Source organism: Harpegnathos saltator, unplaced genomic scaffold (assembly GCF_003227715.2).
Source record: "Harpegnathos saltator strain DR-91 unplaced genomic scaffold, Hsal_v8.6 scaffold462, whole genome shotgun sequence".
In the NCBI taxonomy this organism is placed as follows: domain Eukaryota; kingdom Metazoa; phylum Arthropoda; class Insecta; order Hymenoptera; family Formicidae; genus Harpegnathos; species Harpegnathos saltator.
This window is the reverse complement of record NW_020230275.1, coordinates 229,567-517,924: the sequence shown is the minus strand read 5'-3', so window position 1 is coordinate 517,924 and position 288,358 is coordinate 229,567. Positions and strand designations below refer to the sequence as shown.

Below are 288,358 nucleotides of genomic sequence, written 5' to 3'. Positions count from 1 at the left end.
GCGACATGCGATGCTTGATATCCAATAAACATACAATTATTCTGGCTTCTGCATTTGGAAAACATGTCATCTATCTTTATCATTCATTAGATGGAAAATAGGATAAAATGATGCAATAGCGCTGATAGTCTTCTCTAAACACAATCTGTATTTCTTTCAAAAAAATTGTACGCCTATTGGACATTTCCGTCGCGCGTCGCCAGTTCTTGTTTGTTAACATAACCTGCGTTCAGCGTGAAGTACGCTGCGAGGTTTCAGTTACATAAAAAGTTCAAGCAATGGATAAAACGTCTCAATCTTCGGAGAAGGATTATAAAATGCTGTAGCCAACATATGCAGAAATAAACGAGAACAACCGGGCATTTATCTACAAAATTTGAGCTGGCAAAAAAATTATTCATGCAAGTAGAACTTCAACTGCAAATTTAATTTAACATATGATTGTAAGTCTTTATTTATAAAATGTCAATATATGTTTTAGTGAAAAATCTAATTTTTAATGTTAAGATTATTTTTAGTATTTTTAATATTTGTTATCTTCATAAAATTCATTCCTTCCTTCCTTATAATTGTTATTAATAGTCTTGAAGAATAAATATGAATTGCTTATTTAAATTAATGAATTTAATTTGTAAAAAATTATATATTATATGAGAAACATATATAACAATCAACAAACTACTTTTATATAAAATTGAAGAAATTTACACAATTACGAAATTTAAAATAATAGCATAATTATTGTAAAAAAAAAATAATTGAAAAATAACGACTCGTTACTTTCTAAATAACTATAACTGTAACATGTTATTTTTGAAATAACTTATAACTGTAACTAGTTACTTTTTTAGTGAAAAAAACTATAACTGTAACTAGATACATTTATAAAGCAACTTTCCCAACTCTGGGTTGCATATGTAGGGGAATATAAAAGGTAGGGATGTTCGATCGTCACTATGAAAATTGATTCATCGAGTATCGAACCAACTAAGATTGGTCCACTAAAAATATCAAATTGAAAAGATCGATTCTGCGAAAATTGATATATAAAAGATCGGTAGATGTCTCTTCAAATCCACAGATATCTATCTATGGCTGCATTCCGAAACGCGCTGACAGTACTAAAAATATTGTTTTCGCGTTCCGATATAATTTTCAATATGCTGCAAGATAATAAAACTTGCTATCTGTTTTACGAAAATAGGTCCTAAGGAATTGCTGACTTTCGGCTAATTCCACACATTATTCCGAGGTAGTGCAAATTCAGTGATGTATATGGCGCTTGGCTGTTGACTCATATCAGACTTATACAAATAAGAAGTGTAAAAGGTGTCACTAGTAAAATACCCAATAGTCGATAATTGACAGGAGTGAAAATAAAACTTATGAAATATATGAAATGTTTTCTTCGTCGTCTGATGAGAAGAACTTTGAAAATTATCTCGAATAAAATTTGTGATGCTTTGTGCACCGAGCAAAATGGGCATTGACTTGGCCATTATTCCAAATTTACTTTCAATCTTCACATTCAGATAGGTCATACTACTTTGCTAATCACTGCACAGCACTACGTTCCATTTTCCGCGCTACTGATTATTTACTGACGATTTTGGAACGGCTAACACGCTGCTTTCAGCAGCAATACTGTCAGTATCGTCAGTACTATTTCGGAAGCTATGAATTCACAGTCTATGAATATCAGCCATGTAACTTTTATACATGCCGAATCGGAAATCGATTTCCTGTTAAAAGAACCGAATTGACAATAATCGATTGAAGGTGACCGACTTTTGTCGAGAGGAAGTCGATTTTCTGAAAAATCGATTCGAAATCGAACATCCCTAAGGGCTCCTACGTGTGAATTTAACGCGGCAGTTACCGGTGTACGCAGAAATACTTTCAGTCTCTCGCGACGTAACTTGCACTCTGCGCGCGTGTATGTGTACGTGTGTGTGTTTCATCGGAAATTTCTTCTCGGAATTCTTTCCTTCCGGGGGAATTTCGAAGCGCGACGCTCCGAAGTCGAAGCCGGAATCAGCAAGCTAGTATAAGACGCATGGGACTTTTGAACTTACCTAGCCCCCCCCCTCCCTTCCTCCGCTACCTCCGGTTTCCTCCTTTTTATTTTATTTTATCGCACCTTCTACGGTGCATTTTTACTCTCTCGCGGTTACTTCCTTCGCGTCCGTCGTAATTCCGTCGGCGGCGTAACGAGTTGCTTCATCTGCGCGCGGAACGCTTCGGGAAACATCTCGTAGAAATGCAATTTTGTATTTATGTACGGCATGCATACAGTCTTCTCTCTTTCTTTCCGGCTGCCTCGCGGGAACTTCCGATGAGTACTTCCCCCCTCCCCTCCCCCCGCCCCCTGCGCGCAACTTGCGCGCGTTGCATCTCGCGATCGAATTAAAAAGCGCTTTTTACCGCGATATATTAGATAACGCGACTGTGTATAATCGCACGGCCGGGCCGTTCCCCGATACTTCGCAAAAGTGCGAAATAAATATTCATAGGCTAGTGGGAAAGGCGAGGAGGGAGGGGGGATGGCGGGCTCCGGCTGGAGAATATATCTGTGGTGTTTAGCGAAAGCGCGCCAATTAAATTCCGCTCGGTAAATTTATCACCGGGCCGGCCGAGCGTTTGAAACGTTTTTGCATTCGTGATCGCGCGCCGCCGTTAATTTCCATATCTCCGCTCGGCGCATCTCATCGAAGCGCTTAAATCTCGATACGTAATGCGCATCGAATGACGGACCATTCGTCTTGCGGATCAAACTCCCATCTCTCTCTCTCTCTCTCTCTCTCTCTCTCTCTCTCTCTCTCTCTCTCTCTCTCTCTTTCTCTCTCCTTTTACACGTTCGAATATCGCCGTTCGAGTTATCGGACGCATCGAAGAGAAGCAAAAGCCGCCGTAAAAACGCGCTCGCACCTTCCCGCGACGTAACGATCGCAAATCGTCGCGGCCGCGGCCCGATCGCGGAATTATTTCCCGGCCGGCATTCATTTCGCCGGCGGGCTCGGCGCGCGGAGTGGTGGCGGTCATCCAAGCGCTTGATAGGACAAGAGGATAGAAGGAAAGAGAAGAGACGAGGGAGAGAGTGAAACAGAGGGAGAAAAAACGAGCGAGAGACGTAGGTGGCGAGGCGCGAGTCGAAGCTCGAAAGTGGCGGAAACGCGCGGAGAGACGCGTAGCGTACATCGTGATGTATGTGTTTTAATTCCGCGGCCAAGCCGTCCTTTATTTATTGGCTTTCGTTGCAGGATATTGCGACAGACTTTGTCACACCGCGCCCCACCTCGTCGAGACGCCGCCCGGCGCGGCGGGAGCTGGTTCTCTTCTCTCCCTCCTCTTTTCGCCTCTCCTCGGTAGCGTCTCGCGTTTCGCTTCTACGCGCGCATTTGTGTATTTATTTTTTCTCTCCGCCATACCCACTCAGTCACTCCCGCATACACACACGCACACACTTTTACCTACCTACCGCTTTCTTCCCACTTTCGTCCTTTTCTCTTTTGTCCCCCTGCTCCCCGCGCTCTCGCGGAAATTTGTCACGCGTCACGAATAAATTCACGCGATACGCGTGCGATATGAGTTAACCCGCAATGAGCGCGAATGCTCGCTCGCGTCCAACAACATTGCCGTGATTCCCCTCCTCCCCCACCCCGCAACGCGTTTTATCGTTGGACGAAGATATCGGTCGGGCCGAGCTATTCTCGCTTGCGCCATCTCAAGCGAAAAATTGTTAGGACCATCCTCATGAAGCATAAGGCCCCAATGAAGCTGAAAGTAGGATGACCTAAAAAGGGATGCTTCATTATTAGCTACATCAGGCCCCGAGGGTGGATCTTTTAGAGATACCTTAAATTTTACGAAATAAGGTTTTGATAGGAAAAGCTGAGAAGGGCTTTAGAAAGATTGTTTAGAGATGCCTTAGATCTAATAAATAAGACTTCGGTGAGAAAAGCTGAGAAGGGTCTTGGAAGGATCTTTTAGGGATGTCTTAGGTTTTACGAAATAAGGCTTTGATAGGAAATAAGTGATAAGGGCCTTGGAAGAAATTTTTAGGGATGCCTTAGATTTTACGAAATAATGCTTTAACATGGAAAACTGATGTGGGCCTTTGAAGAATCTTTTAAGAGGATATGCTTTAGATATACAAAATCAAGTTTTGTTAAAGTTTTGTTAAAGTTTTGTTAAAGAAAATTAATAAGATCTGAAGAAGCGTGTAAAAAGATTGTCATAGTTTAGTGTTGTTTTAGTACGTACATATGCTCCATCTAGTTTTTTTAAAGATTTTTTAATTATACCGTAATTAAAAACAAATTTTATTAGTTTTATCAGTTGTCATATTCATTAGCCTCTTCCAAGGATTTTTCTAGCACAGCCTTCGTTTTGAAATGCAACAAACTTTAATAAAAACAGTAGCAGGATTTTTATGTGTAAAGAATGCTATATTTTATTGTAAAATATGCTATATTTTTAAAATAAAAAATTCTTGTTGCATACTAACAAAAGAAATAAAGAAATAAAGAAATTACAGTCTGAATTTCTTGGAATGAAAAGAACGAATATTTTTACTCAAGCAATAATAAAAATATTTCCTTACGAGACCCTCATAATGTTGTCTTATGAGGATCCGTTAAACCATTTGTTAGGCATCTTGTAAGGCTCTTGTCTTTCTATCCTTACCAGAACCCTATTAATTGTTCTACTCGGAGTATGATTGCGGATATCCAAATATGCGAATGCGCTTCTACTCGAGCATCCTGCCCGATGAAACACGCCAATGCCCGGTGATTGTGCGATCGTAGAATAATCAGTAATGTTGTAACGCATTGTTACCAATATTTGTGGTCTCGAACGCGACTGGTCATCGCAGTCGGTCTCTAACAATCGCGATGACACACGAGGGACGCGAAGTCTCAGCGAGGTTACACCTCGCGAGTGGAGAAGAGAGTCACTAGGACGGCGGCTCAGATCGATACATTGTGCGCCGCCGTAACGGCCGACAAATTAACGTTTTCTACTTACGTAACCGACAAAGTGTACTTCGTTCATGGGCGGGACGAAACTCATTTTGGAAGAGTTTACTTTGAGCTCGAATCGAGCCCCCGTCGAGTCGTTTAATGCCTGGCATTCGACCCTTCTCGCGAAATGCCGAAGTAATTAACGGATACCTCGCAGAAAATGTGGATTATAATGGTGGCGGAGGCAGCGGGCGGAGGTTGGCGGCCGAATTATTAAACGTAGCGCGAAACTCAGCCGCGGCTGCTAGGTGGGAGGCGGGACAAACGAGACGAGAATGACGGAGAAGTTGGCGTCGCGGAAAGAAAGTATTCCTCGTTTGTCGTGTCGTGCCTCTAATCACCGACCTTTTCCAACCCGGCCCCGGCCCCGGCCCCAACCCCGCCCCTTCCTGCCGTCCTCCTCCCCCGGCCGAATAATTACAAGTCTGCGAGAGCGAAACACAGTCGCGCACGTAACGTTCGCGGCTGGAAGTATCCGCGCGCTGGCTGGCTCTTCCTTCCTACCTTCCTGAATCCCGCGATTGATTTACTACAACGGCGACGACGCGAAGCCGCGGAAAATCTCCAGTCACGAGCGGAGTCTCGCCGGGGGACTCGGCCGAGTCGAATGAATTTCTCGCGAGAAACAAGCTTAACCGACGAGCACGCGGGAGCGTGACCTACTCGATGATAATTACGTCTTCAGCGAGTCCGTCCATCAAGAACGATGCGGGGCGCGCTTGGAACGGCCGGACAGGGCCGCGGTGTACTCGCCAAGTCGAGTATCAACCGTGCACGCTAATTCACGATCTAATTAAAGTTTCCGCGCGCTCGCACGACGAAGAGCCGCGGAGAGCAATAACGGCCGGCGGTGTTTACGCGACCGTGGCTGCCATAAAAGTTTCAGCATTATGGATTAGCATAATAATATTCGTGCGGTATTGCACGGCAGGGTGGGCGCAAGGGTGCCACCAGGGAAGGGAGAGGACCTCTCTCGAGTGGACCAAGGGTGGCGCGCGCGCGCGCGCGGTAATTCGCTTAACCACTTATATTTAAGTGCCCTCCGATGCATAATCCAATGAATTCTATTAGCTCAGGCTACACAAGGGCCGCAAGAAGGAAGAAGGCCCCGGTAGATATCGCAGGAGGAGTGACAGTCTGCCGTGGTACGTTGTCATTTCGCGCGCCCGCAGTTGACTAAGGCTTTAATGCACAACACGGAGTTACGACAGCGGGGGCGATGACGCGCGCGTCCTTGTATGCGTATATGTGTGTGTATTGTGTGTGTGTGTGTGTATGAGAGAGAGAGAATGAGAAGATGACTAAGCATTACTTATTATGCCCTCTGAGTCATTGACCCGTTGAAGCGCAAAACGATACGATATTGTACGACACAATTCTTGAGATTACTTTAGATTACTAAACATTTTACTTGAGACTGATGCTCAACGATATATTGACTACTGATGCAAGACTCAGAATGTGACCTCAGAATATTATGAGTAATATTAAATTAATTTAATATTAGATTCAATATTAAATTAATTTGTTAATTGAAGTAATATTAATATAAGTAATATTAGTAATATTATTCATATAAGTAATATTAATACAGTAAAGTAATATTATAAATCAGTATCGAAATATTGGGTTGTGCGGAAAGTAATTTCGGTTTTTTCAAGTGGCCTTAGTTATCTTTTTAAACAATTAACTTCTTTTTAAACCAGAAAATCATTTTTACAACGCACTTTCAAACTTCATTTGCAAGTTGTTTTGGAATCTGTCAGGTTGTTTTGGTTTGGCGTCGCATCAAAAATGGAAAACCAACGTGAGCATTTTCATCACATTTTGCTTTTTTATTATCATAAAGGCAAAAATGCGGCGCAAGCAAGAAAAAAATTGTGTACCGGAGAGGATATGTTCACTGCACGCCGTGTCAGAATTGGTTTTCAAAATCTCGTTCTGGAAATTTCGACCTCAAAGATGCATCACGTTTTGGAAGTCCAGTTGAAGCTGATAAGGACCAAATAAAGGCATTGGTGGACTCAAATCGTCATTTACCAACACGAGAAATTGCTGAGAGATTGAATTTAACGAATTCGACCGTGCATAAGCATTTAAAACAACTTGGTTTCAGTTCAAAACTCGATATTTGAGTTCCACACGTTCTCAAAGAAAGAGATTTGATTCGTCGCATTACCATCTGCGATTTGCTATTGAAACGTGAGGAAAACGACTAATTTCTGAAGTGACTCATAACTGCGGATGAAAAATAGATTATGTACAATAATGTTGCACGCAAAAGATCATGGAACAGGCGTGATGAGCCAACTCAAGGCACATCGAAAGCTAATATCCATCAAAAGAAGATAATGTTCTCTGTTTGGTGGAATTGGAAAGGAATGGTCTTTTTTTAACTGCTACCAAATAACCAAACGATTGATTCGAATGTATATGGTCATCAATTGGATAAATTGACTGACTCCATCAAACAGAAGAAACCAGAATTGGCGAATAAAAAAGGTGTTGTGTTTCGTCACGACAACGCCAGACCTTACACCAATTTAATGACTCGCCAGAAACTGTTAACGCTTAGATGGGATTTGCTATCGCATCCACAATATTCACCTGATTTGGCAGCATGCGATTATCACTTGTTTCGGTTACTGCAAAATTCTTTGGATGGTAAATATTTCGATTCAAATGAAGGTGTCAAAAACCACTTAATTCAGTTTTTTGCCAACAAGGACCAGAGGTTCGACAAACATGGAATCATATTATTACCTCAGAGACGGCAAAAAGTGTTAGAACAAAATGATCAATATTTAACAGAATAAAATTTTCCTTTCTATTAAAAATATCATCTTTCATTTTCATGCAAAATACCGAAATTACTTTCCAAACAACCCGATACAATCCGTGCACACATAGGCCGTTGAGAAAATTGCTAATCCTACATGCTGAATTTATTTGTATTAAGAATTTAGATTACTAAACCTTTTATCTGAGATTAATATTCAACAATATATTAACTACTGATACATCAGAATGTGACCGAGTATTACGAGTGATATTAAATCAATTGAACATTAGATTCAGTATTGAATTAATTTGTTAATTGAAATATTAAAGTGATATTATAAATTAATGTCAAAATACAGTTCGCACGAATATAGACCATTGAAAAGATTCCTATCTCTTCTTCTTATGATTAATATAAAATACTCGTGATAAAATAATATAATACGTACGAGCCGGTACGAATAAGACAGTATTAAAAGTTTCTCTTCTCTTTCTCCCGTTTCCATTCTTAAAGAGACATTTCTCGCATGAAGCGGTTATATGCCTTCAACTGGAAAATATCCAAAGCGGACGCGCATCTGATTTCAATTGGCAGACTATTTCACACACGAACGAGAGTGCGACAATTAGATTCGGTGCCGACCTCATGCTTTCATTCGTGGCAGCTCCCCACGAAAACTGTGATTTTCTTGAATAGTCTGTGTGGACTCCGATTCATGATGATGTTCTATAAAAGACAGCTAATAAAAAGAAAAAATTAATATCTAATGTTCACCTTTAGCCGTCCATTGTGGTGAAAGCCGGTTAGACGCGCGTTCCTTTAAAACCCCAAGAACAAATTCCGCGCGTGCACTCGCCGCTAGATTTTTTTCCGCCGTTTTGATATGTATCAGCTACGTATCAGCTATATATACCCGTAATCGAGATGCGGAAGACCAGTGGCGATACAAGTCTCTACTTCCTCAGGGAATTCGGGAGCAAATGTCTGCGAAGCTTGAGCCGATACAACGCGGCTCGTATTTTACTGCAGACCTTGGTAACGCGAGTGTCTCTCAGGAGAGGTTGTTCCTCAAGACTGTTCTCCAGTATGCGACGTGATTCGAGCAGCATTTGACACTTGTACTCTCTCTCTCTCTCTCTCTTGCTCGCTCGCTCGCGGTAGTTATTAATGTTCGTAATAACAAGAGCGTAACGAGAAAGCGATGCGGAAGGTGATTCGCTGTTCGTGAAGTTTATCGACGCGCGTACTGCGCGTGGTGAATACGACGGTGGGAGGACGGAGAGGAGGGAGTGAAGAAAGCTTCTGCAAATGAGAAGCGTGTGCGGAACACGAAGATGATGGCCGGGCACGCGCGGTCGAATAGAGTAGAATATTAACGACGTTTTTGCAACGCCACACCGCCGTTGTTTAATGAAGTCCACGCTCAACGGTAATCTTCGTCATAAAACTCACTCAATTATGCATAATTTAATTCCCCCCCCCCTCCCCAAATCGAGAGCGTCGGAATAACACGACGGGTACGCGACGGGAGGTATACATTTGAGCGGGCGTGAGCGCGCGTGTGTGACAAATCGAAGGCCGAGGGGCGGATACGCCGCGCGAGAACGCCACCGGCGGTAATTAGATTGAACTGATGATTAAATCCAAATCGCTACGAACGTAAAAGAGACTTCTGGAAATTATGGCGGTGACCTGACACACGAGCCGCACGGCGGCTGATGAAATTAAGTAAATCGGCCGAGATTAAAATATGGAATATTCGATCGAGACCATTCATGTGTCCCGTTGGCCGTTTCCGTTCCGGCGATATTGACGGCGCCCTTTCACTTTAATAATTCCGTAATGTAATTCCATTATGATTTTCCACATCCCAGACTGCATCAGAATTTCATTTCGTGCCCTTTCTTTCCGCCATCGGCCGCCGCCGACTCGAGTCCGTCCAGGAATGGCCGTTCGCGCTTGTCCGACAGTTCCGCCGTGAACAGAGAAAGATAGACGGCGGTGAGAGGAAAAGGCAAGAAAGAGCGGGAAGGCAAGAGGGAGAGGGAGAAAGCAAAAAATGAAAAATATAAGTCCAGGATAGATGGGCATGGTTTTTTTAATTGGAAATAACACATTTGTATTATTGCAATAAATGACCAACAACATATTAACACATTCGGTAGAGAACAATGTTTAAGGTACAGGTAAGAATTTTTATGGAAAAAAAATTCATGGAACGCCAATAATAACGAAATATTAAAAATATTCTGCGAGGGATAGATGGTCAGGTGTCATATGTAAAAGGATAGTTGAGCATGCTTATAATAATATAGAAATTTATTTATCTTTACTTATTTTTTTAGTATTTTATATCATTTTATTAATTATTATTAACCTTTTTATTAATCCTTTTATTAATTATTAATAAAATAAAATATTTCCACAAGTTTCTTATAGAAACCAAAGGACAACAACATTGGAGAGAGGGTTGAAAAATGACAACACAAAAAAAGGCTCTTTAAAGAAACATTGTTTATTAAAGAGAAAAAAGAGAAAGAAATCTATTCGGCATCTTTAAACGAGACAAGAAGCTGTTTAAAATGTACTGAAGTTTTTAATGTTATGTACCCAGGGAAAAATGATAGTCGATATCAGATATATGTCTAAAACATCTAGAAAATGTCGATTCGATGTCCATTGCTTGCTATTTCTCGTTGAGTAGGCTGCCCATCTGACCTTGATAAAAATGAACCATCTACCCCGTTTGGAGAGTTCACGTAAAAATGCGTATACCGCGTGAAACGTAGTCTCGGTGACGAATTTTGAGGTTAAGTACGCAAATACGATGTTTTTTGGTCATTTAAGCCTAGGTCTAACGTTGTAACTCAAAATAAACCGTATTCACAAGGTATTTTTCCGTGAAACATTTTGGAGGTTAATAGAAACATAAAACATAAAACTTTTTTACTCACAATAGCAGTGTTTCTGTGCATCAAGGAGAGACACACTTACTCGTGATACATCCAACTCACAAGTGACCGATTAGCGTCTAGCATATATTAACGAAATTATAGCAATTGACTATCTATCCCCTTCTATCTATGCCCATCTATCCCGGACTTACCCTAAATTGATTTCGCTGATGTGCGCTCGAGCCGAGGCCGCTCGAGCGCACGTTTCTGCTTTGCGAGGCTGTGGGATTGTTTCACGTTTACCGTTCTCCTCGCGACAAACAGCCGCGGCGACTAAGCTCTTCGCAACAAGGTAAATCATGCTTCGAACGCCGCCGTCGTCGTCAGCAACGGCACGGCCATTGCTACTTCCTCGAGCGAGCGGGATTTGCATCTTCGCGCGGCGCTGACCGAGGGCCGCTAATATCTCGCGCTCGGTCCCGATCCTACGTGGCCTGACGGACCGAAAGCATTCGCAAGGCGACGCGAACTGCAGCCACGAGTGTACACACACGTACGGTGACCGCATAAATCACGCTCATGCAGGCGAGATGAAGGCTCCGCGCCGCGCCGCGCCGCGCCGCGACTGACCGGCCCCCGTTTTCTGATTTATGAGCCCGAACTTCGTCTCCGCGGCCTTATCTCGCCGGATATTTTCGGGGGCGAGAAAAAGTGCGGAGCAGTATAACTCGAAAGTGCGATAGGATCGCCTCCGGAGAAATCGCCGGTGATCAATGTTCTAATAGCAATCCGTCGTCCGTAAGGGATTTCGTCGTGCGAGAAATCAGGTAATAACTCCTCGATTTATGTCTTCATACGGCTTCGCCCGCGAACACTCGCCGCCCGGTGCATCAGCCTCGTCGCGCTTATTTACGAGCCGTGCCCGATCGCTTGTTCCTATCGATAGCCTAGCGTGACGCGCGCAAGACGTATCTCGGGATATTAGGTCAATCGGAAAGTTCCGTACGCTTTTTGCAAAACGTATGGCTTTATTTAAGAAACAAAATGAAAAATTACATCAATCAAAATATTGTCCATCGTTAGCGATGACTTTTCTCCATCTTGCGGTCAGCAAGCGAATTCCGCGGCGAAAGAATGACTCATCTTTGGAGGCTATCCAGTCAGAGACCCATTTTTCGATGTCTTCATAAGAATTGAAGCATTCGTCAGCAAGTGCGTGTGCCATCGATCGAAACAAGTGGTAGTCGGAAGAGGCACAGTCTGGTGAGTAAGCCGCATGGGGTAACACTTCCCAGCGAAGTGCATCTAACGTTTCCTTGACAGATTTTGTGACGTGAGGCCGAGCGTTGTCATGAAGCAAAATCACTTTATGCTGTCTCGTTTGATATTTTAGTCGTTTTTCGTGCAATGCTCGGCTCAAATGGATTTGGCATTTGTTCTCTGTAGAGATCCCCTGTGACTGTTTGACCACTTTTCACCAGCTCATGGTACAGCACACCCTTCTGATCCTACCAAATACAGAGCATTGCCTTCTTTCCGTGGATATTCCGCTTTGACGCCGATGTTGAGGGTTGGCCGGGATCGCAAATAATTTTTCGACGTTCGGAGTTGTCAAAATAAATCCATTTTTCATCCCCAGTGATGATACAATGTAAAAACTCCTTTCTTTGTTGCCTAGCAAGCAAAATTTCGCAGGTGGTTTTTCGCCTTTCAATGTCTCTTGGCTTCAGTTCATATGGGACTCATTTTTCTTCCTTGTAAACCTTTCCTAAGGCTTTCAAACGATCGGAAATGACAGATTGAGCACAATTTAATGCTTCTGCAAGTTGCTTTTGCGTTTGACATGGGTCTTCGTCCACCAATGCCTGCAGTTCTTTGTCTTCGAATACTCTTGGCCGTTCAGAACGCTCTTTGTCCTTTACATCAAAATCACCACTTTTAAAGTGATAGTTTCTCTACCATCCAACTATCCAACACATCGAGTCCTATTCCACTTTTTTCTCAAGGGGCTAATTACCCAGCCGAGAGGAAAAGAATGAAAGACGTTGGCGCATCATCCCTCAGCGGATTATCAAGCAAGAGGTTACGTATTTACGTAAGTTCGTTACGTAAGAACATTACAGTCGTTCGTTACATCAAGCTCTCGCCCCACCTCTCGCATTATTCTGCACGTTGGCATCCGCTTAATTAATGCTTTTTATTTTAAGTAGTTATTACGTCGGCGTGCCTGGGCCAAGTCGACGCTGTGACGAAGTAATATGACGTTCCGGCTCGCGAGAGCTATGGGCGCTATGAAAGATCGCGTCTGTTTGATGTCACAGGCATTGTGTATCAGGTTAATGCACGCGAGGCACGATATACGTGTCACGCCGATGAATAACAAGATTAATGAAAATCTTAATCACGGCAACTTGGCAGAGTTGGCGGCGCAACGCTGGGGGTTCATGCGCAAGCGGCTCTTTATTAAACACAGTAGCGTAACGGCGCACAATCGCCTTGCGAGCGGGTTGCAGTTGCGGCTGCATCCCGGCATCTTTTCGAAATTACCGAGCCGGCGCGGCGTGGCGCGCCACACAGAAGGAAGGCATTCTTGCGCGTTTGCGACCGAGTAAAAATGTCCGGCGCGCCAATTTCTCCTCCTATCTTCGGCCGACCGGCAAGGGCGAGGACGCATTATCGAGAAATAGCGGACAAGAGAGCGACAAAAACGACTCGAGCAAAAAGTTGTTAGAGTCATCCTCATGAAGCATAAGGCCTCGATAAGGCTGAAAGAAGGGTGCCTTAAAAAGGGATGCATCATTATTACCACATTAGGCCTCGAGATGAATCTTTAAGGGATACCTTAGATTTTACGAAATAAAGTTTTGATAAGGAAAACTGACGAAGGCCTTGGAAGGATTTATTAGAGTTGCCTTAGATTTAGTAAATAAGGCTTTGATAAGGAAAACTGATAAGAACCTTAGAAGGACCTTTTAGAGATACCTTAGATTTTACGAAGTAAGGCTTTGATAGGAAAAGTTGAGAAAAGCCTTAGAAGGATTGTTTAAAGATGCCTTAAATCTAATAAATAAGGCTTTGATAAGGAAAGCATGAGAAGGGCTTTGGAAGGATTTTTTAGGGAAATGCCTTAGATTTATTAAATAAGGTTTTGATAAAAAAAAGCTGAGAAAGACTTTAGAAAAAGTTTTAAGGATACCTTAGATGTAATAAATAAGGCTTTGATAAGGAAAGCTGAGAAGGGCCTTAGAAGAATATTTTAGGGCTGCCTTAGATCTAATAAGTAACGCTTTAACATGGAAAACTGATGGGTCTTGGAACGATCTTTTAAGGATGCTTTAGATGTACAAAATCGTTTTGTTATAGAAAATTAATAAGATCTGAAGCATGTAATAAAATTGTTAGTGTAGTTTAATGTTGTTTTAGTAGGTAGGCTCTACCTAGTTCTTTTAAAGATTTTTTAATTAAAAACAAATTTTATTGGTTTTATTAGTTGCCATATTCATTAATTTCTTCCAAAGATTTTTCTAGTATTGCCTTCGTTTTGAAATGCAGCAAATTTCTGCATAATAGCACCCTAAATAATGAACGCAACTTTAATAAAAACAGTAGCAGGATTTTTATGTGTAAAGAATTTTATTGTATAGCATATTATAATATATTATAGTTGATTGTATAGTATATTGTATAGTATAATATTTTATTGTACAGAATTTTATTGTATAGTATTATATTTTATTATAAAGTATGCTATATTTCTAAGATAAAAAATTCTTGTTGTATACTAACAATGTTATAAAAAAATAAAGAAATTACAGTCTGAATTTCTTGGAATGAAAAGAATGAATATTTTTTACTCAAGCAATAATAAAAATATTTCCTTATAAGGCCCTATTAATATTGATTTGTAAGGCTCTGTTGATATTGCTTTATAAGGCCCTTATAATATTGTCTTGTAAGGACCCGTTAAACCATTTGTTACACATCTTGTAGGACCCTTGTTTTCTTATCTCTACGAGGGCCCGATTAATGTTAGAGAAAAATAATCAGGCCTTTATATCTACCTCTGTTAATTTTTTTACTCGGGGAACGAAACGCGCGTGTCCAACGGGGAATAATAACGGACGAGAAGGATATCAAAGGGGGGAGGGAGATCTTTTCCACCTCCGCGGCGACGAGGGCGTGCAATTGCGTCTAACTCCACTGGCGCGAGCGATCGAGCGAGCAATCGTTCCCCATCTCTTGATCGCATTGCGATTCCCATTTGGCGGCAGGCACGCCGGGCCGCGACAATACGGCCACCGCCGCCGCCGCCGCCATACGGCGCACTCGCGTCGGATAACAAGACTAATGAAAATCTTAATCACCGAGACGTGGAATCCGGTCGGGTATGCGAAACGGTCGCGCGCACCCTCGCGCCGTTCGCGTGCGAGCGACCTCTCGCCCTTCCACCCCATCCCCCTGTCCCGTTCCTCCCGCTCGCTCGCTCGCTCGCTCGCTCGCTCGCGTGTCGCTCCGTGTCGCTCTGCCAGGATCCGTCCCGGCCATTATCCCAGGATCGCGCGATTACGCGGCGCTTCCACGTTTTCCAGGACGACAGCCGTAGCGGCGACGGCGGAGTTCGCTCCAATTTGGCCGCAGCCGCCCGGGGAAGTAACGCGCACGCGAGAGCGCTCGCCCTCTCCTCCGACATCCTCGGTAATACTCTGGACAGGGCGGAATCGCGCTTGTCAGCCCGGTTACCGCGAATAATGGATGCGACGGTAACTCACGTTAATGAAGCGTGCCATTTACATCTCTCCTCCGTCTCCGTCGCGACGCCTTCTCTCTCTCCACGCGCGTGTTCGACCCGCTTTCTCTCTCTCTCTCTCTCTCTCTCTCTCTCTCAGCTAACACCTCGGCTGCCACCCCCGGCCGCCCTGCCGCCTGAGCGCGAGGGAACATCTTCGACGCGCCTTGCGTGCTCCATTTCATCGGTCGGTTCGCGCTCGCTCCGCTACTTGGCCGTTCCTTCAACGATCGCCAGGAGCCTATTCAGCTCGGCGATCGGCAGCTTCGCTTGAGTTACACCTATTCGTGATGCTCGACAGAGCGGGAGGAGCTCTGAGGCGGCTCGCGCGGACGCTGGCAGACTCGGACGAGGAGCTCAGTGGCGGCGCGGCGGCGGCGGCGGCGGCGGCGACGGCACTTGACGGGGTCGTGCAGACGCACGCTGGTCCTCGATTGTCGGTCCACGAGAGTTCGCGGGACTCGTACGACGATGTCCGCCAGCTGATTGATTGCGCCGAGAGCGGAGAGCGCCGCGGCGGCGGTGTCCCACTATGGCCGAGACACGGCGGAGGAACGCTCGAGCGCGACCTCTGACCGCTCGCCTGGAAGGGCTTTGATTATTGAACGACGTCATACCTCATTGTCGGAGTCTCCAACGCGCTCCTCCCCCTCTGTCTTTCTTTATTTGTCTCTGACTCTGCCTGTGTGTCTCTCTCTCTCTCTTTCTCTCCCTCTCTCTCTCTCTCTCTCTCTCTCTCTCTCTCTCTCTGCGAAGGAAATTTTCTTTCGAAGAATGGAAGTGTTTTTAGGCTCACGCGATCCGAACGTCACATAATTGAATCGAACCGGCCCGTTTCTCGCGCGTTCTTGCCGCCGAGTGAACTTTTTATCATTCGTCCCAACGGCGATAGCGAGCTCTCCTCCGAGGGATCGATGGCGTTCGGGAGGATCCCCGGCTTTCCATGTTAACACGTAGGACACCGGCCGGAGGGATGTAGCGGACGTCCTTCGAGAAGCCAGCAGCAAGAAATGGGAGGGCGCGTACTGCGGGACGACCTCTTTAGCTCGCCGAAAAGCCTCGGGAAGAATGGGAGAAAAGGGCACGGGCGGGCGAGCGCGTGGCTCTTCTTCGCTCTCCTTTACGTCGACCTGCTCGACGTAAGGCGCGAGGAAACTTGCAGACTCGTTGGGTACTAATGGCGTCTCGGGCGTCGAAGTTTGATTCGAAGGAGGCAGTCCCTGGGGCGAAGGACACGACGCGACTGCGAAAATCCTTTCGGGCTGATAGCGGCGGAGAGAAGTTCTAGCGGATCAGCGCGAACCGCCCGCGCCGGTGCCTCACGTAGCCGGGCTACGTAGCCGGCTGCCTCAACTTTTCGCGATTTATTTCGTTGCGATTGATGCCCTCGCGCCCGCGCCCTTCGCACAGAGGGAAAACCGGCCGCGGCGTTATTGGTGGTAGACTCACGTCGCGATCTTCGATCAAGAGGAAAGAGCTTTCTTCGCTCGGCCGCCGTCGGAGAAGCGATTCGCTGGCCGTGTTATCCGCCGGCAGCTCGAGAACTGCGGCGGCCGGAGGAAGCCTTAAACGCGCGATGTTAACTCGATCTGAGCATCTTGGCTCCTTGAGTGAATTCCAGCCGAGGCGCAGAGTAGCTTCGATACGCAGTTGGCTGTTAACTGCTGTTGTTACGAGCTATTTATACGGGGTGTTTTAGGCCGCCCGCTTTTAAATCAAAGGGAAGTAGTCTTTGGCAAAAATCCCGAAAATTTTCATCACCAAATCGGCTACGCTCTTTTCAACGGTGATACCTTCAACTTCCGCTACTGACCGGAAATTGAAAGTAAAGTAATTCACTGCTGAATTAACTTCCCTTGAGAAAATTATTCAAATATTTGGTAGTCCTACGTTTTTTGGGTCGCTGATTACGAATCTAAAGTCAGATTGCACAATTCAAAATGGCGGACTCAATATGGCGATCATAATGTACAAAATTAATGAAAATTCCAATTTTTGTTAAATGATGACCAGGTCGTAATAAGAACATATGATTCTAGATGATGGAACTCGATCGAGCTGGAAAAAATTTATGTGGGAAAATGTTCAATACTGCATATTTATGCTTACTAGAGATACTAAACATTCATGTTTGAGTAAAATAATATTGATAATATAGATAAGATAGAGATACAGAATGAAAAAACTAGGAAAATAGAGTTAAAAAGCGCAAAAAAAATCAAATTTCGAACATTTATGTGGAAATATTGTTTATAAAAAAATCTAACCTGCAAAAAAATACTGAAAAAAATATATGTTTTTATACATCAGAAAAATATTTGGTGAAAATTTCAGACCTCTACATTCAATATTCTCCGAGGAATCGATTTTTCCCTAAAAAAAATGCATTTTATTTCAACTTTGATTTGTTATAAATAATCATAAATGAATAATTGGATATAAAAACCTATAGTGGAGTATGTTGAACAACTATTCAGTTATCTGGAAAACTCAAATTGCCGATTAGTTCTTTAAAATTATGCGACAACGCAAAATTGAATCAAGAAAAGGTGGGAAGTATATTTCCCACTAACAGTGAAAGAGTTAAACGGACGATAGCACTATTATTCCATATTAGGATAAAAAAATAAGAAACTTTTGTCCCAAACATTCTTTTTTTTCTGAAATCCCTCCAGTGGCTTTGAATCTGTGATGAGGGAATAAACTTTTACTGCGTTCCTAGGTGAATTTATTCAAACAAAGTGCTCAAATTGAGCGCTGTTTTGTGCGATGCAAGCATCTATTCTGCTCTGGAAAGAATTAGTTGCTTGGGTGAAGAATTTCATTTAAGGATTGAATTGCTTCATTTATTCTATAAATCATATTGTCATTTTTCCCTGCAAATAATAACAAAAGGACAGTGATCAGGATGGATAATTTATCGGATTTATGGATATTTGCCTATCCACTTGTTGGGATTCTCACACGAGCCACAGGCCTGACTTACGCCGCTTCGCGGCGGCTGCATACAACACATTTTGATTATACTTCCAATATCATTTCAAAATTACTGGAGGCATTTAAGCAGGAGTGGGATAATTATTTTGTAAAAGTATTTAGTTACAGTTACAGTTTTTTTCCACTGAAGAAGTAATTAGTTACAGTAACAAGTTACTGACCTTCAAAAATAATATGTTGCAGTTATAATTATTTATAAAGTAACAACTCGTTAATTTCCAGTTGCTTTTTTACAATAATTGCGCCATTATTTTAAATTACGTAATTGTGTAACTTCTTTTAACTTTAACTTCTTTTATATAAAAGTAGTTTGTTGACTATTATATATTATATGTTCTTTATATTGCATATAATTTTTCTAAATTAGATTCATTAATTTAAATAAGCAATTTATATTAATTCTTTAACACTATTAGAATAACAATTATAAGAAAGCGAATGAATTTGATGAGAATAATAAATACTAAAAATACTAAAAATAATCTTAACATCAAAAATTAGATATTTTCACTAAAAATATATATTGATATTTTATAAATAAAGACTTACACTCATATGTTTTCTTAAATTTGCAGTTGAAGTTCTACTTGCATGAATAATTTTGTTGCCAGCACAAATTTTGCAGAGAAATGCCCAGTTGTTCTCGTTTCCAAGTTTTTACTGTAACTCGAATATTTCTGCATATGCTGGCCATGGCATTTTACAATCTTTCTCCGAAGATTGAGATATTTTATATATCCATTTTGAACTTGGATTTTTTATATATATTACTGAAACCACATAGTGCACTTGACGTCGGACGCAGATTATGTTAACATACAAGGGCTGACAATGCGTAACAAAAATGTCTAATAAATGTACAATTTTTTGAAAGAAATACAGATTGCATTCGGAGAGAAGATTATCTGTGCTCATATTGCATTATTTTATCTTTGTTTTACATCTAATAAACGATAAAGATAGATGACGAAACGCAGCCAGAACAACTGTATGCTTATTGAATATCAAGTATCGCACATCGCGTGCTAGTCTGCCAGAAACTTAAGTTTGAAATATTTAAAGTAGCTATTAAAGTAACTATTAAATTAGTTATTAGTTATTAAGCAAATATAACTAACTGAAATTACAGATATAGGTGGAAAAACGGAATGAAGTTAAGTTATAAAGTCTGTTCAGCCGCACTGCTAAACTAGTACAATAAGTAGAGTGAGAAAAAATATAGTTGTCTCATTTTAACTTATTGCACTGGTTCAGCAGTGCAGCTATAAAGGACAAACCCATAGTTATAAAAAAGAAATAACTGTAACTGTAACTTCGTTACAAGTTACAAGTAACGAATTACTTCCCAAGCCTGCATTTAAGAAAAGAATGTTTGGGGCAAATGTTTCTTACTTTTTTGTATGTAATTTGAATGTGCAATAAGAAGTGCTATATTCCATTTAAAAAACTCGACTTCCAGTCTGCATAGTCAATTTCCGGTCAGTATCGGAAGTTGAAGGTATCACCGTTGAAAAAATTTTCTGGATTTTTGCTGAGAATCTTTTTTCTTAAAGGGGGTGGACGGGTGGTCTGAAATTCCTCTATGCATGGCTAGGTAATTACCAGTTAGTTAGTAGTAAAGATCTTCTGACCAAGCATATTCGTTTCTGGTCGGTCGTTAACACCACAAGCCACCGCAGTGACAGGTTATCGATCATCCACACGCTCTTGCCGCTTCTTTGAATAATGCATGCGTAAGGAATCGATGACGAGTGCGGTTGGGCAGAATCTTAATAAACCGATTACATTGTGTGCTAGGGCTATTCCGCGATTTACGATACGTTTCGTGTGTAACGTTACCGAACGTAGTCGTTGCACTATGCAAACCGAACCGAAAATGTTTCCCGAAACATATATTTTTTTTCAATATATATATATATATATATATATACATATACCAATTTTTCCCTTCTCACAGCACGGTGCGACGATGGTGGCTCTCTGGGCGCGCGTTTGCCTAAAAAATAGCGCGATTCCATCCCGCTAGGTTTCGCTTGAATAATCAATGGACAAACGGCCGGCCGGCTTCAAATACCAGCCGGCCGCGCGAATGCATAGAGTCAGTTTTGCGGAATCGTTCATCTCGTAACATTCGCGACGCGTAACAAATGGAGGTCGCGAGAGGAATCCCCCCTCCTCCCCCCGCCTGGGCGATAATGAGCGACTTGGCGGCGCGCGCGAGCGCGAGCGCGAACGTGCGGCCCTACATCCACTTCGATCTCCAACTATTCGCCAGAAAGCCGCCGTCAGCGTGTCTGCGCCGCTCCCGGGGAATACTAATCAAGTTTTCCGACCGTTCGTAATGGGGGAGAAATTAATTCCAACTCCAATTAATATCCGCGGTACACCGTATACGCACCTAACAATTTCGGCTCGCCCGGCACGACGGCAGCCGTTGTTGTTCGGCGACAATGATATTGTATCGGCGCCGTGTACTTGCGCGCAAGCGTCTCGTCGCGATCGGCGCTTATTAAACGTTCCCTATCGAGCGCGTCGAGAAAAATGAGTTATTACGCCGATCGTCCCAGATGTCGGCGCGGCGACGCTCGGAGGAGCCTCCCGCCGCTCGCTCGCTCGCACGATTTTATCGTCGCGCGCGCCGTTGTGTTCGTTGACAATCGAGTCGCGTATGTGATTAACATGCGCGCAGTTTCTCCACGGAGTAGATCGTTCGAAACGTCACGAGCTAATTAACGTCGGAAATCCATCGCTGGAAATAGCGGGCAATTTGACAACGCGGCGCGGCAAACAGCCGAACGCGCGCTCGCGCGCGCGCGCGCCCTTTAATTAATATGATGGCCGGGCCAACAACGGAATGAGTAATGGCGGAAATATGGAGATATTTAATTTATCTTTTTTTTAATTAGCGCGCGCGCTCGCGCGATATAGAGCCGGGGTTCTTTTCTTTCGGGCCGTGCGATTTAATGAGACTACCAGGAGAATTGAAATGCAAACGGAATTTACGTAAACACGGCGTCGTGTCGATATTATATTTACATAATTAGTTGCGGGCTGCTCGATATTGCTGAAAAATTGATAAATACCGGACGTGTTGATTTTATGCAGATTGCGCTAACGACGAACGCTTTTTCCCTCCCCCTCCCGCCCGATACGCAATAGTTTAGATTGGCCGGCTTTTTGCCGGCGTATTGCAATTATGATACGCCGCGGTCCGTATTAATACCATTAGCGACGCGGTGGAGGAGCAATTTCCGATAATTAAGCCGCCGATTCTATTTGCCGGTCGCAATATCAGTTAACGATTTGCTCACTTTCTAACGGCGTCTTTAATTAGCTAATTAGCGCGCCTACTGCGCGCTGTTTAAATTGGCGATCGAGAGTCCTCATACGGCTTTTTATCTCAATCCGCCCGGTTCGCGCGGCCAGGAACGCGTGAGGAACGCCTGAGGAACGCCTGAGGTCTACCCTCCGACGCGAACAGGTTTGTCGACAACGCTGTCACACGCAGAAAAATATTCTGTGGTGACAAGTAGAAATTTTCTGTTACATGAAGTTCGGTCGCAGCAGCGGCGAATCGTTCTTCGGTTGGCGAAAATTCTGTTTCGCCGACCGAAGAACGATTCGCATCAACAACTGCTTTCGGTCGAAGAAACTCAAATTTTCCGTCTCGGAGGTATAGTTACCGCACTGAGAAACAAGGTTTTGTCGGGTCAACAAAACGCCGGAAACCGCAACAAATAATTTGTTAACGCGGGACAGCAAATGACTTCGTTGTGGTAACAAATGATTTGTTGATCTAACCAACAATTTTAATAACAGGAACGAGTGGTATCGTTATGTTAATCCAACAAATCATGAGTTTTTTATTTGTTGGCAATACAAAATGTGAGTAAAGCTTAGAAGTTATGTGTAATGTTGTATTAACTCTTCTTCACCAATGTATAATATGTAAAAAAATACGTGAAATACTTGATGAAACCACACATTCAATGTATTGTAACATTAGTGCGTATTCTAATTATCAGATAATTCAAATACAACTCCATTACATCTAATTAACTGTTTAAAGAAGGATTAACAAATTAATAATTCTGTGTGTGTGTTTTGCAGGGTTAAGAAAGTTATTTTTTAAAACTAAGTAACTCGTTACCGTTACTCGTTACTGGTTTTAAAAAATAACGCGTTACCGTTACTTGAAAGTAACGATATTTTACTTTGTTACTTTCCGTTATTTTTTCTTGTTGTAAATCCAGGATTATAAGAAAGGTGCTAAGACAAGATATAAATCGGACATAAGATGATTAGAAATATATATATATATATTAGTATATATATATTTAATATTTTTATTATTTTATGTTATTACGTGTTGTATTTAATGAAAAGCTTTTTAATTAGCGGATATGAATTTAATATTTAATTTGGACATCAATGCCTGTTGGCTTTAAAAATCTTTGCTATTCATCATAGGCAGATTCCTCACTTGATGTTTGCTGTTTGAAATTAAAGAAATCATTGTTATCATCGTGCTTATCAGACATCAAAGAATTTTCACCTGAAGAAATTCCTGATAAATCTTCTAAATATATTTGAGCAAGTTTTCGCTTATCTTCGGCTAACCAACTCAATTTGAATTTGGAGTACAAACAGCTGGCAATTATCAATTCTTCTTTTTCGAATGTAGTACAAAGTCTATAGTTAAATCAATAAAATTAAATATGAACATATTGATTTTTCTTTTTAATCAGATGAATGTTGTTTGATGAATATATGTGTTAATCAAATTACACCAACTTCTCTTGCTCTCAAACCCTTCTGTATAGCTACGGCCAATGGATGACAATATACGAGTCTATCTTTATTGGTTCTCACTTTATACTGAAATATGTAAAGAGAAACGAAATCTCAGTTACCGCGATCGAGAAGATTAGTTTGAAGAAGTTGAATGACGCTGTCAATGTTGTGATTTTGAGCTTGGCTGCGCGAGTGCTTCCCGCTTGAGCTTTCTCTCTCTAAACCTGTTTTGTTCAGCAATATCACGGTGCGACAGGAAATAATTAAAATTTTTGTCGCCGTGAATTTTGAGATTTCGAGTCGCACTTCGTTAGAAAAACCTGACCGATAATTTACCATTTCAACATTACATATATATTATATACTTCAAATTTACTCAAATTGATATCTTACGAATTATATGCGCACGCAGAAAAATATTCTGCAGCGACAGAAATTTTCTGTTACTCAAAGTTCGGTTGCAGTAATAGAAAATTCTATTTCGCAAAGCGAAGAACCATTCATATCGCACAATTGCTTCCAATGAAGGAACTCGAATTTTCCGTCTCGAAAATATAGTTACCACGACAGAATATTCGGCTACTCTCACAGAAAGCATGAAATTACGTCGTATATGTAAAAGGAGGCTTCAGTTACTGCGACCGAGAAGATTCGTTTGACGAAGTTGAATGACGCTACCAATGATTTTCAAGTCGGCCGCGCAAATGCTTCCTCCCTCTTCTATATAATATACACAAGGACACTCTATTTATCCGTGTGAAGAACGAAACTTGTACCCTTGACAATATTAATATTCGGTTCAGATGACCGTATATATGTATGTAGTTTTGAGACAACAGAAACCTAACGGAGAGGCCCTTGCGTTGCGATTTTCAGTTTTCAAATTTTCAATCAGTCCCCGAAGAACGGAAAGCTCTTAACTGAAATTCAATGACATCAACCGAATAGTTTTCCGCATGAAGATTGTTTCCCAGCCGGTTGCGAAAGATCATCCAGCGTCGGTCGATTCTGCTCGAGAGCGTAGGACGCATTGCGCTAGTCAACCAAGTGTCACCGGCTAAGTACAGTAATACTCGTGATCGCGGCACGCTCTCTGAACACAGTTAGCCCGGCGAATACATTTGTCCGGCTGATTGGCAGGCTGTAATTGCGGCCGTGAGCCAATGAGCACACATGGTCGCTATTGCCGACCGAGAACGAACACACGCACGTGTCCGTTGCACCGCCAAGCGAGAGTTTCGCGTGCGCGCTCTAATAAAAAAGCGATCTGGCGACAGTCGCGGTGGATCCTCATCGCTATCGAGCGAGCCGCTTATAACTCTGCGCTCGCGTGCGCAAACTTCGTTATGTAATCGCAATTATGTCGAACGCGCGAAGCGGCGATCTCTTATGGGCGCGTATCGGCCGGCGCACAGTGGGGCCAGATGACATTCTTTGGTTCAAAATTCTCTAGAGACTCTGAATTTCCAACCGATCATCGACACCAATGGATGAGGTTGATCCTGAATAAATTCCGAAGAGATCTGTCTTGCCAAAATTTAAAGAGAAATTTTTTCCTCGAATTACTAGCCCCAAAAGCGGGGAAATTATCGTTAAACGCGAGAAACTTGTGAAATACTCATTATTCGACACTTATTTCTATCTAATAGCATATTCAGCGGATTGAAACTATGAAACCAATCAACAGACACCTCGAAATTTATCGATCTTGAATCAGAAATCCATTAACCCAAAACTCATATGCCCAAAATACAAAAACCTCAAATATAGACCTGTTAAACACAAAATCGAGGGATTTTGAGTCTTAAGCCCATCAACTTAGGAATCTATCAATCCGAGAACTTTTTAGCTCGTGGATGCATGGAGCCATAAACATAATAAGAGTCCCAAATAGTCCAAGAACCCAATCTAACCATAGTTAGACCCCAAGACACTGTGTTTTAAACGGTAAACTTTTAAGACAAACCCATAAACCCATAAACCCTGAATCGAAAATTTTTTCCAAATTTCGGCTAGACAGATCTCCTTGGAATTTATTCAGGATTAACCTCATCCATTGGCGTCGACGATCGGTTGGAAATTCAGGTCTCTCGAGAATTTTGACTCAAAAAATGTCGACATCTGGTCCCACTGTGCGTCGGCACCGCTTTGAAAAATCCGCCGCTCACGCGATCGCGCGGCAATTGCCGAGCTCGCGCGCGCCATAGTAGGACTATCCGCCATTGTGCGGCGGAAAACGCTTCGGCGCGAAAAACGCCGGCAAACACGAAAGCGGGACGAAACAGTGCGTGCCACGGGAGTCGCCAGTCTGTTACGATTGTCGCGGCGTAATGTGCCATTCAGCCGCCGATGCGCGAGGAGTTCGTGGAGTGACTTGAAATGATTCGGCCGCGTCGCCAGGCGGACGTGACGTATATCGTTAACCGAAAGCGTCCGCAGACACGTCCATTGTCTGCGTATGTGTTTGTGTGTGTGTGCGCGTGCGCGGCCGCGCGCAGCGCGGTCTGGCTTTTCTCTTTAAAGCCCCGCAGGCGTCATTCGCGAAATGAAGGGGGAAACGGAGAACCTCTTCCCCGTCTTGCCACGTGTCTCCCACGGCCGGCTCATTTATCAAGCCGACTTCCATTAATATCCGACAAAATAGCGCAGCGACGCGACATCCCATAGAAGTCACGCGCGTCGGCCGAGAGCAAAGAGTCGCATACGCGCGCGCGCGTGGATACTCGCGACGTGATTCCCATCGAAAGGCTCGGCCCGCTTCTGCTGCTTCGTCACTTTAATCGCGTTTCGTCGCGCCCACGCGATTAATCGCGCGCGATACGCGCGTATTTTTCCGTGCGGCAAAAATGCCGCGCGTTTTCATAACATAGTTTCGAAATATGACGTTACTGCGCGCGCGCGCGAGCGAGCGGCGCGACGGCGAGAGAAGAGCTCTCGCGCGCGTCGTCGGGCGTAATTGCGTTCGGCAAAAAATGTACGTTAACGATAGCCGGCTGGGCGAAGGGACCGCCGCGCGACGATAAATGTTTCTCTCGCCCGGTGCTTCGCGGCTTTCGACGAAGCTCTCTCGGACAACCAGGTGCCCTTGGTGCGTTCCTTCGCTCGTTCATTCGCTTCATTATGCGGCGTATTTCCGCGATCGCTCGGGTCTCGCGCGGGAGACTCGCTAATTAAACTGAATTCACCGTTGAGTCCGTCCCGGCCGGGATTCTTATGCAAATTATATTTTACGTTCGCTGTTTCGCTCGTACCTCGCGCTTCGTTATTTAACGCCGGATCACCCCTCGCGCTTTGCTTTCGAGCTCGGCCACGCCGCGGATTACGATCTCCCTCGCTTCGAATATCGCAGCGACATGAAGGATCAGGTCCGTTCTCCACGAGATTAAAGTCGCGCGCGCGCGGCACAATTGAAAATATTTTGCAGAACGTAGCGCGCGATTACGCTGATTGTCGTCGGCTCGGCGACATCGTTAAGCCGCCTTAAAAAGACGTGAGCGTAATACTACCGCTACATAATGCGTCGAGGTCCCGTTCGTAAAACGATAAGTGCGACGCGAATGCATGGCCCGAGGATTGTTCGACGAGCGATAACTTTTCCCGATAATGGCTTCGATCGTCGTCTTCGTCGTCGTCGTTGTCGTCGTTGTCGTTCGGCCTCGTTCTACTTCTCTCCGCTGTTCGATGCTCCCGGGCGTCTGCGGATATTCGATCACGCTAATGCCCGACTATCGCGAATTTCTCTCACTTGGAGGAGGAAGTAAATAAGATCGCGCTCGCGCGGGAGGGCTAGACGCGCGCGGGACGCGGGGTGGCCGCGCGCATTAGGAACGCGTCTAGCCATTGACTTCTAAATTAGACGCCGGCGCCTCTCTTCCTGTCTCTCCCTCCCTCCCTCTTCGCGCGGCACATTCATCGATATTCCGAAGCAATTAAACTTTCCGCGGATTCCACTTTTTCTACTCAGCCAGTCACTCTTATCCCTCCCCCTTTCGGCCATGCCTCAAGCCTCTCCCTCTCCCCTCTCTCTCTCTCTCTCTCTCTCTCTCTCTCTCTCTCTCTCTCTCTTCTTGTTCTTTACTCTTTCTTCGGTAGTCGAAGGGACGCCGGCCGCGCTTCAAGAGGAAGATCTCGTTTAAGCCAGCGCTCCCCACCCCACCCCACCCCCCCTTCAGGTACTTAATTCGAGGCACTTTCGCGCGAAGGTGGCCACCGAGCGTAGCCGATAAGCCGGGTTTCGCGTAATCGCCCTCACGGATTTTTCTCGAGGGCTACGAGGACCTTCGAGACGTCCGCATGGCCACTCCCCTCCGGCAGCTTTTATGAATTTGTCGAGTGTTCCCTGCATAACGCCGTGATCCGATATCATTACCTCTTTCTCTCTCTCTCTCTCTCTCTCTCTCTCTCTCTCTCTCTCTCTCTCGCGGTAAGCCCCTTCGCGTAATTCGATGGTTCCATTACCCGTCGTCGTCGCCATTATGCGCGCGGTGATTATTAATGTCGAAGATTCCGCTCTGGCGCGCGCGCGCGCGCGCTACCGCCTCTCTTTATCTATTATATCGCTCCTCATCTCCGCTATATATCGTCGTCACTCGTGAAGGATTGCAGGAACGACAAAAGAATTCCCTCTCCACCGCCGTCCCCTCTTCGCGCCCGATAGAATGTCCAACTCGTTACTGTACGACAGCGGGAGCGAACAGCGAGGCGAAGACGCGCATCCGCCAGATGTACGATACGGGAAGGTTCAGCTTCATTAAACGGTACGGATAGGTAAACGAGAAGTTAATTAACGTTGTATTATCTAACAAAGTTCAGCAGGGAAGCTCGCGGCTGCCTCCTCAAGCGTGTAACGCGGAGCGAAGTCTGCAAACTTGCGTGCGAGAGGCTGCGGGAAGAAATTACAAATGGCAGTAAGCGAGATGGGCGGATCATGTTTATCGCGAGATGATTGCGCACCGTTAATCGACGCAACGCTCAGCTGGTTGTTGCTGCTCGCCGACCATCTCACAGCAACGTTGTTACGTAATCGTAAGCGCGTACAGGGCAATGGGTTGTTCCGATAGCTCGCGCGCGTCGTGAACAACGAAAGGTCGCGGGAGCTCGACTGGACGAGGCACCGAGTGATTGATCCTTGAAGGCTGCCAGGGGTGAAATTTCAGCCCCTGTGAATTTTTGACCTTATTAAGAAACGTAACCACGCTGGCAATATTATTGGGTTGTTCGGAAAATAATTTCGGTTTTTTCAAATAGATGGTGTTTAGAGATGTGCGAACTATTCGAATTCGAATCGAATCGAATCGAATCTAATGTAATTCGATTCGATTCGATTCTGAATCCCTATGATTCGAATCCGAATAATTCGAAAATTTCGAATCGAAGATTCAATTACGAATCAAATATATTAGCGTGCATTATATTTGCATGCATCAAGTGCAAAACGAGACATCTGGGCCTGTATGTTTGAACCCTTAACTTATAATCAACTTAACTTATAATTAATAACTTAATTATAAATTACTTTAAATATTTAAATATATATTTTACTTTAAGATGATATTACAATATCAATATCCCCTTTTTATTATATTATATATTAAATATTTTTATTATATATTAAAACCTTCCATCATTATGTGCATGTTTAATAGTCATGTTAAATTTTTTAATAATTCGATTCGATTCGAATTCGAATTAAAAAAATGAGATTCGATTCGATTCGATTCGACATAAAAATTCTTGATTCGCACATCTCTAATGGTGTTAGCTACCTTTTTAAGCAATTTTCATTCTAAATCAGAAAATCATTTTGTATTTTTACAATGCACTTTCAAACTTCATTTGAAAGTTGTTTTGGAATCTGTCAAGTTGTTTTTGTTTGGCGTCGCATCTAAAATGGAAAACCAACGTGAGCATTTTTGTCACATTTTGCTTTCTTATTACCGTAAAGGTAAAAATGCGGCGCAAGCAAGAAAGAAATTATGTGCCGGAGATGATGTGTTCACTGAACGCCGTGTCAGAATTGGTTTTCAAAATCTCGTTCTGGAAATTTCGACCTCAAAGATGCATCACGTTTTGAAAGGCCAGTTGAGGCTGATGAAGACCAAATAAAGATATTGGTGGACGTAAATCGTCACTTATCAATACGAGAAATTGCTGAGAGATTAAATTAAAATTTTTACCATCCAAAGATCGAATTCGACCATGCATGAGCATTGGAAACAACTTGGTTTTGTTTCAGAGCTCGATATTTGGGTTCCATATGTTCTCAAAGAAAGAGATTTGATTCGCATTACCATCTGCGATTTCCTTTTGGTTGAAACGTGATGGAAACGATCCATTTCTGAAGCGACTTATAACTGGAGATGAAAAATGGATTGTGTACAACAATATTAAACGCAAAAGATCATGGAGCAGACGTGATGAATCAGCTCAAAGTACATCGAAAGCTGATATCCATCAAAAGAAGGTGATGCTCTCTGTTTCGTAGGATTAAAAAGGAATTGTTTTTTTTGACTGCTACCAAACAACCAAATGATTGACTCGAATGTATATTGTTACCAATTGGACAAATTGAATAATTTATCAAGCAGAAGAAACCAGAGTTGGTGAACAGGAAAGGTGTTATGTTTCATCATGACAACTCCAGATCTCACAGAAGTTTAATAACTCGCCAGAAGCTGTTAGCTTGGATGAGATTTGCTACCGCATCCATCATATTCACCTGATCTGGCATTATCCGATTATTACTTGATTCAGTCACTGCAAAATTCTTTGGATGGTAAAAATTTCGATTCAAATGAAAGTGTCAAAAACCATTTAATTTAGTTTTTTGCCAATAAGGACCAAAAGTTGTACGAGCGTGGGATCTTGTTATTACTTCAAAGATGGCAAAAGGTGTTAGAACAAAATGGTCAATACTTGATAGAATAAAACTTTTTTTTCTATTAAAAATATCGTCTTTTATTTTTATGCAAAAAGACCAAAATTACTTTCCGAACAATTCAATAATTTTATAGGTAGAGAAGAAGGTGATATTATGGAAGAAACAAAAAATTGCTCGATGAATGGTCGCTTGAAAGGACGAATATTTTTTTTTGTCGTGAAATTCACCAATTGCCAGAAAAATGGAAAAAAAACTATGGCTAGTGGTGGAAAATATTTTGAACAAAATATAATTTAACGTCTCTCTAAAAAAAACATATTTTTTCGCAAAAAATCAAAACTAACCGGAACACCCAATAAATTGTTCCGCGAGCGTTGGAATTCTACGCTCTGTCCGTTTCGCGGCGTGGGCGACGTCCAGCCAGCTCCATCGACGAGATCCGCGGCCGCATCCTGAATTACTTCCCCTTGCATCCGGAAGCCCATAGTGGTCAGCCGCCTGTGTCGCTTCGCCTTGCACTTCACTTCACTTCACTTTGCTTCGCTTCACTCGAGGCGCGATTCGGTCACGTTTGAACCGCTTTTGACGAATATGTCGACGGCGACGGCCAGAGGTATTGGTTTACGCAGCGAGATGGTACGGATCGATTGACAAAAGGCGAAGGATGAATTTAGAAATTCGTTTAAGGGACACGATGTGAAAGACCGGCGTCTTAGAAATATGCCCACGACTCGCGTGTCAAATGCCATGAACCGCGGCGCTGCAAATCCGCGTGTGTTGTTTTGACATGTAATACAAGCGTGTAATTGACTCAAATTTTCTTTACACGTTTCTTGTCATCTTAACCCTTTAACGCCCGACTATTTTATAAGTGTTTTAAGAATAAAATTTGAATTTTTTTGAACTGAGACTATAAGTAGTGATAAAAAAAAATATCAGAATTTTACATCTACGAAAAACTACTTTCTGAATAAATTTTTTTTTTATTATATACATATAAGTGGTCCATAGGACGGCTCCTTGTGTGACTAGTCAAAGATTAACAAACATTTTTGCCTAACTTAAATTATTAAAATGTAGTGGGACTGGTGGCCACTCCCATCGGGTGGACCCAGAGACTAATAGTATAAAGCAGTAGGTTAGCTCCGCTACTGCAGAAAGAAATTTCGCCTCTCCGTTGACTATATAATTTCTATTCCTTGACCAATTCGAAAGGTTTGGTCCTCTTAAGCCTTCTCACAAGTCCTCCATTGTCCATTGCAACTATTCATGATGTTTCCGAATTGACATGCTGTCCAAGCCTGTCGTAGTGGTTTTTGGCAAATTTCTTGATTTCCTCAGCTACTGTTCCAAGTTGGAGATCCTTATGGATATCGCGGTTTCGGGAGTACCAAGGGACAGCTATCATATTTCTAAGAACTCTATTTTGCTGAATTTGAATACATTGTGTATTGCTTTGCTTGGTACAGTCCCAGAGCTGTATACCATAGGTCCAGATTGGCTTTAGGCTTTAGGATTTGGTGATAAAGCAGCAGTTTGTTCTGTGTGGATAGCTGGGACCCTCTCCCCAAAAGCCAGTACATCTTCCTATATTTTAGTTTTAGCTCCTCACATTTTTTCCTCATGTGCGCTTTCCAGCGTAACTTTGCGTCCAAGGTCATTCCCAGGTATTTAGCCTCGTTTGCATGCGGGATCATAGTGTTATTTATCCTAATTGGTATATAACTATAATTCCTATTTGTAAAGTTGAGGTGAACTGATTTTGATTCGTTTAGTTTTATTTTCCATTTGCGGGTCCATCTATAGATTTTTGAAACAGCATACTGAAGCCTATTTGTAGATTTCTCAATGCTTGACCTCACCGATAGGGAAGCGGTATCACCCGCAAAGGTGGCCACTGTTACGTTTGCCAATTTTGGCAGATCACTAGTGAACAAAAGGTAGAGAATCGGCCCCAGCACACTACCCTGTGGGACCCCAGCTTTTGTGAGTTTTATGTCCGACAATTCGTCTTCAAGCTTGACCCTGAATATCCTGTTCGAGATATATGATTCCAATAGCCGGGCATATTGTTTCGGATATAGTTTAGTTTACCCATCAGTCCATCGTGCCAGACCTTATCGAAGGCTTGGGCCACGTCTAAGAAAGCCGCTGAGCATACTTGTTTTTCCTCCAGTGCTCTCTCGATTATCTCAACAATACGATGCACCTGATCAATGGTCGAGTGCCCACTTCTAAACCCGAATTGGTGCACCGGAATTAGTTTTTTACTTGCTATGATTGGCATCAGTCTCTCCAACAATAGCCTCTCGAAGAGTTTAGACATAATAGGTAACAAAGAGATTGGTCTATAAGAAGAGATTTCGTTAGCCGGCTTTCCGCCTTTGGGGATCATGATGACTATTGCAGCTTTCCATACTGAATAATTGAGTACATGAAGTTTCCGCTTTTCGTTTATTGGTTTCGTTAGTTTGGTTTTTTTGTCGTTTGTTTTTTGTTTATTGATAAATATGACTTGGATCCTATGAGCATATACGAAATGAACAATATAGAGAACTATATAGAGAAAAATGAAAGGTAATCTGTACGACATAACTCTGATAGTCAGCTTGACATTTTTTAGCTGAAACTTCACTATATTTGTGAATGAAGTTTATCATTCAGAGCGTCAAGCTTACTATTTCGGAAGAATATCTTATAAATCACTATTTAGATAGTCAATCATCCCTTCATTTTTCGCCGCCGAAAACTGTTAATTAAAAAACTGTAGGTCAGCAGGTTTCACGAAAATAGGTTTGATTTCTTGATTTTCGTCCACCATATTGGATTCATCATTTTGAATTTCTGTATTCTTTTAATTCCACATTTTGCATCTGAGAAAGTTTCCAAATGTATAAAATTATAACAGATGCCAATCTATTCATTTATAGCGCACTTTTAGATGTCAGTAACAATGCTAACTATGCCTACTTGGAATTTGACAAAACATGTTATCGTTAAAACTGAGCTAAAAACAGACTAAATCGAATCTACATACAATCTATACACCATTTCTTAGAAGAAAAATTCACCTTTACAGTGGTGCAAAGAAAACGAAAATATCTTCTTTTTTGACTAAGTTATGGATTCTTAAATGCGTCTCTGGTAACTATAGTTACCAGTACTATAGTAATCAGTAGGCGTTAAAGGGTTAAATCACGCTGTTTCTTCGCTGTTAATTCGTTTAGACATCATTTAATACACTTAAATGACGTGATTCAAGAGGAACGAGTAAAGAAAACTTCAGCCAATTACACGCTTATACGTGTCAAAATAACACATTCGGATTTGCAGTGAAGTTGCTGTGTTTTCAAAACCAACAGGCGAAATTGAGCACAGAGACCGATATTTCGTTCTCATTCGCAGTTCGGCCCTTCGCTTCACGAATGCACGGCGCGTTGAACATGCACACATTGAACTACGTGGAAAACATTGAACTTTATAGAAAAAAGGGAGAAACTACTATTAGGTCTAATATAGTTAATCCTTTCCGATAAAATTTACATAGCTCAGAGCAAAATTTGAAATTGAAATATTCTCCCGCCTTTTTGCGGTTTTAAAGTGTTGACACGTAATTTTTCGAAATTACATGATTTGGCGTTTGATGCACATAATCTCAAATAGTCAGCAGTATCCACGATGGCTACAGAGAGCATATTCGATATGCGATGCATTTCGCATTTCATTCAAACAAAAAAAGCTTCTGAAGCAGTCAAAATGATTTGTGCTGCTCATGGTAAGAATGCTGTGACCAATCGCATATGCCAAAACTGGTTTGAACGTTTTCGAAGTGGTGATTTTGATCTTTACGTTTCGGTCAATCAAAAAAAAATTTGAAGACGACAAGTTGCAAGATTTATTGATTGAAAATACGGCACAAACACGATAAGAACCTGAGGAAAAGCTGGGAGTAAGCCAGAAATCTATTTGTGATCGTGTACATTGTATGGGAAAGATACAGAAAGAAGGGAAATGGGTTCACACGAGTTAACCATTGACAACAAAAATCGCCGACTGACCACATTACCTTGCGTTACCTTGCTCGCCAGACAACAAAGAAAAGATTTTTCGTACAAAATCATAACTGATGACGAAAAATGGATTATATATGAAAATCCTAAACGCAAAAAATTATGGGTAGAGTCTGATCAATCGACAACGTCGACAACAAAACCCAAACGTTTCGGAAAAGAGTTTTTCTCTGTTACAATGGAACCAGAAGGGTGTGTTGTATTATGAGCTCTTGGAACCGGATAAAACCATTAAAGCAGAGACGTTTGAACGATGCAACTGAGAAAAAAGGGCCATTTACTGGACAAGGCAGCTGTAAAGTCATGCTGCATGACAATGCTAAATCGCAGAAGTCACAAAGGAAAGCATCTTACACTTGGGCTGGAAAATTCTCCCACACACGGCGTATTCTCCAGACTTGGCCCCATCAGATTTTTACTTGTTTCGATCGATGCAACACGCACTGTCTAATACATATTTTTCGACATTTGATGACGAAATTTCATCGATGACTTTATAGCCTCGAAGCCACCAAGTTTCTACCGTGATAGGATTCGGCAACTGTCCAATAAACAGCGTAAGATCATCGACAACAACGGATAATATTTCATTGATTAATCATATTCTATTGATTTTTAAATAAAGATTGGAAATTGTCGAAAATCGGAAAGAATTAATTATTAGAACTTATATAAATTATTAAGACGCGAAGTTGAAGCAATCATAACAGAAACATGTGATATATAAAAGAAATTGCAAATTGTAAACTGCATTGTGAATTGCATTTGTGCGGATTGCAGAATTCGTCAATGTAGCGACTTGAATGTAATAAAACTCTCACGCACGTCTCTGCGATGTTTGTGGCAACACAGGCTCCGCAATATTTTTACAAAGATAGCGCTACCATATTTTTGCGGAAAGTACTCTGCGATACCATTGCAAGATTTACATTCTCGGTACTTTAATTTAACGAAATGACCCTCCGAGGAACGCGTTGTGACGTTTCGTAACGAATCGTTGTCGTAAATGCAGGTTTAAAGATTGAAGACTAGAAATCGCTGCGATCGCGCCAAATCTATTCACTCGTAAGCAAATAATTATATAAGCACAATCCAAATTTCCGGTTAAAATCATTTCGACGAGTAAATTTCGACAAAATTTCGATAAATATTAATATTAATAGCGACCCCACTGATTTCAATGACCTTGAAATATATTGTCAAGAACATGGCCTTGATTGACTTGCAAAACATTTTATAATTATATAAGCACAATCCAAATCTACGTCGCGTGTTGTTTATTACAAAGCTATAAATAATTAAAGATAGTAAGACCGATTGTTTGACACATAAAACTATGTATATTTCCGCATGAATTGTGAATTTTATGTTAAAAAAGGAGAAAAACAATAGAGAATTGCAATAAACTAGGTAGAATTACATGTTTCGTCCATGTTATTCGGATATCGGATATGTATACGTCATAATGAAAAAACATCTATATTTGTTTACAATAATTGTAACAGCGGCGAAATGAAAATTCTGCTAAATAACTATATAATGATATTTTCGGATTCCGTAGTATGAAATACTTGCGCGTGCTTCATGCCAACAACGTTCGATATTTCGCGTAATAAAACAATACATGTATATATGAAGAAGAGCTCGGTATATAAATATCGAACATTATTGGTTTCCATTTTTTAATATAAAGCTCAGAATGCGAAAACATATGTAGTCTTATGTTCCGTCAGTGTCAGTCGGTCGCTATTTTTCATTATTTATAACTTTGTTGATAACCCAGTACATGTTAAGGTCGTTGAAATTGGTGAGATGCCAGTAATATTAATATTTATTTATTACAAGTTTCTACAATTGAAATTTAGATTTTACAAAAGTTTTACAAATTTCGTCGAATACTGTATAGTAAATATACAAGCTTCTTTGATGATACAAATGTTACTTATTATTCTTTTCTCCATGTCGACTTTTAAAGATTAATGAACACTTGATTATCAATAAATATTTTTCTTTATTGGGATTGCAAATTTCGATACGATTTAGAAATTTAAATGGAGAAAAAGCTGTAAGTAAAAGCAAAAATATCAGTTGTAATCAGAAGCATCAGTAGAGAATTACATTTATATTCGGTATAACAAAGACAAACAGGTGAAAAAAGATATTGGTAGTTTCTAAAAGTTGGAATTTGTCGCCCAAAGAGATATTATCAGAGATAGAAACCGACATTTGTGAGAATTACAGTAAATTCCAAATTTTGACTCGGGTTTGCGAAAAAATTTATATTTTACATTTTTGTCTTATTTTTCATAATTATTTCTCATATTAATTTCTCATATTATCCACACTCGACGGTGCGTTTCGCACTCGAGTTTCACGATACTTCGTTGAAACTACATACGTAACATTTGAACGAATTTAATTTAACGAGATGCATATCTGTTTACGAAACGTAATCACGATGCAATTGCGCGTGTTAGAAGCTTACGGAAAAACCATAATGATTGTAAATTTTAAACGTAGGCAGAATAATCGCACGATTTATGCATGATGATGCAATATTAGGATATATCATGCACGGATCAAAATAATCAAGAGACTGCACCGAATAAATAATTCTGTCCGACAACTTTTAGATTGCCGAATTTTATATGATTAAGAGAAAACTTATTATTAATAGATCCAATATTTTAAACATCTATCGCAATATTTAAACATCTAACGCAAACGTTTGAAAAAGAATCTAACCTCTAATTATTTTCAACAATTCATATTTCGCTTAATGATTATGTGTACAGACATGCAGAGATCTACATGTAAAGTAAACCACATTAGTTTCAACAGAACTTTAAAAATCCACTACCCAATATTTTTCTCATCTTTCTTACTCACCAAATTGCACTCAGGGCCGGCCATGTTCAGCTAGATATGCAATAAAAAGTGTGCTTTGTCAATTATGGTTAAGATTTCGGCTTAGCGAAGGAATGCTCGTAAGTGCGAACAGGTTGGCCTTTTGTGATCGTAACTCGTCATTCTAGCGTTTGTATCTTGGCTTTCGATCACCAAAGGTTAACTAAAGTACTATAGGTAGTCTGTAAACCTACCCTCAAACCGACCCTGCTCGGTCCGAACCGGATTCTCCGGTACTGCCATTCGCATTCACCGGAATTACAGTTGCCTTTGCGTTGCGCTCTCCGGCAAGACCATGTGGTAGATCTGAAACGAAAAATAATTTTCTTGATTAGCCAGACGGATACGGAGATTGCGCGTTTCCGACACAAACGGGGTATACAATAATATCCGGTAGGAAAATATCTCAAGAGTACAAAGTTGGAGACTCGGTATATTTATCCTTGAAATCTCATAAAAGTGAAATATGCAGTAGTCACTATTTCAATTTCAGACGATTCCGCATCTGAAATGCCGTAATTACACTCGTATAGATTCCAAACGCTTTAGAAAATTTGGGAAAACACGCGACAAGACTCCCGATATGTGCATACTCTCTCGCGTCGATCTTTTGGAAATTTAAAAATCATCAAGTTACCAAAGTTAGATCACTATTGTAACAGCATATTCCTGAAACCAAATAGAGTAAAAAAAAACCTAGTATCATTTGCTTATTAATTTCTAATAAATTATCTTAATAATCTATATTAAATTATTTGTTCTCGACTGATTGTAACATTCGATCCGCGGTATCATTTGTAGCAGACAATAGCTCTTCCATAGTGCGATGTGTCAAAATTCTTCATTCATTCTTCAGATTCAACGTTTTTTTTGAAGAGTTAACGCGGAACTAAAGTTTCAATATCGCGTGGGATGTTGTTCCCTTGTTTAGCTGTTATTAACATTCGAAAACTTTCGATCGAATAACGCGAGAATTCTGTTTACCCATTTTCCATACGATTACTTCAAACAATGGTGGACTATAAAGGAACGACGACTACCATTACCACCACCACCACCACTACCACCACCACCACCACTGACGTATAACATTTTTTCTAAAAGGCATTAAATTTTACATAGACTGCTGAAATGTTAGAAACGCAGATATTTTCCAGTATATTTCGAAGGATGTCACCGGAGAAGCCCACGGCGCAGTTGCGCAATGTTATGCGATGTAATACACATAGACGACGGCTATCGTTACCTTAATGAGAGTTTCTCCTCCAACTTTGTGTTTCAAAGTTTATACAAGGTTCACACGAAAACTGTTTTAAAATTTCCTAACATGGTTGGCTCATGAAGAGTCTGAAAAAGTTACCGGGGGCAGAGTTACGCGGAAGTCTCATTAAAATGACGATATGTTCCAAGATTATATTCGCAGCGGGTATAAAAGAAGGCTACGGACGTGTAATTAAATTTTCAATATGCAAGACATAAATCTTCAAAACGCCCCTTCCGCGTGTTTCTCCTCCGCCGCGGTAATTAATTCTTACGTCTGGCAACGCGTGTGTACTATTCAATTCCCGATTCTGAATTACTGCCGCTGAAACGAGCTCAGAATTAAACAAGAATCTCGCGACTCGTGCGCCCGGGATGTAATTAAAAGTACTCCGATTTTTCGCGCTTTGTCAAAGGTCACCGGTGCTATTCTCGGAACGTTTCGTCATTTCAGCCCTTTGCGGATTTATTTCGACGTAGGCGGCGGAACGGAAGGAGGAGCTCCGCGCAGAATCGGGGGTGGGAAGAAAAAAGCACGAGTCACTATTATTCGTAGAGACGCACGTAAGTCGCGAGAATATTCTTGTAAAGCGTGGGAATCGCCGTAATCTCGAGTGCGTGTGCGCGACAAACGAGCTACTCCATTATGGTTTATCGTTTCGCGAGTCGAGGTGGATCAATGGCGAAACCGGGGCGGTTTTTCCAATTGGTCTTTCTACGGCCGAATCGATAGCGAGGGGCGGCGGGGGTGGGATCGCGCGCGCGGTTGGCAACGTGTATTTTTCCACTTTTGCTGAGTAAATGTTGACTCGCACTTGTTTTTACGTTTCCGCCCGCATCGCCTTGGCGCAATCGCGGGCAAAGTTTTAATATTGTTCAAACGAAAAGAAGTTGCGCGCGAGCGCGTGCGATACCGCGTTGCTGCGGCCGGTCGTCCATGATTTGCCGTTGGTACGTGCCTTTCATTTCGCCGACGCTCTCTCTCCCCCTCTCTCTCTCTCTCTTTCTCTTTCTCTCTCTCTCTCTCTCTCTCTCTCTCTCTCTCTCTCTCTCTCAATATTAATTGATTTTTGTCTCTCTCCGAAGGAGGACAAGCTAAAAGGAAGGAATCAATTCGATCTGCCGATCGACGACGGATATCGCGATACTCAGCGCTTTTCAGTCGTCTTGGTCAGCGCGAGCTATCTCGCCTCTCTGGAAATTCCCCGCCCGCGTCCCCCTCCCGTGCCTGCTCCCCCGGCAGACTAAAACGTAATCCGTTCCGTGAGATTACGGCGTGTATAAAGGAGCAGGGACTTCCGCTACAGGTACGTCGCAGTCGATTTGCTTTCTTTAAGCTCTTAAGAGCCTACGATTCCCGATTAAATCCGCCTTTTCAGATTATGTTTTCAATTTTAGCGGAGCGGCGCGCAGCTCTCGGCCGGACGGATGGAATCACATCGCTCCATTATGGTTTATCGTTTCAGTGTACCGACGGAATTGCAGGAGTTTCGGTATGGTATTGGTCGCGTGCCATATCGGCCAATGGCACTCGCCATTGTTGCGCCAACCTATAGAGAGCGGATTTTACCATTTGCCCGAATCGCCACGCAAATATGATTCACTTGTATTTTTCCCAGCTCCTCTCCGCGCCGCGCGTCTCTCGCATCATCGCGTGTTCTCTCGGAAATGGCCGGCTACTCCGCTAGGAAATTTCGGACGAATTTTTACGACTGCTCGCTCGCGCGTGTCTTTCGCCGCGGAACGATTACGTTGCACCTCTACGAAGCGAACTTCGTTACGATTCGCGGCTCAACGAACGAAAGGCACGAATCAGGCCTGAAGCCTGTTCCGAAATTAGTTTTAGAAACTTTGGTTTTAGTTACAAGGTTGGTAAGCTTAAGCATAAGCTTCCACGAGAGAAAATTTGGATCGTATTGGCGTACTTAATCTCAAAATACCGTGACTAACGGGATAGATGGTTCATTTTTATCGAGGTTAGATGAATAACCTACTCAGCGAGGAATAGCAAGCAATGGACATCGGATCGACGTTTTCTAAACGCTTTAGACGTATAAAAGACGTCGATCCGATATCTATTCGAATATCATTTTTCCTGGGTACCTAACATTAAAAACTTTAGTACATTTTAAACAGCTTCTTGTTTCGTTTAAAGATGCCGAATAGATTTCTTTCTCTTTTCTCTCTTTAATAAACAATGTTTATTTTAATAACAATGTTTTCCCATAGGGCCTTTTTCTGTGTTGTCACTTTTCAACCTTCTCTCCAATGTTGTCCTTAGTTTCTATTAGAAACTTATGGAAATGTTTTATTTTATTAATAATTAATAAAAGGATTAATAAAAAGGTTAATTAATAAAAGGATGGAAAATACTAAAAAAATAAATAAAGATAAACAAATTTCTACATTATTATAGGTATGCTCAACTATCCCTTTACATATGACCATCTAACCCTGACACTTGACCATCTATCCCCCTCACAGAATATTTTTAATATTTCATTATTATTGGCGTCCCGTGAATTTCTTTTACATAAAAATTCTTTTGTACCTTAAACATTATTCTCTACCGAGTGTGTCAATGCATTATTTATTGCAATAATACAGATATGTTATTTCCAATGAAAAAACTGCTCATCTACCCCGAACTTAATCTATACCATAAAATTATTAGGAGTGTGATTTAGTTTTGATAGTTTTTTTTCTCAAACTGATTTACTTAAACAAGATAATGAACGAATACCTTGATTAAAATATTTTCTTTCATTTTCTACAACTTTTTCCCGTCTTTCTGGCAAGAGATAGATTCCGTGACGATAAAAAATTCTTCTTTAAAGTTGATCTAATTCTTAACAAATTTTCGCCTTTGTCGAAGTTATGAAAGTGTATATCCTCTAGAGCATCGACTGAAACAAATGATAATCGGATGGAGCAATGGCCGCGTTCAGCAAAAAAGCTGCTTACTAAGCGCTTAGTGATTATTGTTTCTGATTGGTTCATTCCCCTGGATTTGTTAAAGATCTAAAAGAATACTCCAATCATAGCTAATAATCACTAAGCGCTTAGTAAGTAGCTTTTTTCTGCTGAACGCAGCCATTGTCTGAAGAATACGCGGGATGCGGTAAGACTTCCCATTCCAGCTCTAATAACGTTTGCTTCACTGATAATGTAACATGAAGTCGGGCATTGTTGTGAAGAAGGATCACTTTGCGTCGTTTGCTCGCAATTGGTGATCGTTTTTGGTCCAATGCTCGCTTCAATTTGTATAATTGTTGTCGATAACGATCAGCGGTGACATTTTCATTCGGATTTAACAGTTCATAGTACCCAACACCTTCTTGATCCTACCAAATACACAGCAATTTTGAATCGTGAATATTACGCCTCGAAATGGATATTGCTGATTGGCCTGGATCAACCTATGATTTTGTTCGTTTGGGATTATCAAAATAGATCCATTTTTCGTCCTCAGTAACAATTCCATACAAAGAACTCTTCATTTTTTGTCTGACGACCAACAAAATGCAAATGTTCAATTGGTTCGCAATGGCATTTTCCGATATTTTGCGATAATAATTAATGTGGAATTTCTTCTTTGTGAATCTTTCCTATACCATGTAAACGTTTAGTAACTGTTGTACGATCAACATTTAATATTCTAGCAAGTTCTGAAATGGATTGTGCTGGATTTTTGCGTTAATGCATGCAAATCTGCATTTTCAAGCTTTTTTGGTCATCCCGAGTGATCTTTGTCGTTAACATTAAAATCACCACTTTTGAATCTAAAAATCTAAATCAGTATTCATATATCTTAATTGATGGATCAACATCACTATAAGTTTCTATCAGAATTCTATGACCTTTAGCCGCCGTTTCCTTCTGATTAAAAGACAAAAGCAACGCATGTTGAAAATGTTCTTCAAGAAGCTCCATTTTCGAGATGATATTAACACGATTTTTATTGCGTCTATTGTTAATAAATGACTAAACATCATGGATTAATATTAAAGCATTAAGAAACAGTAGCTGTGGTTGGCATGTGATGTTTTCGACAAAACTGACATTAATACCATCTCATGCAGAACTCTCAAAATTAAATCACACTCCTAATAGTTGAAAATAATGCCTCGGAGATCCTAAGCAATTGTTGATGATGAAGGCGACCGGGCGAAACATTAATAATAAAGCGTCACAGTTCTAGTGAGGTAATATATGTATATCTTGTTCCAAGTCATTAGAATAAATTGTTTATCGAGTTCCGCCAGGCACGCCTCATCGACCAGACTGTGATCTTCTACAAATTGACTCGCCGGACTAGCCACGTGGTGTCAAAGTGACGCACATCAGCCTCCCCGTCGCGGGCAAAAGAACACTTCCGATCGAGATCCGCCCCAGTTCTCACCCTGCGATGACAATCGGGACAATTCACGGATCACGAGCGGGGGGAAGGGACGCGAGTGCAATCGTGATTCGCCAACTATAATAGTTCCGCAGTTCGGCCCCGCCAAGGAATTAATAAGCACCATCGCGCGAAAGCGGCTCTGAGCCCTTTTTGCCCGCCATTATCCAAGATAAACGACGGCCTCTCGCCTGGCGCGATGGGACCACTCGGCGCGGATCGGTGAATAGGAGGCGAAACTTTCGAATCGCTCTTGCGTCGGATGAATTCTGCAGGGGCGGATGCTTCTTGCCTGCCGCCGCCGCCGCCGCCGCCGCCGCCGCCGAGCGTATTTCGCCGTTTTCTCAGATCACCGGAGCAAATGTTGACCCAGTTTCGCCGTCGGATTGGACGTTACTCTGTCTTTCGAAAGTGCTGACTAGAATACGCGATGAGCGAGAGAAGTTAGGGGCGCGCATCCTGGACGGCTGCTCTCTTTCTTCCGCGGTGGCGAAAGCTCTCCCGGGCTCTCAGGCCGCACTGAAAACGAAAGAGATATCCGCTCGCGGCGATTCGCGCTCGCGGGCTCGCGCTTGTATTCGCACGAGCGACGTGCTTCATTGGCGGAGATAGAGTCTGGATAGCGTCGATACTTTACTTTTACGAGCCGACGAAATTTGCTTCGCGAATGGATATAGCCGGTGTTCCAGCTTTCGCAGCTCAATGCCACCTTTATTAACGGTATTAATCTTCATCGGGCGTTTATTTCGAGACTCAAGTCCGATATCAGGGTGAATTTGATTACAGCAAGTAAATCGATATGCTAACTGAAGTTTCACCTGTAAAATTCAAGCAAAGTAACGATGATAATATTTCATAGCCTGATAGAGCCAGGAAGCAAAAAATGAAATTAATCGGGTCGCAGAAAAACGTTCCATTCACATGAATTTCAAGAAGGGTTAAACTGATCCTAATGTTTGATGTTTGATGAGGATTAAGGGTGTTTTACACGCTAGCGGATAAAGATCGAGCGTCTAGAAGAGTCTTTACCAACGAATTCGCTGGCGAATTAAGAAGCTTGCTTAAGCTTAAACGAAGGAAGCGGCGCCGTTTAACCCTCATCGGACGTCCATTTCGAGATTCAAATCCGACGATAGGGTGAATTCGATTACTGCAAGTAAATCGATATGCTAATTAAAATTTCACCTGTAAAATTTAAGCAAAGTAACGATTGCATTTTATAGTCTGATAGGAGGCAAAAGATAAAATTAATTTGAATTTAAAATGAATTTGCAGACAAAAAGTTCCATCCATATGAATTTCAAAAAGGGTTAAACTGACCCTAACACTTGATAAGGATTAAGGGTTTCACACGCTAGCAAATCAAGATCAAGCGTCTAGAAGAGATTTTACCGACAAATTCGCCGGCGAATTAAGAAGTTTGCTTAAGACGAAGAAAACGGCGTCGTTTAACCCTCATCGGACGTCCATTTCAAGACTCAAAGGTGATTTTGATCATTGCAAGTAAATCGATATGCGAGACTCAAATCTGATATTAGGTTGAATTCGATTAGTGCAAGTATAATAAATCGATATGCTAATTGAACTTTTACCTGTAAAGCAAAGTAACAATGGGATTTTATAGTCCGATAAAGTCGGAAGGCAAAAAACGAAATTAATCGAGTTGCAGAACAAAAGGTCCATTCACATGAATTTCAAAACAGGTTAAGCTGACAACAGTTCGACAAGAGTTAATGGGAAAGGGAAAAAAGGAGGAGAGAAGTGCATGAGTCTTAGAGCGAACATCGATGGGGCGAGCAAAACGGAACCTGTCGTGTCGTGTCGTCGATTGCAATGAGCGAAATTATACAGGAATCCCCGCTGGAAAACTTCGTACAATTTCCATTAGCGTCTCTCGCACTCATGCCGTCCGCACGTGTTTCGAGCCGAGCCGAGTCAGTACGGTGCTCGTGAAAGGGTTAAAGCAGTCTCTCTCCCTCCTTCTCTCTCTCTCTCTCTCTCTCTCTCTATCTGGCTCTCTCGCGGGGCCCAGCCGAGTTGATTCACCTCGTTTCGCGAAGCTGCCTCTTATTACGCGTTGCTACACGAGCCTCTGCGAAGTTTCTGTAAGCCCGCTAAGACACCGGTGGAGGTGCGCCTTCAGCGCGGAGTCACCCGGCCGAATAAAGCCGCGGCTGAATGAGATATAACAGGGTACTTACCAACACTGGCGAGACGCCCGCGCGTAAACCGCAAGTCGACGGCGCGGGAGATGAATAACGCCGCGCCGCGCACTGGATATGGCTTAATATAACTTTTTTCCCGTGTACTCCGTTCTTCTTCTTCCCGCCGGCGCGGCGCGCGCTCCAGCTCCTCCTCTCATTCCGACCTTTTCAGCGTCGCGAGTTCAGGGGGGACGGATACGCGTTCTGGTGTCTTCTTGGCGATTCGAGTAATTTGAACGCGCAAGCACGTCGAGTAATGGGATACATTGTGCTTCTCAGGCCGAGGGCTCCTATTCTCGGGGCGCGCGAGGAAGAGACGGCGACATCGCGGCGCTCCTTCGCGATACACTTATTAATGGAACAGTATGTTCGTTCTCCAGCAAACCCGCGGCGCGTTCTTTCCTTTCTCCCGGCCTTTCTTTCTTTCTTTCTTTCTTTCTTTCGTTTGCTCTTTCTTCCTTTTTTCCCGCCTGAAATCCGCGATGCGCAAGAGGTCTCGATGAGAGAGCAACCGAGAAGTAGACGGCTATATAGCACGTTAACGGAACGTAAACTCGAATGCCGAGTAGACTGAAGCTTCCTGCAGATCGCTGCTTTCGGCAGCGAAACAAAAGCTCCCCGCGGGAGTAGAGCGCGTGTTCAAGATGGAGCTCGGCGAATACGCGCTACGTCTTATCTGCACATTTCTCAGCTACACGTTTCACACACAGCTAGCGAGGAGCAGCGGCGTGTTTTTGCCAGCGGCAGCCGAAGACGTCGTCGTCGAGTCCGCCGTCAGCGACAGCACGACCGAGACGACGGCCGACGAGATAAGGATGCCAGCGGTGCCCTTGACCGAGCAGGTCATGGAGCACAATATACTGGTGAGCGACCTGCCCGTCGTGGACGAGCCGACGGACGCGCCAGACCCCGGCTGGGACAAGAACCGGGTGATCCGCGACGTCGCATATTTTATCCGCGCTCACAAGTTCCACGACTACGATCGCCGGTACTACAAGAGCGCGGGGGAGGCCACGAGCAGGCTCTACGAAGAGTTCCCCAGGCCCGGGCTGAGGTCCCTGCACTGGGAAGTGCGCAAGTACTGCGACGCGAGCTTCGTCGAGTGCCTCAAGTATCTCGAAAGGATCATTAAGCTGACGGCCCTGAGGCGCGAGGACGACACCGTCACGGTCATGAGGGAGCAGAAGTGGAGCCTGGCGAACAATACCGAGCAGATCTTGGCCGCTCAAAGGGATTGCCAGTCGTCTCAAAGGCGGGACAATCTCACCATGATCCCCTTTCAGGGTCCAATCGGCAAGTGCATCGACTCGCCCGCCAGCATTCCTAATCACGATATCGGGACATTAAACTCGATTTACACACAGTAGCGAGCGAGATCCCAGCTCCTCCCTCTCCCCCTCTCTCTCTTTCTGTCGTAGTCATGATTATAGATTGAGTAATCGGATTGCGCGATGAGGTTGAACGACGGCAAAAGACCATTCATTCGTCCGAGATTGCACGCCGCCTATTAGCGCGTGTAATCCGGCTTTTAACGTTGCGGGCCATAAAACCCGAACGGTGTGTACAGCGGCTAACGGTTGGAGGCGTTACAAGCCATTATTTCTGAAAGCAAGCAAAACACGGTTTGCTATCGAAAGCAACGTCATGCGACGCAGTTGGTTTTCTTCTTCTAGGTAGATTCGTTGAGGTCACTTCAAGGACACCTTGATTGTTTCACTGTCAATAATATGTCTCTTGTGGCGAGTAGATTGGCTGCAAAATTATTATCCTTCATAGAAGACCACCGCGTGTCTAAGATTTCGCTGACATTGCTTCGAAGTTGGAGGCACAGCGACGAAATCGTCAGAGTGAAGCGTCCTTGAGAGAAAGGAAATTAATATACAAGGTGTCTTAAAAATACCGGAACCCCCGGGTAACTTTGCAGGATCAAGTTTTCGTGAAAAACTTTAAATACAAAAGTTGTAGAAAATAGAATAACGGACTTGATGGTGACCTTGAATTTGGCCATGACCTTCAAAGTCATTTGGAGATCAACTTGCGTTTTTTAAATGGGAACCCTTATTTTTTATTACACTGTTTTTTTCTACCAATTAATTTGGACAACTCTTGTCTAAAACATTTTTTTATTTGCCTATAAATTTTCTTGCTTTTTTTAGTCTCAAGAATTTATTATTACAATAGCACCCTGACTTTTGTTAACTTACTGACTTTTCAAAGAAATTTCAAAATCATCAAATTAAAAAATCAGGGCGCTATTATAACAATATATTTTTGAGACTAAATAAAACAAGAAAGTCTAGTATCACTTTTTCTTCCAACAAATAGTTAGCGAGATATCGTAAGTTAGATATTGAAAAAGTTACCAAGTTTTCCTCAAATATCTTAAAAAATATTAGGCAAATGAAAAAATGTTTTAGACAAAAGTTGTTCAAATTAATTGGTAGAAAAAAAACAGTATAATAAAAAAATAAGGATCCCCATTTAAAAAACGCAAGTTGACCTCCAAATGACTGAAAGTCATGGCCAAATTCAAGGTCACCATCAAGTCCGTTACTCTATTTTCTACAACTTTCGTATTTAAAGTTTTTCATGAAAACTTGATCCTGCAAAGTTATCCGGCAGTTCCGGTATTTTTAAGACCCTGTATATGTAAGCTGATGTGAAAACAAACTGATGTGAATCGAAGAGCAACGTATCTCTTTCTGACTTGTTGATATGACCAATTTTATGAACAATCTCCAGTGTGACTCTAGTTTTCAGCATTTAGTTTAAGAAACTATTGTTAATTTTTGCTTTGTTTTTTAATTACGATTATATGTAGTTAATTTCTTGGTCACGAGATGGGCTGCAATCGTACGTAACATGAGGAACATGTTAACAGTCAAGTGATCTTATAACGATTGCACCACCTGGAAAAAAAATAATTTCATCTCCTATGACGTTACGTTCGATAAAGCACGAGATTGATGGAAAATCAAAATCTCACATTCTACTTAGAGTTTTAGAAACAACAGCCTGTGGCACCTAATTAATTTGACACGTGTACGTATGTTCAAGATACTTTTATGTTAATTTATCGCGAGCTAAAAATTAAGCTGTACTCGCATCAAGAAAACAGGTCAGAGATAGATAGATAGATAGATAGATAGATAGATAGAGAGAGAGAGAGAGAGAGAGAGAGAGAGAGAGAGAGAGAGTGTGTGTGTGTGTATGTGTGTGTGAGAGAGAGAGAGACATTGGAACATTCTGACTCATCCTCGCGTCCGCGCACTACAAAAACATGCCTCGATAACGACGAATAAGTTCTATTGATATAAAAAAAACTCACGTTCCCGCTCATTAGAGTTCGTTAGAGCCATCGCTAAAGTACTGTGGCCCCTGCACCGTCCACGAATTAATATATTAAATTAATAGATTAAATGCTATATACACGCAGAAAATATTCTGCATTGACAACTAGAAATTCTCTGTTGAACATGCCTTGATAGCACAAATCTCCTCGAAACGTCTAGAGACATCCCAGAGCCGTCCTGAAGAAATAGGACGTCTCCAGGACATCCCCAGGACGCCCTTGGACGTCCTCTGGACATATTTGCTATTAGGGTGAAGTTCAGTTGCAGTAGCAGAAAATTCTGTTTCTGAAACCGAAGAACCACTTGCATCAACAATTGCTCTGGATTGAAGGAATTCAAATTTTCCGTTCCAAATTTTTCTCAAAAATATAGTTATCGTAGCCGAATATTCGGCTGTTTTCACAGAAGGCGTGAAATTACATTATATACAGGGTAATCCGAAATTCCCGCATTCGGAATACAGAACATGATACTTTATGCTAAAGAAAACAACTTTTTCTTTTAGCAAAATTGCGTCCGACAAGTAGTTTTTACAGAAGAGCGTCTTAAAGTTAACGAATAAGCGCTCGTCTATGTAGTGCTCAGGGCCGACGCGCGCACTTTACTCGCGTGTACCTAATCAGTGACTAGTATTCATAAGTAATTTCTTTTAAGACGCTCATACCGCTCTGTTGTGATCAGTTTACGACATCTTAAGACTGTACTTAAGACAATCTTAAATAATAAGAATCAACTATGAACAATACTGGGATTTCACAACTCACAAAGCATATTACTATTTACATTTGCTTTTATTTTCAGATAATATGGTGCAATCAAACAATTTTTGATAAATATGCACATTAGGTCAACCCCCCTTGAAAGTTCTTGACTTTGATATATGTTGTTAAGAACATGTTCCTAAGTGTTATGCAAAAAGTTGCAGCCGTCGTTCATTGTTTATTAGAAAGTTATTAACAAAAAAATTTGGTATATATGTAAGTTGCAAGTGCGTTTAGCACGGCGCGCTATGCGCGCCCCATCCCCACTCCCCACTACACCCCCGCCCCATCTCACCTGCTTCTCTTCACTTCTTTACCATTGTTTATTTTCAATCACTTTCGAATAAATATTGGGGAGTGGGGATAGGGCGCGCGTAGTGCGCCGTGCTAAACGCACTTGCAACTTACGTATATACTAAATTTTTTTTGTTAATAACTTTTTAATAAACAGTGACCGTCGGCTAAAACCTTGCAGCATTACTCAGAGTGGTGATCTACATAACATACAACTAAAATTTTTGAGATCGAAAGGTGGTCCCCATAGGTAAATATTTACCCTTAAATATATACATGGTGTCGGAAAATTTTCTATTTTTGAAATTTCTTTTGTTAAGAACTTTTTAATAAACAATGAGCGACGGCTGCAACTTTTTGCATAACACTCAGGAACATGTCCTTAACAACATATATCAAGGTCATGAACTTTTGAGGGGGTTGCCCCAATGTGCATATTTACCCAATTTTTTATTCATTTATTATGTAAGAAAAAAAGGCAGTACTTATTTTATTAACTTTTCATTATTTAAGCAATACAATATGGAAGAAGGTCAAATCCTAGTATTGTTCATAGTTAATTCTTATTATTTAAGATTGTCTTAAGTACACTCTTAAGATGTCGTAAACTAATCACAATAAAGCTGTATAAGCATCTTAAAAGACATTATTTATGAATACTAGTCACTGACTAGCTACACACGAGTGAGGCGCGCGCGCCGGCCCTGAGCACTACATAGACAAGAGCGCTTATTCATTAACTTTGACACGCTCTCCTGCAAAAACTGCTTGTCGGACGCAATTTTGCTAAAGGAAAAAATTGCTTATTTTAGCATAAAATATCATATCCTGTACTCCGAATGCGAGAATTTCGGGTCACCCTGTATACCCTGGTATAAAAGAACGAAATCTCAGTAATCGCGACCGAAAAAATTCGTTTGACAAAACTGAATGACCATGCCAATGGTGCGATTTTGAGCCCGGCCACGCGACTGTTTTCCGCGAGCTTTCTCTTCCTAAATGTACCCGTTTTTCTCAGTGACTTCATGGCGCAACAAAGAATAATAAAAATTTTTGCCGCGAGGAAAACCTGACGGGTAATTTACCATCTCGACGTTACGTTATTCAGAGTTCCGGGATCTTTTGGAAAGAAAGAAATGTGAAGATTAATCAGATGGAACTGAGAAGAAAAGTCAAATATCATTTTGCAAAAATTGCAATGGTTATTAATTTAATGATCGAAAATAACCACATCTAGAAGCTCTTTTAATTGATTAATTGATTAATTGATAACTTGAAAATTTGCGTACTTATTTGCAAAATGGTAAAGGAATTTTTTGTTCAGAATGACTTAATCTACAATTATACGATGGTTATGGTGTCTTGCACTTGTTAGTTGAGTATTTTGGACTTTGATCTCTGAATCTCGAATCTGTCGCTTTTTCAAATAACTCCTTAGTAACTTAATAAGCATCGCGATTTTTGCAAAATAGTACTTGACTTTTCTTCTCAGTTTGATCTGATTAATCTTTACAATTTTTCGTTCGTAAAAGATCTCGAATACCCTATATATATACTTCAAATTTACTCAAATTTATATCTTATGAATTATATGCGCACGCAGAAAAATATTCTGCAGTGACAACTAGAAATTTTCTGTTGTATGAATTTTGGTTGCAGTAGCAGAAAATTCTGTTTTACAAACCGAAGAACCATTCGCATCAACAACTACTTTCGATGAAGAAACTCAAATTTCCTTTCTCAGAAATATAGTTAACGCAACAAAGTATTCCGCTACTCTCACATGGGACGTGGAACTACATTGTACATGTAAAGAGAAACGAAATATCAATTACCGCGACGGAAAAGACTCGTTTGACAAAGTTGAATGATGCTGCCAGTAATGCGACTTTCAACTCGACCGCGCAAGTGTTCTCCCTCTTCATTTGCGTGTAGAGGGACACTCTGTTTTATTCGTATGAAGAGCGAAACTTGAAAACCTTAACGTTCGATTCAAGTGATCGAATATACTTCTAAACAGCAAAAACTTTCCAACGGAATTTGTATTGCGACGAAATTTTCAGTGGATTCCTGAAGAACGGAAGGTTTCGGTTGTCGTGATTGAAATTCAATTGTATCAACTGAATAGTTTTCTGCGCGTAGATATTACACTACGGGGGACCGGAGAATATAGATACCACACACGAAGCGTGTACACGGCGGGGAAAATCGTAATCTGGCACAATTTCAGAACGCTTCCAATGGCGCACCAGCGTCAGCTATTACATGTGCTGGTACACGATGCAAGGCATCGCGGATTTAGCTGTCTTCGGCGAGCCCTGCGACAATCACGCCAACTGCCTGGATGAATACGGCGCTCATAACAAGGATCCACGGGCGGACGACACGAAACCGTACGCTTGCGCCCTGTACAGTTTCTGTCCGGACCATTGTTGCCCCATGAAGCACATTCGCTCCATGAAAGACTGCTTCCAGTCGCGGCGCAATCCTTGCCACGCTGAGAATCGCCCAGGTGTGTAGCCAGCCCCGTCTGCGGATGCCTGTCGAGCTCGCGCGAGCGGTTTATTTATATTGGGTTGTTCGGAAAGTAATTTCGGTTTTTTTGCATGAAAATGGAAGACAATATTTTTAATAGAAAACATGAGGTCGCGGCACCGGATGCACTGATGCAATTGTCGCACTGAGTTTTACGTGCTCTCGTTCGGATGTAAAATAGTCTGCCAATTGAAATCAGATGTGCGTCCGCTTTGGATATCTTCCAGTTGAAGGCATATAACCGCTTCATACGAGAAATGTCTCTTTAAGAATGAAAACGGAAGAAAGAAAAGAGAAACTTTTAATACCGTCTTATTCGTACCCGCTCGTATGTATTATATTATTTTATCACGAGTATTTTATATTAATCATAAGAAGAAGAGATAGGAATCTTTTCAATGACCTATATTCGTGCGAATTGTATTTTGACATTAATTTATAATATTACTTTAATATTTCGATTAACAATTTAATTCAATACTGAACCTAATGTTCAATTAATTTAATATTACTCGTAATACTCGGTCACATTTTGATGTATCAGTAGTCGATATACTGTTGAATATTAAGGGGGTATCATATTCTGGAAATTTCAAAAAATCAATTTCTTTTTGTTGCATATTTTGAAAATACTATCCTTTCCGCGTATTTTAAGCCCTAGCTGATCGCAAAATTCCAAAAATTGACGAAGTTATAGCCGTTGAAGCGAAGTAGCGCCGGCCGCTAAACCGGTTTGAGACGTCGCCGCTCGATGCTTACGAGAATTATATCTGCCGCAGGCCCCTCTCTTGTTCGTATTGTGTTTCCTATGTTATATTGTCCATTTCTCGTATATATGCCGACCTTACTTCGCAGAGGGGAACTAGAGCCGTTAGATTTAAATTCCTGTATACCTGCACCGGTTATTTCAACCAGTATCTCACAGTCCGTTCGACAGTATATACAGTCTGTCCCAGATACGATGAGACTGGTTCCATCAAAGTTCTTAACGCAGCGATATGTATGAGTGAATGATGGTAGGTGAATGTTCTACCCTTCATCTACTTAACCTCAAAATTTGAGCGAATTCGGTTGATATTTCACTGTGGTTTGACATTTTATATAAAGTCACTTTGTGTACGTCGGTCGAAAAACCAACTTTTAAATTGGGTAAAAGTGGTGCAGAAACGTACGAAACGCTAAAAAATGTGTACGGGGATGAATGCATGTCCCGTGCACAGGTTTTCCGTTGGTTTGGCCGATTCCGTGACGGTCGTGAGGACCTTGCAGACGATTACCGAGCACCGCCGCCAAAAACCACTCGCAATGAAGAAAACATCGAGAAAGTCAAAGAAATTCTTCGAAGCGACCGCTGTGTGTCTGCCCAGATATTATCTGGGAGTTCTACAACGATTGTGGGCCAGAATTCGACGAGTTCGACCGGAATATCGAGAGCCAGGCAGTTGGTTTTTGTTGCACGATAATGCACCATCGCACAAAGCCATCATGGTACGCGAATTCTTGACCAAAAAAGGCATCATTGTTATCGATCATCCACCGTATTCAAATGATTTGACTCCGTGCGACTTCTGGCTATTTCCCAAACTGAAATTGGCGATGAAAGGAAATCGTTTCGATACCATCCCGGTCATCCAAAAGACTCGACCGCCATACTAAGGGCCATTCCAGCCGATGAGTATAAAAGATGTTTCGAAAAATTTGTTGAACGTTTCCAGCGCTGTATTGACTCAGAAGGAGACTATTTTGAATAAACAAGAATAAAAAATCAAAATAATAAACGCTTTGTATTTTTTTTAGACCAGTCTCATTTGATCTAGGACAGACTGTGTACATCGCGTGAGTCTAACGAAAGTAAAATGCTGAAGAGACGAGCAAGTGCAAGTCAGAAAGGTTCTAGAGATACTGGAGGAAGACCTAGACAGAAAAAAAGGATGCGTCCTTTGAATCCATCTGCGAAGGAGCAGGAGATAGCCAGTACAAGTACATCAGCGAAAATTAAAGGAATATCGTCACAAGCCACCGCTTTCTCAAGATGTTCGAGATGCAATTTCACCAGTATATGAAGCACTCAGTACGAACGATTTACTAACGCGGTGCCTGGGAGGCTACAATCAAAATAGTAATGAAAGTGTAAACTCCGTCATATGGAAAATCGCGCCAAAAATATCCTCCGAGGGTGCTGAGGTCGTCCAAATAGCAGCAAATATACAGCTCATTCAACGAGGGAGCAATGGCATATCTGAATATTATGCAAGTGTTGCATCTGAAAATTGGCGACAAAGCACATCAGTGGTGCGTGTATGCTGATGAACAGCGCGTCGAAGCTGCCGACCATCGAGCGCGGGAAAGCACGCGAGAGGCACGATCAGCTCGTAGGCTTGAAAGATTGGCTGCAGAGGACATTTTAGCTGATGCAGAAGAGCTGTAATATGGTGCAGGAACAGCAACAGAATAATGGTAAGATGAAATAATTATCACTGTATCTCGTAGAAAACAGTCACCGAAACTTTAAACGCGTTTATCTCGAAACGACTTTTTCGGAAACGGTGTACACGATTCCGAACGTACTTTTATTCCGGCTGTCTTACCTCTTTGTTTACATCAATATAACAACACAATGCTCAAGTTGACGTAGAGTTTTTTTGTCTCCGGTGAACCATGTATTAATAACAATAAAAAAACCGTCGTTTTTTTTTCGGTAAAAAATGAACCTTTTCTTCGAAGTGCTATAACTTTCACAATTTTTAACTTTCTTGCAATTTTCCTTCGTCAACTTGTAGGGCATATATTCTAGTTTAATATTCTTTTTGTATTTTTGCTTTCAGGCACGCCGTACAGGAGGCACTATGTACACCGTAGTCGAGCGCGCGCGCGCGAACGGCTTCTGCGAAATTACATATAACTTTTATATTTCTCAATATTTCCTTATATAAAAAATACAATAAATGCACCTAAGCATATACTTAAATATCGTATATGTCATGAACCTGATTGGCCTACCACTTTATCACAAAAAAATCCTGAAATTGACCCTCATTTTCGGGTCTCCAGAGTATGATACCCCCTTAATCTCAGATAAAATGTTTAGTAATCTAAATTCTTAATACAAATAAATTCAGCATGTAGGATTAGCAATTTTCTCAACGGCCTATATGTGTACGAATTGTATTGGGTTGTTCGGAAAGTAATTTCGGTTGTTTGCATGAAAATGAAAGATGATATTTTTAACAGAAAGAAAAGTTTTATTCTGTTAAATATTGTTCTTTTGTTCTAACATCTTTTGCCATCTTTGAGGTAATTCCACGCTCGTAGAAGTTCTGGTCCTTACTGGCAAAAAACTGGATTAAGTGGTTTTTGACACCTTCATTTGAATCGAAATTTTTACCATCCAAAGAATTTTGCAGTGACCGAAACAAATGATAATCGGATGATGCCAAATCAAGTGAATATGATGGATGCGGTAGCAAATCCTATCCAGACCCTAACAGTTTCTGACGAGTCATTAAACTTGTGTGAGGTCTGGCGTTGTCATAATGAAATACAATACTTTTTCTGTTCGCCAATTCTAGTCTCTTCTGCATGATGGAATCATTCAATTTGTCCAATTGATGACAATAAACATACGAATCAATAATTTAGTTGTTTGGCAGCTCAAGAAAACCATTCCTTTCCACACTGAGAAAAAATTGTATCAAAATTAAATAAATATTTGTTCGAATACAACTGTGAATACATTTATTCAAATTAAGCGACTAATTTTTAAAATGAAATACAGAGGTTCTGAATATAAATTTTTTTCTTGAATTTTAGAAAATAATTGCTTAATTTAAATAAATGTATTCACAGTCGTATTCGAATAAATATGTGTTTAATTTTAATACAATTTTTTTCGCAGTGCAATCCTACTAAACAGTTCTTTTGATAAATATCTGAACACTTTCTCTTGATGAATATCAGCTTTCGATATATTTTGAGCTGGTTCATCACGTCTGATCTTTTGCGTTTAATATTGTTGTACATAATCCATTTTTTCGTCTCCAGTTATGAATCGCTTCAGAAATGGATCGTTTTCCTCGTTTCAACAGCAAATCGCAGATGGTAATGCGATGAATCAAATCTCTTTCTTTGAGAACGTATGGAACCCAAATATCTTTGAAACGAAACCAAGTTGTTTCAAATGCTCATGCACGGTTGAAGTCGATAACCTTCCACCTCTCAGCAATTTCTCGTGTTGTTACATAACGATTTACGTCCACCAATGCCTTTATTTGGTCTTCATCAGCCTCAACTGACCTTTCAGAACGTGATCCATCTTAGAGGTTGAAATTTCCAGAACGAAATTTCGAAAACTAATTCTGACATTAGAGTTCCGTAAACACATCCTTTCCATACCTTTATGTAATAAAAAGCAAAATGTGACGAAAATGTTCACGTTGGTTTTCCACTTTTGATGTGACAAACAAAAACAACTTGACAGATTCCAAAACAATTTTCAAATGAAGTTTGAAAGTGCGTTGTAAAAATGCAAAATGATTTTCCGGTTTAGAATGAGGTTAACTGCTTGAAAAGACAAGCCACACCATCTATTTGAAAGAACCGAAATTACTTTCCGAACAACCCAATATTCATACATCGCAGTGTGACTGAGTTAATTTTCGCGCCGCCGCCGCCGCTTTATTGCAGCATCGATAAAAACGCAGGCACGATGCGCGACGCATATTCCTAGCGCATACTTTTTTTTAGACACCGCTCGTATGTACTCGCTCGTCGACACTCGCGCGCAAAATGAATAACAATCGGCCCCTGCCGCGCGATAAAGCGGGTACGCGACAAGCGAGAGCTAATCACTCATCAAGTCCGCGACTTCACGGCCGCGCGACGGTGATGACGTCGCGTTCGGTTCAGCTCGACGCGCGTAAATCGCAATCAAACAATTATGTGAGTTATATCCTCGATTAAACGTATTAATTATTTATGCGAACAAGATATGCCTGGAGCAAAACAATTCGCGAAACTTCGCGGAATCATAAACATATGTTTCTCGTAGCGTTCGCCTAAGGTAATTTCTTGTCTGACACGTGGCCCTACTTTGTCCGCAGCGCATCGGAGGTGCTCGCTGCATCGCGACGAGAACCGCAACTTCCAGGCGCTCAGGTCGAATCGGATAAACGTGAGCTGCGAATGCCAGCGGCCCGGCTACGAGTGGTCCTCCAGGTTCGGCCTGTGCGTCGATGTGAACGAATGCTCCCGTGGCGCGCACAATTGCACGCTGCACGCGGGTGAGAACTGCCTCAACCTGGCCGGCGGTTTCGCTTGCATATGTCAGCTCGGTTACGCGTACAGTCCGACGGCGGGACGCTGCGTTCACGATCCGGGCTTCGAGAGGATGCTGAAGGGCGACGAGGACGAGCCGACGAGTGCGGAGACGAAGCGTCGCCTGTTAGACGAGATTATTCGTTTCATCACGAGATCCTCCGCGGGCGGCCCCGTGAGCGCAACGTCTCATATTTGCGTTTCATTAATTTTAATTGTGTTAATGCACGGCGATGTGTAAGTCGGAGAAGGCTTCATTTGACTTTCGTCTTAATCCGACCCGAGTTTCTCCTGCGCCGCGCCGCCCAACGTTTCCGTCCGACGGAAACATGTTTTCCGAAGAATGTCTAATGAGCTGCGTGTGTAATCACAAATCCGTTATAACCACCGAGTTTTTGCAGAGAAGAAATACGCGCGGAGGAACTGCTTATTTTATCCGGAATATACGCCAGACGGTCTTACAATCACTTGAAGTATTTTTATTGTCCTCATTTCATTATTTATCTACGTTCGAATAGATCGAACGACCGATTAAGACAATGTCGCGCATAATTCAAGATAATTCAAGAAGATTGGTTTATTATCGCTTTCTACATTCTATAAAAAGCATTATTGCAACATTCGCGATTGATTTCTCGTAGAAAATATCGTTATCGCTTGTTTACAAGTTCGCTTGGCGCGAGAGAATTTTAATATCTTGTTTAACCCTTTATACCCTGAATCAATAAATGATAATTAACAAATATAGGAAAATAAATCTTAGAACGATTTCTAATCGTTTAACAATGATTCAATTTCAAGGTGACACTTATGAGTACCGGACATGCAGAAAAATATTTTGTTGCGACAACTAGAAATTTTCTATTACGTAAAGTTCGGTTGCAGAAAAATCTGTTTCACAAAGGGGAGGGTTTCACCATTCATATTAACAATTGCTTTCGATTGAAGAAACACAAATTTTTGGTCGCGAAAATATAATGACCACATTCGGCTACTCTTACAGAAGGCTCGGAACTATGTATGTCAAGAGAAACAAAATCTCCTGGTTACCGCAATAGAAAACATTTCGTTAGATGAAGTTAAATAATGTCACCAATGATGCGATTTTGAACCCGGCTGCGACTTGAAAATAATTTACCATCTCGACGTTATATATACAGGGTGAGTCTTTTTAATTTTAACAGGCAAATATTTCGAAAATGTGCAATTTTACAAAAAAATGTTTCAAATAAATGTTGATAATTTTGAAATTTCCAAAAGTTGATAAGTTAACAAAAGTTAGAGCATTATTGTAACAATATATTCTTGAGATCAAATAGACTAAAAAAGTCTAGTACTATTTTTTTTTCCAACAAATAGTTAGCGAGATATCGTAAGTTAAATATTGAAAAAGTTACCAAGTTTTCCTTAAATATCTAAAAAAATATTAGGCAAATAAAAAAATGTTTTAGATAAAAGTTATTTAAATTAATTGGTAGGAAAAGAAGATATAATAAAAAATTGGGGTTTTCGCTTAAAAAAATTAAATTGACTTTCATCTGACCTTAAATACATGTTTCGAGATCAAAATAAGGGCACCATTATACCAGGTACCATACAACTTTTATTCGAAACATTTTTTTGTAAAATCGCACATTTTCGAAATATTTACCTGTTAAGATTGAAACGACTCACCCTCCATATATACTTTCAATTTACTAAAATTTATACTTTACAAATTATGTGTGCACGCAGAAAAATATTTTATAGTGATAGCTAGAAATTTTCTGCTACGTGAAGTTCGGTTGCAGTAACAAAAAAATCTGTTCTGCAAAGCGGAGAACCATTCGCGTCAACTGCTCTCGATTGCAAAAAACTGATATTTTCAGTCTCGAGAATGTAGTTGCCGCAGCAGAGTGCTTGGCTACTCTCATGTGAAGACGTGGAACTACACCATACATCTAAAGAGAAAGGAAATTTCAATTACATTAACGGAAAGGATTCGTTTGACGAAGTTGAATGACGCTGCCAATAGTGCGATTTTAAGCCCGATCGCGCGAATGTTTTCTGCGAGTTTTCTTTTCCTACATGTAGAAAAATATTCTGTTGCAACAACTAGAAATTTTTTGTTATATAAAGTTTAGTTGCAGTAAGAGAAAATTCTGTTTCGTCCGAAAAACCGAAGAACCATTCATATCAACATTGCTTTCGATTGAAGAAACAAAAATTTTCGGTAGGCAAAAATATAATGACCATAGCAGAATATTCGGCTACTCTTATAGAAGGCGTGGAACTATATCGTACATACAATGAGAAACAAAATCTCTCAGTTATCGCGACCAAAAAGATTTTCTGTTTGAAAAAGTTGAGTAACGTTGCCAACGATGCGATCTTGAATCTGTGCGCTTGAATGTGTGCGTTTTTCCCTTTCACTTACGTATACAGAGATGCTTTGTTTTATCCATGTGAAGACAGTCGTCAAGCGGATGCAGTGAAAAATGCAAAACTATCTGCAAGATATGAATATTTATATCATCATCTACATTATTGCGCCAAAAAAGATACATTAACTATAATAATATGTTTGCCAAAAACTGAAAACACTACACTACATTAGCAAATTTTTTAGTTTGCGCAACATTAATTGCAAAGATGACAGAACCTGTTTCCAATAACTTAAATATCCGACAACATAAATTGAACTATAGGTTGTGACGAATGAAACTTGTATTCTTGGCAACTTAACGTTCGGCTGAGGTGCCGAATATATTTTTAGAACAACAGAAATCTTCCACCTGAATTTTTCTGCTGTTGCAACCGAATTTTCAGTTGATTCCTGAGGGACCAAAAGTTTCACTTGTCATGACTGAAATTCATTTATATTAACTGAACAGTTTTTTGCGTATAGGGTAAGATACGGAAAGAAAAAGGTTCAGAAACATATGAGCGTTTATGTGGAGCGGTTTTACTTTTAAGTAGCGTCGGGATGTAAAGGGTTAACCTTGCCTTTCGACAACTACCCCCTGTCGTCAGCGCCGGAAAGCGCCGATTAATCCCTGTCAGCTGTCTGCACCGAAGGTAGTTCCACTCGGACGTTGAATCCCGTGTAGCCCGAAGCAGGATATTATTTTCGCGCTAATGAAGAAGTCCGTAATAAATTGAAGCACGGCGTGTTACGACGCAGCGGTAATTCGCGAAATGACGCAGCCCGGCCAGTGAAAACAATCCACATCGAAACTGTAATACCGCGAGCTCTCCGCCTTATTTCACAAAATTAGTGCGTAAATTGCGAGGAGCTCGTCGACACGTCGTACGCTATTGTACTTTCTATTACCGGATTAACATGGACGCTGCACGCGAATACGGCATCGTTTAATAACAGCGCGCACGATAATCTGCATCAGCGCCATAAAGTGCGATATTACCGTTTAGAAATATCCGGCCACTTGCGACGTGCGCGTGCGCGCCGCGCCGTAGAAATTTGTACTCGTAACAATTCAAATTTTAATCTTGCCCGCGTAATAGCGCGATTCCGTGTGTTTCGTACGCGTTATCACAAACGATCCCTCTTAACGGTTATTTGCCCAACTAAGGGAAAAACGATATGCTCTCGTGCATGCCGCGCGCAACGGTGAGGTAAGCACGGACGAGGCTGAACACTCGAAGAAAACTTTCGGCTGAGAGCTGTGGAAAAAAAAACACCCGTTGACACCCGATTCGAAGCGACAATTATCTCTGCTTGCTGTATTATTATTGAGATTACTGCATGCCACATCGATAAAAATGGCCGAGATCTAACGAGTTTTTCAATCACCCAGCACTCGTGACTTCAATGCACGACATGTTAATTCTCGGAAACGTTGCTTCGATTAATAAAAAAAAGAAAGTGTTAGGTGTAAAAATGAATAATCCAAATTTATTTCAGCGGCTAAGAAATTTAGTTCCAAGTAATCAAATTTTCCCGCTCTTTTACGGTTATATAGTGTTGACATATAGCTATTGAAAGTTACATTTAGTATGACGGAAAGCTCAACATGATCTCAAAAATTATTTAATTCAGTACAATCAAAAATGACAACAGATAAGGTGCATATCCGACACTGCATTCTTTACGAATTCCAACAAGGAAAAAATGCTGCAAGAGCGTGCGAATTGATTTGTTCTTTCCTCGGCGAAGGTGTTGTATCGTACGATGTGTGTGCATTTTAGTTTAGACGGTTTAAAAGCTGCGATTTCAGTCTAAGTGACAAAAAACGTCCTGGAGGCCCTCGAAAGTATGGCAACAATGATTTGGAGCAACTGCTCGCTGAGAATTCAGCACAAACTCGAAAAGAGCTTGCAGAGCAGTTAGGAGTAACGCAACAAACTATTCTCAAACGCCTACATGAGACGGGGAAGATTCAGAAAGAAGGAAAATGGATTTCGCATGAACTCATTGAAGCCAACAAAAATCAACGAGTAGCAGCGTGTCTTTTTCTTCTCAATAAGCGTAGAAAGTCTCTTGTGGAAGATTATTACGGGCGATGAAAAATGGATACTCTGTGACAATCCGAAACGCAAAAAGTTATGGATAAATCCCGGCGAAATATCGGTCGCTAAGTCAAAATACTTTGAAAAGAAGATTCTGCTCTGCATTTGATGGGATATGAAGGGCGTGATTTATTATGAGCTATTAAAGCCGAATGAAACAATTATTGCGGACCGGTACCAACACCAATTAATCCGTTTGAGTCAAGAATTAGAACGAAAACGTCCATATAGTGGCAAAGGAGAACGTCCAATGAAATTGTTGCATGATAACGCTAAGTCACATATTGCTTCTACGACAAAAGACATCAGAGTGAGTCTTGGCTGGGACGTCTTGCAGCACCCAGCGAATTCACCAGACATCGCTCCTACCGATTACCATTTGTTTCGATCGAAGAAGGCAACAAGCCTTCTCCGATATGAATTTCAAATCAGTGAATGAGATCCGAAAATGGCTTGACGATTTTATCATGTCACAAAGACACAACATTTTTCCGACATGGAATTTATCAGCTGCCTGAAAGATGGCTTAAAGTTATAGGAAACAATTTATTTGACAAATTTATTTTACTTTCTTTTAAAATAAACCTTGAATTTAACTGAAAAATTTGAATTATTCATTTGTACACCTAATAATAATAAGAAGTAAGTAAGCTAATAAAAGGAGAGATAAAAGCACAAAAAGCCGCCGACCGTCGCGTGACATATTGAGCGCGAGCGTTCATTTCGCTACTGACACAATTACGACGAGGACAAATCCCTTGATGCACTCGACGATCTCGCGGATCAATCGACGTTGCGCTAATCGAACGGTTAAGCAACGCGTTGGCCGGCAGCCAACGTAAATCGCGTGCGCCATCGCGCTCGCGTGACGGCGCGCCATCCAATTTTTGCGGTACGTGCGTACGGGACAAAGTGAGTGGCGCGTGTTGCGCGCAGATTTATCATTTCCGCCTGCGTTGTAAAGTGCGGCCGCATTGCGTGAAGAAAAGGGAAAGATTGCGTCGCGATGCGGAGGAACCCGCGTGCGTGCGGCGAGTCGAGTCCGAGTCGAGCGATAAAAAATCTGAATGGATCAGCGGAGACTCGGCCGAGAGATATATTATAGATTGGCAGATAGATGGATACAGGTAGAAAGGGAGAGAGAGAGAGAGAGAGAGAGAGAGAGAGAGAGAGAGAGGGGGGGAGAGAGAGAGGCGCGATGCTGTTTTATTCATCGACGCGCGCGTTCGCATGGCAGAAGCATCATATCTTTTCCGGCAAAGGAACTCGCCGCGCGCGGTGTAATACATAAATGTATAGAGCACAGCGCGATTTTCCTCGCTGCCGAGACGTATAATGTCATTCATCAAGATGCGATCACTCGGTAATCGTTTACTTCGATTTATTGGACACAGCGAGATCGATGATCGCACGCGCGCGTGCGCGCGTACCCGAAAAAGCGATTCTCTGCGCGCTCGCGAGCGCACTCGCGCAATTGTGCAAATGTGAAACTGAGAAACGCAACGCGGAAACGTAGCGGGGAAAAAATGCGAGGAGAGCGCGCGAGCAGTTAAAGCAGCTCGCGTTTCTCCTGTTGCTTACGCAAGACAAAATGCGGCGCAGCCCCTTGGTGGGATTAGGGAAAACAAACCGCCGCGCGGCCGGGTTTACATAACTCTCCGGCGATCGGCAAGGATCGCGCGATACCTCGCGAGTGCGATCTCAATGGCCGTTACATAACACCCGTTGGAAATCGGTCCTATCTTCGATGCACGCGCGGGACGGCGCACAGTGGTGCCAAAACACATAATTTCGGAAAAACTATGTAACTTTTTAATCTAAACAGATAGAATTATGATTTTTTAATTTAAAGATAATAATTTATCAATTAAAATATATTAAGTTTTTATTTTTTTTTATTTTTATTTCTTATTTTTATTTTTTTATGTATATTTATTATTGAAATATATTTATTATATATATTATATTATATATATATATAAAATAAAAAATTTTTAAATCTATCTCAATCAGCTCTTTCGTCTTCGAGAAGAGATTTCGCATCTTCACTTAATGGCAAAATATTTTTTGCTGGTTCCTTTCGTAAACTAAATATGTATGGATCAGATAAGATTAATAATTGATGCAGTACGTCTTCATTTGTAGTTAAGTGACTAATTTCTCTTGAATGATATTAGTCTATGTGTATGTATAAGTCTATAATTCAAGCATAACGTCTCCGAATAAAAATTCGAATTTCTTTCAGTTGCGCAAATATGCGCAGCTGGATGTTGATGTTTCTTTATATTAGAAAGATTACCTTCTATTTTAGACAAACACCTCATTTTGGGGAGATTTGGGTAACAAGGAAATGCTTCGTCCAATTTACATTTTCTTTTTTTTTAAAAAGACATTTTTTTAAGCAATATTTCTACAGAAATATAATCAATAAAAATTTAATTTTTGTTTTCTAAAGAAGATTCAAAGTTAATTTGAATTTTTATAATAAGTATAATTATAATTTATTGATCATAAAATATAAACACATAATCAAAATCAAATACTACTTACTACGATATTTGAAGCTTTGTTGATTGAAAATATTAATAAGGGGAAGACTAAAAGAAAAAAATCATTTAGTATTGATATATTAGATCTTTGGACATTAATTTTGTAGTACAATTAAATAAATATTTGAAAGTTGACAAAATCAATTTTTTCCGCCTCAGCACCACTATGCGGCTCTGCGCTCGCGCACTTCTCGCCTCGCGCCGGCTCGTGCTTCGTAAAGGACGCTTTACGCTGTGCTGCTTTTATTCGCTCTGAATACGTCCGACATTGTCGCAACGACCGCTTTTAAATTTTAGACGCTAGCGGATAAAAATCGAACGTCTATAAAAAGTTCTCACTAGCGAATTCGCTGGCGAATAAAAGCAGCATCGTTTAAGGCTGTTTTACATGCTGACGAATTAATCAGTTCACTGCTAATGACTCATCATGAATATGTCTGTATGAACATCATGAATATGTCTTTCAACGGATGAATATCAAATTTGGTACACCTATGTTTTTCTGGATCGTTGACTATGAATCCGGAATCAAATTTGAGAAACTCCTAATGGCGGATCCAATGACGGCGCTTAATATTCAATTTTGTCAGTTTTTTGAATAATATTTGTTAAGATTGATATTCCCATTTGATCTCATATGAAATTTTCTTTATAGAGGATTTTCAGGTCGTTGCTGACAAACTCGAAGCCAAAATTTCAAAATTCAAAATGGCAGATCCAACATGGCGCCGTTAAAATAACCTCGTCAGTTTTTGAAAAATATTTATTATGATTGATATCCCCATTTGATTTTGTGTGAAATCTTCTTTATAGAGAGTTTTCAGCTGCTGACGAACCCGGGGAAATTTCACAACTCAAAATGGCGGACTCAATATGGCTGCTTTAAGTGACTAATTTTGTTATTCCATTATGAAGATCACATTCGATATGTTTTTCGGATTATTGATGATAAATCCAGTCGAAATTGCAAAATCTAAAATGGCGCATCCAGTGTGACAGCTTCTAGTTACCAGCAGTATTCTCTCCATTATGGATACTTTTACCTCCATTATTAGCGGGTGAAATATGTGGAAACTGCTTTTTTGCCGAATGGCTCTGGCGGAAACTTCGGATTTATGACAGTCGTTATTTATGACCAAAAGAACATATCGATATTTCATTATGGATACGTATCCATAATGAAATATCAAAGTTAGCCGCCATATTGGATGTGCCATTTTGTGTTTTGAAATCTCAACCCTGGATTCAGCGAACCAAAAAAAGACCTTATAGATAGACCTCCGTGTAAAGCACTGTAAAGTACATGTAAGTAAAGTACATGTAAAGTAAAGAAATTACTCGCTTCCACTGCTTTTGGCGTTAATTACGGGTCTATCAGTGAACTGATTAAGAAGCTTGCTCAATACGAATAAAAGCAGCACCAGTGTGAAACAGACTTGAAACACCGCGTGAGACAACGAAGCCCGATCCGCTTTCGAGCGCGAGCGAGCTTTCGACCGGAGGATTCGACTTATTACTTCGTACGCGTATTGTCGAATTCAAATGCGGGGGTGCACGAAGTTGAGAGAAAAACAGATCCAAAGTTATTTCGCAGCTTGGTGCGGGCGGGCGGGAGGGAGGGAGAAAAAGTCGATGTGCATAAATTGATGCGGTGGGTTTGCAGCGCGTCGACGTATCGTCGGCTATCGAGGCGCACCGGAGTGCACCGTCTTTATGCATATTAATGATGTGCATGACAGATAATGAGATTCGAGCCCAGATAACAGTGGGTCAAGCCGCGCGTAGCTTATCGGGGCGGGGAGGGGTGGGGGGAAAGAGTGATTAACGCGCTGGGACGTTTGCGCTTCGCAGGCGCGCAGGTGTCATTACTGTAGGTATTACAGTTATTGACCAGTCTTTATAACGCTCTGCGGGGCGGGGAGGGGGGAGGCGCCATCGCTGAAAGGCTCGCGGCTTTTCAGCCGCGTAAAGCAGTGTAAAAGCACGGGCTCGCGCTTCAGATTGGCTTGATTTTTTATTCGCAAACCGTGAAGCATCGGGCGCGATTTGTCGGCCGGGTATTGAAAACAACAGCGCGCGCGTGCATAAAACGAGACATGCGGCCGGGAAAAATGCACATATTCATACATGGAAATATGCAGTGAGGGGGCGAGGCAGACGGCGAGGGGGAGAGACCGGCGAAGCGCGTCGTGTCGCGGGGAGAATCGCGCGCGTCGCGCGGCCGGATGCGCGAAAGAGCCGAATATTTGCCGGCCGCGCCGCGGCTATTTGCGCCAATTGACCGTCATAACATCAATTTCGGGCCTCGAAACGCGTTAGCGCGGCACATTGTTTCGTCAGCGCGCGCCGAGTTTCCAATTCAAATATTGCTCTTACGTGCGATCGCCGCTTTTCCGCCGCTTCTTCGATTACGGACGGTGTCGGCGGCGGCTACGTGCTACTTTTCAAAACTGCCGCTACCACCCCCCCGCCCCTCCTCCCAAGCTGCTTTGTTTTACGCCCGATAATATGACTAGCCGCTACCGACGATCGATCGTCACGACGAGCGGACGACGTGGTATAACGTTTCGCCGTTCGCTCGTGAATCAGAAATAAATAGGAGCGCGCGCGCGCGCGCGCGCGCGATTCGGACGGCGCGATGGCGCGGAAGCGGAGGAATGCCCAAGCAGAGGCTATGGATTTTATGCTAATTTGGGGCCCGCGTAACCGACATTCCCGCTGAAGCGGAGGCTAACGGTAAACGTAGCCAGCGTCGCTCTCTCATTTACATCGAGACACCACCGACGTCGATGAGGCGTCCCTGCACTGCCTCGCCAATTCGATCCCTTTGTCCCCGTTGATTATCCTACTCGCGACGTTGAGGACACCTCCATTCAAAGCGAATCGACGACTCACAGCCCAATCTAATTGGCACGGTCTAGCCCGGCTTTATGATTCATTGCGCAGTTTTACACGCGTCGAATGTTCGCTAATGCGTTTCGCAAATGTCCCCGTCGCGAGCGAATCCGTCATTTCCGAAACCGCAGCGTCTACTACGGACCCTCCAAACGTCACCGAAAATGTTTAAAAGAATATTCCCCTCTCCCTCTCTCTCTCTCTCTCTCTCTCTCTCTCTCTCTTTCGCTTTCTCTCTTTTGTTTCTCTTTTTTATATTCAATGTCTTCTTTTATAGCTTCCTTGACATATTTCTGATGGACGCGTCGTACACGCAGAAAACTATTTGATTAAAATAAATGAATATAAGAAAAATTCCGTTAGAAGGTTTCTGTTGCCTCCAAAGTATACTCGATCGTCTATACTGAACATTAGTGTTGTCAAAGGTACTTCAAAGGTAATTTCGTTCTTCATACGAATAAACAGAACGAGTCCCTCTGCACGCAAATGAAGAAGGAAAACACTTGCGCGACCAAGTTGAAAATCGCATCATTGGCAGCGTCATTCAACTTCGTCAAACGAATCACGTAATTGAGATTTCGTTTCTCTTTACATATATTACATATGGAGTTCCACGTCTTTACATATATTACATATGGAGTTCCACGTCTTCTGTGAGAGTAATCAAGTACTCTGGCGCGGTAACTATATTTTCGAGACGGAAAATTTGAATTCCTTTAATTGACAACAATTGTTGATGCGAATGATTTTTCGCCTTGCGAAACAGAATTTTCTACTATTCCAACCAAACTTTACATAACAGAAAATTTCTAGTTGTCACTACATGTAGATTTTTCTGCATGTACACATAATTCGTATAAATTTTAGTAAATTTGAAGTATATATATGTAACGTCGAGATAGTAAATTACCCGTCAAGTTTTCCTAATGATGATGCGACCTGTCTTAAAATTCACAGCAGCCGCGGCAGTTTTAATTATTCTCTGTCGCACCGTGATGTTGGAAAGAAAACGAGTTACGTTTACATGCAGAAAATTATTCAGTTGATATAACTGAATTTCAGTTATGACAAGCGAAATTTTCAGTTATTCAGGAATCAATTGAAAATTCGGTTGCAACAGCAGAAAAATTCAGGTGGAAGATTTCTGTTGTTCTAAAAATATATTCGGCACCTCAGCCGAACGTTAAGTTGCCAAGAATATAAGTTTCATTCGTCACAACCTATAGTTCAATTTATGTTGTCGGATATTTAGGTTATTGGAAACAGGTTCTGTCATCTTTGCAATTAATGTTTCGCAAACTAAAAAATTTGCTAATGTAACGTAGTTTTTTCAGTTTTTGGCAAACATATTATTATAGTTAATGTATCTTTTTTGGCGCAATAATGTAAATGATGATATAAATATTCATATCTTGCAGATAGTTTTGCATTTTTCACTACATCCGCTTGACGACTGTCTTCACATGGATAAAACAAAGCATCTCTGTGTATATAAGTGAAGGGGAAAAACGCGCATACGGGTTCAAGATCGCATCATTGGCTACATTATTCAACTTTTTCAAACAGGAAGTCTTTTCGGTCGCGGTAACTGAGAGATTTTGTTCCTCTTTACATAAACGATATAGTTCCACGCTTTCTGTAAGAGTAGCCGAATACTCTGCTGTGGTCACTATATTTTCGCGACCGAAAATTTCTGTTCCTTCAATCGAAAGCGATTGTTGATATGAGTGGTTCTTCAGTTGGCAAAACAAAATTTCCTGTCACCGCAACTGAAATTTATCAACAGAATTTATTAACAGAAAATTTCTAATTGTCGCAACAGAATATTTTTCTGCGTGTAGGAAAAGAAAACTCGCCGCAAACATTCGCGCGTCCGAGTTTAAAATCGCATTATTCGTCGGCAGCGTCATTCAATTCGTCAAACGAATCTTTCCGTTACGATAATTGAGATTTCTCTTTACACGTATGATGTAGTTCCACGGCTTCTGTGAGAATAACCAATTAATCTACTGCGGTAATTCCATTTCCGAGACGCAAAATTTGAGTTCCTTCAATCGACAGTAATTGTTGATTCGAATGATTCTTCGTTTTGCGAGGCAGAATTTTCTACCACTGCAACCGAACTTCACATAACAGAAAATTTCTAGTTGTCGCAACAAAATATTTTTCTGCGTGCATACATAATTGATAAGGTATAAATTTAACAAAATTTGAAATATATACATATAACGTCGAGATGCGAAATTATTTTCAAGTCGCGGCTGGGCTCAAAATTACATCATTGGTAGTGTTATTCGACTTCGTCAAACGAACTTTTTCCGTTGCGGTAATTGAGATTTCGCTTCTCTTTACATGTATGATGTAGTTCCACGGCTTCTGTGGGAGTAGCCAAGTACTCTACTGCGATAATTACATTTTCGAAACGGAAAATTTGAGTTTCTTCAATCGACAGCAATCGTTGATACGAATGGTTCTTCGCCTTGCGAGACAGAATTTCCTACCGCTGCAAACTTCATGCAACAGAAAATTTCTAGTTGTCACTGCAGAATATTTTTCTGCGTGTGTACATAATTTGTATGGTATAAATTTTACTTTAGTTAATTTTAAATGCATATATATGTAACGTCGAGATATATAATATATAACGTCGAGATGGTAAAATACCCGTCAAGTTTTCCTAATGATGATGCAACCCGATATCTTAAAATTCATGGCGGCCGCGGCGGAAATTTTAAATATTCTCTGTGGCGCCGTGATGTTGAAACAAGAAAAACGAGTATGTTTAGGAAACAACACTCGCGGAAAACACTCGCGCGGCCGGGCTCAACGTTGCTCAATCATTGACAGTTCTTCATGCAATTTCGTTAAATGAATATTTTCAATCGCGTAACTGAGATTTCACTTCTCTTTACGTGTACGATGCAGTCCCACGTCTTCTGCGAGAGTAGCCGATTACTCTGCTGCGCTAATTACACTTTCGAGATGGAAAATTTCAGTTCCTTCGAATCGACAGCAATTGTTGATACAAATGGTTCTTCACCTCGCGAGACAGAATTTCCTACCGCTGCAACCAAACCTCATGGAACAGGAAATTTCTAGTCGTTACCACAGTATGTTTTTCCGCATGGCCGAGATTACGTCGCAGTTACGCGTGTACAAGCAATCTGCGCGCGGCGGTGTAATCACAGCCCTACCCCGGGATTGTCCAAGATCGTTGCCGCGAGATCGACAAGCGAGCCTTTCTCCCCTTCCACTCTCGCGCGTACTTCGGACAATGCATCGCGAGTGCAACCTGTGTGCCTGGCGGGATACCGATGAACGTCGCGCACGTCCGACACGGTACGGCGGTAGGCAGGCTTTCCTTTCGAGTCGCGTCAGTTATCGAGAATGTCTCTGTGCGAGTGGTACGCGAATCGCACGGTGCTCCTCACGGGGGTCACCAGCGAGCTGGGCCGCGCCGTCCTGGAGAAGCTTCTGCGGACCTTGCCGGACGTTAAGGTGTGCGTGATCCTCAGGAGCCGGGACGGCCTGAGCAAGGACGACCGGCTGAAGAAGATATTCGCGTCGCCCGGGTACGAATTATCCTCGCGCGCTCGGGTTCGCGCGGGCTGTCGCGCAAACCTGTAAATCTCGCTCGCGCGATATCGCCATCGCGAGCGCTAAATTGTGACCGCGATTCCGCTCAGGAGGCGTGCGCTGAATTTATCCTCTTCTTCCCTCCGCTCCCCTACTCACTCGCCCCGCTCGAGGACGCTGAGTATAGGTCCTCTGCGTCCCCCGCGCTCTCACGACAGTTCTTCCGCGGGAATTCCGGAAACGTGGCGCGCCTCGTGTCGGGAATCGATTGCGGAATTAGATTTTCATCTCGAGAACGCTCGCGCACGCCGTGTTTCACCGCTGAGGAACGGCGCGGAGGCGGGGGAGTATTTTCTCTCGTAAGGAGGACAGGAGATCTTTCTCTTCCCCGCCCACCTCCTCCCCTGCCGCGCTCTCTCTCTCTCTCTCTCTCTCTCTCTCTCTCTCTCTCTCTCTCTCTCTCTCTCTCTCTCTCTCTCTCTCTCTCTCCTCTCTCCTCTCTCCTCTCTCCTCTCTCCTCTCTCCTCTCTCTCTCTCTCTCTCTCTCTCTCTCTCTCTCTCTCTTTCTATTGCATTACTCGTGTTTGTTCCAACGCGGCGATCTATCGTACGCATACAACGCCGAGGAATTTCAACGATGACTTGTTGCGTTTTGCGACTGGCAGCCCGCGTGCATACTCGCCCGGCATGAATTTAATTCCGCATATGTCAATATTGCATAATATTACGTCAGTCGGCCGTCCAGCGTTCGACACGCGAATTTACCGCCCGGGTTCTGCCGGCCCGAGCTGCTTTCCGGAAATAATTCGTCGCGTTTTCTTCGCCCTCAGCGCGATATCCTCGGCGCTATCTAATGACATTCGATGACTTACTCGCACGCGTGCGAGACCGCGTTCACTCGCGATGGCGAAATTCGATACGTCCGCGACTGTGCGCGCGCGCGCACGAGAGAGCCGAAATCGCGCCGCGGTAACGATGCAATCAAGATCGGCCGGGCGAGATACGATCGGACGCACGCGTTTAGACGGACGCGTAAACCCGATTGCCTCGTTACGTGCTCGTCCATCGTAACGATCGCAGATGCATCGCGGGATGCACGCGAGGCCGAACTCAGCGCCGTTCCACCGCGCTCGCTGCGTCTCCCTCTCTCTCTCTCTCTCTCTCTCTCTCTCTCTCTCTCTCTCTTTCTTCCTACCTTCGTCCTGGAGAAATGGGGGGTAGTGAGAGCGCGCACGGAGAGAGATTTATTTTCATTAGCACACGCCTCGCGCCCCCTTTAGAAAGATTATGAAGTATACGCGGCGGAACTCGTTCTCACCCCTTTCCTCTCTCTCTCTCTCTCTCTCTCTCTCTCTCGCTCTAGCTCGTCCGTTGCGCGAGATCCGCGACCGCGCGGAAAATTCGTCAGCCGGGTTCTGAATTTCGCGAAATTAAAACCCACGAAGGGATTGTCCTCGCCCCGCCTTCGGGGAAATCGTAGTTACCGGGAACGCGCGGCGGCAAAAAGAAGATGCGCTCGCGCCGTGTGCATAAATGAGAAAATGCAAATTGACGAGAGCTCGAGCGTTCAAGGCGCACCGGCCACTTCGAGGCTATTAAGCCGCGGGGAATCGCTTTGAGCGCGCGGTGACTTGTCGTATTGTTTTTATCCCTTTTCTTTTTGCGATTTTGCCGGCGAGTAGCTGCGACGCAAAAACATTTGAGAGAGTCACGATGGTTGGGCCTGGTGAGTTACTCTGCATTTCTGCATCTTCGCTCGCGCGAAGTGCGGTAGATCGCTGGGTGCCCTTAACCTTCAGAGGACCGGTATTTTTCCTTTAAAATTTGCAATTTTTCTCGCGCAATATTTATATATATATATACTAGGTGCGCAACTAAGTTTCCAGGTTTTTTTGATCAATGAGAAATGGAAAATTTCAAGAGAAATACAAAAGTGGTTCATTCAAAATATCGTCCCTCGCTAGCTACACATTTTTGCCATCTCTCTGGCAATACATGAATACCGCGACGATAAAACGACGCGTCTTTGGACCGAAACCATTCATCCAACCAATTTTGCACTTCTTCGAAATTGGCCAAGTGTTGCCCAGCCAAGCCATGCGCCATCGACCGGAACAAGTGATAATCGGAAGGGGCCAGGTCTGGCGAATACGGCGGGTGCGGTAGCAGATCCCATTTCAGCGTTTTGATGATGTCCTGGACGATGGAAGTGCGATGGTACGGAGCGTTGTCGTGCCGCAATATCACTCACTCGTGTCTCGTGTCCCATTCTGGCCGTTTTTCGAGCAATGCATGGTTCAAATTGATCAGTTGTTGTCGGTAGCGATGCCCATTGACAGTTTCGCCCGGTCTCAGCAGTTCATAGTACACGATTCCTTTCTGGTCTCACCAAACGCAGAGCATTGTCTTCTTTCCGAAGCGATTTGGCCGTGCCGTCGATGTTGATGCTTCGTCACGAAAAAATTGTGAAAGCCACGATTTTTTGCGTTTGGGATTCTCGAAATATATCCACTTCTCATCGCCAGTAACAATTCGATGCAGGAAACTCTTTCTTTCATGCCGCAAAGGCAAAATTTCGGAAGTGGCTCTTCGATTTTCCATCTGTCTCTCAGTCAACTCATGCGGCACCTATTTTCCTTCCTTTTGAATTTTTCCCATGGCATGTAAACGTTTGGAAATACCTTGGCGAGTCATGTTTAATGCCTCCGCAAGTTGATCTTGTGTTTGCGTATCATCTTCATCCAATAACGCTTGCAAATCGGCGTCCTCCGGCTTGTTTTTGGTCTTCCGGAGTGCTCCTTGTCCTGAGTGTCGAAATCGCCACTTCTGAAGCGTTTAAACCAATCTTCACAGGTAGTTTTCGATGGTGCATGTTCGCCGTAGGCCTCCTCAAGCAAACGACGTGCTTCAGCTGCACTTTTTTTCAAGTTAAAGCAGAAAAGCAAAGCTTCCCCGCAAATGCTGTTTATTTGGCACAAAACTCGACATCTTCGTTGTTAGAGAAAATATTTTTGCGTTGCGATATATGTTGGTATAACGACCGGTTATTGTTAACAAATGTCCAAGCTATACAAAAGACACAACTTCTGACATGTATGTCGACTACATGTGTCGTTAGCGCCATCCATGTGTGAAACCCGGAAACTTAGTTGCGCACCTAGTATATAAATATATATATATATATGTAATCATCATGTCGCGTAGTTTTCGAGTTTGTTAGTGGCTCCTATAGGAACCACCTCGGTCCGGAACGGAACGGCCAAAATAAAAAATTTTCAAAATTTGGATCTTGGCATTTTTAGGGGCTTTTTTATATCGCTGATCATCATTTTGATATTAGATTATCGAAATTTTACAAAAAAAGGCAATTATTTACCTAAAATAAGTTACTATAAAATATATTACTATAAGTAATCTCATACGGTAATCAAACTTTCCTTTAGCATAACCCAGAGCTAACGACGTGGACGTAGAAAGTTATGTAGCTCCTTTTATCTTTTTATATTTTTTGGTATTTAAAAATTTTTTTAATTTTTTATAATTTTTTAAATTTTAGTTTTAAAAAATAATGAAAATTATTTTATTTCAAAAACTATTTTTCTGTATTTTTTATACTTATTTGTTATTTTTAGAGTGATTGTTATCACGCACTGTGCGCAATCGAAACTCTAATAGTGTTGTATGCTGATTTTATATAATTCTGAGAGAAAGTGGGTCTATTATAAATAAAAATGTATTGAGATGCAAATTACTATGCAGTTAAAATGTATATTTGTTAATAAATGTTTATTTACAAGTAAGATAAAAATCACACGAACACATATGCAAATATATTTTTAGAGCACATAAACATCGACATAAATGCATAAATAACTATAATATAACCTTTAAGAAAACACTGAGTGCCGATTTATATATGGCTCCTATAAGAGCCACCCCGGTCCTTTAAAGGTTAACACGTTTGTATCGAAGCTCTAAATATGCAACTAATTTCGGAAATCGGAGACGTTCAACTGACGGTCGGCCGCTGTATCGCCGCGCATCATCGCACACATCGTTAGTTTTTTACCTTTGAGTTTACTTAGAAATTACGTATAATAGTAAAGCAAAAGATAGTATTATATATTTTTGCAGTAAATAAACTTAGAATAATTATTGGACTTTATTAATTAGTATGATAATCTTTAAAATGATGAATACACATATAGTACATCACAAATATCACATTCAAAAGCTGTTTCCTTTCGAAGTGACTTGGATAAGCATACAATGCATCGCTTCGATGTTTTTCTTCCCTTTGCTACCGCTGAAGGTATTCGCGTGGGAAAATGCCGGCCAGTACATCTCGTTATTGTATCATTGACAGATGATGCCTCTCTTATCCTTTTGTCTTCTAAATATTTTATCATAATTTCTGATTTTTGTTTATAAACATGGGAATCTCGATCCTTTTTATTGCTAACCAAAACTATCTACTGTTAACGATAGCCAGAAAGGTCTGAACAAAAATGAAGAAAGTAAAATTTGCGGATAATGCACTGAAAGCTCATTTACTACTCAGAGGACGCTCGCGGACTGTTTCAGATTCTCAAAAAGTGAACGTCGTTACTCGCGAAATATTCCGCGGCTGATGATAAGTGTCATTACGCGCGGATTATTCCGCTTCCGAATGCAAATGGATTAAACACGTTATACGCATATAATCGCTTTTAAAATGAGTGTTTTACAAAAAAAATTATAAAGGAGCCTAATTAACATTCTAACGGCAAAGGCAAGATCGCTGTCGCACGGAAGAGACGTGATTACTAATTGCCGCATTAACATGTTTATCACACTTGTGTAATAAATTGCCGTGAATCCCTCTCTCTCTCTCTCTCTCTCTCTCTCTCTCTCTCTCTCTCTCTCTCTCTCTCTCTCTCTCTCTCTGTTTAAGTCTTCTTTCCTGTAAATAATTTCAGCCGTTCCGCGAAATACGCAGTAGCCGTTACTAAATGGCCGGCGGTAAACCGCGCGCGCTCGCGCGGCGTCGCAACTCGAAGCCACGAATCACCGCGCGACTGCTTTACATTTTTAATGGCCATCCAGCGGCGCGCGCTTCTTTTGTGCGGCACATCTCCATTTTGATGACATTCGCGGCGGTAAATTCCAAAGCCGATTTACGGATGAAACGGCGGCGTTATTATCGTCGGCAGGTACGAGCGGCTGAGACAGGAGGTGCCGAGCGCGATCTCGCGCGTGCAAGCGTTCGAGGGCAATCTGCTTTGCCAAGAGCTCGGTCTAAGCGCCGAGGACAAAGCCTCGCTGAGGGAGGTCACCGTGGCCTTTCACGCTGCCGGGCCGCACAGCGTCGTCCTGGAATATTGTCAGGATTTGCCGAAGCTTAGGTGCGTCGCCCTGGCGTCCAGCATCTTCAAGTATCGCGGCAAGATAAGCGAGAGCTTGCAGAATGAGGACATCCCCAAGATACCGGTCGCCCTTGTGCGCTTCCCTTTCATCGGGCCGGCTCACAAGCAACCCATGCCCGGTTTCGTCGAGATTCTCCGAGGACCCACCGCGTTCATGGTCGGCGCCGGCTACGCGTTCGGCAACGCGGATTCGCAGGCTGAGCTTGTTCCGATGGACCTGGCGGTGAACACGATGATCGCCGCCGCGTGGGAGGTGGCCACGTACGTATCGGTGTGAATGGAAAAATCGCGTGTCCTCTTGCGACTTTAGCATCCGCCGAATGCTTTCCCTTCCCCTCTCAGCGCGCACGTGCGCGAGGGAGAAAATTGCGAGCCCCACGCATGCAAGAGACCTACTTCTTGCCTTCGTTCTCGCGCGGATTTCCTTCGTTATGAGCCGAGGCGAAATTTCGCAATTACGACAGCGGATTAATCCGAGTTTCGAGTGCTCTCAGTATCGCCGTCGTTGCGAAAAAAAAAATGATTCTAAAGGTCATTTATTCGAACGGTTAAATTTAATCCGCCTTTATCACGTCAAGCATCGCTCTCGCGTATTTGCGATAATTTCCACGGCGGAAGCGATCTATTAAGAGTCGCCTTATGTAAGTGCAGTTAAGACGCTTAAATATTATGTTCGTCGTTGCCCGAGTAGAGAGAGCGAAAGTCAACCGGTGCTGAAGGTGGCGTGCAATACGTGCGGAGCGTTATGCAACAGTTGCGAAACAATTGCAATTAACGTCCGACTGCAAGGCGCTAAATAGGCTGGAGCGGCGGGCAGTCTTACGTTATCGTAACTCGCGCGTGATTCGCGCCTTTCCGATTTCTCAAATCGCTGTGCAAACATTGCTTATCGGCGCTGGAAACGAGTTTCCAGATCGCAAGGGGAAACAGCTCTCGTTATCCCCTCGTACGCGAATAGAGCAAGTTTTTTATTAAATATAAAAGCATCAAGCGCGCGGCGACGTCTCATGCCGAGCATTACCGTTATCATTACTCCAGCAAAAAATCGTTAGAGCTATCCTCATCGAGGCCCCGATAAGACTAAAAGTAGGATGCTCTAAAAAGGGATGCCTCATTATCGCTACATCAAGCTCCGAGATGGATCTTTTAAGGATACCTTAAATTTTATGAAATAAGGTTTTGATAGGAAAAGCTGAGAAGGGCCTTAGAAGGGTTTTTAAGGATGTCTTAGATCTAATAACTAAGGCTTTGATAGCGAAAATTGAGTTGGGTTTTAGAAGGATTGTTTAAGAATGCCTTAGATCTAATAAATAAGGCTTTGATAGGGAAAACTGGTAAGGGCCTTAGAAGAATTTTTTAGGAATACCTCAGATCTAATAAATAAGGCTTTGATAGGGAAAACGGAGAAAGGCCTTGGAAGGATTTATTAGAGATGCTTTAGATTTTACGAAATAACGCTTTAACATGGAAAACTGATATGGGTCTTAGAAGGATCTTTTAAGAGGATGCTTTAAATATACAAAATCAAGTTTTCTTATAGAAAATTAATAAGATTTAAAGCGCGTAATAAAATTGCCATAGTTTAGTGTTGTTTTAGTAGGCTCTATCTGGTTCTTTTAAAGATTTATTAATTATACCCCATTTAAAAACAAATTTTATTAGATTTATTAGTTGCCATATGCATCAGTCTCTTCCAAAGATTTTTCTAGTATTTCTTTCGTTTTGAAATACAGCAAACTTTAATGAAAACAGTAGCAAGATTTTTATGTGTCAAGAAAGAATGTTATATTTTATTGTAAAATATGCTATATTTTTAAAATAAAATTTCTTGTTGTCTACTAACAAAAAAGGTTATAAAGAAATAAAGAAATTACAGTCTAAAGTTCTTGGAATTAAAAGAACGAATATTTTTACTCAAGCGATAATAAAAATATTTTGACTCGCAATTGCAAGAGTGGATGTCTCACTCAAATTTTGAATAGATTTTAGCTCTATACTTTAATATTACTCTATGAGACTTTTTTAATATCGCTCTTCATAAAACTTCTGTTAATATTTCCTTATAAGGCTCTCATAATATTGTCTTATAAGGACCCGTCAAACCATTTGTTACACATCTTGCAGGGCTCTTGTCTTTCTATCCCTACTAGGGCCTGATTAATGTTAGATAAAAATAATCAAGCTCTTACCAGAGCCCTATTAATTGTTCTACTCAGGTGGCGCCGTCAGTTCTGTCCGCTTTATTTTCATACAAACTGAATCTCCATTCAAAGTGAAGCGAAGCGCCGATGAGTGCAAAGGAAAAGAAATCAACGGAACTCCGCGAATGTCCGAGAAAGGCGTGCGGGAGAGGTTTCGCAAAGAAAATAAAAATGTGAATGAAATTAATGATCCCTCCGTTATCTCCGCCGTATTTCCTTAACGTATCGCGATCAGTATCTGTCGCAAACACGGCTCGTCTATTTTCAATGCCACAACGCGAAATACTGGATACGAGCAAACAAGTTTTACATTTCGCGCGCCGTTTCTGTGGTTGTTGCCGTTTACTCGCTCCCGACTCTTCCTTCCGCCCCAATTGTCTAAAACGAAATTCATTCCCTTCAGTTTTTTATTTGAGCTTCACCCCTTCGTTGCTATCTCCTCGCGACATCACGAATCCTTCGGCGTAAAAATGCGAGCAAATACCCTTCGGTGCTTTCGACACGGTTACGATTGTCTCGAGTCGACGTCGTCAGTCGGTAATGCAAATTAATACTCGGCGTTTCTCGAGCGTGAGCGGAAAGTAGAATCCGATCCTTTCGTCGAGTGTAGTGTTTTACCGTGCAATTTTTCATCGACGATACGCTGGAATTACGCCGCCTGCGCCCCTCAAGCGACACTTCTACTCATTTCAATCGACGACCGCGCGCCGATCGAACAAGACCAGCTGCTGACTTCGAGGCGAGAGAGCTCTGCATTTCTCGCCGACTCCTCTCGAGATACGTGCATACCCTTCCGGCCTAGCGTGAATTATATTTCCGGTTCTCGGTGGAAGTATACAGAGCACGCGCGGCTTGGCGGTCGAAGAAGCGGCCGACGAAGAAAGCGATTATTCGAGATTGTACGCGCGTACCCGGTAATTGAAATCGATAGTTAAATTGCACCCTCCCCCTCCTCTCCGCGCCACGACACGCGATAGTTAGATTATATTAGATCGGTTTACCAAACGAAGTAAGCCCCGCCGCCGAAGATACGGCCGGTGCATCGATTCCCGCGTGTAGGACGCATCGGCGAGGAAAGTGGCTCACGCGGAGCGTGAAATGAAAATCGAAAATAATATCGCGCCGTCGGGGAGGCGGCGGAGGTGCACGCGCGCTCGCGAGAGGATCAACAACAGGAGGGACGGGAGGCCAGCCGAGCGACGATCAACCCGGACATGTTCCTCGCCTCGCGACGCGACCATCCTCGTCGAACCGCCTCCGAATGAGATTTTAATTGGCGTCGACGCGCGCGCGACGAAAAGCAAACGAGCCTTCGAAATCACGAGCTTTACTTAAGCCAGCCTCAACTACGGTTACCGATCGAACGAAACGAACGAACGAAACTTATAGCTGGCCTCCGACCCCCCCCCCGCGGGCTCTTTCCCTAAAAGTCTTGCGTTTCGCTACTAGTTTCAAGCGGGAGAGCACCTCTCCGCTTCGCTCTGAAGTATTTCCGAACGACTGAACTGCGAATAAGTTGATTGCATTCGCCTAGCAAGAAACGAAGCGGCGCGCGGCTCTCTCCTCCTCTCTCCCTCTTTCTCTCTCTCGCGCGCGCGCGCGCGCGCGCTGCGCACCGTTCGGCTTTACCGGTTACCCCCGTCGCGTTTCGTAGAGGAGTTACTAGTTGAAAATACGATTAATTATCGGTAGTCGTTAGTAGCAGCTTTGCAGGCAAGCGACGGAGGTGCTCGCAAAATTCACAGGCGTAAATTCAAGCGTCGATGTAAATGCGAGCGCACGGAGATACATATCGGCGCCTCGCGCGCAAATGAACGCGTGCGCGGCTCTCCGAATAAAGCAAGAAGCGCGTTATTCGATCGCATGCGACGCAACGCTACGCTGAAATTCTACCGAGTATGCTGAGCGCTGCGCTTCTCTCTCTCTCTCTCTCTCTCTCTCTCTCTCTCTTCTCCCGCTTTTCCCCCTCGCTTTCTCATCGCTTTTCTCATCGCATTTTGTCATGCGCAGGTCCGACATCGCGGAGCCGGTAGTCTACAACGCGGCGACGATCGGCTGCACGTGGCATGAACTGGAGAAGAAGAGCAGACGAGCCAGCTGGTCATTCCCGTATCCGACCTTTGGGATACGCGGAATGACGAACAACGCCTCGCTGTACTGGATTTTGATCGTGCTCCTCGAATGGCTGCCGTCCATGCTCTGCGACAGCGTCCTCAGCCTATGCGGCGGGAAGCAGAGGTATACGCAGAAGAATATTCTGGTGACAACTAGAAATTTTCTCTACTAGAAAGAACCTCCGCAAAAAGTGCCCGTTGTTCAGTTTCCGATTTTTAAATTAAATTAAATTTTATGCGAAATGATAGCTCATGATAAGACATTAATCACAAAAAAGTTTTACATTGAGCATACAATTGGTTTCAGAGATATGGAGGGTCAAAATGGTTACTACCTACTAAGGAAGTTTGACACTAATAATATTTCATCGCACGAATTTTCGCGAAATTCAGTATCTATGAGTTCTTTGAGTTGCTTATTACGAATTCGATGTCAGATTAAAAAAATTCAAGATGGCGGATGTAATATAGCGGACACAAATAGTGAAACAATTATTTACTTTTATTAGAACTGTTATGTTGTGGTTTTTTCGGCTAGCTGATTGTAAACTTTCTATTAGATTTACATTTACCTTCAGTGTAGGCCAGATGAAAAAATTATCCAGCCAGTGAAGGCAAGATGAAAAAGTTATCCAGCCAATGAAGGCAAGATAAGCCTAAATATAACAAATAAAACTATCACGTTATCCTTTATGCGTCATGTAACGTATCAATTTGAATTTGATATTTTTTTTATGAAAAGACAATAAAAAAAATTTTTTCCACTCAAAAATTGTCATCGAAAAAATTACTTTCGAAAACCTAATAGAAAATTCGCAATCAACTAGCCAAAAAAACCACAACATAACAGTTCCAATAAAAATAAATGATTGTTTTACTATGTGTGTCCGTCATGTTGCATCTGCCATCTTGAATTTTTAAAATCTGACATCAGATTCATAATCAGCAACTCAAAGAACCCATAGATATCGGATTTTGCAAAAATTCGTGCGATAAAGCGTTATTAATGTCATACTTTCTTAGTAGGTAGTGACCACTTTGACCTTTTACATCTTTGAACCCAATCGTATGCTTAACGTAAAACTTTTCTGTAATTAATGTCTCATCATGAACTATCTTTTGGCATAAAATTCGATTCCAAAATCGAGGACCGAACGAAAAACGGGCAAAAAATTGACTCTTTTTGCGAAGGTTCTTTTGTCACATGAGATTCGATCGAACCTCATGTGACAATGACCAGAAAATTCTGTTTTGCAAAGCGAAGAACCATTCGCATCGACAACCGCTCTCGATTGAAGGAACTCAAATTTTCCGTTTCGAAAATATAGTTACCGCAGCAGAATATTCGGCTATTCTCACAAAAAGTGTGAAACTACATCATACGTGTAAAGAGAAATGAAATCTTGGTTGTATATTGCGACGGAAAAGATTCATTTGATGAAGTTGAATGACGCTGCCAACAATGTTATTTTCAGCTCGGCCGCTCGACTGTTTTCCGCGAGTTTTCTCTCCCTGATGTATTCGGTTTTTTTTAACATCACGGCGCGACAGAGAATAATTAAAATTTTTGCCACGGCCGCCGTGAATTTTAAGACATCAGGTTGCATCATCATTAGGAAAAATTGACGAGTAATTTATCATCTCGACGTTACATATATGTACACTTTGACTTTATTAAAATTTATACCTTACAAATAATGTGTGCATGCAGAAAAATATTCTGTAGCAACGACTAGAAATCTATTACGTAAAGTCTTTCTATTACGTAAAGTTCGATTGCAATAGCAGAAAATTTTGTTTCGCAAACCGAAGGACCATTCGTATCAATAACTGCTCTTGATTGAAAGAACTCGAATTTTCCGTCTCGAAAATATAGTTACCGCAGCAGAGAAATCGGCTATTTTCATAGAAATCGTACAACTACATCATACATATAAAGAGAAATAAAATCTCAGTTACTGCGACCGAAAAAATTCGTTTGACGAAGTTGAATGACACTGCCACTGATGCAATTTTCAAACCGGCCGCGCAAGTGTTTTCCACCTCCACTGTCGTACACAGAAACGCTCCATTTATTCGTGTGAAGAACGAAACTTGGAGCTTTGACTACATTAATGTTTTCGGTTTAGGTATATTTCTGCGAGACCAGAAACCTTCCGACGGAATTTCGCTTGTGGTGCAACCAAATTTTCAATTAATTCCTGAAAAACGGAAGGCTTCGCTTGTTATAGCTGAAATTCAATTATATCAACCAAATAGTTTCTTGCGTGTAGCACGAGCGCGACATTTAGCGCGGAATTTGCCGAATCGCGAATTTATCGTCATAGTTTCGTCAATGTCTTCGCGCCCGGTTCGCAGGGTCGCGGAAAATTTAACACGGTCACTTCGATCATTATCCGCAACTCCGTTGCCATGAAAATGCCATGCCGGCAAATCGTTTCGTTAAGCTTCCGTCATGCCAACGCTTGGTTCTTCTTTCCTTTCCCCGCCAACGATTTCATCGTTCATCGTTACCTCGCGCAAACGGGACACGTTAAGGCCTTTACGCACAAAAAATCCATAATCCTAACCGTAAGGTTGTAAGAAAACTGACCCTAATCAGGGTCGATTATCCTCCTTGGTTCAGAAGAATAATCGACCGTGATTTGTCAGTTTTCTTATGATCTTACGGTTACGTTTAAAATTCTTGGCAATGAACTAAAGCTCGCTCGTGCAAAGAATTATGTGGATATCTGAACGCAATCTTTATATTAGATGTTCAATCGCCCGGGGGGGGGGGATATTGTTGAAACAAGTTGCAATTTACAATACGCGGCGCCGGTGCAACAGCTGGCGATACAAAATATGCCGACGGCACGAAGTTGTCCCGAAAACGCGCGGTCCTACTAAATTCAATTACATGACCAAGTCACCTCCCAAAGATGCATTTTCATCATCCGCCATTTCGCGATCCAATCCATTAGTTATAAATATCGCAGGTACGTCGCGTCGAAATGTGTCGCTTCAAATAGAAACGTCACGTGCCACATTTGCATCAATTTGACGGGTCGCCCATCGCTCTCATTTATCGCTTCCATTTATTTTCGTTTGCGCGTTTTGATATCGCACAATGTTATTTAAAGCGGAACTCGCGCGCGTTTTCTACGCGATTCTACCTCGTCTCTTATACATCGCGGCCGGACGATAAATCCCAGAGAGATCGCGGAGTATAATCGCCGGCGATATTAAACGCTCGATGTTCAGCCTGGAGATAATCCCGCGCCTGCATTCGCGAGCATTAAGAAATGATTAAAGCCGTTCATACATGAAGCCTCCAACTTCGCCGATAACTATCGCCGCGCGATCGCGTTGCGAAGGAAGTTCGAGATGGGGGGAGGGGGGGGAGAGACCCGAGTGAAAGTTGGGACGTGATCGCGGGCGCTCGTGCTCGCTCTTTCGGCGCTCGTCCTGGCTCGTTTCCGCGTTGTGAAAGGCCCGCCGCTGATAATGCGACGCGTATCGCGGAGGTAAAAGTGATCTGAAAGTGCACGGTTCAGATGCAGCGCGATATATGAACAGGTTTGTCGAACTGGTTTTTGCTGAAATGCGTGCGCCCGTAAATATCGGCGAAAAGAAAGAAAGGAAAAATTGATTTCTTCACTCGCGGAGGTTGCGTCGCTCATTGCCTGATCGCTCCTGAACGGCGAGGAAAATTTCGGCCAATCTTGACGGGCCGTCCCATTGGAATTCTTTTTTATATGTGTCGGCTAACTTACAGCATCGAGACGGCGACGACGGCATGTGCAGTTATTTTATAGGGTTGATCGGAAAGTAATTTCGGTTTTTTCAAATAGATGGTGTTAATTGCCTTTTTAAGCAGTTAACCTCATTCCAAATCGGAAAATTATTTTATATTTTTACAATGCACATCTCAAGCTTAATTTGAACAAAAAATTGTTATGGAATATGTCAAGTCGTTTTTGTTTGACGTCGCATAAAAAATGGAAAATCAACGTGAGTATTTCCGTCACATTTTGCTTTTTTTATTACCGTAAAAGCAAAAATGCAGCACAAGCAAGAAAAAAAATGTATGCTGTGTATGGAGAGGATTTACTAAACGTCAATGTCGGAATTGGTTTTTGAAATTTCGTTCTGGGAATTTTGACCTCAAAGATACATTACGTTCTGGTAAGGCCACTTGAAACTGATGAACCAAATAAAGGCATTAATGAATGCAAATCGTCATTTAACAACACGAGAAATTGCTGAGAGATTGAATTTATCGAATTCGACCGTGTATGAGCATTTGAAACAACAACTTGATTTCGTTTCAAAGCTCGATATTTGGGTTTCTCAAAAAAAGAAATTTGATTCGTCGCATTACCAACTGCGATTTGCTGTTGAAATGTGAGGAAAACGATCCAATTCTGAAACGACTTATAATTGCAGATGAAAAATGGATTGTGTACAATAATATTAAACGCGAAAGATTATGGAGCAAACGTGATGAATCAGTCCAAAGCACATCTGAAGCAGACATCCATCAAAAAAAGGTGATGCTCTCTGTTTGGTGGAATTGGAAAGGAATGGTTTTTTTTTGAGCTGCTACCAAATAACCAAATGATTCGAATGTGTATTGTCATCAATTGAACAAATTGAATGATTCCGTCAAGCAGAAGAGACCAGAATTGACAGGCAAGAAAGGTGTTGTATTTCATTATGACAACGCTAAATCTCATACAAATTTAATGACTCGCCAGGAGCTGTTACCGCATCCATCATATTCATCTGACTTGGCACCATCCGATTATCACTTGTTTCGGTCACTGCGAAATTCTCTGGATGGTAAAAATTTCGATTCAAATGAAGGTGTCAAAAACCACTTGATTCAGTTTTTTTGCCAATAAGGACCAGAAGTTGTACGAGCGTGGAATCATGTTATTATCTCAAAGATAGCAAAAGGTATTAGAACAAAATGGTCAATACTTAACAGAATAAAACTTTTCTTTCCATTAAAAATATCGTCTTTCATTTTCATGCAAAAACCGAAATTACTTTGCGAACAACCCAATATTTCGTTAACGAGAAACATGGAGCATTAAGTTATCGTCGAATATTCTTCCTCGAGTACCTTCTCATAAATATTAGAAGCTTGAGGAAAAATTCTTCTCGTCAATTATACGGATTGATTGTTCCAATGCGCGATATGAAGTAAAAGAAGGAGAAGAAGAAGAAGGAGCAGAAGAAGGGAAACACGGTCGCCGGCGAAGTCGATTCGTCCCGCGGATCGACTCACAAACGAAAATATATTTTTGCATTCGTCTTGCCAAATACTTCTCTGATTTCTCTGTCTGCTCGGACGCGCGCAGAGTAAATCTTGCGCGCCAAACTCAAGCCAGCTTTTTCTCTCCTCGCCTCGGCGGGAAACTCTCCCGTCGAGTTCGCCGCGATTCGTTCGTAATAAGTTGGATTGAAAATTACATAGTTCGCCACGGGCGCGCGCAAAGTTTTTTTATTATCCCGCTCTCGCGCACTTAATGGTATTTTGCGATCTTTCTCCAACTGCGATTGAGTTGGCCGCTTGAAAATCAATTTTGAGTACGTCTCATTCGTCTTGCGCGCGCGTCCATATTCGCGGGAAATACCGTATCGATATGGTTCCGTGTCGATACGGCGGAGGAAAAAGAAGGATCTAGGATGAGAGAGGAAAGGAAAAGAAATACAGAGTAAGGACGAGACGCGATGAGTCGGTACCGTTGAGAATTCGAGCGCCGAGTATGTCGGGCAAGACGGACGTTAACGGCGGGAAACGTCGACGGGGTGGAGGCGGGGGCGGGAAGGAAAGGAAGGATCGGTCCTACTAAAGGTAAAAACTCTCATTGCTCTCCCCAGGATCGTCGCGGAGTACGACAGAGTTCGTAATGCACTTCGATCCCTCAAGTCAATTTCATGGAGGCCGTGGCCGGCGGAGAGGAAGCGCGTGTACCGGCTGGAGAGCCGCCTGACGGAGAAGGACCGGGAGATGTTTCCGGTCACCGCGGACATCGACATCGAGGCTTATATCCTCTGCGTCGCGGCCACCGTACGGAAGTACTGCGTGAGCGAGGCCAACCTCCAAATTATGAAGGTCGTGCGCACGCTCCTCCTGCTCACGCCCGCGATATTCGTCGTCACCTACATCGTATTCCTGAATTATCGCACCAAGATCGCTATCAGATAAAGAAGGACCCACACGCAGGGTGTCCTCAAGCCTTTGTCCTGGAAAAGAATAAAGAAGAACAAAACATCTGCGGTGGAGGCTTAGCTCGTCGTTCTTCGAGCGCTCTGTAATAATAATCTCAACAAGTATCGTTGAAATTCGTAAACATGCGTTCTGAAACTCAATCGTACGCTCTCTTCTCACGCGCAAAAATTTAGCCCCTGAATAATCAACTCTTCGCAAAAATGACGGTCGGGACATTTGTTTTCCAGATGTTTCAGACGTTTAATAAATTCAATGCCGAAAATAAAGCTTTTCAGAATTCCACTCATCCTGTTTCTTTATAAGATAATTATTTGAAATAAGGCCTTTTTCGAGTTTTGATATTTTTTGCGGTTTTCTTGGTAAAAATCTTTGGTCTGATTCTCTCTCCAACGTGGCTTGTCCGGATCTGTCAAAAATATATGATGGTCCTTAAAAGGGCCGATTTTACGTCTATTTATGCTTGAAAACAAAACAACGCTACTAAAAGAGATTAGCAAGAGCTCTATACAAGGTAGAATATACAGGATGTTTCACTTAAAAAAATATGCTCAAATATACCAAAAACGTCGCGTTTTAGAAAAAAATGTTTAGAATAAAAATTGTTTAGTTTTGAGGGGGACACAAAGTGATAAAATGAGCTTGATCTTGTGTAAAAATTCCAAGATCGCGTAAAGATCATATTGAAATTTTTAAATATTAATTCCTATTTTTTATTGTAGATTCTTGTAAATGACGTCAGGACTTCTCCAAAACGCTATAAATAAGTGGAATTTCTTTTAGAATTTTCTGAGTTATGAGTTCTTAAAATTTGAAAACCGCTGACATTAGCGTTACTCGACGTGCACCGCGGGGAGATTACTCAGTCGGATTTTGTACATCATGTAGCCCTAAAAAAGTCTGATGTAATGCAAATATATAGATGTGTTTTAATCAAATAGATTAAGTTAGGTTAGGTTAGGTTAAAAAATATGTAGATGATATATTTTTCAGGCACCCCCGATTAATTATCACTATTAGAGTCACAACAAAAACTTTTATCAAGAAAACCGCAAAAAAATATCAAAATTCGAAAAAGGCCTTATTTCGAATAATTACCAATGAAATATTTTCCTCATTGAATTAAAGAAATTTAATTGCACTCGTACTTTCAATCGACGTCTCATCATTTTCACGAATGTTTGGTAACAACGTTACTCACTTAAGCAGCTTAGTTATCTGGGATTAATCGCGTCTTCCCCGGAGCTTTTCGTGTCGTCGCGCTCGAACGATTGATAACGCGCGAATAGTGTTAACAATACGACGAATCTCAGGCGCAAAGTCCTTCCTTCGGCAGGAGCCGAAAGTATCTCGGCCGTTCATGGGATCGATTCCGCGGGCACGTTCGCGGACCGTGCGGAATCGTACGTAGCGCCTCGCGCAAATATTCGTGAGAGCTGTGCCGAGGTGTCTGCATGAGAAAATGCCGCTTGGATGAAAGTTTCCAGAGGCGAATGTCTACTCGCCTCTGAGCGCTCGCGGTATCAACGAGGGTATATTTCCGACACGTTCTCTCTTATGCAGCACGCGCTGACTCGTACTCATTCCACCCATCGAAGGGGGTACGGGGAAGACGCGGAATATTATTTGCAGATTTTGTATGTTCTCCGAGGGGCGCGAGGGAAAGGGTGGGAATACGCGCGAAATTCTCGCGAAAGCTTCCCGACGCGCGTATGCGGGAATCGCCTGGAGGCTGAATGCAAGAACGCGCCGTGGCGATAGTGTTTTGATATTTGTTTCCAGAGTAGCGAGATGTAAGATGTATAAGAGATACTTGCTGATGCTTACACGTGCGTTTGAACATTCTTAATTTACGTGTGATAATTGTGTGACCAAAAGAGTTCGTGCGGTCTGGCACATCTAAAATTCGACGTGGGCAGAAATTTTTAGAAAAAGGTGTTAATCGATACATGAATAAATAATTGATAACTTGTCGTTATCAATAATGGAGGGTCTTCCTGAATGCGTCTCCTTGAGTGATTCATTGCCGGAAGAAAATTTCTCAATTCTCTATTTCTGCCACCTCGAGCAAAAAATTGTTAGGGTCATTCTTATGAAGTATGAAGCCCTGATAAGGCTGAAGATAGGATACCCTAAAAAAGGATGCGTCATTATTACCACATCAGGCTCCGAGGTGGATTTTTTAGGGATATCTTAAATTTTACAAAATAAAGCTTTTATAGGGAAAACTGAAAAGGGCTTTAGAAGAATTTTTTAGGAATGTCTTAGATTTAATATTAAATAAGGCTTTGGTAGGGGAAGCTGAGAAGGGCCTTAGAAGAATTTGTTAGAGATGCCTTAGATTTTACGAAATAATAACGCTTTAACATAGAAGACTAATGTGGGCTTTAGAAGGATCTTTTGAAAGGATGCTTCAGATATACAAAATCAAGTTTTGTTATAGAAAATTAATAAGATCTGAAGCGTGTAATAAAATTGTCGTAGTTTAGTATTATTTTAATAGGTACGCTCTATCTGATTCTTTTAACGATTTTTTAATTATACTGCAATTAAAAACAAATTTTATTAGTTTTATTAGTTGCCATATTTATTAGTCTCTTCCAAGGATTTTTCTAATGTTGCCTTTGTTTTAAAATGCAGCAAACTTTCATAAAAGCAATAGCAGGATTTTTATGTGTAAAGAATGCTATTTTATTGTAAAGTATATTATATTTTTAAAATAAAAAATTCTTACTATATACTAACAAAATTATAAAGAAATGAAGAAATTACAGTCTAAATTTCTTGGAATGAAAAGAACGAATATTTTTACTCTAGCAAGAATAAAAATATTTCCTTATAATATTAATATTTTCCTATTAATATTGCCTTATCAGGACCCATTAAATCATTTGTTATGCATCTTTTAGGGCCCTTGTCTTTCTATCCCTAATAGGGCCTGATTAATATTAAGGAAAAATAATCAGGCCCTTAGCAGAGCCCTATTAATTTTTCTACTCGGGATGCTTCTGCAGCTTTTGGTCCGAGTTTTAACTCACAAAGTAGATGTGCTCGGATTACACCGGACATACTGCTGTGATCAAAAAGTATCCGAACTTTATTTTTAAAAATCAAAATTACAATTCAATCATCAAAATTCTTATAGTCTTCTTCAAAGTAGTCCCCATTACTCGCAACGCATATATGCCAGCGTTTGATCCAGACCTGAAAACATCGCTTATACGCGGCAGACGGTATGGCCTTCAATTTACACAGCGATTTTTCTTTGAAGTCCTCAATCGATTCGAAACTCCGTCCGCGAAGTGATTTTTTCAGTAGGGGCAACAGTCGCAGGGGGCCATATCTGGTGAATACGGTGCTTGTGGAGCGACAATCGTTGAGTTTTTTGTCAGAAATTCACAAATGTCGAGGTGTCGAGGTACGCGATGGTGCGTTCAGGTTTTTCGGAATCAAGCGCGATGCGACCCGTTTCATGTTTAGTACATTGGACAAAATGTACTGGCACGATCCAAATCGACGATTTTCGAGCACCAATTCTTTCACTTTCTCAATGTGAGCGTCATCCGTTGACGTTGATGGTCTTCCAGAGCGTAGGTCGTCTTCAACGGATTCTCGTCTTTCTTGAAACTTCTTAAACCACTCAAACGTACTTGTTTTCAATAAACAATCATCGCCATAAGCTTCTTGCAACATTTTGAACGCGTTTGTGAACGAAATTTCGTTCGCAACACAAAATTTCAAACAAATTCTTTGCTCCATATTTTTTGACATCGTAAAAATCGCCGTGCACAACAATCTTCACTAACATAAACAACTTTCAAACGGCTTGAAGGAACGCCATGATTTTTTCACCAAATGTGAAGAACATGTGTACCAACTTAAGAAAGCAAACGGATTTGATTTACAGTTTACCCGCGATTTTTAAAAAATAAAGTTCGGATACTTTTTGATCACAGTAGTATTTAAAGCTGAATAATCGCAAACTAAGAGACCATGCCACGACTAATGTTCATTAATTAACTCACGCAAGTCTGTGCTATATGACATGCATAAACACGCGCGCCCGACGAGTCTCAACGAGATTCGATTGCATCGAACTCAGACAAAAACTTTGAGCAACTTTCTTGGTCACCTAATAATTAGTTACGTCAGCGAGGGAAGTGTATAGAATATTTTGTAATGGATTATTGTTAAACAAACACGGGCTACATAATAACATCTAATAATAATATGTTGCGTGCAATAAAATTTTATACAATGCTAGATTTCAAAACCTAAAAGACTTCTGTATGATTTAAGCTTTGTTATCACCGACGAACTTACACGAGTAACCGCGTCTCTACGTGTCTTTGTCATTTTCATCCACGATAATAACATGAAGCGGCGATAACATATATCTCTAAGCGGAATATTCTCACTAATATATAACGTATATTGTTCCATTTTTGCCGTCCTCCGTTGTCAGCAAAAATTTCGTTCGCGTGACTAGCCCGCAGGAGCTTGAGCCGAGTTATGCTTTGAAAATCCTATTACGAGTTGCGAGCGCGAAATTTAGCAAAGAAAGTTGCGGATTAGTTTCGCGGGATATAATTGGACGTGGTGGGTGGAACTGCGCCTCTTCGTAATAATAATTGGGAACGTCTATTCCGCGGGACCAAGTTTCTCGTTATTGGTAAGAGACCGCGAGAGAGAGCGAGAGTTCGGAGGTTAAAAAAGAGCTCGAAGGCGGGCGGTTGCCGGATGAAGGGAATGAAGTAACAGGAAAAATGGCAAAAGCGAAAGAATGAGAAACAGACGCGGAAGAAGGGAGCGGAGGGGGGGGCAAGCGGAAGGTCGCAAAGTGAAAAAGACGTAGCGGGTGTATATATTCAATTTAACTCTAACAGGTATGAAGCATAAGATGCATATATCCGGGTAAATATGTATTATATATGCCCGCAATTGTCCCTCTCTCTCTCTCTCTCTCTCTCTCTTTATTTTTCTCTCTGTAAAAGTGGCTTACACCGGCCGGCACGACAGAACGGCACGTTCGAAAGAGAACGCGCCAAAGGGCCCTTTGTAAATCCGTTCAACGTTTCTTATTTTCATAGAACCGTTTCATATAAATCCGCAGCCGCTAAATGCGGATGAAAACAACACAGCGCCGCCGCCGTCGGCGAAAAATCATCGCGGTAAATCGACGCGCATACCCCGGAAAATTTCTACTCGCATCTTCGCATCTTCGCGTTTGACGCGCGTGTTACGCGCGACAAACTGTTCTGTATTGTCCACTTTACATTTTACTCGAAAGTTCCGCCTCTCAATATTTGATCGATCCGGGAGACTCGCGCGTACACGATCGGTTTATGCAAATCGCGATCGATCAAAGGATGACATCGACTTTGCCAGTACTTTTAAACTCATCGTGGTGGTCCCCCTGCCCCTCTGCCCCCATCGTCGTCTTTGAACGCATCGCGTCGCGTTCGTCATGGTGCCGCACGACCAAGCGAACTGCAAGAATTATCATAACTCGACAGTCTTGAGAAACGGCAGTCTCTCCCCGGCGAGCGCCTCGCTATTTCGAGATTATTTACCCCAAAGGTCTGCAAAGTTTTCTAACAGCTGTTGCTGGGCGGGCCCCCGCCCCCTCCCCCTCCCGCGATCTTATTTCGCCTTCACCTGCTGCTGCGCGAGCTAAAACAGATATCTTTCTTGCTCGCAGAAGTACTTGAAACTCTCAAGCGGCAGTTATCCGATGTGTTTCTGCACCATCCGCGCTCGAATTCCACGCCGGAAATTCCGCCGAAAACTGAAAAGCCGTATTTCTTACGTGTGTACGCGTAATGAAGCGGGACCGATATAAACGGACATCCCGGAGCCGCACAATGCCGACTATTCTTCTTCGGTATGATATACGGCCGTGCTAATAGCGACAATAATTCTCGACGCACAATAATAGTACGATCGTCAGTTTCTTCTCGCACCTTGCATACCGACCGGCATCACAGCGATATTTCTTCCAACGAATGTAACAACTTTCTTGCCCCTCCTACTCCCGCCTCTCTGCGCGAAAGAATCAAACATTTCTTCTTCCGAAGAATCTTCATCGCGAAAACAGTCGCTCGCGCGCGCGACTTGGTATACCGTTTCCTCCGCAGTGATTCTTTCTCTTTTTTCTTCTCAATCGGAGTAGAAAAACAATGTTAAACATCTCGAGCAAAAAATTGTTAGGGCCGACTTCATGAAGCATAAGGCCCTGATAAGTTTGACAGTAGGATGCCCAAAAAAGGGATGCCTCATTATTACCACATCAGGCCCCGAGATAGATCTTTTAGGGATACCTTAGATTTTACGAAATAAGGCTTTGATAGGAAAAGCTGAGAAGAGCCTTAGAAAAATTTTTAGAGATGCCTTAGATCTAATGAATAAGGCTTTGATAGAGGGAAAACTGAGGGCTTTAAAAGCATTTTTTGAGGATGCCTTAGATTTTACGAAATAATGCTTTAACATAAAAAACCTGATGTGAGCTTTAGAAAGATCTTTTAAGGATGCTTTAAATAGACAAAACCAAGTTTTGTTATAGAAAATTAATAAGAAATCTGAAACGTGTAATAAAACCTGTCATCATTTAGTATTGTTTTAGTAAGTACGCTCTCTATTTGGTTCTTTTAAAGATTTTTAAATTATACCGCAATTAAAAACAAATTTTATTCATCTTATTAGGTGCCATATTCAATAGTCTCTTCCAAGGATTTTTCTAGTATTGCCGTTTTGGAATGCAGCAAACTTTAATAAAAACAGTAGCAGGATTTTTATGTGTAAAGAATGCTATATTTTATTGTAAAGTATGCTATATTTTTAGAATAAAAAATTCTTTTTGTATACTAACAAAGTTATAAAGAAATAAAGAAATTACAGTCTAAATTTCTTCAAATGAAAAGAACGAATAATTTTACTCAAACGATAATAAAAATATTTCCTTATAAGGCCGTATAAAAAATTGCCTTATAAGGCCCTCATAATATTGCCCTAGAAGGACCCATTAAAACATTTGTTACACATCTTGTAAGGCCCTTGTCTTTCTATCCCTACTAGGGTCCGATTGATGTTAGGGAAAAGTAATCAGGCTCTTATCAAAGCCCTATTAATTTTTCCACTCGGGATACCGCGACAACAATGAGCACTCGTGCTCGATGATGCCACGCGGCGGATCGCGCCGGACGCGTGACGGACGACGGACGTCATCAGCGTCATCGCACGAGATATTGCGCTAATAAACGTAAGGTGCGCCTTCTTGCCGCGATTGCAGACCGGACGAGATTAATTACAGCCATTCTATTCCCTCGCGGTAACGTCGGCTCGCAAGCGCATGGCCAAGGCGGATACAATGGCCGTGCGTGATTCCGGGATCAAGTGGAATAAGGAAACGTAGGTCCGGCGGTCCGTCGCGACGCAAGGCGGCGTTATTTCCCCGCCGTCCAATTAATGGCGGTATTTGTAGCTTGTACGCTACTTAACCGCCCGCGACGAAATAAGACTCCCGCGAGAATGGAAAAGACTTGTCGCGGAGTCGCGGCGGCAGCGGAAACCGCGTGCCATCGGGAGCTGTTCCTACCGACCCAGTCCCCCCTCTCTCTCTCTCTCTCTCTCTCTCTCTCTCTCTCCCGCAGTCCCGGCCGTTGGCACATCTCCTTCACCGCGAAACCACTCCGCGACCATTGTACTTCTTAAAACCCCGACAATAACGACGACTATCCGGCGGCTCTCGGAGAAGTTTTATCGCGGAAGCGTATAATGCGCGACCGGAACGACCGTCTCCGCAACGAACGAACGCCGCGTACGCTTTGTGCGCATGTAGCCGGCGCGCGTCGCGAATCCGCCGGCTAATGCAACGTCCCACGACAATCTTGCGGGGTTTTTGCGGCGCGTAAGAATGGAGAGAGATTCCCTCGAAATTTCCGCTCGCCTCGATGCGCCGGGAGGAGGCGAAAGGAGAGATCTCCTGGCCCGCGCCGATGTGCTGTTTTCGAATCCCTGCTTATCCTGGCGCGAGCGAATTGGATTTTCAAGGAGGAAGTGAGCGCTCCGCGCGGCGTGCACGCGCTTAATCGTCGTCGGCTGCAAGACCGATGAGTAAATTAATAAGAGCGAGGGCTCGAGGACGGGAGCAATTGCGGGCAGACAGTCGTGTTAATTTGCTGTGATTACAGCTGCGTAATCTCTCCTCGGAGAGAGGGGGAGAGAGAGAGAGAGAGAGAGAGAGAGAGAGAGAGAGAGAGAGAGAGAGAGAGAGAGAGGAGCACGCTGAGTGGAGGATTCGGTCAAGGATCCGCGCCGTTGCTCCACGGAGCTATCTGGATATCTTCTTTGTTCGCGAGCGAAAGAACATTGTTGGGCTTGGGAGGTTGCAGAATTTATGCGTCGGTTAATTGGAATAAGGATACGAACAGGTTGCGCGATAGCGAAGCTCCACGCGCCCTCGTCTCGCCGTTGTGTAGCTGTTCCGTTACAAGTGTACTCCAACCATCCTCGGTATCTTCCAATCTAGCAGATTAAAGGGCGTAGATATTATCCGCAGCTCTCGGTAATTTCGCTGCCGTTTTCAGCGTACCGGTTTCCCGCTGCCGCTCTCACTCTTTGAGCTCTCTCGGCTCTGCGCCGCGCCGCGCGCATTAAGCGATCCCGAATTCTCGCGGGGTATCGTAAATTCCTCGTGATTTAATTTCGTCAAACTGCGAGTTCGCGAGCCGCGGCCGGCGGCACCCCAGATGCGAATCATACATGGCGCGTCGACACACAGGACTTATTGTTGGCACGGTCGGGCGACGGCAAAAGAATATCGAAGAAAACGCGCGTCGAAGTCGCGCGCGCGTGAACGCGCGAACAAAGAGCGGCGAAGCGCGTACGCGAGGAAAAGAAAAATATGACGGTGGTGTAGTCGAGTGTACGGCGGGAATTCAGTAAAAAGAACACGGGAGAAAATGGTTTTACTCTCGTAACAACAGAGCGGGCAAGAGGGACGGAGAAATGATTTACGTACAAGCGGCAACTGCCGTCCATACGAGGCGGGGAACGGGGAGGTGCGGCGAGCGGCGGCGAGAAGAGAACACGAGAATTATGAGCGATGAGAGCGCGTTGCCTCGCATGAAATTATTTCTGTCGCGAGCCTCGAATTCGCTGCGAGTGTCGATCGATCGAAGGCAAGAAGTACGGAAACATCCAAGCGTGTCGATTATACGCTACGCGATACGTTGGAGAATAAATTGCACTGACGAGGACACGAAGCGAAAATTGAGATACTCGCGTGACGTCGCAGCCCAGAAAAAATGTATCGAACGAAAGACATCGCGATATCGCGATTATTACGACGTGGTCGATGGGTATCGATCGCGTGAAATTGCAATCGAACAACGGGCGGCCCGGCGGATCGTTCGCGCTGATTGGAACAGCGCTTTAACGACATAAATTTGGCGACTTTGAGCGGGGCGGCTTTTTTCGAATGAACGCAGAACGCGACAGAGGCCCGTTACGGCTCGTCGGGGTCGCGCTAAGCTGAACTTTTTAGCGCTCCGCTCTTTCTTCGTCGCGCAGTCTCTCGCCGAGCGAGCTCGGCTAACTTGCTAACTACGGGGTGTTAATTGAAAATCCCTTCTCTCGCCGGTCAAGGATGCACGAGCGTGTTACCCGAAAATAAGCGATACTTTCTCTCCGATGGATGCAGCGAGATCGCGATGATTGATGAGACAAAAGTACCTCCCCTAACCGGCCGCGCTGCCGGAAAACGGAGAACTGATCCGTCGACGACCGACTGAGCTTGCCAGCCGTACTCGACGAAGGTCGCTGATGAGAACTACGCCAGGGCGCCATATTCGCATGACTTTCTCACCCGGCGACGCAAACTAGAGATATCCGTGTCGATAGATAGATACGCGATCTTAACGGAGTAAACGCGGCGCGAAAGTTTGCCGGAACTTCCTAAGTAGCAGCTGTGATGTACTGTGCACACACATCGAATAATCCGGGATCGTCTGACATCGGGCACGACCGAGACCGCTTTACGTGAAGAGGACAGACGAAATTTAACTAGTCCACTGAACCTGAAACTAGCGTTTCGTGCCAAAGCTGGCTAGGGCGAATAATTTCTTATCTTACATGGAAGCTTATCTATGAGAATTTCTTTCTTTGCATCGCTTCTGACGAATCCATGATCGAAATTTCAAAATTCAAAATGGCGGATTTAATAGCAGCTTCAGTTGGCTAACTTTGATATACCATTATGGGTATGTATCACACTTGGTATATTTTTTGGTCGCAGATAAGGGTTATAAATCTGAGGTTTTCATCAGAGCCATTCAGCAAAGAAGTAGTTTTATATTTCATCCGCTAATAATAAAGGTTGAAATATCCAGAATGGAATATCGTTGGTCACTAGAAACCGCCACATTAGATCCGCCATTTTAGATTTTGCAAGTTCAACTAGATTCATCACCAGCAATTCGAAAAACACAATCGAATATATCGAATGTAATCTTTATAATGGAATAACAAAATTAATCACTTGGAGCCACGATATTAGATTCGCCATTTTGATTTTAAAAATTTTGTGACTTTAAAAATTGATTTTTAAAAATTTTGTCACCAGCAACTCGAAAAACCCTCTATAAAAGAGATTTCATACAAAATCAAATGACGATATCAATCTTAATAAATATTCTTTAAAAAACTGACAAAATTGAATATTTAAGTGCCGCTATATTGGGCCCACCATTATGAATTTTTCGAATATGGTTCCGAATTCATAGTCAGCGGCCCAAAAAAACATGGATATATCAAGTTTGATGCAAATCCGTTGTTAAAACTGATGATATAATATTTATATTATATCATCGAATAATTTGGTATTTTACATGGAAGTTTATCTATAAGAGTTTTCTGGGTTGCTGATCCGAAATCGAAATTTGAAAATTTAAAATGGCGAATCCAATATAGTGGCTTCAAATGACTAACTTTGATATTCCATTATAGATATGTATTAAACTCGGCATGTTTTTCTAGTCTTAGATGACTGTCATATCCAATGTCTTCACTAGAATCATTCGGCAAAAAAGTAATTTCCTTCAACATATTTCATCCACTAATAATGGAGATAAGAATATCTATAATGGAATGGCTCTTACAGTCTCTAAAAGCCGCCATATTGGATTCGCCATTTTCGATTTTGCAATTTCCACTGGATTCATCATCAGCAACTCAAAAAGCACGGACATATCGAATATGATCTTGTCTATGATGGAATGCAAAATTAGCCATTTGAAGTCGCCATATTGAATCTACCATTTTGGATTTTGAAATTTCAACCCTGAGTTCGTCACCAGTGATACGAGGAATTTTCTATAAAAAAGATTTCATATGAGATCAAGTGGAGATATCAATCTTAATAAATATTCTTTAGAAACTGACAAAATTGAGTATTTAAGCGTCGCTATATTGGATTCACCACTACGAATTTTTCAAATTTGATTCCGGATTCTTAGACAGGGACCCAAAAAACATGAGTGTATCAAGTTTCATGCAAGTTTGTTAAAAATTGGCAAAGCTAATTATGATGCTCATATATGAGCAATTACCACTTGTGGCACTTTTTTTGATTCATATATGAGCTACCAATGAACTAGTTAATAGCTGAAAACGTCTCGCTCTCTCTCTCTCTCTCTCTCTCTCTCTCTCTCTCTCTCTCTCTCTCTCTCTCTTTCTCTCTATCTTTCTTCTTTGACTGTCATGCACGAGATTAAAAATCAGCATCCCTCCTGCGAAAAAGAATAATCGCTAGAATACGGAATTTGAAGCATAATTTGAGCAAAATGAACTCTCCGCACAGATACCGCTGTGCATTATCAGCGCGATGAGTTTCCGTTGATGGTGTAAAGCCGGCCCTGAACGGAGCAACTGCGCCATAACGCGTCCGTAACGGCCGCGACGAAAGTAACTTGAAATATTCAGCGATACACTCTCGAGCAACGTTCGCGAACGGAGAGACGTCGTCCTCGATAGAAAGTGCCATCTATGCACGAAAGTTCTAATGGCGATGAGAGATTATCGAGGAAGTGAAAACGCACGACACGCCTCGGAGAACTCCCACCTGGCGCGGAATGCGGTTCTTGTTTGGGAACGTATCGTAAGATTGCGGCGAACGACGCGTTTTCGCATTTCTTTTATCGCTCCATATCGCGTGTTTGAATGCGAGAAGATTAACGATCGCGTTACTCGATTGACAGCGCGCTCGGCGCTTAAATTCTAAAAATCAACGACAGCGACATCACAGGTCGGATATAAGCGTTCGCAGCGTGCCGCGAGTTTGGGTATAAATTTTGCAAATAGATCTCGCGCGGTACCACGCGCGTTAATGGCTCGATAATGACGTGCGCGTCGGTTACGATCTCTCGGCTTCCCATCGCCACGCTCGCGGGAGAGCCAAACAAACAGTCTTCGTGGATTTCCTCATTGGCGCTCGGTCAACAGCGACCGCTCGGTTTCTCCGGCCGCCATTGTTTCGAACATTTCCGCGACAGCGAGAACGTCCAGCGCTTCCTCGCAGCGCTTCTCGCGTAATTCCCGCGCCCCGCCTCGCCGTTTGACAAGAATTCATTTATTTCCGTCCCATTCCGCGGCTCTCGCGGCGACGACCTTACGTAAGCGCGTTATGAGGCAAGTTTCCGTAACCCGGTCGCGAAGTTCATGCGTGCGGCGAACGCCGCGGCAGCCGTGAGTTACGTCAGGCAATTAGGAGTATTGCGAGCCGTATAATTGCCATTATTGTATCCAATGTTATCCTTATGGGGCCTGCTGACAGACGCGGAAGCCACAGAGCGACACTTCGCCGTGACGTGCGTCGCTGCTAGTTATTAAGAGAGTCGCGGGAGACGCATCTTGAATGCGTTTAGCTTTCTCTCTCTCTCTCTCTCTCTCTCTCTCTCTCCCTCTCTCTTCTCTCTCCCTCTCTCAACGAACGCGACGCTCCAACCCAATTCTAAATTAGCTCTACAGCCGAAGCGGCTAAAACAATTCGACCCGTTCCGTGGCTTAAGGAAGGAACAAGCTTATTGCTAAACTTCTATTTAGGTATCAAGCTACTCATAGTCGTCCATTTCTCTGTTTCGCTTAACCACTGGAAAGAATGTTTTTTGCTCGGCTGTTTAAAAGGACACACATACACAGAGTAGAAATGTTAAAAGAATACTTTCCATGCTATCGCAAAAAATGCAGTCAAGTTTTGTTCTTTAAGTTTAAGTCTTATTTTGCGGCGATTCGAAATCAAATTATTTTTCATAAAATTGTAGCCATTCACGAGTGGATTAAAGATACAAACGTATCAAAGTGATAAGTCTTCTAATCACAGTAAATGATATCGTTAGAACCCTCATAAGGAATGTCGTATAGGAAATGTCGCAAGAAATGGGAAATTCGAGAAAATTATAAGTGCTAATAATATTTACTGATTTAGGGTGACTCTTAACATAGTCTTTGATTAATTCCGTTGTGACCTGCAAGTTATTGGCTATTTCTGTTAGTTACAACGGAAGTAATCGGCGATTAAATCGGAGAGCTTGGTAAAAGTTATTTTGAATTTATAAATATTATCAACATCTACAATTATTTTGTTGATAACATTGAGAAAAGGACTTCTGTTGCCACAACAAACGAACGTTTGCTGTTTGCTGTTTGCTATTTATGATAATTGTACGGGAAACAAATCAAACAGTTACCGCAACAAATCATTTTTCGTTATTTGTGATTTTAACAAATATATATTTTTGGACATGCAAATCATATAAGCTTATCGGATAAACAACTTTTAATGAAAAGAATAGCAACATCGTAATAACGTAATATATACATGTACGCGATTCTTCTATAATCTATATTCTGAACTCTCGTATACAAGGTGTCCGGGATTTTTTGGAAACGAGAAATGGTGAAAATTAATCAGATCAAACTGAGAAGAAAAGTTAAGTAGCATTTTATAAAAATCGCAATATTATATAAATCGCCATATTTTATAAAAATCGCAATATTAAATTATTAATGATTGAAAATAATCACATCTAGGAGCTTTCTAAATGATAATGTAAAAATTTGCGTACTATTTGCAAAATGGTAAAAGACCTTTTTGTTCAGAATGACTTAATCTATAATTATATGACGGCTATTGTGCCTAGCGACAGGTTCAAGATTCAGGGGATTCAAAGTTCAATATACTTATATCTATTGCTAGACACAATAACTTAATAACTATTGCGATTTTTGCAAAATGGTACTTGACTTTTCTTCTCAGTTTGATCTGATTAATCTTCACAATTTTTCGTTTCCAAAAGATCCCGGACACCCTGTATAAATAAAAACATCTCTGAAAGTGATTTATAAGTTTTTTTTAACTAACTTTTACACGAACCACTTTTACAGATTTCTTATTGATAAAAGTATTTACACTAAAAAAATAATTACAATACGAGCCTTTATGCGTATACCATATTCCCCTTAGCCTTATTTAATCTTATCTAATAGTTTATTAATTTTGCATAATGGATCCTGCTAAAAATAAAGATTAATGTAATAATGCGTTGCTCTATTTCTTTTCCCGAATTCCTGCAAACACACAGGATTATTATTTTGTTAACTTTCCTCTACCAATGTTTGATTAAATGAAGCTATATTTGAATTATCTGGTAATTATGATACGCGCTAATGTAGCATTGTATGTGTGGTTTTTCATCAAATATTTTACGTATTTTGCTATATATTACACATTGAGAAGAGTTAATACAACTGATTTGTTTATATATAATTTCTAACCTTTGCTCATATTCTGTATTGCCAACAAATAAAAAATTTATGATTTGTCGGATTAACGTACCATTTGTTATAAAATTGTTGATTAGAACAACAAGGTATAAGTAACAAATCATTTCTTACCGCAGCAGAGTCATTTGCTGTCCGACATTGACAAACCATTCGTTGCGGTTACTGGTGTTTTGCTAACCTAATAAAATCTTTCTTCTCAACAAAGAGTTCTAACGATTTACTTCGATAGCATCTTTTTGGGCCATTTCCTTCCAAACAGTGAGGCGCGTTACTTTCATACTTGTACGTGAAATGAATTTTTAATCTACCTACTACAATTTTATCAAAAACTGTTTAAAATTTCTATTGTTGTAGAATGAGGTTAAAAGCTCATGAGAGCTCAGGCCTCTCTCTTTACTGGCAAATATTTAATGATGAAATTTGTTTAACGGGAAAGCTTGCGGGACACCTTGACAAAAGAAGTCGCACAGGGTCGACGTATGTTAGCAATTTCCCAGTAAGTGAGTGGCACGAGAGCGCCGTTGCAAAGTAGTACAACAGAACGTCCCAAAGAACTATCGATAGATAGCGAAGTATGATTCCATCTCCGTGACGTTTCCCAATATCCGCTTTATTTTAGAAACGACCCGGAGACTGTCACGCGGTAAGCGAGAAAGACAGTTGGAAACTCATTTGAGCGATGTCGCGGAGGCTGTCATCGATACTCGGGGGGAATTCACGCATCGCACCGCGCGAATAAAAAGTTCACGATTGCAATCATCGTCGCAGGCGCTCGCGCACGCTCGCGGCGCGTATTATCCGCTGTCAACTCGCGGGTCAATTCGCGAAAAAAAAATTCAAATGCCTAAACTCAATAACATGAGTCGTTGTGTCTCTCGGTGTCGCGACGCGCGCAAGCTGATACTTTCATCGTCTTCAAGAGGGGCACGCGTCTTAAGGTGTCGCGCCAATTTCTCTCCCGTCTTGCCGAGTCTAACTATAATAGCAACAACGCAGCAAATAAATATGACGCCCCCTTTTCTCTTCGCGATCGCGACCAATACGATCCCGAATATTAGAATTACCGCGATATTATTTCCCGTCTGTGTACCCGTACTGTGTTCCCAGTATGGTTGCGACGCGAAATATAAAAGCATCGGCGGGTAGTATTCATATCTTGCTTCATGCATAAAAATAAAAGGTGCGTATTTATATTTATGCGCATACGGCCATCTCATCGATACCGCATTTCCATGGTATCAACGCACCGGTCGGGTTCGACGTGAACGAATGAAAAAATGTGAAAAAATATTGATACATCGAGGAAGCGCACGCGTCGGAAAAATTCCAATTGATGATATCGCGGTAGCGCGGCAAAAAAAGCCCCGCTTTAATCAGTTCCCTTTACGTGATGTTATTTAAACGTAACAGCGTGAATGAATATTAAAATAAATATGCATAAAGGTGGTACTATTATCGCGAATTAAAAGCGCCGATTGTTTTGCCTCGAAATTTTGGCTCGAAAAAGATAGAAAAAAAAAGAAATGAGGAAAGAGAGAAATGACGAATACACGCGAGAGTACGGAGATGCGTTTTACGGTGAAAAACTGAATGCAGCAAAGCGTTATCGAGGTTAGACATTGGAAGCTGAGAAAAGTCACACGACGTCGCGCGCAAATTCATTCCCGAACGAAAAATTGTTAGGGCCATCCTTATGAAGCGTAAGGTCTCGATAAGGCTGAAAGTAAGACGTCTTAAAAATGGATGCCTCATTATTACATCAGGCCCCGAAATGGATCTTTTAGGGATACCTTAAATTTTACGAAATAAGACTTTGATAAGAAAAATTAATGACGGCTTTAAAACGATTTATTAGGTGTACCTTAGATTTAATAAATAAGGCTTTGATAGAGAAAATTGATAAGGACCTTAGAAGGATCTTTTGAGAATGCTTTAGAAATTTTACGAAATAAGGCTTTGATAGGGAAAGGTGGGAAGGGCCTTAGAAGGGGCTTTTTAGGGATGCCTTAGATTTAATAAATAAACCTTTGATAAAAAAAGCTGAGAAGGACTTTAGAAGGATTTTTTAGGGATTCCTTAGATTTAATAAATAAAGCTTTGATAGGGAAAACTGAGAAGAGCCTTAAAAGGATTTTTTAGGGATGCCTTAGATTACGTATTATCGTAAAATTATGAAATAATTGCTTTAACATGGAAAACTGATGTAGGCCTTAGAAGAATTTTTTAAGGATGCTTTAGATATACAAAATCAAGTTTTGTTATAGAAAATTAATAAGATCTGAAGCGTATAATAAAATAGTTTAGTATTATTTTAATAGATACGCTCTATTTGGTTCTTTTAAAGACTCTTTAATCATACCGCAATTAAAAACAAATTTTTTTAGTTTTATTAGTTGCCATGTTCACTAGTCTCTTTCAAGGATTTTTCTAATATTGCCGTTTTGGAATGCAGCAAACTTTAATAAAAACAGTTACAGGTATTTTCATGTGTAAAGAATGCTATATTTTATTGTAAAGTATATTACATTTTTTAAATAAAAATTCTTGTTGTATACTAACGAGATTATAAAGAAGTAAAGAAATTACAGTCTAGATATCTTGGAATGAAAAGAACGAATATTTTCATTCAAGCAATAATAAAAATATTTCCTTATAAGGCCTTATTAATATTGCCTCATAAGGCCATGTTAATATTGCTTTATAGGACCCTCATAACATTGCCTTATAAGGACCCGTTAAACCATTTGTTACACATCTTGTAGGGCCCTTGTCTTTCTATGCCTGCTAGGGCCCGATTGTTGAAAAAAAATAATCAGTCCCTTACTAGAGCCCTTTTAATTTTTCTACTCGGATTATGCGGATAATATTGAATAAGCGAATGCGCGCACTCGCCCGGGCGCAGCCCTGCCCCGGCGGAAAGTAACGCCGCAAATGAATAAGCCGATGAACAAAGTGCGTCCACAACAAGGTGCAGCTTGCCAGAACATCCCGCCGAGTAAGTGTCGCGATGGATGCGCAATTACCGAGAATTTCAGATCCGCTTACGGCGAATTTATGGCGCGAACGCGGTATGTACTCGAGCGCGATCCACTATCCGCGACTTCCCGTGCGCGGCGGAATGATACGGCTGTGTGGGGGAGGAAGAGGAGGAGGTAGAGACACGCGCGTCACACGATGTTTATTGACCGCCGAAAGGAGCGGTTTGGCGCGGGGCGAGGAGGAGGAAGAGTTCTAACGCGGCGCGGGGCTCCAATTTCTATGTTTTGTTTGCCCCGGCTACGGCGGGCGTCTCGTTACGTCGTAGGCGACGGATGCTCCTCCCCCCTCCCCGCGTTTTTCGCCGCTTGTGTACACTTTTCCGCGACGCCGGTGTTTATGTATCATTTATGCGGCGCGCCAGCTGGGAAAAGCCGCGCGAAGTCACGCGGTTCTTCGCGCTCGCATGCTGGAAAACGCGCTGGAACGTCTCTCCCTCGCGGATGGTTCACACGCGCGGATCCTCGCGAGAGGATCGTCGCGAAATTTTTCAGCAGAGTGAGCCGAGCGAGAGAGCCAAGAGAGACAACTAAAAAATTAGGACAAGCGGTTAACGCAGTTAGCCGGCCGGCTCGCTATACGAATCGTGGTCAATCGACGGATTTAACAAGCGGCAGTTTCGCGGGCGCGCTCGTGCTCGCGCGCCGGCCAAAGTTCCGTAAAAATTTAATGAAAATTAGTGATCTCTCGCGATTACCGCACCGAGCAATTTAGCTGAGCCGCGGCCGGCCAGCTGGCCGGCCGGCGCGTGTTTGAATTCCAAGCCGCGTTTTGCGCCGTGAATCATTAACCGGCTGTATAATGAGGCTGCGTTCGACGCGAAACGAGGCATTACGGTATCAAAATGCAGAGCCGGCGACGCGGCGAGTTATGAAACGAAATGAATCCGTTAGAAACGATCGCGCCGGCGAACGGAGGCGTGCGCGGCCGCCTCGCTGCGAGATGGACGCGCGCGAAATATCCACACCCCGATGAAGCGTTAATGGCCCCATTGACACTAAGGCACGAATTAAACGACGGTGGCTGTTTCATCTCCGAGCGGAAATTAGTTTCGCCCATCTCGGTACGTGCCGGCGCCGTCACTACCGCCGCCATCGCCAGTCGCCGCCGCCGCCGCCGCCGCCGCCCGGGAGAGTACAGATTGAGCGCATTTTAACGAGAACGCTAAAACGGAACGTTTTACCGCCACGCTCGGTGGATTAACGACCATCCGCCACTTGCCATTGCGTTCCTGCGATTACGCGTCGGTTATCGACGACGAGGCGGATTTCCTTGCTTCCTAAATAACACGCACGAACGTACGTGCGCATTATCGTCGTCGTCGTCGTCGTCGGAATTTCAGCTGAGAATAGGGATGCTGATTTTAAATCGATTTAATCGAAGGTCGATTAATCGGAGCCTAAAAGATCGATTTCAAATCGATTTTCTGGAACTGAATCGATTCAAGGATCGATCTGTAAATTCTGAAAATCGCCAGCACGATTTTTTCAGTTTCTACTAGTAATATGGTTTTTTTTTACTTCTTTTAGTTGTAACATTTGAACTCATTCAATGGTTACACAATGCACATTATGTTGCCTTTAGACCGATGTCCGATGGGCGAGAATTTTCAGCGGAACGAAACGCGCGAACCAAAATCACAGCCACCCCATATAATAGTATACATTATATACATATATATATGCATATAATAGTAAACATGATTTCTTATTCAATAACGTTTAAAAACCCTTGATTGACGTTTAATCAAACTAATTAAATCCTTAACACGAAGATTTAAAGATCTTTTTCTATTTTGTTCTGGCCACACACACACACAGAACACAATCAAAAGAATACCATATGTTTAATTTCTTTAATTCATATTAAATTATATGAATTACACGAGGTCTACTTTAGAGTGTAGAAATTTGACAGATAATATATTTTATAGTGACTGGTTCACTCTATATGCATACCGATTCAAATCGATTTTCTGAAATCGATTCTTTATAAACCGATTTTTTAAAGATCGATTTTTTTCTCCGTGATTCGATTCGATCTTTAAATCGAACTGTTTGAAAAAAAAATCGGCATCCCTAGCTGAGACATTAGTAGCAAAAAAATTGGCGCGATTCAGCAGGTTCCGTGAGAGCTCTCTCGTTACACACGTCTCGTTACTCCGCCGCGTTGTAAAGCTCGACGGAGGGGGGAGAATTCGAAATGAAGAGAGGAAAATAGCGCGAAATCGCGCAATGACGTCGCGATGCTCGCTCGTGCCGAATTATCTTCCGCGAGATTCCGCGACTCTCTCTCTCTCTCGTAACGACAGCGTGGCGTCGCGCGGTGGTCGTAAAGGTTGAGATTTAATGATGCGTGACCGAGATAAGTGCGAGCTGAACAAAGTATCGAGCGCGGCGGGTTTCGCGGCGATATATACGTGAAATATGTCGTTATTAACCTCTACAACGTCCGACTGTATTAGCGAGCCCGCGTAATTCGATGACAGATGAAATTTAATATAACGGACTCTGACAATTTTATCCACTCATTGAGCGCTCGGTTTCACGTAGGTGTTATTAACGTTCGTTGAATGTTGATAATGGCAACGCGAGTTCCCATTCTGATGGAATAATTATCGTTACTTCAACGTTATAGAAGCGCTGGACAATCGATGGGGCGCTTTCATTATTCCTCGCTCGGTACCGGTTAGCTTTGGCGAAATAATTATTCCCGATGCAGGCGCGGTCGCCGGCGACGACGACGATGACGACGACGACGACGACGACGACGACGACGGCGACGGTAAACGATGGCCCGCGAGTGCGGTTTTGCCTTCCGTCAGAAACATTTCTCATGCCGCGAAATGGCCTTTTAATCATTAAGCGTGCCGCCGATCGACGGAAGAAAAATTACCGCGTGCGGTCGTCAGCGCGCAACTCGCGTAACGGGTGTCTTTGTTTCGCGCACCAAAGTGCAAGCGTCGGTCGGGTCGAGGAGAAAAGAAAAAAAAAAACGCGGAACGCTTCATGTTGCTTTACCGCAGCCGGCAGAAAAACGCTACGCGCGCCGCCGCGCCGGTCTTTTCTCCGTAAGTGGCTGCGTGAAATTTTCACACGCAGTTCGAGATATAAAAAAAGCGAAGAGTTAACCAATTCATTGATGGACCCGAACATATTGTGCCAAAACTAGCAAAAACGAATAATTTCACGTGGAAGCTTACCTAAAAGCGGTTTTTTTTGGATCGCTGATAAATTCATGGTCGAAATTTCAAAAGCAAAATGGCGGATCCAATACGTCGGCTTCAAGTGGCTAACTGTGATATTCCATTATGGATACGTATCAAACTCTGCGTATGCTTCTTTGGTCGTAGATAACGACTATCATAAATTCGAAGTTTCTACCAGAGCCATTCGGCAAAATAGTTTTCTGCGATATATTTCAAATGTTAAAAATGAAGGTAAAAACATCCATAATGAAATACCGTTGGTCACTAGAAGTCGTCACATTAGATCCACCGTTTTAGACTCTGCAAATTCGACTAGATTCATCATCAGCAATTCGAAAAACACAAACATATCGAATGTAATTTTGTCTATAATGGAATAACAAAATTAGTCATTTGGAATCGCCATGTTGGATCTACCATTTTGAATTTTGAAATTTCGAACCCAGGTTCGTCACTAGCGACTCGGAAAACCCTTTATAAAAGAGATTTCAAAAAATCAAATGGGAATATCAATCTTAATAAATATTCTTTAGAAACTGACGGAATTAATATTTAAATGCCATCATACATATCTGATCCACTAATGAATTTTTCAAATTTAATTCCGGATTCATAATCAGTGGCCAAAGAAACACATGATTGTATCGAGTTTGATGCAAATCGATTGGAAATTGGCAGAGCTGCCAATTCATGCTGCTTATATACGAGTCATTATCTGTTGTGTCTCTTCCTTTTTCATGCATATATGTGTCAATTATTAGTGAACTGATAGAAGGAGCGCAAAATTCTGCACGTAAGTTGCCGAAATTATGCCCCGCGCCTGTCACGACATTTATGCGCGCTCTCATTTACTTTACGCACTGCGACATGGCTCTGTGTGTGCGCTTTTTTTCACGTGACATATCTCCACCCGCTCGCCGGAACCAATGACGTATGATCTAGCCAAGCATTCCATTACTTTTGCTGTAGCGGGAGTAAAGCCGGAGTTGACAGTTTAAATCAGAATGAGAAAGCAGAGAGTTGAATTGCCTTAACGCTTTCTCACTCTCTCCTATTGACTGTCAAACAATATGGCGCTAAATTGATCGATGACACCTTAACATAACAACTTAACCTTCTTACGTAAGTGGTTCTTTGCTGAAGGCAGGATATAATCAACAAAAGTGAGAAAAAAAGTTTCATTGTTGATACTGAAGTGGAGTGAAAAATAGTACTAATGAATAGTAAAAATAAAAATGAGTTCTTGTTGCATTTGTGGCACTGTAGCTTGCACTTCATCCTTATATCGCACTTGAGCCGCCATTTCCTTTCTACGATACGATAGAATGAGAAAGCATTAAAGCGAATCAACTTTCTCACTCTGACCTAAACTGCCAATTTCAGCTTCATTCTGCGGACGGAATGCTTGGCCCAGAAATATACGTCATCAGCTGGGATCGATTAAGCCTGATCCACAATGTGGATCTCTCTGCTTTCTGTCTTTTTTATTTTTCACCCTTCTCTCGAGGCACAAGGTTTGAGTGAAAAAGGGACCAAGAGACTGAAGCAGCAGGCAAAGAGCGTATTGTATTTAGACAAGGCTTCGGTGTTACTAAACTCGCAGATCATGCGGCGACCCTGCGCGATTATCTGTTATATCGGATTTCGCAGGGATAACGCGTCTTTAGTCTAATGGTCCGCGTCCATCGTCGGTTTTAGAGTTACCCGATATACACCGGGCGCGCTGCGCCGAGGCGCGTAATGCGATATCGGCATTATCTACGTCATGTTTCAATCTTATCTTTTCGATCGAGGCGCAGGCGAATCAGGTGAAGTCGGCGATGCGCGGCTCGAAGGAGCGGCCGTCGTGAAAATTTCACGCTTCGTCGAGCACTTGGTTGAGGAATTCACCGTAACGGTCGCTCCGCCGGAACATCGCGCGGCTCGCCGTTGTTTAGAGCAGCTAGCCGCGCTTCGCGTGCGCGACGAGCTCGTATCATTTCATCCGTTTCAGTCGGCGGGACAGAGATATGAGGGAGAATGCGCCGGTGAGAGAGACGGTTGTACGTTGGCGCAAAGAAACGTGTCGATCATACGTTCGATATCGTTACGCGCAATCAAACTCCCGACGCGGCCTCGCGAAATCACGAAGCGAAATTACTCGCCGCGCGCACGTACGTACCGCCGTAATACCGTTCCCGCGCTTCCTTTATCTCCGAGAAAGCAGCGATCGCGCAATCTATAGATGAGTAATTCGGGTTAATATCTAACGATCGGCACGGGGAGAGAATAGACGAGTCCACGAGGCGGGGAGAGATACCTCGGAGCGAGAGCCGGACCTATTGTTTTCTCGCTGCGTTTTGCTTTCCCGTCTCCCGGCCGATTCGCTCGGATAACATGATTGGCGAGTCATCGCGCGTACATCGCGCGGCTACGATATTAAAGCGGACGGAGCATTAAACGGAGCGCCCGCGGAACGGCGCGCGAGCACGTGCAATTGAGCGCCCGCAAAAATTTCACACGCGCGCGACGCGAACACGGACGCATCCATTCCGCTTATCCGTAATATCGCGCGGCCCGGCGCTTCTCGGCAATACGAACATACAAACTGCAACGGGAGAGGCGCTTAAGCTTAACGACGCGGCTCTTGCACGGGCCGCGTCGTCGCATCGCGGCCGTTCGAGTGCGAGCGCGAGTAGTTCGCCAAAAATTCCTTCGAGCGAGCTCGCGCGAGAAAGCCGCCCGCTAACGATAATAGTGAGTCACGTTCGCTCTTTTTCCGCGCGCGCGCGCGCGCGCGAGAGAAAGATGGAGAGAGAGAGAGAGAGAGAGAGAGAGAGAGAGAGAATGCGTGCTCGACCGGAGGAGAGCGGTCGCGCACGGCGTGCATTTCGTTGCTTTCGCGCGTCGGTAAAATGGCATTGTTTTCGATATCGCGAGTACGAGAGGATCGCGCTCGTGCCCTGCGCTGCGCATGCGCGTGTAATGCATGTATTCACGCGTGTTTGCGTGTATATACGACGGCGCTTTGTGTGCATACCTATACGCGACGGGGATCTACAATCCGCCGTTGTGTACTCGGTTTCGCGCTATGCGACTCGCTGCGTCTATCTGCTTACGTCCTCTTCCTCCTCCCCCCGTGTGTGTCTTCGTCCCCGAAACTCTGTCCTCTTTTGCCTCCCCTCCGTCCTCCTCTCGTCCTAGTCTCGTGCACGAGCACGAACGAGCGCGAATGTGAGGACGTTAGAGACGCGCATTCCGCCTCACTCGGCCTATTTTATTAATGGATTTTGGTCGGAAGTTGAGGCAGAGCCGGCAGAGGCAGTGAGAGAGGGATGAGAGGGGGGCGGGAGGTGGACGATGGTGACGGTGAGAGGGAAAGCGGGAGTAAACGTCGATGGTTCAACTTTCGAGTGTTCCCTCTCGAGAACGAGCGCCGAGCACTGCCTCGCGCGACTTTTACGCGCGTACCGCGCGAATTATTCGCCGATAGGGGTGAAAAATTCACGACGCACGCTGGAAGCAAAGCGAGCATACGTAATGGGGACGCGAGGAAGGACGTAATTAACCTGTTCACTGGTGAACCCGGAATCAACGTTTTGTGCCAGAACTGGTGAGAACGGACAATTTCCTACTTTACGTGGAAGCCTATCGATAAGGGTTTTTTTTTTGGGTCGTTAGCGACGAATCCAGAGTCAAAATTTCAGATTTCAAAATGGCGCATCCAATATGGCTGCTCCAAGTGGCTAACTTTGATATTCCATTATGGATATGTATCAAACTCTGGATATGTGTTTTTGGTCGTAGATAACGACTATCATAAATTTGAAGTTTCTACCAGAGCCATTCAGTAAAATAGTTTCTTCCAATATATTTCAAATGCTAAAAATGGAGGTAAGAACATCCGTAATGGAACATCGTTAGTTATTAAAAGTTGCTCTATTAGATTCACCATTTTAGATTTTGCAAGTTCGATTAGATTCACCATCAACAATCCAAAAAAGACAAATATTGAATGTGATTTTTGAATCTTTTTCATAATGAAATAACAAAATTAGTCACTTGGAACCTCCATGTTGTATCTGCCATCTGCCATTCTGAACTTTGAAATTTTGATCCCGGGTATGTCAGCAACGATCCGAAAAACTCTTCATAAAGAAAATTTCATACGAGCTCAAGTGAGGATATCAATCGTAATAAATATTCTTTAGAAACTGAGAAAATTGAATATTTAATCGAATATATAATTAAATATTTAAAATCGAATATTAAGAGCCATATTAGACCGGCTATTTTAGATTTTACAATTTCGACTGGATTCATCGTCAGCAACCCAAAATAACATAAACATATCGAATCTTCATAATAGAATAACAAAATTAGTCACTTGGAGCTACTATATTGGATCCGCCATATTAAATTTTGAAATTTTGACCCCGGGTTCGTCAGAAAGACGCGAAAGATCCTTTATAAAGGATATTTCATACGAGATTAAGTGGGGATATCAATCTTAATAAATATTCTTTAGAAACTGACTAGAGATTGCGAATCAAGAATTTTTATGTCGAACCGAATCGAATCGAATCTCATTTTTTAAATTCGAATTCGAATTGAATCTATGAAATTTCATTCGAATTCGAATCGAATCGAATGAAATCGAATCGAATCATTAAAAAATTTAACATGATTATTAAACGTGCAAATAATGATCGAAAATTTTAATATGAAAGGGAATATTGATATTGTAATATCATCTTAAACTAAAATATATATTTAAATATTTAAAGTAATTTATAATTATAAGTTAATTACAAGTTAAGAGTTCAAATATACAGGCCCAGATGGCCCGTTTTACAGCTGACACACGTAAACGATAATGTATTTGATTCCTATTCGAATTATTCGGATTCGAATCGTAGAGATTCGGATTCAAATTCAATCGAATTACATTAGATTCGATTCGATTCGAATTCGAATAGTTCGCACATCTCTAAAACTGACAAAATTGAGTACTTCAGCGTCGCTATATCGAATCCGCCATGAATTTTTTTTCTGATTCCGGATTCATAGTCAGCGATCCAGAAAAACATGGGTGTATCAAGTTTGATGCAGATCTGTTGGAAATAGGTAGAGGCTATTCATGGTGCTCATGAGTCATTAGCAGCGAACTGGTTAAAACTGATCAGCACGCTGCTTCACGACGTCGTGTCTTTTTGGGGAAGCGGGCGAGCTTTGTTTTCGTTGCAGCGAAAGTAGGAGGGGTGTCTCTCGCGTCGAGGTATTTGCAAATTACCTCTCCGGCTCTCCAAAGGGCGAGTCACCGCTTTCAAGGGTGACCTTTTTCGATTCGTTACAGCGAACCGGCGGAAATCCTCGGATTCGCGGTTACAAGCGTGCATTCGCCGTTCGGAATAGCGACTTTTCATTTGCAAGGGAAAAAGACGAGCTTAACCCGCGCGTCGCGTCTCGTCTTCGATGCTTTTACTCCGGTGCGCGCACGGGAACGCTTGAGAATATGCAGGCGGAGTGTAAAGCCCGTACGGCTGCAACGAACCATCCAGGACCTTTAAGGTACCTCCACGATTTAAAGTGCGTCGTGAAATCTAGCGGTGCGAAAGTGCCGCGCCCCATGCGGAAGAGCATGGCCGCCGCGACTTTTGTGCCGCGTTTAATACCCGCCCCAGGTGTACGTAAATAAAGATAAGACACATTATCGTCCGCCAAGCAAAGGAAGCCGGCTTGTGCGCCGGAAAATCGAAGTTGCCTCGTCCGGTACGGAAACAAAGTGCGGTCGCGGTGTAATAGCGTTCGGCGATTTATCGGAGCTTCGGGCAAGAACGCGAGAGGAAAGCCCATTAGAAAAAGACGCCGCAGCTTCGCCATTGCCAATCGCGCTGCCTAAATCGCGCATCCGACGCCGGCACAGACTTGGCAGAGCTCTCAGAACTCGGCTGCGACGTGAATTTTTCGTTACACATTACCGGTGTGTTGAAAGTTTCACGACACGCAAGCCTAGAGCAAGCTGCGCGAGGATTCGTGAATCTTGTACGCTACATTAGTCCGGATCCACGGTGAGTGTAGTAAGCCTTCAGCCTTTTACTCTAAAGCCCAAAACTGTGACTTAATTTTCAACTGAAAGCGTTTCCCGCTAGTGCTCGAAGTCGTGATCCCTCAGCTTTGAGAGAGCGCGCCAGATTCCAGCCACTAATGCAGCGTGGAAATGTCTTTTTTGCCAGGAGTTACAGGACGGCTCTAAAGGTTCGCTACACGGTCTATTGTAGTCCGGGCCTTACACACGTACACACCTACCGACCAGTGTCTTCAACCCTTTGTAAAAGCTTCTATACGTCGTTCACGGCGCGTACAGCGGGATCGATGAAGGCACGGTGAAAGCGCACTGCAGAACGGATATTACGAGCGCCGCATGATTTATTAATAATGTACATCCATAAGAAAATGCCGGGTCTTGTGTTCGCACTCGTGACGCGAGGGTTCCACGAAGTCACGACGAAATAATTAAAACTACTTTCAACGGGCCGGGCGACACCCAATTGCGCGTCAAAAGCGGAAGCGCGCGCGCGAATATCGAAGGAGAGAGAGGGCGAGAGAGAAAGAGAGAGAGAGAGAGAGAGAGAGAGAGAGAGAGAGAGAGAGAGAGAGAGAGAGAGAGAGAGAGAACGTCCAGTATAATATAAACAATTCGCCACGCCGGTTACGAGGCGAGGGGACCCCGACGTCGTGCAAGGGGGGGAATCGGCGTTAAATTCCCCGGAAATTTACGAGCATTTCGTAGCGGGCCATTAATAACGTCGTAACTGCCGGAATCCGGACTTTTAGTTTGGGTATGTAAGGCGTGTCCGATAAATATTTGAACGCTGCGCGGCCCGTTGCAACATTCGCTCGCGGAGGCAGAAATCGAAACTACGGAAACTCCAGGGCTCTCCCCCCGCCCAGCATCGCGCCCTCTCCCGCCGCCTACCGTGTTCCTTGTCCCGTTCTAAAGCCACCGTAGGAATCCATTTAAATGTTTAATGGCCGTGCCGCAACCCGAGAAAGACTTGGCTCCGGTATTAAGAGACTCGTGTACGTATTTAAGTCTTGAGCTATGTTTACGATTCTCGACGGGAATGACGACGTGCGCACTGCCGTTGCTCTCACCTCGTCTCGTCTAACCGAGGGATCGAAAGGGTTAGGAAGCGGAAGATTAAGGGAATTGAGAGTTTACAGAAAAGAGAGGCGTTTAGCGGACATTACGTCATAGCCTCTTAAAGAATAGATCGGTAGTGATAAATTGATGCAGATACGACGACACATTGTCGAGGAACATGAATGACAAAAATTTAATCTAGAGTCCAAAGATCCGTGCAATCTGCATCGCATCAACCTCGAAACGTTATCGTACATCGGTTCAGACTAACGAGCCGCTGAGTATAACCCGAGCAAAAAATTGTTAGAATCATCCTCATGAAGCATAAAGCCCTGACAAGGCTGAAAGTAGGATAACCTAAAAAGGGACGCCTCGTTATTACCACATCAGGCCCCGAGGATGGATCTTTTAGGGATACCTTAGATTTTATGAAATAAAGCTTTAATAAGGAAAACTGACGAGAGCCTTAGAAATATTTATTAGAGGTGCCTAAGATTTAATGAATAAGGCTTCAATAGGGAAAAGCTGAGAAGGGTCTTAGAAAGATTTTGTTGGGGATGCCTTAGATTTAATAAATAAGGCTTTGATAGAGGGGAAACTGATAAGGGCCATAGAAAAATTTTTTAGGGATGCCTTAGATTTTGCGAAATAATCCTTTAACATGGAAAACTGATGTGGGATTTAGAAGGATCTTTTAAAAATGCTTTAGATGTACAAAATCAAGTTTTGTTATAAAAAATTAATAAGATCTGAAGCGTGTAACAAAACTGTCATAGTTTAGTGTTGTTTTAGTAAGTACGCTCCATCTAGTTCTTTTAAAGATTTTTTAATTATACCGCAATTAAAAATAAATTTTATTAATTTTATTAGGTGCCATATTCAACAGTCTCTTCCAAGGATTTTTCTAGTATTGCCGTTTCGGAATGCAGCAAACTTTAATAAAAACAGTAGCAGGATTTTTAAAGAATGCTATATTTTATTGTAAAGTATATTATATTTTTAAAATAAAAAATTCTTGTTGTATACTAACAAGATTATAAAGAAATAAAGAAATTACAGTCTAAATTTCTTGGAATGAAAAGAACGAATATTTTTACTCAAGAAATAATAAATAATAGAAATAATATATAAAAAATATTTCCTTATAAGGCCCTATTGATATTGCCTTATAAGGTCCTTATAATATTGCCATTAAACCATTTATTACACATCTTGTAAGGCCCTTATCTTTCTATCCCTACTAAGGTCCCGATTAATGTTAGGGAAAAATAATCAGAGCCCTTATCAGAGCCCTATTAATTTCTCTATTGAGGAAGCTGTTGATGATGCGTGACGTTTCGCATTATAGAGATATTAACTATAAAACATTGTTATAGATCAATGTGAGACTCACGAGTCACCAGATATAAGATGTCGAAACATCTATGATAAGAATCGAGTCTACATTAAAAATAAGTGCCGTGCAGGTCGCATCGACGTAGCCTTACGCGTTATGGAGATATTAACTATGAAACGTTATCACAGATCGATGCGAAACTCACGAGTCACCGAGTATAAGATGTCGAAATGTGATAAGAGTCGAGTCTACATTAAAAATGAAGCGAGCGCCGTGCAAGTCGCATCGACGTATCACTTTATTAGGTCAGAAGAGATTAATAAAGTTCAATTCAAAAGTAACGTGTCATCAATTAATAGGAATAAAAATATCAAGAGATAAAATGAATATTGGCATTATAATAAACAACATTGTTAAAGAAACGGTTGGAGCGATAAAACCAGGAAGGCAGCAACAAGTTTGCAACAAAGCGACAAATTTTCTGTGCGAATCGCCTTCGATTACGGTAAACTGGCCATGTTGACAAACGTGTTTATGATGAAAATATTACGGTTTACCGTGATATGATAGAATGCGCAAAAAATACATAAAAATCTAATAAATGGCAAGAGAAGTATAAAGAAATTGATCAATACGCGTCATGAATTATGAAAAGTACGCAGCACAATTACGAAAGTTGTCCCCGCGATACTTCACGAGGCCAACTTCGGTGAGAAACTCGCCAATCGCGCGCTTCTTGCACGAGAACGCATCATATATGTATTCGTGTCATATATGTATTCGTGTGTGTATTACTTCATTTACATAAATCGTATAATACGATAGATTTGAAACATTCGCGCAGACCGGATTACATTGATAAAGGAAACATCAAAAGCGATCCCCTATGTACGCGAACGTGATTCGCCAAATAACGCGCAAAATTATTTACGGAGTAATCCCGCATTATTCGCGGTAAGCGTCGAGGATAGCGTAAAGCAGCGTAATGCGGATTAATGTTATGCGCGTAGCCGGTTTAATGCCAGACACCGCACTCGTTACGTATTCTTGTAGTAACGAGTACCGTGTAGTACGTTCCGCGGTAAACGACGTCTCAGATTTGTACAAGCGGTTCTCTATAGCCTTCCCCCTGCCTTGTCCTCCGGCAGGACAAATTGCGCAGCCGTAGAAGAAATATCGTAGGAAAGTGCCTTGAAAGAAGTTATTTATCCTTGTTTCATAATAAAGGATAAGTTGGATGCGGTAAAGTCACTGTGCGGCGGGCGTGTTTGCGTCAAACTTTAAGATCGCATTCTCTGACAAATCTCCCGACGATATTTCCACGGTAAAAATACAACCGTACGCCATCTTCCGTCGTTAGTTTCGAATTTAAATATTAAATATCTGCCTAACTGAGTCTCTCCGCTTGAAACGCTATTAAAGTCCATTCGAAACTCTCGCTGCGGAATAAGGCTTGACTATCCATTTGCATCGCCGAGGACGTAATTCGTTAAAATCCCTTAATTTCAGCGAATCGAAATAAATACACGCGAGATTTGGCACACAATATGCATCCTTTTAAGAGAGAAAAAAATTACTTGTCGTACGTTCTGGAAAAACTTTTAAAAAATATAGAATAATTATAAATTAATTATAGAGAAAATTACCAAATATTTTTCACTAATTTATCTCGGTAATTATGCAGAAATCGTGATCTCCCGACTTCAATGATATTAAGATATGTTATCAAGGTCATTACCCTGAGTAATGTTGTGAAGGTTTTAGCTCGCGCTCATTGTTTATTACAAAGTAATTGATAAAAGAACTTTCCTAAGCCAAATGTAATTTTTCGACACAATGTATATTATCATATAACCTAACCCAACTTTTGCTTCTAACAACTATATAATATTTCTTCGTATAAATACTTATATGTTAAATTGTACAAAGAAATTATACAGTCATTAAAAGCCGAAGTTGTGTTAGATTGGGATAATTTTAGACTGCAGTGGCGGTACAAGGGGAGGAACAAAGCCTCTGCCCCGATCATACGATCTTTCCTAGAGTACCGATTGAAAATCGCAAAAAATATTAACAACATAGAAAAAGGTAAACAGAAACAGAAGAAAGAAGGCAAACAGAAACTAACTTTTACTCAGCAAACACTGTAACAAGCATAATATTTTCATATACGGTATTAGAAAATTACATATCATTTGTTATATTTCTTTTGTTAATAACTTTGTTATAAATAATAAGCGCGAACTAAAACCTTCACAACATTACTCAAGGTAGTGACATTGATAACATATCACAATATCACTGAAATCGGGAGGTGATTCCTGCCTGTGCATAATTATCTTTATCTCCTCGAAACTGACGTTTCTAACTATCCTAGCCGAAGAAAAGCGGGAATTTAAGTTCCGCGTTAAAAGTCGATTTTCCGAGCAATAATGTATTTCAACTGGCCTTAAAGGATCCATCATTATACCATTTATCCTTCTGCGTAAAGCACCGCGGCTTTCGATATATACAACAGCGCAGGACCCTCGACTGAATCTTGGGTCGTATCTTCGATCGTGCCACCGGCTGCGCTCCAGAGAAGCCACGCGAGCAAATCGAGTGTCACCCATTTACGGGCTGCAGCCCTGTGGAAACGCTTAATTTACCGCCGGTGCGATCTCGAACGTTCGAGTGGTCCGGCAGTGCCGATAAATCACGGACTCGCGATTTGTCTCACGTTCGAGAGGGAGCCGGTCCTACCACGAGATAGGGAAAAAGTGAAAAAATGTGGGCGCGGCTAATGCGAGACATAAATGTCGTCGAGACTTACCATCTTTCCGCGATGAGAATCCAACCGTTTAAGCGCGATTTATCCTTCGTACTTGCGCGGCCGCAACTTTTTAATACACTCGAGTCCGGTCGTTCGCTTCACACCCGGTAATTCTAACTCGTTAGACATTAATCAGTAGAAATAACTCAAAGTGTCTCTCGGGATAATTAATCCGGGTACGAGCACGTGTCAGCGATCAGCTTTCTCGATATTTAATTCCGGCAATGAGATTCGTATTAAGCGACTTTCCGCGGATTAATTTTGTAATATCACATCCGGCAAATGACGCGAAAATACGGCGAGCAAAAAATTTATCTAAAAAAGGAAAAAGAAATATGACAAAAGTTATTTTGACAACAATACAGCGGCCGAATCAATGAATCAGTCAATGCGTTCGTTCATATTTGTTTTTGGGACACGATCAGTCCAAGGTTAATATTCCATTAAACTAAATCGTGTTATTCAACAACATCGATTTTCGTAATATATTAAAAATATGCTCAGGCTAGAATTCATCAGCGCCCGTACTTTATTTATTTAAATTCGAGGTTGGATATTGTGCGCATGTGTGCATATATTTATAACCAATAATTGCTCACCGGACGATGTCGTTTCTATTTCCTCTCGCCAATCGCTTCCTTCCCTCGTCCTGTTTCCTCGTTCTGTCCTTTTCCTTCTTCTCGTTGGTCTTCTCTTTCAGACGCTTTGCCCTCTTTCTCACCTCGTCAGCTTCCGCTCTCCCCCGCACTTTCCCCGCATTCACTCGCGCCGACATATTGTGTAAAAACTCAATTATGACACCGACGATCTCCCGCGAGCGTCGCGTAGCGTCGATCGTGTCGATTTCGAACGAAAGCTCGAGAAACGGTTACAGTTCTGATGCGAGGCCAGCTTTGGGCTGCACTCCGAGCACTCTCGACAGCTAATTACTGCTAGCTAGTTACCACAGCACACTTTAATTAATACGGTATTTCGTTCGGCGCCAGACTGCGGCACGCGATTAAACCGGCGACGTACTGCGGACGAGTATATAAAGCGAAGCTTTATATATACGAAGCGCGCGTCATTTCACGAGTCGGCCGTTTCGGTTACTGTGCGTTCGACGTAACGACACGGCGTACACACGTCCGTACGAACTTACGAGACGGATTTACGAGCGCGGTTGATTCACGAACACCGATCGACGCGTGCCTGCAATTCCCGCTAGCGAGTACGTACACGCTAGACGTACAGGCTAGGCGAGCAATCTTCCCGAGACGCTGAGCCGACGCAAAGTGCCGGCCACGAGCGGGCTAAAATAACCGCACGAATTCAAACAATAAGCGGACATGCGTCGGTAAGTGAAGAGCCGAGCCGTCTTCATCCCGGGTCGCGTGAACGCACTGTAGACGCGCGATAATAGTTGTGAAATCAGTGTCGGAACTTTAGTTTTAGTTGCAAGGTTGGCAGGCCTTAAGCTAACTTACAAGTACGTAGGCTGCTGGAAGAGTTTCTGCAAAACGATATGAAAAAAATATGTAAAATTCGGCTTTAAGTATATGTAAGTGGCTTTATTGTTTCCCAAAGTATTCGCCTTTAAGATCGATACACTTTCGCATACGCTCGAACCAATTTTCGAAACATTTTTTCCGCTCTGAGGCCTGTAACCTCAGAAACCAGTGTTCGGAATGCTTTAACAGCTACTTCAGGCGACACAAATCGTTCACCACGCATCTTATGTTTGATGTTTGGGAACAAGAAGTCATTAGGTGATAAATTAGGTAAATAGGGACAGTGAATCATCAATTCGACATTTTTACTGGATAAAAAATCAACGGTTTGACATGCTGAGTGACAGCTGACGTTGTCATGATGAAGAATGATGCGACGATTTCGATTTCCATTTTCTCACAAAATAACTTCTTTTAAAATACTGTGCAAACGAAACTAGTTGACTAGGTACAAACTGTCAACTGAATTATAGATTAGAAACGTCTAATTTTACGGGTATGATAGTAGCAGAACGATGGCGTCATTGCAAGTACTAGATTGCAGAAACTTTTCCAGTAATCTACGTAAACCTACGTCAGAAGGAAAGCAAAACAGTTTCGACCGTTTTTTTTTCTAGTGATATGGATAATCCGTGAAGTTGTGAATTTGAGAATCACTTACGCAAGAGAGAGAGAGAGGGACCTGCGATCTTTTGTTTTACGTAGTTTACTTAAGCAGTGATTCTCAAATCACAACTACACAGATCACAACTACACAGATTACCCACATCACTAGAAAAAAGCTGTCGAAAAAAGCTGTCGTTTTGCTTTCCAGTATACACTTCGATTTCATTCAAATTTGACAAAAATGTAAAGCTATGAAAAATATTTAGGTTATGTTTTCCCGTTTTTGCCTGTTTTTAGTTTTCAAGGATAGTTTATTTCCCTTCAATTTTCTTATCAATAAGTACAAAAAAATGCATAAGAAACAAACTTATGTGCAAAATAATTGTACAAAATATAGGCGTTTCCTGGATGGCAAATAAAATGTTTAAACAAAATATTAAAAAAGTTGAAAAAATATACAACTCAAAAATCAAGAGTCATTGAAAAATATCTCATACGAAAGTTTTGTAGTTTCGAGGGAAGTACAACATGGTACTATTAGCTTATTTTTTAAAAGTTGTTTAAAGGTCACGTGAAGATCGCTTTGAAATTTTTAGACGTATAATAAATACTCACATTTCATTACATAAGTTTATAGTTTATCTTTAGAGCTTTCCAAAAACAATAAAGTGTGTTTTTGCGAAATACTTTTTTAGTTATGAGGCTCAAAAGTTACAGTTATTGTTAGATATGTTCCGTAATTGATCAGCTGATCACGCTTGGACGTTCACAGCTATGTACTATTTCTATTTACAAACTTGGTTTTAGCTACTAATTTTGTAATATTAGATAAAGAAATGAATAGATTTTTTATTACTTATCATCTTCATTACCGAATCTCCCGATTAAAAAAGTAAAGTCGATCGTATGAATTGGCTGATCAATTGCGAAACGTCTAAATCTAAATTAGTTTAAGGCCTATCAACTTTATAAACAAAACCAAAATTTCCGATTTCTAAACAGGCATGATGCTCTTCTTCTCAGCCACCGTGAAGCTTGTTCCGAAATTGGTTTCGTAAACTTTAGTTTTAGTTATAAGGTTGATAAGCCCTAAACTAATTTAGATGCGTTTCGTAATTAACTAGTTGATCACGCTTGGGCGTCACACAATCATGAACTATTTCTGTTTACAAACTTTAACTGTTAATTTTGCAATATTGGGTAAAGAAACGGATTTCATTATTTTTCATCTCGATAATTGATCAACTGATCAATCACGGAACGCATCAAAGTCAGTTTAAAGCCCGCCAATCTCGCAACCAAAATCAAATTTTCCAAGACCGATTTCGGAACAAGCCTATAACATAGTATAAGAAAGAACAGTAGGTTCACCCAACAAAATAGTGCAAACGGTCGTTTATCGCTCATGATCGAACTGCACAACCAACAATATGGCGGCCAATAACTATCAAAGTGTAAGCAACGATTAACCATATGACCGAATTTTTAATATAACATTGTTGTTTTATTAAAATCAGTAAAATGAATGAAAGAAGTGGATATAAATGTTGTATAATAAACTGCAAAAGTGCAAATTTAAATTTGCAAAGTGTTAAATTTTGTTTTAATCAAAATGTGTCCCCTTCGAAACACTACAATATAAGAAAAAGGCGGACCTCAATATCAACTAGTTTTCCGAGATTTTTTACCTGTTACGTTTGAAATTTAGCACCCTGTATATATACATCTTTCTATATTATAATTAATAATATGCTATATATTATTAATTATAATATTATTAACATATCATATTAATAATAGTTCATATTTTTATATTATTTTATAATGTATACTATAGATTTGACAATAAATATTGAAAAATAGCAATAAATCTGTTTTAGCTACTATTCATTGTCATTCAAATTATAACCCGCGAACAACCAATAACATGGCGGTCTTGTAGCACCTGAGATCAAAAGCACCACCACCGAGTGAATCTACTGTTCTTTCTTATGCTGTGCCTATAGTACATAGAACAGGCACGATTAAGACAAGACTCAGTGCAGTCACATCGCTGGTCCGAAGCATTTGTATTTCATTGACCTTGTGCATGAGTGTGCTGTTTCATCCTGTGCCGGCGACGCGACACACGCGATTAAACGCACGACGTAGCGTATCTGTTGCGAACGAACGACTAACGTGAAGTGCTCCGTTTGACGAGCCGTCCGCTTCGATTATCGCGAGCGCGACCTCATGATGTAAACACAACTTCCCGTGTATTCACAGTTACGGTTTATTGGCAGATATCAGTGGACGTGCGCTTGATTCCCGCGACGCACATACACAATCTCACGGAATTAACGTTAAGTGCTGGCGGTGGGCGTAAAGTGGCTGTGCGAATCGAAACGAGAAGCGATGTGCTTGCGAGTGTGTCAAGTCCGACTTAGCTAGCAGCGTGCAGTGCTCGAATGCAAAGGATCATCGATAGGACGTACGTAGCGGCCGCCTTGACGCAAAATTCAAGGTACAGTCGCATCGTTTCTTAAGTCGCGGAATTTCTACCGAAACTTACTGATCGAGTACATTTTGTCAGAGTCGAGCATATAAACAGAAATGCTTCGAGTGTATTAACATTCATGTTAGCGATGTCGCGACATCGTTGCAATTCTCGACCTTCACACATGTGCATACGGTCGAGAATCGCAGGCACCGCATATTAAGGTTATACCAGACTCAGTACACAATTGAATAATAAGAAGCGTACGTTGCCATCGCGATAAATCCGACGGCGCCATTATTATTTGTTACAATTTGGTACAGGGCTGGGAAAGTTACTTTGTAAAAGTATCTAGTTACGGTTACAATTTTTTTCACTGAAAAAATAACTAGTTACAGTTACAAGTTACTTCAAAGTAACATGTTACAGTTATAGTTATTTAGAAAGTAACGAGTCGTCACTTTTCAGTTAATTTTTACAATAACTGTTTTATTATTTTAAATTTCGTAATTGCATAAATTTCTTCAATTTCATATAAAAGTAATTTGTTGTTGATTATACTCCTTATATTGTATGTAATTTTTACAAATTAGATTCATTAATTTAAATAAGCAATTCATTTATTCTTCAAGACTATTAATAATTGCAGAGAAATGCCTAGTTCTCATTTCCAAGTTTTTGCTGTAACTCGAATATTTCTGCATATGCTGACCATGGCATTTTATAATCCTTCTCCGAAGATTGAGATGTTTTATTTATTATTTGAATTTTTTATATAACTAAAATCACACAGCGCATTGTATGCTGAACGCAGGTTATATTAACAAATAAGGACTGACGACGAGCGACGGAAATGTCCAATAGATGTATAATTTTTTTAAAAGAAATACAGGTTGCGTTCGGAGAGGAGATTGTCACCGCTATTGCGTCATTTTATCCTTGTTTATATCTAATGAACGATAAAGATAGATGACACAATAACGCGTTTTTCAAATGCAACACTAGAATAACTTAGGCATTATTATGACTTATGCTTATTAGATATCAAGCATCGCACATCGCGTTATCGTGCTAGTCTGTCAGAAACTTAAGTTTCAAATATATAAAGTAACTATTAAAGTAACTTACTATTATTAATATAATAAATTATAAATAGTTACTAGTAAGTATAAAGTATAAGTATAAAGTATAAATTAGTTACTGGTTATCAAATAAATATAACTAAGTTAAGTTACAGTTATAGATGGAAAAAACGGAACGAAGTTAAGTTACAATTACCAAAAAAGATAACTGTAACTTCGTTACAAGTAACGAGTTACTTCCTGTTTCTGATTTAGTATAATCGTCTTTTCATCGTTAAACAATTTTCAAATGTATAGGATACTCTGCAAGCAACAAGCACGTTGATTTTATTAGCATCATTTTATATGGTACACATGGCTATATTATTTATGTCATATATAGGGTGTTAAAGAAAAAGATTCAAGACTTTTAGAGCAAATGATGTTCACAAAATGAGGAAAAAAGTCCAAATAAACATGTATCGATAAATTAATATTTTTGTGAACGGAGTTATGAACAATTATTTACTTCAATTAAAGTAAGTGATATACTCGCTTCTGGTGCTTACAAAATTTACAAAGAATTCTTTAAAAAGTTCCTGAGTTTGTTCTAACTATTTGACAAGCAATTTGTATTCACCCAATGTTTAAATAGATCCTTTGTTAAAAGATGAATTGGACGGGGTAGCCCCTTCGCTCTCCTGATTTAAATCCCTTGGATTTCTTTTATAGGGATTTCTTAAGAGCATGGCGTACTCTTCACCGATAAAATGAATAAATTAGAGAATACAAAATGCCTGCTAAGTAGTTAGAACAAAATCGAAAATTTTTCAAAAAGTTTGCAATTTTATGGTATGAAGATGTAAAAATAAGAAGAGACGTAGAAAATCTTCTGTAAACTTTGTGAACATTAAAAGCGAATAGGTCGCTTGTTTTAATTAAAATAAATAATTGTTGATCATTCCGAAATTATTCATTTTTTGGTTCATTTTTCTCAGGACCCCGTTTCCTCCATTTTCTGAATACTATCTGGCCTTAAAGTCCTAAACCCTTTTTTTAAACATCTTGTACATTATGCTACATTTATAATTAGTATATTATTGTACGTTTATAATATTGATCAATTTGTTAGACATTTGCTAGAATAGAAGTGTACAAGAGAGATAACTGCGCGTTCATTTAAATTCATGGTTTCCGTCGAGACTCGTATATATTCTCGCGAGTTAAAACACTCATGCGGACCATGAGAAATAAGATACCCGGCGCAAAAACCGGCTAGTAAAGCTGCTCGCTTGGCGAACGGGAGCAGAGCCTTTGATCCTTTTCGTCGGTTGCAATTTAAAGGCGGAGGAGCAATTGGTAGCACACCAAGACCAGGCGGGACTGGTTCGCTCTTATCACGAGTACTACCCTCTTATCGATCACTTGCTCGTATATAACCGCGCATATCTGGTCAGCGAGCGCTTTCGGCTCGAACGACTTGTCGACGGTCCGAAGAAAGCCGCGTGCGTTCTCCGGATCGGAGAGGCGGACATTGTAGTAATTTACCTCGCAATTACCCATTCCGCATTTTATCATTGGGAATTATCTCGCCTTAATCTGCGTACGCTCGCTCGTTTGGTTTATGCAGCGTATCCGCCCCGGTTATCCCGGAGGAGTGTCGATCCGTGGCGCGGCTTTATCTAGCGGCTGATTTGCAATTGACTTTTCCTGGCGGAAATTTAATTTGCGACTTAATTATCGCCGGCTTTAGCGTGGAAATGCGGCCGAAACTAATGCAAACCGACTAGTCTGATAATGCGCGCGAATGAACGCCCCGTGCAAACGAGCACGCCTCTTTTCAGCGCACTTACATTCACGAGATATCGGCTTTGCCATGCCGGCGACGACGCGTTCGCTCGCATGAATTACGTGCATGAATTACGCGCGTCTTCCTCTCTCTCTCTCTCTCTCTCTCTCTCTCTCTCTCTCTCTCTCTCTCTCTCTCTCTCTCTCTCTCTCTCTCTCCCCCTCTCCCTCTCCCTCTTCCCCTCCCCTCTCTCTCCCTCTCCCCCTCCCCTCTCTCTCTCTCTCTCTCTCTCTCTTTCTCGATGGGTTGTAGCTGTTTGATTTCCTACGGCAAATAGCTGGGTAATCAAGTCGCGGATTAAATGTCCGCCGAGACATCGTTAAGCATGGATTAATCGGGCGTCGATCCAACAAAATGCCGACCCGCAATATTCGGAACTAAAGATTGTTAGGATCATCCTCATGAAGCATAAGGCCCCGATAAGACTGAAAGTAGGATGCCTCATTATTACCACATCAGGTCCTAAGATAGATTTTTTTAGGGATGCCTTAGATTTTACGAAATATGACTTTGATAAAGAAAACTGATGAGAGCCTTAGAAAGATTTTTTGAGGATGCTTTAAATAAACAAAATCAAGTTTTGTTATAAAGAATTAATAAGAGATCTGAAACGTGTAATAAAACATGTCATAGTTTAGTATTGTTTTAGTAGATACGCCCTATTTGGTTCTTTTAAAGATTTTTTAATTATACCGCAATTAAAAACAAATTTTATTGGTTTTATTAGTTGCCATATTTATTAGTTTCTTCCAAGGATTTTTATAATATTGTCTTTGTCTTGAAATGCAGCAAACTTTAATAAAAATAGTAGCAGGATGTGTAAAGAATGCTATATAACCTATAATTATAACCTATATTTTATTGCAAAATATGCTATATTTTTAAAATAAAAAAATTCTTGTTGTACACTAACAAGGTTATGAAGAAATAAAGAAATTACAGTCTAAATTTCTTGGAATGAAAAGAACGAATATTTTTACTCAAGCAATAATAAAAATATTTCGACTCCCAGTTGCAAAAATAAATGTCTCACTCAAACTTAGAATAGATTTTAACTCCATATCATAATATTACCCTATGAGGATCTTTTAATATTGCTTCATAAAACTCCTGTTAATATTTCTTTATAAGGCTCTATTTAATATTGCCTTGTAAGATCCTGTTGACATTGCCTTATAAGGACTTTCTAATATTGCCTTATAAGGACTTGTTAAACCATTTGTTAAACACATCTTATTGTAAGGTTCTTGTCTTTCTATTCCTACTATTCCTGATTAATGTTAGAGAAAAGTAGTTAGACCCTTACCAAAGCCCTATTAATTTTTCTACTCAGGATTTAGCAATATACCCTGTAAAATTCAGGAGTTAAGAATACATACATCGAAGCGTCGAGAAATGTACAATTTAATAAAATTAAAACGCACGCACGGGAAGTCCGCCAAATGTTCGGAAATATTTGTCAATTTTTAGTCGTGTTTCAAATTGGATGTGTTTACAAACCGAACGATCGAATCGCCTTAATATCCGGCACGGGTAAAATTTTGGCATGAAACATTTTCTCGTCTATATTTACGTCACATTTGTGTTTACATTTTTTCTCACGGAACATATCAACGTGCAATTGAATCGTTTAGTGTTACAAAACGATCTGCGAGCGTTTGTAACTTTTGAAATATTGCATGTGAAACAGGAGAAGCTTTTCATCGTCGGTTTCCTGCAATACGTTCTGCTCATATTTCCACGAGAGATAGTGGAAGATGATTAACCACACGCTCTGAAAAATCAGCCTTCGTTCCGAGTCGATTCTGTCTAGCTCGTATTATCGCTTCTTTCTACTTTATTTTTTTATTTCCTTTTGTTACTAAGGTAAGGCGCTCGTCGATTCGTCACGGTCCACCGTTAACCGAATCAACTATCGATAGTCGACGTGTCTGCACAATTCTCGTGAGCGCAATTTCATTACGTGTAATACACTTTTATCCGTGACGACCAATGGTTACGGTCACGTTAACGCACGTTAACGTCCCCCGGGCTTGGGAGGGCCGTCATTCAGGGATTCAGCCGGCGTGGCGATCGCGTGCAAAAATCTCCCGCTCGATCGCGTGCCCGGGTTAGTCTGCAACTAGCCGCTCCTGTCCAACTTTCCAGAAACTCGTCTCTCTACATCGAGTACGCGAGCTGCAAGATGGGTGTAGTAACCGTGCGCCAGCACGTACGTAGGGCATCCCCCTTCGCGTGGTTAGATCTCGGGATAGCGCGGGGACGCGCCCATTTCCGGCGATATCAGTTAGGCAGAAGCGTCGAAAAGTGCATTTTTCGATCGGCCCCGTTACACGCTCTTTCGTGGTCGATGGCCGAGGGAGGCCGCCTGCCGTGTCGAGTCGAATTGAATTTACAAATACGAATCAGTTTGCTTTACGATAGCCGGCAATTTATTTCGCCCTGGGGGCAAATCCGCTTAAAATATCGAGCACATCCGAGCGGCTTAAAGCGATGATTTAAATAAATATTGTGTCATGCGGGTAGACGCCTAGTGATTTCGATTTAATGCTCACGCGTGCGCCGGCATGCGCATGCGCGCGCACGCGACGTCTTTCTTATCAGTGTTTCGACGATAATCACGTCCGCCGCAGGACTAATCAAGCTGATTCTCCAAATAGTGGCGCTAATAGGCGCGGACGCGGAACAAACAGTCATTAGCGAAATTATTGGTTCATTAGGCACTCGGATTGTATGATTCGCGGTCAAGGATAGGTCCGGCCCGGCTCTCGAGACAAACGCGCGAAATCCCGAATTCCTCGTGTATTTCCCTCCCGCGGGAAGAGAGCGGCCGCCGCGCAATTCTGCCGGCGATTCAAGCGCGAATGGATTTACCGCGAGAGAGCTACAGGCAACATTCGCGGCCTCGATAATGTTGGCGGCGGTATCGATGTCGCAACGCTTAGCCCGCACTCCGCGATTGCTCATTAGATACGTGACCCGCCGCCTATGACGTCTCCGTTGTCCGTGACGTTTGCGGCGTCTATAATGTCAACGACGTCTATCGATCAAAATGCAGTCTAGTTAGACCCGGTGCTGTAGATAACGGCTACGCTGAGCCGCCATGCGTATTAATTATGTACACGAAACGATTGTGTGTATATATATATATATATATATGTATGTGAGAGAAGGGCGGAGGGGGCGGGGGAACGGCTCGTACGCGGCCCCTCTATCCACTACTTGGCGGTCTCGTTAACGGCCGAGATTTCAGCGCAGTTGCCTCGCGTATGCATATCCTATCGTGTTAACATTTCATCGGGATCTCCGTGTATTCTAGGCTATGAAATGGCTCGAGCAATCGACCACCATGATTGGATGCCAACATATTAGAATTGAGATTGAGGACTGTTATCATTGTAAAATACGACGCGCTCTTTCTTTCGCGCGTATCTTTGTGGGACTCACCGCGCGATGTCCCTTTGAGATGTCCCATCAGCCCCTTTGTCATTTGTTTCGTTCCATACTTTACAGGACTATTAAATTATTTGGTAATTTATTATTATTAGTTATTTTTCATTAATCTCGCCTGTTTACCCTTTGCATCTTGAAGATTTATCGATAATTCATCGAAGACCTTCTTATTTTTGTAAATAAGTAAATAACTTTTGGCATATTATAAACATAGTAATAGGGTAATAAATAAATTTTGTAACAATTTAGTGATTTTAAAGTGGTGCCCATAAGTACCAACAAGAATGTAGGGTAAGACACAGAAAAAAAGGTTCAAAAGCATTTGAGCGTTTAAAAAGAGCGATACTTTTAAGTATCGCTAATATACAAGGTGTCCGGGATTTTTTAGAAACGAAAAATTGTGAAGATTAATCAGATCAAACTGAAAAGAAAAGTTCATTTTGCAAAAATCGCAATAGTTATTAAGTTATTAATGATTGAAAATAACCGCGATTAAAAGAGCTAGAAGCTCTTTTAATTGGAAATTTGCGTACTTATTGCAACTTATTGCAAAATGGTAAAGGACTTTCTTGTCCAGAATAACTTAGCGACAGTTCAAGATTCAGGGTTTAAAGTTCAATATACTCACATATACCGCTAGACATAATAGCCGTCATATAATTGTAGATTAAGTCATTCTGAGCAAAAATGTCTTTTACCATTTTACAAATAAGTATGCAAATTTTCAACTTACCAATTAAAAGAGCCTCTGAATGTAGTCATTTTTAATCGTTAATAACTATTGCGATTTTTGCAAAATGGTACTTGACTTTTCTTCTCACAAGTCAGTTTGATCTGATTAATCTTCACAATTTTTCGTTTCCAAAAGATCGTGGACACTCTGTATAAAAAGTTAACATAGTTTCGCGATATTTAACAGTGTAAATATTTTGTTTCTTGTACAGCTTTAAGCTTGTACATGGCTTTAAGCTGAGCTATGTCAAGTGATATTTTTAACACACATCTAGCCATATTTTGTTCGTATGTTAAGAAGTTAATGCCCGAGCCGTATTATTTTAATGCGGGCTTCATGTGTGCATTGATAACAGGCGCCATTGCATGCATTTTGTTTGCGAGCGTATACGGCGGAAAGACGCGGGAATTCAGTATCTCGAGATATTCGCGGGAAACTTTACGAGGTTATAATCGAACTGCGACTGCATTCGTCGTATTTCACGCAGGGTGAAACTCCTCGCTCAGATATGAATGGAAAAATCTCTCAAGTGTACACGCGTATAATTTTATACCCTGCGCGTGTGCTTTATAACTCACCCATAAATATTATACAATATTTGCGCAAGTTCTCTGAATGTCGGATCTTTTCTGCACAGGAGGCGGGAGCGGCTTTGCTGGCCGCTTGCCGTCTTCCTGTCGGGGAGACGCATATTCCGATATCCTTCGAATTTTGCATGAAGGACACGCGACGAATTCTGCATTGTCTCTGCTATGCATTTCGCGAAAAATAAATGCGAGATGGCGATATCCCCGTCTCTCGCATCCCGCGTTACGATGGTCAAGGCTATCTCGTAAGATTCCGCGCGAGAGAATATGTCGTAATGTCGGCTCGTAGCGTGGCTTCTCTCTTCTTTATGAGAGAATTCAAATGTTCATTCGCCGATATTGGATATACAGCGGCATAAAAACGCGCATCCTTATCGAAAGATACAAACAAAGATGTAGGACGTATACGCGTTTTCATCGGGGATAAGCGGGAACGCGACGAAAGAGAAGCAGAGAGCGATGTATCCGGGCGGCGGGAGGGCGAGGGGGGGGGGAGCGGCAGAGAAGAGGATTGCCGGGCACGGGGCAAATTTTGCATAACCCGAAGATACATCTCGTACGTCTTCTGGTGCATAATTCATGCATCGAAGTACATACTCTTATAGCTGAGGCGGCCTCTCTCTCTTATAAGCCTGAGACTTTCTCGAATTCTTAAGTCGCCGGCGAAGTTGCGAGTTGTTACTGATCTCTCTTGATGCGGGAGTTACGCCGCGCGGTCCCGCTTCATCGGCTGACTATATTATCGACTCTAGTTTGCGACGCCCGAGAGCTGATTCCGGGACCCGGGCGCGACCCGAATTTCTTTCTGATGTGTAGCGACGCTTCGAGGCGGGGATTTAGCATACGCGGCACATCTCCCGCCGCGACACGTTTCTCAGGGCTGGTGGACTTTTGCGAAGCTTGACTTTCCATTCGTGCCGCGGTGTATCTCGCGCATAGATTGTCAGGTGTCGCGTCGTCACGTATTGCGTAACGTCGCGACGCGACGTCCCGAAGGGTGCGACGACGTCGCGCGCGATGGTCGGGGATACCCGCCGGGGAGATCCCAGAGGCGGGAGACGCGCGTTACGCGATAATGAAATTACACACGCGTTTCTCTCCCGCGTAAGTAAGACTCCTCTCTGAAAAAACGCAAGAAGCGCGTAACCCGATCGGTGTCGATCCGACGTCCTCGTCAGAAGCGCGGCGTCTACCTCTGCAGCGACGCACCGACGAGGTGGCATGTGCACGAGCGTGTCATCAAAAGTAGCCCCGTGTGAACTGCATCGGGAACTTGCCTTTGCATAACTCGAAGATACGTTTCCCTCGTCGCCTGGTCCATAATTCATGCGCCGGTGTACATACTTCAGGACGCTCTTATAAGGTCGTCGAGTAGAGCCGCTTCCCCTCGCCCCACCCGCCGCCCCCTCTTTCACTATCTCTCCGTCGCCGAGTTCTTCGATTCTTAAGCTTGCCACGAAGTTACCAGATAGTTACTGATCTCTTCCCCGTCTCTCCTCCCCGCCGGGTGTGCGAGAGTTGCCCCGGGCGGATACCCCCCCGTTGGCCGACTACATTATCGACTCCAGTTTGACAGTCGAGCTGATAGTTTCAAGTATGTGCTCGACTCGGACTCGCGGTCGAGCTGCAGCTGCCGCTGCCGCCGCCGCCGCCGCCGCCGCTGGTTCTACGAGAGGGTGGGAAGAAGCAGGGGGCGGGAGCGAGCGAGAGGGAAGATATACATATACGTCAATTCGGAACATGAAACAAACCGATGGTTTCAGTGGACGCTGCTGTAGGTAGCCGACAGCCGCGTGTACGTTTCTCCGTATCAGAATATATACATGCGATCGACGGAGCTATGCAATCAACGGTGAAGCACGCTCGCGCGCGCAGCCCGATGTCGGTCCCCGTGTTTGTTTCATGCACGAGTAATTGCGACGGCCGGCAATATGCACGGAACTTCCGAGTGTTAACGCTGCGCGCCGGATAACTCAAGACTGCGATTCGCGCTTGTTTCGTCGTGTACACACGCCCCGCGTCGGGACGGGACCTCTCGCGAAATGCGAGCGAGCGAGCAAAAAGAGCAGACGTATTGTGAATAGGGTCGCCAATTGCCCGGTTTTGACCCGGACTATCGAGTTTTCAGAAGTCTTGTCCAGTGTCCGGTTAATAAGTCAAACCGGGCGTCATATGTCCGGTTTTTAAGTTATATCCAATCAATGGAATGAGAGTTCAGATTTTCTAGCAATGTTTCTCTGTTTCAAGCGTCTACAAACGATCGAGCGCCACGAAAAGCCATCCAGTAGATGATCTGCCGATCCATCATACCATATATATTGAAAAAGTAATGGTTCATTATTTTATTCAATCAAATCTTGTTAATAAAATTGTTTGGAAATTAATATTGTAAATAAATTCTTGTCATATTTTATATTTAATGTAACGTTATGATTATTATTTCTATCCGGTTTAGTCCGGTTTGAGTTTGTTACCAAAGAAGAAATATGATTTGCACAATATTGCGTTTCGAGGCAGATCTCGGAGATCCGAACGGAAAAGAATGAATCTCCGCGGATGATTCACTGTCCACGTGGTCTCTCATTGGGGAGGTGGGGGGAGAGGTGTTCGAAGAAGATAAAAAGAACGTGGAGAGACGGAGAGGCGCGTCGTCTTCTTTTCTGTCTCTTGCTTTTAACGGCGTATAATTGAAAGTGCAGACGCAGCTTCTGCCCATTCGAAATGGCGCTCGCGCGATCAATCAGTTACAACAATCGCCGCAAATGACTGTTCGAGCAGGAGGCATCGCGCGCGCGATACACGCGGATTATCGAGTTTGCTCGTGAAAGCGACGGCGGCTCACACGCCGGGAAAATACGCGGCATGCCTGCGCCGCAATGGCCGGCCGTAATTTACCGTTTTCATGTTCGCCGATAGTCATCGTAAAGCTGTCAGCCGCGTGCCAAGTTCCCGCCGAGCTGCCCCGTGACTTTTTACCGGATCCGTAATCGCCGGTGTAATAACGGCTTTTACCTTAACAACCCGCGGCCCGGTAGCGGCTGCGCGAAAACCTGGCGAAAAGAATGTAGCCCGTGATAACCGTGACGATAACCGTGCGAAAGATGGGACCCGAACGTGCGCGATAATTCATCTTGCGCTCAGAAGAGATGAGGGATGCCAAAGCGTGCAGGTATCGGCTCATTATGAATGTACCTTACGGATATCTAATTGCCAATCGATAATTTCTGCGCGAGCGATAACGAGGACGGCGTCGGCTTACGTCACTTTTGGGAATGAGAATTTAATGAGCGCGTATTCGGTATCTCGTATAAAGTAGACGTCTCGTGCGAAATAAACGCCGCGTTCTGTTATATCGCCGGCGAGGTAACGAGCTGCAACGCGACATCATCGTCTCTCGGGACGATTGCTCGGGAAAGTTATTTTTAGGTCGGATGGTGCTTAAGCATTTGCCTATTTAATTGTTTCGCTGGTGGACCCGAAATCGATGTTTTGTATCAAAACCAGTGAGAGCGAACAATTTCGTATTTTACGCGGAAGTTTATCTATAAGGATTTCTTCAGGCCGCTGGCAATGAATCCAGGATCGAAATTGCAAAATTAAAAATGGCGGCTTCAAGTGACCAACTTTGTGCATTCGTATCAAACTCGGTATACTTTTTGGTCGCAGATAACGGCCGTCATAAATTCGAAGTTTCCATCAGAACCATTCGACAAAGAAGTAATTTCCTTGAAGGTATTTCATTAGCTAATAATGGCGCTAAGAATATCCATAATATTAATACCGGTACTCTAATAGCACAGATGTCCAGAAGACGTCCAGAGTACGTCTTGAGGACATCCTGGGGATTGTTTCATCCTCAAGGCGTTCTTAGAACGTCCTTAGGACGTCCCCAGGAGAACATGTGCTATCAGGGTAATTACTAGAACCGTCATATATTGAGTCTTCTATTTTAGATTCTGCAATTTCGATTTGATTTTTCATCAGCAATCCTAAAAATATGAACATATCGAATATGATCTTCTCCATAAAAAAGTAACAAAATTAGTCACTTGGAGCCGCCATATTGGATGTGTTATTTTGAGTTTTGAAATTTCCCCGGGTTAGTCAGCAGCGAAAAATCCTCTGTAAAGAAGAATTCACACAAAATCAAATATCAATCGTAATAAATATTCTTCAAAAACTGACAAAATTATTTTAACAGCGCCTGAATCCACCATTATGAATTTCTCAAATTTAATTCAGGATTCATGGGTATACCAAGTTTGATGCAAATCCATTGAAAATTGACAGAGCTATACATGGTGCTCATATATGAGTCAATATCAATGTTGTGACGCTTCTTCTTTTTCCGCTCATATATGAGTCATCACCAGCGAACTCTCGTCAAGCATCGCCTGAGCAAATTAGCGCGGTATTCCGAGGGGACCAAAGTTATCGTAATTCACCTGCCAGCTATATTCTCACGGCAGAAGGAAAATTGTTTATTAGCAGCGCCGGCGACGTTCGATCGAGACGCTTCATTATTTCTGCCGCGACAAGCCGCGTCACCAGGATTCCGCTAATCCTCTTTAGATACCGACGGCATTAAACGCGTTTAATTATTATCTTGACATTCGCGCAAAAGCGAACGACTGCGAGAAATAACGGAATAAAAAATTGTCGCACATCGGCCGCGCGGTGGCCGTTATAAGCTCCGTAAATCCCGCTGAGTGAAAGTGGTGTTTATTATAAGCTAAATGGAAATGTGTGCTCTCTGTGCATTTACGCGAACGTAATTACGTTAAGAAGAGAATCGCGCACTTCTGGCTCTCTCTATTTCTCTCCCTCTCTCCCTCTCTTTCGAACATTCCCATGGTATTCGGTGAAAATAGTAGTTTCGCTTGCTTGCGTGCCGGCGAAAATTATTGTTACAACCAACTTGCTTCGCCGTTCCCCGCGGATTAAGTCGCGACATTAACTCTTGTCGCCTGAACGAAATTTTAAATACACGCGCGTAATTACGCGACGCGGTCTGTCGAGTTTCGACAGAACGCGTTTGCGGTCTACGACTCCTTCGGATTAGTCGAAATTTTGTTACGTGCGACTAAAGATTATCCGCGCGAGTCCAGAGTGCGCTGTATATCAGGGTTGGGAAGTAACGCGTTACTTGTAACGCCGTTACTAGTATCGTTACTTTTTTGAGTAACGATTAGGTAACGCCGTTACTTTTTGGTGTCAGTAACGAAAAAGTAACGGCGATACATTTTTTTTGTAACGAGTAACAAAACGTCCGTTACTTTAAGCGTTACTTTTTAATTTTTATAAAATTAAACTTAATTGTATTTAATTTCTATGCATTTTTTGTTTTATGCTGGATTTAATGAGAACCAATAAAGATGGACTCACATATTGTCATTCATTGACCGTAGCTATACAGAAAGCTATATGTTCATCAAACAACATTCATCTGATCAAAAAGAAAAATCAATATGTTCATATTTAATTTTATTGATTTAACTTTAGGTTTTGTACTACATTCGAAAAAGAAGAATTGATAATTGCCAGCTGTTTGCATCCCAAATTGAGTTGCTTAGCTGGAGATAAGTGAAAACTTGCGCAAACGTATTTAGAAGATTTATAAGGAATTCCTTCAATTAAAAATTTTTTGATGTCTGATAAGCACAATAATAACGATGACTTTTTTAATTTTAAATAGCAAACATCAAATGAGAAATCTGCCTATGATGAATGGTAAAGATTTTTAAAGTCAACAGGCACTAATGTCCAAATATTAAATTCATATCCACTAATTAAGAAACTTTTCATTAAGTACAACACTTAATAACATAAAATAATAAAAATATTTAAATATATATATATATATATATTTCTAATCGTCTTATGTCCGATTTATATCTTGTCTTAGCACCTTTCTTATAATTCTGGATTTACAACAAAAAAAAGTAACTGAAAGTAACGAAATAAAATATCGTTACTTTCAAGTAACGGTAACGCGTTATCTTTTAAGATCAGTAACGAGTAACGGTAACTTAGAGTTACTTTTTACCGAAAGTAATGGTAACGGTAACGAGTTACTTTTAAAAAATAACTTTCCCAACCCTGCTGTATATTTTGCATCTTTTCAGCATACACGATGTACACATCTGAAAGCGGATTCTTCACAAGAATGAAATCCAATCCCAAGATATAGCTTCAGAGCCGAAGGGTCAAAGGTGGATAGACAAACGCCGAAGGTACAGTCTTTATCCGTTCTCCGGCGCGTTGCGTGCGGCATTGACGAAAATTTCCGGCGATAACATTGAAGAATCGAAAATTAGATTGAACGAGGAGACGCTTAAAAAGATAATAACGGCGGCGGTGACGGCGGCGACGGCTCGGTCCCGGAGGTAGCGGCGACGGCGGGGACGAAAACGTTGAAGCGGCAGAAATGGGGCGGGGAAATCGTCCGGTATTCTTCGAATTGTTCAAGATTACGTTCTGCAGCTCGTGCAGTTTCTACGGCTCCGTGGGCTTGATAAATGCTCGGGAAAAAAAGGGGAGAGGAACGGCGACGGGCCGGGATCTTTAATTTTTCACGAGGGAGGACCGGGTCGCGCTGAATACAGCGACCGAGTGCCAGGGCTCGACAGGGCGCGAAGAAACGCGAGTCGAGTTCTGTATAAATCTCGTTAATGATCGAGCATCGATTTCTCGCGCCAGCTTGCGCAGCGCGTCGACAGCGCGACGCGATGATTTATCGGTCCCGATATCTTACCTACCAAGAACGACTCGGCCACCGTGCGAGAGCTGACTAGGGCGGCCGGTAAATCCGCGAGAGACTCTCATTTCCAACAGGTTGCAAAAGACCAGCGGTGTAACGAACTTTGAAGGCGCGCCGAGGCGAAGCATCGGGGGGATCATTCGCGCGGTCAAGTCGAATCGCCAGAACGCGAGCCAGAGCGTCGCGCGACGCTTGAAACGTCGCCGGCGATTTCTCGACGCGCGCGCAACGTAAATTAATCCGTGCAATATTCATCGCAATTCCTCGCGCAATTTATCACACTTTCGCGCGTTACGTCGCAACGTAAGAACGAATAACGACGCGGGAGAAGAAAGCCCGGCGAGACGGCGGACGACGCGCAATCTCGCAATCATGCCGGGGCTCCGCTCCGCTCGGCGCGCGCGCGCGCGCGACGATAAAGAAGCGAAAAGAATAGAAAAATTCGAGATAAAGTGCCTTAAAATCCGCCTGAGCGTCGAAAATAATGGAACAGAAGGTGCTCGTGGTCCAATCGAAACAACAATTTACCGGCGGCCGCTTTTATCTATAATAGCGCCGGACGGAAACGCCGATAGAACGTGCAGGAAGGTAGTTCTATCGGTGGCTCGACCCCGGCCAGTCGGAGATTCCCCGGGCTTCCGGTACAAACGGCCGGACGACGCGAAATTACTCGGTATTCTCCCCGTAAACAGGGGCGCGCTGCGAGACCGACGACGCGGAGAAACGGGACGCCGAGCGTCTCGGCGTAACTCGGAGAGTATTTGCTTTCGAATCACTCGCGACGCGGGGGCGCGAGTAAGGAGAATCCCCCCCGTCCGACCGGAATGAGGTTATCGGTGTCTGTGTATACGCGACACACGTGCGCGATGTTTCGAGGACGAAGGACCGTAGGAAAACAAGCTGCTACTGCGAAAGGGGTGGATAATGGGGCGACAGGAGGCCATATGGCGACCAAGGAGGAGGAAACTGACATCACAGAAGATTCGCTTCGTTTAACCGAGCCGGGCGCTGGACGCCGGCCAAGCGGGTATCATACGAGCGTTAGCTGCCCTTTTGAACGTCAGTTATGAGTCTTTCGAATTGCATCAAAGCTACACAATGCTTTCGCTCCTCCTCCTCCTCTCCCCCCTCGCCCTTCTCACGCTTCCCTCTCTTCGTCTCTCTTTCTCTCTGCATTTCGCGCTCTCTCGCTTTCTTAGCGTGTCTGTCCGTCTTCATCTTCCCGCTCCTTCTGCTCCGCTCGACTCCACAATACTGATTGTTCTCTCTTTCGCAGACGTGAGCGGCCGGAAACTAAAAGAGAACATCGGACGAGCACGTCCTTGTACCTCGTCACTCCTCTTCGTCTTCCTCCGCTTCTTCGTCGACTCCTTCCGTTCCATTCCGCGAGCTGCTTCCGCCGCTTTCCCCAGGGAGAACTCAATGTCCTCGGCGCTGTTTGCCCAACTCCGTTGTCTCTTGGCAATTTCTCTAAAGCATGGCTTCGACTCGAGATTTACGAGTGCCGAACAAAGTGAAGTTACCATTTTTAATGTTGCGCGCCTCGTGCGCTCGGCTCGTCGAGACCGGCGTTCTTTGTGAGGTCGTGTATAGAGAGACAGAGAGAAAGAGAGAGAGAGAGAGAGAGAGAGGGAGAGAGAGAGAGAGAGGAGAGAGAGAGAGAGAGAGAGAGAGAGAGAGAGAGAGAGAGAGAGGGAGAGACTCGCGCAGAGGGAGGTTTCAGGGAGCAGTTTGCGAGAAAGATTCAAGGGCGCGTCGTCGAGCGATAAAATCGCTATTATAATTGACGTCTGACGCTCACGCTCGTCGCCTTGGCCACGTGATTTACAACAGGGCGACCCGAGGGTGCTTGGCAGAGTCGAGAATACTCCGAGAAAGAGCGAGGGAGAGGAGGAGGAGAGAGAGAGAGAGAGAGAGAGAGAGAGAGAGAGAGAGAGGCAGGGTAGTCCTCGTCCTATTGGGCGAATTATGACGTGTTCATGACGCTGATCAGTCGGAGCGATTTGCGTCATGCAGATTCGGCATGATAAATGTCACGACCGGCTCGTAAAGGCTTCACGAGCGTGCGCGTTGCGTCCTCGCGGCAGCTTCTCGCTCACGAAGCCGAGCGGCGAAATTCGCTCCGATAGATTCCATTGCGCGTCTCTTCCGGCCTTTCATTCGATTTCGCAAATTTATTTTATTTTCGGCCGTACGCGGACACCGGGTTACGAGTAGCACGTACAGCTCGTTACGCGCGGCAATATTTTTGCTCCTCTCGCTTCCTGTCGCGTTTCGGACGAGTCGCCAAACCTACCTGCAATTTCCTGGCTCTCGCGATGCATCGAAACATCAGGAAGCGTTTATGAAGCTACGTGCCAGCTTATCGAGTACCTCGCGTTTCTCTAGGCGGATGCAATTTTCTAAGCCGTCGATTATTTCGACGACGAGAGCGCTCATCTAACCGGAGAAATTCGTGCTCAACAAAGGATATACAGAGTAGTAGAAGGTGGTATTATGGCCACTCTCAATATCTCCGTTATTAGATAGCGAATTCCAGTTATTACTTACGAAATCATTTGCTTAATAGTTCGCCGTTAGCGCAGTGACGCTAATATATCAACACGTAATAGCTAGCACTTTTTATAACGTATTTTTACTTTCGTGCATTCCGAAATGATTTTCAAGGTACATTTTAACACTTAATTATACTAAATATGTTTCCTCATTATTTTTAAACTTAAGCGTGTTATTACACACGGATATATGTACAATTGAGTATTTTGCTTGTTACTTGACATTATATTCGGCTGTACGCTTTTCAAATTATACACAGTTAAATGAAATAGCATGATATTTCGTTAATCTGGTCCCCCGTAAGAATGTTGAAAAATACTGTCTCTTTCTCGAGGTTTTTACACCAAAGTATTGTAATTATTCGATAAGTCGATTCTAATCTGCAGTCCATCGCACTTATATTCGCACTACATTGCTGTCTTTCTGGCAGATATTTCTTAACAAGCAAATCAATATTCACATTAAAATTTCGCAATTATATTCATTATTATTCTCCTTCTAAGAGATTAATTTGAATAAATATATATTTTCGTAACCAAACATTTTGTGTTATTTTAAACGAAATCAATTTTTTGTATCAGTTTCAGTGAGAGGCCACATTACTACTTCATTTTCTCGCTGACCCATTATGCTGTGTTGCCACATTTTTATAAATAACATTCTAAGTAATCAAGAGGCACGGTAGTGCCTCGCGCCAAGTTCAAGCGCAACGAAATTACGCCCGAACGACGCGAGGCATATACCGTGCCTATATTACGCGAAACTGCGAGTTGAAAGGTGAGATATTCATATCTCAGTAATGGCTAAACCGATCGAGGGTTTTTTCACTGCCAATCGATTCAGCCTTAAAAAATAGGAAGAAAAATGTCTTTGTGTTTTTTGTGTACGTTGTCTTTAAATGTAGATATTTTAAAATAAAGTTCAAATCACGGAAAATTTCGATTCAGTAAGAAAGTAAGAAACTCTAGACCGCAGAGGAGAGGGGATTTGTGCATCTCACTTTTCCGACATCAAAGGCGTTATAAGCGCGCTGAAGAGGCAGCGAGTGCGAGTGAGCAAGCGATAGAGAGAAGAGAGAGAAGAATATTGCTAGAATAAAGAGAGAGAGAGAAAGAGAGAGAGAGAGAGAGAGAGAGAGAGAGAGAGAGAGAGAGAGAGACAGAGAGAAAGAAAGAAGCCAAGACTTTTACATTAAATATTTTTATTACATTGTTATAATAACTAATTTATTGTAATAACAAGTAAAATAACCATAAAACTCAGTGTTCTAGTAAATAATGAAGATACTGTTTTTGAAGTACTGGACTGTGTATCATTAAGAGTTTTCGATACATTTATCTTCAAATTGCAAATCGCTCTTATTTGCAGAGTTGATGTTGAGTAGAGTTTTTCAGTTGATGCTATTGTTTTGTTATATCATTTTTTTATAGAACAGTTTTGTAGAGTTTTATTTATAGTATTCAATAGAAGAATTTATTGTTAGAGATATAAGTTTTGAGATATAAGTACTTGTACAAACTTATTACTTGTATAACGAAAATAATAAATTACATTGCCCAAAGATACACGCTCAGGTGCGGTACGATACACAGTACTAAAAGTACTAAAACATTGCTGTTTATATCATTCCTTTTGTAAAGTAGTGTTGCAGAGTTTTATTATAGTTATAAATTTTACTTGTAAAATTTTATGTTACATACTATGTTACATATTATGTTATAACTTGAAAAAAAATAATTTGAAATTTTTAAAAATAACACAATACATGTTGCGCGTGTACTTGGCGCCTCTTTTTATCTTTTTGTTTAAAAAGGTAAGTTTCATACAACGTTACGGGCTCTCTGAGACGCGTCCCGGCGGGACAAGGTCGCGCGACTTTGAAAACAACATGTTCATAAGTACGCAATTGCCGCGACCGTTTCCTTCATTATTGTTTACGTCGCGGCGGCGGACGGATCGGCGGATCGCCGCGCGTAATAATTTCCGAATTTTCACGCTCGATCACAGTGTACGCGCGCGTGTAACGCGTAATATTCGTGCGTGCGTGTGTGTGTGTGTGTGTGTGTGTACGTGACGATCCGGAGCATCTTGAGCAATAGCAGTGTTTCATGATCTTTAAAGGTAAACTTTTATTAGTTAACTTGGTTAAGTTGAAGAAGCTAATTTGTAGTCTCGAGTCTTCGTACTCTTGATGCAGAACGCATTTGTCGCTGTAATACTAATGAGAAAACTCGTTTTTTGTTACAGATCTGCTGGAGTTTGCAGCCACGCGATAGCTGCGGTTGTCGGGACGCAGTTTCGACGGACGCCGATGCCGCACCGGAGGATCCGGTTCGGGCCGAGCAGAGTCGGCTTGAAGGTGAGATTCACCGATCGTTTCTTCTTGATTTATTGCGATCGAAAAGCGAGCGATTGGAATAAAAGCCATTTAATTACAATGGCAAAGGGTCAACGTTTGTATCTGCGCGCACGCTTCCGCGAATTGAACTCAACCTAATTTAACTTTTAACTTAACGGTTTAACTAACGAAACTATATTTTTTGTTACAGATCCGCAGCAGAACGCGGCTGACTCTGTCTACTGTGTATCGGTGAGTCAGAGAAGCAAAGACATTTTTATGGTGATGGGTGTTTGCAATATGTCGAGAAAATCAATGTTTAATTATACTTTTTTCACACATTGCTCGAAATAATCAGGAGATCGTGCCTTTCAATGACCGTATTACACAACAGAATCTTTAAGATATAATATATATTTCTCTCTTTTATATTTACTCTGAATCATTAGAAGATACAGATATAAATGCTTTAGTTTGTTATTATATTGAAATCAAGATATGTAATTATTTGCTGCATAAACATTACGTAAACTTGAGTCTATAATCGATTAAACAACATTGTGACAAACGTAATCATTCAGTTCTCACTTTAAGATCATTATTGTACAAAATATGAATGGAGGGCTATAATACCACTTTCTTTTCTCTTTCTCTATATTATATATATATTATTTATAATAAATATATAATATATAAAATATATATATATATGGTATATATCACTACTTCTCTGCACAAATTATTATTATATATGTATATAAATTATACATGTATATAAATTATTCTAAATATAAATAAATATATATATATATATTATATCTGCAAAAAAATTACATAAAAGGAGCAAACGAAACAATTGAAATGAGCGCGAAAGCGGCTGAAAGGGTTCCAAATCACAACATTGTGTATAATCGTAAACATTTGCTTTTTATTTAAGACATGAGGTCGGAAGAATGAGAATCTTGCAATTTATTGTACTTTATTTTTGCGCGCGAATTCACATCTTGCAACGCCTTGCAATGCTAACGATCGAACTCTATCCGGCAAATAGAAGGCGACGGGATCGAGAGGAGAAAACACGAAATGTTATACACTGCATTAGAAAAGAAAAAAAATATTGTCAGCAATCGCTCGACGCAGCGAGGCCTGGATTTCACGTCAAAAACTATCGCGCTTTCGGCACAATTGATTTCTTCCTCCGAAATCAAGCGCCTTTCGCGCTTTACGCAAAAACCTCCCATTTGACTCTCTTTCCGTTTCTCTTTTTTTCTTCCTCTGACTGTCGGCCGTACAGAATGTACGTTCCACATTTTCCTTCCTTTTTTTTCTAGCCGGCGGCTGTATGTCGATATCGGAACGTGAATGGCACCGCGTTTCACAAAGAACCATGAAAAAAAGCGAGGGCTCAATCCGACGGACGGCGATTAACGAGCCGCTCTGTCGAATACAATCATTGTAAGAGGGTTTCCTATAGAAGACGCGACTGTGTAATGTCGCGCCGCGTTCGGCTTGTCTATATCTCCGATCGATAAATTTTCTCCTCCTCGCTGGAATAAAGTCTCGTAGCTCGGCTTTAACACGAGGCTCATAGCCATATCATTATCAGTGTAACGAGAAATGTCCGACACGTTTAGTTACATCATACAAGCATTTTCATCGGCTTTCAACATGACCGACTCGATCAAAAGGGAAGTTTGGTATGAGAGGGGGGAGGAGAGCACGTTCACACATACAAACGAATCTCCCGAAATGGCGATTGCAATTACACATCGCTGTAAAATGACGGAATTAATTGGACGAGTCTTTTTTCACGCGCACTCTTCTCTCAACGATAAGCCAAGGGAGAATAATTCTGCCGCCGAGAGTGCCTCACTGTCGCATTCGAAGGCCTCTCCTTCGGCGAGATTTTCCACTACTGAAGCTAATCTTCCGATCGAAAGCCCGCTTGAGATAAATCGAACAACTCCGCGTGTTTAGGTGAAGAAAAAAAGACATCGCCGTTTCAAATCGAGCCGCTCACATCGATTTCTCGTAACGTCAAATGATCAAAAGTAGCCGGTCACGCAGCCGAGTGACATCTCTGCTACATTTCCATGTCGAGGCGAAAATGAACGGACCATTGGCACTCTGCCAGACCGAAGGGGAATCAACAAAGCGCTAATTAAATTTGCACGAAAAAAAAATGAGAGATGTCGCTCCTACTACGACGTTGCTCTCCTTTCGCGAAAAGCCGCATCCACGATCGCGCCCTTCCCCCGCTCCCGCACAACGGCATAGTCGCGAGGTAAAGGGAAAAACTTTGGATTGGTAGGATAAGGTTGCCCCATATTGGACCAGTTTCCAATTTTTTTTTCATAATTTGTAACTACTTAATAAAACTTAGGACAAAGACTAATTGGAAGTTATCCTTGATCTGTTTGTGACATTTTATAATTTTTTTAGACTTTTTGCATAGCAACATCTTCTGCAGATATGTCTTTTTTAAAACCTCCGCAAGTGATACAATTTTGGTAACTAATTGCTTAAATTGTCCATAGAGTTTCTCAAATTGTACCGTGCTTCCTTTGTCGTCCCGATGTGATTAATTTAAAAACTATGAAGGAATAAAAGTAAAATACAAATAATTTAAATAAATACGATGTTTAATTAAAATTACAGTTTATACAAGAAACTAAATAAATTTTAATTACAAAAATAAAATTTTAATTACAAAAAGAAAATATTTCTGCTTTTATAAAATTAACTGAGGAATTAATTAAAATTATAGTTTCTATAAAAAACTAAAAAAAATTGTTTTAATTATAAAATGGAACATATTACTCATGGTTACTTACTAAAATTGCTATTACTTACTAAAAATATTATCAAAATTATATCCACTTTGATATAAAGTTTATTTTATATGAAAATTGACATTTTATATTCATAAAATCATTTTTTAACCATATAACTAGAAATTGCAGAATTGATCTATTTCATCCTTGAAATTAAAATTACAGAAGTCAAATGTTTCCGTTTTTTAAAATTTCATTAAGAAATAATAAATAACCACTAAACAAAGATCTATTTTTTAATTAAAACAGGAAGTAAATAGAGGTAACACGAAAGAAGAAAATAGATTGCTTTCTATAAACTTTAAGAACAATAGTTACAGATGTAGATTTCCTTGGAAATTCCCAGATTTTACCGATACAATACAGACAATCAATATATAATAAAATTTGAGAGACTACTCCAGTTTTCCAAATTATGGCAGTAAAGTATAGACCGAGTAAAGTTATGTCCAAACTATGCCATGCGAATACGTCAATGTTAGTGTAGTATAAAAATGACAAGCGGCTAAAGTAGAACACTTTTTGAAACTTTCGAAATGCCTTGTGTAAAAACGGGTAAAACTTACTACTAAGAATAAAAAAAACTTGCTTTATTTTTTTTTTTTAACAAAACGCTTCCGCGTATGAGCACTCACTTTTTTCTGTTAACTTTATGACGATAAGTGAACGTCGTATAATACGTACATGGCGCTAGGCCTTTGGATTCCACGAAGCATAAAGATGGTACAATTTACAATCTCGGCAACTTTCTCCTCCTTAGTGCCAAGTAGCGCATATACGTTACCATATATACCGGCTACTAATGACGATCTGCTTTAAGCTGTAACTTCTCGCGTCGCGGTGCCGAGTCCTGGCGACATATGGCGTTCGGCAAGAATGTTCGGATTTCCACGAGCCGTGATCGCCTCCCGGCTCGCGCCGCAAATACAAAGCAGCTGCGTTCGCGCGGGTAACTTCGGCGCCGTATAACGCCCGGCAGTCGCTTATTGCGGGCTCGCGCCTTCGCCGGTAAATGTGAGCAATTGCGAATTCTTGTCGAGCGAGTCCCGCCCCGGCAGCTCGTTAAAATCAGTTTCGTTTCTCCTCAAATGTAGCGCAAATTTCTTCGCCCGCAATCGCGGCGACTGCACTCGGAGCTTGCGCAAAGCAACATTTCGCGCTTCTGTGCACGCGTAATAATAATAACAACAATAATAATAGTAACACGCAATAATTGCGTTGATGGACACACGTCGTAATTATACGATATTACTAGCGATTCCGCCGGCCGAATTATACGGTCTTGCGCTAATATTGACTTTAGGGATCGCAATTAACGCCCGCGGTTATTTGCGCAATCATTCACGCGCGTCGAAAGTGATTAGGGAAAATCGGATTGCGCTTGGCGATTTTTAAATGTCAGCGTGCGAGCGATAGCGCACTCGGAATCGAAATGTCAAAGGGGGCCGTTCCGCTCGCGCGGCAATGAATCGCTCGGGTTGCCACTCGAATTGCCTAATGTATCGTGAAACTCAACGACAGTAATTCGTGCTCGTTTTCGGTTATGAATTTTTAACAACGCACGACTCAATTGCGCGGAATGCGCGCATGTCCAGATTTGAGAATAAACGCGCGGAAATTATATCGGCTTCCGATCGCGCGCAGATAAAAGATTTGTCGTTATCTCATTGCCGTTACGTGACTCGGAGGCACGAAAACGAACGTTGAGACGTAAAATCCCGAGGCAGCGCGACGAGCGCGCGCGTGAGGAACAGAGACGGACAGAGACAGAGAGAGACACAGAGAGGGAGGGAGAGAGAGAGAGAGAGAGAGAGAGAGAGAGAGAGAGAGAGAGAGAGAGAGAGAGAGAGAGAGAGAGAGAGAGACGAGGCTGCTCGAGAGATCGCCCCACGAAAGTACCTCGTTTCCTTTGTAAATGGATTAGGTCACTATTGTCCAGGTCCTCAAAGATAATCCTATGCATGCCGTGTCGTGATCCAGCAGTCACAGCTAGAGAATAAATCTCTCTCCACTCTAAATGCTAATGAAGCTCGCGTGAGCGATACTTTTACATCGTTTTGGGGTAAACCGATGAAGTGGGATGGCAACTGCGGCGCAGCATTGCTCGTCCTTCCTGCCACATAATAGAGGCCGTTGTGTCAACGGACATCGAACGACATAAGTAATTCACGGTGACATTCTCAGCGAGAACTCACGCTGTCACTGCAGAATGTCGAGCTCGAACGCTCCGCGAAGTTCGAGTCTGCCGCGAAGACCGCCGACCCTCGACGAAGCGGGCTCCCTCAGTTTTTCTTTGTGCAAAATTATTAGTTGTACAAATGAATAATCTAAATTTTTCAGCTAAGTTCAAGGTTTATTTTATAAGAAAGTAAAACGAATTTGTCAATCAAAGTATTCGTCGTTGTTTTATATAACTTTAACCCTTTAACGCCCGACTTTTTTATAAGTGTTTTAAGAATAAAATCTGAATTTTTTTCGTTTATTGGTTTCGTTAGTTTGGTTTTTTTCATCGTTCGTTTTTTTGTTTATTGATAAATATGACTTGAATCCTAAAAGCATATACGAAATGAGTAATCTATACAGAGAAAAATGAAGGGTAATCTATACGACATAATTCTGATAGTCAGCTTGACATTTTTGAGCTGAAACTTTACTATATTTGTGAATGAAATTTATCATTCAGAGCATCAAGCTTACTGTTTCAGAAGAATATCTTATACATCACCATTTACGAGGGTAGTCCCAGAAGTACCTGACCTGACGTATAGATAGCGGTTGTTGTTTGAAAAGAATGACCATGGTAGAAAGTATCAACCTTATAAAGCTTAAGTTTGAAGTTTGACGACGCTACGTTGTTTAATATTTGTTTGGCAGCCATCAATAGTGAACGCTCTCAGTGAATTTGTAAACATGGAAAAAATTGGTCATCATTATGTGATACAATACTTTCATTTGAAAGGCCTCAGTCCAACCAATATCAAAGCGGAACTAAATTCTACTCTGGGGGAGTCTGCCCCTTCGTTTACAACAGTAAAATATTGGGTGGCAGAGTTTAAACGAGGCCGTGCGAGCTGCCAGACAAACATCGCAGTGGTCGACCAAATGAAGTGACCACGCCAGAAATGGTGAAGAAAATCCACAAAATGGTATTGGATGACCGTCGACTGAAAGTGCGCGAGTTAGCAGCAGACATGCTAGGCATTTCAAAAAGTGCTGTACATCGCATATTGACTGAAAATTTGGACATGAGAACGCTGTGCGCAAGATGGGTGCCGCGATTGGAACAAAAACAGCGTCGTGAGGATGTTTCAATCGAGTGTTTGGCGAAGTTTCGCAGCAATAAAGCCGAGTTTTTGCGTCGATTCATAACCATGGATGAAACATGGGTCCGTCACTTCACACCTGAGACGAAAGAACAAGAGAAGTCAAAACAATGTACCAAGGTGGCTTGATGGCTATTTTGAGGAGCTCGACGATTCCCACTATCAACAGGGTATCGAAACTATTAAATATCGCTGGGAAAAGTATATTGAGCTAAAAGGAGACTATGTAGAGAAATAAAGATGTTTTTTCCCAAATTTTTTGTGTTTTCTTTGTCAGGTCAGGTACTTCTGGGACTATCCTCATAGATAGTCAATCGTCCCTTCATTTTTCGCCGCATAAAAAACTGTAGGTCACCAAGTTTGACGAAAATAGGTTGATTTCTTGATTTTCGTGTCCACCATATTGGATTCGTCATTTTGAATTTCTGTATTCTTTTAATTTCACATTTTGCATCTGAGAAAGCTTCCAAATGTATAAAATTATAACAAATACCAATCTATTCATTTATAGTACACTTCTAGATGTAACAATGCTCAGTAACAATGCTAAATATGCCTACTTGGAATTTGACAAAACATGTTATCATTAAAACTGAGTTAAAAACAGACTAAACCGAATCTACATACAATCTATATACCATTTTTTAGAAAAAGAATTCACCCTTACAGTGGTGCAAAGAAAACGAAAATATCTCCTTTCTTGACTAAGTTATGGATTATTAAATACGTTTCTGATAACTATAATTACCAATAGGCGTTAAAGGGTTAAACCATCTTTCGGGCAGCTGATGAATTCCATGTCGGAAAAATGTTGTATCTTTGGACACAATACAGTCGTCAAGCCATTTTCGAATCTCATTCACTGATTTGAAGCGCGTATCGGACAAAGCATGTTGCATGGTCCGAAACAAATCGATAGGAGCGATGTCTGGCGAATACACCAGGTGCTGCAAGACGTCTCAGCCAAGACTCATTATGATGTCTTGTGTCGTAGAAGCAATATGTGGCCTAGCGTTATCATGCAACAATTTCGTAGGACGTTCTCCTTTGCCACTATACGGGCGTTTTCGTTCTAATTCTTGACTCAAACGGATTAATTGATGTTGGTAGCAGTCCGCAGAATTGTTTCATTCGTCTTTAATAGCTCATAATAAATCACGCCCTTCATATCCCACCAAATGCAGAACAGAATCTTCTTTCCGAAGTGTATTGACTTTGCGACCGATGTTGATGGTTCGCCGGGATTTACCTGTGACTTTCTGCACTTCGTATGGTCATAAAGTATCCACTTCTCATCGCCCGTAACCATTTCCCACAAGAAAAACTTTCTACGCTGCTTATTGAGAAGAGAAAGACACACTGCCACTCGTTGATTTTTGTTAGCTTTAGTGAGTTCATGCGGAATCTATTTTCCGTCTTTCTAAATCTTTCCCATCTCGTGTAGGAGTTTAGAAATAGTTTGTTACGTTACTCCTAACTGCTCTGCAAGCTCTTTTTGCGTTTGTGCTGAATTCTCAGCGAGCAGTTGCTCCAAATCCAATTGTTGCCGCACTTCCGAGGGCCTCCAGGACGTTCTTTGTCACTTAGACTGAAATCGCTGCTTTTAAACCGTCTAAACCAAAATGCACGTATCGTACGATACAACACCTTCGCTAAGAAAGGAACAAATCAATACGCATGCTCTTGCAGTATTTTTTCCTTGTTAGAATTCGTTGGAAAAAGAATGCAATGTCGGATATGCACCTTAGCTATACTGAACTGAATCATTTTTGAGGTTATGTTGAGCCTTCCGCCATATTAAATGTAATTTTTAACAGCTATATGTTAACATATTACATAACCGTAAAGGAGGAAAATTTGATTATTTAAAACTTAATTTCTTAGCCCCTTAAAAAAGTTTGGATTATTCATTTGTACATGTAATATATCAGTTTGCGATATTGAGAGCTTGCGTCCTTTCGCAATATGTTGCAGCACGGATTAACAACGGTAATTCATCACGATAACGTGCATTACGGGTAACACATACGGGAAAAGCGCTTGTGACGATTAAAGGTGGAAATTAATTTCACGATTCGGTCGGGTCGATAGCCATTTGTTGCAATCATCGGGACCCGGAAATTGGCTTGGAATTCTGCGCGACGACACGCCGCGCGCGGCTTGCCCGTTTTCTTTCGCGGCGTGATCGCTCCGTCGAATATCAAGCATCGATTCACTTGCGCGCCGCTCGCCGGAACTTCCTGTTTATCAGAAACGTCGACAACACGCGGAACTACGTTAAACTCATTACAGCGCGTTGCAACCAGCAGCTCGCGCGCCAAATACTTAAATGTTTGTCGACTCGTGCAGCAGCGTGACATTTGCATATCAACATAAAACTTATTACGCTCGGAGCGAATCGTCGACTCGTCACAATTGAGTCTTGAGAGCGAGTCGTCGTTCTCGTCGTTGTTCTTCGATAGAGATATCGGTATAATCTTGAGAGATTACAAGCCAGACGCGTAATTTCCCAGCATCTCGATCGTGCGATCCATCCTCAAGTACGTGACTCGGTGATTGCTTCCAATTTGCTGCGGTATCGGCGAAAGTATTAAGTAATTACTCGGCGCGTCGATGCGCATCTCGGTGTGCTGGAAGGAATTGCAGAACGGGCTGTTTTCGTTTCAGTTTAAGTAACGTTTTTCAAATGTTTGACCCTTCCGTCCCGAGTGATACGCGTTGAGATATCATAAATATCGGGTAACCAAAAAAGTCCTGTCGCTCGCGCATGAATCGTTATTTGAATAATTTGTGCATACAGAATGTCTAAGAAATTCTTGACCAACCAATTTATGCAGGTAGAACAGGTGAAGTTGAATGATAAAATCATGTAAAATTTTCCAAGAATCGTAATAGTTATTGAGTTATTAATTAAACCGTCCGGGCCAATAAGCGCACGGGAAATGGTAGGCCGGACTCGACAGAAGTATAAACACAATAGACGGGACAAATAACTTAGGGAAGACCGGGGCTAGTTGTTACAGTTTTTTTCAAAGAATTTTTGAAGCGCAAGTAATAAATGTAATATAAGCAACATGAGAATTTTTTAATAACTACATACTTATACAACACAAAAATTATTTTTTCGATTGAATATTTCTATTAATTTTGTTGCACCAATGAAAAATATAAGGCGACAGCATTTGTAATAACTAACCTCATGTATGAGGTCAGTTATTACAGTTATCGGGATGAGTTGTTACAGATCTCTGTATTTCAAAGAATACTTTTAATGATTAGAAATAAATGAAAAATGTGCATAACATAACTATTAATATTTTGCAAATAAAATATGTATTCATGTAGCATTAATGATGTAAACATCAATATATTTATCAATGATATAAACATAAAAGTATATTTGTCAATTATTTTAACTACATTAATGAACTAGTGCACTTACTGAACTAGTGCAGTAGGTTACAATAAATAGCTGACAGGCGTAACAACAGACTCCGTAACAACCAGCCCCAGTTCACCATATTTACATATTTTGGTTATTGTATAAACAAAAGTATATTTCAAGTCGTCAATATAACTAAAAATTATTACTTTTAAAATAAAGATTCTAAATAAGCTGTTGCAATCATAATATAATGACCGGATTTATTAATATAACATGATATATATGTTTGATTTATTTTACTTTCGATTATCAAAAACTAGAAATGTTTTTTGTTTCTGAAAATACACTAGTTAGCCTGAAATAACTTATTACAACCTGACTGCAATGTTTTTGCAGAATTACTATATTTTTTATGCAATTTTATGTCATTTTGCAATAATTTTATCAACGTGCCCCGTGTATCAACTATTCTCGGTCTCCTCTACTTCTGAATACTCGTAGCAAAGACAATCAGCTGATTACACGAGGCGGGTCAACACACAAGATTCTTTCCTCGTCTTCAGCGGCGAGATGTACTAACCAGCTGTGCTCTATAGTTATGCACTAAATATCCAGTCTCGCGTAACTTTTACACTGCACGTAAAATCACTTTTCTCGACGGACATCTTGCACACCTGAAAAATCGTGCCGTATAGATGCGAGCTGCAGCACGCGTATTTTTGCTCGCTGGCCCATAGACAATAATCATACCAGTGTACTTTTCTGGAGCAAATTTCATTTTTTGTTGCGGAGGAGCACGACGCGTATCAAACAATTTCATGCGACTGAAAACGTGTCTATCGGATCATTGTCGTAGACGACGATCATAAACAAAAGATGATCACCGTATCTTGCGATATGCATGTATTCTTCTGTATGTGTATTTCTGTCGAGTCCGGCCTACAGTCTCCCGTGCGCTCATTAGCTCAGACGTTTTAATTAATAACTCAATAACTATTGCGATTCTTGAAAATTTTATATGACTTTATTGTTCAGTTTTACTTGTTCTACCTATTCAAATGGGTTGGTCCAAAATTTCTCAGACACCCTGTATAATAATTCGTCATCCACTGTTTGTTCACTGAGTAATAAATTTCATACTTTTGTTCATCCGTTCGTAGTCTTTCGAGCTGTTAACAGCAATTTCAATCTTTCGAAATATCTGTGTGTTCTTCGTGCGCGTTTGCTTTATAAACTCAAACTCAACTTGGAACGCTGTCCAGGCGTTGTAGGATGATTTGTACCGGATTTGGAGAAGGTGCAGTGATATCAAGAACCGCTCAAAAATGGTTTAAAAAATTTGCTTCAGGAGATGAATCCTTGGAAGACAAAGTCAGGTCGGACCATTAAATTTAAATAAATAAATGATGAGTTAAGGACAAAGGAGTTAATGACCTTAGCCTTATCTTCGATTTGGGAAAAAATTTATATTCAGAGAGGAAAGGGTTAACAGCCTCATAACGTGCGCGTGGAAAAAGTCCAACACCGTAAGAATACCGGCAAATAAAAGCGTCGATCGCAACGTGTGGTCGTTCCGATGAATTACTCGGGATCAGAAATCCCGTGAAATCCTCGCTGAACGATCGAGCGCGATGCGCGGCTGAGACGCGACCTCGAGTAATCCCTCGCAAGTCGCAGAGAAATGACCCGCGAAGGTCCCGTGACCTTCCGCAGGAATATTCGAGAAGCGGCTATGGCGGCGAATTAGCATATCTGCGGTAACAGCATCGCTGTTAGCATCGCGATGCCGCAAAGTCCGGCTTGCCGATAGCGCGCGTGCCGAGTCGTGGGAGGTGCAATCTGCGATCCGTATCCCTTTCAGCCGCGGGCATTAACACGCCGTCAGCCTTCTGATCCTCGTTGCCGGATTGGAGCGGTAAGTGGAATGCCGGTGTAAACCGGAAGCAGTTACTGCCACAAAGACTGTCAACTAATGCCGCGACGACGGCAGCGGCGGCGGCTACTCTTCGGGCGGCGTGCCTCCCGCGAAGTTTCGTCGTGGCATTTGCGGCGACTGCGCTAATACGCTTAATTGTCACCGCATGCAGGTAGAACGGGGATCAGATTTCTTGACTAAGCCGCTGGACTATCACGTCTGCGTATCACCGTCACGCCGCTCGACTCAGAGTGGAAAGATACATAGCCGCAGAAAACTATTCGGTTGATATGATTGAATTTCAGTTACGTCAAGCGAAACCTTCTTCTGTTCTTCGGGAATCAGCGGAAAATTTTGTTGCAGCACAAGAGAAATTCCATTAGAAGGCTCCTGTTGTCTCGGAAATATATTCGGGCATCTGAATCGAACATTAATACTTTTTTGCCTACAAGTTTCATTCTTCACACGGATAAATAGAACGGTCGAATTGAAAATTGCATCATTGACAGCGTTATCAAGGTTACGGGAAGGTCATTTTGCATTTTTTAAGTGGAAACCCCTATTTTTTATTATAGCATCTTTTTCTACCGATTAATATGAACAATTTTTATCTGAAATACATTTATATTTGTTTCATATTTTCTGAGATATTTGAGGAAAACTTGATAACTTTTTCAATATTTAGTTTACGATATTCCAATAAAAATATTTGTCGAAGAAAAGTGGTACTAGAATTTTTTTATTCTATTTGGTCTTAAGAATATGCTATTACAATAGTGCCCTAACTTTTGTTAACTTGATGACTTTTAGAAATTTCAAAATCATCAAGTTAACAAAAGTTAGGACATTATTGTAACAGTATATTCTTGAGAATAAATAAAGTAAAAAATTCTACTACCATATTTTCTCTTCCAAAAAATAGTTATCGAAATACTGTTCAAATATTGAGAAAGTTACTAAGTTTCCCTTAAATGTCTCAAAAAATATTAGGCAAATAAAAAAAATTTTTCAGACAGAAGCTATTCAAATTAATTGGTAGAAAAAGATGGTATAATAAAAAATAGGAATTTCTATTTAAAAAATTCAAGGTGACATTCCCATAATTTTGATGATGTTGTTCAAGGTCATATTAATATTGTTATATGATTACTGAAAACCCTACAATTTCTTTATTTCACAAATCTTTTTCTTATCTTGCATATTTTCAAAGTTATTCATGTAGCCTGTTTTAGGTGCCTCATCCTGTATAATTTGCTACAAATTTTAGTAAATTTGAAATATATATATATATGTAACGTTAAGATGATAAATTATCCGTCAGGCTTTCCGATACGATTTGATTTCTCAAAATTCTCGGCAGTCGCGGAAAAGAATTTTAATTATTCTCTGTCGCGCCGTAGTGTTAAAAAAAAGATGAGTACGTTTAGAGAGAGAAAGCTCGCGGAAAAACACTTGCGCGGCCGGGCTCAAAATCGCATCTTTGGCAGTATCATTCAACTTCTTCAAACGAATCTTTTCGACTGCAGTAACTGAAGTTTCGTTTCTCTTTACATGTCGGATGAAGTTTCATGCTTTCTGTGAGAGTAACATACTTTGCTGCAGCAACTATATTTTCGAGACGGAAAATTTGAGTTCCTTCAATCGAAAGCAGTTGTTGATGCGAATAGTTCTTCGCTTTGCGAAATAGAATTCTCTTTTGTTGCAACCGAACCTCATGTAATAAAAAATTTCCTAACTGAAATTTAGTTGTCACTACAGAATATTTTTCTTCGTGCGCGCGTCGCGCTCGGAAGGAAATGTCTAAGAACGCACGATTAAAAATTCCGCTCTCCCCCTTTTTTCTCTCACTCGTGCTATTCTCCAAAACAGTATGTTAATCTAAGTGATTAGGCTCAACGAAAAGGAACCTTCTGGCCGGTGTTTCCTCGAGACTCACCCATTGACTCTGCTTAGCTCGAGGCTCGCTTGAATTTTTGGTTCAGGATCGATGAATTATGGCGGGAACAATATTTCGGAAAAGTCCGCCTCTCTCTCTCTCCCTCTCTCTCTCTCTCTCTCTCTCTCTCTCTTTCTCTCCGGCGAGCGCCGGAGTTGTCTATGTGTTCGGGGAGCGCGGGATTAAAAGGCGTTTTAACGAGGTCATCATCGCGCGGCACGCCCAAGTCGCAAGCACCTGCGAAGCGTGCCTCGCCTTCTGGGCGGGCCATACACAACCATTTGCAGCTGCATGAAAATTGCAAGATACGGCGAAAATTGCTCCGTGCGCCGTTCGCCCCGCATCTCGGTATTTACGAGTTTGAGACTTGTGTACCGCGCCGTGAACGAAGATCGAGGGCGGCTGAAGCGAACCCCCTAAAGATGTCGATGATCGATGCGATATTGAAGGAGAGAGAAGAAAGAGAGAGAGAGAGAGAGAAAGAGAGAGAGAAAGGAGGAGGAGGAGAGAGAGAGAGAGGGAGAGAGAGAGACATGCTTTTTTAATACGTAATCTTCTCCGAGCATTCAAGCGAAAAAATACTTGCTCCTGTGCTTTACGTTGAGATATTTACGGATGCCATCCGCTAGGAAGAGCTTTCCGGTGAACAATGAGAAAATAAAAGCCGAGTGAAACGCAGATAATCGATGAGAAGGAATTTGCTATTCGGAGAATTGCCGGGATAACTTTTAAGTCAGCGACTCCCTCGCGAGAGTTCGCGATTGCTCGGCTATATACAGATTGCGAATATAGCGTAAGAAAAGAAAGAGTGAGAAAGAGAGAGAAGGAGAAAGACAGACAGAGAGAGAGAGAGAGAGACAATCCGCCTCGTTACTCGAAACGAGGTAAAATATTCAACGCGATTGTTGCAGTCGCGGAAAGAGAGGAGTGCGCTGTAATGATACTTTATTCAGTAATCCAATGAGAGAGGAGAACATAATGGCATACGAGCAAATTTTCAACGACCGCGGTGTAACGTTGCAATCCCTGATGACATTAGCGGGCGGATGTTGCCTACGACAATACGTTACAATGATTGTCTAAATACTGTGTAACGAAATAAAACTTGTCACGTGCGATAAACTGCGAGGTTGAATTTATAATTTCAAATTTGTTGAATTTAATTACGCACAAAACGGCGTGATTAATAATAATTAGAAGGAAACAGAATTAACCGATAAAACCTGTAGCGCGGCGATAGTTTGAATATTAATATAAATACCGTCGCCTATATATTGCCGTTAATGCTGACGCTAACAACCGTGCAGCTAGATTACTGGTAGGGGATGAAAGGTTAAAGCCTGGGAACCATCAACATTGCTAATCGATAGTAATATCATATTAATGTTCAAATAGATATAGTTTAAGCTCAACGCAGGGGAAAATCTCTGGTAATAACGGCAGTTGCTAATAATAGCTAAATCGGCGACCCTTCTCTTTTTTCCTTTTTTTAACAACGGGCATCGATATAACTCGAGTAGAAAAATTAATAGGGTTCTGGTAAGGGCTTGATTATTTTTCCCTAACATTAATCGGGCCCTAGTAAGAATAGAAAGACAAGGGCCTTACAAGATGTATAAAATCTGATTTAACGAGTCCTTATAAGGCAATATTATGAGGACCTTATAAGGCAATATCAACAGGGCCTTATAAGGAAATATTTTTATCACTGCTTGAATAAAAATATTTGTTTTTTTCATTCCAAGAAATTTAGACTGTAATTTCTTTATTTCTTCATAACCTAGTTAGTACACAACAACAATTTTTTATTTTAAAAATACAGCATATTTTACAATAAAATATAGCATTTTTTACACATAAAGATCCTGCTACTGTTTTTATTAAAGTTTGCTGCATTTCAAAACGAAGGCAATACTAGAAAAATCCTTGGAAGAGATTAATAAATATGGCAACTAATGAAACTAATAACATTTGTTTTTAATTGCGGTATAATTAAAAAATCTTTAAAAGAACTAAATAGAGTGTACCGCTATTACTAAAACAATACTAAACTGTGACAATTTTATTACACGCTTCAGATCTTATTAATTTTCTATAACAAAACTTGTTTTTGTATATCTAAAGCATCTCTTAAAAGATCCTTCTAAGGCCCACATCAGTTTTCAATGTTAAAGCATTATTTCGTAAAATCGAAGGCGTCCCTAAAAAATCCTTCTAAGGTCCTTCTCAGTTTTTCCTATTAAAGCTTTATTTCGTAAAATCTAAGGTATCCCTAAAAGATCCATCTCGGAGCCTGATATGGTAATAATGAGGCACCCCTTTTTAAGACATCCTACTTTCAGCCTCATCGGGGTCTTATGCTTCATGAGAATGGCCCTAACCATTTTTTGCTCGGGAAGGAATGTATCACATATTTGCGGTTTTTTGCCTCTTTTTCTAGAAATGTCTCTGGAAATTATTTCTACCATTTTTTCACATAGTTGCAACCAATCGAGAGAATTAAAATTTCCATTATCAATGGGACAAAGGCGGGCATTAACCAACGCGTATGAAACAATAATAACGAGAGCAGCGAACATTACTACGAGTAGCATAAAGCGCAATTATCAGGCGCATCAAAATGACAATGCTGTATCGAAGAATCGAGGCGTCACGCTCGCGGAAAAAAAAACTAAAACGAAAAATTTCGTTGAGTCGGACCCGATAAATTTTCCGGCCACGTCGATGGCCGCGGGCGCGCACGTTGGCTGGTTAAATATCGCGAACGACATCGAGGCAAACTCGGCAACTGCCGATAACGGCCTGTTTGTATAGTCGCGCGTTTATCCCGCCAACAACCTTAATATCAGTGTAACGCTAGAACAGATCGCGCGCACGCGCACAGGAGTCATCGATGACAATGCTCGCGCTAGTAATAGAAATGCCATCGCAGGACGCCGGGCGTTCTTACAATCAGCCGTCGACGACGCGACGCTGGAACTATGACGGCGCGCACGGGAGGGGCGGCACGCGGGGGTGAGAGTCGGCACGGCTGGGCATCGCAGGGGGTTGGTGGTGGTAAGAGTTGACGTCGGTGGTCGGGGGCTGATATCTAGCTAAGCGCTGGCGCAGTTGGGTCGCGGTCTCCACCACGGCAGCATTTCGCCTACCGGTCTCTTTACGCACCTATCTCTCCCTCTCGCTCCCTACCCCCTTATCGCCCCCTGCCGCCCCGCTCGACCCGTTTTCGCACCCCTCCTCCTCATTCCCTCCCGCCCCCAATCTGTCCCTCCGCGGCCGGTGCATGCACGACACCGGAGGTGCATGCACCCGCTACCTGCACCCTCCTCCTCCCCCCGCGCCGCCAGCTCCGCGCGAGCGTGTGGACGAAAGTGTCGGCGAGGCGGCGCGTTAGTGTGCGTGCGGTATGATGAATGAACGACATTTTAGAGGGACGGAAGTAGCGCGCGGTCCCGCGTAGCCCTTTCACACGATCGTACGTCACGGACCACGCCGACACACGCCGGATCCTCGCGAGAAGATGCGCTTCGCGCGAGAGCCGCAGTCGTCCACGTGGAAGTACGGAGCAGCTGCGCTGGAAGGATTTAGTGACGCGCCAGTTCTCTCTCTCTGTGATTACGCGGGGCCCCCGCCTGCCCCGCGCTCGTTCATTCGTGACGGCTGATAGGGGCGAGAAGGTGCGCTGCTCGTGACGACTGTTCTCTATCGCCACGAGATGTTCCCTTTCGCCAGCGGACGCTGCTGCTACGACGACGACGACGACGAAGAAGCAGTGCACCGAGCGATTCCCAGCGTTACGTCGAGCGAACAGCCGCGAACGGCCGCGTGTCGAGTCGACGAGCCCGCCAGGCTGCGCGTTAACCTGGGATTTCTTATCAATCGCGAGTGCCAGTCGTGTCGCGCCGGGTGCACGTGGGAGTTCTTCACGCGCAGGCAGCACGGGGATAATGAACCGTAGAAGCAGCGGACCGCACGTGGTCGCTTCGGCGTGCTCGATGTCCCGTGAATATCTCGTGACGACTGCTGTGTGCGAGCCGCCGTTCTGAGACCCTGCGATCTGTTCCCAGGTAATTTCGCGATCTCCGGATGTGCGATCTTGTCCCTCACCTACGTTATTCTCGAAAGTAATTTTCTTTTTAATATTTAGTAGCAAGATGTTCAGAAAACAAAAACGTTCCAGACTCAAAGAGTGAATAATTTACTCATTGTACTCGATGAGCGATTTTATCCCTTACGTGCGTTTTTCTTCGAGATAACTTTTTTTATTTTTCTTTTTATTTTTATTATTTTTTTATTTCTTTTTATTTTATAAGTATATATACAAGGTGTTGGAAAGAAGCGCTCCGGACTCACAGGTTAAATATGTACTCATTGTACGAAGTAAAGAGTATTTAGCAAGCATAAATCGAAAAATCAATCACTTCAGAATTATGAATGTTGCTCGATTTGGATGAAGCGAGTTGTTTATGCGCTTTTATTGGTTATACGATTTTATAGTGTATTAGCAGACGTAGCTTATCGTGATTGTTTGATAAATATGTCATTCTTGTTTCTCGATATGGCACAATAGAGTGTATTAATTGTCAGAGAACATTTAACCCTTCGCACTCGATTATTTCCATATTTTCTTCCATCAACTCGATAATTATAAATATAATTCCTAAATTCCTAGATAAAACATAAAACAGGATCTTTATTTCCTTTAGTGTCGTCGTACTTATTATTTTATTGCTCTCTGTCTTTAAATTTTTTTATGCCAACACAGCTGGCATTCCGAGTTGCCGGAATAAATGTTTATGCCAGCTATGCCGAATACAAAGGGTTAGAGAGAATATTCGTTGAAAGACGGATTAGATGGGCTGGACCGGTTACTGCCTCTTCTCTTTTCTCCGTTGAAATCAACCGAATTTTTTTTTTATGAGAATATATGAAAGGTTGAGGAGATTTATCTTTCACCTATAAATAATATACAAGAATTACCTCAGTGAATTCAAAATGCAGCTAACCAAATCCAATAAAAAGAGAACATAGAACATTTGTTATGAATAAAGAAATAATATTTTTTACTTATCTTAAACTCTTCGTTTATTCACCGTACGCGATCGATGGAGGCAAATAAAAGCTGGCGTTACTAAAATCGAAAAACGGTTGTAACTCTGAGAAGGTCGATTTTTCTGATTCATATTTATTCCTATTCTATATAATGAATACTATCTACTCTCTAAGAGTGTCTTTTAGAGAGAATCTTTTATTTGAACATCCGGTATAATAAAAGTAGCAAATAATCGCTGGCATTAGCTATGCTTGAAAACCATATTTTTAAGCATTCCTCCACACCGAATATTACTATTGCACTTAGGGTGCTATTCAGAGACAAGACGAATTTGATTTAGTCGTAGTCTAAAAATAGTTTTAACTTTTTAACCACTGGCGTATATATACGCCCTGACATATATCCATTGATATCATCAAGAATTTCCTTCCAACATTCTTGTTTAGACTTATTCGTGTTCGTGTTTGTATATCTTGTCTCCATAAAGTTCTTTCTTTTTAATGTCAAATTCGTCAGGAAATTCTTTTTTTGTAGTCCGATTAGCCTTTCTACTTTGCTTTATTTTATTTCACGTGTCCATTGAGAATAATTTTATTGTCACAAATTAAGAAAAAAAGAGTTTCAAAGAGTAAACAAAAACTTCAAAAGTCGCGCTTTGACAATTCTCTAATGATCGCATTTCATTGGTTACGAAATGATGTCTAAAGATAAATTTAAGGCGATTAAATATAAAGTCTAGTAGTTAATTCTTTCCGATTTCCGACAATTTTCAATCTTTATTTAAAAATAAATAGAACAAGATTAATCAATTAAATATTCTCCATTGCTTGTATCAATGACCTTATGCTATTTATTGGGTAGTTGCCGAATTCCACCACGATAGAAACTTGGTGACTTTGAGGCTATAAGGTCATCGATGAAATCTCGTCGTCAACTATCGGAAAATTTGTATCAGACAGTGCGTGTTGCATCGACTGTAACAAATGAAAATCTGATGGAACCAAGTCTGGAGAATACGCTGCATGTGGAAGAACTTCCCAGCCCAAATGTAAGATGCTTTCCTTTGTGGCTTTTGCTGTATGTGTTTTAGCAGCAGCGGTCGTCGTGCAGCAAGATGACTTTACGGTTGCCTTGTCTAGTAAATGGCCTTTTTTCTCAATTGCATCGTTCAAACGTATCAGTTGCTCTTGACAAATGCTCTCTGCTTTAATGGTTTTAAAAGTTCATGGTACAGCACATCCTTCTAGCCCCACCATATACAGAGAAGAACTTTTTTCCGAAACGTTCGGGTATTGCTGTCGACGTTGTCAGTTGATTAGGACCTACCCATGATTTTTTGCGTTTAGGATTTTCATACATAATCCAATTTTCGTCGCCAGTTACAATTTTGTGCAAAAAATCTTTTTTTTTGTTGTCTGGCAAGCAAGGTAATGCATATGGCGTTACGTCAATCGGCGATTTTTATTGTCAATGGTTAATTCGCGTGGGACCCATTTTCTTTCCTTCTTTCTGTATCTTTCCCATACAATGTAAACAATCGTAAATAGCTTTCTGGCTTACTTCCAGCTTTTCCGCAAGTTCTTGTTGTGTTTATGCCGTATTTTCACTTAGCAGATTTTACAACTCCTCGTCTTCAAAGTTTTTCGACCGGGACATGGTTAATCGTAAAGATCAAAATCATCACTTCGAAAACGTTCAAACCAGTTTCGACACGTGCGATCGGTCACAGCGTTTTCACTGTGAGCAGCACAAATCATTTTAGCTGCCTCAGAAACGTTTTTGTTTGAATGAAATGCGAAATGCGTCGCGTATCGAATATACTCTTTGTTGATAGCCATCGTGAACATTACTGATTATTTGAGGTTATGTGCATCAAACTCCAAACCATATGTCATTTCGACAAGTTAAACGTCAACACTTTAGAACTGCAAAACAGGAGAATATTTCAATTTCAAATTTTGCTCCGAGCTATGTAAATATTTCATCGGAAAGAATTAACTGCTAGACCTAATACACAGGATCCTCCTATGAATACCATCTGAAGGATTTAATTTCCTCAGCTCGAATACTAAATTTAATTTAATTTCGTAAAAAATGTCTCTGAACGACACGATACATCGTTAGTCCATGAACAAACTAGATTATCGGAGGACTGATTAAGCCAGAACTAGAGTGAACATGATTACAGTTTCACATACTCCGAATAGCAGCCATTATCTTTAGCCGCTGATTATTCGTTCGTACAACACGAGCAGGCATGAATAATTGCAAAACGGTAATATTACGGTACTGCATTAACGGTATATATTGCTATGTTAACTAGACTGTCTTATATCGCATCAATCTTCCAATATCTCCCCGTCGAACTCTCGGCTCGGTAGGGTTAGATTAAGCTATTTATTCAGTCTCATTGGAGCGGGATTGGTTTATGGCAGTAACTACGTCGCGCGGATGCGGACGCACTCGCTGAAATGACAAGCGAAATTAATATTCCCGGCCGTGTTGTGTACATATCAAATTAATTCTGCCGATTGTGATGATTTGCCGGGGCCGGTAACGCACACCCTGGCGAGAGTGACGACGCGAGAGCACAATCAGAACCGGATCACGTTCGTTTTCGATCGAGCGCCGCGCATCACTTTAATGCGAACTTTTAAACGAAGGATTAGCGACGGGAGGAAGGCAGGGAGGGAGGGCCACATGTCGTGCGTCTCGCGCTCGGATGCGCGTTTAGCGTCGGGCTGGTAGTTAATCCTGCCGTTGCCTCTCTCACGGGGGTGCAAATATAACGCACACTTTTCAGAACCATGTAAGTAGAAACGCGACGCGATGTGACGCGACGCTGCGCGCGCTACGGCGTTTTTAAAACGCCCGTTCCTCCTTCCACACTTTTTGCCGCGCCGCTTGAAATCGTAATCGCGCCCCGGAAGTAATTACTTTCCCGAGTAATTGCGCACACTCGTGCGTAACGCTTCGTTGCATAATTCGGGAGAGTATCAGCGGTATATCGTTGCGTATAATATGAGACGTTAACCTGATTGCACAGTAGATCATTTTCTCGCGTTAACTTTTATATTTAGCCGCGCTGGGCTCTCCCTCTCCTCCCCCTCCTCTCTCTCTCTCTCTCTCTCTCTCTCTCTCTCTCTCTCTTTCTCTCGTATAATTAACGATCTTCTTTACGCGCGCAATTCAGCTGCGCCGAGCGCAGATACGAAACATGGCTTGCTTTCATCCCGCCCTTAACCCCGGAACGAAGTTGTTTCATCGTTGCCGATCTGCCGGCGAAAATTCGCGAGTCTTTCTCCATTCTGCGCGTTCGGGCGATGTTATCGTCGCGGCTCGCTTACAAAGCTCAACTTCGCGAGACATTGCCAATGACAGATAGGAATAATACGAGCCAGCGACTAGTGTCGGGACTGTCAGTAAGACAGCGAATTTCTTTTTATCGCCAAGCAGGAAGAAACGTCACTCTGGTCGAGCCGTTGCGACTTTGAAGAGGCGGCCGCTCGCGCGCGACGTGAAATGTACCGGAAACGATGGACCGTGAAAGCATTGGGGATGGATTTGCGGTGCGGCGGTGATGGGACCGGTCGGCGCAAACCCTTCAAAATGATCTGCATCTTCTTCCTCGCCATGCTGCTGCACGGTGAGTAAACCTTCGGGATCCAGTCCCGGACGAATGTAATTGCGACTATTCGGCGTCCGTGATGATGACCTCGCAAGCCGGATATGTCAACGAGCGACGTGAAATCAATCGTCAGTCTGTATATCATGTCTCTGCCGTGTTGACGTGGCCAGTTGACGTGGCGTTAGCGATATCTCGCCACGTGCTGCTTCGCGCTGAGAGATTCGTATAGCCAGATAACGTTTTAATTAGCTGAAAAAAAGCGCGGCATTTTCCCGGCTCGGTGACTGCATTGTTCAAAGCCGCGCTAGTCTATTCGGGAGTTGTAAAATCTTCTTCGGGATCGTAGCAGCAGAAGAAGGACGGAAACAAAGTCCTTGTTTTGAAATCGGTCCCGGAAACTTTGGTTGTAGTTATAAGGTTGGTAAGCCTTGAACTAATTAGACACGTTCCGTAATTGATTAGCTGATCACGCTTAGATGTCACAGCCATGCATTGTTTCTATTTACAAATTTAAATTTAGCTATTAATTTTGCAATTTTAGATAGAGGAATTGATGAATTTTTTATTATTTATTATTAGACGTGTGCAAAGTTTTAATCTTTTCCGAGCTTCTGAATTTTTCCATTTCATGCGGTCGCCTTGAAACTGTTGTTTAATCAACTCCGAGCTGTTCTGCAAGTTCTATTTGCGTTTGGGATAGGTTTCCATTCAACAACGCTTCCAAATTGTCGGTCTCAAGCTTTCGTAGTGTTCCAGAGCGCGGACGATCACTCACGTCAAAATCGCCATCCTTAAAGTGACGAAAGCAATATTTGCGCGTATTGTGGGACGCAATATTTTCTCCAAGAACAGAGCAAATGGGTTCACATGTTTTAGCAGTATTTTATCCTTGCCGGAATTCATATCGAGTTCAGTCTCGAATATAAAGTTTCTCATCAAGTCCCGAGAAGAAGGACGGAAACAGAACTCTCATTTTGAAATCGGTTCCGAAAACTTTGATTTTAGTTATAAAGTTGGTAAGCCTTGAACTAATTTGAATACGTTCCGTAATTGATCAGCTGATTACGCTTGGACGTCACAGCCATGCATTGTTTCTGTTTACAAACTTGAATTTAGCTATTAATTTTGCAATATTAGATGGAGGAATGGATAGATTTTTTATTACTTATTATTAGACGTGTGCAGAGTTTGTCTTTTCCAAGCTTCTGAATTTTTCCATTTCATGCGGTCGCCTTGAAACTGTTGCTTCATCAACTCCGAGCTGTTCTGCAAGTTCTACTTGCGTTTGGGATGGGTTTTTATTCAACAACGCTTCCAAGTTGTCGGCCTCAAGCCTTTCATGGTATTCCAGAGCACGGACGATCACCCACGTCATAATCGCCGTCTTTAAAGTGACGAAAGCAATACTTGCGCATATTGTGGGACGCAATATTTTCTCCAAGAACAGAACAAGTGGGTTCACATGTTTTAACAGCATTTTATCCTTGCCGGAATTCATACTCGTGCAGTCTCGAATATAAAGTTTTTCGTTACTCATTGCATCAACTGTCATTTTTAAGGTTATGTGCACCTTAAGTGGTGCACATAATCTTAAAAGACACAGAACGGCGGGAAAATATTTCAATTTAAAACAGTTGCATCAGAGAGCTAAAAAAGACTAAAACGTTTGCATATACCTAATATGCTAATATTTTGCTAATTGACCAGCCGTTAATTACGTATTTAGGTTTAGTTTAAGAGGCCTGCCAGTCTTATAATCAAAAGCAAAGCTTCTAAAACTGATATCGGAACAGGCCTAAAAGAAACGCGCGTCCAAGAGCGAAGGCGCAAGTGTGCGTGTACGCACATTCGGCCGGAGACTGACGGGGCGACTGTCCTGCGAGAGAACGGGAAAATGGATTCTGGAAACAACAATGACCTAGCGAATTCGCGAATGTTGTTGCGGCATCAGAGGGAGGAAATGCGTGCAGCGTTGTAAAAAAAAGTGTACATTCGACAGGCAGCCTCGTTCGCGATGGAGCAGCTTTCTACGGGGAGAAGCGGAGCGGAGCGAGCGAGTGAGTCCAACCAGCCGCCACCGGCCATTATCGGAATTGTCACGAGCATATTTTTCCATTTGATAAACATTGCGCCAGGCAAATACGGCGGACGTTGTTGCGCCGCGTGCGCGCAGTAATAACATTCGAAGAAATTTTTACACGTCAAGGCGCGTAACACGTTAAGGGATCCCAGCGCCATATTCGCTTTGCGTTTATTCAACGTTGCGGTGATTCGCGGTAATAACGGGATCGATGCTGCCGTTTTTGCTCGTCGTCTTTTCGCGAAAATTCACTCGTCACAAATTCGATTATTGTAACCGGATCGGGCGCTAACGGGGTGGCTAATTATTAATTGTTGCCGGTGGCCTCGAAATTTATTGTACGCGCGTGTGTGGGCTATTAATATATTCTATTATTACCGATATTCGTGCATTATATCTGTTACTATTAATTGTATTTATCCACCACGTCAAACATTCGCGGCACGAACCTTTCGAGAAATACGACTCGCGGCACGCGCGAGATCGGCCGACCTCGCGAGGTGCGCGAATCTCGCCGTCTGTGAAAACGCAGCAAGGAACAGCAAGGAGCAGCAAGCGCGAGACGTATTATTTGGTCGCGGGTCATAAACGCGGGTGCAGCAGCATCGTCGAGACATAATATCGCTGAGGATATCTCGGTTGCCGAGGACAACCTGTTCGAAGAGGAGGACGCCTTTACAGCCGTTCTCTCCAGCTTGGCTCCCGTCAGGCGGCGCGGTCGCTCGCATCGCAAAGCGGTTTCTCCCGAGAAGCCTATAAAATCTCGCGCGACTGATTCTATTCGCTGCGTCATTTGCGAGCGAGCTGCTCTTATTAGAACGTCAAGTGAATCTCGGGGAACTTCATAAAACGCGTGGGTCGAGCGTGAAATTTCCTTCGATCGCTTCGATTTCGCCGATTCTGCCTCTCCTTTCCTCGCGGAGCTTCCTATTATTTCGAGATATTGCTCGCCTCTTGGCGGGCCATTGTCTGGCCACGATTCACGTGAGAAGAAATTTCGATAAACTGATGGATTCCCTCATCCTCCCTTGTGTGTTTGTTTGTATCGGGAGGAAATGTAAGAAATACGTTAATGTATCTTCTTGATTCACACGCGCGTAGACTTTCTCTCCCCTTCTCGTTGAAACACGCAAGAAATATTCTGTTATGACGACTAGAAATTTTCTGTTACATGACGTCCAGTTGCAGGAATAGAGAATTCTATTTCGCAAAGCGACGAGCCGTTCGCGTCAACAACTGCCTTCGATTGGAGGAATTCAAATTTTCGGTTTCGAAAATATAGTCACCGCAGCAGTAATGGCTGTTCTCACAGAAGGCAAACTATATTGTATATATAAAGAGAAACGAAATCTCAGTCACCGAAAAGATTCATTTGACAAAGTTGAATGACGCGATTTTCAAGCCGGCCGCGCAATTATTTCTTCCCGCGAGATTTCTCTGCCTAAATGTACTCGTTTTTCTCAGTGCGACATCACGGCGCGACAGAAAATAATTAAAATTTTTTTTGCGACCACTATGAATTTTAAGACATCGGATCGCATTATCATTAGGAAAAGCTGACGGATAATTTACCATCTCGACGTTATATATACGAAGGTAAATTGAAACATTTCCGACCTGACTAACAAGGAACATCCACGATGTGTCTGTCTCCAATTTCGACGAAACTTGGCATATTTGTAGAGTAGCTAAAAATAAGAGATCCATATTTTTTTTATCGGAATGGCTCAGGTTTAAAGAGTGAAATCCCTTTACCGTTAACTTTTGTTCATCAAAGTTTCATCCCCTTTATGCTATCTCGATAACTATTGCAGGTAGGAAAATGCTTTTTAAACAAAAATTGTACGTCTTTTTATTCTATATAATTTTTGTTTAACAAGTTTTTTCTTATCCGCAATTATCAAAATAGTATAAAGGGGACGAAACTTTGAGGGACAGTTTCACACCTTAAATCTGAGCCATTGCCATAAAAAAATATGGATCTCTTATTTTTAGCTACTTTACAAATATGTCAAGTTTCGTCGAAATCGGAGACACACACTTCGCGGATGCTCCTTGTAAGAGGAAAATATTTCTTTGAACTAAATGAAATTTATTTCTCAACAAAGTCTCTCTTTAACTCAATACACTTGTTCCAGTGTTTTTCTAGACCTGTCATTGCCTCAGTATAATAATTTTTGTCTAAATCCGAAAAGTAGTCATTAACGGCACTTATCACTTCAGCATTCGACGAAAATTTTTTCCCAGATAGTTATTTTTTAAAATTTGGAAACAGGAAAAAGTCACACGGAGCCAAATCTGGATAGCACGGTGAATGTAGAATTAATTCGTACTTCAGTTCGCACAATTTCGTCAACGCAACTGCTGATTTGTGGGCCGGTGCATTGTCCTGATGAAAGAGAATTTTCTTCCTGACCAAATGCGAACGTTTATTCTTAATTTCCATGTCCAAACGTTGTAATAACCCAGCATAATATTCTCCGGTGATTGTTTCCCATCTTCCCAAATAGTCCACAAAAATTATCCCATGGGAATCCCAGAAAACTGTGGCCATCACCTTGCCAGCCGACGGAACTGCTTTCGCCTTCTTCGAACTCGGTTCGTCCTTTGCAGTTCATTGACTGTCCTTTCGTCTCCGGAGTATAGTAATGGACTTAAGTTGCGACGATAATAAAAGCCGTAAAAGATCCTTTTCATCGCATTCGCTTGAAATGCTCAAGACATCATCGTGGACACGGAAGATTTTGTTTGTCGTGACTGAAATTCATCAACCGAACAATTTTCTAAGAATAGACGCGTCATATTGAGAGACTACGCTCTCGCACCCCTACAGGCGCAAACACAGTGGCGGATGGCATGGAAACGGCTGTAAAGACGTTTTACACAGACAATCTCCGTGCGTATGCATGGAACGTGCCCAAGTGCGTGCGTCGAGGATACTCGTACGGCCCGCTGTGCGTAAGAAGAGGCTGTAACTTTTTTGTTAAATAACACTCCGTATAGCGGCCATTAAATCCAACGCTGCTGTACGCCACGACGCACGCTTCTGTCAACGTTGTTGTCTTTGTTATTCACGTGTTTATGCGCTTCATCACGCACCGTCTACCGCGACGTCGTGCTCTTCACGTAGTCTGACACACGCGCGCTCACCCCCGCGGAATACGACGTAAAGATACGCGATGACATTTGCGGCACCCCGCATTCTCATTCCATGCAAATGGAACATCGTTCTACGGGAAGCCAAAGCCGGACCGAAGTGCTCAGATAGAGCTGATAAATCCGGGAGCCTGATAACACGGGGATAATAAAACGCCGAGCGCGAGACAGCCGCGAAACTCTCTTAGCTCTCACTTTGCTCCCACCCGCGAGGATTACGTGCGCTACCATCTCCTTCTCTCTTTCTCTCTCTCTCTCTCTCTCTCTCTCTCTCTCTCTCTCTCTCTCTCTTCCTTTCTCTCTCTCTTCTGCTCTCTCGAACGTATAGGGTAAGTCCAGGATAGAGGTAAGGTAAAATCAAGATTTGGGAGTTTTTTGAGTCGCTGATTACGAATCTGAGGTTCAAATTCCAAAATTAATTTTCCAAGATGACAGATCATAGAATTTTTATATGATTAGCTGAAATTGTACTTTGGTTAGCTTTCAAGGTCGCTGATTACGAATTCGAGGTCCAAAACTCATAGTCACCGAAACTATCGCGATTTTTCATATTTGTGACCGCCATATTGAATCCGCCATCTTGAATTTTGGAAATCTGATAACAGATTCGTAGTCAGCGACTCCAAAAACCCTACAATACCTATTATCACCGAAATTATCGCGATTTTTCATTTTTGCGCCCGTCATCTTGGACCCGCCATCTTGAATTTCGAAAATCTGATAACGGACTTGTCATCAGCGACCCCAAAAACCCCCGTATATAAATTTTCATGTGATTCGGATTTTCTGACAAATACGAGTCCTCAAAGGGTTAAGCCCAGGTCTAATATTGTAACTGAAAATAAATCATATTCGCGAGGTATTTCGCCGACGTGTAAAACATTTGGGAGGTTAATAGAAACGTAAAACATTTATTTACTCACAATAACAGTATTTTTGTGCATCAGGAAGAGACACGCCTACTCGTGGTAGTACATCCCACTCACAAATGACCGATCAGCAATCGACGCTTGGCACATATTAACAAAATTATAGCGATTGATCGTCTACCCCCTATGCCCATCTATCCCGGACTCACCCTTGATTTATATTCCTCTTTGCAGTTTGTAAACTCGATGCGATTCCAGTCGCGGTAAACTGACGCACGTCGTGCACGCGCGCAATCAGCTCGAATTCACGCACCGTCGAAACACAAAACGCGGCTGCACTGTCGCGGAAAGCCCCGCTCGGCAGCAGGATGTAAGCGATGCAAGCGATGTAAGCGATGTTACGAAAGCGGATATACGTGTTATCGAGTGACTCAGTCAACGTATCGATTTCTTGATACGCTTTGCGCCTGCAATTTTCAATCAGCCCGGCTGAATGATCGTGACCGAGCCGCGCTGCAGCACTGCCGCACACATCCATTAGGAAATTGAAAATCGTAGATGCTCTCGGCGTCGCGCCGCGAGTCGCACGCAGCTCGCAACGACGGGGGAGTAAAGAGAGGTTATCGTCAGCGGGACTCGGAGGTCGGCGTGCACGCGAGCGTAACACGCACGCACGCACACAGCACGGAACAGCGTAATAATCTCTCCCGCATTAAAACGGCAATTTTCTGACTGCCGCGCGCGCGGTGATTTTCGAAATCGTCCGTATATCCCTCCGCCACTTCCGGGGTTATAAATCGATCGGTCCGAGTCGCGTACATCCGCACGCCATAAAGTCTCCCTTGGCGGCTGAAATAATTCGGCCCGGCCGGGAGATCCGCGGCATCGATCGCGTTATCGTCTTGGCGTCCAAGTTAATTACGATTAGTCGCTCCTTCTGAGCGGCTGAGTCGGCCGCCGCTTAATACGATTAGCCATAATTTATACATGGGGCCGCGGTTAAGTATGCAGCGCGTAAATTGTAAAACTCGATACCCCGCGACCCTCACATTTACTCGGGATTGATGTTTTATTCAAACGACGCCGCGCTTAAGATCGAAAGCCGCTTCGCTTCGCTTCGCCTCGCCTCGCCTCGCCTCGCCTCGTCGTCGTCGTCGTGGCCCGTCATTTCGTATTCGGCGCCAATATTTGTCGTGAGATTAACTTCGGCTAACGACGCGCTACTTGCCGCTCGCTTGTGGATAAAACCAGCACCTTCTCTTTGACGCGGGATTTGGAATATCGCGCGAACGTCGACGCGTACAACGCGCGACTTCGGGGGATTTGCGACACATCGTTTGCGCGATGTCGCACGCACCGTATCGCATCCAACCGGTCTCGAATTGCGTACACACATGTACGTTCACGGCCGTAACATTATCCGCAATGGCGCTGGGAACGGGACGGTTCGATAAGCGAGGATGCTACTTTAGAGGCGGTGAGATAATGCGGAGAGAGAGAAAATAAAAGAGAGCGGACCGATTCGCGAGTTCGCGGGAGAATTCTGTCGGATAGAGATAAATGAAGGTGCTCTCTACGGAGACACCTCGCGCCGGGTACAAGTGATGGAGCAATAAAAAAATAATCGCAGCTATCTTTGAGCAAGTATCCATCAAGGGGGAAACTTTCCGAAACATCTGCGCGCGAATATCCTGCTAGTCGAGGGATAAATCGATGTTTTATCCGGCGACTCGGTCGCGCGTCTTCCGTGAGAGAGCGAGCTTAACTTTGTATCACGTTCAGCTGTTTCCAAGTCAATATTGGACTAACGATATATCGGGAGGACAATTTCGGCTTTTTCGAGCGCCGCTGCTTTTGCGCGGAATCGCTTTCGGCTATATATGGGCTGCCCTGCGAGCGAGCGAACGATCCAGATTTGGCGACTGATTAAAGTGCACTCGACAATCTCCCGCTTTACGCAAACGGGCAAAGATGAAAATTCATTATCGGAACGACCGCTGCACGCCGAAAAATATTCTGCAGTGACAACTAGAAATTTTCTATTCCATAAAATTCGATTGCTGTAGCAGAAAATTCTGTTTCGCAAAACGGAGAATCATTTGTATCAACAATTGTTCTCGATTGAAGAAACTAACATTTTTGGTCGCGAGAACATAGTTGCCGCAGCAAAGTACTTGGTTACTCTCAGAAGACATAGAACTATTGGGTGAGTGCAAAAGTTCGTGCGGAGTTTCAATAGATGGAGTTATAAGCGTCGTAAAGTGTTGTCATTAATACTTCCATCTACATATTATATAACGTTGGAAAGGTGACGTCTTCAGCTGTTATTAAAAAAAAATCATTTGTTTTCATACAAACTGCTTCGAGAAATATCACTTTAAAAATGAGTATCGATAAGGTGCATTTACGGCATGTTATGCTTTACGAGTTTCGGAAGGGAATAAACGTTGCCGCAGCCGTAAAAAACATTCAGGATGTTTATCAGGATGAAGCACCAGCTAAACGAACTGTGGAAAAATGGTTTGCTAAATTTCGGCGCGGAGAATTTAACCTTGAAGACGAGCCACGCTCTGGTCGACCTTCTGACATTGATGACGATGTTTTGCGTACTTTAGTGCTCAATAATCCGCGAATTTCAACAGAAGAAGTTGCTACAGCACTAAACGTTGACCGATCAACCGCTTTTCGGCGTTTGAAAAAGATGGGATTCGATTTGAAGCTCGATATATGGGTGCCCCATTTGCTGACCGAGAAGAACAAAATCAAGCGAATTTCTGCAGCCGTTTCTTTACTCGGGCGGCTCAATAACGAGTCATTTTTGGATCGACTAGTGACGGGCGATGAGAAATGGGTCCTCTACAACAATGTTTAGCGCAAACGGACATGTGAGCAAACAATCAGGTGAGCATGGTGACGCAATGCCAAAGGCCAGTTTGCACCCGATGAAGGTGATGCTCTCTGTTTGGTGGGATTGCAAGGGCATAATCTATTTCGAGCTTCTCCCCGCTGGCGAAACGATTGATTCGGACAAGTACTGTCGCCAATTAACCAATCTGAATCGAGAAATAAAAGAGAAACATCCGATTTTGTCAAATCGCAAGGGAGCCGTCTTTCATCACGACAACGCCAGACCACACGTTTCGAAAAAGACGCTGCGCAAACTGAAGAGCCTGAAATGGGATGTCTTAACGCATCCACCGTATTCTCCTGATATCGCACCATCTGACTATCACTTGTTCCGGTCATTGCAAAATTATTTAAATGGAAAAAACTTTGACTCTTTGGAGGCCTTAAAAAACGGCGTCTCTTCGTTCTTCGAATCTAAACCGCGCAGTTTTTATGATCGAGGCATCCGTATGCTGCCAGAACGTTGGGAAAAGATTATAGAAAACGATGGAGAATATATCATTGATTGAATAAAGATTTTTGTTTGCCTAATCACTGTGTGACTTTTACTCACAAACTCCGCACGAACTTTTGCACTCACCCAATACATAATATATGTAGTAGAGAGAAACGAGATCTCAATTATACCGCAACGGAAAAGATTCGTTTGACGAAGTTGAATGACGCTGCCAATAATGCGATTTTCAGCTCGGCCGCGTGAATGTTTTCCGCGAGTTTTCTTTTCCTACACGCAGAAAAATATTCTATTGCGACAGAACTAGAAATGTTCCGTTACATGAAGTTCAGTTGCAGTGAAAGAAAATTCTGTTTCGCCAACCGAAGAACCATTCATATCGACAATTCCTTCCGATTGAAGGAACAAAAATTTTCGGTCGCGGAAATGTAATGACCACAGCGGAGTATTCGGCTACTCTTACAGAAAGCGTGGAACTATATCGTATATATAAAGAGAAACAAAATCTCTCAGTTACAGCGACCGAAAAGATTCGGTTTGTAAAAGTTGAATAGCGTTGTCAATGATGCGATTTTAAACTCGCATGTGCGTTTTCCCCCTTCATTTACGTACACAGGAACGCTTTGTTTCATCCATGTGAAGACAGTCGTCAAGTGGATACAGCGAAAAATGTAACACTATCTGCAAGATATTTATATCATCATCTGCATTATTGCGCCAAAAAAGATGTATTAACTATAGACATGTTTGCCTCAACTGAAAAAAACTACATTACATTAGCAGATTTTTTAGTTCGCGAAACATTACATTAATTGCAAAAATTGCAGCAGAAAACCTGTTTCGGATAACCTAAATATCCGACAACGTGAACTGAACTATAGGATGTGACGAATGAAACTTGTATTCTTGACAACTTAATATATTCTGCTGTGATGACTGATTATATTTTTAGGATAATAGAAAGAAACTTCCCAATGAAATTGTTTTGCTGTTGCAGCCAAATTTTCAGTTGATTCCTGAGGAACCGAAAGTTTCGGTTGTCGTAACTGAAATTCAGTTATCAACTGAATAATTTTCTGCGTGTGGGGATAATGTTGCACTCGAGTGTAACGACAATGTCTGACAACGATGAACATCGTCGCCGTTAACTCTTTCACTTAGTTAGTGGGAAGTATACTTCCCACTAACCTTCTCTTGATTCAATTTTGCGTTGTAAATCGTATAATTTTGAAGAACTAATCGGGGATTTGAGTTTTCCAGATAACTGAATAGTTGTTCAACATACTCCGATAGGTTTTTATTCCCAATTCATTTGTAATTATTTATAACAAATCAAAGTTGAAAAAAAATACTTTTTTTTAGAGAAAAATCGATTCCTCGGAGAGTATTGAATGTAGAGGTTTAAAATTTTCACCAAATATTTTTCTGATGTTGTACAAAAACATATATCTTTTTCAATATTTTTTTGCAGGTTAGATTTTTTTTTATAAACAAATATTTCTACAAAAACGGCCGAAATTTGATTTTTTTGCACTTTTTAGCTCTATTTTCTCTCTAGTTTTCTCATTCTATATCTCCATCTTATCCATACTATCAATATTATTTTACTCAAAAATGGATATTTAATCTCTAGTAAGTATAAATATGCAATATTGGACATTTTCCCACGTAAATTTTTTCCAGCTCGATCGAGTTCCATCGTCTAAAATCATATGTTCTTATTACGACCTGATCATTATTTAATAATAACTGGAATTTTCATTAAATTTGTACATTATGATCGCCATATTGAGCCCGCCATTTTGAATTTTGCAAATCTGACTTTAGATTCATAATCAGCGACCCAGAAAACGTAGGACTACCAAATATTTTAATAATTTTCTCAAGGGAAGTTAATTCAGCAGTGAAAGGGTTAAATCGTATTCTCGGGCGACTATGCGTGTATAAACGACCGCACCGTTACTATTCTCGTAGACTCGATTCATCGAGGAGGAATCCATTAATATATCAGCCCCCGTAGAAGAGGGCATCGTTAGCCTCAGCGGATTATCGGACGTCATCGGCCTTCATCGTGAAAAAGCCAAATCTCCGTTCCTTCATCGCTCGCTCGCTCGATGCGGGTTTTTGCCCCGCTCGAAATCTCGATCCGATCGAAAGTTCATTCCGAACTAGCGCCTTCGATAAGACGCTTACAAGTAGGTGCTCCACTGAGAAAGGGGTGAGAGCCGGAGAAGGAGGGCGAACTTTACGCCGGCGGCGGCGGCGGCGGCGGCAGCGCTGCTATTCGCGAATGCAAACTTTTATTCCCGAAGCGTTGTCCGCAAGCGTTCCGACCGCGAGCATCCTCGATGTGCGTCCTCGACGACCCGCTGCGAGATCGCCGTTACGTGTCCCGTAATCGGCAATTTTAAGGGGTGATACAAAACAATGGGCGGAGGAGGGGGAGGCCCGCTCGGCGATTAATGGCGAATAAACTCGGGGAAAATTCGCCGCATTGTATGCCGGGCGAGTCGCACGCGGACAAAGGGCCCTTTTTCCCGAGCTATTAAGTTTTCCGAGTGCTTCCGCAAAGCACCTCGTTACAAAGCCTCGGAAGACGAATTTTCTCCCGAGATACTTAATTAATTAGCGACTGCGCTCCAGATACGAGGCCGTAATTTAGACCGTGTACGATCTCGCCGTAATCGACCCGCTACTCGGCGCCGCCGCCGCCGCCGCCGCCGCCGTCGTTGAGCCCCAACGTCGCCATTTAAAGGTCCTCCGTCGTTCAATCTTTTTATTTCGACAAGAGCGCGACACGTGTACGAATAAATTTCCCCGCGAGCGGTGGCGGCCCTGCGCGATGGCTTTTAATTGAAAGATTATTCCGCTTCCGCGCGATATAACGCGGGAGGACTGTATTATTTACAAAGTTATCCCTGGCGAAAAAGTCGTAAATTCTCGCATTAATAACATTTTTGTGGCGTCTTCTCGTTCCTTCCGCGCCGGCTCGGTCGTGCCGAGGTCATTGCTGGAGAGACGGATCATCTTTTAAGGCAGCCAATTAATCGGCGTCGCTCGTTCATTTAATACACAAACTTGCTCCCGCTATGCGGCCGCGCCATGTAGCGGAACTAAAAAGTGACCTATTTGCGGACATCGCCTTGTGGAAGTCGCAACGACGACGACGGCGACGCCGAGATTAACCGTCTCGGTAGAACCGAAAAGTTGCCGCGCGAAAATAATTAAATTCACCGGATGGAACATCTGCCGGCGGCAGAGTAAACTCGCGAGACACACTCTCGGATAGATTGCGGGAGAAGGAGACAGATGGAGAAGGAGAGAGAAAGGGAGAGTCGCGATCGCGTTCTGGAAAGAATACGCGGTTCATCACGCATTCTCCTCTCAGGACAAAACCGCCCGAATAGAGAAATTAATAAGGCTCTGATAAGGGCCTGATTATTTTTTTCTAACATTAATCGGGCCCTAGGGATAGGAAGACAAGGGCCCTGCAAGATGTGTACCAAATGGTTTAATTGATCTTTGGCTTATAAGGCAATATTACAAGGGCCTTATAAGGCAATATCAATGCCTTATTAATAGGCAATCCTAACAGACAATATTAATAGGGCCTTGTAAGGAAATATTTTTATTATTGCTTAAGTAAATTCGTTCTCTTCATTTCAAGAAATTTAGATTGTAATTTCTTTATTTTTTTTTTTATATCTTTGTTAATATACAACAAGAGTTTTTTATTTTCAAAATATAGCATACTTTATATATAAAAATCCTGTTACTGTTTTCATTAAAGTTTGCTGCAACGAAGGCAATACTAGAAAAGTCCTTGGACGAGACTAATAAATATGTGACAATTAATGAAACTAATAAAATTTGTTTTTAATTGCGGTGTAATTAAAAAATCGTTAAAAGAACCAGATAGAGCGTACTACTAAAGCAATACTGAAACTATGACAATTTTATTACACGCTCTTATTAATTTTCTACAACAAAACTTGATTTTGTATATCTAAAGCATCCTCTTAAAAGATCCTTCTAAGGCCCATATCAGTTTTCCATGTTAAAGCGTTATTTCGTAAAATCTAAGACATCCCTAAAACACCCTTTTAAGGCCCTTCTCAGCTTTTCCTATCAAAGACTTATTTATTAGATCTAAAGCATCTTTAAAAATCCTCCTAAAGCCCTTCTCAGCTTTCCCTATCAAAGCCTTATTTATTGGATCTAAAGCATTCCTAAAAAATCCTTCTAAAGCCCTCATCAGTTTTCCTTATTAAAACCTTATTTCGTAAAATCTGAGGTACTCCTAAAAGAGCCTGATGTGGCTAATAATGAGGCATCCCTTTTTAGGGCACCCTACTTTCAGCCTTATCGGGGCCTTATACTTCATGAGGATGGCCCTAACATTTTTTTGCTCGGGCAATTTTTCGCGCTTACTCTCGGATTGACCCAATTTCTTCGATACACGGAAAACAAATGTTGTTCGCGCACGAGAGAAAAAGAGAGAGAGAGAGAGAGAGAGAGAGAGAGAGAAGGAGATTGTCTATATGTATAAAATATATCTACTAATTTCGCGAGCCACGTGAGCCTTGATGAAGGTACTTTGCGAGCTCCTGTGCAGTTTGTGTTTTCAGTGAGTAACTCTCTCAACTCGCTGCAACGAGGGATAACTCCGACGTAATGCGTCCGTTCACAGCGGTTAACCGAGGCAAAGAGAATTCCTCCGGAGGCCGAGCGCGAGTGAACGTTCTTTGATTTATGGAACGGCTAATGAATAGATTCTCTCCGTCGCCGTGAAAATTCATCAATTCGCGGCGATGGCGACGGCGGCAGCGGCGGTGGTTAACGCACGCTCGATATTTGCAACACCGGCCGATATCACCCGGGCCGATTCGCCGCGCAAATATTTTTGTTTCCACCTTGTCAGGCGTTTTTCAAAAAGTCCCGCCGGCGAGCGCCGTATACATAGATCAGACCGAGAATATAACGTTGCACGCGCAATATCCACCGGTCGCGTCATGATATATCAAAGCGCAATTTACGACCGCCGCTGTATCGCCAATATCAAACGAGCTTTTTCTCCTACCTCCGTCGCGAGGAAATATGGTTGCGTTTCGCCGACGAATCCGAAATTTATAACAGGATCAGCCGCGCGAGCCGATGACGGTCTCTGATCGTAACATCCTTCATCGAGGGCGCGCGAAGGCGATGGGGTCGCCGACCAAGTAGAATGTATGGCTTACGTGTGTGTGCGTGTTTGTGCGCGCTAAGAGAAAAGAATATTCTACGCTTCGCGTCGCACTTGTACGGAGTTTTTTGCGTTCAACAAGTGAAAGAATCGCGGTGCTGTGCGGCACTAATCGCACTTTTATATGCCTCCGAAAAAATTGTCCCCGTAATTGTAACCGACTTGACTCGAACAAACTTTTTTACGGCCTGAACGTTCCCGTTACATCGTGCGAGTCATGCGTTTTAACCAATTCACTGATAGACCAGAAATCAACGTTTTGTGCCAAAACTGGTGAGAACGAATAATCTCATATTTTACATGGAAACTCATCAGCTATTCTGCTTGCGTTCGAGTCGGGTTTTTATTCAACAATGCTTCCAAATTGTCGGTCTTAAGTTCACATCAAAATCACCGTCTTTAAAGCGATGAAAGCAATATTTGCACGTATCGTGGGACATAATATTTTCCTCAAGAACAGAACAAATGGATTTACATGCTTTAGCAGCATTTTTTCTTTGCTGAAATTAATATCAAGTCCAGCGTCGAATGTAAAGTTTTTCGTCGCTTATTATATCAACTGTTAGGTAAGATTATGTGCATCAATTAATTTTAATGAATATCGTTTTAGAAAGTTCAATACCAGCCTTACAAAAATACAAAATGGCGGGAAAATATTTCAATAAAAAAATATTTCAATAAAAAAATATTTCAAAATTCAAAAAGGCAGATCCAATATAGTAGCTTCAAGTGTAATTTTGATAACAATAATTTCAAGGATAATTTTGGTATTCTATTATGGACACGTATCAAATTCAATATGTTTTTTCGGTCGCAGATAACAACTATCATAAATCCAAGGTTTTCACTAGAGCTATTCGGCAAAATAATTCCCTTCAACATATTTCAAGTGCTAAAAATGGAAGTAAGAGCATTTATAATGAAATATCGTTAGTTATTAGAAGCTATCACATTGATCTACTACCATTTTCGATTTTGCAATTTCGACTGGATTCATTGTTAGTAACCCCAAAAAAACATAAACATATCGAATATGATCTTCGTAATAGAATAACAAAATTATTCACATAAAGTTGCCATATCAAATTGCCATTTTGAATTTTGAAATTTCGACCCCGAGTTCATCACCAATAATTCGAAAACTCTCTATAAAGGAGATTTCACATAAGACCAAATGGGGATATCAATATTAATAAATATTGTTCAAAAACTGACAGAATTGAATATTTGAGCACCGCCGTATTGGATCCGCCATTTTCGATTTTGCCATTTCTTTTGACTGGATTCATAGTCTCAGCAACCCAATCCAAAAAACCATAAACATATTGAATATGATCTTATCCATAATGGAATAACAAAATTAGTCACCTGGAGTCTGCCATTTTGAATTTTGAAATTTCGACCTCGGGTTTGTCACCAGCAATTCGAAAAATTCTCTATAAAAGAGATTTATATAAGATGGGAATATCAATTTTAATAAATATTCTTTAAAAATTGACAAACTTCAATATTTAAGCACCGCTATATTTGATCTGCCATTATGAATTTCTCAAATTTGATCCCGGATTCACCCAAAAAACATGGATGTATTAAGCTTGATGCGAATTTATTGGCAGAACTATTCATGATGGTCATATATATTATATGAGTCAGTTGCGATTATTACTTTTTTTTTCGTTCAGATATGAGTCACCAGTAGTGAACTGATTAAACATTGGCGACTGAACAGATACAAGATTCACGCGGAATATCGCGCATGTGACGGTTAAGTAATGATCCAGGATACCGGCGGCTGCGAACAAACGCCGCTCGGACAGATTAAAATTCGGATCCAGCGCCTCGAGCGATTCTCAGAGACTAAGTGTTTCGCCAAGTGGAGCCCGCGAGTTTCTAGTTTCGGGAAGCAGCGAGTGAGAAATATCGGGCAAAGTGAAGAATTCATCGTTCATGCGGTACGAACCGCCGTGCCATTAGTCTCCGTAATGAGACCGCGCTTCACCAAGGTAAGAAAGAAACTCGATTCTCTCGCGATCGTATTTTCTCCCTTTTCGATATCAATATTTCCCACTTCCCCCCGGAACATCGCAGTCTTCTGGCTTATAAGAAATCTCTTTCCATTTCATTCCGCTGAAGCGCCCTGTAAAGCTCTCCATTCTTATAATTTACACGCGAACGGCGTCTTCAGCGCGGCACGTAATTTCACAGTCCCACGCCTCGTCCAGCTCTCTTTCACCGTGTAATATATTAAAAAGCGCCTAGCACAAAGTTAGCTATCGACCGAGGACGCATTTAATTTCGCTCGCTTCGGCAAAGTTGCAACGGGACGCTCGTCCGCGATTGTCACGCGCTCGCGCTCGATTGGCTCGCGATAGTCTACGATAAATTCTCGACAGATCTGTCATGCGTACTCATCAACGTTGAAACGCGTCGACCGTGCGCTGCTGAAATGAGAAGAATGTTAGATACAAAATGGACGGCGCATCGGCTGTTTGAATTTTCAGCGAAGCAAGCGCCGCGGAACGCGCAACGCTGCAAACGAGCAGTCCGACGTTTTCCGAGCTGTCCGTCAATTGAACGCGCCGCGGGAGGACACTGGATTCCGTGAGATCCTTGAAAAATTGAAGGTAACGGCTCGCGAGCGGCGGCTGTCATTGTCCGTGCCGTCTCGATTACATTGGGTTGTTCGGAAAGTAATTTCAGTTTTTTGCATGAAAATGAAAGACGGTATTTTTAATAGAAAGAAAAGTTTTATTCTATTAAGTATTGACCATTTTGTTTTAACACTTTTTGCTACCTTTGAGATAATATCATAATATGATTCCACGCTCGTAGAACTTCCTGGCCCTTATTGGCAAAAAACTGAATTAAGTAGTTTTTGACACTTTCATTTGAATCGGAATCTTTACCATCCAAAGAATTTTGCAGTGACTGAAACAAGTGATAATTAATTGGTATCAGATTAGGTGAATATACTGGATGCGGTAGCAAATCACATCCAAGCACTAACAGCTTCTGGCGAGTCATTAAACTCGTGCGAGGTCTGGCGTTGTCATGATGAAAGACCACACCTTTTCTGTTCGCCAATTCTGGTCTCTTTTGCTTGATGGTATCATTCAATTTGTCCAATTGATGGCAATACATATTCGAATAAATTGTTTGGCTGTTTGGTACATAGCAGCTCAAAAAAATCACTCCTTTCCTATCCCACCAAACAGAGAGCATCACCTTTCTTTTGATAGATATCAGCTTTCGATGTGCTTTGAGTTGGTTCATCACGTCTGCTCCACGTCTGATCTTTTGCGTTTAATATTAATGTACACAATCCATTTTTCATCTCCAGTTAAGAGTCGCTTCAGAAATGGATCGTTTTTCTCACGTTTCAACAGCAAATCGCAGATGGTAGTGCGACGAATTAAATCTCTTTCTTTGAGAACGTGTAGAACCCAGATATAGAGCTTTAAAACGAAATCAAATTATTTCAAATGCTCATACATACACGGTCGAATTCGATAAATTCAATCTCAGCAGTTTCTTGTGTTGTTAAATGACGATTTGCGTCCACCAATACCTTTATTTGGTTTTCATCAGCCTCAACTGGCCTTCCAGAACGTGCTGCAGGTTTGAGGTCGAAATTCCCAGAACGAAATTTTGAAAATCAATTCTGATACTGGCGTTCAGTCACAACACATCCTCTCCGTACATGGCATACAATTTTTTTTGTGCTTGTGCTGCATTTTTGCCTTTACAGTAATAAAAAAGCAAAATGTGATGAAAATGCTCACGTTAGTTTTCCATTTTTGATACGACGCCAAACAAAAACAACTTGACAGATTACAAAACAATTTTTTTGCAAATGAAGCTTGAAATGTGCGTTATAAGAATGTAAAATGAATCTCTGGTTTAGAATGAGGTTAACTGCTTAAAAAGGCAATTAACACCATCTATTTGAAAAAACCGAAATTACTTTCCGAACAATCCAATAGAATAATCCTTCCCGCCGAGAATATCTGTGGACTTGGGCTTTTTCTACGCGTGTCCTTCGGCTAAGTCATGATAAATTGACAGCGAGATCAATCGGCCATCGTTCCTCGCGTCGCTCGCGAAATAACACGCAATCGCTGTAGTTTGCAGAAGACGAGTGAAATACGCGCGTACGCGCAGAAGAAAGGGCTCAAAGGATCAGCGAGGTAGGACAAAGCGATTCGCCGCTCTGCGGCTCTCGCTCGCTAAAAGTGCTCTGCCCTTCCGCTTCGTACGTTCGCGTTGACTTTGTATAAAGTATTACAAATTCATCGACGCATTTACTAATGATAGCCACGCTACGCACGGCGGTTTCGTCTCTCTCGCGCGTACGCCCGATGCCGCGTTTTCGCGATGCGAATATAAAGCGAATCGATCGGCCGGCGGAGACGAAGAAGCTGCTTCATCTCGATATGCGTTTCTTTATTACGCCGTGAGACTGATATGGCTAGAAGACGCGGGAAAGGAGAATTTGCATCCCAAAGAGTTTACATTGGGAACGCCCGGTGCAATATTTTCCGGCAGGAAGACCTCTCTCCTCCGTCGCCGTCGCCGTAGCCCTCCTCGTCGTCGTCGTCGTCGTCGTCGTCGTCTGACGAGAATCGACGGCGCAGCCATACACGCGGAGGCGGTTCTACCGTGTTATTCAGAAACCGCTCGGTTCTTTAGAAATTCTGCTGAGAAGTGAGAACGCCAGATATAACCGCATTTAGCGCTAACTACGCGGTTCCTTTATGAACCACTCTCGAAAATACGGACTCCTCCGCGCCGCGAGAGCGTTAAACCGTGAGAGGGAGAGACAGCTGAATTGCGCTTCGGCCGCGACTTCTCGAACTTCGCGCCGCAATACATTGAATGTATATACATATATATATATATATATGTGGGTGTGTATGTGTGTGTATAATAATAATGGAAAGAATCCTCTTATATTTCCATGCCCGGTCGTTTAATTAAACGGCAAAGCTTTTAAGAGGCTTATAAGCTAAGATCGCTCGACGCCTTATCGCGGTGACACGTCTGCGGTTGTCAGCAATTTTCTTCGGCAGCTACTACTCCCCCGCGAACTACGTGCCGCTTCTCGATTCTCCGGGTAATAAGAAGTTTTTTCGACTTTCTAATGGTTAGCGTCGAAGAGATGATTTATTCGCGCTACGCCGCGCGATGTGAGGCAGCTATTATTAAGAAAATTCTGCGACGAGCCGCCGCCGCTGCCGCTGCCGCCGCCGCGGACACGTCTCGCGAAATTCCGTGTGAGTCACGTTGGTATTTGCAATTTGGTGAGTTGCGAGCGCTACGGCGGGCAAGCAGTCCGCTGACAAAGCGGACTTCTATCCGAGTTGGAGAAGCGTATGTGTTTGCAATAAGAGAGGCGTCAGGCGATCTCTCCTGCAGCAATCGTTCCGTTAATGCTCCGTTTTGAGGATTTTATTCTGAAGTATTAAAATGTTTGGAAAAAAATTGCACTATTAAACCACTAGGAGTGTGATTTAGCTCTGAGGTTTTTCTCCTCAAAAATTGATTTACTTAAACAAGATAATGAACGAATACCTTAATCAAAATATTTTCCTTCGTTTTCTACAACTTTGTCCCATCTTCCTGGCAAGAGATGGATTCCGCGACGATAAAAAGATACTTCTTTAGAGTTGACCCATTTTTCAACAAATTTTCGCACTCGTTCGAAGTTAGGAAAGTGTGCATGTCCTCTGGAGCATGTTGCATCGACTAGTACAAGTGATAATCGGATGGAGCAATGTCTGGAGAATATGTGAGGTGCGGTAAGACTTCCCATTCCAGCTCTGATAGCGTTTGCTTCACTGATAATGCAACATGAGGTCGAGCATTGTCATGAAGAAGGACCACTTTGCGTCGTTTACTCGCAATCGGTGATCGTTTTTGATCCGATGCTCGCTTCAATTTGTAGAATGTTGTCAATAACGATCAGCGCTGACAGTTTCATTCGGATTTAACAGTTCATAATACACAACTCCTTCTTGATCCCACCAAATACACAGCAATACTTGAATCGTGAATATTGCACCTCAAAGTGGATGTTGCTGGTTGCTGGTCTGGATCAACCCATAATTTTTGTCGTTTGGGATCATCGAAATAGATCCATTTTTCACCCCCGCTAACAATTCGATACAAAAACTCTTCATCTTTTGTCCAGCGACCAACGAAATGCAAATGTTCAACCGGTTCACAATAGTATTTTCCGATAATTGATGTGGAATCTATTTTTCTTTGTGAATCTTTCTCAAATTATGTAAACGTTTGGTAAGTGTTGTACGATCAACATTTAATACTCTGGCAAGTTCTCAAGTGGATTGTGCTGGATTTCCGTCGAATAATACTTGCAAATCTGCATTTTCAAGCTTTTCTGGCTGAGTGATCTTTGTCGTTAACATTGAAGTCGCCACTTTTGAATCGTCTAAACCAATATTTACCTGTCTTAATTGATGGAGCAACATCACCATAAGTTTTTATCAGAATTATATGACCTTCAACCGTTTTCTTTTGATTAAAAGACAAAAGCAACGCATGTCGAGAACACTCTTTAGGAAGCTATCTATTTTTAAAATGGTATTAATACGATTTTTACACGCATCTATTGTTAGTAAATGACTAAATATCATGGATTAATATTAAAACATCAAGAAACAATAGCTGTGCTTGGCATGTCTTCGACAAAACTGACATTAGTGCCATCTCTTGCCCTCAAGACTCTCAAAACTAAATCATACTCCTAATACAACGATAGGAATATTTTTTTCTCAGAGTTATTTTTTCGCAGATTTCGAGATCAAGATTATTATATATTTTTTTTTATAGTATCATACGTGACAGATTATTTTGCAAATGATTCTTGACAATAGAAGAGTAAAAATACAATGCTTTTCAAAGCTGGTCAAAATGATGTCCATCAACTTCAATACACTTTTGAATATGAGAGACGAGTGACCTTTTCACGTTTCCCATTACTTCTGGTATAATGGAATCATGCATGCGGAATTCGATCTCGCGTGCTTTGTGCTATAGAAGCATCGTCGAAAATTTTATTTTTTCCTACAAAATATCCCTGCAAAAAAATTTAACGATTGCGAGCTTCTGCGACCAAATCCTTATTTGGCCACCTAAAAACTGTTCCGTCTCTGAATCGATTGAGTGACGAGAGACGCAAAATAGATCCGATACGACAATGTGAAGCAAAAACGAACTCGAAGGCAAAAGAATAAGCGCGGTCAGCCAATATCAAAGACCAGTTTGCATCCTTAAAAGGTTCTTCTTTCTGTATTGTGAGATTGCAGTGGTGTAATTTTTTATGAACAACCTTTCGTTGACAAGACGATCAATTCCGACAAGCATCGCCAACAATCGGATAATCCGAAGGCAGCAATCGGAGGAAAACGTCTGGATTAGGCCTGACGAAGAAGCGTTTTCTTCCATCACGACAACACTAAAGCTAAACCCCACACTTCGATGCAAACGCAGCCCAAGCTCAGGCAGCTAAACCGGGGTCGTATTCTCCTGATTGCTCCATCAGATTATCACTTGTTCCGGTCGTTACAAAACAGTTTGAACGTCAGAGAATTCGCTTCTTTCCGCGACTTACTAAAACCACGTTTCTTCATTCTTCGACGAAAAGTCGGCCACTTTTTATGACGGGGACTGCGCTGCTAGAATGCCGGCGAGAGTTGGTGGGAAACAGCGGCGATTGCTCGGCGAGAAATGGGAATGTATAGGGTAAGTCCGAGATAGATGGGGACAGTTCTTTTAATTGGTAATAACACATCTGTATTATTGCAATAAATGATCAACAATATATTAACACACTCGATAGAGGACAACATTAGGTACAGAATGTAAGGTACAGAAGAATCTTTATGAAAAAAAGTTCATGGGACACCGATAATAATGAAATATTAAAAATATTCTGTGAAGGATAAATGGTCAGGTATCCGGGTTAGATGGTCATACGTGAAAGGATAGTTGGGCATGTCTATAATAATATAGAAATTTGTTTATCTTAATTTATTTTTTTTGTATTTTACGCCCTTTTATTAATTATTAACCTTTTTATTAATCCTTTTATTAATTATTAATAAAATAAAACATTTCCACAAGTTTTTTATAGAAACCAGAGACAACATTGGAGAGAAGGTTGAAAAGTGGCAACACAGAGAAAGGCCCTATGGGAAAACATTGTTTATTAAAGAGAAGAAAGAGGAAGAAATCTATTGGGCATTTTAAACGAAACAAAAAGCTGTTTAAAATGTACTGAAGTTTTTAATGTTAGAAATCCGGGATAAAATATCGAATAGAAATCGGATCGACGCCTTTTGTATGTCTAAAGCATCTAGAAAACGTCGATCCAATATCCATTACTTATATACTATTTCTCGCTGAGTAGACTACCCATCTAACCTTGATAAAAATGAACCATCTATCCCGTTTGAAGAGTTCGCATAAAGATGCGTATATCGCGTGAAATATAGTCTCGGTGACGAATTTTGAGGTTAAGGGGACTGGAGAGTCAGATTGTTGAAAAATAGCGCTTGTTTTTGATAATATTTTGTGACGGACTGAATAAATATGCAAGAATGAAAATTTTAGGTATATTTATACAACATATGAAGAGTAGAAAAATTTTGCTTATTAATAAAATACTCATATAAATATACGATATATATAGCTGAAATATATTCTCCTTTTTTTTTTCAAGTTGTCGTTTTTGCAATAATATCTCGGTTCTGGATGGTCCGATCAGAGCGAATTTTAACTAGAAATCTTGAGGAGGCTTATCATTATTCGGTGAACCACTATAAAAAAAAATCAAATAAAATTAACAAAATGGTAATTATTAATAGCAAAAAATCCAAATTTTCAGTTTTTTATACAATAAAAAATTAATATCTCGAAATAAATTATTTTACGTAAAATATTAATATGTAATTGTCCATGGTTTGTCTGAGAGCCAGATGAACAAATATTATTGCTTTAAAATTTCAAATCGATACGAAGCTCAGTTTCGAAAGTCAGATTCATAGAAATCACTGCAAAAAGTTGAATAATAAAATTTCGAGAAAAACGCGTTTAAAATTTAAGTGGACGTATATTTATATGAGTATCTGTTAATAAAAAAAGTTTTTCTACTCTTCATATGTTATATAAATATATCTAAAATTTTCATTCTTGCGCATTTATTCAGTTCGTCACAAAATATTATAAAAAACAAGCACGATTTTTCAGCAATCTGACCCTCCAGTCTCCTTAAGTACGCAAATACGATGTTTTTTTAGTCGTTTAAGCCTAGTTCTAATGTTGTAACTCAAAATAAACCGTATTTGCAAGGTATTTCTCCGATGTATGCAACATTTTGGAGGTTAATGAAAACTAGGGATGCCGATTTTGTTTCAAATAGATCGATTTAAAGATCGATTCGAATCACGAAGAAAAAATCGATCTTCAAAAAATCGGTTTGTTTAAAGAATCGATTTCGGAAAATCGATTTGAATCGGTATGCATGTAAAGTGAACCACTCATTAAAGTATACTATCTGTCAAATTTCTACACTCTAAAGTAGACCTCGTGTAATTCATATAAACTTTAATATGAATTATAGAAATTAAACAGATGGTACTCTTTTGGTTGTGTTGTGTGTGGCCACAACAAGATAGAAAAAGATCTTTAAATCCTTATGCTAAGGATTTAATTAGTTTAATTAAACGTCAATCGAAGGTTTTTAAACGTTATTAAATAAGAAATCACGTTTACTATCATATGCATATACATATGTACATAATATATACTATTATATGGAGTGGCTGTGATTGGTTCGCGCGTTCCATTCCGCTGAAAATTTTCGCCCATGGGACATTGACCTGAAAGCAATGTAATGTGCATCGTGCAGCCATTAAGTGAGTTCAAATATTACAACTGAAAAGAATAAAAAAAAACTAAATATGTTACTAGTAAAAACTGAAAAAATCGTATTGGCAATTTTCAGAATTTACAGATCGATCCTTGAATCGATTCAGTTCCAAAAAATCGATTTGAAATCGATCTTTTAGGCTCCGATTGATCGACCTTCGATTAAATCGATTTAAAATCCCTAATGGAAACATAAAACAATAATTTACTCACAATAATAGTGCTTTTGTGCATCAAGAAGAGACACACTTACTCGTGATACATCCAACTCACAACCCGATCAGCGCTGACGCCTAGCATATATTCACAAAATTATACAATTGACCATCTGTCTCATATCTATCCTAAATCGTTTTCCAACCCGGTCCACTTTTCTCGGGCGAGATCCTTCGAAACTTTCCCGCTCGCCCAATGTGTAGCGTTCGCTGCATCGCGTTCGAATGTCACGTACCCTTAACGCATACCCTCAACGTGTCCGTAAACGAGCAACCGAACAGTCGAGTCGCGTCGCATTGTTTCGCGACAAAAACGCGTGCATCGCTGAGTCAAAAAGTTAATCAAAGAACCATTCGGGGCAAGTATCAATGAGGGCAGACTGCGAGTATAGACGTTTCTAATTAGTACTTTGTACTGTATGCATGATACGGAGATGCCGACAATATCTATTAAGGACACTAAAAGGAAAATGCAGGCGCACGTTCTTGCGTCCGACGAGGAACTGCTCCATTCATTTACCTTTCTGATGAGGAAATCGCGAAGGAGCTTCCTCCTGCTCTCTTTCTCTCTCCCTCCCGCCCTCTCTCTCTCTCTCTCTCTCTCTCTCTCTCTCTCTCTCTCTCTCTCTCTCCCCCCCTCTTCCTTTCCTCCCTTGCCCCTCACTCCGTCTCCCTCCGTGCTATTTCGTCTAATTAAATCGGAGCTCCTTTGAGAGTCTTAAGCGCTACGTTTCCAGTTCTACCTCGAGCCATTTGCCTCTCTGTTATTTAGTGTCCTACTTCTTTGACGACGGCAACTTCACTACACGACCCGGCCGGATTACGGCCGCGGAAGCTATACACTCCCGCTGTTTTGAAAACGAGCCCCGCCGGTGGCGTGCGAAAGTGACACGATTGTGACGCGCATAATTTGCAGCCTGACACGACAAGGTCAGACACGGACGACCCCTTGCTCACCCTCTCCGCCGGAGTATCGATTTTTACTGTCAAAGGCACACGTGTACACGCGGAACGACAGAGACAACATAAACTTTGATTGACAATCGGGAAGATATATGCGGAGCAATATCTCTCTCATTGCTATCTTTTTCCGCATCGGTTTCGCCGGAAATCACGAATGAAATATCAGAGATAGCGAGATGAAAGCGTGACCGCTACTGCAGCGCGTATTACGTTCGCACAAAATGCCGCGAGTCCCTTTTCATACAGTGGGAGAACACAAAAGGCCTGTTTCGAGATCGGTTTCGGAAACTTTAGTTTTAGTTATACGTTTGGTTCGTTTTAACTAAGCTAACTTTGATACGTTTCGTAACTGATCAGCCGATTAATTATCAAAATAATAAATGATGAAAAATGTATCTATGTCTGTGTGTAATATTGCAAAATTAATAGCTAAAACCAAGTTTGCAGGCAGAAATAGTACATGGTAACGTCCAAGCTGATCAACTGATCAATTATGGAACATATTTGAATTAGTTCAAGTAATTACCAACCTTGTAACTAAAACCAAAGTTTCCGAAACCGATTTCGGAACAGGCTTTACGGTAGCTGAGAAGGAAAGCATTAGGCCTGTTTTGAAATTGGAAACTTTGGTTTTGGTTATAATGTTGGTAAGCTTTAAACTAATTTAGATACGTCCCGCAATTGATCAGCCAATTCATGCGATCGACTTTACAATCGGGAAATTCGCTAATCAAGATGATGAGTAATAAAAAATCTATTCATTTCTCTGTCTAATATTACGAAATTAGTAGCTGAAACCAAATTTGTAAATAAAAATAGTACATGGCTCTGAACGTCCAAATGTGATCAGCTGATCAATCACGGAATGTATCTAACAATAATTGTAACTTTTAAGCCTCATAACTCAAAAAATATTTTAGAAAAACACTTTATTATAGTGTTTTGGAAAGTCCTAGAAATAAACTATAACCTTATACAATAGAAAGTGGATGTCCACATTTAATAATTTCAAAGTGACCTTCACGTGACCATCAAGTATCTTTAAAAAATAAACTAATGGCACCATATTATATCCCCCTCAAAACTGCAAAATTTTTATATAAAATATTTTTCAATAAAAGCCTGGATTTTCGAGATATATATTTCTTTCAACTTTTTAGATACTTTGTTTAAACTTGTTTTATTATTTAAACGAATAATTTTACATCTTTGACTTCATATTAATAATCTGCGATCCAGAAAATGCCTATTTTCCGCATTCAATTTTGCTTCTTATGCATTTTTTGTATTTATTAATACCAGGAGGGAAAAAATTGAAGGGGAATGAACTACTTTTAAACCCAAAAGTAGGCGAAAATGGAAAGACATGACCTAAATATTTTTCGTAGTTCATTTATGTCGAATTTAGAAGAAATCGAAATATACCTTTTGAGTTTACTTGTTTATTTGTAAGTTAGTTTAAGGACTACCAACCTTATAACTAAAACCAAAGTTTTCGACACTGAGTTCGAAACAGGCCTAAATATTTGTTTCAACGACGATCGAGATCTTAATGGCCAACGGAAACACAGCCGAAATTGCAGAGACGGAGAAAATAATAGTCCCGACCGTTCTGAGAGAGAACTCGACCGGACTCTCTTAAAGCTAAATTTCTCTAATCGACTGGCGACATGCTCGGGACATTTCGTTGGGCCGGTGCGCATGCGCGTGCATACGAGGAAGACGCTAATTACCTCCTCTTGCTCGCGGTTTTCCTTCTCCTCCTTTTTTATTTTTAAACTTCCGCTGAAGCGTCGCCGTGAGCGCCACGAGAGTTGGAAGTTGCGGGCGAAAATGAAAATGGATCGCGCGGGCTTCTTTTTGGCGCGGGCTAAGCTATCCCGTTGATTCGGCAGAAGGGGCAGTGTTCGAAATGAAAATAGATCGGCGAGCAAGACAAATATGCTCGCCCCTATCGATGAGTTCGCCGACTAACATGCACCGCGCTCTGACAATGATGAGTTGGATATTTGAAAGTACACGCGGGGGGATATCGCGCGGGAAAAGGACGAATCCCGTTGCGAGCTGCATCGGAGGCGCAGTTCCCGGCTAACAACGTGTCTATCGAGTTGCGTTCTCTTCTCTCCGTCTCTTCTTTACGGCAGGGGTGGGGGATGGGGGATGGGGGTTGATTTATTCGCTAATTTAGCGGACGAGCGATGTATGTGTGTGTGCGCTCATACATAGCTTTCTGGATGACTCGTCGATATGATATGATTGTTAGCTAATCCCGATGCGTGTCGTGAACGGCGTCTCTCATATTCCTGCATCGATTTCGTCGAAATGGCGAAGCGAAAGGAAGATACATCTGGCGCAATTTTATCTTGCCGGATATAAAGAGAGATGCGAGATCAAAGGGAATACGGACGATAAGTAGATCGTGAGCAGCGATTCCTCTGTACTTCTGGCTACATTTCAAACTATCTACGCGCGTACGCACACGCGCACACACACGGGAGTTGTCATTAATGCAGCGGAAAGAAGGACGGTTTCTTTCCGCGCTAAGCGTGCCACGTGTTGTCCGATGACTTCATGTTCCGCCTGTCGGGCTTATCGACCTTTACACAGTTGAAAACGTTTCGTACTTTTGTTAAAATTTTTCGTGTGTAGAAAGTTTTGTGTTAAATTTTTCACATAGTCGTGTGTTAATTTAACATATCGTTGTTGTGTTACTTAGACTTTATTGTGTTAAATTAAGATTAACTATTTTCAAATGTTAAAATAACATTTCCAAGCGATAAAATAACACAATTTATATTTAAATGCATGAATTCTTACTATGACATACTTTATATGTTAAAATCAACACCTAAAATGTGTTACTTTCCTCGTTATAACGGTTATCACGTGTTATGTTTTTCATGTGTTTTCTGGTATGTAAAGATTAGATTTCTTAACACATAGGTTATGTCAATCTAACATTTTCATTTCATCAAATCATAGATCATTACTTTTCCCAAATGTTGAAGTAACATTCATTGTATGTCAATTTAACATAAACTGTGATTCTTGATGGCATTCAAATGTTAAATTTTTGTGTTAACTTTTTACATATTATGCGTGTTACTTTTTAACATATTTGCTGTATGTTAAATTAACACACAAATGAGAGTGGATGATTTGAGACACATGAAATATGTTAAATTTAACACATCATTTCCTACAGTGTAGAAATTTCAAAATCATCAAATTAACGAAAGTCAGAGCTCTATTGTAACAATATATTCTTGAGACCAAATAGAATAAAAAAGTCTAGTACCACTTTTCTTCCAATAAACAATTAGTAAAATATCGTAAGTTAAATATTGAGAAAGCTACCAAGGTTTCCTTAAATATCTCAATAAATATTAGGCAAATAAAAAAATGTTTCAGACAAAAGTTGTAAAAATTAATTGTTAGAAAAAGATGATATTTATGATAAAAAATTGAGGTTTCTATTTAAGAAAAGTAATGATGAGCGAATATCTCGAACATGGCACCATCTGTAAACGAACTGATACAGTTGTTTTGTGTCCCCCCTTGAAACTATACAACTTTTGTCTGTAACATTTTTTTCTAAAATGCTTGGTTTTCGAGGTATTTTGTCGATCCGGGACTTTTTGGACACTCTGTATAGGGGAAAGTTATATCGGCTCTTAAATTGTATCATCTTTATATTTCATAGAATCCGAGGGCCTAGCGCCATCTGCATATTATGTGAAGTTCATTTGCCGGCAAAAAGTTAATAGAGGAAAGTGAGTGTTTACATACGAAAGCATCTTGTTAAGGGAAGCAAGTAAAGGTAATTTCTTAATTTTAAAAGTAAATCTTACCAATTTTACATAAGGCATTTCGAATGTTTCGAAAGGTGTATTAATTTAGTTGCTTGTTACTACTTTATACTACTCTAAAATTAACATGTTTTCATGGCATAGTTTCGACACAACCTTACTCTGTGTATATACGTATTACTGCCATAATTTGAAAAAATAACTGGTCTTTTAAATCGTATCAATTGATTGTATTGTGCCGGTAAAATTTCCAAGGAAAACTACATCTGTGATTATTGTTCTTAGTCTATAGAAAGCAATCTACTTCTTTTCTTTTGTGTTACGTACATTTATTTTTTATTTTAATTGAAAAACAGAGTTTTATTTAATAGTTGTTTATTTCTTAATGAAGTTTTTAAAAAGGGATATTTATTTCTGTAATTTTAATTTCGAGGATGAAATAGATAAATTCTGCAATTTCTAGTTACGTGATCAAAGAATGATCTTATAAATATAAAAAGTTAACTTTTATATATAATAAACTTTATATACAAATGGATATAATTTTAATAATTAATAATTAATAATTTTAACAAATAATTTAATAAGTAAGTTTTTCATACAAACTGTAATTAATTTCTCAGTTGAATTTTTAAAACAAACTATTTCATTTTCGTAATTTTAATGTTTACTTTTTTAATTAAAATATTTTCTTAGCTTTTTACGCAAGCTGTAATTTCAATTGAACGCATATTTATTTAAATTGTTTATGTGTATATTCTACTTTTTTAGCCCTTCATAATTTTTAAGTTAATCACGTCGGCACGACAAAGGAAACACGGTACAATTTGGGTATAACTCTGTCGTACGATTTAAGCAACTAATTGCCAAAATTGTATCACTTACAAAGGTTTTGAGAAAGACATATCTGCGGAAGATATTACTGTGTAAAAAGTTTCACAAAATTATAAAATGTCATAAACAGATTAAGAATAACCTCCAATTAGTCTTCGTCCCATTTCTATTAAAAATTTACAAACTATGGAAATAAAATTGAAAACTGGCTCAATATGGGCGATCTTCCCCTAAGAGTCTTGTATGGTACAGCGGTATGCTTGTAACAAGACCATTGTGTCGCGCGCGCGCGAATGTCTATCGAAGATGGCGCGTAGTTCAAGAGAACGGTCGTTGCTTTTTATCGGCGATGAGCTCTCAACGATGTATTCGCGTGATCATCACCGATCGTGAAACCCTCCTTTTGCTGGCCATCGCCAACTAGACAATGGAAAAGAAATTATCCTTCGGGACGGAGAGAGAGAGACCTTGCTCTAGCGGGGGCGGCGGAAGGATATTATGGAAGGAGCTGACCGTGATCGCGAGGGGAGAAGAGGAGCAAGGGTGCGTTTCACTTGCGCGTACACGAAATGTCGTTAGCATCGATGAGTTCGTGTCGGAAAGAGAGAGAGAGAGAGAGAGAAAGAGAGAGAGACAGAGAGAGAGAGAGAGAGAGAGAGAGAGAGAAGAGAGAGGGCGGCCGTATATGCCGGCACATTGTGTTGCGGCGCGCGGCATAAAACCGGCGCGGCGCGACGGTAACGGCGTTCCTCCGGAAAACGTGCTCGGAAAGGTATGCCTTAATGCCTCCATTAAACGAATTCATTGAACAAGTGCACGAGCAGCTCGCTCGGCCCGGGCTGAGCTCGTTATGACGACTACACGCGCGGATCGCCGGCGACGGCGGTCGCTCGGCGAACGACAAAAGTGCCGGCGCGTTCCGCCGCAGAGCGTTCGATTTTCCGCACCGCGCGGCGGAATCGCTCGCTTGCTGCTCACTGCCGATCGATGCGACGTGCGGTTTTTGCGGCCTCGGCCGTTAAACACGAGCGTAAACTCGATATTTGAGGAATCGCCCCCGTTCGGCCCGCGCGAGCGCGCACTCGCAAATATGTCATTTGTCGAGGTTTCCTCCAGCAGCGGATATTACACAGCCGTACGTATAAACAATGTCTCCGAGCATATTTTGATAATGCCGTGCGGCGCCCCAGCGGATTATCCGATGAATCGACCCGTGTTCTCCGACGGGACCGAAAGCGCCATGTGATACACTCCGGCTCCGCCGGAAATAGCCCGCTGTCTGCCTGCGTTAATGCGTACCTCGCGAGAGGACATTAATTTTCCATCATGTCCCAGCAACTTTTGTAAGATTAACGCTGGAGCCGCGCCAACGAGTGCGAACGAGGTCTCAGGACTGAGCTCCAATCTTTTCTATGAATATGCAACTCCTCTCCCTCCTCCTCCCCCCTCCTCTCCCCGTCGCCAGCCTCTCACCCTCTGCCGCTCGTCGTCGAGGGGAGCGCTTTACTAAAAACGATGCTGAAAACGTCTCCTCCTCCGTGTGAGGGGAGATGACGTCACGTCGAACCACTGTATCCTTCCTTGCCCTAGATATGTATATTACATCTCCCGAAGACAATATTCGCGAATCGCATCTCGATCTCGACACCAGCGCGCTAAAGCGAGATATCTTACGGCGTATTTTCATCAGGGAGGTATAGCTCTTTGTTTTGATCGCATAAAAACCGTTCGCGATAACATCAGCGCGCAATACTCATGCGGGTAGGATTAAATTTTCTTCTTCGCAAGGATAGGGCGGGAGAAGAAGAGAAAGAGAATGACAGGGGAAAGGAGGAGGAGGAAGAAGAAGAAGAAGAAGAAGAAGAAGTTGGAAACCACGTTCGCCAGTGCCACTCCTCGGGAATTTGGTGGCACCATCGCGAAGCGATAGGAAGGTCACGAGGATACCGCTTCTTTATCTCATATCTCCCTCAGGAGAGTGGAAACGTATATCCCGTTTGAGGGATCGACGCGAGTTCTCTCTCCGTGCTCTCGTCGTCGATCCTTCTGTCGAGTCGACCATCGGTACCAACGATCTAATGGAAATCATTCCTCGGCGATGAGCGAAACGGACCGATGCAAGCAACTTGATCAAAAAAGCAAGCAACTTGATAAAAGAAATCGCAATACGGTTCGATTGTACTTCGTTTGTACCACCTGTTTGTACCACTTTTTGTTTCGTTTGTACCTCGAAGGATAAAAAGATAGGGGGAGGGGGAAAATAGCCAGCAAGCAAGCATAAGATATCGCAAAACGGCCAACGTCATTCGAGAGGGAATCGTTTGTACTCGTTTGTACGTCTCTTCAAATCGTTTGTACCTCAGAGGAACCGGAAGTATAGGATCTTCAAAATATGTTGGAAGGTTACTTTCGTACTTCCGACCCCTTTGAGGTACAAACGATTTAAAGGGAGATACAAACGGGTACAAACGATTCTCTTTCGGATGGCGTTGGACGTTTCCGGATATCTTATACTCTATGTTGGTATTCCCGTCTCTCGTTCCGCTTCTCGCTATAAACTATCCTTATACGAAATATCCTAATACGGAAAAGAGGCTACTAAAGCGTCGGTCGTTAATTATCTCGCTCTGTTTATACAGAATCTTTTTGGAAATATGAGCAGATCGGACGAGCCGAATTATGCAAGGTGTGAGTAAGGGTTGATATTACGGAATTTCAGTCAGGACAAGCGAGACCCTCCGTTCGTCAGGAATCTACTGAAAATTTCGTCGCAACACAAGAGAAATTCCGTTTGGAGCTTTCTGTTGTCTCAAATTGATTCGGTCATTTAAACCGGACATTAATGTTGTCGAGGATATTTGTTTCGTTCTTCACACAGACAAACAAAGCGTCCCTGTAAGTAGAAGAGGAAAACAATTGCGTGGCCGACTTGAAAATTGCAGAATTGGTTAAAAGGTCATTCAACTTCGTCGAACGAATCTTTTCCGTCGCGGTAACTGAGATTTCGTTTCTCTTTACATGTACGATGTAGTTTCACATTTTCTGCGAAAGTAATCGAATACTCTGTACGATAACTATATTTTCGAAACCAAAAAGTTGAGTTTCTTCAATCGAGAGCAGCTTTTGATGCGAATGGTTCTTCAGTTTCAGAATTTTCTGTTACTATAACTGAATCCCGTGCAACAGAAAATTTGTAGTTGTCGCTACAGAATATTTTCCTGTACATATATAATAATTTGCACATATAATTTGTAAGGTGCAAATTTTAGTAAATTTAAAGTGCATGTACAAAGTGTGTCCGGGATCTTTTGGAGAGGAAAAATTGTGAAGATTAATCAGATCAAACTAAAAAGAAAAATCATGTATTACTTTGCAAAAATCGTAATAGTTTTTAACTTATCAGTAATTGCAAACGACCACATCTAGAAGCTCTTTTAATTGATAACTTTGCATATTTATTTGCAAAATGATAAAGGACGAAAGGACTTTTTTGTTCAGAATGATCAAATTTATATTATTTAATTATATGACAGCTATTGTGTCTAGCGATAGATATAAGTGTATTGAACTTTAAATCCTGAATCTTGAACCTGTCGCTAGGCACAATAGCCGTCATATAATTGCAGATTAGATCATTCTGAAGAAAAAAGTCCTTCATAATTTGGAAATAAGTACTCAAATTTTCAATTAATTCGTTATCAATTGAAAAAGCTTGTAGATATGGTAGTTTTCAATCATTAGTAATTATTGCGATTTTTGCAAAATGGTACTTGACTTTCTCAATTTGATCTGATTAATTTTCACAATTTTTCGTTTCAAAAGAATTCCCGAACACCCTGTATATATAATGGCAACATGGCAAATTACCCGTCAGCCTTTCTTAACGATGATGTGACCCGATGTCTTAAAATTCACGGCGGCCGCGGTAAAAATTTTAATCATTCTCTGTCGCGCTATGATGTCGCTGAGAAAATCGGATACGTTTAGGGAGAGAAAGCTCGGAAAAAATATTTTGCGCGGCCGGCTTGAAAATCGCATCATTAGCAGCATCATTCAACTTCGTCAAATGAATCTTTTCTTTCTGATAACTGAGATTTCGTTTCTCTTTATATGTACGATGCAATTCATTTTCTCTAAGAATAGCCGATCACTGCTGCGATAACTATATTTTTGAAAATTCGAGTTTCTCCAATCGAGAGCAGTACTTGATGCGAATCGTTCTTCGGTTGGCGAAACAGAATTTACCGCTGCTGCGACCGAACTTCATGCAATAGAAAATTTCTAATTGTCGCAAAACATTTTCCTGCGTGCATATATAATAAAAATTGGAAGGTAATAATAAATTGGAAGGTATAAATATTATAAAGTATAAGTTTTAATAAATTAAAAAAAAAAAATATATATATATATGTGACGTCGTAAATTATCTGTCAGGCTTTCCTAACGATGACATGACCGAATGTCTCAAAATTCACGGCGGCCGCGGCAAAAATCTTAATTATTCTCTGTCGCGCCGTGATGTCGCTGAGAAAAACGGGTACGTTTAAGCAAAGAGAGAGCTCGCGAGAATAAACGGGACCTGGATATGGTCGGGCAAAAAAACGAGAGAAATTGCCGTGACGCGAAGGGTCCTTAAAAATTCTGCAGAATAGGGGAGAGCTCCAAGCCGGATGTTCGGTCAATCGATCCGTAAGTATCAAAGACGTATTATTAAAATTGTCAGGCATCTCTTTGTTCGCGAATGAAAAAACGAAGGTAGAAAAAGCTCTCGCTTAATGAGGAGGAGAGGGCGCACGATTTTCCGCGGAGAAGCATATTTATTTGACGTCCGAAAAACTGCGGAAGTCGATCGCGATCCTACGACGCTCGTAAACGTGAAAAGTCATTTGCAAATGTTTACAAATACCCGCGTGGAAGGCATCGAGGGTCTTAATTATCGAGCAATCTTATATCCGTCTACTTACATTTCAAAGGAGAAACTTACTCTTGCCAGAGTAATCGTTAACGAATGATCGAAAACAATTCACTTTTTTCCGTCGCTCCACCTGCGTTACTTATTTCCTTGTTTGTTACGCGTCTTACGTTCGTTCTGCGAACGTGAAAAATATACGACCGGTCGAGGAGGAATATCTGCGCCCGTAGCGAGCGCATCGCACCCTGGTAATAATAAAAACCTACGTATATCGCCCACGTATACGCGACTATCTTTACGAGTGACACGCGCATAACCGACAATGTAGCGACGCGCGCCATGAAACTCGCTCGCGCGCGTCGCTTCCACGAGACGTCAGATGTTCAAATACAAAGTCCATGAAGCGAATTTGATTACGTCGTCACATCCCATGAATTTTCTTGCGGCCCGGCCGGATCGGAGAGACTCGGAGACTTAGAAAATACCCCAATTGCCCCCATAACTCCGAGTAATTTTGCGCGCGAGGTATCCCCAAGGCGGAGAAGGACCGGGGGGAGCAATTTCATATTAATATCGAGCCCTCCGTCTTCTCAGCCGGCGTCTCACAGCAAGCAACGTCACTTTCGTCGTCGGTTTGATTCAATCAGGCGCGGCCCTTTTCTGGATTACTCGCCGGCGCTTTATGGCACACAAAAAGCCGTACCCTCCTCGTTTCAGGCACGCGGAACGAGCGCTGGGTCAATAATCTTCGTCCAACAAGCCCTCCATCTACCTCCCTCTCTCTCTCTCTCTCTCTCTCTCTCTCTCTCTCTCTCTCTCTCTCTCTCTCTCTTTCTTTCACTCATTCACTCACTGATTCATTCTCTCTTTCTCTCTCTTTCCCTCTACCCCGTCTCTCTTAGCTCGCTCGAGCCCTCGGCTTCTGGCTACAGCGCCACGTTTCGGCGTTTTGGGAGCGTATTTTCGCAAAGTCTCGTCTACCTTTAATGTGTTTATCTGACCCGAAAAGTTCCCGACGTGACGTTGTGTCACCGAGCCTTCATGTTGAATAACACGTGACACGGTGGCCTCGGAAAATAGAGAAGTGGCGCTATGCCGAATGTTATTCGGCATCGCGGGGGCTGAAAATTTCGCGCAGAGATCTGTGCGCGAGCTCAAACAATAATAAATTTCGTGCCGCACCGCGACGTTGTTAAAACGCGGACGAAGCACGTAATAGCGTTTTATTAGCAGTCGCGCGAGCACATCGTTTGTAATGTCGTCTGATAAATCGCTCCGAATGCGCCGCGCTACGACGGCAAAGAACAGGCGGAATGTTAGGATGAGCTCCGCCTTTCTTTCCGCCGGCGGAATATCCGCCGCTATTTTCTGTAATACCAAACCCTTTGTTTACACGAGGCTGTCTGATGATAAATTCCTTTCACCGCGCGTTCGCGCTGCGGATTTTCTCTTTTTTTACTTCTTTTTATATTTTCTTTTTTTTATTGTCTTTATATGTCTCTGTACGTGTTTACTTGCATATATATTTTTTATTATATCATATGTTATCCGCCGCACACATACACACACACGCGCGCGCGCGCGCGTGATTAATGGCGTAATTTTACGGCGTCTCGGCGGAAAACATTCGCCGCGCGCTATGTAATTACAGGAAACGTAGGAATTAATGAATTTCATTACGCGCAATGGGCCGCGCTTCGAAGGGGGGAGGAGGGCTCGCGTCACTCAAATTGGCAACGTCTAGCGGTAAAAGTCGTATGCCACGCGCGACACACCGTTAGGTCGCGTGAACGCGACAAGCTGCGCCTCGCGACGCGAGAGATTGTCTGAAATCTTGTTTTATCCGAAACTCTGGTCATTAAACGCGTGATAATTCAGCCGGATAATGCACTCGCGCGGCAACCCCGTCGGCTGCAATTCCACGCGTGCTCCATGCCCCCCGTCCTCCCCCCGTCACCGCCGCCTCCGCCGCCGCCACCGTTGCACCCCCGAGTCGGCAAGAAGAAGCCGCCGGAATAATTCACCAAGCGTTCCGCACCTCGTGAAGTGTAATGTAGAATAATGTTTTACACCATTGCAGCGCTCATCCCTTCCTCCCCGCTCCCGCCAAGTCGGGTCGGGGCGCGGCCGCGGCCGCGGTTGGAATGAATTTTGCAGCGTAAGGGTGTGCTCGCGCACACTTCATCCATCATGCGCTTTTTCGTCCTGCAAAAATGGCGTAACGCCAATACGGCGCGCGTGAATTGCGCGCACAGAGAGAAGCGCGGTCTATTAACAATCGCATAATCGGCACGAGCAGCGCTCGTCGACATTTGCCGCTGACAATTCCCGCTTTTTCGCTCCTTTTTTTTTGTTCACCGACCATTTCGCAGGCTCTCGTCGCGCAGTGATTACGCGTTCACGATGGGCAGAAATTTTTCAGATACTTCGGGAAATGCGCAGCACTCGCGTAAATCCCCCCCCTCTCCCCGGTCGGAGGAATGATAATAACAACACTCGCGTGAACGAGCGAGCCGCTCATCGATACGGCGCGCGAGTCGATTTGACGGAAATGAAAAATATCGCCGATTCGACGGGGCTGTATCTCTTTATTATTCTACACATAGGTATTTACAAATGCGCAAGCCGCGCGATTCGGAATCGGCGCGCTTTAAACCGACGTTCCGTCGGCCACACGTCAGCCGTGAACTCACGATAAATACAATTAATGTATGGCAATACGCATCCCAAGAGCGGATAATACTAGAGGAAAAAAGTTCTGATAAACATGGTTCGAAAAACAAATGTAAACAATTGTTTATTTTAATCAAAGCAAGTGATCTACTCGCTTCCAGTGCTTCTAAGGTTTACACAATATTTTCTACATGTCCTTCTCCTATTTGTGTATCTTCGTAGAATTGCGAACTCTTTCAAAAATTCCCGACTTTGTTCCAATTACTTGGCAGGCATTTTGTATTCTCTAACGTAATTCGTCCATGTCATTTATTGATGAAAAGCACACCATGCTCTTGCGAAATTCCTATAAGAAAGAGTTCAAGGAATTGAAGTCAGGAGAGTGAAGAGGCCGTGAGACTGATTCACCCCGTCCGATCCATCTTTCACCGAAGGACCTGTTTAAACGTTGGACGAATTACATCAGAGAATATAAAATACCTGTTAAACAAAAGTTGAAACAAAATCGGGAAATTTTTAAGGAGTTCTCAATTTTATGAAGATGCGAAGATGCGAAACGTGTGTAGAAATAGGAGAAGATATAGAAAATCCTCTGTAAACTTTATAAGCACCAGAAGCGAGTAGGTCGCTTGCTTTAATTAAAATAAATAATTGCTCAGAACTCTGACGGTATTAATATTCCTCCTCTCCTGTTTATCGAGACTTTTTTCCTTCATTTTCTGAGTACTATCTATCCTTAAAGTCCTGATTCTTTTTTTAAACACCCTATATGTATAGGGTGTTCAGGACTTTTTGGAAACAAAAAATTGCAAGAATTGATCAGATCAAACTGAGAAGAAAAGTCAAGTTTACCATTTTGCAAAAACTGCAATAGTTATTAAGTTAATGATTGAAATGACCACATCTAGAAGCTCCTTTAATCGATAACTTGAAAATTTGCATACTGATTTGCAAAATGGTAAAGGACTTTTTTATTCAGAATGACCTAATCTACAATTATATGACGGCTATTATGCCCAGCGACTGGTTCAAGACTCAGGGTTCAAAGTTCAATGTACTCATGTCTATCACTAGACACAATAGACGTCATATATTAATTATATATAATTGTAGATTAAGTCATTTTGAAAAAAAGTTGCAAATAGGTACGCCAATTTTCAAGTCATCAATTAAAAGAGCCTCTAGATGTGATCATTTTCAATCAGTAATAACTTAATAACTATTGCGATTTTTGCAAAATGGTACATGACTTTTCTTCTTAGTTTGATCTAATTAATCTTCACAATTTTTCTTTTCCAAAAAATCTCGGATACCTTGTATATATATATATATATATATATATATATATATATATATGTATGTATATATATATATGTATGTAGATAATGGCAGCGATAAAGACCGCGCGGCAGAGAGGCGAGACGTGAAACAAATATCGATCAGCGCGCAAGAACGCCGGGCGATTTTCCACACGCTCGACACCGTATATTCTGTTTTCCTATATCTTCCCGTACTTCATCGCTTTTCCATCGAGGAATCGACGTCTTCTTTTTCTCCCCCGTCCGCACTCTTGTCCCGTGTGTTACAGCCGACCACGGCGTCTGCGAAACTTTAAAACCACGAGCTAACTCTTTCGGGACAGCCCGGCCCAGCTGCATTGCGGGATATCAGCGTGTCTTTTTTACGTTTGTCACACGTTCCAAAGGAGGAGAAAAAAGAATAAGCGGAATAAAACTTTCGCGATTCTCTCGTGTCGCGCAATTTTGCTCGCGTGTCTGCGTACGTTGCGATGGCGCGCGATAAAGTTACAGAATCGTGTCGTGAACCGCTCGTCTGCCAAATGTTCTCCCCCACACGAAATTCCTCGTTGCGCTTGATGAGACGTACGCGATATTGATTGTATCGCGATCATATCGCATCGCGCTCTAACTGCAGCGCGCTTATTGAAGGAAATAAAAGTTCCAGGCAAATTTTCCGCTGCAAATTACCCGTGTCGACACAGACAATACTTTGGACTGAGCTTTGGCGAAGATACGACCAGCTTCCCTCCAATTTTCATCCTACTCTCGACCTCGATATTCCATTTAACGCTCGTTTAATACGCTGAAGACTGTATCAAGCTAATTTCATTGTATTCAAGCTGCAGCTTTACCGAGAGATCCACTTAGGAACCTGCGACTGGCAAATCGCGCGTCTTTAGTCTCTGAATAAGACTGCAGTTTCCTTATAAATTAAGTTCCGTTCTCTCGACTTCCGCGGTGTAGGCAGACGCCCGACTTTGTTCCCGACCCGCTCCGAAAAGACAAACCGGAATGTTCGCGGGACAAATCCATCGATCGACGCGGTAGCAACCCGGAAACCGAGGCGACCAAATGGAATCTCCAACGATCCTACGGGAGTCACAGATGTTAGACGCTTCGGTTCGAAAACCGAAGCGAAATTTCGTCTCGGCTTCGCAACGATGATTTTATAAAATTGCGTTTTCAGCGGCACGGTGGGGAAAAATATGCGAAGAGATAACAGAATCACTCTCTCGTCGAGTCTTCTCTCCATCTCACTTGAAATCCACGAAGAAATGAAGCAGAGACACCCCGCGCGCTGCACGCGAGGCTCCAAAGTTGCGCGCGCGCGGGAAATGAAATTATTTTACAAGCGCCCTCCTCCCGCCCCGCTCCACGCCGCGGCACTTTTTGTCATAACTATATCTTTCCTCGCGGAGTATTTCCGGGCGATCCCCGGCGCTGGCCTTCCCCTCGTAAAACTGGGTTAAATCCAAACGGCTGCACCGCGTTTGGCCGGAATAAAAAGGCAAAGGAGCCGGGAGTGCAGAAGCGGAACGCGCGCGCGCGCGCCATCGCTTTCCAAGCGCTCCCCGCGCCGCGCCCCCGACCTTCGTTTCTTCCTCCTTTTGGAAAAACGCGCGGAGAATGATATATATCCTTCGCGACGACGCGGTAACACCGTTGCTCGCGCCAACGCGAGCGAGCGCAAGCACGGCGCGGTGATCGCTAAAGATAACAGCGTCGTTATACTTTGCGGCCGGCCAAGTGCCGAGAGCGCGGCGTATCTCGAAATTATAGATCGTCGACCAGCGCGAAGTTTCATCATCGGAGTTTCACGGCGCGCTTTCGACGAGGCAAGGGACTCCGGCCGGAGTGAGTGCGCGCTGTGTAACGTTAATCCGCATAGTCGCGGCTAATAGCCGGGGATCGCGATTTACTTTACGACGCCTTGCGTTAAATCGATCGCGCGCAGCTGCCGCCGGGCGGAATATCGCGCCGTCGCGACCTCGTCCTCGACGTCCTTTGGCCGCTCACGACGGAAGCATATATCCGTGCATTTTTAAAAAAATAAAAATATTAGACGTACAAATAAATAATTCAAAATTTTCAGCTAAATTCAAGGTTTATTTTAAAAGGAAGCACAACAAATTTGTCAATTAAAGTATTCGCCGTTGTTTCCTATAACTTTAAGCCATCTTTCAGGCAGCTGATGAATTCCATGTTGAAAAAATGTTGTGTCTTTGGGTCACGATGAAGTCGTCAAGCCATTTTCGGACCTCATCCACTGATTTGAAGTGCGTATCGTAATCAGGCAAGGCATGCTGCATCGACCGGAACAAGTTGTAATCGGTAAGAGCAATGTCTGGTGAATACGCCAGATGCTGCAAGACGTTTCAGCCAAGACTCATTATGATGTCCTTTGTCGTAGAAGCAATGTGTGGCCTAGCGTTACCATGCAATAATTTCACAAAACATCCTCTTTTGTCACCATACCGGCGTTTTCGTTCTAATTCTTCACCCAAACGGATTAACCCTTTCACTGCTGAATTAACTTCCATTGGGAAAATTATTAAATTATTTGGTAGTCCTACGTTCTTTGGTTCGCTAATTACGAATCTAAAGACAGATTTGCAAAATTCAAAATTCAAAATTGAATCAAAAACAGGTGGGAAGTATACTTCCCATTAACAGTTAAGAAAGGGTTAATTGGTGTTGGTAGCGGTCTATAGTAATTGTTTCATTCGATTTTAATAGCTCAGAATAAATCACGCCCTTCACATTCCACCAAATGCAGAGCAGAATCTTCTTTCTGAAGTGTTTTGGCTTTGCGACCGATGTCGATGGTTCGCCGGGATTTACCTGTGACTTTCTGCGTTTCGAATTGTCATAGAGTATCCACTTCTAATCGCCCGTAACAATATTTCACAAGAAAGACTTCCTACGCTGCTTATTGAGAAGAGAAAGACGCACTGCCACTCGTTGACTTTTCTTGGCTTCAGTGAGTTCATGCGGAACTCATTTTCCTTCCTTCTGAATCCTCTTCATCTCGCGTTTGAAAATGGTTTGTTGCGTTACTCCTAACTGCTCTGCAAGTTCTTTTCGTGTTTGTGCTGAATTCTCAGCGAGCAGTTGCTCCAAATCATTGTTGCCGCACTTCCGAGGACCTCCAGGATGTTCTTTGCCACTCGGACTGAAATCGCCGCCTTCAAACCGTCTAAACCAAAATGCACATACATACGATACAACACCTTCGCCGAGAAAGGAACAAATCGATTCGCATGCTCCTGCAGCATTTTTTCCTTATTGGAATTCGTAAAGAATGCAATATCGGATATGCAGCTTATCTGTTGCCATTTTTGGTTGTACTGAACTGTATAATATTTGAAGTTATGTTGAACCTTCCGCCATACTAAACGTAATTGTTATTAGCTGTCAACGCTACATAACCGTAAAAAAGCGGGGAAATTCGATTATTTGAAACTTAATTTCTTAGCCGCTTAAAAAAGTTTGGATTATTCTTTTGTACACTTACTTATAGCAGAGCAGTCGGAGTAGGGAGCCATATTTTTTATATTTCCTCGAAATCCGAGGTGGAAATTGCAACCTCTCTTCCCGCGGATGTATTTCAACGTCGTTAACGACCAAACGGCCAACAACCGCGCGGGCGATTTGCCGATAGAAAAGCCCCTCCTCGTCCTGCCGCCCTCCTCGTCTCCGCTGTTACTTCCAGGCGGGGTGAACCGCGAATATAAGTGTGGTTTCGTAAACGGCCGACGCGCAGCAAAGCTATTCCGCCGCATTTACACCGGACTATTTGCATTTTACTGCCGGTGCGATGCACGCTGCAGGAAATAGCGAGAAGCTGCGGACGATGTCGTTGCTTCGGACGCCCCTACGAGCGGCAACGACGACGAGCGCGACGTGGAGGACATCGACACGACGGCACATTATCGGCACGGTCGACCTCGCTTTTTCCTCTCGCGCCGCGCCTTTTTAGGCGCGAGCTTGTGCGGGCGGAAACGCCGGGGCGCGTATTGCCGCGTATTGCCGCAGGTTTCGGCGCACCCCATGACCGGAGCCCTGGCGTCTCGAGGATGACGATAATACCCGTGAGACTCGAATTCAAGAACGAGAGCGGCGTGTCGGTGGCGAAATTGGATCGCCAGTGGCGCGCGCGTTACGCTGAAAAGAACGTATCGATTCCCGATGTTGTTGTTCCGCGGCGACTTTATCGGAATTGTATTTTGAGGAACCCCGGCAAGAATGGTGGAAATAGCCTTCTCCCTCGGCTCTTTTTTTCAATTCTCCTCTCGAATAAAGCGGGTACTCGCCGAATGAGAAACGAACGTCGAGAAGATATCAGGCCTGTTTCGAAATCGGCTTCGGAAACTTTGGTTTCAGCTATAAAGTTGGTAGACCTTGAACTAACCTTGATAACTACAATGTAACTGATCAGCTGAACCAATTATCTAGATAATAAATAATGAAAAAGTCTGTCCATTTGTCTATTTAATATTGCAAAATTAATAGCTAGAACCAAGCTTGTAAACAGAAGTAATACACATGGCTCTGAACGTCCAAATGTGATCAGCTGATCAATTACGGAACATATCTAACAATAACTGTAACTTTTAAGCCTCATAACTCAAAAAAATATTTCACGAAAGCACACTTTATTGTAATGTTCTGGAAAGCTCTAGAGATAAACTATAAGCTCATGCAATGAAAAATGGGTGTTCACGTTTAAAAATTTCAAAGTCATCTTCACGTGAAAACGTTCTTCAAAAAATAAGCTAATGGCGCTATGTTGTACCTCCCTCGTAACTGCAAAACTTTCATATGAAATATTTTTCAATAAAAGCCTGGATTTTCGAGATATATATTTTTTTCAATTTTTTAGATATTTTATTTGAACATATTATTATTTAGACAAATAATTTCGCATCTTTGGTTTCATATTAATAATCTGCGATCCAGGAAACGCCTATATTTTGCACTCAATTTTGTTTCTTATGCATATTTTTGTGCTTATTGATGCCAGAAGGGGGAAAATTGATGAGGAATGAACTAATTTTTTAACACCAAGAATGGAAAGACATAACATAGATATTTTTCGTAGCTCTGCATTTGTGCCAAGTTTGGAAGAAATCGAAGCGTACTTTTTGGGTAAGTTTACTTGTAGTTTTACTTGTAAGTTAGTTTAAGGCCTACCAACCTTGTAACTAAAACCAAAGTTTCCAAAATCGATTTCGGAACTGGCCTATTGTTTAGGGAGGTTCGTAAATCCCACTGTGTTCTCGCGCGTTCGGTCGTCAAGTTAATCCTTGGAAGCTACCATCGAAGAAAATCACGCGGGTGAAATTTCATTTCAGTATATATTTATTTATTTTAGAATTAAAAAAAGTCAAACAAATGCAATTAAAAACTTTATTATTTTATGAAAATCAGATAAAAAGTAAAAAGTAAAAAAGTTATTATTTGTAGCGGATAATTTAACATTTAATAAGAATAAAAAAAACTCGCATGGAATAAAATGTCACCCACAGTAGCCTTTAAGGGTTAATAACTGTTAATCAAATTTCCATCTCGCGCGCGCTGCGGCGCACAACGGCGTTTCGCGAGACTCAAGAGAGATCTGAATGATTCCTCCGATACGTCTTCCGCACCAATATCATGCATAACTTGGACTCGCAGGAAGTCTAATGAAATTCCGCGGGGCGGACTGTGCAATTTCGCGCATTAATTGACACGAGTCCTCTCGCTTTGCAATAATGTCGAGATCCTCGCTCGTTCGCCGAGCGCAATCGCGCGGCGTTGCTTACCGCCGGAGGACGCGTGCGTACGAGCGTGCATCGCATAGCAAGAGAGAAAGAGAGAGAGAGAGAGAGAGAGAAAGAGAGAAAGAGAGAGAGAGAGAGTCGAGGGTGGATAAAATAAATATGCCGCGCGTGCAGGATTTACGGCAACATAGCGGATGTTTAATGAGACAATCGCGAGTTTATTTAAAACGGATGCAAACGGAGAGCGTATCGCTCTCTATCTCTCTCTTCCTCTCTCCTTCTCGGTGATATTGCACACATGCGTCGCTCCATGTCGAGCGTTCTCGCGAACCTTCCGCGTTCCTCGCTAGAAAAACTTGAAAATCTTCGACAAAGTGCGCAAAACCCCACCTCTCGTCCTGGGAATCAAAAATTCTATTATGTTTGCCGCGTTCACACACCGCCGCATCGTCCCGGGGTAACCCGAACATATTTCACGGGGAGTGAGAGTGAGAGAGAGAGAGAGAGAGAGAGAGAGGGGGAGAGAGAGGGGGGAGAGGGGGGGAAGGAGAGCGAGAAAAGTCGATATTCAACGTGTCACCATGGCGAAATCGCGCGAGACTCGCAAGTGGCATTTGCTCGCGATGCATTCTTGGCGCAGCCGAGGTGCTTCGCAGCCTCGCGGCGAGCCCTAAAACGCGGCGGACGGGCGCGGCGCGATGCATCCGTCAGTCTCGATCGCGTCGACGTCGCGCGCGCCACCGACGTCTGTTTCAACGGAATTCCCTCTCCGCACCTTTCGACATATGTACATACGTCGCGGACGTTCTCTATCCGTATCCGCGCCTCGAAATCTCTCGCCCTCCACGACTTTTCTCCGTCTAGCCGCGCCTTTCCCTGCCGGAGAGCGCGAGAGAGCGGCGAAAGAGAATTCCCGCGCGGACCGCGCGCCGAGTCGTTCAACGACTTCTTCCAACGACAGTTTCTTCTTTCCCGATAATCTTTCATGATATGGCCCGCCAAGTAGTTTACAGATCTTCGCTGGCTGACTCTCTTTCTCCCTCTCTCTCTCTCTCTCTCTCTCTCTCTCTCTCTCTCTCTCTCTCTCTCTCTCTCTCTCTCTCTCTCTCTTTCTCTCCTTCTCTCCTTCTCTATGCAGTCCGCTCAAGTCTCGAAAGACACGCCTCGCAAATGAATCCATTGTATTACTTTCAGTTTGTTATTTGAGGCCAAGTTTTCTAAACGCTCCGCGTGTCTGTCGACTCTGCGAAAGTGTGGCTTTTGAGATATTTTTCCGAGGTTCTCAGAGGGTCTATTAATCTTTTCCGTTTGTTCCGCCGTGAAACCCGTCCATCTAAGCCGAGAGTTATTCCATCGCCGAGCACTTGTCGTAAGCTTCGTAATCTCCCTCTCTCTCTCTCTCTCTCTCTCTCTCTCGCTCTGGGTAAGCATCTCGAAAGAACGTTACACGTTCTCTTCCCGAGACGTCATACCTCGTCGCGGGAGATTCGATGTATGTTTTGCTAACATCTTCTCGGATGACGCTCTATTGTGCCGCGTAGCTGCACGGCGCTCTGACTCCTCCATTTTACCTTCCGCTCCTTGTTCCTTTTTCCCAGCCGCCTTAGCAGCGCCCCGCCCCAGCCTCTCGTCCCGGTTGTTTGAACAACGACGGGTGGATATTATTGCCGCGAGATCTTCCCAGTCATCTTGCAGCTCACTCTGTGGATAGTCTCTTTTTCTATACGCGGCTGACGCTGGACTGGATACCCTTTACGATATCATCCCCGCCATGTTCAATGTCGAAAATGATCCGTCGGGGGTTCAATCTTTTATATCCTGACGGTACTTAAAGATACCGCTCTGTATAAGCACTTTTATGTTCTTCTTTTCCTGTCGGTATTTCTAAGCACCTTAAAATCATCAAATTATTATAAAATTTAATTTCCTATCCCTCCCCCAGGATTAGGAAAGTTACTTTGTAAAAGTATTTAGTTACAGTTACAGTTTTTTTTTTACTGAAAAAGTAACTAGTTACAGTTACAAGTTACTGACCTTAAAAAATAACATGTTACAGTTATAATTATTTAGAAAGTAACGAATCGTTACTCTTCAGTTACTTTTTTTCAATAATTGTTGTTATTATTTTGAATTTCGTTATTGTGTAAATTCCTTCAGTTTTATATAAAAGTAGTTTGTTGATAATTATATTCCTCATATTGTATATCATTTTTACAAATTAGATTCATTAATTTAAATAAGCAATTCATGTTTATTCTTTAAGATTATTAATAACAATTATAAGAAAGTGAACGAATTTGATGAGAATAATAAATACTAAAAATAATCTTAACATCAAAAATTAGATTTTTTCACTAAAAAATATACTGATATTTTATAAACTTAAAAGACTTACACTCATATATGTTTTCTTAAATTTGCAGTTGAAGTTCTATTTGCATGAATAATTTTTTTGTCAGTAATTTTGCAGAGAGATGCTCAGTTGTTCTCGTTTCCACATTTTTGCTGTAATTCGAATATTTCTGCGTACGCTAACCATGACATTTTACAATCTTTCTCCGAAGATTGAGATGTTTTATTCATTGCTTGAATTTTTTATATAACTGAAACGCACTTCATGCTAAACGCAGATTATGTTAATAAATAAGGACTGGTGACGCGCAACGGAAATATACAATAGGCGTACAATTTTTTTGAAAGAGATACAGGTTGCGTTCGGAGAGAAGACTAGCAGCACTCATATTACCTCATTTTATCCTTGTTTTACATCTAATGAACGATAAAAATAGATGACGCAATAGCGCGTTTTCCAAATGTAAAAGCCAGAATAACTGTATATTGATTAGATATCAAGCATCGCACGTCGCGTTATCGTGCTGATCTGCCAGAAACTTAAGTTTGAAATATATAAAGTAACTATTAAATTAGTTGCTAGTTATTAAACAAACGTAACTAAGTTAAGTTACAATTACAGATGGAAAAAATAGAACGAAGTTAAGTTATAATTACCAAAAAAAAAATAACTGTAACTGTAACTGTAACTTACAAGTAACGAGTTACTTCTCAACTCTGTCTATCCCTTATGTTTATCATATTTAGTCGAAAGTTATTTAGTTGCACAAAAATTTAATAAGAAGGTTTCGGGTAAATTAGTTTAGGATACAAAACGTCAGAGACACACCGCGCGACCAATAGAAATTTGGGAGAGGATAATTTTCGCTCATTACTTCGCGTGACACGTGTGTTGGATTTTATTATTAAATTTCATTACATCGAAGTATTAACACTGTGTTTCCTCGTGCAGCTGTGTTCGACCAACGGTGCGTTCATTATTGTAATACGTCAAGTACGTGAAATTTTAAGCACATTTGTTGTACAAACAACAAAACCGACTCAACAACACGTCCGTAATTATAAATACCCAGCCGCGGTGAATATTTCATCCAGTTCGTGTTTATCTCTCCTCCTCTAATCTCCTCGCTGTATCTCGCGACTTTTCTCTAGCTTTTTTTTCCTCTTGTTTCGAAGCACTTTCCGGCCTGTTCTCTGCCGAGCTCGTGCTTTAAGGACGCAACGAATATTATTTCAGCGCAGCCTCCCGTTAACCATTATGAGAATCTTGCCACGAGGGATATCCCCTTTTTTAAATATTACTTCAAATTTCAGGTAATGCACGGCAAGCGGAAGTAGCTCCGTCGAGCAACATTTTACCAACTGCACCCGGCGATATGAAAATTTTACGACATTAAGCACCGTCATTACGCCGCCGGAAACTCGGTCGCCGCGATCGGAATGCGTAACGACGTCACGCGCATGATACATTAGCGTTAAAGAAGATCGGAATTAAAAGTTTCACCCCCTTCCCTTCTCTCTAACGGCCTTCGAGTCTGCGACTTCCCGATACGGGAGCTGTCCTCGTTCAAATAACAAAGCCATCCCAATATGTTTCGGCGACGAGAGAGGTCATCTCGCGAAGAACTCAGTTGGCAACGAGATGGCAACGAGATCTCTCTCTCTCTCTCTCTCTCTCTCTCTCTCTCTCTCTCTCTCTCTCTCTCTCTCTCTCTCCCCCTCCCCCCTCCCTCTCTCTCTCTCCCCCTCCCTCTCTCTCTCTCTCTCTCTCTCTCTCTTCGCGGCGTCTCTCGTCGGGGTGCAGCCAGAGGGGCTCGAATTCGCGGGGTTGCCAGCGCTTGCACAAGATGTAAATAATGTCTCGCTCCCGGTGCATTCCGCATGCATTGAAAATCCGAGAGAAACGAGCGTCGCACGCATCCGTCGAAGCCGCCGGTCGTCAATGTCGGGACACCAGCAGCGCCCCGCCATCGATGTATCCATTTCCGCGGAATTTTCAGCCGCATACCGCGGCTCGCTGAAACCCTCGCGCAACATATGTCTCCGCGATTTCTTCTTCTCCAACGTCCCTCTCCCTTCCTTTCTCCCTCTCGCCCTCACTCACTCTCTTTCTCGCTCCTTCCTTATGCGGAACCGAGAGGGAGGCTTTCCCCGGTCCCACTTTATTTTCCCACTCGACCATTTTTCTCCTTCGTTCGCTTCCGCCCCAGCTGGCAACAGTTCCGGTTGTTTGAACAACGGCGCGAATATTATTCCGCCGATTACGCGCGACTTCTCCGCCTGGAAAATCCCCTCCGTGATTTTCGCCGCGCAACCGGCCGCTCGCCTACCAGCTGGGCACTAGTTCTTTCGACAATATGTATATATGCATGCATATATATATATATATATATTATATATATATATATATATATACATACTGGGTGTTTCAGATCACCTGTGTCACCCGATTTTTTCATTAACGCGACATTTTAGAGAAAAATATTTCAGACCAAAGTTGTAGGGCTTCAAAGGATCTATTTACTGACGCTATGAATTTGACCTTGGGCTAACCTTGAAAAGTCCAGTCAAGATTAACATAAAAATCTGAAATAGAAACCGCGATTATTTATTACACCGTCTTTTTCCACCAATTAATTTGAACAACTTTTGTCTAAAATGTTTTTTGATTTACCTAATATTTTTCTAGATATTGAAGGAAAACTTGATAACTTTTTCAATATTTAACTTACGATATCTCGCTAATTAGTTGTCAGAGGAAAAAGTGGTACTAAACTTTTTTGCTCTATTTAGTCTCAAGAATATATTTTTATAATAGCGCCCTGACTTTTGTTAACTTTTGTTAACTTTTGTTAACTGATTTTTGGAAATTTCAAAATCATCTAATTAACCAAATTCAGGGCACTATTGGAACAATATATTCTTGAGATTAAATACAGCAAAAAAGTCTAGTACCACTTTTTCTTCTGACAAATGGTTAGCGAGATATCGTGAGTTAAATATTGAAAAAGTTATCGTTTTCCTCAAATATCTCAAAAAACATTAAATAAATAAAAAAATGTTTCAGACAAAAGTTGTTTAAATTAATTGCTAGAAAAAGATGATGTAATAAAAAATTAGGGTATCCATTTAAGATTTTTATGTTGATTTTGACTGGACTTTTCAAGGTTATCCCAAGATGAAATTCAATAGCGTCAGTAAATAGATCCTTTGAAGCCCTACAACTTTTGTCTGAAATATTTTTCTCTAAAATGTCGCGTTAACGAAAAAATCGGGTGACCCGGGTGATTTGAAACACCCGGTATATATATTTCGTCCGTAGCAACCTCTTCAGCGCGAGATACCATTGCGAGATACTGACGGCTTCACTCGGCGGTGCTCTTCAGCGCTTTCCTCCGACGAGCTGTGCGATCAAAATTTCCTCATGTCGCAGTAGCGCGATAGAAGATGGACGACTTGGCAGCGGGAAGCGTCACGTCTCGCGGAAATGCACAAAACGCGGGTCGATAGCGATTCGCGCGAATACAGCTCCCCGAGATAATCGTCGTAGTGTTTTGTCGACTCGCGCGCGTGTCTCTCCCTCACTTTGTTGCAATAGATAGTCTTTTATGTCTATATCAAGAATCCCAAACATTCACTTCAGACATCTCTTACCTTTTTACAAATTAAAAAAATACATGGTTGATGACATCGGATCGATTAATACGTTAAGCGCTTTTTGTTGATCTTTCTGCTTACGTGCTTATATATACAAGGTGTTCGGGATGTTTCGGAAATAAAAAAATGTGAAGATTAATCAGGTCAAACTGAAAAGGAAAGTCAAGCACTATATTGCTGAAATCGCAATAATTATTAAGTTATTAATGATTGAAAATTATCACATCTAGAGAGCTATCTTTTTTAATTGATAATTTGAAAATTTGCGCTCTTATTTGCAAAATGGTAAAGGACTTTTTTGTTCAGAATGACCGAACTTATAATTATATGACGGCTATTATGTCTAGCAAAGGATATATTGAACTTTAAATTCTGAATCTTGAACTTGTCTTTAAGCACAATTTTCACGTTATCAATTAAAAATTTTCACCTTATCAGTTAAAAAGCTTCTAAATGTAGTAATTTTTAATAATTAATAACTATAGCAATTTTTTGCAAAATGGTTTGCAAGTTGACTTTTCTTTTTAGTTTGATCTAATTAATTTTCATAATTTTTCTTTTCCAAAAGATTCCGGACACCCTCTATATATGTTGGTATTAATAAAAGTAATATGTAAAAGTACATTTTTCTTTTTCGTAATCACAAAACTTTTAGTTTTTAATGTTAGGATTTTATCTATTAAATTTTCTATTATTAGTGACGGACGCGGCCTGAATGGAAAATTCGTCGTTTGTAAGCAACAAAATGTTACAAGTAATGTGACCAATAACTTTTGTAAAAATCGGCTTTTCCGCGATAAGCACGAATACAATTCCAGTTAAATGCCTTGTTGCAGAAGCTTCGACAGCACATTAGAAGGTAGATGCGATGGTAATCAGACGGTATGAATTCACTACCTGGTCCTGAAACATTTGCTACTTGACTTTTGTTCTCCTCTCCTTGAAATCTATCGTGCTGCCAAGCGGTTGATCGATCCGATGACATCAACATTTTCATGTTTTCTCTTTTAATTTGTAAAAAAAATAAGAGATGTCCAAAGTTAATGTTTCTTAATATGAACACGAAGAACTATCTGTTGCAACAAAGCACATTTACCCCCACTCCTGGTTCTCGCCTTGTCAGACATTAACCTCCGGAATGTGTTACAGCACGCTGTTTATCGTCACTTCTGTCGTCGCGAACGAGCGCAGCGAGTGATCGTTATCGCGTCGCTGAAAGGCGCACGGCACTTCCTGTCGTCGGCGCGAAGTACAAAAATCTTCAACTGCTCCCAGACAAAGCGCTCGACTGCCTGCAAAACGACGTTCGCCGGCAACAATAGCGCGGGAAAACGTCTTTACATCTCGAGGGGGTATACACAAGTGAAAATACTTTTATAGCGCGTCGGGAAGCAGCGAGAGGGATGCGAATAATTTAACTGCTCGTACTAAACCCGGCTTTTGCCAGGCAGCGTAGGTAACGGAAGGGGTTAATTTGTGAGTTTCGTAGGATCCTCTCCCCCCTAATCCCTTCTCTCTCTCTCTCTTTCCCTCTCGAGGGCTCGCCAAGCTTATTACAGTAAATAGCTCAGGCGAGGGTGCCTCGTTCGGCCGCCCCTGTTCAGTCGGACCTTTCATCTCGCAAAACGCGTCCCGCTTCCTCCCTCCCCCCTCTCCCCGGCCTGCGTCCGTTACGCGGCCTAGGACGGCGGGGTACGGCACGTAGAATCGTTATCACTTTGTCAAAGTCGGCTCGCGATGCTCGAGCGTCGACGTGAGAGAAGAGAAACCGTACTTCCCAGCGCGGCCGTATCGTTTATTAACGGCTTAACAGCCGCGCGCGGCGTATATTGCATTAAGGTACGAGACACCGCCGCCGATTAAACTGTTGCTGCGCCGAGTAAAAAAGGTCGTTCCGCGCCGTGAGCAATGCGAGCGAGAAACGACCGCCTCCGTCGCCGCGACGCGCGCGACATATTTAAAGCACGCCGCGGTAATAGGATAGCGACGCGACGAGAAAAGTGGTCTCGGAATAAACCCCCTCTTAACCCCGCGACCTCCGCCCGATAAATTTGCCGGCCGAATTACCGTCGCGCGTAGCCGCGCGGTCTCCAAATTCGAATGAGCTGCACTTTCAACACGCACAGACGCCGCCGGCGTGACGTCCGATGTGTGTCTACCACCGCGTGAAGAAGTGGCGAAAGGATGAGCTGCGGCGCAGGAAGAAGCCAAATATGACTGGAGCAAAAAATTGTTAAAGCCATCCTCATGAAGCATAAGGCCCTGATAAGGCTGAAAATAAAATGTCCTAAAAAGGGATGTTATTGTCGTATTAATGCCGATGATTATTGCCACATCAGGCCCCAAGATGGATGGATCTTTTAGGGATACCTTAGATTTTACGAAATAAGGCTTTGATAGAACAAACTCAATTTTTACAAAAGGGCAGCAAGGGCCTTAGAAAAATTGTTTAGGGATGCCTTAGGTCTAATAAATGAGGCTTTGATAGAGGGAAAACTGATAAGGGCCTTAGAAGAATTTTTTAGGGGGATACCTTAGATTTTATGAAACAACATTTTAACATGGAAAACTGATGTGGGCCTTAAAAGGATCTTTTAAGGATGCTTTAAATATACAAAATCAAGTTTTGTTATAGAAAATTAATAAATCTGAAGCGTGTAATAAAATTGTCATAGTTTAATATAGTTTTAGTAGGTACGCTCTATCTGGTTTTTTTAAAGATTTTTTAATTATACCGCAATTAAAACAAATGTTATTAGTTTTATTAGTTGCCATATTCATAAGTCTCTTCCAAGGATTTTTCAAGTATTGCCTTCGTTTTGAAATGCAGTAAATTTTAATAAGAACAATAGCAGCATTTTTATGTGTAAAGAATGCTATATTTTTATCTTGAAAGAATGCTATGTTTTATTGTAAAGTATTATTGTAAAATATTTATTGTAAAGTATTTATTGTAAAGTACGCTATATTTTTAAAATAAAAAATTCTTGTTGTATATTAACAAAATTATAAAGAAATAAAGAAATTGCGATTTAAATTTCTTGGAATGGAAAGAACAAACATTTTTGCTCAAACAATAATAAAAATATTTCGACTCGCAATTGCAAGAGTGAATGTCTCACTCAAACTCAGAATGGATTTTAACTCCATATCTTAATATTATCTTACGAGGTCCTCTTAATATTGCCTCATAAAACCCCTGTTAATATTTCCTTATAAGATATTTATAAGATTATTAATATTGCCTTGCTGATATTGCCTTATAAGGCCCTCATAAGAATTACCTTATAGGGAGTCGTTAAACTATTTGTTACACATATATCTTGTAGAGCTCTTGTATTTCTAGTATTTCTTCTTGTATTTTTATCCCTCCCGATTAATGTTAGGGAAGAATAATCAGGCCCTTACCAGAGCCCTATTAATTTTTCTACTCGGGGAGTTCGATATAAGTCGCGAGGGGCCTCCGAATGAAGTTCCGTCGCGGCGCGATCTCGCGTCCGCTCGAGCTCGACGACGACGGCGGCGGCGCAGCACGCGGGGCCATCGTAGATTCACGACTCGCGCGCCCCGATAATCGCGAATTCTCGGGCGTGATTTTTCAGGCGAACCGCGCGCGAACGCGAAGAGTCGTGCTCGGCGGGGCGCTTATCGAGCGAGTCGGCCGGAACCCGCTCGGAACGCGCGCTGCCGATCGGCGGTGGCGGAAGCGCGCTAATGTTATCGAACTATCTCCGCCGACCAGCGTGAGCAGGAGGAGGGGGAGGAGGGAGATCGTGATTCGAATGGTAATCATCCCGACGCGGTACGTAAGCCACTAACGTCTTCCATGCAAATAGACACGACTTCGCTCGTCCACGCACGTACGCGTTTCCGCGACCGTATGCGCTCCCCTCGCTCACCCCCGAGCCGCTCGCTCACCCTGTTCGAGGACGCATATCGCGTTCTCGGCCCGATATATCCATCCGGACGAGAGATTGCGTTTGCCGCACTGCGGGGCCGGATATGTAGTACGAGCTGCTCGACGATGTACTTTCGAGGCTGTTGCCCGCACGAACGGCCCGTCCGTATCCCCGGCGATCCCGGGCGTGACGGCCGTCTCGCCGTTTGAAATTAGCGGAATAAATGAGCGAGCGCACGCAGTACCTATCGCGGTCTGCAGTAATTGTTTTTTACTTGGCTCGCGTTTGGCAGGTCGTATCTCCCGCGGGCCAATCGATCACGAGGAATCTGAACTCAGGCGCAGAGAGCTCGCGACGTAGGTCGCGTTGCGAAATGCCGTCTCTGACAGTTTCGACACTCTCTGACAGTCTCTGACACCCTTTGCGGACAAGTGCCGCTGCTACGGCAAACAAATGAAAGACGCCAATGCGAAGCTTAATCAACCGTCTTCTGCTCACTTGTTATCCCGGTGCATTATATTCTAATACACAGGGTGTCTAGAATCTTTTGGAAATGAAAAGTTGTGAAGATTGATCAGATGAAACTGAGAAGAAAAGTCATGTACCATTTTGCAAAAATTGCACCAGTTATTAAGTTATTAACTCTCTCTTGCGATTCTATTTACCGGCAGAAATGAGTATCAAAATGGTTAAATTTGTTCTGTGGAGAAAAATATTTACTTTCATGTTTTATAATAGTTTTCGAACGTGCTGATTTCAAATTTGAGGTTGTTGTTGCAAAATTCAAAATGCCGGATCAAACATGGCGGACCTAAAAGTAATAAATTTTATCCCCGAATCAGACTCGGGTCTAACCGTAAGCCGATTAATGATTGAAAATGATCACATCTAGAGAACTATCTCTTTTAATTAATAACTGGAAAATTTGCGTACTTATTTGCAAAATAGTAAAGGATTTTTTGTTCAAAATAACCTAATCTACAATTATATGACGGCTATTGTGCTTAGAAATAGGTTCAAGATTCAGAATTCAAAGTTTAATGTACTCATATTTATCGCTAAACACAATAGCCGTCATATAATTGTAGATCATTTTGAACAAAACAGTCCTTTACTATTTTGCAAATAAGTATTTAAATTTTCAAGTTATCAATTAAAAAAGCTTCCGGATGTGATCATTTTCAATTATTAATAACTTAATAATACCACCTATTGCAATTTTTGCAAAATATTTGACTTTTTTTCTCAGTTTAATCTGAATAATCTTCATTTTTCATTAATAATTTTTTGTCCCCAAAAAATCCTGACACTCTGTATATTATGTTGGATTACTACCGATAAAATCTATGATCTAAATCTAAAACGATACGTATTTTTCTTTAGTCTGATATTTAAGTTTTTAATCTATAATCTTATTTTATGTAGAAAATATGCTCGGCCTGCCGGAAATTAGAGTTGAGAGAGCACTCATTCTCAAAGGAAATTAACATTTTAAACGCCATGTCAGTCACCGGTATCCGATAATACAAAATTTAATGAATAATATCTTAATATTAAAAATTAAAAGTTTTAAAATAATGAAGAAAGAAAGATATATCTATATATTACTTTTATTAATATTAATATATAGGAAATGAGACACCTAAAACAGACCATCTGATTAACTTTGAAAATACGCAAGATAGATAAAAATTAAATACAGAAGTAGGATTTTAAGTGACGCATCATATAGCAATACTTGTATGATCTTGAACAGTGTCATTTAAGTTACGAGAAGGTCTCTTTGAATTTTTTAAATGGAAACCTTTTTTTATTTTCGTCATATTTTTTTACCATTTAATTTGAATAACTTTTGCCTGAAATATTTTTATATTTGCCTCATATTATTTAAGGAAAACTTGATAACTTTTACAATATCTGGCATACGATATCTCGGTAATTATTTGTCGAGAGAGAAAGTAGTACTAGACTTTTTTATTCTATTTGGAGTTTACGACGTTTGGCTGTTAACTTATATTAGACTTGTATCAATAAGAAGTGCAAAATATGTCACTAGTGAAACGATGATTGACAGAGGTGAAAATAAAACGTATAAAGGTATGAAATATTTTCTTCATTGTCCCATAATGAGCTTTGAAGATGATATTCAATATAAAATTCGCGATACTTTGTGCAACAAGTAAAAATTGCCATTGGGTTGGCAATAATTTACTTTCAATCTTTACCTTCAGACAGTTTGTGCTATCCTGCTAATCACTAATTTGCACGAGACTACAAATGCGTTCCATTTTCCGCGCTGCTGACCATTTACTGGCGATTTTGGAACAACTAATACGCTGCTTTCAGTGCTATCAGCACTATTTTGAAACGCAGCCATATAGATAGCAATGACTTCGTGTGGGATATGGAATATACTACGTAATATATTAGTTGGCCCAGAAAGTTCGTGCGATTTGAATTTGGTGCAATGAGTCGTCGAATCTTGTTGAGACTCGTTAGGCGCGCGTGTTTACGCGTGTCACAGATTTGCGTGAGTCGATTGGTGAACTTTTTTGTTCTATGGTCTTTTCATTTACAACTTTTGATTTACGATTATTCATCCTTTTAAAATGTCTGTCAAATCGAGCGTAATTCGAACATATCTGCTTCATGAATTTAAATTTGGATCGAAAGTTACAGAAGCATGTCGTGAGATATGCGTAGCATTTGGAGAAAATGTGCTAAAAGAACGGACTGCATAGAAGTGGTTCAAAAAATTTTCTTCTGGCGACGAATTATCTGAAGATGCACCACGTTCAGGAAGACTCTCCGTTATTAATAACGAAAAGTTATCGATTATTTATTCACATAACAATTATAACATTCCTTCTAAAAATTTCGGCCCTTTTACGTACAAAACCGTACGAATCTTTTTGGTTACCTAAGTTCTTCTGGTTCACAATCTTGCTTCAAGATATAAGCCGTAGGCAAATTGACCAAGCACGATTGTTGCAAGAATAATGGACTATTGTTAGTCAATTTGCTTATGGCTTACGGCTTGAAAGGCCTGCTCCGAAATCGGTTCCGGAAACTTTGGTTTTAGTTATAAGATTGGAAGGTCTTAAGCTAAGTTTGATGCGTTCCGCAATTGATCAGCTAATCACACGCTTGAACATCACAACTATGTATTATTCCTGTTTGCAAACTTGGTTTGAGCTATTAACTTTACAATATTAGATAGCAGAATATTAGATAGCAGAAAGTCTGCAGATAAATGGATAGATTTTTATTACTTACTATCTTGATAACTGACCAGCTGATCAATGACGGAGCACATCTAAGTTGGTTTAAGGCCTACCGACCTTGTAACTAAAACCAAAGTGTCCGGAACTGATTTCGGAACAGGCCTTTCAAGGTGTAAGCAAATTGACCAACAACAGTCTATTATTCTTGCGATAATCATGATTGGTTATTAATTCTCCTACGGCTTACATCTTAAAGCAAGGTTGTGAACCAGAGTTTAGGTCGATATCGCAACAGGCCTAAAGCAGGGTTGACCAGGGTTAATACGGCCGAGTGAACATGACGCTTTTACCGCGGCCCGTTTCACTCGGCATTTGTTTTTCCCGTCGGATTACGCGATTCTTCTTTCCCTGGCGATATCTATATTGCAGCGAAGCCGCTCGGATTGTTCTTTTGTAGGAAACACGGCGCACATATCGCGGCACTACAGGGCGGACGTCTTCCAAGAGCACGCGACGCCGTGGAAGGAAAGCGAGCCATACTTCGACACCTCGGTATCGGCCAACGTCACTGGCTTGGTCGGTAAGACTGTGGAGCTGCTGTGCAAGGTGAAGAATCTCGGCAACAGAACGGTGAGAACGCATTGAGAGTGCACGTTGTTGCGTATGTGTCGGCATTTTTTGATAGATTTAACGAGCCACGCGAACGAGAGTCGATGGACAGGAACATCCTAGCCATCGGTTAAGGGTGATTCACATGGTGCTACTTTTATTGGTACACATGGTGTCACTTTGAGCAAGCTTCTTAATTCGCCAGCGAAAAAAACTTCTTATAAACAATAGATTTTTATTTGCCAGAGTCTACAATTTAGAAGACGCGACGTCTAGTCTAGTCGCTGCGATAAAGTTGTGCGACATCCCTTGTAAGAGAATTGTTAGGGCCATCCTCATGAAACATAAGGCCCTGATAAGGCTGGAAATATATAGGATACTCTAAAAAGGGATGCCTCATCATTATCACATCAGGCCCCGAGATGGATCTTTTAGGGATACCATAGATTTTACAAAATAAGACCTTGCTAAGGAAAACTGATGAGGACCTTACAAGGATTTTTTAGGGATGTCTTAAATTTAATAAATAAGGCTTTGATAGGGAAAACTGAAAAGAACCTTAGAATGATTTTTTAAGGATGCCTTAGATTTAATAAATAAGACTTTGATAGGGAAATTTGATGAGAGCCTTAAAAGGATCTTTTAGGAATACTTTAAGTTTTACGAAATAACGCTTTAACATGGAAAACTGATGTGGGCCTTAAAAGGATCTTTTGAGGATGCTTTAGATATACAAAATCAAGTTTTGTTATAGAAAATTAATAAATCTGAAACACGTAATAAAATTGTCATAGTTTAGTATTATTTTAGTAGATACGCTCTATCTGCTTCTTTTAAATATTTTTTATTTATACCGCGATTAAAAACAAATTTTATTAGTTTTATTAGTTGCTATATTCATTAGTCTCTTCCTAGGATTTTTCTAGTATTGCTTTTGTTTTGAAATGTAGCAAACTTTAATAAAAAGTAGCAGGATTTTTATGTGTAAAGAATGCTATATTTTGTTGTAAAGTATGCTATATTTTTAAAATAAAAAATTCTTACTGTATACTAACTAGGTTATAAAGAAATAAAAAAATTACAGTCTAAATTTTTTGGAATGAAAGGAACGAATATTTTTACTCAAGCAATAATAAAAATATTTCCTTATAAGCCCCTATTAATATTGCTTTATAAGGATCCGTTAAACCATTTCTTACACTTATTTTATGGGATCCTTATCTTTCTATCTTTACTACACTGAGAAAAATATCCGAAATATTCGATTGTTAATTTCGTTATCCGACCAAATATCCGATGTATTTAATCGGATATTTGATCGGATAACAAAATTAACAATCGGATATTTCTGATATTTTTCTCCGTGTAGGACCCGATTAATGTTGAAGGAAAATAATCGGACCCTTAGCAGAGCCCTATCAATCTCTCTACTCGGGATGTACGACTTTGAACTAGACGCCGCGTCTTCTAAATTTCAGATGCTGATGAATGAAAATTGAACGTCCAGAGACAGCTTTTACCAGCGAATTCGCTGGCAAATAAAGAAGCTTGCTCCAAGCGAAGAAAAGCAGCTCCGTGTGAGTTCGTCTTTAGCGCCGCAAGATTAACGCGAGATAAATCGCGAGCGCGTGTTGCCGCGCGTGAGAATGATTGGGCCGCTCTTAGCGCGGAATGGCGTATTTCTCGCGGAGCGAATTTTAAGGCTTACGCGCGGCGGCGACTCGGCTCGCTGATGCGGGTAATATCGGCAGGTGGAGAACACGACCATCGACGCGCCGTGTAGATAGGCTCGCTCGAGCGATGCAGGGCCTCGAGGGCGAGCGGCGAAGGGCAACGGGAACATTTTCGAGATGCCAAGCGCGAACGACGAACTGCATCTCGTGTGCGGTATTAGCCGACAGCGCGAATCTACACACAATGTACGCACAGCGCGGCTTCATGTTTACATCGTAATTCGCCGAAGCGGCGAGGGAAATCCGCTGCGTAAACTCGCCATCGGCAGAAGACTCGCGCCATTTTGTCGACGCCGAGATTCGCTGAAGACTTCCGCCGCCGCTGCCGGGCGGCCGGCGAGTTGATTAAATTCAACCCGCTCCTCGGCGGAGGACAAATTTTTTCGCTGCCGCGGCTAAATCAGTGTTTCGCGAGCGGCTCGATAAATTAAGCCGAGGGCAGACGCGGCCCTCGGGGAATTTATCTTCCACTTCTACGACCCTTGGACGTCCTCGACCTCGGGTATTAACGTTCCGCGGCACTACTCGGGGATTATCACATGAAGCGGTTAAGTAGAAAAGGACGACCTTGGTCGGGCCACGTCTTCATGCGGAACTCGGCTCTCTCTCTCTCTCTCTCTCTCTCTCTCTCTCTCTCTCTCCCCCCCCTCCCTCTCTCCCTTTCTCTCTCGCGCCAGGTGGCGTGGTCGCAGTTTTAATCCCCATGGCTCATCTCTATGCAAAACTCCGTCTCCCGCGTTCATGTTAGCCGCAACTACGTGTATACTCGACTAATACGTTTCGGTGACACCGCGCGTGCACGACAAAAGAGTGACGCGATGACTAATCAATATTCGATTAAGAGGGACAATATTAACGACATGTTATAGCGCGTTGATTTAGCGCCGCTGCCGGCTCCCTCGCCACCGAAGATACACGCACATGTGCACGTGCGCGCATGGCTACGTCTGCATGCTTAGTATCGCGTGGGAATGTCGATGGGACCGCGTTCCATCTCGGTTGGACGAAATTGCTCAGGGTCTTCGACCCGGACGCGGCCGCGGCCGTGCCGGGGCCGGCGCAACCACGGGCGAGTCGAAAACGATGAAGTCGTTTGAAAAAGTGCCGGGCCTGCGGCAAGTCGGTCAGAATAGGCGACGCACTCTTTCTCTCTCTCTCTCTCTCTCTCTTGCTCTTTCTCTCTGCACAAAAGGCGATATTAACTCGAAAACTTACTGCCGCGTGCGCAAAAAGATTCAAGCGGCAATCGCCATTACGACGCGGCCGCAGTGCGTTCTTGGATTTTATCCGTTCGCGTATTTCTGTCGGGATTGTGCACAGCCGCACTCTCCCCCTTCCTCCCCTCTCTCTCTTTCTCTGTCTCCTTGTCGCGCGCGTATCGTGAATTTTATTACGCGGAAAAAAGTTTCCCCCGAGAGTGGCAAAGAGAGAGAAAGAGGGAGAGAGAGAGAGAGAGAGAGAGAGAGCTAGGGAGAGAGGGAAGAAGAGAGAAGTGCCAGGCGGGTGCCTTCTTTTTGCGGAAAGTATATTAACTGCGACGCCGGCATATTCGAGCGACAATATCGCATTAGAGCGGCGAGCGAGAGGCAGCACTCGTAGTTTATATTTCCGATTATGTGCAGGCGCGCGCGCAAGTTTTAACACGCAGACTCGATCAACGCCGCGATGAATTATCGCCGGACGCGTTGCAACGCGCGCGGCGCGCGTTGTTTCTCCATAAATATTTGTTAAAGTACCTAAAGTCGGCCTCTTCCCCCTTCCTCCCGCGCGATCCTCCATCTGTCGTTGCGTACATAGAGAGAGAGAGAGAGAGAGAGAGAGAGAGAGAGAGAGAGAGAGAGAGAGAGGGAACGGAAAATCACTTACACCGCTCTGTTACCGCTGTTAATTAATATTTACGCGCTCGCATCGGCGAGACACGCGGCGAAATGTCGAACGCATCAAGACAATAGCGCGCGGATTATGTAACGGCTGTTAAATTAATCACAAGTTATTACGCGACGCGATGCGAAATTCGCTGTCGTAAGTTTAATTAACTAAAACTGATCCGCGCTCCGCTGATATTTTTGCACGGATAAATGTTCGAGTGACTCGCTTCGGCGCGGATTAGCGAGCGGCTTATTATTTCCGGCTTGGCCGCCATTCCTCTAGACATTACAGTCCGGCCCTCAGTTTAATCATTTCGTATAAACTCGTGTAGGAGGAACGTTCAAAAAGTTCTCGGAAAGTGTTTGTTATTCGGAATGCTGTATTTATAATTAATTGATGCGATCGTAAGTTTGCTGAGACTTGTTTCATCGAGTGTTCGCGACAGTGCTGCGCGATACTCAGGCGTGGTATTACGTCAGTTTGAAATTACCCTTACATCTACGAACATGGGTTCGGTGAATTTTGAAGCGCGCGCTAATATTAAATTCTTAATTGAACTGGCTTGGAAAAAACCTGATGTTATTAAGGCTATCACAGATGTTTGTAGAAATAATGCACTCGCGAAAAAGCTCTGTGAATGGATTAATCATTTTAATGAGGGTCGAGGAAACATCAAAGGCAACAGTGGGAGACCGTCAACTTTAGTTCCTGAAAAAAATATCCGTGCTGTGGAAATTATAATGAGGAAAATTATAACTAAATAACGATGAAAATGATAGCTGAGACTTTAGACACATCCGTAGGATTTGAATATTTGAGAAACAAAGAGCTTAATTCAATTTGGTGTGTTTTTATTTACATTTTTCGGAACTTTTTGAACACCCTTTATATGAGCCAAAAAAGAAGTGCCACAACTGAGCATTATGAATTGGCTCAGCCAATTTCCAACGGACTTGCATCAAAGTTGATTCACTTATGTTTCTTGGGTCGCTAACTATAAATTCGGAATCAAATTGGAGAAATTCATAATGGCAGATCGAACATGGCGACACTTCAATACTCAATTTTGTCAGTTTTTGAAGAATATCTATTAACATTGTCATCCCCATCTGATTTTGTATGAAATTTCCTTTATAGAGGGGTTTTTCAAGTTGCTGGTGGCGAATCCGAGATCAAAATTTCAAAATTCAAAATGGCAATACGGCGGATCCAAATGATTAATTTTGTTATTGCATTATGGAGATCATATCGTTTATGTATTTTTGGCTGACGATAAATCCAATCAAAATTGCAAATTCTAAAATAGCGGATCCAAGATGGCGGCGCTTAAATACTCAATTTTGTCAGTTTTTAGAGAATATTTATTAAGATTGTTATCTTCATTTCATTTATTTGAAATCTTTATAGAAAGTTTCTCGGTTTGTCAGTTTTACAGACGAACCCAAAGTCGGAATTTCAAAATTCAAAATGGTAGATCCGATATGGCGACTCCGAATAACTAATTATGTTATACCATTATAGAGAAGATCATGTTCGATATGTTCATGCTTTGCATGGATTTCTGATGATAAATCCAGTCGAAATTGCAAAATCGAAAATGACATATAGCGACCAATACAGCGACTAATTCTAGTGACTAAGTACGGTATTCCATTATGGATATTTTCACCTCCATTATTAACAAGTGAAATATTATGAAGGAAACTTCTCTGCCGAGTGGCTTTGGTGAAATTCTTCGAATATATTGCAGTCATTATCTGCGAGCGAAAAAAGCATATTAAGTTTGACACGTGTCCATAATGAAATATCAAAGTTAGCCACTTGAAGCCGTCATATTGGATCCGCCATTTTGAATTTTCAAATTTCAATCTTCGATTCGCCAACGACCTAAAAAGAAAGACTCTTATAGACAAGCTTCCATGTAAAATAGGAAATTTTTCGCTGTCACCAGTTTTAGCACAAAATGTCGATTTCGGGGCCACCAGTGGATCCGCCATTTTGAATTTTAAAATTTCGACCCTGGGTTCGTCGCCAACAACCCCCAAAAAAAGATTCTTATAGATAAGCCATTCCAGGTAAAATATGAAATTTTTTGCTTTCACCAGTTTTGGCACAAAACGTCGATTTCGGATCCACTGAGTGAACTGCTTAACGAGCACGAGCGCAATACGTACTCGGCGTTTTCTCTAAATCGCGCGGCTGCTGGTCATCCCAGGTCCGCGTCCGAGAGCCTGGGGGTCGCGGCTCGAAAACACGCTGGTAATTTGCGAAATGGCGCGCCGGCGAAAAGCCCGATTGAAGTTATTAAAGTGACGGGCTCTCGTCGTTACGCCGGCAATTCCCGACACGTGGGCAAATTGCTCGAGGTTACGGATGTTATACGGCGACGGCACCGAATCATCATCGGTCGGGTCCTACGCTAATTAACGGCTTTGACAACTCGCCGGCATCATCCGAACTTAGCGAATGTCACTTTACACCCTTCCATGTTCGTGCAAACTTCGTTCATACCGCCGGGCCGCCTCTTTCGACCCGCCGTAACGACGTAATCTCACGACACACCCTCCCCCCTCCTTCCCCACACTCTCCCGCGAGACCCCCTTGTCGCACATTTCGACACGGTGCTTTCGGCGGGCTATTAGCGATTTCAACCGCGCAACCAATGTGTTTCGCGTCACGTCGGGCCGATTAGACGACGCGTCGTTTCGCAATTTCCCAGCAAGGGCCGCGCGAAGGGCGCGCGGGCGCGAATTCGTCGCGCCTATAAATAATTACAGAGCACCGCGGCCGTGGCGGCGCGCCGAGATTGTAGCCGTACATCACGGAGTTATGCGGCATTAAACAAAGACATGAAGTATTCCCGCTGCGGCGAATCTACCGCACTCGTAAATTTCTCCAGCCGGCAAAAGGGAGAGTATAAAGTTTTATCGCTTAATCTTACGTGCAACAGGGCGCTTGATAGTTAGCAGTGCGTGCGGCCCGCGGAGGAACTCAAGATTCCTGCATTCAGATTGCGGAAGCCGACGTGCCTTCGCTGGTCCGTCCGCTAATCCCGCGGATTTACCGTCGGATTTAGACGACTCGGGAGCGGCCGCGCACGAGTCGCCTATGTTTTGCAACTGCAGCGGTTAATTATATTTTGATATTTCATACTATTAGATGTACAATTGAATAATGCTTTTCTAAGCGGCTAAGAAATTAAATGTGAATTAATCAAATTTCTCCGCTCTTTTACGGTTATGTACGTAGGCAGTCTGAAAAGTTCTCGACCTGACACATACATGGCATCAGAAACTGTCAAACTATAATCGTATTGGAAAGTGGCATCCCTGATATAAACCCATGTAAAATTTTGTTCGATCTGTCAAATCATTCGAGTAGTAGCACCAGTTGAAAAAGCTTTGTATAAGATGGATGCCGCATTTGCTAACAATTGATCAAAAACGCAATCGAATGCATATTTCTCAAGCGTGTTTGGATCGTTTTAAGCAAAATAAAATGGATTTCAAGCGTCGTTTCATAACTGTTGATGAAACTGTTGGATCCACTACTATACACCAGAGCGAAAAGAATCTTCCGGAATCACACTTTAATGATGGTATTGAATTATTGGAAAAACGTTGGAATAAATGTATTGAAGTTTCAGGAGATTATATTGAAAAATAAAACATATTCATGGCAAAAAAAATTTTCTTTCATTGTTAGGCCGAGAACTTTTCAAACTGCGTAGCATGTTGACATATAGCTGATAAAAATTACATTTTTGCATGGCGGAAGTCCCAACATAACCTCAAAAATTATTCAGTCCAGTACAGTCAAAAATGGCAACAAATGTAGATGTAAATAAAAGATGTATATCCGACACTGCATTCTTTACGAAATCCAATGAGAAAAAAATGCTGCAAGAACATGCGAATCGATTTGTTCCTTTCTCGATGAAGGTGTTGTATCGTGCGATATGTGTGTATTTTAGTTTCGACGGTTCAAAAGCGGCGAATTTAGTCTGAATGACAAAGAACGTCCTGGAGACCCTCGGAAGTGCGGCAACCGATTTGAAGCAACTGCTCGCTGAAAATTTAGCACAAACGTAAAAAGAGCTTGCAGAGCAGTTAGGAGTAACGCAACAAACTATTTCCAAACGCCTACACGAGATGGGGAAGGTTTAGAAAGAAGGAAAATAGGTTCCGCATGAACTCACTGAAGCCAAGAAAAATCAACGAGTGGTAGTACGTCTTTCTCTTCTCAATAAGCAGCGTATAAGAAGGTCTTTTTGTGAAAAATTGTTACGGGCGATGGAGAAGTGGATACTCTATGACAATCCGGAACACAGAAAGTCACAGGTAAATCCCGGCGAACCATCAACATCGGTCGCAAAGTCAAAACAATTCGGAAAGAAGATTCTGCTCTGCATTTGGTGGGATATGAAGGGCGTGATTTATTATGAGCTATTAAAACCGAATAAAACAATTACTGCGGACCGGTACCGGCACCAATTAATCCGTCAAGAACTAGAATGAAAACGTCCATGTAAGGCAAAGGAAAACGTCCTGTAAAATTGTTGCATGATAATTCTAGGACACACAACGCTTTTACGATAAAATACATCATAATGAGTCTTGGCTGGGACGTCTTGCAACACCCGACATATTCATCAGATATCGCTCCTGATTATCACTTGCTCCGGTCGATGCAACATGCCTTGTCCGATACGCACTTCGAATCAATGGATGAAATCCGAAAATGGCTCGACGACTTCATCGTGTCGAGAAACACAACATTTTTCCGACATGGAATTCATCAGCTGCCTGAAAGATGGCTTAAAATTATAGAAAACAACGGCGAATACTTTGACAAATTTCTTTTACTTTCTTTTAAAATAAACCTTGAATTTAGTTGAAAAATCTGAATTACTCATTTGTACACGTAATAATTATGATGACGTGAGAGACGCGCGCGAAGGCTACATCGCCGACACTTCCGTTTTGGATCGTACGTCGTTGTTACCCCGCTAAATCGTACGGCGTTTGTTTAGCTGAATCGTTTCCCCGCAGGTCTCGTGGGTGAGGCATCGGGACATCCACTTGTTGACGGTCGGTCGCTATACTTACACAAGCGACCAGCGTTTCGAGGCAACGCACAAGTTCCACGGGGAGGAATGGAAGCTGTGCATACGATACCCTCAGGAAAAGGATTCCGGTGTCTACGAGTGCCAAATATCCACCACCCCGCCCATCGGTCATCGGATTCACCTCACAGTGGTCGGTAAGTCGTGCCATGTTTGATAAGAAACTGAACCAAGCGCGATAGTGATGATTCCGCAATGTCGTAATGAATAATTTCGCGAGCGCAGACGACGAGCGAAGAGCGAATTTTCGTGGCGATTTCCCTCTTATTATCGGAATAAATCTCGAAGGACGCTTTCGTGCGCACAAAACTGCGCAAAACCGTGGCAGTGGGACATGCATTTCTCCTGAACATTGGCTAAATATTGACACGAGGAAGAAAGATATTGTCAACCTGTTCGAGATATTCCAACAACGGGAAACATTTGACTCAATTTGCTTTGAATAATTCGCGCCGATATAAGATGCCGATCGGTGTCGCCGCCGTCGTCGCCGTCGTCATCGTCGTCTCCTGGTCTCTGGATCTTTCAAATGAGATCTAGTTGTACGATTACATAAGCGTCTACATAGATCGAGATTCGAAGGAGCGTCGGAAAAATCGAACTACTTAGCGAAGACCGAGCGCATGCATTATCGACAAGCAGGAGCTCATTTAATCGCGAATATTCGAGTTAAAATTTCCACATTAACCTTGGAAATCCCGTTGAACCCAGAGAAGACCTACGGGAAATTATGTAATACTTTTTTTTACCTGAGATGTAATACTTTGCGTATGAAAATCAAGAAACGCACTCGAATCTGCCAGAACGAGTTGTGAATACGAATCTGTAATTGTCAATCGGTTTTCAGTTTTCAATCCAAGATGCTAAATGATTCGCAAGTATAAATGTTTGCCTTAAAATGTCATACAAGTATCGCAACTGCTGATGTCACGGGGAGAAAAATGTTCGGAGAGAAAAATGTTCGGCCGGATGAACCAATTTTCCGGTGAAATACGAACGACTCAGGAATTCTAACTGAAAAGAATTCTGTTTCGGTTAAGCGGAAATCTTGATAATTTAGACTGAATTCTGATAACTTCAAACGGAATCCCCGAATCGTTCATATTTCACGGGAAAAATAGTTTCATTTGACCAAACATTTTTCTCCGTGAATAATGTCCTTGAATCCCACGAGTGTGACCCTATCTACATCTGCTAACGCTTTCTTTTCATTTCCGTTTAAACTTGTCATCCTGCGGGATCCAGATTTAAAGCTCTACTGATAAACAGCACTGCTGGACGCGCAACTGTTATTTTTCCATCTTTTCAGTTTCTTCCTTATCAGCTCATCGAGATTTGAAAAGAAAGGAAAACTGTGAGAATAAACATTTTTCGCACTTTAATCTTTATCATCTAATAATTGTTAACCTCACTGTACTCGCACAATACTGTACTGACTTTATCTGTAACTGACCAAGTTATACAATTAATAAATTATAACTGACTGAAATTAAGGGCAAAGATTAATCGAGAGAAGGTAGAATATTGATAATTAAATACGCTGAAATGCCTTTTTCTTGAAAGACTTTCTTCTCCGCTTTTCTCGATAAAGACTGAAGAAAACGGCAGCAGCTAATTATTTTCAACATCAAGATAGGTTGATAGAAGTATTATACCTCGAGAGAGAAAGAGAGAGAGAGAGAGAGAGAGAGAGAGAGAGAGAGAGAGAGAGAGAGAGAGAGAGAGAGAGAGAGAGAGATTCTTTATTACTCCTTCAACTTTGGCGGAATTTACAAGTTTAATATGGAAGGAGAATTGCGATACGCAACATAACCATCTGATTGTCAGGACTAAATCAGAAGTTCAATTTAAGAATTTCTATACACCAATCTTAATTGGTTCATTAATAATTATTCATAAATGGGCGGAAAAGATCCTGCCAAAATTGATATGACTCATACATATATGAGCATCATGAATAACTCTGCCCATTTTCAACAGATTTGCATCGTATTTGGTATACCAATGTTTTTTGGGTCGCTGACTAAATCCGAAATCATATTTAAGAAATTCATAATGACGGATCCAATATAGCGGTGCTTCAATACTCACTTTTGTCAGTTTTTGAAAAATATTTATTAAAATTGATATCCCCATTTGGTTTTGTATGAAATTTTTATAGAAAGATTTTCGGGTCGCTGGTGATGAACCCGGGATCGAAATCTCAAAATTCAAAATGGCAGATCTAATATGTCGACTCCGAGTGACCAATTTTGTTATTCTATTACAGAGAAGGTCACATCCGATGTGTTTGTGCTTTACGGATAGTTAATGATGAATCCAATCGAACTTGCAAAATCTAAAATGGCGGTTCCAGTATGGCGGCTTCTAGTGACCAACGGTATTCCATTTTGGATACTTTTACCTTCATTATTAGCGGATGAAATATGTAGAAGGAAGCTACTTCTTTACCGAATGACTCTGATGAAAACCTCCAGATTTATGACGGTCGTTATCTGCGACCAAAAAATATACCGAGTCTGATACGTGCCCGTAATGGAATATTAAAGTTAGCCACTTGAAGCCGCCATACTGAATCCATCAGGTTGAATTTTGTAATTTCGATTCTCGATTCGTCGATGGCGACCAAAAAAAAAAAACTCCTGTGAATAACCTTCCATGTAAAATACAAAAATAATTTGCTCTCAGCAGTTTTGGCGCAAAACGTCAGTTACGAATCAAGATCTGTTGCGATCTATCAAACGCGTATCGCGCGGTAATCACCATCGAGCTTTCATCACCAACAGACCACATCACGCCACTGTGAATAATTGCAAGGAAAAGCGTGGAAAGGATTGCAAGCGGCGGAAGGGGGGGGGGAGAGGGCGAGAGGGAACACAGAATAGTATTTCCGCAACTTCCTTTTTTCTCAAACTTTGTTGGTCACTTTAAGCACTAAGAGGCCGCGGCACGTAACGAAAGTTACGGGGCCAGCCGGCCTCGCGGGAAACATCGGGCGATCGAGAGAATTATAAATCAATGCGGAAAGTTACCCCGGGGAAAAATTACCGACGACGCGCATGGCAGACGAACGTGGACATTGTCCACGGCTCGCGGAAAATCGCGGCCGTACGCGCGTGCCGAACTTACGAGAGGAGCGAAAGTTTCGTCAAGAAGCGGCGTACGTGCGTTTCGGCGCGCGCGCAAACTTCCGCAGGAGGAACGAACGAAGAAATCTGCTTGATTCATGAGGAGCAACGCTCGGAAACCGCTGACTCTCGTCCGACCCTACACGACGATTTCGTAATCTCGGTGCGTTGCGCTGCGCCTTGAGGCGCTTGAGTGAACCGTAATAAGTCCTTATGTAGTCCTCGTGTGCAGTCAAAGCGTACCGCACGAGAAGCGGGCGCGGTTTATAAATATTAAACTACAATTCGCTCTCTCGCGCGCAGCGGCAGAGCGGAAGATTATATCCTCCGCGAGGCGGGAATTCGTTTCATTCTTGCCGATTCGTCGGAATACAAATTGAAAGATCGCGCCTTTAATCGCGGATTTATCTTCGCTCAAGCGGGCCGCGAGCTCCTCGACGAAAAAACGATCGGATCACTCGCAGAAACTCGCAGTCACAACAGTGTTGTGCTCTCCCCCCGGCGTTGGCTGGCCGCGGGGGGAGAAGTTTTATCGCGATGGATCTTTGAGGGATAACGTCGGCGAGAGATGGCGCGGGCATTTCGCGAACACGAGTCACGAGCGTCGCCAATTATCGCGAGGCTAATGAAGCCCCTTTGCCGAGGAGGGATGGCGACCGGCTCGGGGAAAGAAGAATCGACGGCATCCGCTACTTCGCCGCAACGATCTCCTTCTTGTCTCTACGCCATCCATCACGTCGTCCCGCTTCTGGCCTCTTCTTCTTCTCCTCTACCCTATCAGTTCAGACTTGTCACTTTTTTTTTGTCTCGTTAAATGCCCTGTATCTCTTCCGCTTTTACAGCGGAACACTTCTTGCCGCTGCTAATCTCTCGCTGGGTAGCGACTCGCGATTTAATAACAATGCCACGGTAGCTTCGACTCTGGAGCGCAGCGCGGCGATTCGAAAGTCAAATAAGAACAGGTGTGACTCTCCCTTTTCTACCTCGAACAATGATGCCGGAGATTGAAAGTATGGCCTGAAATTTCGCGGAGGAATGACAGTCCTACCGCCGCACAGTGGGGCCAGATGACATTCTTAGGTTCAAAATTCTCTAGAGACCTGAATTTCCAACCGATCATCGACACCAATGGATGAGGTTGATCCTGAATAAATTCCGAAGAGATCTGTCTTGCCAAAATAAAAAAATTTTTTTTCTCGATTTACTAGCCCCAAAAGAGGAAAAATTATCGTTAAACGCATCGTTAAACGTATCATTATCGAGAAACTTGGGAAATACTCATCATTCGATACTTATTTATATCTAATAACGTATTCAGCGGATTGAAACTATGAAACCAATCAACAGACACCTCGAGATTTATCGATCTTGAACCAGAAACCCATTAACCCAAAACTCATATGCCCAAAATACAAAAACATCAAATATAGACCCGTTAAGCACAAAACCGAGAGATTTTTATCCTTAATTCTTTCTTTGGGCTGAAATGATGAGCTTTGAAATTCTGAGTTTTCTAAAAGATGATTATAAGTTCTGAGCTCTCGCATTTAGTGGGCCATAGGCTCGAACCCATTGAGATCGAACTCAAGACACTGTACTTTAAACGATAAACTTTTAAGACAAATCCTAAACCCATGAACCCTGAACCGATAATTTTTTCAAAATTTCGGCTAGACAGATCTCTTTGGAATTTATTCAGGAGCAATCTCATCCATTGGTGTCGATGATCGGTTGGGAATTCAGATCCCTAGAGAATTTTGAGACCAAAAAATGTCATCTGGCCCCACTGTGGCCGGTCCTCTCATCGATCTCGAGTGAAAGGCGCCCAAGGATCATCGCGGGGTGTTGCCAGGGCCGAAGAGCTGCTCGATCGATCCGCACATTCGTTTTCACCGGCCGTGTGCGTGACACACACATACACGCGATTATTCACGTCGGGTATGCGTGCAATGTGTAGCAACGGAACGGCTCGGGAAGAGAGGGATAAATTGCCTCTGCGGCGGTCGACGCGACGCGACACGGCGAAACTCCCCTTCGATCTTCGGCCATTTAATAAAGACACCGAAGGAGGCGACGCGTAGCGGATCGAAAAACAATAGTCGACCTTTCGGCGGCATTCTTGGCACGCGATGCCCGTGAAATTGCGGCGACAAATTGAGCCTTTCCCGGAACGGCAGACTTTTCCCCGACTGCGCGCTCGCTCGCCCGCCCGCCCGCCCGCCCGTCCGTCCGTCTCCCAGCGCGATTCTCGTCGACCGGCTGAAAAGAGAACGGTCTCGTCTCTCCGTTTCGCGAGAGCCTCCTTTAAGGAACTTCTTCGTCTTTCTTACCTTCCTCGCTTCCGAGCCGCGTCGGTGCTTCCCGCTGTCGCGATTGATGTCGCCGTGGGCTTACATCGTTTGACTTGAAAGCTCGATTTTTAAACGGTTCGACGTTTACCGTGCGAGACGTCGCTGTAAAGACCGTCCAAGTCTGCGGAAAATGCCTCCACGGAAAACTCGAGAAAATTCCGTCGCCGCTCTCGCGCGGATATCTCACGCGGTCGAACTTGCCATCGCGTACATATGTGTGTGTGCGCGCGTGCGCGTATTCGTTACGCGCCCTCGTAAAATAAAACGATCAAACCGCGAGGATCGTGCAGATTTATTTCACTCATTTGCATATCGTCCATTTGTTATTACAAAAATTCCTTCTCGCTTAATATTTCATAGAAAAATACGCTTTTACGGAAAATGGGATATTCTTGCCGCATTTTTTCGCAAGTTCCTTTCCTGCGAAATTATTTTCTCAGCATATTTCCCTCCCCCCCTCCCCCCCTACATTCACCAGCCGCTCGCACTCGGATCAACGTTTCAGTGCCAAAGCGCGATACTGCTTTTTTAATTGGATAATTGGATCACTCTTGGCTACGCTTCTCGGGTCCGATTTAGAGTCCGAATCTCCTTAATTGCACGACGAGCAAACGGTACTTATTCACTTTGACGACGTCCCCGAGCGACCGCTCGCGCTCACACCCCTCGTCATTTGTGCTATCGCTTGCATGGCGATCGGCACGCTGGAAAAGCTCCGACCATTGGCCCGCATAAAGGCGGGAAGCGATTCTTTACGGACGCGAGCGCGCCTTGCCGTTTGCCGATGTTAACGGCCAAAAAGTCTTTGTTGCCTCTCGCGCGCGCGCGCGACCACTTTTTCCGCCGCGGTATTACTTTCCTTTTATCTCGGGGTCGCCCGCCGCTTCTCTTTATCTTCCTCTCTATCTTCCACTTCATTTCATTGCCATCTAGGACGGCAATAAAGAACATGAAAGTTTTATCTTTTCATTTGCCCCCTACTAGTTTTCTCTCACTCCCAGACTCACCGCGAGGCCGTTTGATAAGCAAACAGAGACTCTTGACGCGAGGTACCCCGAGGACGGTGAACTCGTTAAAGCGACTTAAATAATTCGTCGGATCGACGAAGTGAATTATTTACAGTCCGGCGCGCGTAGCTCCCATTAATCGCCATCGAGCGAGAATCGGTGGCGAATCGGACGCTCATTTCGCCGAAAGAAAAGCAATACGGCCGTCGCAATTTGCTCTTGTTACGCGACTCAATAGCCGACTCGCTCACTTGCGGCGACTGTCGTCGCCAAAGGCCGTAACGAACGCATCATTTGCATGGAGAACCGCCGAGATGACGTTCATCCACCGTCGATGTTACTCGGGCCGGCAACGCGCCCGATTCCGCCCCTTTATGAGTGTTCGCGTCGGCGAGCGCTCTCAGTCGCGATCCATCGATCACCGTAAACCGCCGTCATATGATTAAACAAAGTTCGCTGAGCCGTGCAGTTGAGTCGTCGTTAACGACATACGACGGGTCGAGAGTAATTAGCCGATTGCTTCATGAGATCGCGCGCGCGTTTCCTCTTTCCCTCCCCGCGACAATCCTTTTTAATTTAATTTGTTTCGCTCGAGGCGCTTCCTCGGTCGTGGTTATTCCCGCAAAAGTCACTCGGCGTATCGTAAAACCCGCCGTTTAATTCTTCCCGCCGTCATCGCGAGTCTGAATTTAATTAAAGGTGCAATTTTTTACCACGAATTCGGAGTACGCAGCACAAAATTGTTAGGGTCATCCTCATGAAGTATAAGGCCCCGATAAGGCTTAAAGTAAGATGCCCCAAAAAGCGATGCCTCATTACATCAGGCCCCGAAATGGATCTTTTAGGGATGCCTTAAATTTGACGAAATAAGGTTTCGATAGGGAAAGCTAAAAAGGGTCTTTTGAAAGATTTCTTAGAAATGCCTTAGATCTAATAAATACAGTTTTGATAGGTAAATCTGAGAAGGGCCTTAGACGGATTTTTGGGAATACCTTAGATTTAACAAATAACGCTTTGATATGGAAAGCTGAGAAGAGCCTTGGAAGGATTTATTAGGGATGTCTTAGATTTTACGGAATAACACTTTAATATTGATGTGGATCTTAGAAGGATCTTTTAAGAATGCTTCAGATATACAAGACCAAATTTTGTTATAGAAAATTAATAAATTTGAAGCGTGTAATAAAATTGTCATAATTTAGTATTGTTTTAGTAGGTACGTTCTATTTAGTCTTTTAAAAAATTTTTTAATTATACCGCAATTAAAAACAAATGTTATTAGTTTTATTAGTTGCCATATTCATTAGTCCCTTCCAAAGATTTTTCTAATATTGTCACCGGTTTGAAAAATGCAGCAAATTTTAATAAAAACAGTAGCAGGATTTTTATGTGTCAAGAATGTTATATTTTATTGTAAAGTGTCCTATATTTTGAAAATAAAAAATTCCTGTTGTATACTAACAGGGTTGTAAAGAAATAAAGAAATTACAGTCTAAATTTCTTGGAACGTAAAGAACAAATATTTGTACTCAAGCAATAATAAAAATGTTTCCTTATAAGGCTCTATTAACATTACCTTATAAGGTCCTTATAAAGCCCTTATAATATTGCTTTATAAGGACCCATTTGTTACACATCTTGCAGGGCCCTTGCCTTTTTATTCCTACTAGGGCCCGATTAATGTTAGGGAAAAATAATCAAGCCCTTACCAGGGCCGTATTAATTTTTCTACTCGGGACGTTAAGCGTACGGAAGTTACCCGCGCGAGCGAAAATAACTCCAAAAGCGGCTGATCGAGGTTACGTCGTCGTCGAAGCTGAGCGTCATCACCGAGCACAAAGTGTCACCGAGAGAACGAACAGGAGGAAATGTTTCGACGACCCACCCCGAGCTGCCGCACGGTCCTTCATTCTCGAGAATTTCGTGAGACAACAGCACCGTCCCCATCGCCGCGAGCCATTGCTCCAAGCCGCGGGCTCTCGCCAGATCGGGAACGTCGCTCCCGATTTCGATCGTCAGCCGGGTTACGACCCGCAGTTACCGCTTTCCTCGCTCGACGCTGCTAAAGCAATACAGCGTTTTCACCGTGAATCAATTTCGCGAGCGTCACGTACTCGCTCAAGTCGCTCCCCATTGACGCTGGCCGAGGTGAGAACGGAAAAGAAGTCTCTCTCTCTCCCTCTCTCTTATTCTTCCGAAAGTAGCCGGCGCGGCGAGACGAGCGGTCAGTCGATAGCTTTCGTTTGTCGCAAACGTGCGTGGAAAGTAAAGTCGCGCGCATACGGCATAACGAATCGACGCGTAACCCGCGGCGACGCGGCGAGTTTCTTAACCGTTACCGAGTGGCCGGGGCATTAAGCAGCTAATTAGCGTTCGCTAATTAGTTTGCGCGAGGACGCGCGGATTAATGTCCCGTCGCCGGGGCAGCGCGCGCTCCGTCGCTCGCCGGCCTCGGCACCGAGACGCCAGGACGAGGGACTGCGTCTCGGCGCCGCGTTATTGCGCTCATGCTCCGGCGCGTTTTGTACATGCGCGCGCCCGTATGAATATTATATTATGCGCGCGATGTACGAGTAATGTACGTAAGATGTACGTAAGATGCGCGTGTCAGCGAGACACAGCGAGACCGACGTAGCCAACGTGGACGATGACCCCCCACATCGCGACGTGAATCCATCTTGCCGGCGCTCTTCGACATTTATCGATATCGCGGCGACGACGACGACGGCGGAAATAACAAATGCAGCGGCAGCGGCTGAATTAACGAAGGACAACGCACTTCGTTACTCGCGAAGTTTCGGGGCGGACGCGCCCGCCCCCTCCCGCCGCGTCGTTGTAGCCCCGACGAAAAATGGTATTAAACTCATTATCGTCGTAATTCCGACGGGCGATATTAATAACTGCAACGCGCGCTATAATAATCGGATATATTTCTTCACTAAGTTTCGCCGCCGGTGCATAACCGCCACCTTCGAGCAGCCGGCAGAAGCGGCGTTGGGAAGAGGCGGAAAAGAGAGAGAAAGAGAGAGAGAGAGAGAGAGAGAGAAGGAGAGAACGTCGCGCGCCAGTGCATTTATCGCGAGGTAAGTGCTAGAAATTGCGATGCGCGCGCGAGAGTCCTTTGAAAATTAAAGAGCCGCCCGCGAATCCATTAAACGCAAATTTATCCGCCACGTCCATTAGGAGGCGCGATTACCGAGGTTATCGTGACGCGCTCTCGCGCGAAAACTTCACGGAGTAAACGCAGTTATCTTGTACGCGTAATGCCATCGGGCGTTCGTCTTTTCACGGACGACAAAAAATACTCGTCGACCGTCGAGAGAACGAGAGACGCGCGCTCGCGCGTCGATCGTTTAAACGACCACGTTAGGAACGGTACGCTGGGGCGATAAAAATATCTCCTCCCCCCCCCGCTCTCTCTCTCTCTCTCTCTCTCTCTCTCTCTCTCTTATTCGCCTCTCTTATAAACGCCGGAATTATTAAAGGACGCCCGTATATACGTAACGTCTCGCCGAGTATTCAATTCGATAAGCACGGGCGACTCTCGAAGTAAGGAGGATGTTAAGAAGAGACCATTTTTGGCCTGCTAGTGTAAAGTGAAAACATATTAGAGAATTGTTATTTGGACTATTTAAGAAAGGAAAGTAACATTTATTTCATCCTGAAGTGTTGGGAACATAATTAGAATGAGTAAAATTCAATTCGTTTTATCCTTTGATGACAGGAAGCATTCACTTCTTATATTTTAGAAAATACTTAACCGATATTCATGAAATTTGGTGTAAAAGGATTTTGTGTAATACTCTTTTCGATTTTAGAGCCAAAAATTCAAAATTCAAAATGGCGGACCCAATATGGCCGCCGCGAAACATTAAAAAAATGCAAATATTGTTCATACTCTATGGTTATATTATTTACATTATATTACAAGGAGGTTTGAAGGTTCTTTTCAATTCTATAGAGAAAATCTCAAAATTCAAGATAACGGTTCGAATATTTGATATATGAGACCGTTCCTGAGGCAGAGCGTCTCACGCGCGGTCGGCGGCTCGGCCGCCGCGCTTCGAGTGGAGGAAACACATGCGTTGCCTGTAAAATCGGCCCGAGCTGCTCACTTAATTCCTAGCACTGATTTGGAATATACATCGCGTATTAACTCAGACTAATGACGCCATACACCCGTCCGTTATTTGGAGCTTCAGCTGTCGTTATCCTATTGGTGTACATCTTCATTTATTTTTCTATTCAAGTAGAATCTTTCAAGCATACTTGACCGTGCTATTAATCTTCATTTGTACCATTTTCATTTGCTTCCTTCTACGTTTTCGACTAGAATATTTTGATCGTACTAATCCAGACTTTGCGCTTGGTTTTGCGCTATTCATCCATTATTTGCTGCTTCAGAACAGTTGTCATTCTTTTAGTGTACAGTCTTCATTTGTTTCTTTTCACGTATTCGAGTATAATATTTTAAACGTGCTGTCCCATACTGTTCACGTTAGTTATTCTGTGTGTTTTACATCTGTTCGGCCTGAATTCGTATCCCTGTGTAGATATCCTGTATCAAACTACAATGCCCAGAATTTGCTCCATGTGTGAACGGTCCCTCGAAAAAAGGGCCCGCTCAGAATACCATGAAGTTAATGGTATTTTTTGTAAAAGATGTTATGTAGATAAAAAAGGACCAACCAAGTCCTCATCTAGCAATGAACTCTCTGCTACTGTTGATGAGACTGCCACTGAAAATCAGAGTATCATTCTGCCATTTATGGATACTCAAGAGTCCCATAGCAAATGTGTATTTGGGTGCGAAAAAAGAGTTCTGAGACGGCTTTCCAGAGAAGATTGTCTTGAAGTCTTTATTCAGACCAGAGAAAGCGTATTCGGTCCATATGGTGCACGTGCTTGTTGTTCTCATGAAGAAGGCGATTCTTTTAAAGTTCCGGAGGAGTTTGCAGCTTCTCAGTTTTCTGTTTCTCTGAACGCCAATGAAATAGCATTATGTTTCGAAACAATGAAAAACATGGTGATCAGCGAAAGAAAGAAGACATTGAATCCTCAAGTTGTACACTTTTCTAGTATATCCGATAATGTTTTAGTATTTGAAACAGGTCTTAATAGAGAACAGTTCCAGTACCTACTGCAATTTGTAAAAGATGGACAGCTACATGTTCGCAATGCTGAATTTGCTCTTGCTGTTTACTTAACCCTTCTTCGTCGGGCATATACATATGACGAACTTGCATTGCGTTGGAGTATTACTCGACAAACGGCAAGTTCGAATTGCGAAGAAATCAGACGAGTGTTATCAAAATCGTTTTACAATAAATATCTTTCCCTGGATTCCGACCGTCATCAATTGGTTTCCCACCAGACAAAAGTCGCTACACAATTACATGCACCTTCAGGTGATCGCATTATTCTTGTGTTGGACGGCACTTATATCTTTGTTCCAAAAAGCGACAATTTTTCTTTTCAACGAGAAACGTATTCCGGTCACAAGAAGCGAAACCTGATTAAGCCAATGATGGTCGTATTTACTGACGGCTATATAGGAGGGGTGTTTGGGCCTTATCAAGGAAACAAGAATGACGCGGCTATACTAAATGAACTGTTAGATACAAATATTTGGTCTAGATTCGAAGCTAGGGACGTTTTAATAATCGATCGTGGCTTTAGAGATTCCCTTCCTAAAATATCGGAAAAAGGATTCGTACCAAAAATGCCCCATTTTTCAGATACTCTAACAGCTTCTCTAACTACCCCTCAAGCAAATCAATCTCGGCTCGTAACAAAAAATCGTTATATTGTTGAAGTTCTGAATGGCAGAATTAAAAAAACATTTCAGTATTTTGACAAAACTATTCAAAATACTACAATTCCATATATGTTTGAGGATTTTAGAATTGCCTGTGCATTACTAAACATGACATTCAAACTACCGACTATATCTAGTATTGACGTACTTATTACTGAGCGAATGCTTAGCTTTTCTCAAACAGAGACAATGCTGTCTCTTTATTAGTTCGAGAAGAAAACCTCAATGCACGATAATCGTACTTCCAACGTATTGAGGCTTTTGAAATAAACTTTTTTCCCCAACTTGATGATTCTCAGCTTCAATTGTACACATGTGGCAAATATCAAATAAAAATGGCGTGGAGTTACTATGCGGATCATTTAAATAAAGCGGGAGATTTCGAGTTTGAAGTAACTAAGGAAACTGCACACATTAACTACCGTAAATACGGAGTAGATGTAGATTTTATGAATGGTATTCTATTTAAAGCTCGCTTACGTTCTAGGCACTCCAATTCTATTAAGTATTTTGTCTACCTGCTTGTCGATAAAACAATAACAGTTGGAATTGATTATTGGACATACCTGCAATTGCAAAGTCGGGCAACGTGTTGTAGGATGCTGTTCCCATGTTGCCACACTAATCTGGTTCTTCTTTGGTAAGGCGCGCTTTTTAGCCACTATCCCAATTCCCGCTCAACATCTGGACGATTATTTCAACACACAGTCTTCAGAATCAGAAGAAGATACAGACGACGAAAATTGAATAGACACAGTTTTCAATATTTCAGGAATGGCAGAGGTTATAAATAGATTGTAAATATTTTTTATTCTACATAGTTTAAATAGGACTTAAGTCTGCTGCTAACAATATGTTCATGTGGCACTGATGATCTCCAAGAAGGGCGAAACTGGAGCCATTCTTGAGCCAGCACGTTTCTTAATTCGTTAGTGCGTGATTATTCTTCTATAATTAAATTCCTAACTTCCAGAAGAACATTATAAAAACCCTTGTAATATGAATTTCATGAGTCTCAAACAACATTTGCATTTTCAGACTACTTCACTGTCGGCCATAATGCATTTGTCAGCTTGAGTTTCGGATTTTTGATTTTACATTATAAAACATCACCATCAAAAACTTATCATTTCATGAATATTAAATTATATTTCCATTTCTGACCATTTCAACAGTAGGCATATTCGATCCTTGAATTTTGAGTTTTTCTCTATAAAATCGAAAAGAGCCTTCAAACCTCCTTATAATATAACCATAGATTATGAACAATATTTGCATTTTTTTAATGTTTCGCGGCGGCCATACTGGGTCCGCCATTTTGAATTTTGAATTTTTGGCTCTAAAATCGAAAAAAGTATTACATAAAACCCTTTTACACCAAGTTTCATGAATATCGGTTAAATATTTTCTAAAATATGAAAAGTGAATGCTTCCTGTCATCAAAGGATAAAACGAACTGAATTTGCTCATTCTAATCATGTTCCCAACACTTCAGGATGAAATAAATGTCACTTTCCTTTTTTAAATAGTTCAAATAACAATTCTCTAATATGTTTTCACTTTACACTAGCAGGCCAAAAATGGCTTCTTTTTAACATCCTCCTTTACACGCGTCTCAGGAACTTTGTTTCGCCACGAGCGAATTAATGCCATCTACGCCGGCCGGCAATGCAAATATGGCCAGTGTGCTCTCTCTCTCTCTCTCTCTCTCTCTCTCTCTCTCTCTCTCTTTCTCTCTCTCGTCGGTGACGTAGTGTATTCAATTTGTCAGAGTTTTGGAACGCTTCGGCCTTGTTCCCGCGTAGCCGACGGGTTAAACTACTACTGCTAGAAATCCTCGGCGCACACACCCGGCCAGCCGGGGGTGAGTCCTGTGCAAATCATACGACGGGATTAGGAAGTGAAATACACGAGGGTGGGTGGCTCCCGGGGAAAAGTGGATCAAGATAATCCCACGGAGATCTATGCTGTCTCGGACACGAGTCCGACAGCGAACGGTGATCGCGAGCGCGTCGAGAGGAAAAGGACGAGAGGAGGAGGAGGGGAAGTGAGGGAGGATCGAATACGTCTCCCAGGGGAGGACACGCCGAGCGCGCGCGAAATTGCGGACGGAAGACATTCGGGATCCGACGCGGCAGATATTTCGCGGAGAATCTCGCCAGATTTTACATCGAATCTCTCTCTCTCTCTCTCTCTCTCTCTCTCTCTCTTTCTCGCCCCCGCTTTATTTCTCTTTCTAATTAGTTTCGCACGATGTGTCGAGTTATATGCATCAGCCGACGCGGAAACTCGCCGCGGGGAGACGCGGCGACCACGCGCTTCTGTTTCTCTTTCGACAGAGCGAAAGTGCTCGTCGCTGCGCTGCGTCTGTGTCGGTTTGTTTGCTCGCTCCAAGACGGGCCACGCGGTAAGAGATATAAATTTCTCTCCCTCGCAATATTGTCTTCGTACGGTTTACCGCGGCGGACGCGGGCGCCATTTGTCTGAATTGCGGTGCGGCCGCATCGCATCGATCGCCGCCGGCGCGCTGTCCGGCGCAAATGTGATTTTCGTCACGACGATAAAGTCGTGTTTATTGAATTTTTACGGTTTACGTCACTTCCGCGGGCTGCCGGGCACTTTAATCCCGGCCGCCGCCGGGACGCAGCGCGCCCGCCGATTGAAAGCGCTTTAGTGTTTTGCCGCGAGCCGCGCGCGCGCGCGGGAGTTCGCGATGCCTCCTCATAAATATTAATCGGCGGACCTGACAGCATGCCAGGTGCGAATCGCGCTCTACGCACACACACACGCAGATGTACACGTCGCGCGGGAAAGGATATCCCGAAATGTCATAGTGTCCGTTTTATCGGCGATCAAAGTCCCGTCGGCGTGACAAACGTCAATCAAGTATTCCGTCGGCCTGCCGGGGGAGAGGCTCGTAGCTCCTCGCGTTAATGCGGCCTCGGGCGGTAATTAATACACGCAATGTGTACAAAAAAAGAAAGGGAGAAGGAAGAAGAGACAGCACTTCCCCTCTCTCTCTCTCTCTCCGTGCGGCTTTATAAAATATTCACCGACGGTTTTAACAGGGTTGAAAGAATCGTTACGAACCGGCGGGCAGTATCGCGCGTACACATCGAACACGCTCGCCGGTCGTATTTCGCTCGCGCAAAAATAGCACGGTGCACTTAAGCAACGGCCCGTAATTACAATGCCACGCCGTGGTAAGAGCCGAGGTCCGAATATTGTTATCACGATAATCCAGGCGGGTCTGTACTTTGTAATTACACGCCGCTCCGCGCGGCCTCTCCCGCCACGGGAGTCCGGTCGGCCTGTAGTCATTGAAATTAAAGGTTTCGCATTTTCAACGGCGCCTCGTTAATTCGTCACGATGACGCTTTCGTGTGGCGTATTACTGATAATAAATATCTCCGCCCCCTCCGCCCCCCCCCCTCCCGCGATGCACATCTCTCTCTACTTCTCTCTCTCTCTCTCTCTCTCTTGGTTGTCCGAGCAAAAAATTATTAGGGCGATCCTCACGAAGCATAAGGCGCCGATAAAGCTGAAAGTAGGATGCCCTAAAAAGGGATGCCTCATTATTATCACGTCAGGCTCCCGAGATGGATCTTTTAAGGATATCTTAGATTTTACGAAATAAAGCTTTGACAAGGAAACTGATGAGGGCCTTGGAAAGATTTATTAAGAGTGCCTTAAATTTAATAAATAAGGAAAATTGATAAGGACCTTGGAAGAATCTTTTAGGGATGCCTTAAATTTTACGAAATAAGACTTTGATAGGAAAAGCTGAGAAGGGCCTTAAAAGGATTTATTAGGAATGCCTTAGATTTAATAAATATATATAAGGTTTTGATAAAGGGAAAACTGATTAGGACTTTGGAAGAATTTTTTAAGAATGTCTTAGATTTTACTAAATAACGCTTTAACATGGGAAACTGATGTGTGCTTTAGAAGGATCTTTTAAGAATGCTTTAGATATACAAAATCAAGTTTTGTTATAGAAAATTAATAAATCTGAAGCGTATAATGAAATTGTCATAGTTTAGTACTGTTTTAGTATATACGTTCTATCTGGTTCTTTTAAAGATTTTAATTATACCGCAATTAAAAACTAATTTTATTAGTTTAATTAGTTGCCATATTCATTAATCTCTTCCAAGGGTTTTTCCAGTATTGCCTTCGTCTTGAAATGCAGCAAAATATAATAAAAACAGTAGCAGGATTTTTATGTGTAAAAAATGCTATTTTTTATTGTAAAGTGTCATATATTTTGAAAATAAAAAATTCCTGTTGTATACTAACAAGGTTGTAAAGAAATAAAGAAATTACAGTCTTGGAATGTAAAGAACAAATATTTGTACTCAAGCAATAATAAAAATGTTTCCTTATAAGGCTCTATTAACATTACCTTATAAGGCCCTTATAAAGCCCTTATAATATCGCCTTATAAGGACCCGTGAAACCATTTGTTACACATCTTGTAGGGCCCTTGCCTTTCTATCTCTATCTCTATCTCTACTCCGATTAATGTTAGAGAAAAATAATCAGGCCCTTACCAGAGCCCAATTAACTTTTCTATTCGAGTGAGGGCAGAACGGCAACGACGATGACGACAACAACACGCGATCGCGAAATAAATAGCGCGAGGTCGGCGGGGCATCGGGTGGCAAGGATGAAACCGCGATTTAATTGTTCGCCCATCGGCAACCACCAACCGCCCGGATATCGCGTTCCCTTTTTTCCCCGACCCGTAAGAGTTGGAAACTAATTAAAAGTCGACTGCCGGCGATTCCGGTAATTCCACGCGCTCTTAGCGCGCGCGGCGCGCCGATTTACCCCCTCGCTCTATTGACAAGCCCCATTATGGCCGGACCTTTTCGTCGTTGCGCAATGCAACCGCCCCCTCCTAGCTTGTTTCCCCGACTCGGTTTCAGCGGATCGGATTCAGCGCCGGACAGGCAGACAGTCACGATTCAATCGCCGCTCGTGCCAGTTCGTAAGTTCCCGCGATGCTCACTTCTGCGCTTTTCAGGGTTGGGTTACAACCGAGCTTACCGGCAACTGCGAAAGCTTTTAACGACGACCGCGGCTGGGACTTGAAATTCCTCTAAACATTACGTGTATGTATATGTCTGCATATGTATCGAAAAGAACGGAGGAGGAGAGAGAGGGCAGCAGGAAGAGGAGACCAAGAGAAAGAGAAACGAAGCAATTTCCAGGAAACATTGCTTAATCCCGTTTCGGCCGTTCTCTCGGCATCCAGACGCGGATACGGCTAGGATAGAACGTTGCCGGGAAAACAGATGCGAGCGTCCGTATTAAAATGGATAACTATGTAGCATGCGAGACGATAGACACGCGTGATCGATGCGCTTATGAAAAAGCAAGATTTATCTGCAAAACTGCAAGCACGGCGACGGGACTTGTCGGTTCGCGCACAGCGCGAACGCTTGTATCTTTTATATAAATTACATAGTCAGGAGCGGCGATATCGCGCGAAGTGTGCCTCCTCCGCCAGTCACGGCGATCGTCTCCGACGTCGAATGCACGTCGTATCTCCCCGGGAAATTTTTACGAAACGTCAGATTCCCCGACTGCCGGGGAGTCATATAATCGTAACGATAAAAGCTTACGACAATCGCGGAAAATCGAGAGAGAGAGAGAGAGAGAGAGAGAGAGAGAGAGAAAGAGATAGAGATGGAGGGAGAATATCTGTTACCGTTATGCCGCGCCGTTACAACGGCGGAGCAATTTTTCGAGCATTGTTTAATCCAGCCTTCGATAATCCTGTCGTCCGTGCGACTGAGCCGACGCACGTACGAGCGTCCGATAGCAAAGTCGAGCTCGCCCGCCATCGAGCTGGCCGGCGACAAAAGTGAAAACCGCGCGCGAAGGAAACCGTGAGCACCGAGAGTGAAAACTTTGACGCGCGAGACGTAGCGATGCGCTCGCGGATATTAATTCCTCAGGAGCCGTTGCGAAACAGGCGCTCGAATCTGCGAGCCATAAATCGCCGCTCGCGCGCCAGCGAATTCATCCCCGGTGTAATAACGGCGCGTTCAACTATTACGAGTATCTCGAGGATCGAGATACATCGCTCCGCGCCTGAAAACCATTCCGCGAACGATATGTGCCTTAGCGGCCGCCGACGATCGCGCTTGCGCTAATTGTATTCTTCTTCGGCTAATGACGACGTCACTCTTTCATCCGAGTCTCCTTTTGCTAAACGCGCCGCCCGAGAGAAGACTCGAGCCCGTTCAATTTCACGCGTGATCTCGAGCAAAAAATTGTTAGGGTCATCCTCATGAAACATAAGGCCCTGATAAGGCTGAAAGTAGGATGCTTTAAAAAGGGATGCCTCATTATTACCACATCTGGCCCCGAGATGGATCTCTTAGGGATACCTTAGATTTTACAAAATAAGTAGGCTTTAATAGGAAAAGCTCAGAAGGGCCTTGGGAAAATTTTTTAGGGGTTCCTTAAATTTTATGAAATAAAGCTTTGATAGGAAAAGTTGAGAAGGGCCTTAGAAGAATTTTTTAAGGATTTCTTAGATTTTACGAAATAACGCTTTAACATGAAAAACTGATGTGGGCCTTAGGAGGATCTTTTAAGTAGATATACAAAATCAAGTTTTGTTATAGGAAATTAAGAAATCTGAAGCGTGTAATAAAATAGTTTACTATTATTTTAGTGGGTACGCTCTCTCTCTCTCTCCTCTCTCTCTCTCTCTCTCTCTCTCTCTACCTGGTTCTTTTAAAGATTTTTTAATTTTACCGCAATTAAAAACAAATTTTATTTTAAGTTTTATTAGTTGCCATATTCATTAGTCTCTTCCAAGGATTTTTCTAGTATTGCCTTCATTTTGAAATGCAGCAAACTTTATTAAAAATAGTAGCAGGATTTTTATGTGTAAAGAATGCTATATTTTATCGTAAATTATGCTATATTTTTAAAATAAAAAATTCTTGTGTATACTAACAAATTAATATTAGGAAAAAATAATCAGACCCTTACCAGAGCCCTATTCATTTTTCTACTCAGGAAGTTTCGTCGCGTTGCCGTCAATGATTGGCTCGAAAATTTTGATGTTCGTAAATTTCGAGTGTGTCTCTTGAAAAAGCGCTCCGCTTTCAAGCGCTTCGAGGATCAACGGATTTTCGCTCGCGGACTCGCCGTGCGCGAGAAGACGGAGTCTGCATCGGGGCGCCATCGCCGGCGTCGCAGAGGGCGCTCGGCGATCGCGGCCGCTGCGCGTCGTACAACGACGGGACAATTCCTGGGGAATCACCGCTTAATCTCGTTTCGATAATCCTCTCATCGTCGCCTGTACATTCGTAGCTGCAGATAGACATTGCCTAGAAAATAGAACAGGATTAACGGTCGCGCAGGCAGGCAGGGTTCCATACGTCCGGAATAAAGTTTCGTTAGCTCAATATGGCGCCGAATGATTTCCGATCTTGGACGGTGGCCAAGCTCCTTCCGGTCGGTTTAGCTGAAATAAAGAATGTCATATTGAGAATTTGAGGAAAGTAATGCCCGACCGGCCGTGCCGGACACCATTGTAAGCCGCACGCTCGCTCGCTCTCTCTCTCTCTCTTGCGCGCGCGCGCGAGCGGATTGCCGGGGTCTGCCCGCGGCCTGGAAAACGCTATTTTGCGGGATTATCGCGGACGATAAAATCGGTACGTCGTCATGGCGGGGAATAACGCTCGGCGGGTTTGTTAGTCGGGCGCGGTTTCGGAATAACCACGAGCTTTTATCGAACGTTCCTGTCGGGATTGTTTTCGCGGTTGAGAGAGGGACGATGTACCGCGAAACGTATCGCCCGATATCAGTTCCATTGCATCGTTCACTCTCGCTCGAGTAGATTGCCGATAAAGACATCCGTAAAAAGTCCCGTTTACGGACACCGCCGCGGCACGCTCGCACAAATGTGATCCTTGAAGCCTCCGCGAATCGACGGAAATATATCCGACATAGAGCAGTCGAAGTGCCGCCCACCGTCCCGCTCCCCTCTACAAAATTGAGTCGCCATGGCGGACACGGGAGGTTACAAATAGGATTGTGGTTTGAACATTGTTTTCGCTTAACAGGCTGTATTAGCGTCGTAACAGCCGATCGATCGGGCCGAATGACGGCGACGAGGGCGGATCGTAAAGTTTTCAGCGCGGGAAAAAGCTCTCTCGCCGCTTCTCTCATTTCCCGTCGATTGTCCGAATACGATTGTTTCCTTCTCGTTCTTTCGACTCTCGTCCTCACGAAAGACGCAAGCGGATCGCACAGCCACACGCAGAAAACTATTCGGTTGATGCGACGGAATTTCCGTAACGGTAAGTGAAATCGTCCGTTTCTCAGGAACCGACTGAAAATTTTGCTGCAGCATAAAGGAAATTCCGTTAGAAGGTTCTTGTTGTCTCGGAAGTATATTCGGTTATCTGAATCGAACATTAATTTTTTCAACAATCTTCGTTCTTCACACGGATAGAGCATCTTTGTGTACGTAAATGAAAGGGGAAAATATGTGCACACAGCCGGCTTGAAAATCGCATCAGCGTCATTCAATTTCGTCAAACGAGTCTTTTCTGTCGCGGTAACTGAGATTTCATTTCCCTTTACATGTATGATGTAACTTCACTTTCTGTGAAAGCAGCCGATTGTCTTGCCGCGATGATTATATTTTCGAATTCGAAAATTTTAGTTTTTTCAATTGAAAGCAGTTGTTGTTGCGAATGGTTCTTGCACTGAGAAAAAGAGGTTGCGTTGGGTTGACAAAACATCAGCAACCGCGACAAATAGTTTGTTAACGTGGGGCAGCGAGTGACTTCGATGTGGTAACAAATGATTTGTTGATTACGACTTGTTGCTCTAACTAACAATTTTGCAATAGGAACAAATGGTATTGTTATGTTAATCCAACAAATCATAAATTTTTAATTTATTGGCAATACAGAGTATGAACAAAGGCTAGAAATTATGTATAAACAAATCAGTTTTACTAACTCTTTTTCATCAACGTATAATATATAGCAGATTACATAAAATATTTGTCAAAACCACACATGCAATGTTACTACATATTAGAACGTATCATAATTACCAGATAATTCAAATACAGCTCCGTTACATCTAATTAAACATTGGTAGAGAAGGGTTAACAAAATAATAATTCTGCATATGTATTTTACAGGAATTCGGGGAAAGAAATAAAGCAACATATTATTACATTAATCTTTATTTTTAGCACGAGGCATTATGTAAAATTGATAAACTATTAGATAAGGCAAAGGCATACATACAAAGGCTCGTACTGCAAATATACTTTTATCAATAAAAACGTCTGTAAACGTAGTTCGTAGCTACTTAAAAAAGCTTACAAATTACTTTCAGAGATGCTTTTATCTATACAGGTATCTTATACAGGTGTCCGGGATCTTTCGGAAACGGAAAATTATGAAGATTAATTAGATCAATCTGAGAAGAAAAGTTAAGTATTATTTTGCAAAAATCGCAATAATTATTAAATTATTAACGATTGAAAATGACCACATCTAGAAGCTCTTTTAGTTGATAACTTGAAAACTTACATACTTATTTGGAAAATGGTAAAGGGCTTTTTTGTTCAGAATGATCTAACCTACAATTATATAACTATTGTGCCTAGATGCCGACAGGCTCAAAATTCAGGGTTTAAAGGTCAATATACTCATATCTATCGCTAGTCACAATAGCCGTCATATAATTGTATAGGTTTAGGCCATTCTGAGCGAAATTCAATTATTAATAACTTAATAACTATTGCGATTTTTACAAAATGGTGCTTGATTTTTATTCTCAATTTGATCTGATTAATTTTTACAATTTTTCGTTTCCAAAAAATTTCGGACACCCCGTATATGAGTTCAAAATATAAACCACAGAATAGTCACATATATGGTATGCATATATCAGGTCATTACGACGCTATTCTTTTAATTAAAAATCGTATATTTCCAACGATGTATATTTGTTAAAATCATAAATAATAACGAAAATTGTTGATGATGCAAATGATTTGTTGCAGTAACTGTTTGATTCGTTCCCCGTACAATTATCAAACAGCAAACGTTCAGTTGTTACAACAACAAAATCTTTTTCTCAGTATGGGATTGCGAAACAGAATTTTCTGCAACCGAACCTGACTCAACAGAAAATTTCTAGCTGTCACTGCAGAATATTTTTCTCTGCGTGTACATATATAATTCATAAGATATAAATTTTAGTAAATTTTAAATGTATATGTATGTCGAGAGGTGGGAAATTATCTGTCAGGCTTTTTTAACAATGATGCGAACTCGATGTCTCAAAATTCACGACGGTCACGGCAAAAATTTTAATTATTCTGTCGCGCTGTGATATTAAAAAAAAACGAGTATGTTTAGGGAGATAAAGTTCCTAGAAAATACTCGTGCAACCGGGCTCCAAATTACATCGTTAGCAACGTCTCATCCAACTTCGTCAAATGAATCTTTTTGGTCGTGGTAACTGAGATTTCGTTTCGCTTTACATGTACGATGTAGTTTCACGCCTTCTGTGAAAGTAATCGAATACTCCGTTGCGGCAACTATATTTTCGAGACAGAAAATTTGAGTTTCTCCAATCGAAAGCAGTTGTTGGTGCGAATTCGGTTTGCGTAACAGAATTTTCTGCTACCGCAACTGAACGCAACCGCATGCAACAGAAAATTTCTAGTTGTCACTGCAGAATATTTTTCTCTGCGTGTATATACAGGGTGTCCCATTTTAAAAACCGCATTTCGATCATTCTTCAATGAAGCATTTTCAGCAAAAATGTTTCGAACGAAAGTTGTATGATTTCAAGGGGGACATAAAACAATTATACTATTTTGTTTACAAATGGCGCCAATTTCGAGATATTCATCAATCATTACTTTTCTTAAATGGAAACCCCAATTTTTTATTATACCGTCTTTTTCTACCAATTCAAACAACTTTTGTCTGAAACATTTTTTTATTTGCCTAATATTTTTTTAGATGTTTAAGGAAAATTTAATAACTTTTTCAATATTTAACTCACGATATCTCGCTAATTATTTGTAGGAAGAAAAAGTAGTACTAAACTTTTTTGCTCTACTTGGTCTCAAGAATATATTGTTACAATAGCGCCCTGACTTTTGTTAATTTAATGATTTTGAAAATAGTATAATTATTTTGTCCCCCTTGAAATCATATAACTTTTGTCCGAAACATTTTTGCCGAAAATGCTTCGTTGAAGAATTATCGATGCATTTTTTAAAATGGGACACTCTGTATAATTCGTAAGATACAAATTTTAGTAAATTTGAAGTCTATATATATGTAACGTCGAAATAGTAAATTATACGTCAGGTTTTCCTAAAGATGATGTAATATTTTCACGGCGATCGCGGCACACATTTTAATTATTCTCTGTCGCGCCGTGATGTTAAAAAAAACAGGGAGAGGAAGCTTGCAGGGAACACTCACGCAGCCAGGCTCAAAATCGCGTTGTTGGCAGCGTTTCAATCAATTTCTTCAAACAAATCTTTTCGGTCGCAATAACTGAGATTTCGTTTCTCTTTACACGTACGATATAGTTTCATGTCTTCTGTGAGAGTCAAATATTCCGCTAACTATATTCTCGAGACGGCAAATTTGAGTTGTTTCAATCGAAAGCAATTGTTGATGGTTCTTCGGTTTGCGCAGCAGAATTTTCTGCTACTGCAACCGAACCTCATGCAACAGAAAATGTCTACTTGTCGCAACAGAATATTTTTCAGCGTATGCCCGCTCCGCTCCCGCCAGCGAGATATCGCGATATCGCTGGCGCTACGGCTGAATCGGCAGCTATGAAAGTAATTAGAATTCCTAATGGTTGCAAGTGCGCTTAAGTAACTGCCAGTAACAACGCATTATTAGGGTATAGATACTCGAGCAGCTTTTATCGGGGGGAGGAGGGGAGAGTGGGGCGAAACTTAGGCTGCTACTCCGGCTAAGAATCTCGCCATTACCATCGCCTTTTGTGTAAATGGCTCTTGTTCGCCAGTTCCAGCCGTAGTTGTTCCCTCATGGGCGTGGCGGGATCGCTCGCCGCGAGAGGAGTATCGTAATGCAGGTGGGCATTCTCAATTCATGCTCGGCAAATTCGCATTCTGATCGCGTTAGTACGGCCAACGGCCGAGCTTCAGCCGCGGAGGAAGCTATCTCGCGTGTCGCCGGTGAGACATTAATCTGTAAAATACGTACGTGTTTACGGGAATGTCGATCGCGCGCTCGCGCGAGCTGCACACAGCGAGTTCTCAACGACTCGATAACGCGCGACGAGCAATATCGCGCGCAAGTGGCGCTAAAATAATAACTCTCTGCTGTCCCCCCGGCCGCTAATCTGCGGCCAAAAGGAAACAAAGAGCAGAAGAGAAAGCGAGAAAGAACCCCTCTCTGGGACACAGCACGGCGCGACATGAAAGCAACTCCGAGAGCGCGCACGCACGCACGCACGCACGCACGCACGCACGCATACACACGCGCGTACGCGCGTACACGGCGAACCAGTGGATCCAGCGTAATCCAGCGAGCAATTATTTACTTGATCGCGTCCGTGCCGCGCGTCCGACGCGTCCCCTTATCGCCGTTTCACCCCATCCATAAATGACTGAGCGTCTGTCGGGGATGCGGCGGCGCGAGTGACGCGCGATCGGCATGACGCGACGTCGCGGACACGCACGCGTGTCGCGTCACGTGTATAGACACCAGCCGGAGTGCGTACTGTAACACAGCCGAACACGCGACACAGTTCCGGACACCCACACACACACACACACACACACATATACACGCGCGCGCACAGTTCTGGATCAATGAGCGCGTCGAGTGCAATCGACTTCCATCAGATCATTATCAGCGCAGGAATGTTCGACTGGGATATCTGGGAGGGGAGGGAAGGGGAGGGTGTATCCGGGTCCCTCGCTCCTGAGGACGCGCTCGCGTTACCGCGATCGTCCGTTCCTCTCTGGTTCTCTCTCCTCTCCTTTCCTCTCGCCGGGCCTGACGCGCCGCGCCGGCGATAACGCATTCGGTGGTTGCACACACTCGTGGCCGCGCGTGTCCCGCCGCCGCTAACTTATCCCGGACACCGTCAGCTGCGTATGTCTGCCGGGTTAATGTCCCTGATCAGCGCACGAACGTATGGACGCACGCCGGCCGGAACGAAAAATGGCCCGCGCGCCGCGACGTGATTTATCGGGCGGTCGTGTTTTACGCCGACCGAGAAGATTAGTATTGGAAGGAGATGGACGCGCCGGGACGATTACGCTCGAGGGCTCTTTATTCGCGAGTATCGCTGTGTGAGTGTGTGCTTGTCGCTCCCTCCTCCCCCCCCTCTCTCTCTCTCTCTCTCTCTCTCTCGACTTCTCTCTCGCGCGATCTCCGCTGCGAAAGCTGACGTAGCAGCAATGCGGATATCTTGAACGAGTAGCGGGCGGTTAAAGTTGTAGGATTGAAGTACGAAACGCGTATATCAAACACACACACATGCGCGAGCGCGGGGGAAGGCAGAACGGTCTCTCGCTCTCTCGCCCGGTGTCAAAGGGTAACAAGCCATCTGGTAACGATACAAAAGCGATCGCGGTGTCGGATGACCCGCAATTCTCGTTCGACGGGCCGCCGGCGCGGCAGTGAGGGGGCGAGGGGGCTCACATCCCCTTATAGGAGCGTATTTCGCAGAGGAAGCGCCGATTTACTATCTGCCCCGCTTGTTAGTCTTTTTTGCGGCCAACAAGGCGGAGTGGCGATTCAATTGCGGACAAAGTCGCGGTCGGGCCACGTACGCGGTTCGCCCTCGATTTATTTCTACTCCGGCCCGAGGCAACGGGGCGATCGATCAAAGGTCGAGGGAGAGGGGGGATCGATGGCGCTTGGTTAAAGGCGGCGGCCGGCGCTCTCTCTCTCTCACTCTCTCTCTCTCTTCTCTCTCCTTCTCTCCCGACTTTCTCCCTTAGCTGAAATTTAGAAATATTCCGTCGACGTACGCGTCCGCGTCGCGGTCAAGAGGAGCAACGGGGAATGTCAAGGGTGTCTGGGAGATCTTAACCTGGGGGTCTCAAAGAGCGCCCTCAACGTCGGGAGTGTAAGACATTTCTTATGCATAATGCTTTATGAATATATTTGCGATAAGCCGGCGCGCGTGCACCGTTTGCTCTCGTGGTGAAAAATGAAAAAAGAAAGGGAGGAAAGAGGAAAGTGAAAAAGGAGAAAGAAGAGCGTAATTTACGGTAACTGCGTAACGCCGCACACGGCGTAATTATCATAAATTAACGTCGGATAAACCGTTATTAATTATTACCGCGAGTTAACACTCGGCTCGCTCGCCGGATATCTCCTCCGCGCACGGTCCAGCGATTTCTGAAACGTTCCGTTCCGCGCGGGATGAATAATCCCCGACGAGTTTGCGCGAACGGCGCTATTGCGCTCGGTATTTTTGTTTAAACGCGACCGTCGATCATTCGCGCCGGTCACTCGACTCGCGGTTTCTCGCTTTTTCGTCGTACAGCCCGCCGGTAATCGGGCGAATTCCTCACGGGCCCGTCGATCCCGTCGGACCAGCTGCGCTCGACCGCCGGGATGACCGATCGTCCCTCTTAATAGGCGCCACCGTCTACGCGAGGAGTCGTCGAATTCTCGAGATACCTGCAGCGCATCGTAAAACGACTGGCGTCCGGCGTCTCTCTTCGGAATGCTCGCGAAGAGCAGCATTCGCCGAGTCGTCCAGGGACGTATCTCCCGAGTAGAAAATGAAACCCTCTCTTCTCCCCCCCCTCTCTCTCTCTCTCTCTTTCTCTCTCTCTCCTTGTCCCTCCGGCTTGCCAACGACGGACCATGTCCACTGACGAATGCGAAGGCGAGGGGGCGAGCCGGGTTAGAATAGTTGTCGCGCAATGGAGCCACGCGTCAACGGGAATTCCGGAATATCGCGGGATCTTCATTTCGGCGTGACGTCGTTAGCGTCGCAAAAACGCGCTTCAACCCTCTCTCTCGAAACTAACGACGGGCTCCTCGCACGCTCTCGTTAACGTCGTATCTTAACGACGCTCGTACTCACTCTCTCTCTCTCTCTCTCTCTCTCTCTCACACGCGCGCGCGCGCTCTCCTGGGCTCTCTCCAGACGACGGCGAGAGCGAGGAGAGCCAACCGCCCAGCCATCCACCCGCCCATCTACCCAGCCGGTCTCTCTGTTACCCGCAACTTCAGCCGAGTGGTGACAATAGCACGCCGTCGCCCGTACGAGTAACGTGCCGAAGAGAATTGCGTCCCCGAGTCGCCGAGCCCGGTGTAGTCGCGAGACGACTAAAGAACACACAGGGAGCAATCTTGTTTTACGAAGAACACACAGCGGTCTCCCTCCCTCCCTCCCTCCCTCCGTCGAACAGCAGCAACCGTAGCCTCGAGTGAAACGCCCGAAATGTATGATCGCTAACGAGCGCTCTCTAAATTCGTCTGGAAAGCCGAATTCTTATCAGCGCACTGACTCTCGAGTAAACTCCGAAGGGTGGCAGGGAGGGGGGTGGGGGGGAGAGAGGGGAGAGAGCAACAAGGGCGCAGCGAGGGTGAATCAGGCGGAAGGCCTGGCGAAACTGTGTCGTATCGGTGGCGCGCCGGAGCGATTTCGTCTAACGACCGTCCTCGCTAAGGTCGTAAGCTTCGCAAATAACACGCGAGCGGGGTAAGCCTCGACGCGGTGTTATTACGCGGAGCGACGCGCGCTCTCGCGCCGCGTTAATGACGAGAGACAGCAGGAGTCTCGGATTGTCTGGTTCCTCGCGACAAATCCAGGCCGTATTTCCACTCCATCGAGAAGTCGCGCGCGATCCGTCGAGCGGGAACAAGCGGCGTCGGGGAAATGCGCGAGGACAAGGAGGACAGCGCGAGAGCCGTCCTCGGCGTCCTCGACGAAGAGCCGCTAATAAGCCTCGGCGAGACACGCTCGCTCTGCTGTTCCTGGGCGGGAAATGAAGATTTCCCAGCGCCGCCGTCGCCGCCGCAGCAGACTGTCCGCTCGCAAGTCGGTCAGCGAACGGAGGAGGAAGTCTCGAAACTGGTTTGTCGGATAATTGAGATCCGCCAATAGGAATCCGAGAAACTTGGAGAATCTCGGCCGGCACGGACTGTAACGATCCGCCGTGCGGCCGCGGCCGCGGGGATTCGCCGCGCTGGTATTTCCAGCAACAAGATTTCACGGCAACAACGCCAAGGCGAGAGAGCGAGAGAGACAGAGAGAGAGAGAGAGAGAGAGAGAGAGAGAGAGAGAGAGAGAGAGGAAGAGAGAGAGGGAGAGCGAGAAACACGTTTCCGCGGCGCTACGTACACGTTGCCACGGTCGTTGATTCTTACGAGCGCGGCTCGGGAGAAAAATTCCGGACACGCCGGCATTGCCCTCGCAGAAATTAAGCGGGCTTTTAACGCCTCGAGACACGGCCGCGGTATCGCGGCGGGAGGGATGTCGATGTATCTTTAACCGGTTCGAGGACGGGAGCGCCTCCGAAGAATCCGTACATCTCGTGGCTCGGTGCTTTCCTCCCGGTCGCATACAAAGCGAGTCTCTCGGACGGGAACTCCCAATCATCCGGAATTGATTCCGCCGGTACTTCCTCGCCGGGGGAAGGTCCGCTTCCCTGCGAAATAATGCGAGTATAATTCCGAGCGACCGCGCTCCTCCGTGCGGTTATTGCGTTTCATTTCGGCTGTCAAGTTTTTTTTTTTTTTCTTTTGCTCGCCCTGTTCTCTGCGAAAAGATCGCGCGGAAAAATGTGCGACCAGAAAGCGGCCATTTCGGCTGTTCGAGCGCGGGAGAATTATGGGCGAATTTAATTGTTGATCATTTTCGCGGCAATCCTCCTCGGCGAGACGGACTCGTCGATCAATCCACATTGCAAAACGCCTTTGTTGCCCGGCAAGATAAGAGGGCGTTTTGCAGCGTTCCCGCTAATAGACGGTTCTCGAGCGATACGTTGGGTCGTTCGGAAAGTAACTTCGGTTTTTTTCAAATAGATGGTATCAGTTGCCTTTTTAAACAGTTAACCTCATTCTGAGCCAGAAAATCATTTTACATTTTTACAACAAACATTTCAAGCTTCATTTGAAAATAAAGTTGTTGTGGAATCTGTCAAGTTGTTTTTGTTTGGCGTTGCATCAAAAATGAAAAATCAATGTGAGCATTTCCGTCACATTTTGCTTTTCTATTATCGTAAAAGCAAAAATGTGACGCAAGCAAGAAAAAAATTGTGTGCCGTGTATGGAGAAGATATGTTGACTGAACGCCGGTGTTAGAATTGGTTTTCGAAATTTCGTTCTGGAAATTTCGATCTCAAAGATGCATCACGTTCTGAAAGGGCTCTTGAGGCTGATGAAGATCAAGTAAAGAAATTGCTGAGAGATTAAATTTATCGAATTCGACCGTGCATGAGCATTTGAATCAACTTCCGGTTTCGTTTTAAAGGTCGATATTTGGGTTCCACACGTTCTCAAAGAAAGAGATCTGATTCGTCGCATTACCATCTGCGATTTGCTGTTGGAACGTGAGTAAAACGATCCATTTCTGAAGCGACTCATAACTGGAGATGAAAAATGGATTGTGTACATTAATTATATATATTATGGATTGTGATTAAACGCTAAAGATTATGGAGCAGACGTGATGAACTACCTCAAGACACTGATATGAAGGACTCGAAAGCTGATATCTATCAAAAGAAGATGATGTTCTCTATATGGTGGGACTGAAAAGGAATGGTTTTTTTGACCTGCTACCAAACAACCAAACGATTGATTCGAATGTGTATTGCCATCAATTGGACAAATTGAATGATTCCATCGAGCAGAAGAGATCAGGATTGACGAAAAGAAAAGGTGTTATGTTTCATCATGACAACGCCAGACCTCGCACAAGTTTAATGACTCGCCGGAAGCTGTTAGCGCTAGGATGGGATTTGCTACCGCACCCACCATATTCGTCTGATCTGGCACCATCCGATTATCACTTGTTTCGGTCACTGCAAAATTCTTTGGATGAAAAAAATTTCGATTCAAATGAAAGTGTCAAAAACCACTTGATTCAATTTTTTGCCAATAAGGACCAGAAGTTGTACGAAGCGTGGAATCGTGTTATTACTTCAAAGATGGCAAAAGGTGTTAGGACAAAATGATCAATACTTAACAAAATAAAACTCTCCTTTCTATGAAAAAAATTATTTTTCATTTTCATGCAAAGAGCCGAAATTACTTTCCGAACAACCCAATAGAGAGAAATCAAAGAAAATTGAAAGCAAACGCAAAAAAACGCCATACGCACGCGCGAACATCTGCTTTCGTTACAGAGCCCGTGACGGAGATAGCAGGTGGCCCGGATCTGTTCATCAACAAGGACAGCACGATAAATTTGACCTGCTACGTGAGATTCGCGCCCGAGCCGCCGTCGACGATCATTTGGAGTCACAACCACCAGGTAAGCGGATCTTGCGACTCGCGAATGACCCGCGCTTGCCGCGTTACTGAAAGTTACCGCGGCCGCAATCGCGCGTCTGCAACTCGCGTCACGAGGACGCTTTCAACTGAAATCCATCTGAATTTCATAACCCTCGTCGGCTCGCAAGCGGGACGCTGACATTGGTACAAACAGAAACATTTCTCATGTTTCTCGCAGTCGTTAAAAGAAAAACGGAAAAAGCAAAGGAAGAGAGAGAGAGAGAGAGAGAGAGAGAGAGAGAGAAGGAGAGGGAGAGTCTGCAGCTTTATACGAGCCTCCATCGACCCGCCGCGTCTATCGATTATCGCCGGTAGCGCGCCGCCGCTCCTTCGAGCGATATTTATGGAAGACGCCGACAGCGCGACATGCTCTCCCCGTGGTTGATGAGTTAATGTATTTGCACGCTTCGATCGACGACGTCGCAATTAAAAGGCCCGCTTTTCTCCGCGGAATGAAGTAATTATTCCTCCACGCGGCGATGTCTCGGTCGAGCGGCAACTCGCCATTCGTTTATTCGAATCAGCTGCTCAAGCGCATCGCCAAAATTTCCGGATGTGTCTGTCTGTGTGATTTAAGTTGGCGGTCGGATAAATTTTCAGCGGACAAATATCTGCGTGATATCGGTCTTGTTCCGCGACAGCGCTTATTTCTGCGAACGTATACATACAAGCGGCACAACCGAGACGCTCGCATAGACGTCGCCTCAAGTCGTGCTTTCGGCGGGAACTCGTCTCGAAACGCTTTCTGCCACTCGGGGGAGACACCTACAGTCGCCACTTTTGCCTCGTCCGCCTCTCACAAAGTGCCTTAAACCTCATTCAGTCACGTCACTGACAGACGGAACGGCGCGCTTCTCCAGCGTGAGCAAGTAATTAACTACCGAGCCGGCTAATTATTCATACTTACATCGCGATTGTCCGCGACAATTGCGCTCAGCGTTGGATCTTGAGAAAGACCGCAACGACGAATGCAACGCCGCGCCGCCTCTCCGCATTAACCGCGACTCTCCTACCGCATTCTGCCAATGTTCCATTTTTCTCTTTTTTTTCTTTCTTTTTTTTTTTCTTATTCTCGTTGCGGTGAAATTTAGACGTTAATTTGTTTTGCCGTTTATTTATTTCTCGTTACGGTGAACTTTGGACGTCGGTTTGCTTCGACGTTTATTTATTTCTTGTTACGGCGAAATTTAGACGCCCACGTTTATTCATTTTGATGTTTTGCACGTGGCGCACGTGAAGATCGTCAAGAAATTATTGTTGGAGCGTTTTCAACGCCTGCGCACGCACCGTTCACTAGTTGGAGCGATCGTGACTCGGCTGTTATTAATCAAACATAATTAATTCATTAATGTAATGAATTCTGCCCCATATAACGAAATTTAAAACAATCATACATAATGATCTATTCAACTGACCGATCCATTAATTACTGATTACGATGAAATTCAACGAGAGTATTTGCCATTGTAATTTCATCATGATGGATTTGGAGAAACGAAGATAATAACGCGCGCGTGAGTTTTGCAGGCGAAACATCGAGAACGGCAGCGATCGCATTCTCTCTCTCTCTCTCTCTCTCTCTCTCTCTCTCTCTCTCTCTCTCTGAAGTGAAAGATCCTTCCGTTGAATCGAAGCTCAACAAAATCCTTCTGTTACCAGCGAGACGTTTTTTTCTCCCGACGCTCGGACGATCGTCGCGAATACCTAACGACAAGTCGAGCTTCCAAGGCGACGCGAGAGCGTTGCCAGATTCATTTCGGATCTCACGTTTGTTTACGACGTCGTCAGAGTATCCCGGAGATTTTCGCAAGTGCGATCGCAGCGGGCGCCGTCGCATGTTTTATAGCGACGGGAGGGCGGCGGAAATGAACGTCATTGCGCTTAGAAAAAAAAAAAAAGGAAAATGTCCCGGAGAGAAAGAGCATCCCTCCACCGCACGGCGAACACGTTCCGCGCTTCCTTCCCTCCTCCCGCCCTCGCCTGCAGAGTAGCCCCATCTGTAGCCGGTCACGTCAGGGGCGAGTAAGTCGACGTGCTTTTTATCCTCCTTCTTTCGCAGGCGATTAACTTCGACTCACCGAGGGGCGGCATCAACCTGCTAACGGAAAAGGGACCTGTGACTTCGAGCCGTTTACTCATTCAGAAGGCGATCGAGAAAGACTCCGGCCTTTACACGTGCTCGCCCACTAACACTCATCCTAACAGCGTGCGGGTCCACATAGTCAACGGTAAAGGAAAAATGCCAATTCCGCTTACGAACGGGCCCTACGTGCAGGCACTCGGGTCGTAGCCGGCTCGCCGTCGCGCGGAATGCCATTTAGACCGAAAGTGGACACACGCTAGCGGAGACGCTAGCAAAACGAATGATACTTCTCCCGGCGGCTCTTATCGCCGGTAACGAATCGCGATGCGACACCATCGTCCCTGCTTCTCCGCCACGAAGACACGTGCTTCGAGGAGAGCGTAACGTAGAATGAAGTTCATCGCGGAGAAAATGCGACCCTTGGGAACCGTCGGTAACAAATCGCGATACGGACGGACGAAAGTGCAAACCGAGGCTGTCTCTGTCGAAGAACGAAATTATTAGGCGCTCCGGTTAATTCTGAGGGCTCACTGTAGGGCCTGTCTCGAAATTAGTCTTGGAAATTTTAGTTTCAGCTATAAGGTTGGCAGGCCTTAAGGGGACTGGAGGGTCAGATTGCTGAAAAATCGTGCTTGTTTTTGATAATATTTTCTGACGAACTGAACAAATGTGCAAGAATGAAAATTTTAGGTATAGTTATATTAGGTATAGTTATTTAGGTATAGTTAATATATGAAGACTAGAAAAATTTTGTTTATTAACAAATACTCGTATAAATATACGATTTATATAGCTGAAATATACTCTCCTTTTTTTTCACGTTATCGTTTTTGCAGTAATATCTCGGCTCTCGGCGGTCCGGTCAGAGCGAATTTTAACTAGAAATCTTGAGGAGGTTTATCATTATCCGGTGAACCACTAGAAAAAAAATCGAACAAAACTAACAAAATGGCAGCTATTATTAGGAAAAAATTCAAGTTTTTCAGTTCTTTTACAATAAAAAGATTAATATCCCGAAATGAAATATTTTGACAGAGTTGTCCATGGTTCACTTGAGAGCCACAGGAACAAATATTATTGCTTTAAAATTTCAAATCGATACGAAGCTCAGTTTCGGAGAAATCACTGCAAAAAGTTGAACAACAAAATTTCAAGAAAAACGCGTTTAAAATTTAAGTGGACGTATATTTATATGAGTATTTGTTAAAAAAACAAAATTTTTCTACTCTTCATATGTTATATAAATATATGTAAAATTTTCATTCTTGCACATTTATTCAATTCGTCACAAAATCATTATCAAGAACAAGCACGATTTTTCAGTAATCTGACCCTTCAGTCCCCTTAAACTCGCCCAGATATGTCCCGTAATTGAGCAGCTGATCAATCCATTTCTCTGCCTAATATTACAAAATTAAAGCTGAAACCAATTTGTAAGCAGAAATATTGGTTTGTTCAGAAAGTAATTTCGGTTTTTTGCATGAAAATGAAAGACGATATTTTTAATAGAAAGAAAAGTTTTATTCCGTTAAATATTGACTATTTTGTTCTAACACCTTTTGCCATCTTTGAGATAATCACATGATTCCACGTTCGTAGAACTTATGATCCTTATTGGTAAAAAACTGAGTCAAATAGTTTCTGACACCTTCGTTTGAATCGAAATTTTTATCATCCAAAGAATTTTGCAGTGACCGAAACAAGTGATAATCGGATGATGCCAGATCAGACGAATATGATGAATGCGGTAACAGCTTCTCATTAAAGTCATTAAACTTGTGCAAGATCTGTCATGATGAAATATAATACCTCTCCTTTTCGTCAATTCTGATCTCTTCTGCTCAATGGAATCATTCAATTTGTTCAATTGATGACAATACACATTCGAATCAATCGTTTGGTTGTTTGATAGCAGCTCAAAAAAATCATTCCTTTCCAATCTCATCAAACAGAGAGCATTACCTTCTTTTGATGGATATCAGCTTTCGATGTGCCTTAAGGTAGTTCATCACGTCCGCTCCATGATCTTTTGCGTTTAATATTAATGTACACAATCCATTTTTCATCTCCAGTTGTGAGTCGCTTCAGAAATGGATCGTTTTTCTCACATTTCAACAGCAAATCGCAGATGGTAATGCGACGAATCAAATCTCTTTCTTTGAGAACATGTGGAACTCAAATATCGAACTTTGAAACGAAACCAGGTTGTTTCAAATGTTCATGCACGGTCGAATTCAATAAATTTAATCTCTCAGCACTTTCTCGTGTTGTTAAATGACGACTTGCATCCTCCAATGCCTTTATTTGGTCTTCATCAGCCTCAACTCGCGGCATTGTCAAAATCAGCGGTTTTGTTGCGCGACAATGCTCGACCACACTTTGCAAAAACAGGTGAAGATATCTCATCGGCGTTTCGATGAAAAGTTTTACCTGAAAGATGAAAGGTCACACGCCGCGTTTCCACCAGATTATCACTTATTTCGATCGATGCATCTCGGGCTTGCTGAGCAACACTTCAAAACATGAATAAATAAAAAAAAAATGGCTCGATGAATATGGATTGCTTGAGAAAAAGAACATTTTTTTATCATGGTGGAATTCACCAATTGGCAGGAAAGCGGCAAAAAGTTATAGCAAGTGATGGAAAATATTTCGAATAAAATATAACTTAACCCCCTCCCGTCTCCCTGAAATAAATGTGTTTTTTTTTTCTTTTGCGAAAAGTCCCTCAGAACTAGTCGGAATAGCGAAAGTCTCCGGTGAAAACCGGAGGATTTTTGCACGATCGAATCGGCCGTCGATCGATCGAACGGTTCGCGCTTGGAATCATCAATCTCTCAAGCCAGCGCATCAGCGCGTGGCGCACAAAACAGTTAATTGATCGCGATATCGGCGGTGATCTCGGGAGCGCTGTCGAGAGAGAGAGAGAGAGAGAGAGGAGAGAGAGAGAGAGAGAGAGAGAGAGACAGAGAGAGAGAGAGAGAGAGAGAGAGAGAACATCAAGCCGCCTCCTCGAGTACACGGGAAGAGTCTTCTCGCTGAAAACGCTTAGCTTGTAGCCGGTCGAGTGGAGCGCGACACAGCTTCGAGCAAAGCGAGAGCCCGCGCTCTCTCAGCAGCGCCGAAGCGTCGCTCTAAATACCACCTGCTAAGAGCCGCCCGAGCGAAACGGCATTATAGCGTGGCGTTTGTTTCAGACGAACACCCAGCGGCAATGCATCACGGCGACGGCGACAGAATGGCCGCGACGTCGCTTCCGGTCGTCCTACTTCTTTGGATGATATTCTAGCCGACGCTATGCACTCCGCCCGGTTGAATGTGCGAAACTTAACGCGCGCCGGTCGCCTAACTCCCACACGAGAACCACCGCTTCGTGAGCTTCTGTGTCTCGCGGTTTTGTCTCCGGGGATCCGACTCGCTGCGACGCACATTCGACACGTCCGCCCTGTAAAAGTAGCGGAATCTCAGCGTGAGTTCGCGCCGCGAGACGCTCCTCTCTCCCTCTCGTTGTGTCGCCCCGTTTCGTTGTCACGCCGCGATTGGGAGGCGTCCGCTGCGTCGCGGAGGATCCAATTGCCGCGGCGTCGTCGCTTGTGAGACGCGAACTGAGGAACTGCACTGGTCGGAAGGGGTAGACGTATCGGTGAATGATTGGCCGTGCCGTTAAGTATATCGAATTCCGCGCACGCGATGAGATTCGCAGACCGAGATTCAACTTCTTTCATTCGTATCGGAAGAATTGTGTGTGAAATAAGAATGATAATTATCATTCTTATTTCAGACAATTATAATTGTCTTTTGGAATTGTTTCTTTTTTGACAGAAGGTAACGATATTTTTTAACCACTCGTTCGCGCCAATTCTACCGCAAGAGACAGACGAGAGTTCTTCCGCCGATGAGGTAAACGTCCCAATGGTTGGACACGTCCCAGTATCCGATCCCTTTGGAAAAAAATATTTACTATTTATTTTAACAATAATGAATGAAAGTAATAGTTGTAAAAAAGAACTCCAATATTTGATGATTAGTTGGAAAAAGATATATCCAATTAGATACATTTATGTCAAAATAAAAATTAATTAAATAAGTATAATAAATAAGCACCTATGGTTTGGCAAAATAATAATCGATCGTTAATAAATTTATTGAGAGATAGCATTTATATTTATATTATTCCCCGCTAGTACATACTAATTTTCTAATTGCAGTCAGACACTGGAACAAATATATCCGAACATTGGGCCATAACTTATTTCAACTGTCCGCTCACTGGTACATTAATACGCTTCCACTACTTATGTAAATATTTCATTAATAATAGATATATACATTGGTTTAAATCATTTTTCTCTACTTAAGGGAATTTTAAGTGTTTGAATAAATGCAAATATTTATGTCAAAAGTATTCTTAATATTATATATTGTATCTTTTGTGACGACCTACGCTTAAACGCCTGGGACATTTACCTTACTTCGTGACGGGACTCGCTCGCCGAAATCGGAAACTCTCGCGAGGATACTTTCAAGGTCGTTGCTATTTTGAGAAAAAGAGACAACGCGGCTAAAATCTTGCCTCACTGCGGAAACAAGTATGAAGTCTTTTTCTGTCCCAGCGGAAAGTCGCGAGTTCGTTTCCGCCGTCTGGAATCTTTCCTCACTTTCGAAAATAAAAATCGTCTGCGAGGAAAAAGAGCGTTTTCGCAACGGCGAGGAATAGCCATGTGTATGAATGTCGAGCGCGTGACTTATGGGCGATCCGACAAACATTCCGGAGAACTCGCGCGCAAAAGAAAGGGCTGCAAGGGCGCATCGTCCATCGAAAGAATCCGCTTATGAAGGCGGTGACTTCCGATGTTAGGTCGATCCAAAGTAAACACGATGTCTTCCGCGAACTTCGGTAATTGAGAAATTTTAACGGATCTACGACCTCGTCAGACACGTATCAGTCCATTATTTGTCGAAAATTCGCCGAAAGCGTTGATCGTGCATTTTTTATTTAGCCTAGTAAAAGTCGATCTACGACTTTCGATCGTTGGTCCAAAATTCGCTACCCAGTTATGAGCCATTATTAGCGATCAACTAAAAGTCCACTTCCGCGGTGTGTTCATATTATTAATGTGCAATCTTAATGTAATAATAATATTAATAATAGTGATAATTATTCGGAATAATGCCTTTTTCAAATTTTGATATTTTTTTGCGGTAAAAATTCTTATTGTGACTCTAATAGTGATAATCGATCGGGAAGCCTGGAAAAGATATCATCTATATATACTTTTTTTAACTATTTCTTTCCAACGTAACTTTCCAGATCCGCCAAGGTTAAAAATATATAATGGCTCTTAAAAGGACTGATTTTGTATGTGCTTGAAAACAAAAGTACAAACAAAACAATACTACTGAAAGAGATTAGCAAGAGCTCTATGTTAAGTAAAATATACAGGGTGTCCTATTTAAAGAAAAATATATATATACTCAAATATATGTCGCGTTTTAGAAAAAAAAATATTTAGAATAAAAATTGTTTGGTTTTGAGGAAGACACAAAACGATAAAGTCTGTTTGATCTTGCCTGACAATCCCAAGGTTGTGTAAAGGTCATATTGAAATTTTTAAATATAAATCCCTATTTTTTATTGCCGATTCTTGTAGCTGGCATCAGGACCTTTTCAAAACACTACAAATGAGTTGAATTTCTCTCAGAATTTTCTGAGCTATGAGATATTAAAGCTTGAAAATCGCCGACATTAGCGTTACCCGATGTGCACCGATTGATCATCACTGTTAGAGTCACAACAAAGATTTTTATATCAAGAAAACCGCAGAAAATATCAAAACTCGTAAAAGGCCTTATTTCGAATAATTATCACAATAGTAATATTAATATTTCAATAATGCACGATCTCTCTGCATATTACGTGCAATCTTGTTCATATTACCCAAGAGCATTTCTTTACAATATCAGCGCAACTGCGAGGGAGAAATGGGGATGGGAGTGCTCGCAAAAATTAAACCATAATTCACTTTTATAGTGCACCAAACGGAAGATTGTGCTCTTTACGAATAAAAATCGAAATTGCCTTTTCAATCGCGCGCTCATCTTCAGCCGGAGAGGAAATAAAATCACCGTCCCAGTACATCAGAATTGATCGATCGCTTTATCGTCGGAAACGGAATGGTCTCAGCTTTAAAATGCACTTTACCCCGCCAGGACATTTCTACGCGGGGTTAACGACGAGCGGCGAATTCTCTGACGGGGACCGGTGACAATGTTACGCGCGCTCGTCGGTCGAATGTGTCGCCGGAGGAGAGTCAGGTGTCAAGTACGCGACACGAACGCACTACAATGTGTGACGCGCATGCCGCCGGTCGACCCTTTCGGGGCGAGCGTCGATGACCGCGCGCTGATTGCGAAGACAAACAGCTGCATCTGAGCGAAATATTGACATATAAACGTGAAACAAACGCCATTCTTCTCGGTATCTGGTGTTTATATTTCTCGCGCGCGCGTGTAATATGATGAAATGCGCAAAACATATCGCCCGAAAGCGTCGAGATACATTCGGGTATGGAAACGACGGCGAACTTTTAGTACATTCATAAAGTTTAGTATGCCCGCAATAATTCACAAATTTTAGTATATTCATAAAGTACATAATTCATCGGACACTTCGCGCAGATTTATCGTCTGGTCGCAATCCAATGCTGCTGATATCGGGCCGAAAATGCCGAAAATCCGGCGTCTAATAATGGCTCGCGACAATGGGTCGATTGTAAGATTCGATGCAGAAAGAAACGCCGCGACGGCAAAAGTAGCGACGGCGTTTGCAGCGTCCAGGGCTCGGTATCGAACTGTTAATTGTTACGCGGCCTGTTGAGAGACCTTCGCAAGGGCAGAATTTTATTAGGTATACAAATGAATGATCCAAACTTTTTTAAGCGGCTAAGAAATTAGGTTTCAAATGATCAAATTTTCCCGCTCTTTTACAATTGTGTAGTATGTTGACATATTGGTAGTAGTTATTAAAAATTACATTTAGTATGGCGGAAGGTTGAAAATGACCTCAAAAATTATTCAGGTCAATACAGTCAAAAATGGCAACAAATAACATATCCAACACTGCATTCTTTACGAATTCTAACAAAGAAAAAATTCTGCAAGAGCACGCGAATCGATTTGTTCCTTTCTCGGCGCAGGTGTTGTATCGTACGATGTGTGTGCATTTTGGTTTAGACGGTTTAAAAGCGGCGATTTCAGTCTGGGTGACAAAGAACGTCCTGGAGGCCCTCGGTGTGGCAAAAATGATTTGGAGCAACTGCTCGCTGAGAATTCAGCACAAACGCAAAAAGAGCTTGCAGAGCAGTTAGGAGCAACGCAAAAAAACTATTTCCAAACGCCTACACGAGATGAGGAAGATTCAGAAAGAAGAAAATGGGTTCCGCGTGAACTCACTGAAGCCAGCAAAAATCAACGGCAGTGTGTCTTTCTCTTCTCAATAAGCAGGGTAGAAAGTTTTTCTTGTGGAAAATTATTACGGGCGATAAGAAGTAGATAGTCCATGACAATCTGAAACGTAGAAAATCATGGGTAAATCCTGGCGAACCATCAACATCGGTCGCAAAGCCAAAACACTGCGAAAAGAAGATTCTGTTCTGCATTTGGTGGGATGTAAAGGGCGTGATTTATTATGAGCTATTAAAACCGAATGAAACAATTACCGCGATTCGTTAGCAATTAATCCGTTTGAGTGAAGAATTAGAACGAAAACGCCCGTATAGTGGCAAAGGAGCACGTCCTGTGAAATTGTTGCGTGATAAGGCCACACATTGCTTCTACGACAAAAGACATTATAATAAGTCTTGGCTGGGGCGTCTTGCAGCACCCGACATATTCACCAGATATCGCTCCTACCAATTACCACTTCCGGTCGATGCAGCACACCTTGTCCGATACGCACTTTAAATCAGTGAATGAAGTTCGAAAATGGCTTGACAACTTTATCGTGTCGAAAGACACAACATTTTTCCGACTTTTGAAATTCATCAGCTGCCTGAAAGATGGCTTAAAGTATTAGAAAACGGCGAATACTTTGATTGAATAAATTTGTTTTACATTCTTTTAAAATAAATCTTTAAGTTGGCTAAAAAATCTGTATTATTCATTTGTATACCTAATATTAATTGGGAAACATGGCCGGAGGACACTATCGGGTGTCACGCGATAATATTCCGCCAATGAAATTTCACTCCGCGAGATATTAGTACGAGAGTTTCGACGCGCGCTGCAACGAATCACTTTAAAGAGAAAAATCGTGGTAGGAAGAGAAACGCGGTCTCGGAATATTTATCGGCAGAAGCGCCAAATGAAATCATGACTTTTTATTTGCGCCCGTCCGCCATGACTGTGTCGACTGTTCACATCCCGTTCCTGCAAAATTATCAGACACATTAGCAGCACTCCCCCCCCCTCGGCCGCTGCGATTTCGCAACCGTCTTGAACGTGACAACGTTCGATTCGCAATGACTGAAGCACATTGTGTTGGAAACTGCGGGAAGACACAGCTCGGGTTAAGGTAATCGATGCGAGAGATTGAGAGCGAGTTAACGAAGCGTGTCGGATTATACGGCAAAATACATCTCGCATCGCCGCAACGAGAAGCGAGCGAGACGAGCTCGTAACTTTGTCTCTTCCTCGTTCGCTCGCTCGCTCACTTGAGAGAGGGAGATATATATATATATATATGTATAGAATTGGAGAGAGAGAGAGAGAGAGAGAGAGAGAGAGGGAGAGAGAGAGAGAGAGAGAGAGAGAGGGAGAGAGAGAGAGAGAGAGAGAGAGAGTAAATTGCGAGCAGACGCGCCACGCGTCTCGTACATATCAGACGATAAAACTCGCCGAACTTCGGAAGGATAGACGCGCCGACGGGCCTGCGGAACGTATAGAATCTCAAACTTGGAAACTCGCTGCACGCGAGAGAGATGGCTTTCATGCAGGTACGTAAATATAACGGGACTTTTCTGGGCTCGCGGCGCGGCGCGGCGCAGCTACAGGAAGAAGGCAGGTTTATTCGCTGAACTTATAATGGCTCGACTTCGAGGGGGATTTTATCCTCGTTACAGCTACCGGTAAAAACGTACTGTTCGAGAGTGCATTAGCTCTCCCATCCCCCGCCTCTCTCTCTCTCTCTCTCTCTCTCTTTCTCCGGCTGCCTTTCTTCCTCTCTCGGGAATTCGCACGCGATGCGCTTGGACGATCCCGAGGCTGTTTCGTCCCTCGTCTCGCAGCGGCAGCGAAAGCGCCTCTCGCGTCTTCGCAGCGAGCCGCATCGTTGCGCCGGAAGTGTAGCTCCGCTCACGGCAACGTTAAGAAACGGCCTCGACATCCGCGGCCCGGTGTCCTCGTCGTCATCTCGTCATCTCGGTAAAGCCGAATCCTTCTTCAGCCAACGGGACCATGCAATCGGAGAACGCCGGTCCGATCGCGCGAGCCGATCCTCGCGCTTAACGATCGTCTCCAGCGCGGTAATAAACGGTCCTATGCTTGCTGTGTACAGTCACGTGCATTAATTCGCGCCGCGAGGGGAGAAGCAACGTCCCCCCACTCCGGTCGCGTCATTCTCCGAAATTGTTGGAAGAGACTATGAGTCCGAACGATGGACGCCTCCAAGGCTGATATGTCTTTTCGGAATACTGTAAAGGAAGTTTTTCTACTGACGGACCGGCGCGCGAGTCACGCTGAGGTGTTTGTTCACATTTCGCGTAACTTACGCGGCGCAGCGCGATTAATACACGCGTGTATACATACACGTCGTATTAGAGACACGTAATCGTAAGGATGAATAACTCAGTGCCAGTCTTTCATCTAGCTTATAACGACGCCGAAACTCGTTGTATTTCGAGGATCTCGCGTATGATGCATAGAGAATACCGTTTTTATAGACGCAGGTGCACGTGTACGCGCCTGAAAGCGGATGGAGAGAACGGCGGAAGCGACTGGGGTTGCCAGAGATGTCTTCTTTCGGGAAGGGAATTGTGTCCTTCTTTCCAGCCAAAATGTTATGCCCTGCCAAGGACGCTATTTGTCCTCTCCTACCGCATCGAGGGAATTTTTTTGGCCTGTCAGATGTGCCGCCACGGTGACTTATCTTAGTCGCTAGCTAGTAACATTGTTGTCGATATACCTTTTAATTACTTATCAATAATTACTTATCAATAATATGTACGTATATGAGATATAATATATGCGGTTGAAAACTGACGCTCGGGAAGACAACAGGCGCATTGTTTCAAAATTTTCGGCTGTGACTTGTTACAGTCACTAGCTAGTAAGTTTTTTGTTGATATACTTTTGTCAATAATATGTAGGGTTGGGAAATCACTCGTTACTTATAACGAAGTTGCAGTTACAGTTTTTTTTGTTTTTTTTTTTTGGTAACTATAACTTAACTTTGTTCCGTTTTTTTCCGTCTACGACTGTAACTTGATTTAGTTATATTTATTTGATAACTAGTAACTAATTTAATAGTTATTTTAATAATTACTTTGTATATTTAAAACTAAAACTTGATATCCAATAAGCATACAATTACTCTGACTGCATTTGGAAAACGCGCTATTACGTCATCTATCTTTACCGTTCATTACATGTAGAACAAGGATAAAATGACGCAATGGCGCTGATAGTTTTCTCTCCGAACGCAACCTGTATTTCATTCAAAAAATTGTACGCCTATTGGACATTTCAGTCGCGCGTCGCCAGTCCTTATTTGTTAACATAATTTGTGTTCAGCGTGAAAATGCGCTGCGTGATTTCAGTTATGTAACAATTCAAGCAACAGATAAAACAATTGATAAATCGATAGATAAATCAATCGAAGAAGAAGGATTGTAAAATGCTATGGCCAGCATATGAAGAAATATTTAAGTTTCAACAAAAATTTGGAAACGAGAACAACTGGGCATTTCTCTACCCAGTTGTTATTAATAATCTTAATAGTCTTAAAAGAATAAGTATGAATTGCTTATTTAAATTAATGAATCTAATTTGTAAAAATATACAATATGAGGAATATGTAATAATCAACAAACTACTTTTATATAAAATTGATGGAATTTACACAATTACGAAATTTAAAATAATAAAACAATTATTGTAAAAAAGTGAAACTACTGTAAAGAAACTGAAAAGTGACGACTCGTTACTTTGTAAATAACTATAACTGTAACATGTTATCTTTGAAGGTCAGTAACTTGTAACTGTAACTAGTTACTTTTTCAGTGAAAAAAACTGTAACTGTAACTAAATATTTTTATAAAGTAATTTTCCCAACTCTGATAATATGTACATATAAAATATATATATATGAAATGTATAATATATGCGGTTGAAAATTGACGCTCGGAAAGACGACAGACGCATTTTTTTTAGTTATCAAAATTTTCGGCTGTGACTTGTCATAGTCACTAACTAGTAACATTTTTGTCGGTATACTTTTGTCAATAATATGTATATGTAAAATATATGTATATGAGATGTATAATATATGCGGTTGAAAATTGACGCTCGGAAAGACGACGAACACATTTTTTTGGTCGTCAAAATTTTCGACTGTGACTTGTTATAGTCACTAGCTAGTAACATTTTTTGTCAATAATACGTGCGCTGAAAAGTAAAACGGTTTCGACAGTTCTTTTCTTACAAACGTTAGTAACTAGTCTAATTGTAAAATTTGAGAATCACTGCTCAAGGACTCGTGCAAAAATCGCAAGTCTTTCTAACCCCAACTGTGTATGTGTCTAACCTCAACAATCTTGAGACTGCACTATTAAACAGCTTATTGAACAGTGATTCTCAAGTTCACAACTACACAAATTGCCAATGTCACTAAAAAAAAAAAAAAAAAACTGTCGAAACCGTTTTTGCTTTTCAATGTATATGTAAAATACATGTATGAAATGTATAACATATGCGGTTGAAAATTGACGCTCGGAAAAGTGACAGATGCATTTGTATAGTCGTCAATATTTTCCCACTAACTTGCAAATCTGGCAGCCCTGGGAGCGACGCATAGAGCTGTAAGCGACACTCTTCGTCGGTCGACACCTCTTTTCACAAGCGCCTGTACATAATCGCCGAACTGCGGATCGCATCGAACACCTGTGTTTATCGCCGTTGTATGCGTTTAATAAAGGAATGAGAGAAAAGAGAGGACGAGATTTGCATACCACGCAGGGCTCGTGCGATTCGCGAACTCGATCGAACGCGGGATTCTCACGTGCCGACGAGAAGCTTCCGCGCTGAATTTCACGACACCACGCCGCAACAACTCGTTATCCGCGATTTTTCTTTGCCGCTGATTACCGGCGGCACGGCGTCGCGTTTTAAAGGAGCAGTTTTAATTAATACTTGAGTCGACGGACGCTAATTACCCGCCTTTATGGCACGAAGACTCTCTTTCACGCCTTCCTTTCTCACCGCTTTGTAAGGCGAGCCGGTCATCCTGCTCGTTAAAATTTCACATACCGCGACCTGGTGAAACCGGGACCCGGACCGCAACGTCTCTCTCGCTTTTCAAACCCCGAAGAGAGCGCGGCTCGCTCGCGCTTTGTAGCCGTGCGGGAAATCGGACGACAAACGCGCACGGCGCACTTCGCGATCTGGTAATTTCATAATGTCACCCAGCCTTCGTCGCCTTCGTCGCGTTTGCTCAAGTGCAATCGACTCGAGGAGATCCGGAACGACGATGGCGGTCGTCCGGTAAAACATGAAACACCGAGCTAATTATCCGCATCGAACGAGCTCCCAACGGCATGACGAAGGATCAGCGGAGGGCTGGGGCGATAAAGCGCGTGAGTACCTCTGAAGCAATTCTCTAATGTTTTCACACGCGCGATAAATGCGCGCGCGCGCACACACACACACAGGCGTTACGGCTGTATTCGGCACGCCGATGCGGCGGTACAAAGTTCACCACTATACGTAATTATTTCCATAATTATTATCTTCGTACAAAGCGCAGCGCGAAGAGAAAACTTCCCGTTACCGGCTAATAATTTCCATCGCGAATGTAATTATTAACGCCGCCGGGCATTATATACGGCGCAGTTCATTACATGGGAATTAATAAATTTAATGACAGCTCCAGCGCGCGTCATAACGCGCGATGTCGTCGCCAATGGCGACGCATTAGCATGGTAGCTCCATCAGCAGGAGACACGCATCCAATCGGAAAGTCGATAGACACTGTTACGCGATACTCCGCGATCATACGTTCCGTTTCACGAACGCTGGACAACGCGCTCCTCTTTTTCCCTTTTAACTCATTCCCGAGGTGCGCGCGATATGATAGATGCGCGTACATCCACAGGGTGTCGGTCGCGAGACGCAACCGAGCTCGTGCGCGGATAGAGGATAAAAAAAAAGTAGAAAAATTCCATTTCTCGAGTAGCCACGTAAGATCTCGCGTTATTAGATAGGAGGGGGGGGGGGCAGAGGAAAGATACGAAGAGACACGTAGACAATTTATCGTACATTCGCTGCAAGAAGGATGATCGCGGTCAGCCATTTTCCGATCAACGGAATCGTGCGCGCTGACTTGCTATCTTCTTTCACCGTTAGCTCGAAATTTCATTTGGTTGCTCGAGGAGCAGGACTTCTTCGTTCATTCTGACCCGCTCCGTTCTGACTCCGCCTGAGCCTTCCCGCGTGTCGCGACAGACACCCTGTATATATCTTTTTTATGACGAAGCACAAACCCCATTGGCAATAGGAATACTGTAAAGCATTCGGCGGGACGGTTCGGCGGATCGAATCTCGCTGGCAACAAATCAGCGACTACGGAATTAACGTCATCAATCAATCAGAAGTCTACCGTGCCCGTCGCTATTCGTCCGCGCTATGAATTCGCCTCAATTCCGACTCTTTTGTTCTTTGACCGTCCTGCGCAGAGAAAAAAAGCTTCACTTAGCGTGCCGTGAAATTCAACCCGGCCGAAATTCGCGTGTATGCAATACGAGACACCAAACAAGCGCGAAATCATCGGGAATCTAACAGAAAAGAATGGCCCGAGCGCGAAGTACAACTTGCCTCTGCTTCCGAAATCGGTTTCGCGAACTTTTATTTTAGTTACAAAGTTGGTAGACCTTAAACTAACTTAGAAACGTTCCGTAAGTGTGATTGGCTGGTCAATTACTAAGTTAATAAATAATAAAAAACTCTTCCGCTTCTTTACCTGACATTAAAAATACAGAATGTCCGGGATCTTTTAGAAACGAAAAGTTGTGAAGATTAATCAGAACAAACTGAGAAGAAAAGTGCCATTTTGCAAAAATCGCAATAATTATTAATGATTGAAAATGACTACGTCTAGAGGCTCTTTTGATTAATAACTTAAAAATGTGTGTACTTATTTGCATTTGTGAAGGATTTTTTTGTTCAGAATGACCTGATATATAATTATATGACGGCTATTGTGTCTAGCGATGGATACGAGTACATTGAACTTTGAAGCCTGAACCTTGAACCTGTAATTGTAGATTAGATCTGAACAAAAAAGTTCTTTACTATTTTGCAAATAAGCATGCAAATTTTCAAGTTATCGATTAAAAGAATTTCTAGATGTGGTCATTTTCAATCACTAATAACTTAATAACTGTTGCGATTTTTACAAAACGATACTTGACTTTTCTGCTGAGTTTGATCCGATTAATCTTCACAATTTTTCGTTTCCAAAAGATCCCAGATACCTTATATATGTCTAATATTAAAGTTACCTAATAAAGATATCCTCTCTCGGACAATGACATTCTCCGAAAATTTTAAGGACATCCAGGACGGACATACTGTAGATATCAAAATTTTATCCCAGGATACACCTTAGATATCCTGAGAAAGAGAAAATGATAGCTGAATATTAGCCTTTAAGACATTCAGAGGTTATCCTGTCGTGAGGATTTCTATGGGAAATGTTATGGATATTTCTTAGGCGTCTAAAGGAAAATAAGATGTATTGAATTTGCTGACTCCGGATTGTGTCGAGTTATGTCTTTTCTGTTTGAATTATAAATATAAGGAAGAAAAGCACATGAGTCGATTTTAAAACGGAATTGGCAAATTGAATAATAGCTTAACTTCATTTTTAGAAAACAAAAAATTTTTAATCCTCCCAAATTTTAATCTCTTGAAATTCTTAAATCTTTTGATTCTAAAAGAAATCGGGCTATTAATGTATTCAATTTGCCAAGCCCGACTTAGGATAGAGTCGAAAATGTTTTCTTTTCGTTATATTTATAATTTAAACGGGAAAGACACAGAATAGCACGCATATCCCGACACAACTCGGAATCAGCAAATTGAATTGGCTGTATTTCTGCTGTTTATTCTTGAGACATTCAGAAGATTATACTGTCTGCGTTCTTATGTTATTTGAGATTAGCGGATATGCAGTGAACATTTATGACAGATTTATACTTTATTGCAGTACTTAACATTCTGAAATTATTCTAATTCTAATGTTGCATTATAATTAAATATACACATAAAATTCTCATTTAAAGTAGTATTTACAATAACGCAACTAAATATCCCAGGACAACTAAATATCCTCAGGATATTTCCATACTTAGAAAATAGCTCAGAACATTCTGGAATATTCAGGATCATCCTGAGGACGTCTTGTGCTGTTTTGGTAGTATTAAAATTAATAACTAAAACCAAGATTGTAAACAGAAATAATACATGACTGCGAAGGTCCAAGCATGATCAGTCGATCAATCGCGGAACATATCCAAGTTAGTTTAAGGCCTGTCAGCCTTATATAGTAACTAGGACCAAAGTTTCCGAAACCGATTTCGGAGCAGGCCTTGGGATATCGAGGAAACAACGGCTCGGGCAGGTTGCAAACCAGCCGAGACCATTCGGATTCGAGACTTCACAACGACACGCTGAGCGGCCGGACGCAATTTTCGTGGCCAGCGACGCTCTGCGCGTTCGATTAACAGCGCTATCATCAGCGCTTTGCGTATGAATTCGACATATACTCTCAGTCAAACAGCACGGTAATCCCGTCAGTTAGTGCTTGGTTAATACAATAGGTCAATCATCGGGCGAGCCGACGTGTGTGTCGAAATTCCTGTATCTATACGCGTAACCGATGTCGGCAGTCAATAGCTACCGCGAGGTCGCGTATGTATGTCGGACGGCATTGTCAGAAGTAATCGCGTATATCGCATTGTCATAAGTATCTCTACGAACGAGCAGACTATAACACATCAAGCGGGATATGAAGAGGACTATTGAAATTGCACCGCTCCAATTAGTATCTAAAGTGGCAGATAACTCGTGCCCCCGTTTGCTCGACATCGAATTTCTCTCAGCGAGAGAGAGAGAGAGAGAGAGAGAGAGAGAGAGAGAGAGAGAGAGAGAGAGAGAGAAAGAGAGTGGCTTTCGGCTTTTGGGCGCAGTTCGGCGGCGGCGGCGGCGAGTCTCTCGACGGTTATTCCGTTACGTGTTATTTCGGGAAATTCATCCGCGGATAACGATGAGCAAATGTTTGTGCGCGAGTTAGCGGCCCCGCTTAATCTGCGCGCGCGCGCGCGGCAGGCGAGAGCGAGGCGAACGCGTCGGCAGGAAAGTCGATATAAATGTAAATAACCGGGCAAGACACAACGCGCTTGACAAACAATTAGCGGCCCCTTGTTGCCTTGCATATTCATGTCAGATTTCAGAAGCTCAGCTACTGTGAGCCGCGGAGAGAGAAGCGCTTACGAGTACCGCGCGCTCGTAAATACGCGCATGCGATGGATCCGAGGTCCGACGCGTTCCTTTCGTCATTTTAGCGCAATGTGCGGAATTTCGCGACGCGCCGAAGATCCGTCGTGGCGACTCCGAGGGGATGAACGGATCTTCGGGAGGGAGAAGCCTGGGGGTACTCTGTAAAAAAAGCGCTTCTCTCAGGTCTAATTTATTCCTCCGACTGGGAGCGGGAATTAGCGATCGGATGAATTAACGATAACGAAGCGTGCTCGCGCGAGTGGAGACGTCCGCGAACGGCTGGCGGCGCTTCATTCACCTCCTGCAATCCGGCGGGATTAACGAAGAGAAAAATGGCCGTCGCCGCGTGTCCGCCGCGCGTTAATCCGAGATGAGATCGCGAGGCCGTCGTGTGCGCGCACCGCGTGCAAGTTTCACTTAATTATCCGGCGTGCACTTACACGTAAACGCGTCAAATCCGATTTGCCGGTGAACGACGGAGCGACGAGCGGACTTTGGAAGATACTTACGTTAACATAAGTAATTCAATCGCTCTGCTCAGCCGCCCGGGTTTCGGGGCTCGAGCGCGGGCTCGAGTCGCGGCGGAATCAATCACCACCAGAACCATCAGAACCAATGAGAAGAGGCGACGCGTTTGGCAATTATCAACGAACCGAGCAGCCTTCCCGTCCGCGTCGCGCTGCCGTGTACGCTGCAGCTTGCGCGCGGAATCAGTATTAACAATCTCGCTCGTTTGCCGGGGCTCCGCCGCGGCCGCTTCATCTCGCCGCGAGGTTCGCGGACAAAGCGCACGGCTGGAATTTCATTTAACTGCGAAATTAGGCACTGCGGTTGAGTTACTTTCCAGGCGGGGAGCAGTTGTCGCAACTGCGAAGTGGCCTTTGACGCCGCTTTCACGGCTGGCGTAATCAGGCCCGGCGAGACATCAGAGTTCCTTCGGATGCGCAGACTTCGGAAAAGCGCGCGGTGTAACGTGACTTTTTATCCTCTCCTTTCTGACCTCCGAAAGAACCCCGGTAAAAAAATTAATAGAGCTCTGGTAAAGGTCCAGTTATTTTTCTCCAATATTAATTGGGCTCCAGCAGAGTTAGAAAAACAAGGGCCTTGCAAGATATGTAACAAATGATTTAACAGTCCTTATAAGGCAATATCAATAGAGCCTTATAAGGGAATATTAATAGGACCTTATAAGGAAATATTTTTATTACTGTTTGAGTAAAAATATTTGTTCTTTTCATTCCAAAAAGTCGACTGTAATTTCTTTATTTCTTATAACCTTGTTGGTATATAACAAGAACTTTTTAATTTTAAAAATATAACATATTTTATAATAAAATATAGCATTCCTTACACATAAAAATCCTGCTACTGTTTTTGTTAAAGTTTGCTGCATCTCAAAACGAAGGCAATACTAGAAAAATACTTGGAAGAGACTAATGAAATAATGGCAACAAATAAAACTGATAAAATTTGTTTTTAATTGCGGTATAAGTAAAAAATCTTCAAAAAAACCAGATAGAGAAAACCTACTAAAATAATATTAAACTATGATAATCTTATTACACGCTTCAGATTTGATTAATTTTCTATAACAAAACTTGATTTTGTATATCTAAAACGTCCTTAAAAGATCCTTCGAAGGCTCACATCAGTTTTCCATGTTAAAGTGTTATTCCGTAAAATCTAAAACATCCGTAATAAATCCTTCTAAGGCCCTTTTCAGCTTTTCCTATCAAAGCCTTATTTATTAAATCTAAGGCATTCTTAAACAATCCTTCTAAAACCCTTCTCAGCTTTCCTTATCAAAGCCTTATTTCGTAAAATCTAAGATATCCCTAAAAGATCCATCTCGGGCTTGATGTGATGAATGAGGCATCCCTTTTTAGGGCATTCTACTTTAAACCTTATCGGGCCCTTATGCTTTATGAGGATGACCCTAACAATTTTTTTATTCGGGAAGACTGAGAGGCGACGGAAAGAAGACGGTGGGAAGAATTAGCGAGACCGGTCGCAAACGAGATTTCGCTTCCGCAACAACTCTGCAAATTCCATCGAATTTAAAAGGCCGAGGGAGCATCGCGAAGCGTAATATTGTGCAGGTTATTGCTCTCCGATCACGTCGTTATTTACTGTTGTTTTTTCCTCCACATTACGGCTTCGATAAATATGTAATAAATTAAGAATTATTTGATAATTGCTTACATTAATATTCCATCCGTACTTGTAACTTTTATTTTTAATTTCGACAAATAATGCATTAATTGTGTTATTTATATATGCAAATAACAAATAGTAAGTACGCGCGCGATGAGCAGCCATTAAATAATTAATACAGATGTACACATATGTATAACAAGATTAATAGTGATAATGAACGTCAAACTTTTTACTCGCGTTGAAATTTTCGGTGGAATTTAGAGATTCCGAAAAGAGCGAAAAGAAAAAGCGGCGAGCTTTATCGTCGAGCTGCCGCCACGTCGCACATTCTGTTCTCTGTCCTGGAGTCTACTTGGCTATAATCATCATACATGTATTAAATATGTAAATTACCTCAATATACGTCGAATATTAACATAATTTTATATTAAATCAGTCTGAAATTTGTCTTTTTTCTAACTCGACGTGAAAAAAGTGACAACCTGTAAACAACTTCGATTTTGTATATCTAAAAAATCCTTAAAAGATCCTTCTAAGGCTCCCATCAGTTTTCCGTGTTAAAGCATTATTTCGAAAAATCTAAGGCATCCCTAAAAACTGCTTCTAAGGCCCTTATCAATTTTCCCTACCAAAACCTTATTTATTAAAAGCAAGACAAATGTAGTTTGTACCGCGAAATTCTTCATCGGTCCCACAAATTCAACAGAATTTGCAAGATTAATGCGGCACCCAGGTTTCGACTCTGCCACCCCCCTGGCGCACATGTACGTATACGATATATTTTTTTCACAGCAACGACCTACATTCCGCCTCTCGAATTTTACATTCCGCATTAAACGTTTGCGCCGGAACGTCCCCGGCGTTCGGCCTTCGGCGTGCGCCGAAGTTGGATCGAATAATATGTATTTATGCGAAATAAATTATGATAATCCCGACTGAAATTACATATTTCATATTCTTACCGGCGACACGAAAAACACTCCCGCAGGACGATTAGCATAGCGCGGGGACTTACCTTACGCTCGCCGTTTCGCGGAGTAACTTTTACCGTCGGACACGGCGGATTTGTAAAGCTGAATTTAATTTGAAAAGCAGATTTATGTGCCGTGTGCCGTGCTCTTCTTATGCCGAAACTGTTCCTCGTTTCTTAATTACGTCTCCGGATCTGCTCCCGCCGTTTTACGATTCGCATTTATCACGAGTCTCGTAAGATTCCGAGTGAAAATATACTGCCGAGAAACACAAGAGGTGGGCGGAAGGATGAGCGTAAGGAGGGAGGGGGAACTGCGCCGTTGTTCGTTAAGACGTTTAATTTTATATAGTTCCTGAAAGAGAGAGAGAGAGGGAAGTCGCTGCGTCTCTCTCTCTCTCTCTCTCTCTCTCTCTCTCTCTCTCTCTCGCTCGCCGCATTATTTATTTCCTCACGAGGCACACTTTCTGCGGTGCGGCGATCGAGCGTGGCGAAAGTTCAAACGCAGCAACCCCCCCCCCTCTGCCCACCATCCTTGAAGCAGGCTCCGATTAATGTTTAATTACGGCGGAACGGTTCTCGATCCTATTATTCTCGAGTGTTCCTTCTCCCCCCGTTACTTTACTTCTACTTTGGTCGTTTACTCGAATCGTTGGCGCGTATTAAAAGTACCGGCACGTAAGAGAACTCGAACTCGGCCTTCCCCTCCTCCTCCCCCTCCTCTTCCTTCCCTGCGGCGCACACCCCCACTCATCCTTCTTTTTTACTCAAACACACGGGAAGTGTGAAACTTTGATCTTTCGTATGATTACGCGCGAGCGGAGCAAGGTGTCTTCATTAATCACGCGAAAAATACTTTAAGCCATTCTTCGCGAGCGCGCGCGCAAGGACCTCCGACCGCGAGTCCCGTTTCCACCGAGAAACGCGTTTCTGCAAGTTGCGGAAGAGCGACCGTAGCAGCGAGAACGTTAATTATATGTATCGGGACGAAGCGACTGACCGATTAGTGAACTGCCGAAGCGAGCGAGTGTCCCCGACATGTCGCGCGACGATATTAAATTAATATTAACGGCGAGGTTCATCGCTATGAGCAGCTACGAACTTGGAACGGAGTCTTGATCTCCGGAGGATACATTAAACAGCCATTACAAGCTGTACATTAACCGATGCGCCGAACCGTCCACGATGTAATCTGAACGAGGTTTAATTACTGCGCCGTCAGCGAGTGTCGGGGAAAAAGGATTGCACTAATCGGCAATTCCATCGGAGCGCAGAGTGGACTCTCCTTCTCTCGCGCTTTTTCCCCCTCTCTCTCTCTCTCTCTTTCTCTCTATCTCTTTAACGCAGCGAGATAAATCTGCGGGTTCCGCCGGCTGGATGACTCCCGCGAGAGAAGGTCTTCCCGTTGCGCTCCTTAGTTTCGCAGGGCGTCATTATGTACGCGTTCGCGCGACGGTAACAACGGGGACTTTTCTCGCGGATATTCTCTCGTCAACGACGCAGCCGCGGGAGGGGAAGAGCGAGTGGTTTATATCCGCCGTGAAGGGGGCTTCACGCTAATCAACGTTGCGCGAATTATTTCGCCGAAGGCACCGCGCGCATCTCCGGCGGGTGCGTCTCTCGCTCCTGCGGAGGATTCGTTTTCGAGGCACCGGCAGAGACGCGCTCGTCAAGTCCGGACGCCTCCGTCTTGATCCATTTAACTCCGGACTGTCGTATTGCGGTGGCGGTCGTTTCGCAGGAGTGACGATAAATCATGCTTCTTCGTTAGCCTTTCTTCCCGACGGCCGCGACCTACTTGTTCCGCCGTCTGCTCGGGGTTGATGGCTACCTACCTACCTACTCCTGCGCTGCTCTTATTTCAATTCCGTCTTGTTCTTCGCGCGACGGCTGGGCGATGCCGTGCACTTCCGCCCCGCCCGCGCCGTAAATACACGCGGCATAAATGCGACAATCGCGACACTCGCGTGCGATTCGATGCAGCAGTTGCGCTCGGCGAGCAAAGAATGAATGGAAATTTAGAATGAAAAATGAACGGGGAGAATACAAAGTGGAAGAAAGAGAATGAAAAAGAAAGAAGGAGGGAGAGAGGGGCAGGTCTGATAGCGTATAAAATTAAATCCCGCATTATACGCGTACGCACGATCGCGTGGATTAGCGATAAAACGCGTCCGCTTCCGGCTTGCTGTTTCCGCCATTATCGCGCGAACGACATTGTGTCGGGCACGAATTAAAAGAAAAATTAAATTCAAATATTCATTAATATATTGGTTACGCAGTCGCTTTTAGCGTTCGTCCGAGTAAATTATCAAACGCGGACGCTGCCGCGTGTTTGTTAAAATACAACTTATTATGCCATACAATATTTTCGCGTGCGGAATAATAAATAACAGTTTATTATACGTGCATTATACGTTCGTCGTCCGTTGATGTCCTTTGTAATTGCTCATATGAATATGCATGTCTCTCTCTCTCTCTCTCTCTTTCCCTCCCTTCCTCCCTCCCTCTGTCTCTCACTGAAAATAATTACGAACGTTATTTAAATATATATATATATTTTTTTTCCCGATATATATTTTCGCACAGATCTGACGCGCAGCCATTTTCCTCCAATACTCCCCCCTCTTTAATCCAGTTTCTCCCGGCGACGAGGAAAAGAACAATCACGAGGCACCGCATTCATCCGCTTTTTTTCTTTTATTTCTTCACTATTTTTATTTTTTTTTCTTTCTTTTTCGGCCGTCGCCTACCCTCCTCGCCGGCAAGGAGTTCTCTTCGGGATATTATTGAATTTCCCGCCGAGGTACCGACGATCTCGCCGGTCTCGATCCCGCATACGAGGAGATCGGAAGATGCTGCTTATAACAAGAAGAAGCGGTAGACCAGC

General features: G+C 42.6%; 3 protein-coding genes across 7 annotated transcripts; all 3 read left to right on the top strand.

The window, feature by feature from the left end:
* The first annotated feature begins 45,641 nt into the window (after positions 1-45,641).
* On the top strand, positions 45,642-57,842 carry LOC105184182 (uncharacterized). Its single transcript, XM_025302016.1, has 3 exons — positions 45,642-46,290; positions 51,636-51,917; positions 57,040-57,842. Exons 1-3 carry the CDS (start codon positions 45,642-45,644, stop codon positions 57,492-57,494), a joined length of 1,386 nt encoding a protein of 461 aa, XP_025157801.1. The 3' UTR covers positions 57,495-57,842.
* Positions 57,843-70,531: 12,689 nt separating this feature from the next.
* LOC105184178 (putative fatty acyl-CoA reductase CG5065) lies at positions 70,532-87,007 on the top strand. The gene is made up of 4 exons (XM_011142769.3): positions 70,532-70,778; positions 75,975-76,448; positions 80,399-80,626; positions 86,374-87,007. The coding sequence occupies exons 1-4, from the start codon at positions 70,594-70,596 to the stop codon at positions 86,699-86,701; spliced, it is 1,215 nt and encodes a 404-aa protein (XP_011141071.1). The 5' UTR covers positions 70,532-70,593; the 3' UTR covers positions 86,702-87,007.
* Positions 87,008-142,900: 55,893 nt separating this feature from the next.
* Positions 142,901-275,975, top strand: LOC105184179 (zwei Ig domain protein zig-8). Of its 5 annotated transcripts, none has more exons than XM_025301995.1 (8): positions 142,901-143,008; positions 143,199-143,239; positions 164,890-165,079; positions 223,779-223,951; positions 232,584-232,794; positions 263,344-263,471; positions 265,551-265,719; positions 268,772-269,648. In XM_025301995.1, the coding sequence occupies exons 3-8, from the start codon at positions 164,956-164,958 to the stop codon at positions 268,861-268,863; spliced, it is 897 nt and encodes a 298-aa protein (XP_025157780.1). In that variant the 5' UTR covers positions 142,901-143,008; positions 143,199-143,239; positions 164,890-164,955; the 3' UTR covers positions 268,864-269,648. The 5 variants fall into 5 exon arrangements, with proteins under 5 accessions (XP_025157780.1, XP_025157778.1, XP_025157777.1 ...); XM_025301993.1 differs by lacking the exons at positions 142,901-143,008; positions 143,199-143,239; positions 268,772-269,648 and adding exons at positions 159,502-160,447; positions 162,295-162,481; positions 275,513-275,975; XM_025301992.1 differs by lacking the exons at positions 142,901-143,008; positions 143,199-143,239 and adding exons at positions 159,502-160,447; positions 162,295-162,481.
* Positions 275,976-288,358: the final 12,383 nt, after the last annotated feature.

Bases quoted from the DNA above. Each gene is read 5' to 3' on its own strand.
- LOC105184182 (XM_025302016.1), top strand. From the start codon at position 45,642: ATGGAGCTCGGCGAATACGCGCTACGTCTTATCTGCACATTTCTCAGC. The intron at 46,291-51,635 runs GCAAGTGCATCG...GCACAATTTCAG, and splicing joins CCCCTTTCAGGGTCCAATCG to AACGCTTCCAATGGCGCACC. The intron at 51,918-57,039 runs GTGTGTAGCCAG...CTTTGTCCGCAG, and splicing joins CCACGCTGAGAATCGCCCAG to CGCATCGGAGGTGCTCGCTG.
- LOC105184178 (XM_011142769.3), top strand. From the start codon at position 70,594: ATGTCTCTGTGCGAGTGGTACGCGAATCGCACGGTGCTCCTCACGGGG. The intron at 70,779-75,974 runs GTACGAATTATC...TATCGTCGGCAG, and splicing joins AAGATATTCGCGTCGCCCGG to GTACGAGCGGCTGAGACAGG. The intron at 80,627-86,373 runs GTATACGCAGAA...TGCTCTCCCCAG, and splicing joins CTATGCGGCGGGAAGCAGAG to GATCGTCGCGGAGTACGACA.
- LOC105184179 (XM_025301992.1), top strand. From the start codon at position 162,350: ATGAAATCTCGTCGTCAACTATCGGAAAATTTGTATCAGACAGTGCGT. The intron at 232,795-263,343 runs GTAAGTCGTGCC...CTTTCGTTACAG, and splicing joins GATTCACCTCACAGTGGTCG to AGCCCGTGACGGAGATAGCA. The intron at 265,720-268,771 runs GTAAAGGAAAAA...CGTTTGTTTCAG, and splicing joins GCGGGTCCACATAGTCAACG to ACGAACACCCAGCGGCAATG.